Source organism: Neodiprion fabricii, chromosome 2 (assembly GCF_021155785.1).
Source record: "Neodiprion fabricii isolate iyNeoFabr1 chromosome 2, iyNeoFabr1.1, whole genome shotgun sequence".
NCBI lineage: Eukaryota > Metazoa > Arthropoda > Insecta > Hymenoptera > Diprionidae > Neodiprion > Neodiprion fabricii.
In genome coordinates, this window is record NC_060240.1 from 18,263,328 (window position 1) to 18,551,685 (window position 288,358).

General features: G+C 37.7%; 5 protein-coding genes and 1 long non-coding RNA gene across 18 annotated transcripts; 2 read left to right on the forward strand and 4 right to left on the reverse strand.

Annotated features, from left to right (window-relative positions):
• The first annotated feature begins 1,208 nt into the window (after positions 1-1,208).
• Positions 1,209-49,103, forward strand: LOC124176297. 5 transcript variants are annotated; one of them, XM_046557401.1, is made up of 6 exons: positions 1,209-1,947; positions 42,146-42,363; positions 42,679-42,851; positions 43,906-44,159; positions 45,236-45,630; positions 46,076-49,103. In XM_046557401.1, the coding sequence occupies exons 2-6, from the start codon at positions 42,289-42,291 to the stop codon at positions 46,292-46,294; spliced, it is 1,116 nt and encodes a 371-aa protein (XP_046413357.1). In that variant the 5' UTR covers positions 1,209-1,947; positions 42,146-42,288; the 3' UTR covers positions 46,295-49,103. The 5 variants fall into 5 exon arrangements, with proteins under 5 accessions (XP_046413357.1, XP_046413352.1, XP_046413355.1 ...); XM_046557396.1 differs by lacking the exon at positions 1,209-1,947 and adding an exon at positions 16,142-16,502; XM_046557399.1 differs by lacking the exon at positions 1,209-1,947 and adding an exon at positions 16,142-16,502 and having other exon boundaries at positions 46,079-49,103.
• LOC124176298 lies at positions 42,845-94,759 on the reverse strand. 5 transcript variants are annotated; one of them, XM_046557405.1, is made up of 5 exons: positions 94,185-94,757; positions 90,031-90,169; positions 87,428-87,585; positions 84,187-84,299; positions 42,845-42,885 (listed from the first exon to the last, which is right to left on the reverse strand). In XM_046557405.1, exons 1-5 carry the CDS (start codon positions 94,328-94,330, stop codon positions 42,860-42,862), a joined length of 582 nt encoding a protein of 193 aa, XP_046413361.1. In that variant the 5' UTR covers positions 94,331-94,757; the 3' UTR covers positions 42,845-42,859. The 5 variants fall into 5 exon arrangements, with proteins under 5 accessions (XP_046413361.1, XP_046413362.1, XP_046413358.1 ...); XM_046557406.1 differs by lacking the exon at positions 42,845-42,885 and adding an exon at positions 50,761-50,882; XM_046557402.1 differs by lacking the exon at positions 42,845-42,885 and adding an exon at positions 59,264-60,338 and having other exon boundaries at positions 94,185-94,759.
• A 155-nt stretch (positions 94,760-94,914) lies between these two features.
• Positions 94,915-213,685, forward strand: LOC124176296 (lysophosphatidylcholine acyltransferase). Of its 3 annotated transcripts, none has more exons than XM_046557393.1 (11): positions 94,915-95,402; positions 148,990-149,135; positions 158,536-158,753; positions 193,230-193,342; positions 195,947-196,101; positions 201,848-201,985; positions 202,103-202,228; positions 204,343-204,490; positions 204,604-204,702; positions 205,102-205,243; positions 212,366-213,685. In XM_046557393.1, the coding sequence occupies exons 1-11, from the start codon at positions 95,277-95,279 to the stop codon at positions 212,452-212,454; spliced, it is 1,500 nt and encodes a 499-aa protein (XP_046413349.1). In that variant the 5' UTR covers positions 94,915-95,276; the 3' UTR covers positions 212,455-213,685. The 3 variants fall into 3 exon arrangements, with proteins under 3 accessions (XP_046413349.1, XP_046413350.1, XP_046413351.1); XM_046557394.1 differs by lacking the exon at positions 158,536-158,753 and adding an exon at positions 175,035-175,252 and having other exon boundaries at positions 94,916-95,402; XM_046557395.1 differs by lacking the exon at positions 158,536-158,753 and adding an exon at positions 175,038-175,252 and having other exon boundaries at positions 94,916-95,402.
• LOC124176301 lies at positions 146,684-152,651 on the reverse strand. The gene is made up of 4 exons (XR_006869346.1): positions 152,632-152,651; positions 147,342-147,804; positions 147,028-147,245; positions 146,684-146,945 (listed from the first exon to the last, which is right to left on the reverse strand). It is a non-coding gene; the product is annotated as an uncharacterized LOC124176301 (long non-coding RNA).
• A 3,452-nt stretch (positions 213,686-217,137) lies between the features above and the next one.
• LOC124176295 (RAB11-binding protein RELCH homolog) lies at positions 217,138-232,554 on the reverse strand. 3 transcript variants are annotated; one of them, XR_006869344.1, is made up of 18 exons: positions 232,294-232,554; positions 231,792-231,998; positions 231,321-231,479; positions 230,882-231,237; positions 230,521-230,634; positions 230,163-230,407; positions 229,784-230,094; positions 229,284-229,570; positions 228,589-228,916; positions 228,194-228,347; positions 227,994-228,117; positions 223,154-223,424; positions 222,622-222,757; positions 222,328-222,527; positions 220,921-221,182; positions 219,769-219,854; positions 218,343-218,539; positions 217,138-217,732 (listed from the first exon to the last, which is right to left on the reverse strand). XR_006869344.1 is itself a non-coding variant. In XM_046557392.1 (17 exons), exons 1-17 carry the CDS (start codon positions 232,358-232,360, stop codon positions 218,523-218,525), a joined length of 3,324 nt encoding a protein of 1,107 aa, XP_046413348.1. In that variant the 5' UTR covers positions 232,361-232,554; the 3' UTR covers positions 217,138-218,522. The 3 variants fall into 3 exon arrangements, 2 of the variants coding, with proteins under 2 accessions (XP_046413348.1, XP_046413347.1); XM_046557392.1 differs by having other exon boundaries at positions 217,138-218,539; XM_046557391.1 differs by lacking the exons at positions 217,138-217,732; positions 218,343-218,539 and having other exon boundaries at positions 219,509-219,854.
• Positions 232,555-259,457: 26,903 nt separating this feature from the next.
• Positions 259,458-261,792, reverse strand: LOC124174763. The gene is made up of 3 exons (XM_046554221.1): positions 261,746-261,792; positions 260,868-261,365; positions 259,458-260,796 (listed from the first exon to the last, which is right to left on the reverse strand). The coding sequence occupies exons 1-3, from the start codon at positions 261,790-261,792 to the stop codon at positions 259,458-259,460; spliced, it is 1,884 nt and encodes a 627-aa protein (XP_046410177.1).
• Between the last annotated feature and the right edge of the window lie 26,566 nt (positions 261,793-288,358).

Here is a 288,358-nt window from a genome sequence, read left to right on the forward strand (position 1 = left end):
CGTAATATGAAAGTGAAATTCTCATTTCTGATTCAAATACAGTTCTTGCATTGCAGCGGCAAGCATTCCATTATTTATAATAATCGCATAGAAATAAGTTTGTATTAAGCTTAGAACACATGTACGGGGTCGTAATCGACCACAGTCGAATTTGAAACTGCGCTTTTATCAGCTACAAATTAACATTATCGCATTAATACTTAAGCTAATAGTATAAATCATCTTTTATGAAATTAAATTGGCTCTTCACCATTCGTTTCCTCATTAAAAAACAAAAGGATTTATGTACTGATGGATCCAATAAGTGCTTTAGAACGATTTTACGTACAAGAAACGCGTGGGGTAGTTATCCCTTTGACACACACATTTTTCCTTCCATGCGTGATTCGCTTGTAATTTTGCATTCATGGGCTTTCGGGGCTGCTGATTATGAATCTGAACCTGGCGGTCAAACAAAAACAACAAGAAGAAGAATTTCGAAAAAAATTCTGTGAAATATTTTTGTGTGTATTAAATTTGTGTAAAAGTTGGCATTCGGATTTTCATGTCAAATTACCAGAAAATGCTTTCTTTCGTGGAAATTTAGGAATTTCGACCATTTACATATACTACGTTTTCAATAAGTAAACAAATAAGTTTTATATTTATTTATACTTGGAAATATTTCAGGGCTTATGTGGGACAAAAAAAAACTCGGCAGTGGTTGCCAAAAAAATAGTTCAATAATTAAAAAGCTGCAAAAAAAAAAAGGTGAGACGATGATCGGCCCAACGTGAATTAAAGGGTTATCGACCCCACTCGTGAGTTGGAAGGTAGAAAAAAAAGATACATGTGTTCTAGAGTTGAATAAACCATTTCTTCGGGTTCGTCGTACTTGAAATATGAAATGAAATGAATTTGTATACCTAGTCTTTCGAAAAAAAATTGTTCTTTTCAAACCGTTGAAATTCCGTTGAAATATTTGAATGATAATATGTTCCTGCCTCTCTTTTCTTCCTCCTTTTCAACCGACTTCTCGTTCAAGCTTGACGTATTTTTGTGCTTATGTTGGTGAACTGTAATTTGCGTGGCTGTCCGTTCGCGGCCCGACGCTAAGGGCTCGGACGCCAGGCGTCTGCGCCGGCGTCGCGACGTCGGCTATGTATAGCCGATGTTCTGGGCAACGCTTCCTATAGTGCGAATTAAATTCATTGCAGGTTCGGTCATCGACCAATGCAGTAGACACGGTTATGTACACTTCATAGTTTCCGAAATTAATAATTTTTATCGAATTTTCTCTGCTGAAACTACAAGTCGCGCAATTTGAATAAACGCGTCGGAGATAAAAAATTATACATTGAAAAAATAACTCGAATTCTAAACGTACGACTAAAAGAAGCCGCTGCAGCGGTTCAAATTGTTTTTTATTTTACCAACATTCGACTTACATTCGCAGCTCAGCAGATGATAGTATATTAATATAATGTCATAGATTACATACATACCGTGTATTATTATTAGTGATTATTATACATTCAAGTCGGAAGAAAAAACAAGGAGAAAAAATAATAATTTTCGATTCACTTTCGTCGATCGATCAGTGTGCAAGAGAGAGATTAGACCGCAAGAATCGAAAAGATGCGTAAAGACTTGAATCATTGTTATGCGAAGTGCGAATTATAAGGTGTTTGAATAAGTAATACGCGAGACGAATTTAAATTCTGAGGTGTAAAATTTTTTCTGCTGTTCTCGTTGCGCTTTCATTCTCCTTTCCGTTTCTTGCACGGTGAACGATGAGAAATTCAAGCTCTTCTTCAACAAACATATCGGTGATCAAACGCGACCTGAAATTCTAATCTTAACGAGATTAAATATTTTTATAAAAATTATAAAGTTTGATTGTGTTAACCCTGATCGATCACACGCCACGACGGATGAGGTTCGGTGTTCGGAATGATCGACAATAAGGTAATATCGTCAATGGCATATAGATACTATAATATCAATTATAATCGTGTCACGTGGGCAATTAACATTTATACGTACGTATAGAACTTGTGCGTGTATTGGTTAAAAATTAAATCAATTGACAATGGTCGATAGATGATTCCCGAAAAATATAATATCGCGTCGAAGTCGTATGGCTTAAAAACCAATTATGTTCCCCCACCTAGAAGCCGGTGCTAGAAAACATTTATATGTGGATGGACAGAGCGCTGAAATTCAACGCGAACAATACAACATACATACTTGCAAGAATAGCCTGGAAATACGGAGAGTGGAAAAAGGTGTGATAGTTTCATTTTTGGTTTGAAAAAATTTGCACCATTTCAATTGGTTGAGAAAATCCATGTTTTCTAAACATCATTCTTTTGGAAACTGGTTTTTTTATAATTAATTTGTTTAAATCGTTGAAACAACCTCAATTTCATTGCGAATTTTCTAGACACCAACTTTTTCCCAATAACACGTTCGTTCAGAATCATTTTGCTACTTTTACCCAATATCAGTTATTCAAGATCTATATTCAATTTTAGAGATATCGCTGTCATTTTTATGCATAATTGGACTTCCTAGATGTCAATGTTGATATTTTCAAAGGGATTATGACGATTCCGCGAATTTAGTGAACGCTATAAATGAACGTAGTTTTGAAAATGCCTATTTTTACAGAATCAATGTAATTGTGGGAAGGTTACGAGGACTAGGAAAGTGGAACTCGGTCATCCTGGTATTTGCGGTCGTTAAAAATGAATCCAATGTAAAAATTTCAAAATTCAAGATAGTGAATCCAATATGGCGGACTAAAAATATAAAAACTGATCGTATTCGGTCACATTAGATCCGCCATTTGGAACTTTCAAAATTTCGCAGATCTAATCCCATTTTTTAAAAACGGTGACCTTGAGAACCCTTACATACCCAGTTTCAAGGAATTTGACTTGAAGGAAAAATGTATGTTTCAAAGGGCTAGTCTTTATGAGGCTCGAAAATTTGTTCCAATATTGAAAATTTAACAGTTATATCTGTGCCACTGCATCGACCATTCGTTACGTCGATGCGATCGGTCATTCGCGTGATCTGTCTCTAACAATAATTCATCATCTTGCTAAAGTGTTACTTTACAACAATATATCATCTAAAACCAACACCGTCGTTATCTCTTAGCAATTCGTCAATGTTTCGCGTTATTGATAGTATTTTCACGATTCAGCTGTGAAAATTTTCTTATACAATCACGTACCTACGTAAATTACACGTATGTCTTGTTATTACTCGTTTCTCGCTAGCTTATTTTTCCGTTTTTCAACACATCACACCCCCTCCCTCAACTCCCTCTTCACAATGATTCCCGATCCAATTATTCAAATGCATAATATAAGAGCTGAGGGTGTGCTGTAACAGATTTTTCCATGAAATATATTGTAAGCGCAGTGTTTTCCCGTGTGAAATACGATACCTGAAGATCGGAAGACAATGGAATTTATTGAAATGTAGAAACAGTCGTATGCTAAATTCTGAGAAACATACCGTGCCGATCGATCCACACTTTCCCATGAAGAAGCAATGTTATAATTTCGGTAAAAAGAAGGAAGGCGAAAGTCTATGTCATTGTTCCATTTTACAGAATTTCATATATTGGGGAACGTAGTTTTTCAGATACATGTTTTTTGTAATTCAGCTGTGAATACCTCAATTCTTTCGCACTTTATATGTTTGAATGTATTATACATATATAATACGTGAAATGAAAAAACTGATTTGGGCTAAACAAATGTGATGGAATTAGAAAAAAAACAAAAAGACTGGTAAGAAGATAATATACGGAACGGAAAAGTCAGGAAGACAAAATTTCTTTTGACGAACAAGCAACGAAGCTCGAGTAATAAGATTATAGGAAGATATAGAAGTCATCCCAGATAAAATAAAATAGCTACCTAATAGGACGACGACAAGTAACAATGACAGTAAAGTCAATTGGTACAAAGAATTGTAGAGTTTGAAAAGTTTCTAATTCGAGCGATCGTCGTTACCGAATTGGCGTAATTTACGACCGTTTTTCGTCACGACTACGATTTTTTCTATACAACACACTCATGTTGAACCACAAGCCATAAACATTACGATTACTCAACGATATCTCTAGAAATCGACTGAATAAATTAAATTAAAATTATTTCCAATCTAAAATAGGAGAAAAGTATCGTTATCTGATCCAGAGATCTAGTTTTAGAACGTGTAAAATGAGCATTTTTCCAGAGTCTTGAGATCATCGTGTAAGCATGTAACTGTTTTCGGAATAATTTATAACATGGATCAATAAGAGATATTCATAATAAATGAGACAGCATTTCAGAGACTGAACACCAAATGATATAAGAAATTATGGGTCCAAATATTAATAGCGAGGATCAGGCGTTGATCGAATTGGTAGAGAATGTCCCATATATATTAATCTAACCTTGTCTAACGTATCTAATAATTTTCGGAAACTAATAAACAGTTGATAAAACTACATTTTCAGTTATAGGAGGCAATTTTCCACAAAGCAAAAATTACAGAGCGCTGTCGCGCTGTATAACAAATGAAATTGTTGTGTATTTGCTCTTAGGGATATTGACACTTTTTTTCCTTAAACTTGAAGCACCGTTCCGTGGTCGGTGCAGTGTTTGCGCCATTGTATTAACGACGTCGCTTCTTGTACGTCTGTAATGGTTTGTCACTCGGTGAAATTTGTACAACGACATTGTTCTATACAAGCAACATTCCCCAGAGCTCAACCTCCAGCCTCAGACAACGCTGTCGGGTAATAATATAATCAGGCCAATTCTAAACGTATTTTCGCACATACCCTACATTAGGGTGGTCCTTAAAAAGGTTATTTTTGAATTTCAACCGGCTCACGCCCCAAATCGGTTCCAGAGCAATTCAAAAATCATTCCCTCATTTTTTCAGATTTTTATTTCAACTCTAACCCGTGCCCGCAAGAGGTTGGATTTCCCCATTTAACCCCGTCAGGGGTTACACCCCTTCATATTAAATTTGTCCAACGGATTTCAATAAAATTTTGTACACAGGGATTTCTTGGTTAGCTGATTACGCATCTAGACACAAAATTTGTAAATTTAAAATGGCGGATCGAATATGTTGCATCAAAATTCAAGAAGTCACTGGAATTTGGTGAAACCTGGTTCTCAAGGCTTACCGAGGTCGCTGATTACGAATCTGAACTCAAAATTACAAAATACAAAATGGCGGATCCAATATGGTGGCCCGAAATCACAAAAGCACTTGATGTTGCCATATAAGGTCCACTATTTTGAATTTCCAAATTTCGAGTTCAGATTCACCCTCAGCAACCCAAGAAACTCCCCTATACTAAATTTTGTCAAATCCGTTCGGTGAATTTAATGTGCCCCTCAAAGGGCCAAGTGGGGAAAAAAATTGTGAAAAAAATAACGAGTTATTTTTGAATTACTCAGAACTGATTTGAAGGTGAGGTGGGGGAGGGGGGAGGGGGGCTGAGCCAGTCCAAATTGAATAATTACTTTTTCAAGGACCACCCTATACTGTACCTACATACATTGGATCTGTAGTTGGAAATCAAATTACGAGATTGCTGGGCTACACGGTACTAAATCGTGGTCTTATGATTTCTAGACTTTCTTACGAATCTGAGTTGTAAATTGTCGGAATCAACGATTTGAATAACGTTGCGCATAGTTATTCTGACTAATATTCATCTTAAATGAAAACAATAGAAAAGAATAAACTGATCCATACCTGTTTGACAAATGGGTTCAATGAAAAATTTCTTCGTTCATTTCAAATCTGCAGAAGTCTGTACTTGAATAATCGACTCGAATTTAAGAAAAAACTCAGAATACCTCAAAATATCTTGGAGCAAGACGTAAATATGGGATCGTTTAGTTTTTTAAATATCTACTCCAAAAATCTACACGTGGATTGTTATTTGTCCATGCAGGTGTAGTACCTGTTATGAGGTCGATCGATTGCGGGTACAATAAGCCCGAGAGATAGTGGATGAATCTCTAATCTTTTTTTCTAACAGTCTGCGTGAAAATCGATTTCGCAACTTGTGGTCTTGAAATGAAAAATTCAGTTTTTTGCGTTTCTGTACTACGATGTACTGAAAAATTGCCTCAACAATATATCCTTAGGATATTCACGACACATAATAGAAGACATAGTTTCGTCCGTTTCATTTCCACGGAATCAAAAAAACGTGATGATGTTCAAATCGTTGTGCGAAAGAATGTTTGCTCATTTGATAAGTTTCATTCGCTGCTTTATCCGTCCACCTGGTAGTAAACATGCTTCAGGTTCATTTCTTTTTTTTTTTTTTCTTAATTCATTATATATTGTTTCATGATTTAATAGCAAATCAAATGATGTAACAATCACCCAATTTTTTACAAATCAATGTTTGTTTTTATCCTATTCAACTATGTGTTCGTTATTTTATATTTTTTCATAATTTTTATTCATATATATGTCAGTATTTTTCTGATTGGCGAGGCGCAGAGGGGGGGGGGGGGGGGGGAGGAGCTCAGCCTGATACCTGAAAAATCAATTAAAAACTGCAAATAAATCAAGCTATCTTACTAATCGGGTGAATTTATTATACTTACTGGTTATTCGGATAAAATTAGTTTACACATTTTTTCACTTTTTTCTTGTCTAGACTGTTGTGTCTATCAAACTCACCGCGTCTAGAAGTAAATGATATGAAATTCAGTTTTCCGGAGTAGACAGAGCTGATCAATTATCGTTCATCATGTAATGGATACACACATACAGATCGTACATCAATTGTACTTATATGTACTGTACTATACGAGAAATCACGGGTAAATAATCGGTTAGTCACTCAGCATGTGGCAACACGAGCGTTTTCATTTCCATTGCATGCTTAAAACAATCGTTCCGATTAAAAATAGGTGTATGTAAGGCATTACCTTTCATAATATATGTACCTATACAGTCAGAGTCTTCCAATGTTTTTTTTTTCTCTTCACTATAGTTTTAGAAAACTAGAATTTCCATAATCCGCGATAACGAACATAAAGTAAATGCATTCAGTTTCCCCTAGAAGAAATTTGGCCTTCACAAACCATACATATTTAATTACAAACAATAAATATTAAAGTTAAGAATGAACACAAATGGAGGTGCTTTCTATAAAATTTGTGTTAGTTGTGAATTAAAAACCGTGATAATCGGTGAATGCCATATTCAATCTACACACGGTTCAATTGAAATCTATGGCGTTTACATTCCGCCACATCGGATAAGATTGTAAATACTGCTGATAATATACATAACAATGCATATGCAGCGCCGATGGCATCCCCTCAAGAGCAACGGGATGGGATCTTTTGCACCGCACTAATAAAGGAGCGTGGATACCGTAATTAGATAACTGTGTGTATTATTGTTTTCGTTTAGTGAATGAATCACATGGCAGTGGGAGACCGTGAGGATGACGGCATTGGCACGCAGGTCTGAACGTGTTGGGTTACAGGTTTAGATATCACAAGTATTTACGCTTCGCAGGGCAGAGATGCAGCACCGTGCGGAGAAGGTGTGAACCTCAGGATTAAGAATGACCAAAAATAATCGATTTTCGATTAAATCCATTATTTTTTTCAGATCAATCGTGTATAATCGATTATTTTTCAGACTCGATTAATCGACAGGTTCGATTATTTTTCCTCACAATCGGTTTTTGTTTTTTACGTCCATGAACCACGCAACACAATATCAATATATGCGATTGGAGTGTCAATTATTATCATTGTCTCACTTACCAAGTACCTATTTGATACATTAATTGTTAGTAAAAGATAAATGTATATTTTTACCTCAAATTGAAAAATATTTTGAATGAAACTATGAATTATTAAAAAAACTTTTCCGTTATTAAGACTATATACTGAAATTTACGAAATTTTAATCGCAAATGCACCGTTTCACAAAAATACGAAAAAATCGATTATTTTTTACCGTTTCAATCGCATCATGTTCGTTTATTCTTTTGAACTCGATTAATCAACGCTTCGATTATTTATAGCTTATGCCTGGTCTACACGTTATAATTATGTCGACCAATGATGATACGCACATGTAACTGACTTCAACGTGCCATAATATGGAAGTATTGTAGTATTTCTGAAATTTCCTGATTACGACTGCATACAATTGAGTGTATCGATTGATATCGAACTTTGAATGTTGTGCGTCCGCCAAATAACGCTTCATCTGAAACGTAGCGTAGGAACGGAACAGAAGCTAGTACAGGTTAGTTATCCTTCTAGATTCAGGAGTACGCTTTGTACGAGCAGAGATTTTCGAAATCAGGATCTTTTTTCACACCATGATTGCCACCATTGTAAAACTGGGGAGAATATCCGAATATTTTCATCGAGTTCTTCGCGCAACTGACAATTAATAGACGTGAAAAGGTTATGTTTCCGAGCGGTTGCGTCGAGTATCGACTATTTATCGAAGTTCAATCAGATCGTGTAGTCGACCTCTCAGTGTATGATGCCCTGTAGCAATTGTACCTTGAATTATTATCGCACAAATATAATCAGAGCGTGTAAACCAGGAATTAGTGGCCATATTCGCTACTCGGGATAAAATGATCGCTGTATGCCTATGTCGGATGTAAGATATCTGCGTGCAACCGACATTGCTCAAAATACGCGGAGACAATCCAAATGTGAAAACACATGTAGGAAGGGAATGCACCTAAGGGAGAATTCGCGAATTGGTGTCAGATGTCAATATCGGAAACACCTTCCGTTCAGAAACTCCGATTTCTGGATCAGTGGTCTTTTATTGTTGTCACTACCGAGTCGCACGCGGTACGTTGCTCCGAAGCGTCTTCTTGAAGCGATAAGTTAGCGTTCCTAAGGCTGTCTCTCTCTTCAATGTAGGGAAGACTGATCCATCGGAATGTAAGCACTAGCGATGGTTACTAAGCTAAAATTAACCAATGCATCGCGTAATCGAATTTGCGAAATAATCGATTATACTCGATTAACGGGGAAAAAATAGACGATTTAATCGAAAATCGATTATTTTTTATCATTCCTAGTAAGCACACGTGTCAGCGAACAAAAATTTAGAAATATAGAACTAGACAGTCTGCAGTTACGAGTTTTTGAATTTGGCAAATTGTGGTTTTCTTTACCATAAAAAATAGTGTGCTCAGGGGGCAATACGAATTTATAGTTAATAGAACTTATTGCATTATGTTGTTCCGAACTATGAATTTATGGTTACATCTGACAAAAGTTTTATGGTTAACGGTACAATGATAAAGACTCTGACCATATTCAAACATTAGTGCGGTAAACGTGATAAACTTATCGTTACTCGATTTATAATCTGGAAATTTTAGATTGCAATTTGTTAACTTTTACTTTACGAGTTGAGTACCTTCATCGTAAATGTATAGTAAAACTGGAATGAAAAAAAAATAGATGAGAAACTCGTAGATAACTCATCTCAATGATTTTTCGTGAGCGCAGACACCATTTTGACAACTTATCAGATTAAAACCTAGCGCATTATCCTTTCCTTACCGGGGCTCGAACCCCTTTCGCTCGCAATGTTCGGATTATAAGTCGGGCACCCTATCTACTACGCCAAACTACCTTATGAGAATCTATAACGTTATTTGATTGATAATACAATATACGGTCCGTACGGACATGACGGGTAGAGTCACTGAAAACTGATCAATAAGATTATTCCATTTATCAAGTGAATTCAGCAGAATTTTTAGTAAATTCCAAGTACCGTAAATGAAATTTCCAAATCTACCTGATACATTTACTGCGCAATGAAGTAAATTCAAAATACCCTTTTGCGTGTTTCCAACTAAGTTAAGCAAAATGACAAAATTATAATGCAAATTTATTGAGAATGCTTAGTAATTCACTTTATAACACGAAATTTGTAATTCAACTACACTTTTGTGTTGTAAATGTGTCGTAGATTTTCAAATATTTTCAACAGTGTATGTTTAGTCGTTGAAACTATGTTCGTATGATCTTGCCTGAATAATACTGTATTAGCGTTAACCACATTTAAGTGGAGTCAAACTATGTATGGTGCATTCAACTCTGACAAAAGTTGCAGGAATCATCTCGGGTGGTCTAAATACTTATCCGTAAATAGTTGATTAAAAATTAGTTAATTGAACCATACTCTATACTATCGAAGACTAAAGAACAGAGCTCATCGCACTATACGAATATAATCCTGACGAACATCTGTGTATGGTGAACATTAAAGACAAAAATATAGTTAATTGTAGTATTATTATAGTACCTTTGATGCCCTTGCTTCAACTATAAGTGTATGGTAAAATTGATATTGTGTTTATAGTGCGCCAAACGATAATTTGAGTAAATTCTACTATAAAAACTATCTTCCGACTATAATATTTCAACTATACAGATTTTTAACTATATGCGCAAATTTTTCTCTCAGTGAATTAGTCTCAACGCGTCAACTATTTTCTCCTACTTTCCGCCTTGAGTCATGAAAATGACAAAGTTTTAGCGGTTTATCTGAGAATATATAACTCAGAACTGAAATGTTGTTTCGGATTGACCTATATTCTAAGTTTCGTCTTGAGGCAAAAGATTGGGAATTCGGGAGTTATTTCAATTTTTAGTATATACAAATGTTCCACGGGATATTTATGACGCATGCGGAAATAATGAACTCCAGAAAACACTTACATATATACTACTTCACATACTTTTTGCGTTCATTGTTTAATTATCTTTGTCCTCACTTCATGATAATTGCAACTGTACCATTACACACTATAATTATCGATGTCCGATTACATATGCGTTACATTTTAACTTGTGAAATATACTTTCTTATCCGGGCACTCAATACCGCTGCAGATAATGATTGTGAGGTACAAAAAATGACTCCGGCATTCGTACGCCGTAAAGAATCGTAATGACCATTCTTTATCAGTATACATGGTGTATATATGCGATAGGCGAGTTATAATTATGGACTTTACATGGGAAAATGATAGAGTACATGTTATAGGTAACTTTCGTTTAATCGGCATATCCTCTGGTGCAGCGACCCATTACCTGAAGTACCAAACTCGGAATTTCAACTATGCAGCATGAGTAAATATAGCAAGATGACCGTCTGTTATCGAAAGCGGAAAAGTTCCTTGTTCAGATCCATATTCGTGTTAGCCAAGCTTCTCTCGAGAATTGGAGCACTCGTATCTCTTCCTCCAATACAGAGTCCGAGGCGGTTGCAGCCATCAATAAACAGCTTCTTCTGTTTCATTGGAAATATTTATAGCCTCCAGGCTGCATCTTCCACATGCTGTAGGTGGACGCTACGTGTTCAGTATTATTTATATTCTTGACTCTATACTTATGAACACGTGAACGTAGATCATCCTAAGATACAAGATTTTTTTGGATTCCTGTAAATGGGGGCCAAGAAAAGTGAAATAGTATATTGTGTTACCGGTGTGGAAAGTGGGCGACTTCCGATAAGTGTGAAGTTAGCAGCGTCAGCCGCAAAGCAGTGGTTCATCGGGAAATCAGATAATCTAAAACTACAATCGGACATAAACCCAAATATCGAGTCAAATATGATCTCAAATAAACAAACCCAACATCAAGATATAACCGCAAATGAACAAACTCCAAACAGGCGACATAAAAACTCGAATGCATAAAAAAAAATTGTCTGTGAATTTCACATTCGGGTTATCCAATATAACATCAGATACAATTTTTCTTATCATAAAACATAAGCATATAAAAATGGCTTTGCTAGCATACTCATTTTCGTTGGGTTTTCTGTACGGTTTTTGATTGGTTTGTAGGATTCGGTTTTTGAAGTTTGGTGTTGTTATTTTTTGGTGGAAAATGTAGCTAGTTCGGTGGTTTTTGATGAGAAATAGTGCAGACGAGTCTAATGGCTTTTGGTGGAATTTGACAAGCACCCTACCGGGATTACGACAGTCCGAGTTGGCAACATTGCCACAACAGCGAGTACTGCGCTCACACGAATACAAGTGCTAAGTTTTCGCACGAGCACTAGTGTGAACGCAGCATAATCCAAGGCGAGGGCTGAATCGTACGAGTCGGATATCACCCACCCGCACGTCTGACACACGATATTTTTTCCAACATCGTGTAAATTCATTTACGTTCAATGATACAATGTGTAAGATTCGGTTATTCGAAAATGCGCTCGTGCCAACGGAAGCCTTAGTGTGTCAGATCGACCATTTTAGTTGTACGCATGCGTCAACGTACTACACATTTCGAAAATAGACCACCTCACGCATGCTCCACAAGCTTCACAAATCAAACTTTACAAGCAGGTGTTGAAATCCAAAAAATCAATTTAAAATTATGACATCTTGAGTATGGATGAACGTATTTGAATGAAAACTAGTACCGTGAGGTTTTTAGGGTAGCTAATCACGAACCTAAGGTCGGATTTGCAAAATTTAAATTAATTCGGGTTACCTTCATCTTTGGATGGATTTTCAATTTGTGATGCTAGAAAATAACGCCAACAGCTATCTTCTTTTAGCTATAGAGCGTGGTGTGGATAAAATGTCATCATCCCTAGATTTCGAAGAATTTATAAACATTCACAGTTTTACCGAATAGTAACATTGATCGTGCAATGTGATACTACATCGTGTCTCGCTAAACACACGATATTTGCAACCAAACGAACAAAAATAATGACAGAAATATAATTAACTGGACGTGACTTTCACGCGTAAAACATTAGCTACGTATGTACCATGCATCGACAATTTCAAAAGAAAATTGACTTTACTCTATAGGCATGGGGTTTTTTTTCTGGGCATATTCCTGCGACCTGAAAAAAATCCTCGGTATCTGCGCTGTATTCACACATGATGGTGTCTACGGTGATGATGAATGCCATGCACGTATAATGTCCAAATCTGTCGCTCGCCTAATGAACTCATTATTCAAAGTATACCTAGTAATAGTGTAAGATATGCACATACTCATGTGCAGCCTTGTATACATGAACAAATAGATGCTTCATAAAACCTCTGACAAACCGCGGAAAATCCGGCATATCATGTTCAAAGCTCTGAGCGAAGCGGAAAAAACCGAGAACAAATCCGGTGCAAGTGCAGATTGTAGTTTCCTCCGTTGGAATATTTCTGTTAGTAGATAAAATTCCGTGACCATACGATATCTGACCTCAAAACGATCCATACAAGGTTAATTAACAAACCGCATAACTCTGCTTGTATCTTGTAATCAATGTTAGCTACATACACTGGATTTACCGATACAGATTATGCGTCCCTACAACTATACGCATAAGATTGTAAGCGTGTGTGTAAATTTTCTTCGGTTTCCTGCTATGATGTGTCGTTTCCTTCCACTAATTGCAGGGTATAGATACACATGAACTTGTTTCGCTTCTTCTTGTTATACTAGTATTTCATTATGGAACTACGGAAACTTCCGCGGACCAGATGAGAAATCTTGTGTCACTCCGCTGCATTTGCGCAAATAGGAACTTCTTAACTCGCCTTCGGCTCATGCGGCATTTTACACTCGACAAAAATCCCTAGTTTATGCGCACGTGCCACGAAAAGAACTATTTTGTGAATTGAAATTATCGGGAATTGAGATATAACATTTGAAATATTTGATGTTGGTACGTTTGGTTTCGGAGAATTAATTTGTAAGAATTTAGCACAACCTTGCTTGTTCTGTTTCATTGGTGTGAAGATGTCGCCAAGTGAAGCAGGTACATAAACTATTCCACTATTCAAGAAAATGTATGTGTAAAGTGAGCAAGCCGTCTTACTTAACGATTATATCTACGATTTCATTCATTATGGAGTAATGAAATTTGTATTCAGACTATTTTATTTTTTTCATAAGTTAGAAAGTGATATGATAGCAATAAATATTTCCAATTCCATTCACAAAGCAATGAACGAACACGAATTTTGAAGCGTAAGTATGCATCTCCCGTAAAACAAATGTAAGCTCCTGAAAGCATGAAAAATTCAAATTATTATAGACAATACAATTTTTTTTTATCAGCTGAAAACTAGTTTAAATATAATTCGTTGAGATACAATCCTGAAAAATATATATTGCTTACAGATTTTAGTAAAGATTTCTTCTATTTTTAAAAAGATAATTTGAAAAATACCGAAATTTATGGATAAAATGTTGATGCATTTGAATCGTTTATAACAATTTAAATTATCCACTTCTTCAGTCAATTATAGTTTTTTCTCGAAGGTCACTTCCTGACGCTCGAAAGTACGCCTTCGTTCATCGATCAAAGATAAATGGAACCGGAGATATCAAATGTCAAGTTAGAGGATGTGCTCACTTTTCCGCAACATTGCGTATTTTGTAATTTTCTGAAGTAGTTTATTGTGTTACAAGTGCGGGAAGTGGGTGATTTCTGACGGACGTGAAGTTTGCAGCGTTAGTCGCAAAGGTGCGTGCTATAATCACAGGAGTGAGATTTTACTACAAAGAACCTAAAAGCAATATTTAGAAAATTAACAAGTTCTCAAACTTTTCTGGAGTAAAATCTCACTCCCATCGAAGTGGCTCAGTTTTCACTCCAAAATAGTAACATTTTACTTCGCAAAATTTGAATAAAAGAATCCAGAGCCTTTATTTGGAAAATAGTTAACAGAAATCCAACATATACACAAAACTCTGAGACAGTGTTTTTGTTTGCACGCGCTATTTAAACGATTACCGTGTCATTTTTTCAACTCAATCGCTGTATTGGTCGATGAGGAACTCCAAACTTGTATTCCGAAACTAACGTTGAAAAAAGCATGGAATGTCAATAAGGAGAGTAAGAAGAATTGACAATATCACAAAATTGAGATAACTTATCAATGTAACAATCATTAAGTTTCAGTAAGAGTTTTTGATAGAAAGAAATCGATTAGCTTTGTTTCATAGTGGCAATCATTACCGGGAAAATATATAAATCGTTATAAAATATAAAATATAAAATTAAATTAGATGTAAAATATCGACTTTGAGGTAGAACAATGCCACGATTTTGCAATTATTCTTGAAAATCATTAGAATTTTTTTCCAATTGTAGAGTACTAATAATATTGACTGAAATACAATCATCCTATCTCGAGTATCGCCCTTGAATTTATAATGTTAATGATTTTTCAACAGTGAAAAATATTGCACAAAAAAAAACGTGAAAAACAACGTTTATGTCCATTATCGGTTGAATATTGTAAAATTCATTATAATGTTGCTGGCCACGTTAGCCGAGTAGTTTATTAATCCTTTCATTCGTGCATTTTTCCTTAAATGCGATTCACTTGAAATGTCGCATTCATGGACTTTTGGGGTCGCTGATTATGAATCTGAACTCGAAGTTTGAAAATCCAAAATCGCGGATCCAATATGGCGGACAAACAAAAAAAAAAGAACATTTTTTTAGTGCGTATTAAGCTTGTGTAAAAATTGAAATTCGGATTTTCGTGATAGGTTAGCAGAAAATGCTTTTTTTCGTGGAAAAGTACGAATTTTGACCATTTGTTTACATGTGCTATTCGTACAATAAATAAATAAATAAATAAATAAATTTTGTATTTCTTTTTAGACTTAATAACATTTTAGAGACCATGTGGAATCAAAAAACTCAGCAACTGTTGATAAAAAAATAGTTTAATAAATAAAAAGGTGTGACGCTGAGCGTCCCAGCGTGAATGAAAGGGTTAATCATAATTTCTACTGGAAAATCCGTAAGTATAATGCGTTAACCTTGTCTCGATTTTCTGGCCGTCCTGTTATTACGTTTTAATACTTGAAACTGCTTCGGATTACTTCGCGGGCGTGAGTTTTCTATTGTACGATATAACCACACACGCTTGCCTGTACATATTATGTGAGGTATGCGCGTGCGCGTGTGCATTACGCATAGTTTATTCGACCTGCAGCACGTTGGTACCCGTTTGCGGTCACGTGATGTATGTATACACAATTACGTAGCACGTGGTCGAATTGGAACCGTCAGAACTATATCAGTTTGCTTAGCCAGCTCCCGGCGACGCATTCGCAAACGAACCAAAGGGACGAGTGGACGATATTGCGTTAGTTTCAGCAAAGTTCTCTTTCTATCCTTCAATTATTAAGACAACACACGCGCTTGTTTATATTTTAAAAATCAGTCTGCACTTCCTACCGATACCCACCGATTATCCCAGTTGTCAAAAAGTGCCAACTTTTCTTTGCAATATTTTTGTGCTCAAGTGACGTAGTGAGTGTATTCAAAGAAACCGAAAAACGATAGTTCCGCTGATATTATTACCAGACGTGACGTTTCATTGCCGATTGACAATATTGTCGAACTTTTCGTCGTCCCGACGTTCTGCACTTGATAAATGGTTGTTAAATTTTTCCAAAAAATCATCATGATCGGTAAGCAGATAATTGTTGGAAAACTTTATTGGTTATAGATTATGAAAACTTATTTTTCGGATTGATGAGAATTATAAAGCTACTGCGATAAACGTCAAGAACCAAGCGATACATTTTCCCATATTTGTATTCAATACTCTACAACTTGTGTTTAAATTGTTTCGTTTTTATCTTCTATAATTTCAACAAAGCGTTTGCACTCTATAATCTTCTACCGCTACATAGACAAAGTCGAAGACATATTTTTATTCTTTTTCTATTTACGCGATGCTGCAACTGTGTCATAGGCTGAAATTTCATAATACATGTAATAACTCCGTCGTTGTATAATACTAGCATTTTATGCATAATAGCTTCATGGTCTATAACGAAGGAGCGTAGTTATCATCGCAAGAAATAAGATCGCACCTAAGTACGTGCCGCAATTGTATAAGGCTATTCTCGATAAGCAGGAGTGTGAAGTGTTGTTGTACTAAGTGAACACAGCCGCGGCTTATGTTACACCCTGAAACCGCAAATTTCTGCCACACATGCGAACAAACATTTTCCTTGTGCGCGTTACAGCCGATCATTTCTGTGGAACCGGCGACAGGTACATTTATTGTTAGCCTTACTTACGAAGTATGAAGTGTCGCTTATATTATACACGAACCAAGACATAAGAAAAGCAGCAATATATTTAAGCTGCAAGTATAAATTATCCAGCGATCTGTAGCTTCCAAACCATCGTTCTGGGAACCATTTATGAGCTGTAATAACTTTTTTTTACTCGTTTTCAAGTCTCAATATTTTGGCATGAACTTTGTTACTCCGGGGGATTCGACGTCGCTGATCACGAATCTGAAGTGAAAATTTCATAATTTCTAAATCGGAAGTGAAAAATTTATCTTGCCCGCTGTTTTGCAGACTATCACTGTACAAGAATTAAATATCCAATTTTTGATTTTCGACCATTCTTTAAACATTTACAATGTATTTATTGCGATTGCGGTCGTCACAAGCTTATGAAAAGTATATCTTCGCTATAGCATATAGCAGCTTTTTTGATTGGTCATTCCAACAATGCTATTTCGTCTATTATTGTTACATGGTGTGTAATACCAATGGTTAAAGGCGTTCAACCTTAACTGAGCACTTTCCGCGTTCGATGGGTTGAAAATTTATCATCTTCCCACTTCGAGATAAAAAGTATGTCCAAAACGTTACTACCCATGTTGTTTGAGGACAATTTTGGCAGATTTGAAAATTTTTTTCTCACAATAGTTGACAACGAATGTTTTTGGTCTTAACAAAAAAATAATGTCACTCAAATGTCAATGATTACATAAACATTTTCTCTATCCATTGAGCAGGATTTGATTTTTGATACTTTGTAAATCCTCAGAACGAAAAATTATAATGAGAATTTGAAAATCGAAAATATTTCGCCCGTTTCTAACCAAATAATGTTCATGTGAGTTAAAAAAATTCTACTATGTTCGTATATTGTTCTATTCAATTTTAAAAAGCCTGCACGTGGCACACGATGTTAGGCATTCTTATTTCATTTACATGCCAGTTATGTTACTTCAGTAGGCAATAAGTATGTATAAAATATATCCATATTCACTTTTGTGATAAAAAAAATGTTCCTCCAGACTTTTTGTGTTAAACAAACGGAGACGAATAATAAAATAGGATATTGTAACCTCACGTTGATGAAAAAGGGGGGTGTGAAAAATGTGGAATTCATCGCGACATCATTCATGGATGGCCTCCAATAAGACCACAAACAGCGAATATTTGACGAAAAAAGTTGTGTTACTTTTCCAAGTACAGGCACTTAGTTTTTTAAATTTTACAAAGGATATTTTTTCGACACGATTACAGTAACAATGATTACGCGTTACGCCCGGCTTACATTTGCAGTATCGAGCTTCTGTACGTTATCTGACATTTATCGTTTTTGTGAGATAAGAAAAACTGGGATCCCCGATGCTAATTAAAAGCTGCATGTAGTAAACATTCAGTTATTTCTTGTTTTTTCTTCATGAATGTTTAGCATGAAATAGAACACAAAGCCAGAAAGGTAGAAAAAAAGGAGAGACTTGCTAAAAGCGTTAATAAGATACTCTTCAAACCCTGAATGACGCTATAACGAATAACGCCTATATCCGATCGAAATTTGAGAATGGCGGAGAAGAGAGAAAAGGATGCCTGAGCGGTGAAGAGGAAATAAGCATTCCATTCGTTTGGTACCAATTAGCACAACGGTTTATAAATAATTCATACTTACAATTAGAACAATGATCTGGCATGTGCTAAATAGTACTTCAAGGTGCAGAAGGTGTACACATATTATTCTCAAAGATCTTTGCCCATTTGTTTGATAATAACAGATGTAGGTGATTAATTGTTATTAGAGAATGCTGAGGCGGGCAGATAATTGCGTCGAATTGAGTCAACATATAAATATCGAGTACGGTTGAAATAAACAGCTTTTTAACAGCCAAAATAGAATAGATAAAAAGCTGAATTCGTTTAGTAAAAATGAAGAGGAAAAATTCATGTTTGGGAACAAACGTGTCACGTAATTATTAAATGAAAATAACCATGCAATTTTCAAGATTTATAACTTGAAGATGAAGCTGAAAAGTCCAACTTGAACCATTCTCCTCGATATCTTTGAATTATCAATTTGTTTAGCAAATTCGTTTTCATCTCGTTCTCTTATGTTTACTTTTTTTCTTCATACTTGGTGAAATTTTTCAATGAACTTATTCAGGAATAAAATCAATCATACGAACTAACAACGTTGAAGTGAAATTTCGTATGATCTTAAGCGTGCGGACAAAAATTGCAAGAGTTTTAAAGTTAATGCGTATGAATGGAAAATTATTCGGTAAACTACGCAAAGTTAAGATTTATAGTAACGTTTTTTTTTTTTCTTTCACCTACCATTTCGTCATTTCAGTGTATTGTGACTATTTGAATTTTTTTTTTTCAATTACCGACGGTTAATATTTATTTAACTCAAAGTGATAATCCCAAAAGACCAAACCTCTTGAACTCGTCAAATCATTTTTTTCGTTGCACTAAGACGTACAACTGTTCACTAGACGAACACACAAATTGTCACAAAAATAAACTTTCCTTTTTGGAAATTTGAAATTCTTTTTTTTATCACAATGCAAGGTATCCTAGTTTTGACTGCTTACCTCGCGGGGATTTCGAAGATCGAATCTAACTCATGTGATGTAACATCGTTGCAGTAGCAGTATCAGCAATGCACTAGAGTAACCCGCATGTGACGTTCAATTAATCATTTAAAACACATCTCAAGGTGCTTTATTGTGCTTCCCATTTATCCGCTTTTGTCTCACCCCCATTGTTGAGAAACTTGTCCCAATTTATTAGCTGCCATCATACAAATGCACATTGAGTATTTATTGTTGCATAGAATATACATACATATTAAAAGCATATGCATTATTACATGTACTCCAATAATACAATAGCGTTACATGCCTTGGTAAATCGAATAAACTTACGTAAGGTCTGTTGCAGATATCTACGTTTTTACGTGATTCATTATCGGTACTAGTGGTCAAATTCTTAACCACGGGTGAGGAGATATAAAAAAGTCCATAATTAAAATGAAATTGTTAGTTTTCAAGTTTCACGTTAAATACGCAAATCAGTGTGTCCGTACACACTTGAAATGTTTCTAATCGAGTATAGGACTCGTTATTCAGACAATATTTTTCTCTTTCTTGATCGGATATTTTTTTTCTCCCATTAATTGCCAACGCGACAAAAACCCAAAAAATCAATGCGATTTCTATACGAATCTCAGATTAACTTGGCGCGGAATTGGATTATATGCACACACATTACATATCTCTCTGTAGATTGAACACGTATGTAGAAATTGGTAATTTTTTACGTCAAGGCTACACACATATTGCGATAAATAGACACAGTAATGCAGTCCGTTCGTTTTCATCGCCTCGAAATTTCGTCATCGACTCCACGCTCCTTGCGAACATAACACACAGCTTTTGTACGGAGAGAAATATTTCTATGAATTTACTTAACGTTCTTTTTGGATAGGTCGCAGAAATAATTATTTGACGCACAGGTATGAAAATAATTCCGTGCGTAAATCAGAATCGGTTTATTTCGATGAGAATCTACTTCTATTTACTTCTTCTATTAGACATATATCAACAAAAAACGGGCAGAGGAGGATGGGGGTGAAGGGGGAGAAGATATCCCGATGGTCACTATTTAGAAACGCCCATCTCCAGAGTGACAATATAAAAAGTTTCATGATATACATGACAGATAGGCCCTTTCATGCATATATTTTTCATTACATGCAATTCACTTGAAATTTCACATGCATTGACTTTTGGGGTCATTGATCACGAATCTGAACTCGAAATTCGAAAATTCAAAATGACGGATCTAGTATGGCAGAGAACCAAAAACAACAAGAAAAATTTTTTGGTGTGTATTAAGTTTGTGAAAATATTGGCTTTCAGATTTTCGTCGTAGATTAGCAGAAAATGCTTTTTTTTTTGCGGAAAAGTACGAATTTCGATTATTTGTTGACGTGCTCTATTTTTGCAATAAATAAATAAACAAGTTTATATTATTTCTAGACTTGGAAATATTTTAGGGACAATGTGGAACCAAAAAACTCGGCAGCGTTACCAAAAAAGTAGTTTAACAAATAAAATGCTGCAAAAAAAAAGGTAAGGCGCTGAGCGTCCCAGCATGAATTAAAAGGTTGATATTGTCACTCTGGCGATGAGCCTTTCTTAATAGTGGCCATCTTCTATCGGTATTGCTTAGTTATAAAAAAAAATTTTTTTGAAAACTAGAATATTCGATGCAATGGAAATTATAAAAAAAAAATAAAAAATAATAATGACCGAGGGTACAGAATTAATCAGGTGCGAGTTTTTTTAGTGAGAAAAATGGTAGACAGACTTAATACTTTTTTTCCAGTCCTCGACACGTAAAGAACGGAGTGATAGGTAGAATTGAATTGACTTGAAAGTCTGCACATAGTTGTGCGTGAGGCCGTACGCTTTTTGTGAAGTCAGGCTCTAATAGGCTCCAATAGTCTAATTGCCGTTCGGCGGGAAGCATAGGTGTTTCTCACTGAAATCGCATTCGCCTAGAGTGGCCTAGACCATAGCAGAATCCGTCAACGCCTACCTGGACTCCATATTACTCATAATTCATACAGACTTCCTAAAAAAAACCTTGATAAATGTGAATTATGGGTGAAGAAGAAAAAACTTATACGTGTCGTTGCTTTATCGTGAGACATGAATTCCGATTAGTCTTGCACCTTTTATCCGCGGTGCAGACGCCTCGCGGAATAAGTGGATATACTCAGAATCAACGTAGTTCGATTCGTTGTTCCAGAGCATGGAATTATTTAATTAAAGGGTTGCATGGGTTTCGACATTTTTTTAAGATTTGTATCCAATAGTAAAACATGTCAAGAATATTTTCTCAAAGTTTCACGTCAACTGGAGTAAAAGTCTAGGAAAAAAGGCCTTTGAAAATTCCTCTCATGAGGCTTGACAAGCCGGGAACTTCGCGTCGCAGGTATATCGTTCTTTTCTCAACACTGTATGTCTGAAGTCGATGGCCACGATTTCTCAAAAACTGATCCATCGATCTTACTGGCATTTTGCACACTTCTTCTAAGTAGCATTGACTAGTGATCGAAGGAAGGATTGTTTTTCCTCGGTCACAACTTATTTCACAAGGTAATAAATACATGATATAGATTTCACCGAGAATCCAACTTTTTTGCATACAACTCTGCCAAAAATTCAAATTTCAATTTTCTTTTTAATTTTTCGTTCAGTCTCGAACTATACTCATCGACTAACAGAAAATATTTGGTTTTTTAATTTCGGATGAACCTATTACGAATTATCGTAACCACCGCAGGGATACTTTTTTCTGCGAGGCATCCAGGAACCAGATCTCAACGGCTGAATTTTAAACATTTTTCAATGAAAATTTGACAAAATATTGTTCAAATATTGTTCTTTAACGTACTTAATAGTTTGAATAAAATATTTTTTGTATTATATTAAAAAAACTAATGGAGAAAATACGGTGTTTTTCACTTTCGAAATCCATGTAACCCCTTAATTTCTTTTAACCCCTTGGCACTGCGGTAAAAATGAAATTTTCGAACCATTTTTGTGTCACACATTTCTTTTACAGATTTGTCCCATGATGTCAGTATTTCGGTTATTGATGTGATTGAATTTGAATTTAAAATGATGTTTTTAAAATTCAATATGACGAATGCAATGTTGAGAATTGGTGCAACATAGTGGATACAAATTTCAATTTTGGTTTGATTGAGTTGTTTTAAATTCGAGCGCCTAAATATGAGAAAATAACTGACATAATGTAAAAAACAATATAAACACTAAAGATACAAAGGTTTTTCGAAGTTTAACTACTTTTCGTATTTTCTCCCATAATGTTTGATCCGCTATTTCGTATTTTCGTAATCTGATTTTAGGTTTGCATTCAGCGACTTCAAAATCTACGATATACAAATCCATATAGTAAAAACATTTTTTGTTTTCATACGCAAGTAAATAATTATCACAAATGAACCAAAATATTCTTTATTCTAGATTTTTCAGTGAAGAATCCGAATTTGTCTAAAAATTTTTCTCATTGGAGTAAGAATTTCATGAATGAAATATGATAAAAAAAAGAATCAGGTTTCTTAGTATCTGACTTGTTGAACCGTCAAAAAATTCGCCAATGGTGCCCAAATTTCGAGTGAAGTTCGAAACTTATACGCGACGCGACGACATTTTGACTGTTAAGTTCCAACTCTTGACAATATTTCGTTCTCGAGTTACAACTAGTCAAAAATCCCTTAAACGTGTTTCCTTTGTGATTTTGTTTTGAATTGAGTACTAAAAATTTTTTATTCCGCAGTCAAGTTTGGCAAAGTGAATTAAATAAATCATCTCCCACAGTTTATCGTAATTTACAACGCTATTTATTGAACAGAAAAAAACTCTAGACATCTAGTGAGTTTTATGAATAGATTTAAATTCGATATGAAAAATCCTATAAAAAACACTTCGCTTTATTTTTAGTTTCAAAAGAATTATTTATCTCGACTGGTCTATTATTCATCACAGTGGTGTGATCAATCGATTGATTGATATTTCCAAATAAACAAGTATTCATTAAATCGATCAACACATGATTTCAACAAGTTTCTGTTTTGATCGATTGGTTAATCGATTACTGATACAGCTTGAAAATCTAGTTCTTCTAAGTGAAAAATCTGCCCAACTTCTGAAAGCATTCGACGGCAACTTTACGCGTCGAATGCAAATTTTTTCTCAGTGAATAACCTTCGGTAAATCTGTAAATTGAAATAAATTATATCCTGCGCAGATTTATATTATCGCGCAAGCGTGCCGGCTATGTGGGGATGCTCGTTTCACAACTAACAGTAAGGCACTGTTTGAAGATTTGAATATTGTCGGTGAGATCTGAACGTATAATGTAACGTGCGTAATGTGTACATACCTATACCATATGTAACGAGTATACTGTATTAGCGGCCTAGGCATACTGACTTTGACACTCAAGTACTTCTTTGTAGAGGAAAGATAAGCAATCTATTTTCGCAATCGGAAGAGTCAGAAAGAACCGAGCGTGGGCCGTGAGGTCAAGCATTGCCCTGTTCGAACCATTATTTTTCAAAAAATCGCCAACACAATTGGTGATATGAAACTCAATTATTGTAAGCCGCACAATGACACCGTTTCAGCCATTGTGCCTTATCCTCGAAAAGCGAATGAGATGCTAGATATCTTGACGACAAAGTTAAATTCGGGGAAGTCTGAAAGAGTATCTCTTTTGGTCAATCGCACGAGATGGCCCCGCAATAACCTCACGCACGGAGTTCTGGAGCTCATCGCACCATTTAGCGTGACGTCAGAAGTGCTGCGATCAATGGGAGCCACTCTACAACTTGCGCGGGAGATTTGAATAGATAATCGAGGGTCTGATTAAAGTGCGCGTTTCGAAAATAGTAATAAATTGGTGTAGCCTTAGATCGGTCGTCGTATTTTCAATTACTTCCAAGTTACCTCCAGAATTAAAAGATCAAAGATTTTTTTTTTCAAAATTGGCATGAAATTATGAATAGATTCTTTTAATTAGGAATTTCGAAATATCGACAGATTTCACCGAGATCTAACGTTCTCCGTGACGGCTCAGAATATATAAAATACCCAAGGAAGTTTCTGAACAACTGAATTTAAGGGACTATCGAAGTACAGGTAGGATGCTTAATTTTAGAGTGACATGGAATGTTTTGAAAGGACGTAAGAATTACATTTCTGTCTTCCATTTAACACTGAGTGTGTTGAATAATCGACTTGTTTAAACACCGCGTGCCTGCCGAGTATGTAAGAATGGAGTGGTTTACAATTAAGTCTGTTCTCTAGTTGTGAAACACGCCTATACTTGCAGCGCTGAACTCACCAGAAGCAGCAGCAAGTATCATGCGAAGCTACCGCGGGACTTCTGCAAAGAAACCATTCGTCCATTACGTAAATACGATGAGTTTCAAGCCTGCTAACCAAAATCTCTTTACAATATCCGTAATCAGTTGATTGCACCACCATCATAACCGTGTAAGCAATGATGGTTCTGTTTCTTGATCCAATAAAATTTTACGATCAACCGCGAGATAAGGCCGCGCTCCTTTGAGTCGAGCGTTAATCGTTTTGTGTGTCCCCACTGCAAATGTAAACCCAATACCTACTACGGTTTACGCTTTTGCACCTGATCCTCGTTCCCGCTGCTCTTTGTTTGATATTTTAGTCATATCTCTCTGCTTCACTCTAATCTCGAAACGTTTGTTTTGTAATTCGCAAATTTATCTCCTCTCAATTATCTATGTGGATCAAGGGCTAAACTAGGATAAAGGTGCCTTTTGTTCTTCCTTGCAAATATCTTAATTTTCGTCTTACCCATTACACGCTGTCTTTCATGGGCGTTTGGGGTCACTGATTACGAATTTGAACTCGAAAATCGAAAATTCCACATGTCGGATCCAATATGCCGGACGTAAATTAAAAAGTTATTTGATTTTGATCAAAATTTATGTTACATGGTTTTTGGAGTCACTGATTAGAAATCTGAATTCAAATTCAAAAAGTAAAAATAGTGGATCCAATATGGCGGACTATCAAGAACAAAATCAAAAATTTTGAAAAAATTCTGCAAAATTTTTTGGTGTGTATTAAGTTGACGTAAAACTTGGCGTTCGGATTTTCATGGTAGATTAGCAGAAAGTCCTTTTTTTCGTGGAAAAATACGACTTTCAACAATTTGTGTACAAGTGCTATTTTTGCAGTAAATACATAAATAAATTTAATATTTTTTTTACACTGGGAAATATTTCGAGAACCATGTGGAACCAAAAAACTAGGCAGTTGTTACCAAAAATCCAAGCGTAATATTCTTTGAGTCAATCAGAAATAAATATTTTCGATCGATTTAAATTTTTCGGCAAAAAACCTACGAATACGATTATGACATTCAATTTCTCAAACCGTCGATCAACTTCTAGAAAGTACCGGTACTTCTAATTATCGTATTATTTTTGTGGTCTCCTTCTCGAATGGGACATAATTTTCAGTAAGAACATCGAAATCGTCTACAAGAAGAAAAACTCGGATGTTTTGAACAAATTATTGGAAAATCTCTTGCAATCAGAGAATAATTTATTGACAAATAACTCAAAAACCACGTGCCCGCTGAAGTGAAAAATTTAACCAGTTTCAATTTAAGACGAGCCCCGTCAATTGATACCAAAATCATAAAAATCTGTTCGTTCGTTCTTCATATATCGTCGGACAAAACTTAATCACTCATACACGAACACAGAGTCCCATCAAAAAGTGGTTGGAGGTGATTATTTAGACCTTGAAACGTCCAGATCTAGTGAAATATCAACTTTTCATTTTTAGGGTGATTACAATAATGTCCTTCTTTTTATTCTCGAAGAAAAGGAGTGGTCGGTTAAAAACACGATCTCCGTTTTGTCTGAAATTGCGATATGTATAAGTAATATAGTTACAAATTTTTTGCGCACTAAGGGTGCAGCCGTCTGAAACAAATACAACTCTATAGTTCATACGGCAAACTTGTGTATCTACATTATAATTATAATAGAACGAACTTTTACTCACGTCCATCCATCAGTTTCACATTAAAATCAATTTTCACGCCGACCGTTTCTTGCGTCTAGCCCGCCTACAGCAGCAAACCGACACCGGCGTTGCGTAATTATTCGGCACACTTATCCACGATCCGCGTATTAAAGTCGCACGTTCTTTAAACGGCCCGCGATATGTCGCAGCACGTGCTCGCGGGTCATGTAACAATTATTTTACCCACGTTACGCCAAAGTCTAGAGCGTTGAATGGAAATAGATATACCGCACGTATTCTATACCTAAATCATACCGGAATTCCATAAAATAAAGTAGTTCGCTATATATACAGGAACACGATTCGTTGTTATTCACCAGACACGGCGATCAAATAGACAGAGGAATAAATATTTTTCGCATCTAAATAATGTTATTTCATCAGTCAACAAAATAGCCAGTGTTTTTAGTTATTGAGTGTAACCAAATTTATTTCAATTAATAATAATAAGACATTTCTGTTACCGTATTTGTTCACCAAAATTCGTGAATTTCACATTTTTTTCTTGTGTGTGCAGTTCGTAGTTGCGTTCGTCATTTTATATTTAGACCATATTTTTAGCGCGAAAGCTCGACAGCGATAACAATTTTTTCGAGTAAAAAATGCCTTTTCGCCTTAACTAGTTATATCGAGTTGGCAAAACTATTGTTTTTCTTAATGCATTCGATATATACCCATAACGTGTCACTGATCAATGAGCAACGTCTGTGAACCCTAATTGTTGTCGACATGCTCGATTTACCAGAAATGAAAGAAATCCTGGTAAGAAATGTTTATGTTTGGTTGAATGTTCATTTGACGACAAGCCACAATAGATATGTACATACGCATTGTACTTACTTATGTTTACTAACAATCAGTTGACGGGCTCAATAAAAACAGATAGACAAGAAACGAATGCTATTTTCATCAGAGTGTTGGGTAAAAAAATCTCTATGCTTATTTTCATTTTGCATACATTTAGATATAGCAGTATGAATTTAATCACACTCGTAGTTCTGTAATCAACACAATCAATTTTGCAGCACTTTGAACAACTCTAGGAAAATTTTATATTTTTGACAAGTTGGAAAAATTTGGGATCCACAATTCGAAATAAACTGAACAGATCACAGTATCTTAAGACGCCGCTGACATGGCTTGTAAATATCAGTTTTGTGACGTCATAAGTATTTACAGCGCTTCTGGACATCCAACCTAAGGCCGGTAATTTCATTGGCTAGTTCCGTTAGATCCGACCAATGAAATCACTTACAAATCAAAACAGACATCTTGTAGATCACGATCGGGCTCCTATCACCTGGACCTTTCCTTGTCGAATCGTGCCATATTTACGAAAAAATAACTGATGGAATTGGTTTTCCCGGATTACGTGTGTATTTTCAACGGCTCTATCTCCTTGTCGCAATTGAAAGAAATTCTGAAATCGTAGAAGCGGTGAATGTTCGACAAGTCGGTAATCCCAATCTGCCATATTTGATGTGACGTGATTTTATTTATTTCATCATTATTCATAATAAATATTATTGGAGATCTGCATTACCAATGACTGTGATACAGACCGGATCAGCGAGGACTTAAGATCATGTAGTATTCCTACTCTACCGACCGAGCAACCTCACCCTTGTCCTTTCTACATTAAATAAACAAATGAACGGAAAGGGTTCAAATTTCGACGGTGCATCGCTCTTTTGTAACGGAATTGAGAAAAGTTACTCATATCCCGTAAATCGTCAAAAAATGTGTGGTTCTTCTGACACGTGTTACTATTCCCACATTTCCCGTATTTCAGGGGCTAAAAAGCGAAGAGCTGAGGTACTTTGCGCAATTCTCGAAAGAATGAGGAGTAAAATGAGCCGTCATAGGACTGTTTTCATGGAATATTGATGTCGCTAGCTGAAAACTAGGAAATACAATAATTTCGTAAATAAAAAATGGTCTCACGATCAGCTGGGCGCATGGCCGAGCGTTCCTAGGTTTATTTAATGTAGGAAGACAAATAGGTGAGTTTGTTCATCGCCAGTGATCGGTAGAGGTAGGAGTACTACATGACCTTAATATGACTCGGAATGTAATAGGATATGATAAAATATAATGTCACCGACTGAGAAGCCGGGTGACAATTTTACTTGACATTTCGCAACGAAAATATCGTATTAAGTATATGTATATTTTTACCTGACGATTTGACGTACTTTGCGGAGTTCTGTATTCGAGTCGTATTAAATCCCGCAAAAAATGGCCACCTGAGCATCGACCCCTACGCATTTAATGTATTATAAAACTCTCCGTTGTTCTTCTATCGTAGAAAGGTTTGTCTCCGTCAATTCTATGACATGGCACGAATTGAGCAACCTAATTGTCTTTGCATATTTCAAGCGAACAAAAGCATGTACAGCAAACCTGCATTCCATCGACGAAAACAGTTCTTGACTCGTATCATGGTGGCGCATCCTGGTAGATATGTAAATACATACATGTTTCCTTTGCTAAATAGCACGCTTACTTGATCCAGCAGGCGCAGCAGCCCAGGACCAAGATCGCTTGGGATATACGTACGAGACCTTCAGAGATGGATTTGCCTGTGTATGTATGACTGGTGGCGCGTAAACAGTAGACCGCCAATGATAAAAACACCTTCGATTATACGTAGCCATTTTAACATGTTTATGATAAATCCGTCTGTGAGAGTCTCATATGTAATATTCCAAGCGATTCTGACTGTGGGCAGCTGTGCGTGCTGGGTCCAGTAGTCGCATTACCTAGCAAAAGTATGCCCAACATGACGCACCACAATGATACATTTTAATTTTTTTTTTTTTTTGTATGAATTGTTTACTCATGTTTCTTTCTTTGGATAATACATTTGGAGATGCTTTGTGTCGTACGTGTAGTATGGCTTAACGTAGATCCTTACTTGCACGTCTATTGCCTTTGTGTGTTCTTAAGTATTCTCATTGCTTTTTGGCTTGGATATTCATTTTTTGGATTTGGCCCTTTCCTAAGGCTAGTCTTATGTCTATGTAGGTGGGTGTGTACGATGGTGGCCATGGTTATATACAGCTGATGATGTCACTGTGCCGTTCGACCAAAAAGTACATTTCGGTACCTTCCTTGTTGGAGCAATTGTGCTCGGTACTCATTGTTCTGTAGTGATTGACAGAGGAATTGGCCTTGTCAATCCTAGAACTTTCCACATGTCCTGTGTTGTATTTCCTTCTGTTCACTTTGGAGGTCTGGTTTATCGAGAATTTCCCATAGTACGTAGATTACCCATGGCAGGACTTTCAAAAGCCTCCTGCTGCTCTCAGCGTTTACTTGTATGCCACTTCAAGCGTATTGAGTTTCTTTTCTGTGTGCATGGGTATCAAACTTGCTGTTCCGTAGTCAAAGATTTATCGGAGACAGGTTCTGATGATTTTTACCTTGTTTCTTGCATCAATTTTGCTTGTCCTTCCAATAATTGGTCCAAGTGTATTATTGACTGTACAGTATTTCTGTAATGTGCTGTTCACATGTGTGCCCATGCTGAGATTCTTCGTTACGTGTACTCCAAGAGCCAAGAATCGTTTTCGCTACTCGGTGGGAACCGATGGACTGCAGGTTTACTGTATCTAAGCAAAAACATCTGACATGTAAAAAAATCTGCCGAGTTACCTAAACCACATCACAATAAAAATAAAAGAACAACTTCGCTATTGTCAGTTTTCAATGTGAAATTAGGAAAATAACCCAAGCCCTAGGATCTCTCAACAAGTAGGTATACGTCTTGAAGTCGAACCGCGCTATTTCGTGTAGTGCTATCGAAACATCAGTTCAAGAACTATACGTACTTCGCGAGCACACTTATTTTTTATTCTTTACTGAAATTACTATACTCATTCATGTCGTGTGCGACCCCGTGTAACAATGTCGTCTCTCTAAGGTTGATTCTTATCATCAAATAAATGAATTGTATTTTTTTCAAACACAATCATTTTTGCATTAGAATGACTAATTGATAACAGCTTATTCAACATTACTAATGTATCTAATTTGAAATGGTTTTGTTCTGCCACTTACAGCTTGGGTTCATATTTTATATTATAGAATTCAAGATAATCGGATTGAGTCAATTGATCGGTTAGCTTCGAACAGATTAACGTATTGTTAATTTTGAAGTGGATGGATGCATTTCATTAATTTTTTCTGTTGTATTAATTACCGATGATTGCATGATATTTGGAAAATGCATATTATACTAACAAGGAACCCTAGGTAGGTCAACCCCTCCGATTTTGACCTGGTTCGTATATGTCGTAGTGCATCGAAAACTAAGAAACCCGTATATTTTCTCATCTGCTAATAAAAGGCTTAGAGGCGTGAAAACAAACTTTTGTTGGTAACAATGTACTAGGTGTATGTTCTTTTCCTTTTATATTTCTATGCTGGTAACACTGCGAGTACTGTTCTATTAAAAATAGTGTGCGTTACCTATGTAAACCTATTAAAATACTTATCTTTAATAAAAGTCTTCGTGCAATTAACCATTGTTTTTACTTATAATCCAAAAACTTTCTTTTTTATTTAAGTTTTTTAAAAATTTTAATCAGTTATTAGACGACAATTTTATTAATAAATAGAAACATTTGAACGCTGGTTTCACTTAAATCCATCAAGTGCATCAAGAAATCACCCTATTGGGTGCCCATCTTTGGGGATTATTTTCACCCCTCTAATCCTTATGATTAGTAGTACCAATTAACTGTACCTCTGATACAAATGCAGCATAGGCGCGTATTACCACAACCTGATGACAAAATAGTAATAAATTAATAACCTACATAGGTGTCACGAGTGAAAAAAAATTCTCCGCTGTAATAAATTTCAAATTTATTTATAAATACGCAAATATCGTCGGCTCTTGGATATGTCAATTCACTACTAATATAATTGACAGAGTCCAACCCGAAATACCGTTCCATACCCATAAGAAACAAGCTCTTCCAGAAGTTCAGAGTGTGCGAAGTCAAGTTAGGTACCTGATTATAAATTATAGGTACATGATAATAAATTCTTATACAGTGAAACTTCTCTTAACGAACACCTTCCAACAACAGATTCGTCCTTACAACGGACAGTCTAAAAATCTCCCGAAGCACAATTTACATGTTAAATTGTTCTGAATAGCGGACACTCCTCAACAACGAACAGTATTTCTAGTCCCGAAGATGTCAGCTAGTCAAAAGTTTCACTGTATGTATAACCTTGTCATTATTGAAATACATGATTTTCTAATAATTGGCCAATTTCGCACGTTGCCTGCCGGAAAGTGAATCACCGTGAGGTATATTTGTTAGCTGTTGTATACGTATACTGCAACGGTGTGCACCGCATCATGTCTTAATTATTACGATAGATTTCATTGACCCTAATTCACGTTATGTTAACTAATTATACCTTGCATTACAACTTGAGAAAAATTTTCACTTCATACATGAACTTCAACTGAGCATGTATCCTGAACATCTAATGAATATTACGAAGTAAAGCCGTAGCAAATATACATTTAGTGTAGCTATTTATTTATAATTGCTGAAATTAAATCCTACTCCATATTATTATTCTCGTTTTTTTCGCGATCTTTGAAATATTATTACACAAAGCCCATGCATAGAATATGCGGACAATACTTCTCAAATTTGTCTTCGGAATTTTTGTGATACCGTGACGTTTTTTTTTTTTTTTTTGTTTGCAGTACAGGTTTTTTTTTATGATTCTATAAAGTGTGGAGGAGAGAGATGGCGGGGGGCGGGGGGGGGGGGGAGGGCAATTACAATATTAAGAAACCAAAACAAAAATTTTCATTTAATTCCAATTGGAATCAAATGCTTATTGTTCAATCTATTCGGACTCCTTAGAGAAAAAACGACTCGAATGAGAAAACTTGAAACCTTCCGTTCGTTAAGAAGGATCTACAGTTGAAAATCAACACTTGTTCGACAATTTTATTGTAAGACGGTTATATGGCAAGTATTTCTCAAAGTATGTAGTTTGTAAGCCACGGTGCTTCCCTCAATAATGCAAAACGAAACAGACTCAAATTATGAACAAAAGCTTTGATACCGATTATTTATTTCAAAGTATTTTAAAACAGTGAAAAATCTACTCTGCGATAAATCATTTTACTCGGAAGACTGTTTCCTGACAATTTTTTTTTTTTTTTTTTATCACATTAGAATTTTTGAATACATGATTCTTCAAGATTGCACTAATGTTTATTTCTATCAACAGTAAGTAATACTAACTGTGAATTGACTGTTACGAGAAAAAAAATGTGGTATGGTTGATTTGCGAATAACAGTTTCCCAAATGAAATGAGCCATCGTCGAGTAAAACCAAACATATCATATTTTATGAAGGTAATAAGTTTGTCGATTTTTCTACTTTGTGTATAATTTATGATTTTTATAAATACATTCAATTCAGCTTCTGTGGGGGGACTTCCTCAAAGTGCCGAAATATCTAGTATTTGACTGTTTGTTTTTTTTTTTATTGGATCTTCGACACCGAGAACCTACACATATAAAACAATTTATCATTATAGTTCGGTATTTATTATGAATTGATTACGGTTCGAGAGGATATTCTGAAACTTTATCACCTTAGCAGAATCGCACCCCAGCTCCAAAAAAATGGTATCCTGCCTCAACAATGAGTTTCAAAAATCTAAAAAAAATATCTAGACATTGTTTAAGGTTCACAGAAAAAGTTCACTCAGTTTTTCTAACCAGTATTGATTGTTCAAACATTGTAAAACATCAGCACACGTAAAGTAAAAGCGGAAAAAATCTTTATGAAAATTTTAGGGAATTTTTTTATTTTTTTTTACAGAATTCATTACGAGCAAAAAAAAAAAACTATCAAAGTCTAACCCTGAACTCTATAGGGAGTTTGAAAAATGTCTGGGGTGAAATTCACCCCCAGTGACCGATTAGGATTAACGAAGAACCAACTTTGAATATCTGTATCTGTTGTATTTTCTTCCATGTCAGACCAATCAGCATCTTCTGTGCATTTGCTGAACTTCTCGAAGCGGTAGCTTTCAATCGAATGACTAGCTACATCTCTCGCAATGATTTACTTGATTCTTCTCAGTCAGGATTTCGTAAACACTATAGTTTCTACTCACATTGCGCTAATCAATATTGTCGACGATGTACGCTTGGGTATAGAAAACAAGGAGACTACTTTTTTAACCCTTTACTCACGCTGGGTCACTCAGCATCCCACCTCTTTTTTTTCAAATTTTTATTTATTAAACTGATTTTTTGGTAACACCTGGTGCGTTTGTTGGTTCCACATGGTTCCTGAAATATTTAAAATTTTTAAAAATACGAAATTTATTTATTTATTGCGAAAACATCACAAGTAAACAAATGGTCGAAATTCGTACTTGTCTACGAAGAAAAAAACATTTTCTGCTAATCTACCATCAAAATCTGAGTGCCAATTGTTACAGAAACTTAATACACACCAAAGCATTGTACAGAATTTTTTCAAAATTTTTCTTCTTGTTTTTGTTTGTACGCCATATTGGATCCGCCATTTTCAATTTTTTAATTTTGAATTCAAATTCGTAATCAGTGACCCCAAGAGCCATGTAGCATAAAGTTATATCTATATAAAATAAATTTTAGAATTTGCGTCCGTCATATGTCCAGCATTATTTTGAATTTTCGAATTTAGAGTTCAGATTATTAATCAGCTACCCCAAAGCCCGTACAAACAAAATTTCAAATGAATCGCATCGAACAACAAATGTATGCACGAAATTTCGACCGCTATTTTACGACAAAATCTTCAAGCGTACCTTTAACAAGGTTTAAATCAGCACCTCGATTACAAATAACCTCTGCGCTTTGATCATCAATCGCTTGTATGCCACCGTCGCTTTCGTCGCATTATTGTAAATACTCGTTAAACTACGTTTCTTGTTTTGTATGTTTATTTATTACTTACTTATTTATTTCTATTTTATTTTACGTATTTGTCTTATTTAGTGTATTTCATTCTAAATTTTTGACTTTGCGAATATGCGTCTTAATATTATTTTCATGTATTGTTCCAATTAATGACTTGTTATTCTGCGTACCTTATTTTTGTAAATTGCCTGGACTATTTTTCGATGGTTAAAATAGGCTAATCAGTCTGATTTTTTATGGCAAACCAAAGCACTCATGAAGAGCAGAAAATAAACTTTTAGACTTTGATTTTGTATATTTTTTTTTACATTTTTTTAAGGGTTGAAAATGTCTTTGAAAAAAAAAAAATAGTGGTCCACAAGGTGTACACGGTTGAAGCCCTAAATATTATGTGAAACAAAGTTTGTTAAAAGATTATTAATTAGTATGAAAGCCACTGCCTTGATATAGAGGTTTATTTTTTAATTAAAAACGATACATTGGAGCTCGTTTGAAAAAAAGTATCCAATTTAGACTATTTTTTCTACACTTTTTCGTTAGTAAAAATATGAAGATTTCAAAAAATTCTTTCATTGCAAAATAAAGAATGTTGTGTCCAACTTTGAGACGGATATCTTGAAATCTCTTCCTTTGAAAGTGTACAAAAAGTGTAAAATGAATAAAAATGAAAGATAAAATTTTTATTATCATGTCTTCTTCATGAGTGCTGTGATTTGATATTAAAAAAATTATACCGATCTGAAAAAATCGTGAAAATCATTTGTTCTTCGATTCGTTACACTAGGACGATCCCTCGACAAATCTCTCTGTCTGTCGGTCTGTTCATCTGTCCGTCCGTCCGTCGGTCGATCGGTCGAAATGTAACCAACTACTGGGGTTACACGAACCTTCTTACACATCGCACGGATCGATTGCTCATATTTTTACCTATACAGACGTCATTATGCGGCTGGCAAGCAATTATCACCTCCTCCGTTCGCCAAGTTGAACCAAGCCACCATTGATTCCCCTCATTTAACACTATTATTCGTACGGCATTTCTGGTATCGTAAATGTTCACTATTTTTAACTCAATTATAGGCCTATTCACCTTTTGTGGAGGCGGCAAATTAGAAGATGGACCACGAGCTGGGTTCCAGGAAGAGTCGCGGCAGCACAGAGGGGATCCCCCTATTTAATAATCGCTTCATTCGGTGGAACCTTCAATAGTCTTGAGCCGGCTCTGCCGGAGTCTCATTATATCACATTATATTACATTATATTCATCCTAAGTCAAACAAGATTGCAGTGTATTTGGCATGGGGATTTAAACGAGAAGGACATCTCTTTCGCCGCAATATAGTCCACCTTTATTGCAACCATGGGAGTCTTACTGCGCCTCTTCACTTTCAAGGGTACGATGCAAAGAATACCCAATCGCCTTCCTACCTATCCATTAGGGTGGTCCTTGAAAAGATCTTTTTTTGATTTCTCCTGTCTCATCTCTCAAATCGACTACAAATAATTAAAAAATAATTCCCAAATTTCTTCGGATTTTTATCTCAACTCTAACCCGTGCCGCTAGAAAGTTGATTCCCCATTTAACCCTTTTCAAGGAAACAGTTAATCTACGAAATGGATTTAAATGAAATTCGTTATAGGGAAGTTTCTTGGGTCCCCGATTACGTATTTGGACTCGAAATTTTCACAATGGTGATTCCAATATGGCAATAGTAAGTGACTTTTGGGATGTTTGTCCTCCATATTGGATCCACTATTTCGAATTTCAAAATTCCCCCTCCCAGCGAGACAGTCGAAATTCAAAAATGACTTTTTCCTGGACCACCTTACTATCCATTATCCTTTATTCCTATCCACCTATGGCCTAAATGATTTTAGGATCTGTGCCAACGCGAAAATCGTGTTGTGAAACGACGAACAAGTGAACAAATATCGAAGTATTCCATTTTCCGCTCACGTACAGTTTTCAGAAAAGTTTCTTTTTGTTTTTAATACATCGTACAAGTTGCAATTTTTTTTTTCAATCAATTAATGAACAATACTGGCGAATTATATCGCAGAGGTTGTTGCATAGTTTCAAATGGCAAGTCAGTAAGTTGTAACGACTGGTGTTTCAAAACCGAAAACATGGTTAAGCTCAAAACAAGCATCGCATGAAGTTATTCACAACTCTTGTTTTCAACACATTTTCATTATTTAGTGGACTCTTGACATGCTGCGGACAATAGATCTTAGTCATAGTAAGTCGCTTTCTCGTATGCAAAAATTATCGAACAATAATAAAACACGTGCCCGAGACTGATTTGAAGTGAAAGTATAAATTAGAAAACGTCTGCAGAAAACACATCAAAACTTCCAAAAATACGTTTAAAAATATATAAGAATACCTCTATACATAATCAAAATTTCATCTGTGTTAATCCGTCTTATAATTTACAAGATATCTCACCACGCTCGTGAAAAGAAAAAAAACGTGATGCAAAGATTTTGCAATCATCATTGACATCGATGACTTCGCATACCTACATTTCTGTCATACTCATTGTCAGGAGCAAAAAAAAAAACATCCTACACAATTAGACTTTTTGTATAGAATTCATTCATTTGATCAAAATTAAATATTCATTAGAGATTCTCTATTTTTTATGACTTTCGATTCTACACTTTTATATTCACACCATATGCTGTAAACATGTATGCGAATCAACGTTTTGATAATTTTCTACTCTATACCACTAAAACTTGAAGTAGTTGCTCTTTATTTCGCAATCCTTTCCCACAAATTGATTAAAATATGCGTAACAAATCAAATGTTGAAAAAGCTTTCAACTGAGTGTAAGTAAAACGGAACAAGAATCTACAATATCTAACCACATTATGAAACCTCGGAAAAATACAATAAAAGTCAACATTATTTTACACGAGATGAAAGCACAAACAACGACTTCATTTACTTTGCGCGCACTTAAGCCCTGGACATGACAACGTGCTAGATAAAGGCTCATATCTGACCACATCCTTTGACGCTACATGATAATGATATGTATTACATGAAAAACTTGTTACTCAGCGCAAATAACATCATACGTAACAATTCGTGAATCGAAACAAGTTGAATCGCAGCCTTTATTTTTCAATTTTATTATCATTTCAGCTTCTAACTCGAAGTAAATCACTTGCTGATTATAGTTCACTAGCACATTACACGTATGTAATGCCACAAATTATCACGAAGTGTTTATTTGTACTACTGCGCTATGTTTTGTTCTACTGTACGATATGACAGAAAAAAGTGAGAAAATCAACATTTTTTTTCAGTTAATAATGCGGCTGCATTTTCCCACATGTGTAACAGGAAATTGCTAATTGAGCAGCGCTAGTAGGTATACACTGTTAACCCTTTGAGTCACGAATTATTGTACTGAGTCAACATTTTATAACAAGTTAGTATTACATAGTTTTTGGGGTCGCTGATTACAAATCTGAAGTCAAAATTCAAAAATTCAAAATAGCGGATCCAATATGTCGAACAAAATTTTTTAATTCAATTGAATCCGTTAAAAGAATTCTATGCTGGAATTTTCGAGGTCTCTGAGTAGATTCGTCATACTTAATTGTCAAAATCTGATTTCAGAATCGTAATCAGCGACCCTAAAAACCTCTGGACAGAGTTGTTGCTCTGCATTTGAACGAATTCGAAATTTTCATCCGCCATATTGGATCCGCCATCTTGAATTTTTTACATTTGATTTTAGATTCGTAAACAGTGATCTCAAAAATTTATAATTTATGTAAAACATATAGATGTGTAGAGGGGTAACTTTCTCGGAAATTAATTGCCCCTTCAATTTTCAGAATTTTTTTAAATCAATTTGTTTCTACCAATAATAATTTACCTTATATCGCAACAATTTTTCTTGCGTTATGAAAACCTATTAGCATACTATCAGAAATAGCAAAAAACTGGAAACACAAATGTTGAAAAGTTCTTTAAATTTACAAAAAATGGATATAAAATGGGTGATAAGAATACTTACCGCTATGACTCAAAGGGTTAAAAATGATTGCGAATTTACTACACATTTACTGTACGAAAGAGTTGTCAAATTACAAAATCCGGTTGCAAATTTACAAATTCGTGTAGCGACGTAAATTACTATGTATTTGTTTTAAATTTTCGATGAAAATGTTTGATTTTACTAAAATTTATAAGAAAAACACAAAAAAGTAATTTGAATTTATTAAACTGTGTAGTAGTTTTATTGAATTTGTAAATTGAATAAACAATGAACGTATGGTCAATTCACTGTCCTATATTCGAATAAAACTTTCAATACAGTGTAAGAAGTTCCATACAAAAATTTTTAACAGTGTATAGTAGGGTGGTACATTGAAAACTTATTTTTTTTTTTTTGTCCCCCACCTGAAAACTAGGTGGAAATATTTTTAATTTATTTTTATGTGTAGGTACAGCTTACGGACTTACATATATGTTAGTTAATTTTTTTTTTTTTTTTGTAACGTTGTCCAATTAATCGTTCCCTAATCAACAGCAAACTGTGCCTAACAATTCCGCAGTTGGCTGTTTTCGTCTTTTATCCGAAAGATTAATCATCTTAGAAGAATTTGGATAACAGTTTTTGTTATCGAAAGAAGAGTGTTACATCACCTTAAGGTCCCTATTTCGTTTTCAGTACTGAGTTTTATACATAAGTCCGTAAGGTGGACACATAAAAATAATTCACAAATATTTCAACAATTGGTAGCAGCCTCTAAATATTTTTTTTTATGATCTGCGCTTTAGCAAGAATTCTTTTTCTGAATTAGACACCGAGTTTTTAGTTGGGAGATTAAAAAAAATATATAAGTTTAAAATGAACCATCTTAGTGTTAGCCTGCAGCGACCGCAAGCCTCTGCACGGCTGCATCCGGTTGAAATGTTGATAAACACCTAATGAACGGATAAGCGGGAAATTTATCAGAGATTCCGTCCAATGGATTCTCAGTGACATGACGCCTTCGTCCGTCAGTCGATCGATTCGCATTGCGACGTCGCGTCGCAACGTTTTAGTTGGCTAGCGAACTTCACCGAGTCAACATTAACACCAAGTGAAGTCGGGATTTGACTCAAAGGCACGCGGTGTTCCATGAAGTCAGCTTCGTCCGTTGGCTTGGACTCCGAATACATTCGCAATTGCGCGCATTTTTTATCAATGTTAATTGAACTCACAATCAGTTAATACGCGGTGTGAAATTCACGTGCAAGGTCCGCATAAACTATAAAGAGTCCACGTCAACGAGAAAAGTATTGTGATATTTTTTCTAATTTCTTTATCTCTGCGGTAGACGAACAAATTAATTGTATACATCACATAAACTGGTCGCATATATATCGTATATATATAACTGCAGTGCGTACACATATAGTGACACGAAGTTACAAAACCGAAGATACATTCTCATCTTCATTATGACTTTCGCAATGATTGACGATGGTATGTGTATTTCTAAACTGTCTCTTCTTTGATGACGAAACACTAACCTTTTATACATGTTTTTCACTAACTCGGAAGAGTTTGATGAAAAAACTAATAAAAACCTTTAATTAACGCTGGGACGCACAGCGTTCCACCTTTTTTGCAGTTTTTTTTATTTATTACACTACTTTTTTTGTAACGAATGCTGAGTTTTTCGGTAGGACACGGTCCCTGAAATATTTCCAAGTCTGAAAAAAATATAAAATTTAATTATTCGTTGCAAAAATAGCCCATGTAAACAAATGGTAAGAATCCTTTTTCTTCCACAAAAAACAAGAATTTTCAGCAATTCTAACTGTGAAAATCCGAATGCCAATTATGACAACAATTTAATACACGCCAAAACATTTTACAGAACTTTTTTCTTGTCGTTCTTGTTTGTCCGCCATCTTGGATCTGCCGTTTTTAATTTACGGATTTCGAGTTCAGATTTGTTATCAGTAACTTTAAAAACCACGTTACATAAAGTTTTATCAAAATTAAATAACTTTTTGGATTTGCGTCCACCATATTGGGATCAGCATTTTGAATTTTCGAACTTCGAGTACAGATTCATAATCAGAGACCTCAAAAGCTGGTGTGTAAAAATATTGAACGTTACATCGCTCTTACTGCAATGCCAATTATTGCAATGACTCGTTGCTGTATATACATATTAACTTATGAGATCGTATTTTTAAATTGCCATTTCTAAACGAAGCTGAAATTTTTGACTCAGATGCAGCCTATTTTTTTGATGGAACCAAACCACTCGCAGTAAATTGAAAAATAAATCGTATCACACATCATAAAATCACACGAATTTCGAATATCAACCAGAATTTTAAAGTCGGAAATTCTAATTTTTTAGCAATCGTTTACCCAATTTGTTAATAATCGTATAAATCCTGATCTGAGAGCAATTTTGTCCAATTGATTATCAGACAATTTTCATTTTTCTCCGGCGTGATACAGAGCTGGTGAACATTCGATCATTGTCATCGATCGGAAATAAATCGCAAATTTTAAACGAAGCTCGCGTTTACTTGCTCGGCACTAATCCTCCATGATCGATGCAGAGCTCGGGATATCGGCGACAATGCCCCAAATGTATGTGATATGATGTCATCAACTCGGACAAGTTTGCGCACCTTGTAATCGCAAATAAATTTACCTGAAAAACCTGTGGAACATGTAGGATACACAGTGCATATGGAAAAACTATTGATTTATTGATACCGATTTGATGACCGATAACAACAATTTTACAAGGTTACAATCATACCTGTGTGTAACGATACACCTACCGCCAATTGCCAATACAGCCGTAAGGCCTCGATGACAACTCCCATTCAACTGTGTAAATCAGTTGACCGAACTATCAGCCGAGCAAGCTAAGCGATACTTGCCGCGACTCTGAAATCCATTCATATCTTTTATATATAACGTGAGCATTTTCCGAGCATTTTTTCATGTACGTTTTCGGTAAAGTACCCGTTTTTATGAAGGTCGAGTCAGTCTGCGCATGTGCATGCGCAGAGTGCTGGAAATAGCACTCTTTAAGTCCTAGAAGTCAAATGTGGTCTTTTCTGTACTACGCGCATGCGTTGTCGTGATCAAATGACATTACGTGACTCTAACCTCAATTTGCGTTTTGTAAAAAAACGCGTAACATACTCTTGTTATATAAAGAATCGTGTGCAACTAGGAGGCAACAGTCTTTTCACAAAAGACCGAAGTTACAATGTACCATTTTTCATTGTATTTATCGACCAATGGTATGTCGACCGAATGATGAAACTAATTTGTACGATGAAGGAAAGGAAAATATTTTTGTTCCCTAAAGCACCATTACTATTCCGGTTCTTTTTTTTTTACAGGGGACAACGGACAATGTGCTCGAAGTAGGCCGGAACGACCGCGAGAAAAAATTCGGGAGGGTTTGCGACAGCGAAGAACGAGTGGAAAGTCGCATCCCCTCTTGATTCAGCTCCCGAAGAGTCTTGCCAACAAATCTGACAGCATGGCCGAAATTCCGCTGATTTCTGATGTGGGAGTTATGGCTACAAATGATCAAGACAATATGGTGATGCTCGAGGTAAGAAACTGTAAAAAGTCACATGGCAATTTGGTACTACTTATATCTATGGGGCTTTCCCCGTTAATTCGATTAGGGTCTGACCCTCACCCTCTTGGATGGAATGCGATTTTTTATACTTTTGCTTCAACTCTAGGCAGCATTCCAATTTTTTCCAGATATTTCCTACCCTATCCAATGTCTCCAGAGCTCCTTAAATGATAACATTTTGACAATAATTGGGACACTCTGAAATTAAAAATTATACTTATAAAAAGTCTGAAAGGAGATTTATTTAATTCTAATTCGTTGCTCCTGTGTTTATTATCTTTTAAGGTCGGGCCGCACAGAGACACTTGGCGTTACTGTGTAGAACGGCAACGACTCGCTGAACGATCAGAGTGGTTCCGGGCAATGCTGCTCGGTCCTTTAGCACCACCGCCAAGTACTCCACCTCCAACGGTGCGTCTGGAACACGTTGAAAAGCGAGCTTTCGATCACCTTCTCAGGTGAGACTTTATAACCCCATTTTCCCAGATCCATCTATTAGAAAGACAAATAAGAAAATAAATACTTAAATTTACCCAAATTTACTTTTTATTCTATCGTCAAACACAAAATCCTTTTCGACAGAAGTTGCGAACAATACTGAAAAGAAGTCGACGTCGTTGTTGATTTTGAAGAGAAATCGTACGCGTATACCGGAAATCAGATTTTCACAGACACTGCCAGTGGTTAGAGTGTGTACTTTACTAAATTCGCATGATAGTGCGTAGCGATTCTTGAATTTACAAAATGGTTTTCGAAAGCGGGCATCATGTAAAAAATTGAATGATTGCGGAAGATTTTCAATACCAGCAATGGCCGGTCTTTTGGTTGGACTACTAGGCGTGATCGCCTACTTTTATACTATCGTTTCGATCACTGCATTGTCAGTGATGTCATATCATCAATAAATCGTCAACGATAAACATACAAGTTGTTTGCATTTCCATTGCAGTGAAAAGTTTTGATCGACTAAGTAATACCTAACCATAGAATGACGCTGCGGCTGTACGTGACATCTTATCGAATTATTTCTTTATTTCTAACCAAAAAAAGTTTTGCGAAATTAGAAGTTAAACATTACTCAATATACCAAAAGTTTTGCAAATATATGTTAAATTAAAGTTATCAGTTAGGAAACTACAGGATAATAAAGAAGGCACAGTTTTTGTTATACAAAAGATTTAAGATTTCAAAACAATATTGTCATTCAATTTTCAAGGCACCATCTTATGATGTTATCTTACAGTTATGTATAAAAAACATTAAATAAACAGATTAGAACGCAGAGACATTGATATATCGGTCGGAAATTACATATTCCAGATTTATTTGAAGTTAGAGTTTGTCAATTAACCAAAAACTCATTGAAAAGGTAGGATATTATATCACATCTGATGCTATCGTGGGATTAGCATGGAACTGATTACGAAACCACGTTTCACAACCCCAAATAAAACGTGTCGCAGAATGAATTTGGACTAATAATATCTGATTTACTTTTCTTCTGCAAAACAGGCACCTCCACGATGAGCCAGTGAACTTCCAATCGGTGACGACAGCTCGAGCTACTCTTGACATTGCCCACCAGTACCTCTGCCCTCAGTTAGCCCGACTGGCGGTTAAATATCTGGAAGCTAATCTCACTTCTTCCAACGTCCTCGAGGTTCTCCAGGGCTTGAGCCTCTATGCCGGAAGCATGGCTTCATCCATAAGCAAACCGGAAACTCCCTCGGCACCTCCAGCGCCAGGCGACGAGGCTGGAGAAATCGGTGAGTGATAAACTCCGTACTCAAACTGTATCGAAGTGCGAAGTAACGCAAAACGCACGCTGCAAAGTACTGTATTTATTTGTTTTACATAAGCCTGTAACTAGTGAGTCTCTTACTTTGGTTTTGACGGTCCAATTTTCAAGCACCTATTATTATTGGACGCTTATAAAAGATCCAAATTTCCAAACTTTTTAAACCCTTAATAGCAGATATATGGCCGAACGAAATTGCAATATTAAGAGACAGATTAAATAAAAATTCATTTACGGAGTGTTTTCTGGTTTCTAATTTCGGATCGCTCCAACCCGCTAGATCGTATCATAATTACAATTTAGTGTGATTCGAGTGCCGTAAGTAATTGACATGTATTCTGCCATAACCCTGGCGGATTCGGCTCCTTCGTGTAGTTAGAGTTTCTTCAGTGGACTCTGGTATCGCCAAAATGTTACTGATTTCTTTCACTGGCGGTCTCCAAATTATAACTTCAATACTTACGAATTTGACTAACGAGGGAGTTTGATGGGTCTCAGATACTGATAACGGCATTTCGTTCAATAAGCCTTATGTTTCGGAGACTCCTTTTTCATTAGATATGCCTTTGACATTTATGACCTGCCGAGTAAGCGAGCGTGGTGCAGTGAGGAAAGTCGGCGGCTAGCACGCTGATGGCCCGGGTACAAATCACGTCACTTTTTTTTAAATTTATTTTAAATTATCAATACTTAATAATTAAAAATAAACGAATGCTGTTTATTATGTATAGAAGATTTTTATTTCAGTAATTTTTCGATGGGTCTTTGGTATGCTTTTAAGACAATGACAGTCAAAATACAGCGTAAAAAATTCTTAACTACACCGTGAAATCTGAGTGTAATCGAAATGTCATCTCACAATCAGTGTAACTTCAGTGTAATATCAGGGGGGCGAAACCCGCCAGGGAATTATTCCTTCACAAAAACGTGAACGTAAAAATACAAGAAGAAACAAATATCACACGTGTAAACAGAAAAATATACGTTACTGGTGCTTCAAAGGACATAGTTTTCATAACTTCTTTTTCGTGCCTTCTTTCATAGCCATGGCCTGTGTTTCCCTCCTTGGTGCTTGCATGACGCTGATAGACTCGGACCCATTGACGGTTTTTCGTCAGGAACGTTTTGAAGAATTAGCACGAGACGAAGTTGCGGACATAGCAGGACGCGATAGCTTGGAATTGAAACAGGAAGGGGTGCTCTTTACTGCTCTAGACCGATGGGCAGCCTCCGAATGCCGAAGACGCGGCATCGAACCGACACCATGCGGCAAAAGAACCATGCTAACTGACGAGATCTGGTTTAGCGTTAGATACACACTAATGACTGATAAGGAATTCATTGAGGGTCCGATGGCCAGCGGAGTATTAACCAGCAAGGAATCTGCCTTCATTGTGTCGAAGATATTGGGCCACCACCATGATCGATTACAGCAACAGGTGAATAAAATCTTGACTCAGTAGATTTTAACCAGGAAGAAAATTAGATTTATTGAATAATGAAGACAAAAATTATCGAGCAATATGTCATACTGAAAATATTATCCAGTTGTTGGAAAAAAGGACACGTCTTCATTTCAATCTTCAGTAGGAGAAAGAATTCAGCTCCGGTCTATACAGCGTGTCTGATTTTAATCAATCCAGTCAAACATCTCGAAAACCAAAAGTGTGAGTCAAAAATGTTGCAGACAAAAGTCGTAAGTTTCGAAGGAGGAAAAAGTTGAGAGTGTCGGATTTTCCGAAAGCGGACCCGCCAAGCATTTCTTCAGCATTTGCATCCTGTATAACGGATGATTCGTTTATGTTCACGCATAGGTTAACGATCGAGTGATGATAAATTTCCTCAAATTTCATTTTGCATCATTGTTTTCGTTTTTGATTACAGCAGCAAGATGCCACCACAGGCCCATTGTCGAGGCTGTGCAGTGTTCCAAGAGGGTCATCCACCTCTGTACATCGGAAATTAAAAAAGCAGAAATATGGCAAGAGCGAGCGGGAAGAAAACAGGAAGAATCGTAAGAAAGAATGCGCGAGTCAGGGGCAGCGGGCATGCGCTAGTTTGGGCAATTGTCTCGTCAGAGTACTCGCCTGTGTCTTTGACTGAACCAGCTTAACCTCTGTCGGGAGGAGAAAAATAAATGATGGTATTCGAAGCTGACACCTTTCCTATGCACGCAAATTATGCTCAACCTCGTATATCTGTAACTTCTACGAGCACCTGTACAGGGTATACGTATTACGGTATACGTAGGTGAATGATGATTAATTTACCGATTAGCTCGAGACGCTACTGAGGTTCTTGATTGTTTGATGTAGGAGAGACTCGAGCAAACTGCATCAATGCTTGGGGCCCGGCTGTAGTGCAGTATTATATTTACTGTGTGCTATAACGAAGCAGCGTTCGTTTACATTTACGCATTTTCGAACTATAACGATACAAGAGAAAAAAAAAAAATTATTCTGACGACGAGTTGATGTAAGATTGGCTATATTTTTTCTACTTCAGGAATAAACTAAAAGTTTTTCTTTCGTGCTTTTAAGATTCTCGTCTAGAACTTGCCAGTCATTTTATTCGCAAGGGATTAGAGTAATACGATGAAAAATATTCAGCTCTCGAGTAATTTGATGTCATGGACCGAATGTCATGAGATCGAACGACTCCGAAACTGCGTAATACATAAATTGCTATTTATATAACTTTGTTATATATACATACATATAATATATTTGTCAACAATTTTACGCACGTATAGAGATATAATTATGTATATATTTATATTGATGTGTGCGTGTAAATATATTTAGTTTATTCTCTATATTAGAGATGTTGTTTTACGCAAAGTTGTGTTCAAATTTTTACTATTGACAGTAGATTAACTAACATCATTATTCTGTAGTGTGTTGTGAAACAAGTGGTAAACATAGGAAAGCTATGTGAAATGAAAGATAATCATAAAACCAAAATAGTATTGTTGTGTTACAAGTATGGAAAGTGAGCGATTTCTGATGAATGTGTAATTTACAGGCAATTTGACGGCACGAGACGAAGTCGAGTGCTGCGATCGCATGAATCGAATACACTATTCGACAAAGTTTGAATGCTTGGAGAATTTGTTGGAACACGAGCATATGCTAGAGAATTTGCTCGAGCCTTTTACATTCTGAGCATTTACTGAGGATTTATGAGTATTTAAAATGTACTCATTAATTCACGTTCTTAGTCACTTTTCGACAATTCTTTTCGAAGAAATAGGTTTGATTGCTTGGATGCATTCATTGTCTATTTTAATGTTAGTATTAATAATACGATGTTTGTAAATCGTAAAAACTACAGTAATCCTTCATTTGCATCTTATTTTTCAGACTTGGTTGACACTTTCATAGACATTTTTTTTTGAATAAACCGTCATCACTATTTAAAACAATATAAATATCATTCAAATATTTGACGACTCTTGGAAATAACAACGCACTTTTAACTGCTTTGAATCCTCATAGTGCTCTTCAACATGCTCTGTTTGAGGTTGAATTCTCAGCATATTTTCGGTAGAATTTTCTTAGCACAAGTTCTTGAGCATTTAAGGACACTAGTCAGGCATCGCCTTTCCACGCGTTTTTTCTAACACCGGAGAAGGAAAATTTGGTTTGAGAAACAACGAAGGTCCCGCTGACAGCACGTAAAATTAGTGTCAGATAGCTCGATCGATGACACGTTGCGTAAAATTGAGTTATCCAACAGTGAGCATGCGTCAAAAGAACTCGTAGTCTATAAAATGCAGGAATGTCGTTTTACCACACTGCGTGGAAATGAGACACTTAATCATGCACGCTTCACAGAGTTTGAAAATCGAACTTTCCATGTAGGTGTTCGGAAAAAAACATTCAACATAAATCACATTGTATCTCTATCTATACAATTTATAACTGTGCTGTAATAAGTATAACATGCTTCTAAGGGTGATGCTTTTTTGACTGATGAAAAAGATTGTTAAAAATGCAGGCATGTCAGAGTACCATGAACTTATTCGAAAATGTAAAATCTTGAGAAGAGAAGACTCTCAGAAGCATTGTTCTTATTATTCAACACCACAACAAGTTATAAACGTTTGATAATTTTATATTGATTTAAAGAAATGTTGTATGTCTACCAAGTCTGTTACTTATTGTAAGATATATTGTCAGAAGAACCAGCAATAATTATGTTCGACAATCTTGTTAGATTAATTATTTGAGATATCGGTTATTCATTCGTACAGATATAATTTGTGCCTTTTTTTTAACCGTTCATCACTGTACAATTTATTTGGCTGCGCGTTTCGATTTTTGTCTTACATTTACATTTGATTTCCATATGACTCTGGCAGAGTGATGATTTGTGACAAAGTGACAAACTACTTTTATCAAACAGTAGTTTGGTAAAAGTCAACAACTTAATTGAATTATGGGTTCAGTAAAACTGAATATTACACTTATGCCCTGACTGTATTCAAAAATGAGTTTCAATTTGTAAATTACGTATTATTACCATGGCTGGTCCGTGTGATGATAATGTCGAATAGAAAATTGCAAACAAATTTTCGCAACAATGTGAAAATAAAAATAAGAATGTTGAAGAAATATATCGACGTATTGAATAGGAAGAGAGAAAAAAAATGCCAGTGATAATTAGTTATAAATTGAAATATTATTATAATACACGTTAAAATATTAAAATTGTTTATGTCGGCAAAAGATTTACGAGATTATATGATATATGTATAACGTCAGTCAGGCGCTGTGCGACCGCATGCGAGAGTTAACAAAATGTAACGACAGAAGCTTACACTTTTATTATTTTTGAGAAAGGCCTACATAATTAAAGTTATGTTCACTAACCACTTGAAGAAAAAAGATAAAGAATGTAATAAAACATATTTCGCATTGTTATTATTATTACAAACATCATCATTATTCCTATATAACAATTACTAACATTATAATAACGTTTTACAGTGTTAAACCTGAATATAATGTCGTTACCATTACCAATACGATTTAGTGTAGTTGCATGTTACAAAAATTGTAATGATTTTTATATTTATCAAAGAAACAAAAACAAAGAAAATAATGGAAACGAATTAAACCACGAATTGAGAAGCAACCAATAGAATCAACTTTTTTCTACGATTTAGAGTACGTAGATATATTATATGTAATAATACAAAATCTATTCGTGTGTTACTATTGGTGGCATTCTTTCAACTCCCAGCACCGTAATTTATGGAGGGAGGCGGTGAAATTCTTAATTATTCCCAACTGAAAACTGTTATATTACAAAGGGAAATCCAGAAACGAATAACCAATCGAATTGTTTTTAGAGAAACACGGTAATTTTGCGGCCAAACTAAAGCCAAACAATAACTTTCTGAGGCGTAAAGATCCTCACGAGGTAAAGTAAAGAGACTGAGCAGGCTAGTAGATAACAGTAAATTTGTTGAACGAAGTTAGATAAAATCCAAATGCAAAAAGGGTGAATAAACTATGAGAAGTCAGAAATTTAATTTATAACTTAATCTATCGCAGTTGGAATGATGATCCGCTTATCTGACTGTGAGAGAGCTCTTTTACTTAATGTAGGGAATGGACCTTAACCTTAATTTGAATTTTTAGTGGTGTAGTTATATATTATTTTTTTTTTTTATTTTGTTTTTCAATATATTTGATTTTTAGTTTTATTTATTTATTTTTTTTCTGTAACCTGACCTACGTCTCTATACTCTTACCATGTTTTTCTCTCCTTTACAGCACTGTAATTTTTATTTTTTATTACTATTTGTATGAATTGTTTCTGTATTTCTCTTGCTATGAATACTGTTGGTTTGTTTTGATTAATTTAAGGTTTGTTGATTGTATTTGATTTTCAAAAGTGATAATTTTGGCTTCTCCCGTTTGACATTTTTACTTTCGTATTTTTTGAACTTGTTTGAGACAGATAATTCGACGTTGTCCAATATTGTCATGGAAAATATTAAATATCGATTGATTGATTGATTGATTCGCCTAGTGCGTGTAGAAAACAGTCCTCGCGATAGTGCTACAATACAAAAGTGCGCTGTGAAACCGGACTACCCGTTCTTGTGGGTGAGGTCGCAGGCAAGGAAGTGGAAGCTTCCCGGATGGCAAAAGCCCCACGCGTTACAGAGCCCCAACCTCTCGGGAAGGGTTGAGTACAGTCCTCTCTCCGTAAGCGGCTTGCTTCGGACAGCTCTCTGACAATGTGGTATCGCAACCGGCGCACCAAGACTGATAATTCGATCAACGACACAACACTCTAGTGTCTCGTCCGCCCAATAAATTACAGGCACATAGCACAATAACTAGGTAGGTTACGCACAACCATCTGAATGGAGATTTCAATCAAGCAGTGATGAGGTCCCACACCATATTACCTTATTATCTGATCAGGCTCACATGGGGGATGGGGTAAGGGTTTCAGCGTAACAAAAAACACTATTTTTGTGAATTTTTTTAAAAGTATGGATTGATCAAATTTATTGAAACCTTTTGTACGTTATTGAGTATACTTTTAACAATATTCTGTAATTTTTTCATGCGGAAATATTGAGAAACAAGCCGGTGCCAGAGCTTGCACCAGAACGTCTTAGAAAAAAAAAACAATTTGCGGTGTTCACTATATCTCGGTCAGAAATTATCTGAAATCAAAAACCATTAAAATTTAGTCAAAGTATTATCAAATCCTCCCCCCAACGTTCTATGATTATTTTTTTTTTTTATTTAAAAAGTTTTGGGTGCCATCTAAAGTGTAAATTGCTATTTTCCACGAAAAATTCCGCCATTTTGTGGGTGGGAAACCCCCTTAATGTAAAAAAAAAAATTTTAACTAAACGTTGGGGGGAGGTATTTTATATGTAGAAAATGTGTACCAAGTTTGAAATGAATCGGTCAAGTAGTTTGTAAATGGTAGTGAACACGGACTTTGAAAAAGTAGTTTGGGGAAGAAATCACAAGCGCTCGATCGAACGTACAACGACAAACTGACGCTCATCTCTCGTTTTAAAATATTCTACAGTGTCTAGTATACATACAAATATGAAATATGTCTTTATGGCCTAACTTACCTGTCTTTGCTAAATAAAATATTCTCGAAACAGGATAATGGACCAGAACGATAGAAGTGAATAAACTGTATACCTGCAATCAGAGCTATAGTGTTAAAGGGCAGGAGACTAACTAGACAATAACTTCAAGAGTTTTGCTCAGATGGACTCAAAATTTTGGGAATACATTCATGAAATGTTTAAAATCAAGATAAGACAAAAAAATTCTATTTTTCGAAAGTACAAACCCTTACCCACCCGCCCAAGTGAAACCATCAGGCCCTGACTTCCCATGTAACGTAGCGTTTCACAACGGCTTGATACGGCTTTCACGCGCGTTGTTGATCAGGCGTTTATCTTGGAATATGTCAGGTTTAGTCAGGGTCAGATCAGATGTGCCCTAGTAGAGTCTTCCGGACTGGCACCCGCGCAGGACCGGACCAAGACCGGTTATAATATTAGTCTGGCCTTATAAAATTTTTACTCATGTTACTCAGGAACGTCAAGAAAGTTCAAGACCATCCTGACCAGGGGCGCAACAGACAAGCTTTGTCGAGTGTTTTCAAAAGAGCTGGCCATGGGCAATCACCCCGATAGACTCATTGCCAATGCAGCAAATTTGCTCGATGTTCTGAGTGCATGCGAGGAGGAAACCCAGGCCTCCCTTGGAAAGTTTCGACTCCGACGAATTTCTCTAGTATGGCTCGTAGCTAAACGCAGAACAAGCTTGTCCTTCGAACCATACTTATACTCTTTTAAACTATTTTACAACTGACCTCAAACGCTAAAACCGATGGAAAGTTTTGAACTTACATATTGCTTGGAAGTCAAGGTTGGCCAACTCGGAGCATTGTTTGAAACTTGCATACTGCGACCTCTGGACATAAGTTTTTATTGAAGAGTCGGAGTGTCTTTTTTAGATATCAATTATCAATTTATAACCAGTCAGGTTATGTATGTGAAACAAGAAAGAAAAGAAATTTTTAAATGAGAAAAATTAACGGGCGACCGCGAGAATCGAAGCTGGGGACCCGTTTTACACGGCTCGTCGTGTTTAGTCGTAGGCCCATGCGTCCTTTCCCGAATTTGCCTGCTGAAACGTGTGGGCTTCTACTAGCGATGGCCACTAACGATGAGCTAAAAGTAATTGATGCATCGATTAGTGCGCCTCGTGCAGTCAACTTCGTGACCTTCATCAAGAGGCCACTTTCTTGAACTTGTATCACAAAGTGTTATTTCCGCCATAGAAAAGGTGGCATTGCGGGTTGGGGGGGGGGGGGGGGGGGGGGGGGGTGTAAAAAGATTTATAGTACTTATCTAACTTACATTGTTTTCTTGTATCTATGTTTCTGTTCCAGAACGCTACTCATATTTTATAATATACCAATTATTGTATGAAAAATTATCCAAGAATAAATATATCATCTGTGTGTAAAACCGAATATCAACAGGTTATGGGCCCAGCACCCAAACTACACGATTATTAAGTTATAGTTTAAAGAAATATTAATGTAAGCGTTAAAATTCGCATCGCAAGTCAAACCTAACCTAAAACTTCCAAGCGGCGTCGCCAAACCATGCAGAGACTGTACCAATGCGAAATAACAAAAACTAAAACCAATCAAGACGGATCATTCGGTAAATATTAAAAAATTAAATAAAGAAAATTTCGATACTTGGAAATTACAAATGGATGCAATCCTCATAAAGAATTATCATTAGGCGTTTGTCAACAGAACGAAACTACGTCCTGAACCAGTAAAAGGAGATAACAATGTCGTAACGAATGTCGTAGAAATTGAAAACTGAGACATAGCTGACCAAAAGGCCAGGGCAGACATAATTAATCTTGGCTGTTTCACCGTCCGAGCTATGACACATCAAACATTGTGTGACGGCTAACGAAGTGTGGAGAAAACTCGAAGAAATCTATCACTCAAGAGGACCTGCACGTAAAGCAACTTTGCTAAAACAATTGCTGTTCGCAAAAATGAAAGACAGCGAGAACATGATGGACCAGTTAAACCATTTCTTCGGGACGTAGATAAGCTATCTGAAATGGAAATCATCGTAGCTAAAGATCACCTCGCAATAATCCTACTCTACAGCATATCAAACAGTTACGAAAACTTTTACTGTGCCATAGAAGCAAGAGACCAGCTGCCAACACCCGAAACGTTGAAAATAAAAATCCTCGAGGAAACCAATGCAAGAAAAGAAAAAATAGTACAAGCAAACCATCATAATCAAGAAGACTTCTATGTCAGATCGTCAGGAAACTACAACTACTTTAACACAAAAATGATCAACAAAAGACTGGCGATACAGGTGAGAGTTCGAGCAATTCAGGTGGGCAAAACAAACCATACAAATGTAATTTCTGCAGAAGACTAGGAAAAAAGACAGCGGACTGTCGCAAGAAAGCTGCCAAGATGAAAGAAAATCGAAGACGGAAAATCTAAGTGCTGCAATGACCGAAGAGAGCAAAGAAGCATTCTTATCCGTTGTATCGAAAGCCAAAGTCGCGAGAAAGGCTTTACTCACATGTGTCGGAATAGGAATCAGTTCACTGATCCAACACCTGCAACACAACAAAAGGTACGTTTAGCGGTAGATCAAACCACTTAAATCTCAAGCAAAGGCACCATTTGCATAACTGTATATAACGGCAGCAAACCAAAGGCACTCAGGATAGAAAATACTTTCTACGTACCTGAATTAAAAACTAACCTCATGTCTATTTCCAAGACAACAAACAATGGATATGACATCCGCTTCAAAAACACTCATGCTATAATACGGAACCGCAATCGCAATCTGTGGTCACGGCAACGAGAAGAGAAGACTTGTACTTCGTCGAAGAAGACACAGAATCAGCAACAGCTGTGAGCGATACGGCTAAGGATATGGAAACATGGCACGGCGTTACGGCCGTTTCAAAGAAAAATACTTGAAAACGTTTGTTCACAAGGAAATGGTCCAAGGTATTCCGCATAAATCAGTAGGACAACTGCCAACTTGCGAGATCTGCATTCAGGGCAAGCAAAGCACTGCTCAATTTCCAAAGCATCACAAATAAAGAGCAATAAACAGCTTGAACTTGTACACTCAGACCTTAGGCCCATGAAGACCAAATCAATAGGGGGATCTGCATATTTCACAACCTTCATCGATGATAAAACAAGGTAGGTCAACGTTAACTTCCCGAAGGCGAAAAGTGATGTCAAGGATGCATTTCTGAACTACAGAGCGTTGGTTGAGAATCAAACTGACTGTAAAGTAAAGACCCTGTGAACGGACAATGGACTTGAATATTGTGGAGCTGACTTCATTAAAGAGATCGAAGAAGCAGGAATTAGGAGGGAACGTACCGTAGCTCATACCCCGCAGCAAAACGGAATTACAGAAGGAATGAATCGTACGTTGGTGGAAATGGCAAGATGCCTAATACTACAATCCAAATTGCGGCCAGCCTTTTGGTCTGCAGCAATAGTCACTGCGGCTTATATAAGAAATCCATGTCCCACGAGAAGTCTAGACGGAGTGACGCCCTTTGGGGCAAAATTTGAAACAGCACCAGAAGTCGCCAATCTCAAGACCTTTGGCTGCAAGGCATTTGTAGTCGACAAAACCCCGAACAAGGCTAAATTTGAACCAACACACAGGACGTGTGTTTTTATCGGTTATTCCAGTAAGTCGAAGGTGTATCGTCTATGGGATCCAGAGTCAAGAAAAATCATCAAAAGCAAAGACGTGAAGTTCATTGGAAATCTACCGGTCTCGGAGCAGTAAACAAGCCAATAGATTTCATGGAATCCCACGTTTTTCTTGATAATAAAAATTAAGAAACCAATGAAAGAGACATCAGGGATCAAGTAGACGAAAGTATAAATGCCATCGAGAATCCAAAAAACACGATAGAACAAACACAAGAGAAAGGAAAAATTACAAGTCGCAATTAAAATTTTGAATCAGAAATACAACCTACTCCGCTTAAGAGGGAGCCTAGACGCCCTAAGGTACTGAAAACGGGCGCGAGAGGAAGACCACGAAAGCTCTCCAACGTGGAAAAATCACAGGCCAAACCGGACACTAACGTGGAGCATGAAGCGAACCTGACTTATGACGACTCACCAAATCCAACAGTTAATGAAGCAATAACCGGAGCACATGCAAATGAGTGGAAAAATGTGCTGCAAGCAGAATCCGACGCTCTGGAACAGAGCAACGCCTGGACTCTGGTAGATCGACCTGAGAAAAAAAAATATCGGCTGTCGATGGGTTCTAATAACTAAATGCAACGCAGATCAAAGTGTGGAACGAAGAAAGGCTCGCCTAGTAGCGAAAGGCTATTCCCAATGACCGGGATTAGACTTCCAAGAATCGATCGCACCAGTCGCAAGACAAAGTTCTATACGAATCATCGGCGCCATCTCAGCTCAACTAGGACCCACATTATATCAGCTCAACGCCGTGATGGCATATATCAATGGGGACCTGGAAGAAGAAATATTAATGGAACAGCCTGAAGGTTTTATAAAAGCTGAAAACGAAAAGGTTTATTCCTTGAATAAAACACTATACGGATTAAAACAATCCGGACGCTAATGGTTCAAGAAATTGGACCAAAGCTAGAGATTCTGAACTGAAATCAATGAAAACAGGAAAATGTATATATACCACGAAAACCAAAGACATTCATCTTATTGTAGTTATATACATATGCAGATGATCTCGTCGTCGCAGCAAACAGCTACGACGTATACCGAAGCCTGAAAGAAGACTTGAGCAAGAAAGTAAAAATGAAAGATTTCGGAGTTTTACATTACCACCTGGGATTCGAATTTAAACAAGACCAAACGGCAAAGTCAGTAGCTATGTCTCAGAAAAAATATACCGAAAGTGGATTGAAAGAGTATGGAATGGAAGAATCAAAACCAATGTCAACATCTGTCGACAGTAATACCAAACTGAGCAAGAACTTGGGACCAACAACTGAGGAAAGAAGCTGCAGAAGTGCCAAACTTGCCTTATCAATCGTTGATCGAATCATTAATGTACCTGGCTATCTCAATAAGGCCGTACATTGCCTACACGGTTAGCCTGTTGAGCCAATTCAATTTGAATCCCGGAAAGGCACCTGAAGTACAGCGAAACGCGTACTACAAGGAAGCATTAACCATGGCTTAATCTACTCCAAAGATAACAACCTACTGACTGGTCTTGTAGACGCGGATTGGGGAGGAATCGTGGACGACAGAGCATCTTAAACCGGATTTGTCTCTAAACTTGCCGGCGTAGCGACTACCTGGGAGGCAAAGAAACAAAAAACAATTGCCTTGTCTAGCACCGAGGCAGAATACATGGCTTCAACTGAAGCCGCCAAAGAAACCGTGTATCTGCGAAATCTGTTGAAAGAAATTAACTACCTGGACGAAGACTCAGTACCTACAATAGTTCACTGTGACAATCAAGGAGAACAGAAATTGATGAGAAACCCAATATACCACTCACGTACCAAACATTTTGATATAAAGCACCACTACGTAAGAAGGTATTTAATGATGGAAAACTAGACGATTCTCACTGACCAGATGATAGCCGCCGTCCTGAATAAAGATCTCATTGGGCCTAGCCATCGAAGATGTCTTAACGGATTCAGTCTAGCAGACACTGAACAGAAACCCGCGTTGAGAGGGGGTGTTGTTTCCGCCATAGAAAAGGTGGCACCACGGGTTTGGGAGGGTAAAAAGATTTATAGTATTTACCTAACTTACCTTATTTTATTTTATCTATGTTTCTAGAACGCTACTCATCTTTTATAATATGCCAATTATTGTATGGAAAAATGTCCAAGAATAAACAAAGCATCCGTACGTAAACCCGAATATTAACAGGACAAAGTTCTATTAAAACTATTTTTAACGTGAGATGACTAAGAAGTGAGGATGGTAACGTTAACATAACAAAACATTTATAAAAATCATTGCTGCGCAATTTTAGAATAACTTTAAAAGAGTTGGTTTGTTAAAATGAGTATTAGACCTGTCCTTAAAAAGGGCAAAATCGAATTTTAATGGTCTTACCCCCCAAATTGGTTCGTAATAATTCAAAAAAAATTTCAGAATTTAAAAAAAAATTTCCCCCCATATTTATCCACCGCTAGGAACCCTTACTTTTTCCCATAAGAAAAGCATTGATTTTTCGTGATTCTTAATCTTTTTTTTACCGCTGCCCTAATTATTAGCTAAAAACTCGTAAATTCTCAGAAAAAGTTGACAGTTATGTTACCTTTTTGTCGAATTTTTTGGACTTCGATACAAGCATTTTTGGGCTAGATCAATCACATCTTTTGTCCGCGTTTTTCGCAGCATACAGAGAATAAAGATGTCATTGATCTAGCCCAAAAATGCTTATATCGAATTCAAAAAAATTCGACAAAAAGGTAACATAACTGTCAACATTTTCTGAGAATTTACGATTTTTTAGCTGATAATTAGGGCAGCGGTAAAAAAAAGATTAAGAATCACGAAAAATCAATACTTTTCTTATGGGAAAAAGTAAGGCTTCCTAGCAGTGGGTAAATATGGAAGGAAAAATTTTTAAAAATTCTGACATTTTTTTTGAATTATTACGAACCAATTTGGGAGGTAAGACCATTAAAATTCGGATTTGGCCTTCTTAAGGACAGGTCTAATGAGTATGTTTCGCTTGCTATGGTTTACTCAATTTCAGACAATACTAAAGGTGCAAAGTAACTTTTTTTTCTAAACGTAAATCGTTGCACTAACGTTACTAATTTCATCCTCATTCTTTAACCCCAATGTAAGAGGTTTTACATTAGATGTTATGAAAAATTTTAAACTCTTAGCAAGTGAGTAAATGGGGCTGTTAACAGAGAATACAATAAGTCTAACAAGCACACTTTCTTTATGAATCTTCGGTAATCCATAGGCTCTAGGAGTTGCGCCATTGTACGTGGTTATAGATCTATTCGCTTCCTTGCTTATACAGTGGAACCTCTTAATAAGCCCTCTCCAAATAAGTCCGCTTCCCCTAATCTTCGCACGAGATTTGCCTCCACTACTTCACGCATCGTCATGCATCGTCGCACATCGCAGAATCGGGGGCGAACCTCTGAATAAGTACGCCCGTGGAAATTGTGTGTTGGTCTCAATTTATGCTTTGAATAATAGTATAGTAATGAATTAATCTATTGTTAACACCTATTAATATTTATACTTTTTTTAAATTTAGATATATTAATATTACACAATTTTTTGTGGCGAATTCGGACCGCGGGTGGGGGTAACTTATTTCTCGGAATTATATTCCCCTAACCGCCCGAGCCCGGTCTTATTCAGAGGTTACACTGTATATTTCTTATTCAGCCAACCAGATGAAATTTTTGTTGTGAGGTGCTCGTTAAGTCATATTTACAATTTTATAGCTGTTATTGTCTGAAAGTTGATTGAACATTTTTTGGATGTAGGTATAAAGGTCGAAAGATTACCGAAGTGAGCAAATGGAGCGTTAAAATTAAAACCCCAATACAAACAATAAACTTTATACAAAACAATGCGATACATTGCGAAGTTTTTATTTTTGTACCTTGTAGTTTAAAAAGTATTTTCATAAGGGGTCAAAACATGTTGCTGGTGAATGTATTCCAAAGTACGATTGAAGACGAATTCATACACTCAGTTTTTACGATAAAACTTATACATAAAATTAAGAGTACGTAAAATAAAAAAAAAAAATGGAAACAACTAATTCAAGATTCACTTACTTAGATAAATGTTGCAAAAAAATAACTGAAATTACAGACGATTAGTGCTAGAAGTTGGTCGATTTCGCATGGAGTTCCCGATGTACACATTGAACATTTCAACGATGAGAAGCGTTCTCCCAGTGGTATCAATACTGCATGTAAGATTCTTAGGATCCAAGAAGTGGGGTATTTAATAAGACAACACTGATAGAAATAAGTATTCATTCAATTTCTTTGGCCACAAACTGGGTAAATCCTAAAATACCTGAAACAGTGAAAGGGTGTCGATTAGAAATTATCTCTCACGTTAGCGTGCGAGACTACAAAACGGGAGCACTTGACTTCAAATCTTAAGCATGTCGAAGATACGGTCTTACGTACAGTTCTGGAAACTGCAATGCTGGAAGCCACGATTATGTATGTCCTTTAGCAAAGGCAAATTTCGGTACTAGCGCGGCTACCAATTATTTATCATTGCGTACCTCAATACTGATTAAAACCCACATTGGTGGGACAAAGATGGAGAGATAGAAGTATGGCCGACTAGTTCTGTCTTTGTTTAAACCCCCCGCCCGTACCCGCCCGCACCGCCGAAGGTATGATCACAACGAACCTAGCGGTGACTGGTGAACTACCAGCGGTTTTTCAATAAGCGACCTACCTCTTCCACTGGAGTTTCCAGACCTGTATGTAAAATCGTGGTCGATGAGGACCTAAGCGGCAGTATGCGAAAAATGTAAAGACCGATCACGTTATTCAGATGCCAAATCGATTAGTTAAAGCTTAAGTTCGGTTCAGCTAGATATAAAGAAGGTTTTCGGCAGTTTTACTTATAACTTGTGCAAATGCGGATGATTCTATTTGTTACTAATCGATTCTCCCCTTGTCTTGCTTAAGCTTAACTCTTAACTGACACACCTTACCACAATAACATTGATCGCACGACTAGAACGTTTGAGACCCCAACTGCTAAAATGCGTATCACGGGTGAACTACTGGTTATTTTAATTTGCACAAATTACCAGAGAATCTTCAATGTGTTTTTTAAAAGCTTATACAGGTTATTAAAAGAAAATATTAGACATGAAGAAAAATGTCAGACGTGGAAGAAAACTTGAAAGCTGAATGTTACGGGTTTGCGAAGGTTTGATTCGACGAGCGGTTATCGAATCACCTTTATACCCACCCAAGATGTTATTTGGGTAATTCGGGTTCGGTCTCGTCGCTGTTCTTAATCCGGAAATGATGAAAAGAGTGATAATGAGATGGAGAAGGTATACCTTTTGGATGTATAAAGGCTTCATTAAAACTGCGAAATATGTAATTGTGCAGCTAGGTGATTTGGAGTATAAATAGATGAAATGATTATTTAGACTGGAACTGAGGTTGAACTTAGAAGTTAGAGTGTAAGTTGATTATACGAACGTTGGAATAGGAATGAAACCGAGGTAAAGACCATGAGTAGAAGAAAGGTACGCAAATCCAGAATGGTGGGGAATACAATTAGAAGAGTCGGCAAAAAGCAAGTTACGTGAGCCAGAATAAAAATAGGCGGACAGTATTGAGACTATAACGTTACTACAAGGATCGTGGGAGAGTGACGGTATGAGGGAGACGTGTGGCGATACGCTGGACGTAACAGCTCCAAAGAAAGCGACATTTTTTTTCGTGTATTTAAATATATTTTTCACATTTTTCTTCTTTATTCTCATTGGTTTAAAATCAGTATGATGGGTTAATGAATGAGAATGGAGTCGTCTGGGATCCCACAGGAATAACCGCTCGTAGAGACATACCCGATCGGGTACAGCGGGTGTTTGGTAGTGATTGTCAGATTATTTTTATTATGAAAGACAACTGCAAATTTCAAAACATTTCTTCCCCATTTAATGGAATACTCCGATCTCGATTTTAAACAGTACATAAAATTTTCACAGTGCTTTGCCGCGTTGGTACTAAGATGTGACTCTGAAACTGACATACCGGAACATTTCGTGGATGCGCGACAAAAGAGACCGTGAGGATTCAAGTGTGTTAACATCGAAAGTTGTTAGAACAGTTTTCTACGTGGAGTTCATGAGGTTGGATGAAGGGACATTAGTTTCTTATTTTCCTCAAGTATTTCCACGAACCCGACAAGTTCAAAAAGACCCGCCGAGTGGGTACTCATCACTACAAATTTTTCACTTGATCTCTGCATCTTCGTTTTTAACATTCATCTTGATTGTCACGAACATGAGTAACACGTATAATCAATATACCAACATTTGAATGATATGCTTGGCAATGAAGTTCGATTTCAATACTTTTTGTACATCAAGGATGCCAAGGATGTTCACAACTCCACTGTACTTGGGGCGACATTTTTGCACCTGAGGTGCTTCTGAAAGAATTTCCTTTTTTTTTTCTTTGTACATTTCGATAACTTTGATAATGTAAACAGGTTTTCTAATCGAGACTAACGTATATTTTTCAATTCTCACCATAACTAGGAAAATGAAAGTACTAGGGGTCTAAAATATGAGTTTTGATAGTTCCTCGAGTTCACTGTTGAAATACCTGGAGTACGCATTAATGATGAGAGAGCACTTGTGGTACAGAAAGGTTTTGAGATGCATCACTATACAACACTGACGAGAATCATGTACTAAACTAATATCAATATAGACATTAAAGCATTGAGATTTCAGTGCAGATCTTATGTTTTATATGTATGTATAATTATAACGGATGTCGCCGCGAAGAACAAAACTGAATACTAATTATATTACGCGTCTCGTTCTCGATGATTTTACTTGTAGTAACGTCAGTTGCGGCAAATTTCACAGTTTTCAGAGTTTTTTTTTTTTTTGTGTGTGTGTGTGTGGTCACCCCTGACTACCCTCATATCGTTTTGTTGTGCGACACGAACAACGAGTAAGAGTACGAAGAATCCAAATTATAAACAAATTAACAAGAATCCCGAGGACGCAAATATGCCGAAAGAAAAGAAAAAGGTCGAGGTCGAGATCTAATGAAAGGAGGAGGAGTGAGGATACGAGGTTTCGAAATATGCAAGCGCAATTGGATAACCTCACTAGCCTTGTTGTCGAGTTGACGCGGAGCATGGCAACGCGTGAACCCACGCTGCCTAAACAAAAAAATGACCAAGATTCCCTCCCAGGTAAGAATTATACAGGTTCTTCACCCCCACCCCTCCCCCGTTGCTTGCTATGTCTTTTTTCTTTCGAACATCGGCATGGAGAAAATTTTCTCAGTAAGACGGAACAAACCTCGACAAGTTCCACACGAACTTTAGAGGTTTAGGTAGCACATCTCGATTAATTCCACACGAATTTCCGAGAAAATGACGGTAAAAAATTGCGTAATCTTCAACAAGAGGATATATCGCCCTGTCAGCGTCAATGAGACAATGACGAACCAATAGGTTATCTCTACCGCCCCCTCCCTTTTTTTCTCAACAGATAAACAGAAGGACGGGGAGAATGAAAATATGACGGAAAGTGCCACCGAAACTCCCAAAGAGCAAAAGCTCAGTATCATAGGAAGGGGAAATCGATGAGCTCGAGATTCGCGAACGAGCTGCAAGGAAAGAAAATTTTCTGGACTTGCTGGGCGAAGACCCAACAGCCTCAAAAGAAATCAAGATTGCGTTCGACGCAGACTTACAGACAAGGTGGAAAAAATGGATGGAAGATGGGTGTCCAGAGGAAACCAAGAGAAAGACTCTTGAAAAATATCCGAGAAAAGCAGAACTGCACACGGAGGCTCCAATGATAAATCCAGAAATCGTTACCACGATGACGGATATAGGGAAAAAACGTGACCAACATTTCGAGTACACGCAAAACTGTGTAGGCTCGGGTATTTCTGCCATTGGGGGAGCGATCTCCATGATTCTTAACCCACCGGAAGACGGGGTTGACGAGCAATTGCTTCTCGAGTACCTCTGTGATGCAGGAAAGCTATTCACCGACGTGCATCACCAGCAAACGGTGGCGAGAAAGTCCTTTATCACGCCAATGCTAAACAAGTCAATGAAACCGATAATCGACGCAGCAAAATCGGATGTATGGCTGTATGGCGAAAAATTCGCTGAGCGGTTAAAGGAGGCAAAAACCATTGAAAGAGCGTGCGCCGATCTCAAATCGGCGGAAAAATCATCGGACAAGAATAAAACCAGGACCTAGGGAAACTGGAAGCACCCACCTGCGAACTATCGTCAGGTGGGGGAAACTCAAAAACGACCATCAATGAAGTTCAAGCAGAAACCGTACACGGAAAGACCGCAGCCCCGACCGTCGTCACTAACATCGTCACAAACGAGGAGGAAATAAAATCGGTAAGGATCAAAGCGGGCCGTCTAATACTCTTCACCAAAAAATGGGAAGATATCACGACAGATAAATTTACCCTGCAATGCGTTACAGGATACAGAATCCCCTTTACGTTTTCACCCGACTCAAACAGTTCCTCCCAAAGAACCGCCTAGGTCAGCATATGAGAAGAAGCTCTTAAAAAGTAGCATAGATGAATTACTCTATATTGAGGCAATAGAAGAGTGCGGAAGTTGCGAAGAGCAGTTTCTTTCGTCGTATTTCCTCGTGCGCAAGCCGGACGGGTCAAACAGATACATAATTAATCTGAAAAATCTAAAGAAGTTTATAGAAGCGCCCCATTTCAAAATGGAGGACATCCGAACTGCACAAAAGTAGTGTATACATGAGAGTTCTAATCCAAAGATGGCGGCGCTCCCCCCTGGTCATTTCCGGTGGCTATTTTCATAGGATTTTGACACACACACACGCGCACACACACCCACCCACCCACCCACCCACCCACCCACACACACACACACACACACACACACACACACACACACACACACACACACACACACACACACACACATGCACGCACGCACACACACACACACACACGCATGCACGCACGCACGCAAAATGATTCCTGTCGAGACTTGTTTGGCGCCAGAAAGCCGCACATAAATCGGATAGGGTAAACGACCGCTAGATCTATTGAAAAAATTCCAGGAAATTGCTCTTTCAGATGATGCCGACAATGCACTTAAACCAATCTGGGACAGTGGGGGAGTGGTCCCCATAAAAATTCCTCGCACAATATGCGTGTCGAGACTTGTTCAATGGAAAAATTGTAGTGGGGGTGGGTGGTATATAAAGCGTACGTCTATCGTGATCGTCACTCTGTTCTCATCGTATTCTCATTGTGAACTGTTCTCGCTCGTGAAATAACCTCGAAACGCGATGGATCTAGCAAAAGTTAACCACGTCAGCCGCCTGGAGAATCTGCCAACCAAGAAGATGTCGGAACTCGAAATTGGGGGAGTGTATGACGTCATCGGGTTACGACTGGTCAAAACAAAATTCGGGGTACGTGTTCTGGCGACAATCGATGGAGAATACAACGTCTTCTTACCACCGAGAATCGCAAGAGTTCTACAAGAAGATTCCAGTCAGCTGACTGAAATGTGTAGCATGGCCGGAGAAAATCGTCTGCAAATGAAATACCTTGGTGGAGAATTCAACAAGTTCGAATTTTCATGCAGTTATGCGCCTTAAATGAACTATGCGATCCCCCTCTACTTCCACAAAATTCATACACGAGGGGGTAAAAGCGGGTGTGCTGGAGATGGAATAGTCAGTCTTCCACATACAATCCGTCAGTATATAATCGAGCGCAACATTCCCACTCCTCAACATGGCGATGATCCTAGACGTGCAATGTTTTATCGGTCATAACATGAAGTTTGTACCCAAGGAAGTCGCAGTCGTGAATGTAAACGGGTCGGGTCTGGATTACATCATTTTCAAGCCGCCCTATGATTTGGCAAACCTACTACTTGAATGTAGAGCTACCAATGTATGGTTGACGCACAATCACCACGGAATATCATGGAAGGCGGGCAACAAATCTCACGAGGATGTGATGAAGATTGTGAGAAAAATGGTTGAAAATGCGTGTTACGTATACGTCAAAGGGGCGGAGAAGAAAGCATGGCTGACGGAGATCGTCGATGGTACAACGAGGCTTATTAATATGGAAGATTTGCATATCATACCCCCTGCACTGGAAAAATTGAGGTATATGGAAGCGGCATCGTGGCACGACGCGAACCATGGATACTCTCCAGCGAATAACCTCCAGCAAGCAGCAGCGCCAGGCTCAATTTGGTATGATGAATACACCCCGGCATACAATTGCGCCTTTGAAAATGTGCAGCGACTAAGAAGTTGGTATTCGAAGGAGTGTACCAGCTCCCTCGAGAAATCCTTCCGTCTGTACAAAGAATTGGACGGTTTAAGGGCAATGATGTCCGAGGATATAGCTTTTTTACCAAAAGAATTTATCTGCACGTTCGCATCAAACTCCATCAATGATGCGTGGGATAAACTACCAGAGAATATGAAAATGGACCACACCGTCGCAAGGTTCCGCAGATGTAGCATACATTATACACCAGGACCCGATGGCGATATCGTGGATGAACCGAATCCTCTAATTAAAGACTGTTTAGCTTGCAATCGCGTGTATAGATAATATGGACAATATTTACCAAAATAACAATAGAATTTATTACGATATATACAATTATATTCGCGTTCATATGTAGAATATTCGATAGAATTAATCTCAATTATATCATAGCTTATACATAGAATTAAAAAAATTTACTATTCAATAAAATTATAATCTAGAAATAGGATACATTACAAATATATATCTTTATAACTTTTACCCATTCTCGTCATACAAAATGTAAATGTTATGAATTTTTACTTGTGAAAAATATATAATCAATAATTATGAATTTAGCGTGGTTTATTCCTCGAAATGATCCATAAAATCATTATCGCTATCCTGTTCGTTAACATTATCATCATCATCGCTATTTTCGACATCTATAATTATTACGATAGTTTCATTCGCCCATTTTTCTACAATTATTTGCATACATATATCACCGTAATTTATATAATATTGGCTGTTTGGTCTCACTCGAGCAGCTCGCGCATCCTCAACGAGATCCCGAAGCTCCTCCAACGAGAACTCGCGTGTTGCTTCGGAAAAGCCTATAATTATCTCTTCCTCAGCCTCCTCATCCTCGCCCCAATCAACGCTCGACCACTCGTCGTCATCATCACTCGAATGAGATGACATTTTTTTTCTTTCCAAAATTGATTCGCGATGAAAAATCTGTAAAAAGAGCAAGCCGAAATAGAAAAGTTGATGCTGCTGCACTCATCATTTATATGCATGATAAATCTCCAATTCAAAAAAGTTTCCACCTATTCAAAATGAGTGATACGGAGAAGGTGTGGAAAATACTAGAATTTTATTTCAATATAGTGCTACTCACCAATCCTCGTCCGAATAATAACCATCATCGTCAGCTCTATCTATGTCTCCCAAGATTTCACGGATTTCATCAATCTGATCCAGAAGTAAACCAAATTCAATGCGTGCGTCATTTCCGCCATTCCAAACACCCTCCACCTCCGCTTCCTCCTCCTCCTCCTCCTCCTCATCCTCCACATCACTCGAGGATGATTCGAGATGATGCTCGCGAGCCAAATTATGTTCAAACTCGCGATGATCATCACCAACACTATCGTCAATACATCGCTCGGGGTCAATAATTAGCGTATCAACATCACTATCAGTCAATTCATCCTCATCATCCTCCTCAAAATAAGCCGCCCCTCTGCACACCCGCTTATATGTCGGCGATCGTGGTGGTGAATGGGGTGGGGAGTCTGATGGCCCCCTTTTCTGTCCGTTCATATTTTTTCGATATGATTCTAAAATTTTTCCAGAATTTTTATGGATACGATGATAGGGAATACAGAAAAGTTAAAACAAATCGGAAAAAACTTTTGTTAACATACTAATCAAATGCGATAATCATTACGGAATTCAACATTCACAGTATCGTAAGAGGATTGGCGTAGCACCATATACATATATATGTGCATTCTATAAAGTACTCAAAAAAAATATAAACTCGTTGAAGTCTTGAGATTTTTCCAATGAACACCAATTTTTTTTCTTTCTCACAGCTCACTTTATCAAAAACGCCTGTTTTGACACGAAGGATTTTTCAAAATTACCAGAGAAGTTTTCAAACCACTGTTCGAATTAATACTAAAGGACTCGCACCCGCCCTCCACCGAGCAAAACCCAGCCGGCCAATCATTTGTAGAGCATGCACCACGTGACATAGAGACGAAAGAGTGACGCGGGGGAGGCGGTATAAGCTAGGAGAAAATTTTCTCAAGAGCTCGCCAGCTTTCCGTTGCATACCCCACGCTAATATGGTTGGGGATGTGCAGGCTCGGACTTGATCGCTGTGAAGAGTCGTAAAACCCCAAAACTGTGTGTACACATACCATCCGGTGAAGAGCGGGCAAGATGAGATTTTTCTCACACCAAACACTGTTCGCCACCCGCTTTTCGTTGACCGATTTTTCCCACCACATGGCCCACGCTGCTTAACGACTCATAAAACCCAAAAATTTAAGGATGGTGGGAGGGGGACTGTGGACCCCGTCGCCTCTGACGTCATTTTTTACATGAATTTTATCATCTCTGCAGAGCCGGGAGAGCAATAAAACCCAAAAATTTAGGGATGGCGGGTCGGATAAAGGGCGGGCCCAGTCGTCTCTGACGTCATTTTTCCCGCCGAGATGCGCAGAACGCAGTGCGCGCCGCATCTCTGACGTCATTTTACCCTCCGATATGCGCAGAACGCAGTGCGCACAGTTCCCAAATTCTTGCGATCTATCGACCTATATACATATGAGCTCAACGCATCCGATGCAGACTCGCCAGTCTTACACGATACGTGCATGTCAAAAAAGTTATGCAAAGTTCGGCTCATATCAACGTCAAAGTCATGGCAGTCGAAGCGTATATGGGACTTGCGGAGCAGGTGGAGAGGACGTACAATTTGCTGAGAGAGCAACCACCCGGAGAAGAGAATGACGCCGTCATCAATCATTGGACTGATATTGGAATTGCGAATATCCAAGTTCTGCGCGATATTTCCATGCAACGAGGAACAACCGTTGGTGCGAAAATACGGATCCAACATACGATCGCACTCCTGCATTCTTGGGTGACGAAGATCAAGCAGTTGCAGCAGCGCACAGTGGTGACGGGTGGAAATATCGGTACTCCTGCGGGTGTACAATGGGACGACGTGGATAGCGCTTTTGCCAGCCGAATCAGAACGGGGGTTGTCACAAATCTCCGTCATAAAAATTTGAACGCCTTTCTGGACGATGTGCAGCGCGTCGTCACCGAGAAGTTGGAGCTGATACTGCGCGAGGAGGGAAATGTGAAGGTTAACCTCATATTATCGTGCAAATTCGAAAATGCCAAGCACGAAGAGATCTCCACCGAAGTTAAGAGTTTCAACACCTCCAATGTGGCGATTCTCCTCCCATCAAGCGATATAAATGGTTGGTTTATACGTGCACGGGGTGATCTGCTGTCAAAGGTGAAAGATTTCGAGCAACGTGATTCCGGCTGGAGTATGATTGAGATGCTCAACATCGCTGTAAATATCAATCGCTACCAGCCTCTCGCCGCGGGGGCTTCAACATTCGTCGAGCTGCCCCAAGACATTCAACGGAAGAGAGCGGTGGTGAACGTGAGGAACGAGGACGAAAGATGCCTTCTCTGGTCCGTCATAGCAGCCCTCCACCCAGTCAACACCCACACTGAAAGGACTAGCCGTTATCATCGATATATTTCCGAGTTGGACTGTACAGGTATCAAATTCCCTGCTACTCTAGATGATGTGAAAAAGCTTGAGAGATTAAATAATTTGCGCATCAATGTATATGGAATAGAATCTCAAACTTTTTCGCATCATGCAAAATCAAATAAAAGCGTCATCGTGCCAATTTATTTGAGTAAAAATTTGCATAGCGTAAACACTGACACGATCCATCTTCTAATGGTTGAGAGTAATCCGGAAGACGATATGACTGGTGAGTTTGCACCGAGATTCCACTTTGCTTGGATTAAAGATCTTTCCCGATTGGTGAGCAAACAATTGTCTGATCATAATGGCCAGCTGTTTTTATGTGACAATTGTTTGTGCCACTTTAGCGTGAAACATGCCTACAACAATCATCGACAAGATTGTATTACGTTAAATAAAGTACGCATGGAGTTTCCCAAGTGTAAAGATTTAGTATTTTCTAATTTTCAAAACAAAGGCACCGTTCCGTTTGTCGTATACGCCGATCTCGAATGTATATTAATCCCTGAACCTGTGGATGAATTTGAAACTCATAAGACTTGTGAAATTCAAAAGCATATCCCGCACAGTGTAGCGTACTGTGTACATTGCGCGTACGATGAGACTTTATCAGAGTTCCACGGTAAACGCGGTGTCGATTACATAGATTGGTTTATGAAACAGCTTAAAGATTTATCAATTCAAGTAGAGTCACGCATCAAAAACATAATTCCGATGAAGTCTCTTACCCAAGTGCAACGCGATCGTTACATGCGCGCAAAGAATTGTTATATTTGTGAAAAACCGTTTACCCCTGAGGAGAAAAAGTGTTACGATCACGACCACTTCACGGGTAAATATCGTGGTCCTGCTCATAATCGGTGTAATTTGAATTTCAGAGAGTCGCACACAATTCCAATAGTTTTCCACAATTTGTCCGGTTACGATTCTCACTTTTTAATAAAATCCCTCGCGTCAACTTTTCCCGGTAAAATTACGCTGCTACCCATAAATAAGGAAAAATATATATCCTTCACGAAACGCGTCGATGGAACAATGATGCACTTGAGATTCATCGATTCGTTCCGATTTATGGCTAGCAGCATCGATAAACTTTCCAAATATTTGACCGATACCGATAAACGCATAACACGTAAATTTTATAATAATCCGACTCAGTTCAGTTTGATGACCCGCAAAGGCGTTTTTCCCTATGAATACGTCGATTGTTGGGGGAAACTCGATGAACCGCGATTACCTGCAAAGAAGCATTTCTACTCGCACCTCTGCGATGCAAATATTTCAGACACCGATTACGAGCACGCAAAATCTGTTTGGAGGGAATTCCATTTAGAGTCATTGGGGGGCTATTCAGATTTATATTTAAAGACCGATGTTCTTTTGCTTGCCGATATTTTCGAAAATTTCCGTGCTAGCTGCTTCAAAACATACGATTTAGATCCGTTGCACTACTACACTGCACCGGGACTTGCTTTTGACGCGATGCTCAAGCATACTAATGTAAATTTGCAACTTTTAGACAACCCTGAAATGGTGTCATTTATTGAAAGAGCCATTCGAGGCGGCGTAGCGCAATGTTCTAATCGACACGCTCGGGCCAATAATAGATTCATGGGTACAGATTTTGATCCAAACAAAGCGGAATCGTTTCTCATGTATTTTGACGTGAATAACCTGTACGGTGCAGCTATGAGCGTGCATTTACCAATCGGTTCGTTCGAGTGGGAGTATCAGCAGGTCGATATAACGAACCATCCGGACGATTCGCCGATCGGTTACTTTCTGGAGGTAGATTTGGATTACCCTGTAGAACTCCACGAGGATCACAAAGACTTACCTATTTGTCCCGAACATTTTACTCCTCCAGGTAGTAAAAATGCCAAACTCGCGACGACCCTCCACCCCAAAACAAAGTATATATTGCACTATAGAAATTTGAAGCAGTGTTTGAGTTTAGGATTGAAATTAACGAAAGTGCATAGAATTTTGAAGTTTGCGCAATCTCCATGGCTCGAGCCTTACATCACGCTCAATACAGACATGCGTAAGCAATCTAGGAATGAATTCGAGAAAAACTTTTACAAACTCATGAATAACGCTGTGTTCGGCAAGACTATGGAGAATGTGCGAAATCATAAAGATGTTAAATTGGTTACAAAATGGGAGGGAAAAGGTGGTACGAGAACGCTTATTGCCCGAGCAAACTTTCACAGCTGCACCGTATTTGACACTGATGTGGTTATCATTGAAATGAATCGTGTCAAAGTTCACTTCACCAAACCTATTTACGTCGGCGCATCAATTCTAGATCTGTCAAAAATCTGTCTCTACGACTTCCACTATAATTATATTAAAACCAACTTTTCGAATAAACAGGCTAAATTGATGTATACCGACACAGACAGCCTTATTTATCAATTCAATGTGCCTAATATTTACGATATCATCAAACGTGATGTAGATACAATGTTTGACACCTCTGACTATCCGCCCGACAATGTGTATGGTATTCCCCTTAAAAACAAAAAACAACTAGGGCTAATGAAGGATGAAAATAATGGTAAAATTATGACAGAGTTTGTGGGACTGCGAGCAAAGCTGTACACATTTACTACGATGGGTGAGGATGGGGAAAAATATGACAGTGGCGTAAAAGTGAGTAAGCGTGCCAAGGGTGTAAGAAATTCATCGATAAATAGCATCACGTTTGATGATTATAAGCGCTGTAGGACGGCTTACCGAGAGTTGACTCTTCCACAGTGTTTAATACGCAGCAAAAAACACGAAGTAAGCACGATCGTACAAAAAAAATTGGCTCTGAGTTGGCAGGATGACAAGCGGCAATTGATACCTGGACAGACCGACACCGTAACTTGGGGGTTTGTCCCAGCCCCCCAATAGCTATAGGATAAACTGTAGACATAGAATTGATGTAAATATTTGATGTTTGACGCCTCGAACGATCCACCATCGGGCGGAAACGTTTCATGATCAATACGATATTTAATAGATTTGAAGTTTCAAAATGCGAATTCATATACTCAACAATTGTTTATTTATTTATTATTAATATATCAAGCAATTATTCATATTTATTCGTTTACCACGAGAAAAGTTTTCAGAAAATGAAAAAAAATTTTCAGGAAACGAAAAAAACTTTTCAGAAAATGAAAAAAAGTTTCCAGAAAACTTTTTTCCCATTTGATTAACACGTAAAAAAAGTTTTCAGAAAATGAAAAAAAGTTTTCAGAAAATGAAAAAAAGTTTTCAGAAAACGAAAAAAAGTTTTCAGAAAATGAAAAAAAGTTTTCCAAAAAATAAAATGTGTAATAATCGTATGGCAAAATTGCATGTTATCATTATTATTATTATCACTATTATTATTATCTTTATTATTATTGATATTATTTTCGTAGTACAGAGTATGGCACATGTGCGCACAAAGGAGATAAAATGTGGAAATATTTGTATATTCAAAATCTTTTATTGTAATTCGGAAAATACATACAAATTATGTTACATATCTGTTTTATTTATCCAACTATTGTGCGAATTATCAAAACCCAACCACTTCACATAGAACAGATTCCCCCGTTTGCGTAACACTTTCTCCATAAGGTAGCCGTTGGGATATTTCACTTTGGCGAGCTCTTCCTCGTAGAAGCCCCCCTCGATGGGATGATCTTGATAATCGGTGAGTTTGTGGGTGGGTGAATTGGTATTTTTCACCTCACTCACAGTGAATATTTCAGTCGTCAAATTGGGTGTATAGCCTTCTTCAAATACATTCTTGTACTTGCTGATTCGAACTCGATCGCCTACACTGAATTTCAGCGCTCGATCACTTCGTTTGATTTGCCGAGGCTTGTACACGCTACGATACAGCTGTTTTTCATTCTCCGTGCTAACATCCACCGGTTTCATCCGAATCGTGCGATGTTTGGTGTTGTTGTAGGACTTCATTAAATCATCCAAAATATTAATCCACTCGTACGATCCTTGGAGAGTAAACCGCTTCCACATTTTATTCTTCAATGTTCGATTGAAACGTTCGCATATCGACGCCTTTAAGTTGCTAAATGTCGAATACATGTTGATATTGTGATGCTTCACGAGGGCTTCGAATTCGCTGTTGTAAAATTCTTTGCCTCGATCAACGTGCAGATGTGTACGTATACGACTCTGGATCAGTACAGATTTCATGGCAGCGGCAACATCTTTCCCACTCTTGGACTTTATCGGCACCGCCCACGCGTACTTGGAAAATATATCGACGATTGTTAGTGGGTACTTGTATCCCTTGTTGCACGAGCTGTATGCGGTCATATCGACGAGATCAGCTAGCCAGGTCTCATCCAGTCCGCGTACATCTCGAATCGGCGCGGATAGTTGCGTCGAGCCTGTCTGTGAAGTTCGGCAGCTATTGCAGTCTTCATTGTTTCCAACTCTTCACCTATCAATTTTTCGAATTGCTGTCCAACCACTCTGGTTCCTCAATCGATACTAATTCCCTGCTGGTCTGTCCCAACGTTGGTGTTGCCTGCTCCCCAATATGTTTAATGCGATTCAACGTATTTTCAATGATTTTGTTATTTATGCGTAGCTGTTTCAACTCCTCGTTGTGATTATGCGCGAAACTCTCAAAATTTGATTGAAAAGTATCCACAATATCCACAGCCATAGACTGTAAAGCAGTATTGAGAACTTTTAAGGAAACGGCGTCGGTGGAGTGCTGCGGATCAGCTATGTTACACAATCGTTTACCGTCCAAATCATACTGATTGTCGCTGGTGATTTTGAATCCAACACCCGGAGGCCCTCGAATAAATTTTTTACCCCCACCACGCTCCGAGTGTCGCCCGAATATGTCTATGCTCATCACTGGACGGTCACTGAACAAATGATGATTTTATGTTTACACGCCGCTAATAAACGATTCCAGCCTTACGCAACTCCTCAATAATGGAGACTATTTCGTTGGAATGGCTGGTATTGCCTGCAGCCTGTGACGCCATAAGCAGCCGGAGACGATCTACAATTTCATTTGGATCATCCCAGTAGACGTAATCGACATCTTGCCCCTCCTTTCGCGCAATCTTATAGTCGGGTAAGCCTTTACCTGATTTTTTCGGCGAGCCAACGTGTTGTGCAATGAAATTTCTATACTTTGCACTTTTTCAATCATCTCGAAGGCTTCCATCGGCCTGGTAACGTTTTCGATGCGCATTTGTCGTCGTTACAATTTTTATATAATTATTCTTGTCCGCGTCATTTACAACCGATGCATCGGGTGATTTTTTAAACAGTAATTCGAGTAATCCAGGTGTTCTCTCATAACTTTTATTCCCCACATTGACCAGATTATCAGTGAAATTGATCGGTGTATCGCCAATCATCATACCGCTTGTCAACTTTCGAACGCCGTATGTAGTATCCAAATCCCTCTTTTTACTTGAGCTGAACATTTTCAAATATTGTGCTGTGGAATCCGTTGTTTTCTTCACCGGTGTACTTGTAGTAGAAATTTCGCCAAACTTCAGTGTTTTATCATTTGCATCCATGAAATTCCCCACATCCATATCCTCATCCTCCTCATCATCATCATCCCCGGCACTCTCGTCATCTTTTTCCTCTTCTTTTTTCATTGTCACATCCGGTAGTTCCGTTTTAATTTCACGTTTAATATGCTGCTGCTGCAGCTTTGAAGTATCCACCAATTTTTGCAGCGGTGTTACTAAAGGCTTGAATACCTCTCCCATAACCTGTTCGGTCGTGTCCTTGTCCAACTTGAGCATCTTATGCTTCAGCCGTATGACATCGGATGCTTTTGATATTTTACTCAATGTATCGCTATGCTTACGAATCTTGGCACTCTCCATGTTGCAGGCTCGATTGTTGCAACGAAACTGTGCAAGTTTATGTTAGTTTATGCTTATAAAGCAGTCAAACCCCTTCCTATATCGCCCCCCATTGATTTCGCTATCCTTGTCAATTACGGTAAAACTGTAATTGTTATCATTCCAGCATGCCGAGCACAAGTCTTTAAATTGCTGATACGTCATGTCCGTGTTCACATGATCGTTGTAGATATGTTTCAAATTCATATCATCCTGCCGAAATAGCACCAATAAGTTTGCATTGTCACGCACTAGGTGTTTTGGAATGCGCGCGTACGTTTGACTTAGATAAAAGCTATCGATATCGCAATGCCTGCCCATGCTGAAGTATGCTCTGATATTATCCTGCTTTTCACAAGCCACATCGTCGAAAATCATAACAGAGTTGGGGCGAGCATCTTCCGGTTTTACAACCTCGTCGTTCTCGTGAAACGGGAAATAACCCACTCCCTGCACAGGTTCTAGTAATTTTTGCAAAAATTGATACTTTGGTTGGATGAGAGATTTCGAGTAGACATAGACATTTTCGAATCGCAATCCATTGCCGTCGGTGATGAGTGCGAGAAGAGCGTTAGTTTTACCGCAATTGGATGGCCCGCAAAAAATTGCTCTCACGGTATTTGGCAGCAATTTTCCATGTCGTTTTTCTATCTTCCTCTTACCACGTTAAACCATTTTATCGAAATTTGCGATAGGTAGTTTATCGGGCTGATCTTGAAATCTCATGATGCTTCGTTAGCATGACAACGAAAACTGAGATGACGGTATATAAATTCCGACTTTTATAGAAGTCACGTTAGTTGTTGCCCGACTATGAGGATGTGCACACGGAAAAAACGCGGTGGTGGTTTGTTAAATAAAATCATCAATCATCTCCCAGTTGAATTGCATGTGCCAGGTTATCAGTACTGCGGACCTGGAACGAAATTGGCAAAGAGGTTGGCTCGTGGAGATTTGGGGATCAATCCGCTGGATGCCGCGTGTAAAGACCACGACATTGCATACGCAAAGAATCGCGATACCGCAGCGAGAAATCTTGCCGACAAAGTGCTCGCTGAGAAGGCGTGGAATCGCGTCTTGGCCAAGGACGCTAGTGTGGGTGAAAAGGCGGTAGCCTGCGGAGTCACCAACACCATGAAAGCTAAATCTAAACTCGGAATGGGCTTAGCTGCAAAGCGGCCGAAACTTAGAGTGGTTGCGAAGAAGAAATCTGGAACTGACGGGAAGAGTAAACAGCGGAAGAGAACTGTGAATCTTAAATCCATCATCACAGCGGCAAAGGTCGCCATGCGACCGGGTTATAAAGCCGTCGAGTCGGCGTTGGCGGGTGCTCGTGCGGCCGCGCGTGGGACTGGGAAGAATATTCGTATGCCTCGCGTTATACCTGTGCCTGATAAAATTGGCGGCATCCTACCGTTTCTCATTCCAATTCTGGCCGGTCTAAGCGCTACTGGGGCTCTTGCGGGTGGTGCTGCGGGTATAGCTAAAGCTGTCAACGAAGCTAGTGTCAACAAACATCAGTTGAAAGAGGCCAAACGGCACAATGCAACAATGGAGGCGATTGCTTTGGGTAAGGGATTATACCTGCGACCCTACCGCAGCGGAATGGGCCTGTACTTACGTCCGGCAAAAAACTAGTAAAGCTGCCACACCGAGCTCTCACCAACATTGATTTACGCAACTATGCTAAAAATATGAAAATTTCGCATTTTCGAGGTGTTTTCATGCGGAATGATCTGCCGAAATCAGGACCAAAAATGCGAGAATCCGTAATTATTAATCTTGATGATAAAAACGGTCCAGGGACGCATTGGGTTGCGTACAAGAAAAATGGTGACCATGTTGTGTATTTCGATAGTTTCGGTGATTTGAAACCGCCTAAGGACTTGATGAGGTATCTCGGTGTTGGCAGCGTTGAATACAATCATAAGAGGTATCAAGAATATGATACTGTGATTTTCGGCCACTTGTGTCTCAAATTTCTCAGCGAACAACTATAAAAAGACAGGTGTTACATGAGCAAGCATTAGTCATGCCGGAATCGTTGACGTTAACACTGTCAGGCACATCCTCCGTGCTGGAGGCTCAATATTTCCCCCCAATCGAGTTATCACCAGAGAAGAACTATGTTCTCGGACTCGTCGAGTTCCTGACATTCAATTCAATACCCAATATTCACGAGAGGTGTAATAAATTTTACCTGAAACGAGCGGACAACAGCAGAGAGAGCATCGCGATACCCACGGGATGCTTTGAAATTGAGGATATTGAAAATTTTCTACATAAGGAGCTACCCTCCGACATCACCCTCAGTCTGACAGCTAACAACAACGAGCTGAACAGTGAAGTCACATGCAATCATGTGGTAGACTTTAAGCCCAAAGATTCGATCGGCCGATTGTTGGGATTTAAGGCGGTTGAGCTATCACGAAACGTTACTCATAAATCTGAATTACCCGTAGCCATACTGAAGGTTACTACTTTACGCGTTGAGTGTAGCATAACCACAGGGGCGTACATAAACGGGCGTCGAGCTCACACGATTCACGAATTTTTCCCAACCGTTCCATCCGGATATAAGATTGTCGAAGTGCCTACCAACGTCATTTACCTGCCAATCGCCGTACAGTCGATACATCATTTACAGCTGAGAATAGTCGATCAAGACGACGAGCTGATTAATTTTCGCGGCGAAACGATTACTGTACGTTTACATGTGAAATCACTCAAATAATGGGAATCGTATTTGAGACGAGAAAGTTGGGCAAAAGTTATAAAACTCAAACGTCGTGGCCAAAAATCGTCAGTCGCCCGACACCTCTGACAACGTTTACACCGCCTACGAGACTGACACCTCTGAACGTTCGGTTTCTCCAGAGCCTAGGTCTTCGATTACGTGGAAATTTTGAAAAATAAAAATTCGTGTTCGCTGCATCCTATGTGTGTTACCATGGAAGAAATAATAAGAATACAGAAACCTGTGGTATTCGACGAATCGATCGCGCACTCTCAGATTCATGCTCATCAACCGTTTGCATCATCCACCTTCCAGAACAACGATGAAATCCATATTGTTGTTCAACATCAAGACTTGTGTCTACTGCCCAGTAAAAGCTCTCTACACATTCACGGAAAAATCACAAAGGATGATGGTGTGGCTGCGGTGACGGTTAGGAAATTGATCAATATGGCCGTTTGTCATTTGTTTGAGGAAGTTCGCTACGAGTTGAACGGTGTAGAGATTGATCGGAATAAAAATGTCGGCATCACCAGCACTATGAAGGGTTACATATCCTTGACTCTAGGCCAGCAATATAGTCTGGAGAATACCGGGTGGTTGAGTGGGGATAAGGACCTAACCGATGCCGCTGGAAATTTCGATGTTGTCTTGCCGTTAAATTATGTGCTAGGCTTCGCTGAAGATTATCGTCGAGTCATCGTCAACGCTAAACACGAGTTAATTCTCACACGTTCCAACACTGATTTGAATGCCGTGATTCAGAGCTCGGCGACGGAAAACTTTAAAATCACCCTGAATAAAATCGAGTGGTTGTTACCCTACATCAAACTGGCTGATAAACCGAAAATCCAGCTACTCAACTACATCGCCAAGGATCCGGCCATATCCATGAGTTTTCGTTCTTGGGAAACGTACGTGTATCCGATGCTCCCATCAACAACGCGGCATATATGGTCAGTCAAGACATCGACGCAGCTTGAGAAGCCGAGATATGTCGTTCTAGGATTTCAAACTGCAAGGAGAAACGAGCCGCTGAAAAATGCTGGCGTATTTGATCATTGTCGGATCAGAGATGTAAAACTCTTCCTCAACTCACCGTGCTATCCCTACGGAAATATGAATATTGATATATACAATAATCAATACGCCATTCTCTATGATATGTATGTTCGGTTTCAAATGAGCTACTATAACAAAGAAGCTGAGCCTTTGCTATCGAGGCGTGAATTTATAAACCAAGCTCCCCTTATCGTCATCGATTGCTCCAAGCAGAACGAAACATTGAAAACTGGACCTGTGGACATTCGATTGGAATTTGACTCTAGCACTACGTTCCCACCACACACTTCTGCCTACTGCATGATCTTACATGATCGCATAGTTGAATATAATCCGATCAGTGGTACTGTTAAAAAGTTGGTATAAGTCAATTTTGGAATAACAATATGTTTAATTAATATGGATATTGAAAATAATATGTATAATTTTACTCGTTAAAATTTAGAATAAGATAATTGAGAATACAATAAGAAAACTAAATGTAATTGGTGTTAAATAAAAAAATTGTTGAAACCATTCAAAACGCCATTTTAAACCTTCCTTCAGGGGTCATTTCCTGGAGTTTTTTCAATAGATCTAGCGGGTGTTTACCCTATCCGATTTATGTGCGGCTTTCCGGCGCCAAACAAGTCTCGACAGGAATTATTTTGCGTGCGTGCGTGCATGTGTGCGTGCGTGTGCGTGTGTGTGTGTGTGTCAAAATCCTATGGAAATAGCCACCGGAAATGACCGGGGGGGGGCGTGAGAGCGGGTTCGCCGTGAGCCAGGGGGGGGGGGGGCTGGGGGGGGGCTGGGGGTAGGGGGGAGCGCCGCCATCTTTGGATTAGAACTCTCATATATACACTACTCACAAGACTTACTATCGAAGTATGATTTTATGGCAAAAATAGATTTGAAGGACGCGTACTATCAAATAATTCTTTATGAACCGCACAGAAAATTCCTAAGATTTTCGTTCCAAGGAAAATTGTTTCAATTTAAATGTCTCCCATTCGGTCTGAATACGAGCCCATTTACGTTCACAAAGATTATGAGATCGGTTTTCAGTCAACTAAGAAATCAAGGCATCCTTTCTGTCATATATATTGACGATATTCTACTGATTAATCAGTCATATGAAAATTGTATGAAAGACATTGCAAAAACAAAGACTTGTTTAGAGCGGCTCGGTTTTTATTATTAACGAGAAAAAAGGTACACTAGTTCCAACCCAGCGCTGCGGATTTCTTGGTTTGATTATTGACTCAGTGGAATATAGACTGGAATTACCTCAGGAAAAGAAAGAAAAAATTTGCAAAATGCTCAAACCTTTTATGGAAAAGACCACACACAAAATTCGCGAATTAGCAAGTCTCCTCGGTACACTCAACGCCGCAACCCCGGCAGTAGCGTATAGTTTAACGTATTGTAAAAGACTAGAGAGAAAAAAAAAATTCTTAGCCCTGATAGCAAGCGATATTGATTACGAAGGGAAAGTAACAATTAACGAAAGAGTTCGGGAAGATTTAGTGTGGTGGAAAACGAATGTTAGCAAGGGCTTTAGTAAGATCAGAACGAAAAAATTCGCCCTAGAGATTAGCTCAGACGCCTCGCTGACGGGTTGGGGTGCCCACAGTGAGAACAGAAGTACGCACGGTTGTTGGGAAAAAAGTCATGAAAAATATAGTATAAACTACCTTGAGCTTCTGGCAGCGAGCTATGCATTGCAATGTTTTGCTTCAAATTTGTCGGACTGTGAAATACTGCTCCGTATCGATAACACGACCGCTGTATCTTATATCAATAGAGCGGGGGGGATACAATTACCCCACCTGAGCGAGCTAGCTAGGAACATTTGGGAATGGTGTGAGTCGAGACAACTTTGGGTGTTTGCATCATACATACCGTCGGGAGAAAACGTAGAGGCAGACAGAGCCTCAAGAATTAAAAATATAGACACAGAGTGGGAGATTTCGAATAAATTCTTCTCAAAAATAGAATCAAAATTCGGGCCCTTCTCGATCGATTTGTTTGCATCAAACGCGAACAAAAAATGTGAAAGATTCTGCTCTAGATTCCCACAGCCGAACACAGAAACAGTCGACGCATTTACCATTCCCTGGAGTGACAAAGAAGGACTCTATGCCTTCCCTCCTTTCTCTCTCGTCTTAAAAACCCTACGAAACATCATCATAGAAAAAGCCGAATGCACCATAATTGTACCACACTGGCCATCTCAAGCGTGGTATCCGCTATTCGTAGAATTACAAGTCTCGGATTCATTAATCCTTCCCTCTAAAATCGGAATGCTGTTATCTCCTTGCAGGAAGAAGACTCATCCTCTAGCTGCGAGGCTGTCGCTGGAGGCAGCGAACATATCCGGAAAGCTTTTCAGAAAAAAGGACTAGATGCCCGGGCTGTGGAGGTTATGATGAGCTCGATAGCTCCTTCAACAATGAAACAATATCAAAGCTCTCTACGGCGATGGAGAGAATCTAGTAAAAATAACGGAGTCGACATGTACCAGGCGGGCAGTACACAAGTAATACAATTTCTTACGAAAAGATATCACGAAGGAGCGGGTGATGGGACACTGTGTTCCGACAGATCGGCGATTGCATTAATTTCATCACACGAAACCGGCAAAAGCGAACTGATCTCTCGTTTTCTCCGAGGAGTTTATAGGAAGAAACCCGCAAAGCCTCGCTACGACACTACATGGGATGTAGCACCAGTCCTCAACTACATCGAGAAAATGCCGGCAATGCAAAATCTTTCGCTCAAGGAAAACACAGAAAAAATCGCAACCTTGCTGGCTTTTGGTTACGGCGCATAGGCTACAAATATTAGCCTTGATAAAAACAGAAAATATAGAAATAAGCACAGCGGGAATCACGATCAAGATTCCCGATATCATAAAAACATCAAGGCCAGGCAAAAGTCAACCAGAATTTTTCCTCCCCCTTTTCAAAGACAGGCCGAAACTATGTGCAGCCACCGCGATTATAGAGTATTTGGAGCATACAAGGGACTTGAGAGGAGCGCTCAACAAGACCCTGTTAATCGCCACAAAAAAGCCTCACTACGATGCATCGGCACAGACCATCGGACACTGGATCAAAAATTTACTAAAAAGGGCCGGCGTGAATACAGAACAATTCACAGCCTACAGTACACGACACGCGGCCGTTTCAGCGGCTCTACGTAAGGGCGTGGATGTAGGGACAATCAGAAGAACGGCAGGATGGTCGGAACGCTCGCAAGTTTTCGCGAGATTCTACAATAAGCCAATTCAAACTGAAACAAATCACTTTGTATCGACCATCTTACAAAAATAAAAAATAAAGAATAGCTATCACGACAGCGCTAAATATCTACAAGTAAAATCATCGAGAACGAGACGCGTAATATAATTAATCGATCAAACGAGCCCGCCGAAGGCGGGCGAAGTTCGATCGCAATTATATGAAGCGTCTCGTTCGAAGATGATCCTCCCACCTTACCCCGCAAGAGACACCAAAATTCTCATATACCCCGGATCATCGTCATGAGAGCTATACCTTAAAAACTTTTTTATTTCATCTCTAAAACATATGAGGGTAGTCAGGGGTGACCACACACACACACACAAAAAAAAAAAAAAAAACTCTGAAAACTGTGAAAGTTGCCGCAACTGACGTTACTACAAGTAAAATCATCTTCGAACGAGACGCTTCATATAATTGCGATCGAACTTCGCCCGCCTTCGGCGGGCTCGTTTGATCGATTACTTATAAGGCATTTGGTACTAATATTTATTCATGGGGCAATGGACGGCAGCAAAAATAGCAAGTTTTAAGTTCCCTAATTGAGTGGAACTCTTCAAAGGTCCCAGGGCAGCGAAATCTTACATTTACTTGCTCTAAAACGGCATCTAATCATGTTGGGCATGCCGAGGTTCATTCTTCATTTATGGTCGGAGAGTTGGTGACAAATTTTGACTACTGATTTGATACCACTAGCAGTAATGCGTAATAGTACCGTCTATGATATTTGTATAGGGAATAGCCAGTCTGGCTGGCTGTCGCAAGTGGACCAGCTACTGCGCAAGGTGACAGGTACAAAATACGTGTTGAAAAATATTATTGATTCACAATGAAATTACAAACATTATAATTTACAGTCAATTATAGACATAATATATTTACCCCAGACCATTTGAGTGGGATCACGTGGAACCAGACTACCCCAATGAATATTTTCACAATATGAAAAAAAAAATATTTTTGATGAGCGCTGAAATTTTAATAGCGTGTTAAGTAAAATATTTTAATAATAATTCCAAAAAGCCAGACCGCTTAGGTGGTGTTAAAAAACTGCCAGACGCGATATAAAACATTCCATGGGCTAGAGTGAGAAAGACTACGGGAAAGAACGAATGTGAGAGAGAGCGTTTATCTGCAGCTCCTTAGAGCCATGATATGCAGCGCTTTTTTTCACTCCAAAACTTTCAGGCCTGATAGATGAGCGTCAGTACAGTTAGTACATTTGCTCAAACCACGTAAACACTCAGAGCCAATGAAAGCGCTGCATATCATGGCCCTAAGGAGCTGCAGATAAACGCTCTCTCTCACATTCATTCTTTCCCGTAACCCTTTTCACTCTAGCTCATGGAATGTTTTTTATCGCGTCAGGCAGTTTTTTAACACCAAGAGAACGGCTGACTTTTCGGAATTATTATTAAAAAATTTTACTTAACACGCTATTAAAATTTCAGCGTGCATCAAAAATATTTTTTTTCATATGGTGAAAATACTCATTGGTATAGTCTGGTTCCAGGTCACCCCACTCAAATGGTTATGGGGTGAATAAATTGTTTATAATTGATTAGAAATTATAATGTTTGTAATATCATTGTGAATCAATAATATTTTTGAACACATAATTTTTACCCAACTCTCACCTTGCGCGGTACCTGGTCTACCTGCTACAGCCAGGCAGACTGGCCATTCCCTATATAACTATCATAGACGGTACTATTATGCATTACTGCTAGTTGAATCGAATCCGTAGTCGAAATTAGTCACCAGCTCTTGGACTATTACTGAAAACGCTCGCCAAGTGGTAGACTCTAGTATTTTTACTTCGTCCCCCATTCTTCATTACTCGTGTTGATTATTTATTTTTGCAAAGAAATCACGTATTTGGCAATAAGGATTGAATTCAATATTTTTATACTTAAAGGTAATTTTGACATTATTTTTATAGATATTTTTCTAAATAGATATTTGTGAATTATTATTTTGGTGGTTTCTAAGTTATGAATTATGTTTTTGTTGATAGTATCTACTCTAATATAATTGGCGTGAGATGCTTGCACCAGACGCATTTTTTGGGGATTTTAATTTTTTTTCTCGCCAAAATAGTCTTTGTTATCATAAAAATAGTCATAAATCTGAATTCAACGGTGAAAGGAATTGAGTCGATTCACGCGAATAGCTAACCATCATCTCGACGATGAACGATCATGATCCGAAACACACTTCGTGGAAACGTGCAGTTAAGAGTCATTTTACAAACAAAAATCTCCACAAAAATATTTACGCGCCACTTTCTTGAAAGAAAATTCCGAAATTAAGGTATGATTTTAAATATTTTTCACCTACCATCGATTTTGGCCTGTGTATTCTTGTGCTGCTCAAACGCCTTTATCAAATTCACAATCGTTTTCTCCTTCTTGCAGTCCAAACTTCTTAACGAGGCATTTATGAAGCTATACCTAATTTTTCCGTATTAGGAAAAATATTTTCCGAAAAAATTGGACCAAGTTACAATTTTTTAAATACATTTCTATAGCAGGAATTTCACGAGGTATCGAACCAGGCTGGAGTCCGATTGATTGCAACATTTTTCACGTAAAAGCACTTGCCGAAAAACAAACCCATAATTTTCGAACACTGTTTTCAACCAATCCCATTTGAGATACGATTAACCCTTTGCGATACAGCGCCTCATATACATTTTTTTGAATCGGTTATTTAAGATTTATATTCAATTTTTGGAATATGGCTGTCTTTTTTTTGCATGATTGGACTTCCGACATGTAAATATTGAAGTTTTAACAGGGATTATTATGATTCCGCGAATATAGTGAGCGCTATAGATAAACAAAGTGATTATGACTAGAAAAGTAAAACTCGGCAATCGTAGGTTTTTGAGGTCGCTAAAAACGAATCTGAAGTCAAAATTTCACAATTCAAAATAGCGGATCCAATATGGCAGACTGCAAATACAAAAATTAAATTGATTCGCTTCGAATATGTTACCCGTAAGTTTCCGAGTCCGCTGAAAACGAATTCGATGTCAGAATTTAAAAACTTAAGGGGGGGGGTACACCATGCAAGCAAAAAAAAATACTGCAACTTTGCGATTTTTTTTTGAAAAAACGGATTTATTTATGAACATGCGGTCTTGAATACATTAATATATAAGTCTTTGAGAACTTTAAAAAAATTTTTTATTGTCGAAAAATTTCAAAATGGCGTCGTGACAGTTGGATCCCCAAAGCCGCTCGGAAAAATGGGGTGCGAGATTTGGTGGAGTCGTGGATAGTCCTAGAACACACAAATTACAAAAAATTAGTTGTATATTATGTTTTCTTGTCCACTACGTACCACTTTTTTGATATCTAGTCTGAAAAATTTTTTTTGACCGTTTGAAGTCGCAAAAACGTGGTCGAAAAATTGAAAAAAAAAAAATCGTCACTTAAACAATCATAAAAAATTTTTGAGACTAGATATCAAAAAAGTGGTACGTAGTGGACAAGAAAACATAATATACAACTAATTTTTTGTAATTTGTATGTTCTAGGACTATCCACGACTCCACCAAATCTCGCACCCCATTTTTCCGAGCGGCTTTGGGGATCCAACTGTCACGACGCCATTTTGAAATTTTTCGACAATAAAAAAATTTTTTAAAGTTCTCAAAGACTTATATATTAATGTATTCAAGACCGCATGTTCATAAATAAATCCGTTTTTTCAAAAAAAAATCGCAAAGTTGCAGTATTTTTTTTTGCTTGCATGGTGTACCCCCCCCTTAAGATGACGGATCCAGTATAGTGAACTGAAAACATAAAAATTAATTCTATACGCTCATATTAGATCCGCCCTTTTGAATTTTGAAAATTTCTCAGATCTGATCCCATTTTTGAAATCAGCGACCTCGAGAACCTAGGTACCCAGTTTCGAGGACTTTGACTGATAGGAAAAATGTATGCTTCAAAGGGTTAAACTTACTATTTCAAACGTGCCTATTGTCTGAAATTTGGAAAACTTCATAAAAATTTAGTGAGATATGATAAAATTTTGTGCTTTGTCAAAAGCTGGAGATTCTGTAAGAGCGAGTGCCACATTTAAAAATAATATAGAAGTGTATCGGCAAGCTGACCAATTATTGACGCACGATTCGGGGCTGAAGTTTTGACTTTCCTACATTTAGTGAATATACTGATTTCAATATTGGAACTGTCATCGTCTTCTCATTGCGAAAAAATCTGGTACTCGGTACATTTTTATTTTACTCGTTAATTTAAACATCCTCATTAGCGATGTCTACTGAGCTAAAAATAATCGAACACGACTCGATTCAATCGATAAGAATTAGTTGATTCATCGATTATTTCGTATTTTTTTGAAACGATGCATATAAAACTAACATTTTGTATATTTGAGTACGTAGTCCGAATAGAGGAAAAGTTTTCTGATGATTTATAGTTTCATTCAAAATATTTTTCAATTTCAAGGGAAACTATTCGTTTTTCACTTATTATAGATATCAAATAGGTACTTAATAAGTAACACAATGATAATAATTGACACTCTAATCACATAAATTGATATTGTATTGCGTCGTTCATAGGAGTAAAATACAAAAAACGATTGTGAGGAAAAATAATCGAGTCGGTCGATTAATCGAGTTTGAAGAATAATCGATTATACTCGATTAATCGGGAAAAATAATCAATTAATTTTGTTCACTCTTAACGCGCTGGTGGCTCACACTGCAAACTTCACACTGAACCGAAACCGCCCTCTTTCCGCACTAGTAACTCAATGTATTATTTTTGCTACTCTTTCGCATGCGATCGACGTGAAACCGGTTGAGAAGACGCAGGGAACTTTTACCTATTTTTGTTAGCAGTAAAATGAAGTCGTGCATTAAGAATCAATCAAGGATTTATTACAATGAAAAATCCAAATTTTTCTGGGCAAAGAGCTGGAGGTTTAAAAGTTACCGGGGATTTTCGCATCTTAGTACATACCACAACACATCAAAACGTAAGAAAACTCGACATTTTTTCCCCCAATCGTGTGTCAATAATTGATGAACTTATCAATGTACGCAGAAGAGTAATATAATCAATCCATTTCCTAATGGTGTTTCAACTATCTGTGAAAACATTTTTTTTTTTTTGTTTTGCAGCGGAAGTTTTCGAATAATTTCCTAGGCAGTCCAGGTTACACCCTGAGTACTTACCGAGTGTGAGATATAACTGTATATATATATATTATTATGAAATATAACTTTGACTGTTATACAACCTCCATTTCAGCTAGAACTCAGAAAAATTGCCATATCACACCACATTCTACTGAATTTTTTCAAATTTCAGAAAGTGAGCGCCATTGAAATAGGAAAATTAATTAGATCTCAGACAAGAATAACTGAAAAAGATTTCAAGAAGTAGAGTTTTGTTTTCCACAAGTGGCTTCACATGAAAATAATTTTGCAGCAAATCTGCAACATGATCTTTCGATCTTGATTCAGACCTCAGGGAATGCGTTGTAAAAATGGCTATTTTTCAAAAAATTGGGCAGAAACGCCAACCAACTAAAAGGATACAACTCGCTGTAGTAATTGGTGCTATCGATTGCCCATTTCATCAGTAAGTCCAAGCCAGGTCTGTACGGAGAGCCGGAAACAAGTTCTTCCATCTCTTCAGCGTTTATATTCACTTCACTTCTTGCCGCCTCCAAAAGAGTGAACTTATTCCTCAATCCCTGACGGAGGAAATGAGAGAAGCAAATGCGTAATTAACGTAGAAGTGAAGACCGAAAAGCTTTTCAGTCATAAGATGCTAGGTCACGAGGTCTTCCTAACACCGAGTTTATTCATTTTGAGATATCTTGAAGAATCGATTTCGTAGTAAAAACAATTAGTCGTGAAAGTTTATTGATTTCTGATGCAAGATGCAAATCTGTAAAAAAAAGTACACTTTCCTGTTTGAAGAAAAAACAACTTTGACTTCTTAAATGACCTTGAAAACCTCCACCTAATGAAGAGTACGATACCAACTTACATCAAAAGTGCAACTTACAGTGTTCTGCCCCCATTGAGCCATGGACCTATTATCGCAGATATCTTTCTTTGATGTGCGTTGTTCTCAAGATAGGCTTATCAAAAATAAGGATCCTTTTTGAGGTTATGAATTTTTGTTTACATATAGCAGAACTAATATTTTTTAAGTATGCAAAATTTTCTCAATAAGGGTTCGAATTTATTGCGAAGCAAATAAATGCTGGACCGAGAAAAAGATTTTCGTGTATAATCAACTAAATATATTGAATCGGAGGTAATGAACGAAGTCGAATGAACTGTCTGACTTTCGAATGAATTAAAATTGGTTGAAATCAGCTAATTCAGCAAATAAGGTTGAAATTGACTCGGTCAAGAATATCAGTTAAGACAACTCCAATATTGACTCATTCAATCAACATGTTGCCTCAACATTATGTTGTTTGATTACATGAATCAGATATTCGATTTAATCAAAAATTCAATTTTATTCTCTGATGACGGCGTATTATTATTTTGGAAGAATAAAAATATTGACAACAAACTCGCACATCTCGAGAAAACTTGTATATTATTGTAAATACTTGTGAGTGAGTATGTGTATGATAAAAAACGAATGAGACAAATATCTTTAGTTTTACAAGCAATAATTTGACGTAGTGGTTATTACTGTGCGACTGCAGTAGGCAGGGAATGCTAGCGTTCACGGTTCGAATGCCCCTTTAGAGTGCAGCGTTTTTGTAAAAAAAAAAAAAAAATTGAAGGTATTTTCTTTGGCGTACAACTAATTACACAGGTCTGCGAATTTTTCTATTTCAAATTTGTTTTACTGGAGTGTTATTATTCGTGATAGTAGTCCTGAACGTAATATAAAAGGATGTTTATATTATATACACCACTTCACATTCAGCAGATTCAGATAACACAGTTTTCGAATGGAAAATAGTACAAACCACATGTTATATGAAATAAAACTATCTAAATCTGAAGTTTTCGTTATTTAATTGAAATTTAATTTTAAAAAAACACAACCTTCATCTCATACATATACACTTCGGGACAATGAATCTGAGACCGCTAATTTTTTACTATAGACTGTTATGTTGGCAACACAGTGGAACCTACAGAGCCATAGTCGGCCGAGCGCGAAACAAACTCAATTTCAATAAACATAACATAACCCATGACCGTCGAATCGTCGGAAATAACGTGTCAATCCAACAAAACATTATCATGACGGTCATGGGTTATACATATTATACTTATTGAGATTGAGTTTGTTTCGCGTTCAGCCCACTATGGCGCTGGAGGTTTCTCTCTGTTGCCAACATAACTGTGTAGTGTAAAAAATTAGCCGTCTCAAATTCACTGTCCCCAAGTGTACGTCTCCTACTGAAAAGCGCTCGCAGCTGCTTGAAAAGTTCTACAATAATTATATTATCCGTCTTCAGACTATTATGCATATGTGTAATGGGGATAGTGGGGATGTTACAGAATAAACTACACCGACAAAGTAAACATGAGTTTACTATAGATGACTCGTTTGAAATTAATGAAAATATTTCATTATTTGAATAGAGTGATTTTCAACAAAATATCTGCATGTATGTATGAATAAAAACAATCGCATCGTGTTACGTAAAAACTGAGTTTGTATTTTGAACCAGTAGACCAAAGTCTATATGTATCATGTAAAAGTATACAGAAAACTATTCGTCGCAGACCTGTTGTCAATAGTTGGTGTATACGTAGCGTGTTTGAAAAGCTGCAACTACCATATTTAATATGCAAATTTCATTGTGTTTTTAACCATTGATCTTAAATTTCACAATGTTGTGTTTCCCTTGAGTAATTATTTGGTTACTTGACAACTTTTCAAGTATAACGCATAATTGTTGATACGTTCCTGTGTAAGTAAAATTTGATCACCAGATTTAGGATTAGTTAAGTCAATCAAAATTTATCTTCGCGACCCGCGGTCGCCATCTGCGTTTGATTCAACCAATATGTTTTAGATTTGACAAATCGGTTTTCGCGGTGTAAGAACACGGTTACGCCTTTGGAACGTTAAACGCAATTTCTTATCTTGTTTTTCCAAGAGATTGGTTTCAGTTATCACTATTATTTTTTTAATCCTTTGCTTTCAGTACCTGAACAAGGTTGTTCAACTGCGAGTCGATTTCGGATATTAACGCAATTTCATCTTCCATGCAAACATTGATCTTGAAAATGAGTTTCCCACGCAAGGTACTGTCGATACTGAAGAGATCTGCATTGTCCAGGGAACAGCTGTAACAGAGTAATCACATGTTGGGATTCGATAGGCTGCCAACCGACACGACGATAGTCTAATTGACCGATGCAGCTGGGTCATTCCATGTCAATTCAACGACGTTGCGACGGTGACCCTCTTAGATTTTTATGATTTTTAAATATGTTTTTATACATATAGAAAGAAGTCCTCAGCTAAATTTTCAGCTCTTTATCTCTTTCCATTCCAGAGTTGTCGATTTTTGAAGAAATTAACGAAAAAAAATTTATGTTTCTGACAATTGAAATAACCTAATTCAATACAAAAATTTTTAAATATTTTTTAATGCTCTTTCTGAAAAAAATACAAAAATTGAAAACAAAATTTCCTTCATGCTTTTTTGGCCATTTTGAATCGAAAAATTGGATTTTCGTTCAATGGGACACTTGTGATTTTATCCAAAAAAATTTACCAAATTCTACGTTAAAAAAAAATTTTTTCAGCCATAATAGAAGATGGGCTTTCAATAACTTCTAGTGAAAATGATTTAAAAACAAATTTTTTTCGGTAATTTTGATTTATTTTTCTTATCAGAACGTAGCTTTTTAAATTATTTTCACTAGAAGTTATTCAAAGTCCATCTTCTATTATGGCTCAAAAATTTTGTTGTTTAACGTAGAATTTGGTAATTTTTTTTGGATAATATCAAAGTGTCCCATTGACCGAACATCCAATTTTTCGATTAAAAATGGCCAAAACAGCATGAAGGAATTTTTTTTTTCAATTTTTGTATTCTTTTTCAGAAAGAGCATCAAAAATATTTAAAAATTTTTGTATTGAATTAGGTTATTTCAATTGTCAGAAACATAAATTTTTTTTCGTTAATTTCTTCAAAAATCGACAACTCTGGAATGGAAAGAGATAAAGAGCTGAAAATTTAGCTGAGGACTTCTTTCTATATGTATAAAAACATATTAAAAAATCATGAAAATCTAAGAGGGTCACCATTGCAACGTCGTTGAATTGACATGGAATGACCCAGCTACATGCCGAAAGCATATCTTGAAACTTAAAACTCAACTACGCGTGGGTGACGTTTGTCAGCTGTTCATACAGGCTCTCCTCAGAGTTTCAGCTGTTAAACTTTGTTTTTTGCGGCAATATAGTTGATACGAATTTTCGAGTTTAGAATCTCGAATAATTGAGGTAGTGGCGCGGAAAGGCTTGAGGAGCATTTATTATCGAGTCAGGAAGGAGATTTTTCAAGGAACCGTCGAAAAATCCGAAAAACTTTTTGAAAATTTGATTAATTTTATTATAATAAGAAATATATTGAAATGATTAGTGCTTGGAAAAAAATCGAACCGGTGAATGAAAACAGTTTATTTGATCATTTTAATTTATTACATTAGAAGCGACATTATATGCACACAAAATCTAAAAAAAAAAAATAACACGAGAAAATTATTTTTTTCTATCAATAGGAAATACAGTCACAATAATTACATCTCTGATATTCATTGATACCTTGTCCTTCTATTCAATTTCATGACACGTGCAAAGATTGGTATTTTTGCTGGTTGGCGAAAGAAGTTGTAGGTTATCGGGTTTCTTTCAATTTCAAATCTTTACGTGAGACGTATCTTCTAAATAACTTTCTGGCTCTCTCCTAATTACAGAGGGTAATATAAGATTTTATGAATTTTGAAAATGCAAGATTTCGAATTTACCATTTCAGAAATTTGAATACCTTACTATCTGTACCAGAACAGTACAACTCTTTTTTGGCGAATTTAGTTTAATGAAATTTACAAATGCTTTCTAATCAATATATTTATCTTGATCGATGAATTATTATTATTACTACTGGAAATTTCCCAATAATCACCACAGTTTATTCTACTAATTTTTGACAATGTTCGATTAAATAAATGAAGGGGACCCAATACGAACATTAAAAATTCAATAATATATTATTTATTAATATGATTTCTAAATTTCATATTAGTGCTGTTTGAAACAAAGAATATCTCATCCTAAGCGTAGAAAATTAGAAACGCAGATCATATCCTGCGACACAAGTTACAAATCAAGAATTTAAAAATGTTTCCCAGTGTCACAATTACTTTCAAAGACATCCATCCATGTTCCAGAGTGATATTCTAGACATTGATATGAAGATATTAACTTATCAAAGTCAAGACTGTAATCCTTGTTCCTTTAAAACAAATAAAAATCTAATTTTTAACAAAGTTCTTGAAAATATTTTCTCAAATAATGTATTAGCTTCTTTGTGACGCAGGGACTAATATGAATATCTTGATTTACATGTCCCACTGGATAACTTCAGGTTCCATCTCCAATCTCTGGATGAGATTTCTTTGTTTTAGATAGTGCTAACATGAAATATAGAAATAATTGCAATCAACAAAAATTTACAAATTTTCTGTTTCAGCATAGGACCCCTTCAAGAATGTAAAATTAAGTTTGGTTTTGAGCTATCGACAAGTTCCAGCATAACTCGCTGATCCAAATTAGGAGTAAAAAAAGTTAGTAAGTAAATTCTATCGTAGACCAAGTGATTATTTGCAAGGCAAAGTGTACTAGTAAGTAAGTGCATTCTTTAGAGTTTGCTGGGGTTCAATGAAACTTGAATACGCACGATAACTGAAACTAGCTAGTCAGATGACACCCTAAACTAAGATTAACTTCAAAGACATTTTTAATTGAGGTTATGTACTATTTCTAAATATATATGACCTGAGTTGGCAGCGAAATTTATCCCTATGATCTAATTCAAGGCTTAAAACACTATTTATCTGAATTGACGAAGAGAGTGAAACTACGCTTCGAAATAAAATATTAATATTAAATAGTATAAAATTCAAAAAGAATGCTGGTCAATAATACCGCAAGGATAACAATGATGCGCGGAGTGATTCCTTGATAGAATGAATTGGCAGGAACAGTTCAGTGTCAAACTTATCACTATTGGCTCAATCAAAGTAAAATGCTCGAATATTCAGACACCATGAACTGTAAAGTATCACGCTCTTCAATTTTGTCTCAACGGATGTAAAGTTGGTGATGATGGTTTTCTGATGAAATTCACTTGGATACATGTTGTCCGATGCTACGACTAGCCTGGATAATTAGAATAATGCGCTGATCAAAAAACCAGAGTCCTTGCTGTCAAAATGTTTTGACCCAGGTAAGACACGATTTTTGTTCTATTCACCAAAGTTGGATCCTTGAGCATACTAAAAAAACGAATTCCATCATTGAATACATGCGAAAATATCTTAATACTCAAAGATCACAGATTTAGAAATTTAGTATAAGCTTCGATGCCTGACTGCTCTAAACCCACTTCGACGATGAATTGTTCACTACCTGAAAATATTAAAGGATATTATTAGCAGACAGGAGCTTATGATGTTTGTCAATATAACTAATTTCCAACAAATCCCATAATAAATTAATCGTTAAGCCTCACGTTTAAAATAATCTTTTTTTTATTCTTAGTTACTAATTTTATCAATTTATTTCATGTTCATCGGCACTGATTACTGGCTTCCAGAGCACTGCGCTGTAACAAATCTACTCCGGAGCTACCTTCTACTGGATTTCAACAATACATTCATTTTTAATTTTATATAAATAAAGAATCTTTTTACAATGAGCATTATTTTTACTTACCTGCCTCAATTTTTCCAGGCTCCCAGTCATCATGACGTTCCACATTTAATTTCAGATCTTTTCTTTCAATAAATAACTAACCCAAATTGTGTGGCATTTAATTTTTTTTTTCCATCAAATCCTTCATTGCGTCGATTGAATATCTTCTGATATCAATCACGATATTGCTGAACGGTACTATTTTTCTGACACAGTTCACGCTAAATAAAAATAAATAACAATATAACCTCAATTCGCTACTTTACGCGCAAAAGTTTCACAGCTCCTGTCACATTTAGTTTAAGTTTGCAGGCAAAATTTATTATTAAGTTTCAAAAGATGCTCACGGTTTTCTATCGTGATTTGTATACTCACTCTGAAACCATCCTGAGTTGTTCTTCCTGATTTTTCAAATTGTTTAACGGGCGTTCGGCACTTTGAACTAAGACGTTCCATTTTTCATTGATTTTTGACAGGTGTAAAAAATATCCAACTACGGATTTGTGTAATTGTTTTTCCATATTTTCTTTACAGGTTATGTAACCACTAACCCGCAACAAGCATTCAATGCTTTCAAGTGGATACTTTATTTACGAATATTTCGGAAGAACTATAAAAGTAGCAGGGTTCGAATCATTCGCGTGTGGATTCGGCGGCGTATCGCACGGCGAAGCGTACATATTTGAGTGGCAAAGAAATAAACACTCACAATCAAACCCGAGCAAACAAAATTATACTACGTAAGATTTGACGAGGTTGAAGTAAGAACCTTATCGTAACGGAACATTGGGAAAAAATCACTATTTTCTTATTTCTACAATGATTTTGAAGGTACTAGAATTGCACAGAATGAGTATATTTCGTTTCATCGCGGTTTAGTGCATTTAAAACGGTTCCCCAATTGCGAAATTACGGTATTTCTTCGGCGTGAATCTTACGATAACGTTACTAACTTCAACACGATGCGATTTGGCCTTGCAAAAATCAACAATCGTCATACGCTGCACGGTGGCGCCGTCTATATTCAGCGCAGAATAAAACGCTGAGGCTGCACCACTCGGTCAATGCTGCCGCGTCGCTCAGCTGTAACATAGTAGTTACGCTATACTTCAGTAAGTGGAAACAGGCGATACAAATCGGCCGCGAGTGCGCGCCAGGTGCAGAATTTCACCATACATTGAATCCTGTTTCATTTTACCTACCCGGTTTGACAGGTGTAATTTAGGTGCTTAAACTGTAATTCGAACTTAAACGATGTTTAAAAATTGTTATTAAACCGAGGTGCTCGGATCCTTTACTTTCTTTTTATCCTCCCGTTCAAATTTGGAACACATCGATGTAGTGCAAGTTTTTTCTCAATTTTCCTTATTATCATTTCGACATCTATTTCCTGTTCCTTGATACATACTTAGAATCGGACGTAACAGTGCTTGATAAACCTGTGTCGTCGGAAAGAAACGCACCAGGATGGAGACGATGGAGAGGATGAACGGGAAGGTTCATCAAACCTCGGATTCACCATCTGTGTCAGCCGACATTCTAAACCCCTTCGTACATCGCCTTGAACTTGACACAACCTACGACAAGCTCAAGGTTAGACCATTGATAGATGATAGATAAGATCTAGTGAGAAAAGAGAATTTTCCAAAACGGCGAGAGAAAGGTGAAAAATAAGAAAAGGAGAAACGGGAAAAGGGAACAACTGCATGTCGAAGAACCGATTGGGATTGCTGGTAACGGTCGTTATAGATGTGCAGCGTGCGCAAATTGCAGCCCGTGCGGTCGTTGTACCCAAAAACCGGCAAGAATGCGTCTGTCCGTGCTACATACACGTGTGTACACGATATATCATTCAATCGACCCAACCAATCTAATTACTCTGGAGGCTATGGAAGTATTCGATTGACTAGTTATACACGCGAATTTAGTATGATTGATTGTTAATTACGCAGGTCTGCGAAACATAACTTTTAATTCCACCTTTAACTAATAATGCCCATTTTCGCGTTTGAGATACGTGGACTTCGATATTTTGGTATATGTACGACAACGTCGAAATCGGCCAGGGCACCTGCTTAAAATCACCGTAAATAACAACTAGTGAAAGTAGATGAATATGTAAATATCAACACTACCATTAATAAATATATTTAACACAGAAATTGGCAGTGAACTCCAGTGTATTACTGGAAGGAAGCAGAAATAAAATTTCTCAGAAAATTTAAGGGATAGAATTTTTTGAATATTTATTTCACAAATTCGTACCTAATACCTACCGAAATTTCTACTCAGATTTGTGGGGGGAACCATCGCAATTCTGTGTTATTCGAAATAAGCTATTTAGTTATGCATTATCTGTAAGCGTACAGAAATTTTTGCTTCCTAGATTCGAGTTGTGAGAGCGCGGCCAACGACCACAAAGAACGCAGATACGTACACGCGTGCTTTCTACTCTCCCTAATACCTACGTGCAGATCATGCGGATTCTCTTTAAAGAATTGGAAACTACCGCGTCACTAGCACTGTATCACACCGAGCCCCAGTTTAATGATAAATCATGGAAATTTTGAAACGAGCTGAATTGTCATCACTCGTATACTCTTCCTCGTTTATTAACAAGTCACGTGCGATTTCTGGAAAAGCCTTTCACAATCGTTTCCAGTGCTGTCACACATTAGAGTCGCAAGAAGTTTCGAAGAGACGTCTTGGCGGTCGGAATTGAATTTGAGAACACATTTTCAATAATTTCAGTGCAGGAGACACGCACTGCATGATTGCGTATGCAGTTATAGGAATCTCTTTGGGATGTCATTATCACTATTATAGAAGTCTCCGGGCACTATATTTTTCACATCTATCGGTGTAAAAATTAACACCACCCGGCGTTGGTGCCAATGACTGACACCTTACATACCCATACTACACCGCTAGTTGTGGACCTCTGTAATACTCCACAGTGACATAAATTCATCACCGTATACCTCCAACAGTGTAGGTATACGATCCTTCACGAACAGTATTGACTGAAGCGTTAAGAAAGAAAACTGTTGTTTACTTTTTATGATATAAAGCGACGGGGTAGGAACTTTGACAATTTATTGGCGGGCTTTCTTGCAAGTAAATCGAAATCGAAACTCAGTTGTAACATGCTTCAAAAAGTTGAAGTCAAATTTTGTAAAAATACTGGAAGTACTCGTTGCGGCTCTTACAATTTTTGAATTAGACATATAGTTTTCGAAATTCTCACTGTTAATTTTTCTTACAGTAACCACTTTTCCAATTATCAATTAATCGAGTTTTATAAACGATCCTAATGGAATTATTTCTATATTCGAAAAAATATCCTCTTTGAGAGTTTACAACTTATGGTGATGTTATTTAAATTGTTAGTTCAATATTTGCTTCCATTCTACTGACTACTAACCTTATCAATTTGGTGACTGATTTTTGTAATTGATTCTTTGGAATCCACTACAACGATATTTTGTTCAGATTTCAATGTCACCATAAGCCAATTCTATAAAAACCATGTGCATATATGCGAGTGCAAGTTTTCTGTCATCTTCAAAAAATGCCGTGTGCGTCTACAACATTACCGCTAGCTACAAGTGCCAATCTTTGCTGACTGTAATAAAGATAACTTAAATTTCGTTAGATTTTAGTAATGGTAAAAAAAAAAAAACACGTTTTCTGTACGTGAAATTTGAAATACAGATTTGATGCTTGCGGAAAAGAACCTTTCCAAAATTAAAAATAGAATGACGCCATCGACAATTCGCTTTTGCCCAAAATCTTGGGCAGACGTTCAAATGACAACTCATTGTCAGTTTAAAAATAAAAATGTACAGATCTATTATTTGACATGTGTAGCCAACGTATGTACTGCCAATTAAAAGATTCGTAGTCTTTAAACCAGTCTATTTTATACGCCGTTCTCTTGAAGTCATTATCCAATAGACCTAACGAAGGGTTAATCACGAGACAAAAATGTGTACCCCAAATCTCTTTTTTATAAAAATCTCATAAGTCTCATAAGTTCTCGCAGCATTGCACCACATTTCATCACATCTTCTTACATATCCTGATCACTTTCAAACACCTCACCGGATTATTTCGCATTTCACCATATTTTCTTTCATATTTTACATTATTACATATTTTCTTGCCTGGAAGAAGGAGGATTTTTCCATTTAAAATACACGTGTTTCAAACACATTCTCAGTATATATTTTACTGTAAGATTAATAATGTTCAAAGTAATCTGTCACTACGAGATTTTAGCGGATATTGGTTCTACTACGTGAGAAAAAGTTCACATCATCATACCAGCTAATCTAGACAAATTGCACTTCCTCTAAATGGAAAAAAGTCAGATGTCGAGGGAGTGCAATCCGTCGAGATTGCATGGTATGATGATGTGAACCGAACCGAAATAAATTTCCTGTGGAAAACTTGAAATGAAAATACTTACGTCCAATCTACTCTACTAGAAATTTGTACTTGACGAACGCCAAGTCAGGATGTGGTAGAGCAAGACCGTGTCGAATCAACCTCATGGAGAATAAGTCTGTTTTCAATAAGGTTGTGTGCAACATGTTTGTGCGCAAAGTGATCTACGGTGAATGGGGCCTTCTCATTTAAAATTAAAGAACGGAATAAGGAGAAAAAAGGAGCATGATACGTATCATAGCACGTATTTAAATAAATATAAATTATAAATAAAATAAAAATAAATTCCATATTTGGTGCATATAAGGTACATGGCGTTTACGAAACGAACAATTTGCGCAGTGTTAGTAATGATAAAGATACAGCTGCCTGGGGGAGGATCTCGCTCAGCTCAATCACCCAGCAGACCTCAACGCCATCAATTTTTTTCTTTGCAATATAGCAGCCGTATGGTACGCTGGTATGAACGCGTTTTCTGGCCCCAATAGTCTGGTCGAGAAGTGAGTTCACTGAGAAAAATCGTTAGAATGGTCTTAAAAATATGGCGATTGGTGCATTGGATTCAGAATTTAAAATGATGAAACCGGTATTTTTTAATTAATCCGCCATTAAAAATTTCAATAGTTATAAACAAAAAACGAAAAGAAAAAAAGGGAGTCTCCGTTTTATAGCTATAATTTCAAAAATATAAAAGATAAATGAATTTTGAAAAAAGATCCTAAAAGAGGAGGAAATTTCCGATAGGAAAGTCCATACTCCCGGAATTCTATCTTTATTATTTATAATTTTAATTTAACGTTGAAAATAGGGCTCCGCGCGGCCGTTTCGGTGCCTAGGCGTCACCGTCTAGCGAAGCATGCAGCACGAAAAAATTTTTTTATAACATTCAATATTAATTTAAAAATTTGAATAAATTATAGTGTTATCTAGACACTTGAAGGAATGTAGTCTTACCAAAAAAAAATTTTTAACTCGATTTTCGTTTAAGTTATTTCATTGTTAATTAACTCATTTTTCGTAGACTTGACTTTTCATAAAATCACTTGTAAAAGTTTAAAATATGGGTCTATACATTTTTTTTCTTTTGTGAGCTCTTCTTATATAAATAATAAATAAGATTCAGTGGTAAAAGTTTATAAAAGTTTTTTCATTTGTTTATAATGATTTTTCAAAGTTATCAAAAATGGAAAAATCCGGCTAATGTTATGATAAAAATTTTTTTTCATAAATCTTGAATTTTGGTTGTTTTTAAATTAATATGTTGCGTTTATAAGCTTGGCTGAAAATTTTTTAACGTGTATTGTTTAGAAATTTATTATAAATAAATAGACAAGTTGAATATTTTTGAAAAATTTTTTTTGGTCATTTCATTGTCTTAGTGAAATAATGATTTTAAAAAAAAAAATTTTTTCTTAAAAAAATTATTTAATTGTTGATAACTGTTTTTTTCATTTATCCACCATTTAAATTATTTATTAAGAAATAATTTTTTTTCTAAAAATCATCATTTACAATTGTTAATATACTTGTGAAAAAAATTTTTTTTTCTATTTGAATTTTCATTGTTTATTTTATAAACAATTTGTTATAAACAGATTTATATTTTCATTTTATTTTTTTTTCGTTGCTTTAAAAAATTACAAATACAGCCATGTGCATCAGAGTTGTAAAAAAAATTTTTTGGGGTTAAGTATTTTAAAATTCAATAATAAATAGAGAAAAATTTTTTTTGGCGGATTAATTAAAAAATACCGGTTTCATCATTTTAAATTCTGAATCCAATGCACCAATCGCCATATTTTTAAGACCATTCTAACGATTTTTCTCAGTGAACTCACTTCTCGACCAGACTACCAAGGTTGATCTTTACGGACACGTGGCCAACTGAGCACAAGTTCAACTTTATGATTGGAACTTCTGAAAACCGTGACCATTATGGCGTACCTTACGACTTTTCTATCAACAAATAATGTTCGTACCACGGCCGTACAACCTTTTGGCCTCAGAACCAAAACTACTATTTCGGAATTTTATTGTTCTACCTGAGAATACCTCCGTTAATTTTTTGCCAAATTCTTACGTTTCCTGATTCGGAGTTTTCAAACCGAAAGCTTGGCAACTTTTGAAATATAAAAATCTCATCATTGAATTCAAATTGTATCGATTAAAAAAAAAAATCTCGACATTTCTTAATCCAATTCTGGTCACCACAAATTGATTCGATAGTGAAAACTCGTTATCTCGTCTCATCTTGACATTCTTACTTTTTTCACGAAATTCTTTGAAAGAAGCCAACAATTTTAATTAAGTCCTTACTCAATATGGTATCTTCAATGGTTTCGTTACAAATTTTTTAGAGAGTAAAAACATTGTATTCTTCGATGAAAGAGTCAAACGTCAAATACTTCACCATTTGTTGCATTTTTTTATTCGGTATAATTCGCTAAAAATGGGGCTATGCGATGAGGAATTATACACAGGTAAGAATATGTATGTCACTTTAATCATAGGATTGTATGAACTTTCATTTTCCATCTCAACTAGCTCCATTTTTGACGAACGGAATTAAATTCATTCATTGATCAAAAAAATGTACCCGCAAATTAAACAATATGCAATAAACGATAAAACGTTCATCGCCTGAAATTCTTGGTCAGATAATTCCGTGTTTTGCTCTGTAAAAACATTGTCTCCTCGAAACCCTTTAGAATACTATTTTGGGTAAGCAGTTAAAATTTTTTGTTTTTTTCAAAAAATTCGGTGACAAATATTTTTACAAAAAATTTCCAGCATGCCGAAATAATGATTTTGCTCTGTCTAATAAGTTCTTGGCGATCAAAAGATGATTCATAAATTCAACAATTTTTTTTTTAACTGTTTTCAACACGAGTTCAATGATGACTTTGGTTTTATTGATACTCTTCAGGACCGAGGTATCATCGGCAGAAAATTCTTGAAGTTTAAGAATTGCCAAATTGTGATTGCTCTAAACTCCGAAACGAGAACCCGAAAAATTGTACGAAAAATCAGCAGACGTCCTCTCACGTAATACAACAAAATCAAGAAAAAAAACGAAAATCAAAGGTGTTGAGGTCTGGAGGAAGGTTGAGTTGAGAAAAATTCCCCCATCATACATAGTATCACAAATAAAAATGTATTTTTAATATTTGACACATATCAGATACATGAAGTACACAAAATGTAGAATTTATGTAGTGATAGCAATAATACAATAGTGCACATTTTTGTGATACAGGTGATCCTAATACACAAAGTAGAAGTGTGACGAATTAAATATTAGAGAATGAAAAATTCTAACTATTCCATTACGCGAAGATTGCGTATTTTGCGTATTACTTATACATGGAGACCGTTGCTAACTTGGACGACAGGTGAATTAAATACCGAACAGTATGTAACTAAAAATACTAATGAAAGAGAAAAAAATGAAGAAAATAGAAACATCGAAATGAATATTCATGATAATTGCGTGAAATTTAAAAAAAGAAGGATCACACCACAGATCTTCTTGTCTGTGATGCATCGTGCGGGAGTATCAACTACCTCTATGTGTAGACAATAAATGCTACCGATCTAGCGCTTCGTAAAGAAGAAATATTATTCATATTATTAGGGTCGTGATACTATTGTTATTTCCGTTTCCAAGTTACCATGATCATTAATTTTCAAAAACGAGACAATTACAAAAATGATTAAACTCAATTAGGTCTTGAGATTCCTCCCGTGAAAGTCATTGTATCGAGAAAAATTTGTCGTAAAAGCTACACGGAGGGAAAGAAATTCTTGAACCAACATATTAGATTTTGCTGGAGTCCATTCACTTCAATCTAGCATCCCTTATTTGTTCCAAATACGATGACTTCAATTCAACAATTTAGATTCAGTTAGTTTGTAAAATTGTTAAGCGAATTCCTTGATTCAACAGAAGTCTTTCTTGTCGCAATCGAGTGAACCTTTTCATGTGTTTGCGAAATTGAGTCAACCAAATATCATTTCATTTGAAGTTTATGCATTGTTGCTCCATGTCGCATTGTCATTACTAGAAACAATTACGTACTTCAAATCAAATAAGTACGTGATTCTAGCCAGCAAAAAATTTACTTCGATCGAATGTCACACTTTAATGATCTAACAAGGAGAGAAACAAGTAGAGAATATATTCATTGTAAGCAGTATACTAGTACTATAAACGGCCAGTAGGCGGTGAACTTTCTCGCTACGGAAGCAGGTTCGGAGATAGTTCTAAAACTGGGTAGTCTGCTAACGAATCAGATATGGATGACGTAGTCATCAGACGTATTACAATCGATGAAAATATAATACCAAGTTTCGGGTCACCGAAATTGAAATTGACGATGAATCAACAAAATGTTCAATTTATACTTCTACGTGTACAACAATCAATTTTCGGGTTTTACTCATTGAATATCGGGTAAACCCTACAAAATTTCGAGTCAACAGAATTATAAAAGATAACATTCGAAAAATAAGTTTTGTGAGCTTCAACAACTCCAATGTTCAGTCATTGCTAAACATATTTGTAGCAACAAATGCTTGTTTCAACCTTTGAACTCTTGACTTGACAAAACATGAACTGAAACAAGCTCAATTTGTTTTGATAGAATAATTACATATTCTTAAAACAAAGCGATTGAGGTGCATTCAATCCATTTTTAGTAATTTTAATTACACATTTTCTGTCTCATCTTGAATAAATCGATAGTGAGCAAGATCATTCATTTATTCAAAGGCTTGATACAATTCTGTATTAAGTTGACACAAGTATTTAATGCGACAAAACTGTTTTGTTGAATCAAGTAAGTAGTGTGTTCGCCACATTTGTCCATAACATTTAGTACAATCAAACAAATACCACTTGACTCAAATAATCCTTTTCCTGTGTGTATACAACGGAAATATGGTAGCTTTTTGACGATATATGAAAATAACTAGACCTACTTGTATTCATCTACTATATTGAATCAACGACAATATACAAACTAAAATGAAAAATCAGGACGAGTTCACTATAAATCAAAATAAAAATAAAATTTTTAGTTGGAACAATAATGCAAGTATGGCAGGTCAGGCCGTCTTCAATTTTCTCCTCAAACTGGCATATGTCTTGTGTAGCTTCCGCATCAAAGTTTTCGACAAGTGACAACTGGTAGATGTAAGCACATTGTATTTTTAATTGGTAAGTACTCGCTAGCTACGCACTCGTATGTACTCTTGCATGATTAGATATTTGTGAACTTAGCCTCAATGCGTCAGATAAATCCAGAGAAATTTTTATTTGTGGTCTCGCTAAAGTGCTGTAAACTTCCCATCAATTTTTAAAGTCATTAAGTACTTTCATTTTTATACCGTCACCGAAAAATATATTTCTGGGTATGAAATAAAAATGAATTTTGTACAGCTCTGAAATTGAGTATAAATGCGGTACTGTGCTTATTCTTTTTGAATAAGATTATACGTATTGTTATTATAACTATTGCGATAATTTGATATTAGTCAAACATTAAATTGATTTTAGGACCTCGTTTAACTGAAAAACTGTACCAAATTAATCAAACTGATTCAATCTGCATCAACCAGAAATTGTAGTATTGGCAACAATAGTTAGAGTGTTTAGTTTGTAGATGTGTGTACCAACATTGTCTTCTAATTTCAACAGTATTTAAACCGCTATTACAGCTATAGTCATAAGAATTTTCTAGTAACTATAACGAACGAAGTCCTTCTTAATGTAATCTTCTCTTTCCAAATCGATTAACATACGATTTGTACTATTAGGTAAAAATGACTCAATGTGTAACGCAATTATCTTTTAATCGGTTACAGTTGGGAAAATTCTATCTCGTTTTTTTTTTTTTATTAAGCGTGAAATTCTCTATACGAATCTCTATACAGATAGTTTATAAGTTGAGCCGTTGACGAGAAAAAACAAATACAGAAACTTTTTCGAATTTTGTTTATGTGTTATTTAAATGGAAAATGGAAAACATGAAATAAGCACCTCTGAATATCAATATTAAGAGCTCATATTTAACTGAGATATTCTATTTGAGATGCTCGACCGAAATTTTGATGCGCGTGTAAAAATTAAAAATTTTTTCAACAACCTAATGCATGAATGTATGCATCGGGTAGTTCATACAATTTCAACCTGGGTTTGACCCTTGACCTGTCGGATCTGAAAAAAAAATTTTAAATCCGGTGTGACATGTGAAAATGTTTAAGCAACCATCTATGGTAAAATGACTCCCACTTTTAATTTTTTTCACGGTTTTTTCGGAAATAGCTTGAAAACAGTGAGAAGCAAAAATCTCCTCATTCCGGCTCTAAACTTAAAAATTTTGGTACATGGCACACGATTTTTCAAACTTTTTTTCAGATTTTGAAATTGCATCAGTCAGTAATATAGTTTTGAAAAATTGTAGAAAATTAAAACCGCGTCGAAAAAATCTAAAAAAACCCGAGTGCCTTTTAAAGCAAATAAAATCATATAAAAAATCGCGGGCCAAATTCGAGAGGTCAAGGGTCAGACCCAGGTCGAAATGATATGAACAGGATATATATATGTGTGTGTGTGTGTGTATGGGGGAGACCGGGGCATGACGGACCCACCCAAAAAAATTGACAAAAAGAATTTTTTGTCTCAATACCGAGATATTATTAGACGTTTGTTCGATATGTGTTGAATCAAAATGTGCAACATTCTTTCAGAACAAAAAAAATTTTTTCCCAAGATTTAAAAAATAATGATACTTCAGATAAATGCCATTTTCTGCGGAATATAATTATTTTTTTCCAATTACCACAAAATAATGATGAATCTATTCGAGATAGATCAAAACAACTCGTACCCGGTGCTCAAACGCTACAAAAATAATTAACGGCTCAGGGGGTCCGTCGCTCGTGCCCCGATCTCCGCCATACATACCGTGAGTGTCAAATATAAATGTGAAATCAACCCTCTGCCGGCTAACATGGACGATATCGTCCACTCTGATTTTCTCACTTATCGGTGTCTGGGGAGCTTTTCATTGTACAACCATTTCTACTAATCAACTAATTGAAAATTTCGTAATGCAAACTGTTGAAATATCAGGTAGGCACCTGAAACCGATTGACTGAATTTTTTGGAAATTTTTGAAAAGTCGTAAGTGGGGGAAAAAGATCCCGGGACGGATGTTCGCCAGCAATGTCAGTGAAAAAACCCCATGGCTGGCAGAGGGTTAATCGTTCTTTGCAGGGCAATGATCGCCTCAAGTACGTGGCTGTAATAAGGATAGAATGAGATGCCAGTCACTTCCGCTTCACTATCCGGTAATACTAAGTAGACTTTTACGCCTGTGGCAGGTAGTTATACCCATTTCTCTCATTTATCAATTTGTAATTGGTGAATTCTTGGCTAGACTCACGGTGCCTCGCGCCGTGGCGAGAATTATTTACTGTTATAGTAGTGCGACAAAATATTCGTCTGTTAATGGTGCTTGAGAATAACCGGTTGCTGGGCATCCGACCACTCTTTCACTTATCGTCTCAATGCCTGTGGCATTCGATTTTAGTACGCTTAATAAGTAGGTTAGTGAAAGAGAAGTGAAGGTAGATAATTTCAATACACAAACTTTTATTCGTTAAGGCGATGCTATAGTCAGTCTTTATCGACCGAGTCAATTGGAACTCATTTCGACTGTTACCAAAGCCTCTACAGTACTGATGTAAAAATATCACTGCAGTCAGCAAAATTTTACGTGCAATGCTAAACGAAAATACCGTAGAGCTTTTTTATTTTCTGGGATTGATAAAATATAAAGAAATTCATTTATGCAATTAACGATAATTTATTCATAATTGATGTATATTTATATGGTTTATTTTTGCAACTACAAAAATAAATTTCCTCGCATATTTGTTGCGAAAATTTTTCTCGGTTATTTGTATTTGGTATTATACGTAGAATAAGTGCTGACTGCGGCATTTTCACATGAATAATGCGTAGGTTTAGATGATTGTCAAGACGTGTGATTAATTTTGTTGACCTTGATGGAGCCATAAGAACTTTCCATTGGCGTGCGTTTCGAGCCCATAAAACATCGACAAATGAAATTTTGTTTTTGTGTTATTTTTTCTATTGTAGTAGATATAACCAAAAATGCAGTTAGTTGTAGGCTGAGAAAAGTTACGTCAATTGAGACCACCATCATCAAAATCCGTTAAATCCATTCTCGAGATACTTTCAACATCCCATTTCTCCATTTTTAAAGAAAACACGCGGCTTTAGGCTGACCGTGAGCCAGCCTCCGAATTCCCCGTTTTCACACTGCCGGATCCAAGTTCTCAGGAAAAAGAATATGAATATTAAATTCGGATTTCGAACTACAAATTCAGATTCGTAATTGACAGTTTAAAAACCCTTAGGTACTGTACACGAAAATATGACAATCTTTTCAACTTTGAATCACTATAATGGATGCACCGTTACAAATTTTGAAAGTCTGACCTTGGATTCGTTGTCAGTGACCCAAAAAACCTCCGCCTACTATTTTCTATTAAAATCCAAATATTTTCAGATTTTTTTTCACCATATTGAATTGGCCATGTTGGATTTCGCAAATCTGACCTCAGAATCGTAAAAGCCAGCCAACAAACCTTCGAGTACCAATTTTCATCCAAATCCAACTGTTTCTAGTTTTTTTTCAACCTATTTGATACGCCAAATTTAAATTCTGCAAATTTGAAAGATATCATGATTTTTATACTATTTTTTGAAATTTTGTTATTTAAAGGATTCAAAAAGTGCTGAATGTGTTGAACCAAAAATTTCATCGGTTCTAAGTTTGGAAAGGCCGCATCAATTGTGACCAATATCATTGAAATCTGGTAACTCGCTCTCGAGACATCGTCGGACAAAAAAATTCATCACACGCATACATATATACATACATTCAGCCAAAAATGGCCGGAGGAGATTCCCTAGATTTTGAAAAGTCGAAATCTAGTGATAACTCAACTTTTAATTTTCAGGGTAATTACAATAACTTACTTTTTTTTCTCAAAACAGAGAAACAGAAAGTTAAAAAGAAGTTACAGTAATCACCTGAAAATAAAAAGCTGAGTTTTAACTTGAGCTCTACGTTCTCCCGTTTAAAGAATCACATCTAATCATTTTTGAATGGATTTTTATGTGCCTATGTATGTGCATGCAATTTTTTTCTCTAACTATATTTCGAGAATAGGTCACCAGATTACAATAACTTTGTTCTTAATCGACATGAAATTTTCAAACATAGTCTTATGTTATGTTATGTATTATGAGATTTTTACTTTGATTGGTTCAGTACTTTTTGAATTATTTAAATAACAAAATTATAAAGGATAAAATATAAATCATGGTATTTTGTAATGGATGAATGGTTTTGTATGAAAATTGATACCACATGGTTTTTAGGTCGTGATCACGAATCTAAAATCAGATTTGCAAAATTTATATTCGGTGTAATTGTTACGGGGTAGATGAATGTGATAACGACGAGCGGCTGTCAATGACCGCATCCGTACCCAGCCGTGATGGTATTCAGCCTATTTTGGGTTCGTAACCCGTGAATTAAGGTGATGGGAAAATGGAAGAAATTTGTATTGAGGGATTTTAATGTTCGATCATATAATCGATTTAACAAAAATATGGAGAGTACAATGAGAAGATGTGGAAGAGGAATTGTCCGCAGCAGGGAAAAGGGGAGAGTTCAGTTTTTTCTTCGAGACGAGAGGTGAATTTAGATGTTGGCCGAATAAAGGGTAAATTGAAAGTGAGAATATATGGGACAAAGTGGTGTACGAGACCGGCATGTTGCAGTTTAGCAGTGTAGGGAGCAATCTGCTGACTAGATATGTGAACCAAGGCAGCGAGGTGATGATAAGAAGGGCAGGGTCAAAATTTGAATGGATCAATATTTGGAATGATCGATATATCGAAATTTCAGACATGCGAAAATAAAATAACAAAAGATGAATTTTTCGAAATCTTTATTTTCGAAAGTGTCACTGATTGCAATGAATATCATTGATCATCAGTGAATGATGACACCCAACCGATAAGAAGAGGATGCATGATATAAGATAGGTAGCTGTAAGTGTGTGGAAACAGAATTGCAGGAACGTGAGGTATGGAGGATGTAACATAATCAATATGTTTAAAAAAATCACAAACATTTGGATTTCGATGAAAATTGATAGTAAATGGTTTTTGTGATCGCTGGTCATGAATTGAAAATCAGTTCAGAAAAAACTGAACCTTATATCTGGAGGTACGTATGTAGTCCAAAACCCAAAATTCATCTGCTTTTAATATACTACGGTACCTAACCGTTTTTTAGGCACTAATCTCGAATTTGACATTGTGCTTCAAAAGTTCGAATAAGATAATCGAATAACTTTTGTTGTCGTCGTTGTAATCATTATCGTTATTATTATCATTATTCTCATTTTAGCTCGAAACATGTTTGAAAACGGGAAATTCAAAGTTGATCAAGGTTAGTTGGTCGGAACTTCATACATGAGATTGATTTTGAATTTCCATTATTAAGTGACACATTTGTCACCTGCAGGTTCATATCGTCTCTCAAGGATTTAAATCCAATTTTTAAATTGTATCACATAGTTAAATATGGGACATTACCAACTATGTGTGAACAGATTAGCATAAAAATTAGTCCTATCAGCAGGAATGCCAATGGAATCGATGTTTTATTATAACATGAAGACATTATAACTACTTACAATTAGTAATCGTGTTTGTTGACAAATCAATCACCATGTAATATTTTCTACGCGAAAATGAAGAGACCCTGCAGATAGTCGATATTATATTCTCCGACTAGAAAGTAAGTTGAATGTGTAAAAAATCAACAAATCTCTTCAAATGAAGAACTTTCGATTTGACGATGATTGATGCTGTCTTACTTTCTTAGTTGCGTAACAACTTTTAATATTGAGTATGAGGTATTTCTCTTGTGTATAGAAAATAGATATCCGAGCTTAAGATTTAATATGTTCGTTCGATTTCGCTTAACGATGAATCATTTTATTTAGAAGATAATTCTACATAATCCGCCATGACAATTTTTTTTATCAAATAAGTATTGTTAATTATGTCATTTTTGAAGATCGCTCTGATCTTGACTTTAATAAGCAGATAGCAGTACTACATTGACTATTGGGTGGAAAAAAAATCTGTTCCGTTAAATATGTGACAAACAGTTTATCAAACAAAATGAACTCTTGTGGAGTGAAATTGAATCAGTCCACTAAATTTTTCACTGTTTTAAAGCGGTGCGGAATAAAACAAATCGATATCAAAGCTCTGGTTCATAATTTTATTCCTTTTCCCGTATTAGTAGGGGATAAGGTAGCTTAACAATGTACTTATTTGATAACCATTGGACGTTTGATTATCTTGCAATGAATTAAGAGAGACCACAAGGTTTTGAGCGCACACATGCCCTCAGTGATTCCAAGATTGTTAATTTTTCGGCCTAGTAGGATTTGATGTTAGATGTAAACGTTGAATGTAATGTTACCGACTGAGCACCAAAGCATCACCTCCGTTTACCGACAAACGCGTGGAATTATATGAATTAACTCAAACAATTAGATCACTTGGCCTCCCTGAATAACAAATATTGCCCAGGTTTAACTCTCTTCAATAGAATATGGTTCCTCAATGGCACGCTTCACAGGTTACTGAAATACGAATTTTTTAAGCAGTCGTCGGAAAAAGTTACTTTTGTGGAGCACGTGTACACTGCCCTATTTTTGAATAGCGCAGTAGAACAAAATTGGCGCGTGCGCACAACTCAATTGTAATAATTTACACACTAGGACCTTCTGCCCCGGATGCCAATTTTCGAAAAAACTCAACTTTACGCATTGTGTCGTTGAGCGTAAATCACTTTATCCCAATTTTACGTACTGTTAGTGGCACCTCCTTTTCTTCTCTAAACAAACTTTTCACAGATGTTGGAAAAAAGTAGGGTGTGTCACGCATGAGAACGGGTGATATCCGAGACTCGTGTGATTACAGTGCTTACCTGTACGGTTCGCACTGTACTTCACATTCATTAGAAATCTCCCAGTTTGTGTACTCGAAACATAATATAAATATAAGTATACTAATTTAGACAGAGTAAAACTTTTAATTGAAAACAAATGAATAACAGTAACTCGGCCAATTTTCGAACTATCAAAAATTGTACTTCCAGATTCTGATTCATCTTTTCCAGAGGGATGAAAAAAAATTGCTTTTCCACGTCTTTGCTATTAGAATCAAACGTACCACGAGTCTTAGAGTAAATGCAACAGTCCGAAGCCAGGCACGAACGGCCTATGTAGCGCACGCTCTCTCGTCGAAGATACCCGAACTCACGGACGCGAGAGCGCGCGCTACATCTAATGCCATTGGTGCCTGGCTTCGGACTGTTTCACTTCCTTAAGGGGACCCGGTGGTCTAGCGCACGAAAATGACACCTATTTTCACGATTTTTTTTTGCTAATAAAAATAAAAAAAACGATGTTCTAACTTTTCGAGTTTATTACTAGGTTTATTAATCATACAAAAAAATTTTTTTTTCCTTTTAAAAACAATATTTATTATTATAAAAATGCCGCTAAAGATGACCCTTTCGAAAAATCGGATCCGGACTGCGGAGGTGATTTCGAGACTTCTACTCATCAGAAACAAAAAATTCAAAGACATTCTTAATCAGAAAGAGTGCAGTTATGGTCGGAACTAGAACAAATCGAAAAAATTGAAAATTGACAAAATGGCGGGCGTTGAAAAAAAAAGTTCGTAAAATCGGTTTTTTTTTCACTAGTTTTTTAGTGTAAACAATAGGAAATTATTTAAATAAAATTATGATTCTAGTTCCGACGATAGCCATACATGTTGTGAACAACGTATCCAAATTTCAAGTCATTCAGTTGAATAGTTTTTTTATTTTCACCCCCGCCGTGTCGAAAAAAGTCGTTTCGAGATAAATGAGTTTAAAGTTTGAGGTACAGATATTTTCAAAAATTGAGCAAATTTTGAATACTTACAGTTAATCCGCGATTCCGGCACCATAGAGGATCCCTTCGGAACGTTTGTATTCCGAAGGGATTATATTGTATTCGGTTACAAATGTAAAGGTAAAATGCGGAGAAGGGTCCTACCTGGAATGGGCTGTAGAAGCTATAATATTCGGAATTTCCGCATGAACATTTCACAGTATATTCTTAAGATACTATACTTTCGAAATATCGAAAAAAAAAATCGATTTTTTGAAATTTCTAGACCACCGGGTCCCCTTAAATACTCGTAGGCCAGGAAAAGAATCGAAAGGTAGTACGTATCAAATATTTATTCAGAAACTCGATCTAAGGATAATTCGATGACGCTGAATCTAATGGAGATAATTATTTTGCAATCGGCTCCAAAGATCATTATAAAAAAAAGGTTAAACCGTTTAATTCGGAAGCTAATTACTTTATCAAAACATACGTCAAACAAAACTTGTTGGGGCAAAAAAAATGTATCCTGTTTTCATTTTTGTATCTTCAAAAATAAGGGAGTAAAAGGTGAACGACATTTATATTTAAATAGAATTTTTTTTCAGTCGAAGCACCAACGGGAACGTAGGGACGCAAAATATGTCTGTCTCGTACACACTGCCAGCCAAAATTTCGGGTACGCTAGTTGAAATTTCTTGACGCACTTAAAGTTAGATAGCGATCTCAAAAATAAATATAACCAAACGTTCCAAACAGCATTTTAAAGAAGACAAATTTACCTTCATTTCGATTTTTTGTAAAATTCTCTACAACTTTTTTTTGGCCCTGGTACGTATTTTTGAACATGGCCGTTTTTCGGCTATTTTTCAGCCGTTGGAAATTAACTCCGATTCTTGGGGAAAAAAATTCCCTCAGTTTTTTCTATGTTAAAAGTAAGAAGGATATCAAAAGCTACATTTGAATTTTTAAGAAAGTCTTGTGCAATTTTTTTTCGCCCGAATACTTTAATTTTAGCTAAAAAAAGACATGTTTTAGAAAAAAGCTGTAAATTCGATAACTAGAGAGTTCAGAGAAAATGTCAAGAGGGTGAAAAGTTGCACAGGTTCACACTAGATTAACTTGCTTTTTAATACAAAAAAATAAATAAATAAAAAATAGTCAATTACATACGTCACTCCTCATCTCTACGAGTTTTTCGTTGTAAAAAAAAATCGCGCTTGCGCCAACCAACCCATATTTATCGATATATTAATTTTTTCGTAACAATTAGATACAAGTCTTGATTACGTAAAGTAATAATTATGCCTCATTTTTTAATACGGAGTTTGTCATATCCAGTGAATTTTACACGTTAAAACGTTTCGGAACAGGAGACATTAAAAAAAATTGTGTCACGAAGTCGTTGAAAATGTTCGTACGTTCTTTTCGCACTAAGGACTGCCGAAACAAATTAAAAAACCAAAATATCTTCAGATTCATATAGAGCAATTGTTTACCTTCATACACTCAATGCGACGCTTATAACTATATGTAGAGTTTATTTTATTTTTCATCTGGAGTTTTTGTTTACATCGTACGTAAGTCACGCAAAGTATAATGTTTCGGTGAAAGAATGTAAATTCGAAAAATTGGTGATTTCGAAAAATTAACGACTAGAGATGCTAGTGGTCTAGTGGAGTAAGGCTCCGGTCAAGCATCTCTAGACGCCAGGTTCGATTCCTGGCTACGTCGTTAATTTTTCGAAATCACCAATTTCTCGAATTTACATTCTTTCAACAATATTCTTCTCGTAGAAAAATGATTTGCACATCCGCATATCATTCATTAGACGGCATTGCTTGTCTTACGTGATTTCTCATCGGAAGCAAGGATTCGAAAGGGTAAACACAACATCTACACATTATAGTCCTCCTTATGAACAGTGCTTGAAGAGAAGAAACTTCTTATTCACATATAATATTTTGGATTCGTTTCGACAGTTTCTTGTGCGATCGGTACGTGCGAAGAGTACGTGGTACCATTTTTTTTGTATTTTTCCTCTTCGAAGAAATTTTAACATTTTTTAACAAATTTTGCAACATTTTTTTATTATTTGAAACTTTGAGGTTTTGCCCCCCCCCCCTCCTCTTTGAATGGTTTTTATTTTTTTTTCCCCCTATTTTTGAAGATACAAAGATGAACATGGGATACTTTTTGACGTTTTATTTTTTATTTTTTGTCCGGAACAACTTTTGTTTGACATATTTTTTGATAAAGTTATTAGCTTCCGAATTGAATGGTTTAACCTTTTTTTTTTATTATCATCTTGGAGGTTGATTGCAAAATCCCCATGACCATTCCATTCAGCGTCATTGAATTACTCTCAGATCAAGTTCCTGGATTCATATCAAAAGGTACCATTTGTCATGCTTATTTACTGGTCTATTACGGTATAGCCCCTTTTACACTGAGAAAATTTTGTATTTTTTCAAACTATGCGGTTGTCAATTCATGTGATAATTTATCAATGTATCAAAAAAAAAAGAGAAGAAATAAATCTTAATCAAATCAATGTTTTATGAAAGAATTAGATGGATTCTCGTAAGAACTCTTGAATCGGTCACGTGACCCAGGCTCGAAACACGTTAATTCACTGACTTACATACAATAAACAAACTTGATCACTTTAATTTTTTTCCATCTCTAGTTGAACTAACAGTTCTAAGTAACTTGCGTTGGTCATATTATCTAGAATTAGAAAGCAGCATGACGCGCAACTTTCAACTGGAAATTTCTCTTCCAAACTTCATAGGGAAAAAACTAACGTCAAAATGGAGTATTTTCAATTTTTAATACTTTCTAGTGTCCAAACCTGACTCCAACTTTTGTAGGAGATTTCAGATTGTCTTCCCGAACACCTGATTCAGAACAGACCTGAACAGTTACCTGCTTAAAATTTGAAATCTTGTTTTTCCCCGCAGAATTTCAGATCTCAAATAGTAAAGATTTATCAAAAGTGCCCAATACTAGAAACATAACTGTCTGATTTAGATCAGAGGTCACAATAAATGATGGGGCAATCAAGAAACCGCTGTGAAATATCATCCAAAAGTACTTCTAAAAACCTACGAATTGAGTGTGAAATTTTTTTCTGTCGTACGAGACTCGGAGATTTTGAGTTATACTCTTTTAGAGAATGTTAGAAACTCCCGCAATTCGAAATTTAGGAACTTCTGAATAGTTCATCTGACAATGAGTACCCAGTGCGTGTGGATCATAGCATTAGGTAGTACCATGTATGTATACAAATGAGTCTCGTCTCAACTTTCACAGTTGGGGTCGATGAAATCAACTTAGGCATTCTTGTACACGAAGGAAACAAGTGCCCAGCTATCAAACCGTCAGATCATGCATGTCACTGAGAATCAAAAATCATCCGGTGCAATTATATTTAATTCAAGGATGAATATACTATCTTGATCTAAATAATTCAAACTACGTACCGACGACTGATCAACTGTTGAATATATTCGCATACAAGTAAAAAAAGTCACATACGTAAACCATAATTGAAGAACCTCGTTAAAAGTCGTAAATGGAAGTGTTTATTTTATTTGATAACAGCATACCACTGTGTAAGACTTGAAAAAATATGAGGCTGTGTAATTCTTAGAAGCACTTTTTGAGAAAAAAAAATAATGCGTCTATCAGAACTAGATCACAGTGAATTCTTGAAACAAACATGTTTCGAAACCATCTCCATTCGGATTTCCCGCCGAAACGAAAAAATTATATATCCTCGTATTTATCTTGATGCCATATTCGTTACACAATTTTTTGCATTTTTAACGTAATAGGGGAGGGTGCAATGTGAGAACGATTCACTTTGGATGCACTATTAAATAAGAAATATGATTTGTATGAATTATACTATAAATATTGACATATCAGAGACTTGAGGGACTCTCAGGAAATATACTAAATACAATGCTGCCATACTGTAATAAATAATTTTACGTCTTGCTCATTCGTATTTTAAAGACGATTCGAAAAATCAGTTTTTGAAGTATGCTACTACTTTTGCACTTGACCAGAAGTATGGCAAACATATCAACCATGACATTGTATCATAACCTTCCAAATCTAACTGCCAAACTGTAAAAAATCGTTAATCAACTTTCAAAAAAACTGCTCATTTACAGCAGTATGGTGACTATTCAGACCCGTCAAAACGGTATGGCACGGTAACTTTCGTGAATGTCTACTTGGAAAGAATCAGTTAAAGCAAAAATGAGCCTGTAAAACATGGTTTAAAAAAAAAAAAAACTTACCTGCTTCGACAAGTATGGCGGGCTGTAAGCTTCATCTCACGAGTACGGCATTTCGCTCCGTCCAAGTTTTTTTTTCATAATCCACCGGAAAATGAAAGATTCTTTGTGTAAAAAATCGTTCAAAACGCGTAGTTTATCCAACAAGTTCGATACTTCGTCCTGCGATTACCACCGACTAGCGCTATGACTATCATTTTCCTTCCATTAATTATGTAATTCGATCCCTGAAGGGGTGCAATACTTGTAATAAATGAGTTGGGACTTTTTGTCACAATCTCTCGGCCTAGAAGGGATATCCTCTCCTCCAGTGTTCTTACTCCTTCACTCGCTGGGTCAGCGAGCATCATTTACATTAACGAGGCACTTTCGGCCTTCGGATCTCTACAGACTGCCACAAAAACTTAGGCAAAAAGACTGGGTTTCAAGTACGTCCGGCATCAAAATGGCGTTATTTTTATCACGAGAACCGATGGCACTCACACTGTATTCAAACTACGGATGATCGCGATGTCATAGTCATACTGACTCTCTCTGATCTCTCGTCTGTATTCTCGTAGTGGCTGCCCTGTTCCGAACTCTGCTTCTGATGTCCAATATTCTCTTCGCCTGTACCATTTCAACGCTACTTTGATCCGTGGCCACATTAACGATGTCCACTTCCATTCTTCTTCTCTTATAGGTATGCAACGTCATCACTGCCAGTGTAACGTGGTTCGACGTGCAGATTCCAGACGTATCTGTAACCCTTCCGAGCTACGCATTTTTGCGAAATGATTGGTTGGGGAAAGTTAGTGGTGGGCATTGCTTGTTATGTTAGCGATAACTTCAGAGTAAAGGTATTGGCTGCTTTTCCCCATTAGTCCTCCACTAGCCCCGAATTTTGCACCGTGGCCGTTCCGTTTAAAAACTTGTCGTCTCTGAATTAATGCCCACACGTGTACCAGAATTTTCTCTCGAAGGGGTTCCTCGTTGAACTAGAAAGATCGGACTGGCATTCTTTCTTCTCTTCCACCACGGTGGATGAATTGCTCGACTGTCTCCCAAAAAACTTGGTTGCTGCATTAGACCAGCTTGCACCATACGTGTTCTTGTCTCCCAAACGGATGAATCCTGCGTAGATTTCACCGGAATTGCATAAGCTTATTCGTACTAAGGACACACTTTATAGAGAATACCGTCGTCGATCCAGAAGTCTTGCCTCACTTTAACGCTATCGAGACGTTCATGAGTTTGCATATCAAACGAATTTTATGTGGGAAGGCTGTCCGCCATCGGGAATTCCTGTGCGCTCTGAAAGGAGCTGAAGCATCTCGGACTACTGGCTTCAGACTCTAATAATCAGGATCTTTTTTCTCTAAACGAATGAAATTCTTACTTTGCCAGCGTATTCCAACTCTTCGGGAATTAGTCATTCTTCGAAAGCGTGCCTTGCCCTCCGGCCTATAGTGAACTTCCTTGTACTTCAGCGATACCTCACTTGAAGCGCTCTTGAAAGCGATCACTCACTTTACATCGCCATCACGAGGTGTTAATGATCTATCATCGCAAAATATCAAGGTTCCTCTTCCTCTGCTTTTCTTGTCCATTTTGACAACTTTTTAATTAGTTTCTGTCCTCAGCAGTTTGTTCTTTCCAATGAAAGCAGGGGCGCGTTCTGCCGTTCGCTAAACTCAATTCTTCCTCTCTCAAGCATTTCCGGCCAATCTCTATTGTCTTCATTCTTTTTAAGGTGGTTACTATCGTATTGTTTTGGATCAGATCGTGGTTTTTCTCATTAGCCGTTAGTTTCTCTCAGTTAAGTTTTCACCCTTGACTTAATAGACGGTCGGCGCCGCTGAGGCTCACCGAAGACATTCATAGATGCATTGATAGCCGTAAGATTACTCTTGTCATTCTTTTCGATTTTCGGTAAGCTGTTGATTCTGTGCTGCTTAGGAAACTCTATGATATGGAATTTTCTCTGACTGCTTTGAAATGGATAGCCAGTTATCTCAGGCAGTGGATGGCGGCAATGGACAACTGTCCTCTTGGCAAAGCCTGGATTAGGGTGTCCGCAAAGGCTCGGTACTTGGCTCCCTTTGATTTCTTATTTTTATCAATGATTTGTGCAATGTCTTAAGCTTCTCAAACCATCTCATCTCTGTGAACGATCTGCAAATTTATTCGCAGACTCCTTTTTGCTGTCTGGCGGATGCTACCCGCAGTATTAAGGGGGTATTCTAGTGTAGAGGCATGAATTTGAGGTGTTTTTTGAAGTGCTATAAACAAAAAACAAAAAATATTTTTATCATCCATTTTTTTATCAGGCGTTTATTATCATTTCACGATTACAAAAAAAAAAAAAACAAGTCAAAAAATACAAAATTGAAAGTGCTATGAGTTGTTGAAGTGGGGGGTACAAAAAAAATGGCGCGCCAATGTTGTCACGATTGCAAGCATTTTCAAAATCAGAAAAAAAAAGATTATTAATCTACATAAATGCAGCTATCGTACTAACTAAAAAAAAGTCGAAAAAAAATTTTTTTTTGCCAAATTACGGCTGTCCGAAAAAATAATACGTTTTTTTTTTACTTTTTTGGACGTTTCTGAATTTTTTAAAAATAGTAAAAATTATTATTTCGTTATAATAATGGTTCGTGCGATAGAGACATGTATTGAGAAGATTCTCACCAAATTTCAAGTAAATCGGTTCAATAGAACTTGAGAAATCATGTCAACCGTTTTGAAAAATGTAGTTTTGAGAAAAACGCGTTTAAAGTTTCGAGTAAAATTCGTTCCAGCCGAGCCAGTATTGAAGACGTGTCACTAAAATAGCTATATCTCTGAAAATAATTGAAATTTTGACTTGTCCTTTCAAGGACACATTCTTAAAAGGTTAAGCTTTGAAAATATAAAAAAAAAAAATCGATTTTTTCAAATTTCTACACTAGAATACCCCCTTAACAGTGATATCGACGCTGTTTCAGGGTGGAAGCGCTTCTAAAAAAGGGCTAGTTTGCTTCAATTTTCCACCGATCGATGCCAGTTTTCTCATGTTTTTCACTTCCCTAGATTAATTTTGAAAATTTGACACGCCAATAAGAATAGATCGTTATCCAAAAAAAAAAAATTGCTCAATATTCAGATCTCAGTGAACACTTTTGCACAAAAAAAAAAAACCAGAAGTGCGAGAACTTTCAGGTCAGCGTTTAAACCACCCGTAAATTAGCAGCAAAGGTGACGGCATTCCAACAATAAAAGTTGCGTTGTCTACCGTATACATAGGTATGAGTGGTAAATTTTTCAATCTTATAATATTTCTATCGAGGGTTGTACATAAAATCGTATTAAATTATTGATTGAAATTCGTCGCTGACTACAAAAAGTTTTATTCGATTCATCAAATTACAAAAAAAAAAAATAAATAAATACGCGTTGGAGCAAAATCATATTGTTTAATTGTTTTGAAATTGGTCATATTTTTCTGTCAAAAATTATTTGTAATCATCTGTTAGCCGCTGAGTATGCGCGATGAGGTGCGGTCTCACCCGACTGCTGTCTGTACCTCCTTACCTCTGTTTCCACTGTGCTGTTTTCTTGCTTCCTTCTTGCTTTTGATTTATTTCCGAACTACTTAATACTTTAGTTTCAATTTCATTGAAGTAGTTGTTTTTATTTTGATTCGCGTAATTTGAATTTCATCTCTGGACATTTACTTCACTTCTCTCTACTCTCATTTTGTTTCGCTGTACTCGAGGTTATTGTTTCTTTATTTCTCTTACTTTGACTGTTTCTTGGGGTGTTTCAGCTAGTTTAAGGACTTTTTATTGTCTTTTATTATCTGGGGTTGTATTTTTAGCTTTTTTCTTCTTGATATTTTGATTTTGTGATTGTTTCACTTGATGTAAAAAGCCAAATCTTAATTGTCCAACATTGCCATGGACGTTAATAAAGACTAATAATCACCCCTCTGCATTTTTTCGGTCCATTTTTTGGTGCTTTTGAAAAATGTAAGAATAAATTCGGTGAGTTGCTACCACACCCGAATTTTAGATGTGCGGTCGTTTTCAACGCTCAATATCTCGCGCAATTATTAATGTTTTTTTTTACGAGTATCACTGATTTTCATTGACACGAATATAACAAACAACTTGAAAATACGAAAAGTTGCGTATATTTTTTATAATCATTCATAAACGTGAATTGAATATTTATTCCATTTTCAGTCGTCAAAGCCTTCCTAGTCCCCGTGCGCTCAATTTTGCGGATGTTTCAGTTGTCTTTCCACCAAAATGTGCTTAGCACATTGTACTAGCAGAATAGGTCGATATCAAAAAAATTTATTTTTTAAGAATTTAAGCCTTCTTAGTCCCCGTAAACAAGGTAAATTATAGGATGATCAATGAATATAAAAAAAAAATTCGTGAGAATCTCATGTGTCTAATTGTAAGATGCACTAAAAATAATGATCTGTTGCGCATGATTGTTGAATGCGATACGTTTCAAAAAAAGAGAAAAAAAGTTTGAATTTGCCTCTAGTTGATGAAAAATTAGAGATTTACAGTATTTTAGAAGGGTCAGGTAAATAAAAATTAGTAAAATTAGTGGTACTACTTAAACAGATCCTCTGTACGTACCAAAGAAATGTTGCATATAATTGTTAAAGGTTATATATATATATATATAATGTTATATATACATTTGAAGAAAGTATTTTGTAAAAATTGAAAATAATTTGTTTGATTCTTACTTGCTGCCCAGCTCTTATTGTGAATTCTATGTTAAGAAATAACAATAAATTATACTGTTATTTTAAAGAATTACTTCCGTAGCCTATTTTCTAAATATCTCCTGTGCAAATATTTTCATGTCAGAGAATTTGTGCAAAAAAGAATCGGAACGACTCACTGGAATTGCATGAGAACAGAGAAAAAGATTTAGTTTATTAGTGAATAGTGAAGAATTAAAAATTTCACACTTTCACTGGTAGTTGATATAATACTAAGCATTCTAGAAAAACAAAGTAATTTTCTTTCATGAACATGTAAGTGCGGAGGACGCTGATTCCGTTTTCTAACATCAGTGTTAACTTGCGAGGCCTCGGAAATGGCACAATTCACATGTGATTTTTCATTAGCATTATACCTATTTCCTTTTAAAACCTATTAAATGTAGTCCGAAATTTTTTCTTACATCCTTTCAATTTTTTGTAAATTATAATTGACCATCGTGTATAACTTTCGCGACGTCATAGAAATACTATAGTTACGGTAGTAGGCTTATTCTTTATAAAAATATGTAGGTAATTGACAGATGATATAAACTCAGTACTACGATTTGACGGTAGCGTGCAAAAGCAAATATGCAATGTGTATTCCAAGTACACGGAGCATAACAATGTTGATTATGTGAACCAATTTTCTTTTAAAAAATATTTCAAAATCCTGTACACAGCCGAAGAACTAGGTCACTTCCTCACTGACAGCGGCTAAATACTTTCCTTGACCCTGGCCCTGTCCACTAGAATCGCATTTACAGCAAAAGCCAAAGCTCGAGACAAGAAGCCAACGGCTTTTGCGGGAATCCGTATGACTTGTTCGTACTCGTTGCACGTAACTCGTGGCTCATATATTCCCAGGTATTAAAAGCAAATGAAGACAGTCGCTAATTCAACCTATTATAAAAGGCGATATGTTGAGGGTGTACAGTAGACTGGGCCAAAAAAAAACAAAGAATTTTTTTTTTAATGGTACTGTAAAAACATTGTTCATGACGACAAATAAAAATTATCCTGAAAGTTTGAGCCCTTAATATTAATATTAAGGGGTGTATCGTTACAGCTATTAATTTTTTAACAGTTACCGCATTTCTTTACCCAAAATCCGTCAATTATCAATCTGAAAAATTGCATCAATCCATATTTTTCAAGGAAATAAAATTTCCTACAAAAAAGCTCTCTTACTAAATCGACGTAAATCGTGCCGTTTCCTTGTAATCGTGCCTTAAACATTAATTTATTTTTTCTGTTAAAAAATCAATAGCCGTAACGATACACCCCTTAATATTAATATTAAGGGCTCAAACTTTCAGGATAATTTTTATTTGTCGTCATGAACCATGTTTTTACAGTACCATTAAAAAAAAAATTCTTCGTTTTTTCTGGCCCAGTCTGGTATACAGTCCTGTAAAAACTCATGTAAATAATAATGTCCCATGAAACGAGGGTTTTAGGATGCGCAACGTCTGAGGCTAATAATTTCGATTGAAAGAATACAAACGCTTTTCATTTCGGTCAGACTTGACGATCCGCAAAACTGAACAAAAAAAGCCTGCGGCGATTAACAACTTTATAGACGGGCGATGGTGTTTTCTCATACAAAATTCTCACACTTTGCTAAAATGTTGTTTTATGCAAATGCAGCTCAATTGACTTCAGTTGACCGTTTTCCGTGTTCTCACAGGCTGTCCACTTGACGTATCTTCATCTAAACCTAGTAGATTATCCTTCGAATACCACATTGGGTTACGCAAACCCAGTCAATTCCGCAAAGGATCATCGCTTCAACGGTATACATATATAGAGAACCATTAGTATATTTAGTATCAGAAAATTCACAAATTTCTTATCTAACTGCTAGTTTTCATCAATGTCTGGTGTATCGATTAAAAGAAAAAATTCCCAAAATGGTCCATCAGATCCCGAGATACATGCGAACCGAAAGTGTCGGCTTACGCTGCCCAAATGCGGTAAAAGTAAAACTTTTTTATAGTGTGGTATTTGAGAGTTATTTATCTTTCTAAATTACAGTAAAAAAGAAATGCATGCTATTGCCAAGAAACTGTAGCACATTGCTTGTATACTAGTGGATACAATTAAAAGAGTCGGTATCAATACCGAAACACGCGTGCCCAGTAACGAAGATCGAATATAGCCTCTACTTTGCACATGTTTACGTATAGTGTGCTCTTCTATAACGTTACGCGTAGTGTGTAGTGTGTCGAATAAGGAATACAAGTTAACGAAAGTAATCTGGCTTCAAATAGATATACTACAAATATAAGTATAGTTTAACGCAGCTACTAGTCGAAACGAAAGAAATTTCTCTCGCACCTGCTACTGGGGATCAGTAATGGTGGTACTTTACCTCGTAGTATCTGGTTTCTTTTTAGCATATATATATATATATGTATACGTGCTGTACATACCATGCAGGTATGGAGAGATGTGGGTCGCGTGTCGTACCAGGTCACTACACACGTATCCCTCTACCTAAGAGAATATCTTTAGCATACTGAAGAGGAACAGTAGGGGAGACCAGGACAAAATGATTCCGTGATACAAAATGATCATGTTAAGTTTTGGGCGGATTGGCGTTGCTAAGGAAGTCAATATTACGTGATTAATCTGCGCAGTAGTTTTGAAAAACAGTGCACGTCAGCAGGAGAACGCGAACTTAAGTATTACGTGCTGTGCTTAAAAAATTATAAGGTAAGTGCCTTATATTGATCTCTGTAAACATTGGTCGTATCCTATTTATAAACAAAATGTCGACATAATCTGAAGATTGTGGTACACCAATAGCTTCAATTCGGTGGAAACACTTTTTCATTCGCGACTACCTTGCGCCGAAAAATTGCATTCAGTTTAGGATATGCGTTTGGGACAAAATGATCATTTATGGCCTAAGACAAAATAATCACCACTATTGTAGTGATCATTTTGCTTCGTGCGTTGAAAAAATGAAAAATAAAAGATTTAGACATATTGTCCGAAAAGTTTGTAGTAATTAGAGTACCATTGAATACATACGCAAGACGTGTTTCACTCAAAAAGTCGGCAAGAGATCTAAGAAATAAAACCACCTAACAACTTTTATGAAACTAAAAACTAACTGTAAAAAATAAGTACTTTTAAAAGAAATAAAATGAGTCGGTTGAAAAAATAGTTAGGTACTGAATATTGAACTTTTAAACCTACATGCACATAGTTTTCTGTATTGAAATTATGTTGAGGAAAAATAATCAGTGGTCGCTGGTGCACTTTTTCAAAATTTGTAACAATCGCAGTTACTCATTAAATTTGAAAAAATTCAGCAATGTATCCTAAGAATTGTACAGTTCATGGCTTCTATGTTTAGATTCTTAAGGCAAACAAGTCAGATTTTTTAGTCATGTTTCTCTTAGGGGGATCATTTTGCCCTGGTCTCCTCAACGAGCAATTTTTCTAAAATATTGTAGCATATCCCTGATTTGCCGTTCAGGAAACTACAAATTGCTTTCTAGATCTATCAATTGATTAGTCTTCATACCTGTCACACTTTTTTCCTGCTTCTTCTGCACCCATCACAAATTCTTACTTAGGGTAGGAAATACGGGACAGGTGTTCGGTAGCTCGGTCATTTGAATAACCAAATCTTCCTGAGTCCGGATTTTTATTTAGCTATCGAAACCATAAGCAGAGTTTAAACTAGATGAAGATTGCGAAATGTTTTGAATTGTCTTTGGTATGTTTAAAATGTATAAATTCTCATTTGATGATTCTCCGATTTTTATTAGTGTGTACACCTTATTTGTAAAAAAGTTTTGTCAAGTCCTTAGTATTGAAAAACAAAACACATTTGAGGCATTTGACAGAAAACTTGTGTTGGGTGAACTAAAAAGCGTCCTCAAAATTGGAAGAATCAAACGATTAATTCAGTTGGGATAGTTGGGAAATATGTGAAATGGTTTCATTTGAAATGCGTATATCTCATTATTAGTATGAGCTATATTTGTTTGATTAACTTTAGGACATATAACTGTTTGAAATCATCCCAATCATGATCCTTTTTCCTCCACGAAATAATAGTAATATTGATTCGTCTATCAATCAAAGAACGTAACTGTTGAACTCGATCACATCCCTTTCAACGATATTTGATACCCACGTCACTGATAGGATTCAGAATTATTTCTCACACCATCGGGACCTTCTTGTGATAGCGATTGCATCACTTCCTCATTTGTTTGTCACCACGTGGAACGCTTTTTTTTGTCAAACAGCGTTTCAAATGTTGAACCAAAAACATATACCTAGACGTATATCACTGTGAACAACGCATTCGTTCTTATAATTCAACAACTAAAGTACCAACTATACGTGATTCATTTACATCAAAGATGTGTTGTAATCAGGACATAGAATCGAAATAGTTAAGAGACGGAAATGTCAGCTCAAGTGGTGTGTGTTAGCGTTGGAATTAATCTTTTGGGGTTGCTTGACCAGCCTTATCAGTCAACCTCAACTTACACTACATTCCGATTTTCTTCTGAATTTTTCTCCTTCATTCCACTACTATGTAATGGAAGAAAACTGTCAGATTGGTAACTCAAATTGAATTCTTCACATTAATTAAATGTTGTTTGTCACGAAAAATAAAAAAAAATGAATGAATTATTAATATTCAAGGCAATCAAATTATACATTACTAAATTCAGTGTGTAGTTTGTCCATATTAGTCATCTATCGATTATCATTACTCATGTAATAGAATTATACATCCACGAGAAGAAAATTTGGACGTCAGTGTGTTTGATTGTATTTTTTTATTTGCTTTGTTTAATATATTCCCCATACCCAATTTTCTATTTTTTAACTTCAAATGTGTCTCTAAAGACGATTAGCCGACTTTGGTATTTTTTTAAACGCTTACACTTCAACTCATTGAATTGCAGGTAGTTTTTTGTAGAGGAATTTCGCTATTGACGATACTATTCCATAATTCTAAACATTGGAAATGAATTATGGAATGTGATACAGTCGATTGATATGGCTATGGATTGATTAGATCCGTTGATATTATAAGGTGAGACTGATTTTAGATATGTATAACAGCACACGATATGCGTTTGACCTTATTGAGGATTTCTCAGCTACCGATAAAGATGGGAAAATTGCAAGGGATTTAGAATTGAGGAAAGCTTAAAACAAAAAACTGACTCAATTAGGTCAATCAAAATAAGGCAGTGGGAAAAGAGTTGAAAGTATGACGACGGGAACACACATTGGAATGGGAAATTAGGCTATGGGAAGGTACTTGACGTAGTAGGTTCTTGGTGACTTTGGGTAGGTATCACAGATACGAAACTATGAAGGAACGGATAAAATAAATAATTGCAATGACGGAAAAATATTCAAAGTGATAACTATTGACCTGTTGGGTGATGATTCTGACAAATTATTTATTTAGGATCTATTTGATATAATATTCACAGTCATGGATCTTGTATATCGAGGCGCGTACAGCTTCACAACGATGTACTTTACACGAACAACAGTAGATTGCATGTTCGTAAAGGGGCAAATTAGATTTTTTCACGAAAGTTGGGCATGAAAAATTTCCACATCCCATTTTTTTAAGTTATTCTTTCATCGAAAAATATTCGTAAAACTCTCAAGGTTCCGACACAGTTGATTGGGAATTGTTCGTGAGCCCCTTTATGTTCATCCTATCGGAACCTCTATTTTTTGCAACCTTGATGACGCAACCAAGGCCAAGCCAGAGTTCATACTTGTGGTAGTGTGAAAGGTATGCTGTGCCAAGTTGTTGGTGGCTGTAGTTTACCGTCCGCACTATACGCAGGCCAGGCCTTGCACTTGAGTGAACTTGAGACTGCGCTTTACACGGCGTTACAACGGTATACTAATATCGTGGTGATGGAAGATTTCAATACTGACCTACTTAGCAACTCCCCCAGGGCAAGGCAGGTTCTTTGCGCCGCCGACGGAGTAATCCTCAGTGATGTAGACCTTGGAGCTATCCTTCACACGCGTGGGATGGATACCTGGCAGGACATTTAGCGATTACGAGATTGGCAGTTCAAAGCTGGGGGGAAAATGGAGGGCCACATTTGTCTGGACATGACCTAGTGTTCATGACTTGTTCCTACGTTGCTCCTCCTTTACGTCTCAGAATTGTACAATCGCGCGCATTGGATCCTATAGATCAGGAAAGACCGAGTGGTACGTTACTAGAGCTTAACTGGGAACGTTTCTTCCAGTACAGTGACGTCAGTGAAAAATACCGATTCTTGAGCGGAGCCATACGTGGTGCTCTCAATCTTGTAGCACCTTTCACAACCCGGGTTGTCCGCACCGTACCCACCCCTTGGATCACTAAAGACATCCGTCGGTGGATTCGGGGTAGAAATAGAGCTTAGTGGTGCTAGTGATGCGAAGTGAAGGAGATTTAGATGATGAGCGAGGGATGTTCAGGGAAAACGGAATTAACGTCTGTTAGCAGTGATTACTTAGCGAATAATTCACGCATCGATATATTAAGGCAGTATTCTACTTTACAACTTTGAAAAAAACGCTATTTTTGTGAATTGTTTTTGAGAATACTGTTGAAGATATGGATGTAGGGTTTGAAATGCTTAATAAATACACTCTTGAAGTACATAAAAAAATTTTTTTTCATTTATTGTATACATGTTTTATACACGTAAAGTATGGTCAAAGCCAACACCTCAAAAAGTAGGTAACGTTGCCGTGGTCGTAAAATCTTGCCGACGGATGGTCTGAAACAAAAAAATCTGAGTTTTATGTTCAGTATGACTCCAGGAACCGATCTAACTAGAATCAACTTAAAATTTTAATTCTAACTATATTTTTATTGCAAAAAAAGACACAAAAAAAACGCAATTTTTTTTTCTTTCGTATTTTAGTCGCCATTTTCTTGATTTTGCACATACATAAAATATTCTAGTTAGATCGGTTCCTAAAGTCATACTGAACATGAAACTATCTGTTTTTTTTTTGTTTCAGACCATCCATCGGCAAGATTTTACGACCACGGCAACGTTACCTACTTTTTGAGGTGTTGGCTTTGACCATACTTTACATGTAAAAAAAATGTAAAAAAAAATTTTTTTTATGTACTTCAAGAGTGTATTTATTAAGCATTTCAAACCCTATATCCATATGTTCAATAGTATTCTCAGAAACAATTCACAAAAATAGTGTTTTTTTCAAAGTTGTAAAGTAGAATACTGCCTTAACAAATTTGGGTACATACAAAAAGTTTTGTGTAATAATTGGCTTGGTGGGTACAATATCAGGGGGGTGAGGACCGTTTTAGGAGGACGAAACTGATGATAATCGGTAGCAATTAATCAGCGATTAAATATCTCGTTTGGAATTTTTCGAATTCAGCTTCATTTGCACTATCTTCACTATGTGATGATCCAAGCTTAATAGTAAGCTGGGTCTGCCGCGTTTTTTTTTTTTTCAGAAACGGCTGGAGCGAAAAAATTTTCTTTACGTAATTGAAAAGCGTTTAATTAGCGACTCATTCTCCAATTTGTATTCACTTGTTATTCTACATTGACATAGCCAGCTTGACGGAGGTGATAGAAAGACGAAGAAATTTTTTTAAGGAAATTGGGGTCTGGCGTTTGGTGAGATTCACTTGTTAGTGCTAGATACTGCCTCGAGTATAATCCTGCCTTGACATAATTACGGTACAGACAACTTTAAGACTGCCCATTACGCTTCCAGTACAGGTTCGTCAGTTATTATTTTCTACCTCTGCCGTGAATAACAAGCATGGTAATTCATGCAGGTGCTGATTGCAATAGGCACTCATTCGTACGTGTACATGTACATGTCTTCTTTTGCACGAGCAATTAGAACCCACAGTGCTACTCGAGAATTTGTAACGAAGAGAAGAAAAGAAAAATATATGTCGCGCGAAGGGAAGAAAGTACGAGGATCGAGTTAAGCCGTGGGTAAGAGAGCGACAAATAAAAAACGTGCAATCTCGAACTCAACGTATATGTATATTTTGAGATTACGCATTGTAAATGTGTATACAATATGACCTTACGTTTTTTCACATTATTGCAGCAATAACGACATCGCCTAGCTCATAAAAATCAGTTCAACCTTGAACTTTCTACTGTGTGCTCAAAATGTTTACATAAACCGAACATCAATTATCTCATTCAAAATGTATCAAGCGCATGGTCCAGTCAAAGCACTGTAAAGATACAAAAATGATGTAACGGTGGTTAATATAATACTCCCTTGATATATGTATAATTGGAAAGCCATACATTTCACCGACAATAGCACACATATTCACAACTTTGAAGAGATATCAATGTCATATCATTGCTACATCGAAAAAATCGTATCGTTCGAGTAATTTTAATGAATTAGAGCTCATTTTATTCATAAACGATAGTCTACTGTCTATTGAAATTATCAATTAAAATTAAAACTGTAATATGACATTGCCAGCGCAGTGTTCAGATGTGCCATGATAAACATGGTATTGAAAATTGAAGTGATAAAATAATTGAAAAAAAGAAACTGACCAATTGTTTGAAATTGAACTACAGTCTTTATTGATGCTCAATCCTCTAATCAGATCTAATTTCACCCCCTCATAATGGATTTTATCCTCGATAAAACATGAATAATCCGAAATCATTCTCAACTCGATCGTGCTCAATAAATTCTATATGTCACGAAAGGACAAAATAATAATACAGTCAAGTTAAGGAAAGATTCTCTCAGTGTGAAGACCTGCGTAACTTTGAGATAGAATGGTTAATGCAGATGAATAGGGTGACTAGTAAAAAGTCAAAACTGTTGCTGTAGCAGTATAGCCTGAAGAAAGACATAGGGAAGGTCTCGTGAAAGGGCCAGTTCCAAGCCACTCTGTCACTGCTAGCGCCAACACATGCGCGACTATTACGTACTTGTGTTGGCGCTGGCCGTGACCACGTGGCTTGATACCGACCCTTTTACTAAACCTTCTCCGTAGGTGTTTCCCCCCACCAGGGAACCACCGAACCATAGAGAATAGGTGGGTCAAATCTTATAACAATAAACGAGTATACGGAGATCCGTACTGCCGTTTATACCCGACAACTCCTAACCGTCTTTTCTCACAGTCCTTAGGACCAGTGAATTACCATGTGGAGAGATACCTCCATAAATGTCAAACTGACACACGATATTCTGATTAATCTTTCGCCTTTTTTCACACCATTCTTGTTATTAAAAATTTGTATAGCGTGAAGAGTAAACACACTAAATAACTTATCCGAAATTTAATGTTCAAAACGAGAAGGCATCGGATCTACCCAAATCGTGTCTAAAAGTAAAAAATCTCGAAATTCAATCCTACATGCGGTGGTTCTACATCACATGTATTCCACAAGCGGGAGTTATACAAGTTCGTTTTTGCACGCGGCGATTCTACATCAGCAGGGTCGGTCAATTTATACAAGATCTCTACACGAGGCATTTCTACACGTCCGTTCATCCGAAATTTGTTTTAACATGCAGCGATCTGACATCAGCAGGTTGGGTTCGTTTCAACGGTCTTATTTGCACAGAATAACAAGCATGGCCTCTCGCAGAATCACAACGAAGGTTTATGTATACCTCTGTAGAACATATTGTGTAGGTAAATCTCGTTCTATAGAAATGAGTCCGTATTGGAACAAATCTGAATTATTCTTATCAGACCGCCACATATAGAAACCAACCCAACTTGCTCATTTACGACCGCCACATGCAGAAAAAAATCGGTAGAATAACCACATGTAGGATCGAACTTGTAGAACTTATCGATTGTAGAAAAAGTTGGCGAAGAATGAATCCTCCTCCTTTGTGGCCACTGTCTAGTCCTTTTGGGTAACAATACGATAATGTTGGTTAATAAAAGGAAGAGAAGCAGAAACCTTCCAGCCCCCGAGCATATCAATCAGATTGTAATCAGTGATACATTTACGGCAGGTGATCTCTTCAGATATGGGACCTTTAACTCAACATTTTCCATAGTTTAATGTCAGCGGCTTATGGATAACTAGAAGAATTATGGGTTCGTGAAGGCTGGTCCAACGACTGGTTGATAAATATCCTGTGTAACGATTCGAATATACCCGTTAAATAATCAACACAAGGACTGATGAGAATTTGACTCGTGGAGTTAGATACGTGATGTATTTCTTCACCAGTTTTACCGATCTTCATGAGAAGCTGGTCTCTGTGCCAACAAATCTTTGCGAAGTACAACGTGCGAAAGTTCTAGTCTCCCAGTGATCGATCTTCGATAATGCAAAAAAGAGTAATTTAGCATTCGGACAAACATTTCGGTTAAGGTCATCTACGGAAGATCGTCACTAATAGGTAACTAAAAGTTAAGTTACCATCAAGACAAACATTTAAAACACGAAAAGTAAAAACTTCAACAAAAATACCGAAATTAAAGAGAGACTATTTAAAAAGAAAAAAACAAGATAAATAGAGTGAAATCCGAGAAGCAAGTTTACCAATGAAAAGACAATTAGCATTTATAATTTTAACATTATACACCTGTTTAAAGAATCTACATATGGAATGGATGAACGAATGAATCTTAAACTTAAGGACGGCACATGTTTTAACTAATGGAGGCACAAATAAAAGAAATCGTGCTACGTTTATCTTACATCCAGAAATATGTGTATAGTTTATTTTCAAATTAATTAAGTAAATAAAATATTCTTGTACCTACTGTGTCCTTGGCACTCAAGGCCTTAGTATACATATACAATATTTTCTTTTCAATTAAGTGATTTCTATTCTTTTTAATGACTCAGGATTGATATCCGATTAAATCTAAATTTCATTTCAAATTTATGTCATATTCATACCGTTTCCCGTATACAATCCATACTTAGATAATAAGTGAAATAGCATACGAATATATACTAGAAATGATCACACGCATGTCTTGCATTACCAGCGCGTTCTTTCAGAAGCTAGCAGGCTAAGGGCCTTGAATTCCCACAGATAAAATATATTTCGTTTTCGAATAAGGTAGCTGGCTTGTTTCAGACCCATATCAGTACAGAATATTTCTTTCCAACTTATAGTTTACGAATATCAGTAGAACTATACAGACTGATCCCGATTTCTATAAATTGTTGCATGCCAATGGTCACAGCTGTATATTTACAACCTTTTTCAATTTATATTATTCTCATCCTGTTGAGAGTCCAACAAAAACGTACGCAAATCTTTTATGGTATATTCAAACATGTGTCATCAAGTGCAAACTTGCAGCAGTACCTTTCCAGGAAACAACTCTGCCTCATAATCAGACGTTTCTGTTGTAATATACCGTAACGTAAATTATCCCTTCTCTAAAATATATACAAAGAATGACATTTTAATGTCCTCTTGTAATCAGCCGGAGGTCTACTTTCCCACTAGCTTTGACTCAAGGGTAAAATCCAAAGAACAAATGGGTAGATTTTGAAATAATCATTTTAAGGGCAAAGTTTGCCTATTGGCCTTGATACCAGAACATTTTCGAGAGCTAATTGGAGATAGTAAATGGAAGTGTTAGCAAGTCTCATTCTTACAAACGAATAAAGGGTCAGTGTAGAATCGGTTAAGTAGAGTCGGAGTCAGTAATACGGTTAAGTAAAAATCAAAGAGCAGTTGAATAAAAATCAGAGAGTTGAATATATGGTACTGACCGAAGAGTCAAGTAACTTTTAATAATCAGAAAATCAACGTGATTATAAAAAACAGTCAAAATTTTCGAGTGAATAATAGAAACCAAGACGTGAATCTTGGCAAAGTAAAATGGAGGTTCGAAAGAAACAATCTTACCTTGCCTCTCTTTTGCATTTAAATGTTTGTCTTCTGTAATGGAATCATATTTTACCCTCGATTGCTATACTTTATCAATCAATCAAACATTTCAATGAACATTTATTTTTTGTGCTTGATGAATAATTAGTTTTTGTGATAACCTTTATGATTGCGAGTTGGAAATTTTAACTCTTCTATCAAAGATCATCCCTCAATAGACATTATCATAAACAGCTCCGTATCTTCATCCATATAACGTACATACCGCTAAACACATGTGTATGCCCACACAGCCCGAGATTATTAACATGGTTCAAAGAAAAATGAACTTTATTTATAATAATATCATCTTTATTCATTTGATGAAACGGTAATCCATCACGAATATCTCTAAATCTAGACGTGACCCGCCGATGTTTACTTTAGTGTTTTGTAACCTGGCGTAAGTTTCGATATACAACATTCACCTAGGTTATGAGAAACATGTGAGAGCTAATTAGTCTTCATTTTGGTGACAGCATAATAAAAAATATTAAAAGTTTGCTAGTAACCCAGTTCATTACAATACGCGTGCCGTATAGATGTATTCGCATCTGAAATCGTTACATTCCAAGGTAAACAAGAAAGGTTATAAGAAATAAACAAGAGATGAAGTTCACTTCAGTTTGAAAGACGTCTTTACCTGTCTGAAGATTCCAAGGAAGGTCGCGATCGCCTGGCCGTTAGCCGATCAGCTACTGCATACTATAAGTCCATGAGCAGATGATTAACATAAATGTTCGGCCAGCGTGTATCGGGGTTTCCGGAAGGCTCGGCACTTGTATACTGTCACAATCGAGACAGGACGGAGTTCCTTGGCCCACTGCCATTTACTCGACAACCGTAGTATTGCCGACCTAATTTATTGAAAAATTAACTAGAATTAGCTATAAGCTCTCGGAGCTTCAAGTCCTGTCCCTGTTGAATATCACCACCTGTCAGTTGTGATACCAAGAGATCTGACCATTTCGATATTGCTGAAGAATCGATTTCGTTTTTGACGCAGTCCGATAGTTCTGATTCATTTAGGAAATATATTGAATTAAATTTTGGAGGTTAGTACTCTAGAAATTTGTAAAGCAAACACCTGATTTAACTCGAGTGCGAGGGGTGAAGCACTCTCAAATTATAATTTGTTGAAGCCAAAATCAGTTAAAATAAGTCTGGCTTTTATTTGCCAAGTACCGTTTAATGATCTATAATGTATTTCCTTTCTATTTCACGTATCTTTTTAGTACGATAAGAAGAAATCATTCATTTTAGATAAAATTGTTTCAAATTGATCCCTAACAAAAATCATGGCGAATAACTGTGCAACGCAGCACAAATATCAAAGAATCTAAAATAATGTAAAATAAACGGCGACTAACGAAAAATAGGGTAAGATAGCATTCGAATCTATCCGCGTCTATAACAGCTTGTAGGGCGTCAGGAAACATCGGAACGAGTCAGGCCTTCCGCTGTTTTATCGTTGAAAAATTCAACACAAGATTTGTAATCACTAACCCAATAAATGCAGTAGATTTAACCCCATGCAGTAGGAGTTTAAAAATGAAATTGGCAAACCAGTCCTTTTGACTGGTCTGGTAGTTCTAGTGTTAAAATAATTAGCATTTTGACCGCGCAGACGATCTCCAATTTTGGTAAAAATCTTTGTATACAACTGATGCGACTATCAACAAAATTTCCTACATTTTATTTTTTAAATATTTTAACGTACGATTCGTAATCACCGACTCCAAAAACACCTCTACACAAATTTAAAGTCAAATCACGGATGTGATATTCTGAAAAGTTGTCCACCATTGTTGCAAAATGTTTTGTGCCCGCCATTTTTTTTTTTTAGCAAAATCAGATATAAAATTCGTAATCAACGATTGTAAAAATCTGACGACACAAATTTCGTTCAGATTGGATGAAATATCAGAAACTTATTCCGCCAATTTGTGACATAAAATTCAAAATCAGTAATCCTATAATTCACGGTACACAAATTTCTCTGTACATGGGATCAAATTTTCGAAAATTGATCTGCCATTTCGTTTTTAAAACACCCAACGCAAGAGTTGTAATCAGCATCTCCAACAATTTAAAAATACGTAACTTTGTCAAAATCGGACAAAAATGTCATTGAATTAAAAAAATCGAAATTAATCTCCTTCTCCTGCAGGTTCAATTAAATGTTAAAAATATAAAAATGAATGAAACAACTATTGCGTTTTTATTATACGAGTGAATAAAATGATGTGGCATGTATTATAAGTGCTTTACCGCTCGCTTGAGCGTCTCTGCAATCGAAACCAATTTGAATAATTCTGAAATGGTTTGATTTTTAATATACACAGGAAAAATCCACACCTTTGCATATTTCTCTATACTCTTTTTCTGTGTGTTTATTGCATTCCAGGGTTGCCACTGAGTCGCCAAGTCAACCACTAGTAAATTTTTCTTTGACTTTCTTCGAATTATGTCGCTTTTACTACAATTTTTGTCCCTTCGAGTTCAAAAAACTATATTAGTTTTCAAATTGGAAATCACAAAAACCTCTCCTCTTTCAAACTTATTGTCTTACGAGTCCATCTGATTTCAAATTTCTCACCAAAGTGCATTACTTCACAACTTTAAAGCCTAAGGAAGTTAGCATTTATCATTGAAATAAACCCATCTTCACCGATTTTTGGGATAGAGCTTCATTGCCTATCAAAAATAGAATCTGAGAATTTCCCGCGCCTTCACTTTCGTGTCAATCACACGTGGCGAAGAGCCAGGAAAAAAATAGTTTTTGCAATACCTGCTTGGAAAGTTCAGTTTTGGAAGCCTATGAAGCATGCGTGATGTGCCTCATTTCCAAACTGAACAGAAAAGCAACGTCAGTACATTGAAACGTATGCGGCTGTTTTCGAAACCTGGGCATGTGAGAACACCACGTTATCGTAAGTGTCTTTGCCTAGTTGAGTTGTAATTAGAGAAGGATAAATAAAATAAATAGGACTTCCTCTAGTGGGCTAAAAGTTGGACCAGTCTCGCCAACCCGAAGACACTCTGATCTCTCTAGAGACCGTCATAGACTTGGGAACGACCGGAGCTGCCTTGGACGTAGACAAGAATCTTCCACCGTTGCTCCTATAGATAGACAAGGGCAATTCAGCCGATACTTTCCTCTTAGAGACAAGGGTTTCAAATTATTGCTACCTAATCGAAGAGACGGGTAAAAGCCAGTGCTTCCTTTTAACTATGGACTCGCGAAATCCAGAGCCGCCTCCCTCGATAGACTTGGGCATAGAAGCCAAAGCTAATATTTCCTAAAATAACCAAATCGACAGATAAATTACGGACCAGGGCTGTAGCCATGGCCCGGTCAGGCTGCGTTTCACCAATCATAGTTCCCGGAAACAACTTTTCCAGTGTCGCCGAACGATCACAGATGAGTTCACGCTGTCTGTTAACTCTATCCGATATCGATTTGCCTGCAATGATAACGAACTAAAGAAGCAAATACATTGAAGTTTCTTACAATAACGATTCAATTAATCGAAGAATTGTGCTCCAGGCAAAATGATACTAAGAAAATCATGCAAAATCAAGGTAAATTAAATTAAAATAAAATACTACAGAATTCGTCGGTTCTGCTCCTACGATTTATAAGTGTTTAAAATTTTTCTGAACTGTCCATGCTAACCTTTTCTCATCTATCATTTAAAATCCCGTGATATCGCCGTGAACTTGGCTGTTAATTTGACTCTACGATGAATCTAAGCGCTATGATTAAAAATTCATATTGCAAAATTGACTCCTAGTTCGGAAACGATTTATAGACAAACGTAGTCTCGTCGGATGACATAGCTCGGCGCTCTGCCTGAGATCTGCTGACTGGTGCTTCTGGCGCATCACTATTTATACCGCCTGCGGCTCTTCCATTGCATTGCGCCGTCGCGATCAGACTAGCGATTCCGTACCCGTATCTCGGGAGCTGCTGCGTCCTGTCGGTGTCCTACAACTCCGCTTAGTGGCATCGACTAGCCTCGACTGTTTTCGGTGTTTGTCGTTTCTGCGCGGTATTCGTGTTCTATTCCACGAGCTTGCCTGCGTCCTGCAGTGTCCTTCGACCACGGTCTTACATGCAGGTCTGGCAACGAATTACGAAGCCAATTTTCTACAGAGCGGCGTGGTTCTCTTGCTGTCCGTGGTTTTTAGTGTTTGAAATAGCCATGTCGCGGCGCTGCTATCTAGGGATGTACGTGGGGTAGGGATGGTAGGGATGAAAAAGGGCCAATAATAATATTATTATTACGTTGGCGCTGCATTGCGCACGCGTTGATTATCCATCCCTCGAACACAACGCCGACCTGGCGGCCGCAAAGTGAGATATATATGTGATGTATGTATGACCAGAGATGAGTAGGGAAATCTCCAACGCTCGGCTTTTCGTGATACCAGCTAAGTTGGAGCGTCGACGTGACACCTAGGCGGCCACGCACCGAAAGTGGCCCATTTCCGACCCGACACCAGGCGGCCATGCACCGAAGGTGGCCCACAATCGTGTATATATGTATAGATACACTCGGTTTGCTCGAGAAAGTGGTTGCCAATCGCATCCTTGTCCCCGCTCGCACAGATGTTTCCAGGAATGCAAGAATTGGCATTTTTTTGTTTCAGTTATGAATGTCAGCGAATAAAAGTATCTCCAGATTTGATAAATTTTGGATTCAATGAGCGGACGCTGAACCAAAATAATTAACCATTCCCAGCCCAAATACTTTTTTTTTTTTTTTAATACATATTATTTTTTTATTGATACGAAAATATGTGACGCCTGGTGTTCTCGAATATTTGTACACGCAGTCTATGGAAAAATATACGAAGCCAGCTCGATAACATTTATGCAAAATGTGCAATGGGCAAGTGGTTGAGGGAAATTTTTTTTTCTCGAACTGAATCTTCCAGAGAACCATCAGCGAATTCCAAGCAAGCTCCATAAACATACCGAGCAAACGCGCGATCACGGACGTAGCTGTGGTGTGGCTGAGTGGATACCACATGAGGATGAATTTTCAATCACAGGTTTTTGCGCAAAGTTTTCCTGTAGTAGTAGTAGTAGTAATCTTTATTGTTCCCCTTGGGGTTACAAGGACTTCCCTTTTCCTCTTCCTTTACAATATTTTTTTTTACATGTTTTCTTAACCTATTCTTACCCTAATTCTTACTTCCTACCTTATCCTTACTTAATTTACTTAGTTTCTAATTGCCTGTGTCCTGTGCCATTGCCTTGCCATTCCCTTACTTTCCCTCTTATCCTTTTCTTACTTTTTATCCTTATCTTTACTTAACCTTATCCTATTTTACCTTATTCTATTCCCTAATTCGTCCTTATCCTAATCGACTTCCATTTCCCATTCATCTCTCACTCTTTCATTCTCTTGTACATCCCTGATCCTTTCCAATTCTCTCATCCAGACTTCTCCCACCCCCTCCTCACCTAACATCTCCCTCACCACCTCCTGCCAGCTTTCCTCCCTTCTATCCCAGCCTACGCACCTTTCCCATACGTGCTCCCATGTTTCCTCCTCCCCCCCGCACACCCTACACCTTCTCTTTTCCTCTTCTTCCCAGTACCTTGCCTCCTTCATCTCGCTTCCTAATCTAAATCTTGCCACCCTTATCCACCTGCTTTCTCCCCATCCCTTTCCCAGATATCCTGGTATCCCTTCTCCTTTCACTAGCCTGTACCATCTGTTGTACCTCGATTCCCTTATTTTCTCCCACCTCTCTTTTCTCTGTTCTTCCCTCTCTCTCTCCTCTATTTCCCTAAACTCCATCTCGCCCCTCTCCCTTCTCGCGACTACCTCTCTACTCTCTACTCCCCTTTCCGCAAAGAAACTTTCCCTTTCTCTTTCCCACCTCGATCCCTGCCTCCCAGCTTCTGCCTTGTCCCTTATCTCTTCCCAGCATCTCCTAGCTAACTCGCTACCCTCCCCTCGCTCCAGCTTCCTTTCAAAATTCCATGCCCTTCTCCCTGCCCTAATCCTTAGTTTCTCCCTCTGCAGTTCCTCCCTTACTAGATAACCCGGTGTTCTCCCATCCACTCCTAATGTCCATCTCAAAAATCTATCCTGTACCGCCTCGACCGCCCTCCACTCCCTCCACCCCCATATCTCCGATGCATACTCTATTACCGTCCATACTAGCCTGTCAAATAACCAAATCCTTTTTTCCCAATCCCTCCCAAATCTTCTTTTTCCTATTCCCCATACCTGCCTCATTACTACCCCTGCCTTCCGTACTCTCTCTTTCACCTGTGCTTCCTGTCCCCCATTGCACTTCACTCTATACCCTAAATAACTGAACTCTTTCACCTCCTCTATCCTTTTCCCTTTCCATCTCCAATCTATGTTTTTCCTTCTACCGCCTCCTTTCCTAAATCTCATAATCTTTGATTTCCCTACATTTACCGTCAGCCTTTTCCTATCCATATACCTTTCTAACTTCCTAATCATTACCTCCATTTCCTCTTCACTTTCCGCTAGTAACACTATGTCATCTGCATAGGCTAAAGTGCATACCCTGCCGCCGGCTAACTCCACCCCCCCAACCCTTCTCCCTCTCCCCATTTCCTCTTCTAAGTCCGCCAGCAGCAGGTTGAACACAAGCGGACTGAGCGGACATCCCTGCCTTACCCCCCTCGCTGTCCAAAACGCCTCTCCTAGCTTTCCCCCGCTCCTTACTCGGCTCTTTGTTTCCTTGTAAATTTCCTCTATCCTTACCCTTAGCCCTTCCCTCACCCCTCTCCTTTCCATAGTCTCCCACAGCACCTTCCTGTTCACTGAATCAAAAGCAGCTTTCAGGTCCACAAAAAACGCCACCATCTTTCCCTTATCCTTTCCCACCTGCCTATTGATTAAATAATTGAGTACGTATATATTGTCAATAGTGCCCATGCCTTTTCTGAAGCCCGTTTGGTTTTGTGGAATCAAGCCCTTTTCTTCTACCTCTCTTTCTAACCTATCCGCTAATGCCATCGCATACACCTTGTATAGAGTTGGCATCAAAGTCACCCCCCTATACTCTTCTACCCTTTTCCCCTCCCCCTTCTTAACTATCGGCGCTATCAATCCCTCCCTCCAATCCTCTGGCCAGCCCTCCCCCACCCAAACTCTGTTACATGTTTTCCATATCCACTGCTCCATTTCTTCCCCTCCATACCTCCATACCTCGCTAACTATTCCATCCCCCCCCGGTGCCTTTCCATCCCTCAGCTTTCCTATCACCTTTCTAATCTCTTCCCTCTGCAGCTCCCCTTCCCCGTCCCCCTTCCTATTTACCGACTCCCCGCCTTCTGTTACCTTGCTTTCTACCCCGCCTAATAATCCCATGAAATACTCCCTCCACTCCTGATCTCCTATTTCTTCATTCACCCTCTTCCACTTCTTTCTTTCCCTATTAACTATCTCCCATACCTTGCTTTCTGTCTTTGCTTCCGCTGCTTCTTTTATGAATCCCTCATTTTCTTTCTTTTTTCTCTCCTCGCATAGCCTATTATATTCCCTTCTTCCCTTTCTATACGCGTCCCCTTCTCCCTCCCCCTTTCTCCATTTCCTTAGACTCTGCCTAACTTCCGCTTTTTTTCGCCTACATTCCTCATCCCACCATCCCTTTTTCGCTTCCCTCCCCCTCCCTCCTACATCTAAGGCTCGTCTAAACTCCCTTATTCTTTTCTCTATCTCTTTCCCTACATCCACTTCTCCTATCCCCTCCCATTTGACTTCTGTTTTAAACCTCATCCTACCCTCCTCCGTCCAGTCTCCTCTACTAGTTCCCCCTACTCTTTTTCCCTTCCTTGTCCTAGCCACTGCCCCCCTCAACCACACTATTACCGGGTGATGATCCGAGTCAACCCTATCCCCAATCTCTATCCTTTTGACCCTATCCCTCACCTCGATGTCTCCTATAGCGTAGTCTATCACTGTCACCCCTGCCCCTCCTACATACGTAAATTCCCCCTCCTCATCCCCCTCTATGTTCCCGTTCATTATTGCCCATCCTACCTCCTCTAAAAATTGCACCAGCTGCCTACCTTCCGAGTTTATTTTCCTGTCCTTTGATTTCCTACTCCTACTCTCCTCCTCTCCTTCTCCCCAGCATCCTCCCCCCTCCTGCCCTGTCCTGGCATTAAAATCACCCCCCACTAACACTTTTACCCCTCCCTCTATCTCTTCTGCCCGCTCCTTCAATTCCCCTATCTTCTCTTTTAGGTCTCCATTTATGTATATTCCTACTACTACCCATTTTTCCCCCCCTACACTTATTTTCCTTGTTATCACGCCCTCTTTTACCTCTTCCCTCCCTCCCTCCCCACTTACTATCTCCCTTCTTACCCCTGACAGCATTCCGCCTATTGCTCTTCCCTTCCTATTTTTTCGTACCGCATACTGTACTTCCCATTTATACCCTACTGGCAACTTATTTCTAATCCTTTCCCACCCCTTCTTTTCTATCCATGTCTCCATTAGAAATATTACATCCCACTCCCCTAGCCCCCTCCAGAAATCTTCATCCTTTCTCGCGAGCCCCGCCACATTCCAAAAAGCTACTTTCCACCCCTCCCTTACTGTCTCGCCTACTCCCCTCTCTCTCCTCCTTATCTCCCTCCCCACCTGCCTCTGTCCCCCCCCACTACCCATTCCCCCGACTGCCTTTCACTACGTACCCTTCCCTGTGCTTCTGTACTTCCCTCTTGTCTCTCCTCGCTTGCTGACCTTTCCCTATCGCTTTCCCCTACTTTTCCCCTCCCCTCCCTTTGCCCCCCTTCCCTCGCTCTCCCTGTACCATCTCTAAGCACCTCTCCTATCTCATCCCACTTCCACATTTTCCCTTCTATCCAGATCCTTGCATACCCTATTCTCACTCTGTTTCCCCTTCTCTCCTCACTAGCTGCTATCTCCCTCAACTTCCATTTCATTTTTCTCTCTGCCCAGGTGAGATCCTCGTCTATTCTCTCCTCCCTCCCTTTGAGTAGGCTTTTTCTTCCCATTACCTGCTTCTTTTGCTCCCTATTTCCTAGTCTTGCTATCCATATCCCCTTTTCTCCCCCCTTTTTCGCGCCTACCTCCCACATATCCTTTACCTCGACCTCTACCCCTATCAGCTGCAAAATCTTTTTCAACTCTTCCTTTTCTCTTCCCTTCTCAAGTCTCGCTCCTCTCACTACTATATTTCCCCTTCTTTCTTCCCTTTCTTTCCTCTCTATGGCCCACTCCATCTCTTTTAATCTATCTATAGCTACCTGCGCCACTTCCGCATTCCCCTGTACCTGTCTTTCTCCCCCTCCTTCTGCACTCTTCTTTTCTAATTCTAACAGCCTCTCCTTTACCCTTTCCATCTCCCCCCCTCTCCGCTCTTCTACCTCTTCTAGTCTTTTACCTAGATCCCTTATCATTTCCTTCATCTCCCCCCTCTCTACTTCCCACTGCTCTTCCCTTCTAGTCATTTCGCCTTTAATCTTTTCCATTTCTTCCCTGATCCCCCTTCCCTGCCCTTTGACCTCCTCTAGACCTATCTTTAGCTCTTCCCTAATCAACCTTAGCATATCTTGTATACCCCCTCCCTCTGCCTTCCCTTCCTCCCCTGTCTTACCCTCCGGCGACCGGTGCACTTTCCTGCTTTTCCCAAATACTTTTTCTCTTTCCTGCAACCCGTCTACCTCCTCCTCCCCTTTTTCCCCTTCCTCCTCCCGCTTTCTCTTCCATAAGTCTAGTACCGTCGCCGATCCCAGGCTATGCCTCCTATCCCTCCCTAACGCTGCTACTGCCCCCGGCCTACCTTTCTTTTTCTCCTCCTCTTCGCTGTTCGCCCCTTCTTTTTGGCCACCCGCGTTACTCATACTCTTTCTCTCCTTCACCGCTTCCTACCTTATCTATCCGCCGCCTACCTGTCTACTCTATCCCCCTTCTTACTCCCTAGGTGTCACTGCCTCTTCCTATCTTATCCGAATCGTTGCCTTCCGCCAGCTCTTTCTGCCTAACCTCAAATCTCTCCCCCTTCTTTCTTTTTCACCCGCCCTTCCCTTCTATCCCTGCCTCCCTATTCCCTTCACCCGACCTCCCGTCTATGTCTTTCCCGCTCCTTCTCTGCCCTATTTCCTTTTCTCCTCACCTTTGCTATCCTGCTAAATTCTCGCCTTTTCTCTCGCACTCTTTCGCACACCTGTCACTCACCTTCAAACGGAAACGGAAGTCCCAAAGTTTTCCTGTATTTAAGTTAAATACTGCTGATAACTGCTGCTGCTGATAACTGCTCGGTATGTTTATGGAGCTTGCTTGGAATTCACTGATGCTTCTCTGGAAGATTCAGTTCGAGAAAAAAAAAATTTCCCTCAACCACTTGCCCATTGCACATTTTGCATAAATGTTATCGAGCTGGCTTCGTATATTTTTCCATAGACTGCGTGTACAAATATTCGAGAACACCAGGCGTCACATATATTCATATCAATAAAAAAATAATATACATTAAAAAAAAAAAGTATTTGGGCTGGGAATGGTTAATTATTTTGGTTCAGCGTCCGCTCATTGAATCCAAAATTTATCAAATCTGGAGATACTTTTATTCGCTGACATTCATAACTGAAACAAAAAAAATCCCAATTCTTGCATTCCTGGAAACATCTGTGCGAGCGGGGACAAGGATGCGATTGGCAACCACTTGCTCGAGCAACCGAGTATATCTATATATACACGATTGTGGGCCACCTTCGGTGCATGGCCGCCTGGTGTCACGTCGACGCTCCAACTCAGCTGGTATCACGAAAAGCCGAGCGTTGGAGATCTCCCCACTCATCTCTGGTATGACCGTGCCTTCGACTCCGTATTGGTGGCATCGGCTAATCTCGGTGCCCGTCGGCGTTCGTCGCATCTTTACCATGTAGCTGGCAGTTGTCGCTTATGTCTGTCACAAACAGCTGACCGTTACAATATGCGTGCAATTGTAATGCTTGATTTTCCGCACTGACGTTTTCTGCAGCGTATACTAGGGTGGTCCTTGTTTGGGTTATTGACAATTATTGTCTGGAGCACCCTTCAAACAATAGCTTTAAATAATTCAGAACCTACTCGCGAATCTTTCCAGATTTTCATATCAATTTCAACCCGTGCCTATAAGAGGGTGGATTTTCACACTTGAAAAACACATATTTCCGACACATTCTCAGCATATATCTTATTGTAAGAGTGAAAATGTCTGAAAAAATCTGTAGCTGCGAGGTTTTAGTGAGCATTAGTGCTACTATGTAAGAAAAAATTCACATCATCATACCATGCAATCTCGATGAATTGCACACCCTCGAAACCTGACTTTTTCCATTTAGAGAAAGTGCAATTTGTCGAAATTACCTAGTAAGATGACGTACATTTTTTCTCAGATAGTAGCACTAATGCCCACTAAAACTTCGCTGTTGCAGATTTTTTTGAACATTATTACTCTTGCAATAAGATATATGTTGAGAATGTGTCCGAAACACGTGTATTTTAAATGGGGAAATATACCCTCTTATAGATACGGCTTAGAGTTGAGACAATAATGTGAAAAAATTTGAGAATTGTTTTTAAATTATTTGAAGTTGATTTGGGGTGCGTGACAGAAAAACATCATCAACACCTTAAATAAGGACCCCCCTAATGAGTTAGAAGTTCGTGACTGTATTGGTTATTATACATGAATGCATCTTGTCATCACTGACTGTCAAAACCAACGAAAACTTTGATCATACAGACCCCCCTAATGTACACTTTCGAATAACTCAATAATTTGAGTTAACACGCACTGAGTCATTGAGCGTAACTGACTTAAGTCCAATTTTACAGGCTATGAGTGGCACCTTCGGTGTTTCTTAAATTGAACTTTCCTTCACAGGTATTGCAAAAAGTAGCGTGTGTCACATCTGTTAATGGGTGATATCTGACTCATGTAATTACAGGTCTCACGCTAGTGGTACCGTGGTGGGTGATACCACGACGCTCGAGTGGGGATTGCAGTCGCGCACTTCATAACAAATCAGCTTTAAGAGGGTGTCCTGGTCGATTGTGACATTGATGTACATATATCTCTAAATATCGAAGTTCGCGTATCTCAAACGCATAAAAGGGCTTGACAACTCGATTCTGTACACAATTCTCAATAAAAATAGTCAAATGCATTTGCATTTGTCGCAGAAATAAAGAAATGACATGAACTTCACGAGTTTACTATTGCGATTATCCTATTTTTTTCAATTGTAGGAAAAATGTTTAGTACGCATGCTTTTGGTTTGTTATGCCATGGAATATGCTTTATGAATTTTTATGAAAATCCACAAGCCATAGGCAGAATGCAGTAGCCATACAGCTAGATTGGCTTTTCCCAATTGTGCATGCGCTACGGCTTCTGCATTCGGGCTGTGACCACTGTAATTTTATGTATGTCAATAGCCTATAGATTGTGCAGTGTTACGGTACCGCTAAAGGACAGAGATAGTCCTGGAGCCGGGCATCTTTGTTGCATGATCAAAAGAGTGGGGGGCAACTGCTTGATGAGGTAAACAATAAGACAAGCGGGGAGGTATACTTGTATAAGCTACGTGTTTCCCCCTCCAAGGTAGCGACTAGAGTAAGAAGGCTCTTTTTCTCTTATCACAGCTTCAGTTCGGGGCACAGACCGCGCAGTCTATGGTAAATTCCCTACTAGAAAGACTATAACAAGGAGCATGAACTACGATTCGAAACGCGGTCCAAGAACCGTCGCTGTTAATTGGTCTAGTGAGACACGAAAACCGCAGTTGCGGACTTACATGGGTCATGTCAACTTCACGTTCGCAATGCAAATGAGCCCAGGGGCAAGCGAGATTCAGTGCATTGTACCAACGCACGAAAGTGCTCTCGGCGCACCTTCCCAGCTCCATTTCACTCCTTCGCCGACAACCCGAAGCTGTTAACACGTCATTGCGTGTTATGTACTGTGACAAGCACTCAGGAAGACTGCAGACTTTATGGCTCACTAGCGCCAACTAAGGGTGGCAATTCGTGGACCCCACTTGACTATACGCTCGGCATAGCAGTTCGTGCTCCTTGTTATAGTTTGCATGGTCCACGGTCTTATCATAGAATTATAAAGAGAGACTGAGCGCTCTTATGAGCCGCTTAAAGCAAACATTTAAAGGACAGAAATATGCCGGGAGTACTCCTTTCTCTCTTTGTCGATATTTGTGGCGGGGATCGAGGCGGTAGAGGAGAATGAGGCGAAATTATGCGCCTATATCTATAGCTGTTCCACTTCCACTGCTCCGTTGTCTCCCACCATGACACCGATTGAAAAGAGAGAGCAGTCCTCCCGGTATACCTCTGTCCTTTATATGTAATTGTCAGTGTCTCTTATAGAAGCGCTCAGTCTATCTTTATAAGTCTATGGGTCTTATATACAGGTAGAAAAGAAAACGCGAGAAGACATAACTCTGTACCACCGTCTTACATACAGGTCTGGAAACTCTGGTGGTGGGGGTGTGTCCTCTTATTGAAGCACCGGCCGTTTCGCCTAGTGACCATGAGTGTCGCTGCGATAGAGGTATTAAGGCTGTGCGAGAGAGATGGAAACAGGTTGTTGACCGTCCGAGCTGTTTCCGTCTCTCTCACACAGCCTGAATCCCTCTATCGCAGCGACACTCGTGGTCACTAGGTGAAACGATCGGTGCTTCAATAAGAGGACACCCACACCACTGAAATTTTGACCGAGTTTCCAGGACTGTGTGTAAGATCGTGCTTTGTACTCTTTCTCAATGAGGATGAGATAGCGAACTAGCCACCATAAGGCGCCAATGTTAAGCTCCGTACAGAGTTTTGCAGCGCCTCTGTTGAGTCAGGGCGGAACTGAGGACCTCCCACCACTGCGATATGCGCGGATTTTGAATCTCATGTTAATGAAAGCAAACATGACCGCTTAATTTAAAACTCATCATATTATGCGGACATACCTTGACGTTCGAGAATTGTTAAAAGTCGTATATTAGTTACACCATTATAGTCTATATTAGTTAAAGCAATATACGAATTTGAACAATTCTCCAACGTTAAGGTACCTCCGCATACTATGATGAATTTCAAATTAAGCAGTCATGCCTCGAGGTTAAGAAAAGTTAGATGCTGCAATAGAGGTATTAATTTATTGTAGTAGGGTAATATTCATTGGCATGAAATAAAAAGATAACCACTTTTGCCATGTGACAAAAGTATCTATACATTTATTTTTATTTTTTTCCTTTTTTGTAGCATACAACAAAGATTTATTAGTAAAATATCACAATAATCTTATTTTTCGGGTAAATAATACTTAATATTATTAATTAAATGTTTTAAGCCACACAGTCTTTGTCATTTTTCATATTTTTTTTGTCTTTTTGTACTTCGCTTCGTATACTGTATATTATAATGCTAAATACTTGATCTGATTGAATAGATATTTTTAACTAAACGAGAATAGATGTCTGTATGTACAAATTGTAGCCTTCAATGGCTCTAAAAATTCACGATTGTTTTAGAAGTTATTAATACTGCTGTTTTACAATCTTACCGAAACTACTGCCACATACCAAATTCTGAAGAACTACTTCATTTTCCTGTGGCAAATCTGTAAATTTATAAAAGGTTAACACCTGGAATTCATTTAAAGAAATGCGATACGTATAATGGTAAAATTATGGTTAAATTACTGTCAACAGTCGGTCCTGAAGTTTTGTCTTCGATGCTGGACGACTTCGAAGCCGATCCGTTTTTTAGGCCGTACAATGATGGCACAGCATCGCGGGTCAAAAGAGGACGAGGTTTCAGTTTCCAAATTTTGTTTGGCGGAAAATGTTTGCTGCAGATACGAAAATCTTTCCGGTTGATGGTTTTCTCTCGTCCTGAAAATCTTATCTATTCCGCGGCACTGAAAAAATAGATGTCTTCATAGCTAGCACAAAATTCCAGTAATTCGAATACGCTACGTTACTATTCAAATGCGCGAATGAGAGAATATACACACTGCTCTTCGTTCTTCGGCAGCGTGAAGAAATGAAAGTGTTTCTCCAAACGATTTCGGCAATTCACCACGTCACACTTACGCGGCATTATTAATCGCTAATGTTGTATTTTTTATACACGACTATGTTGAACTCCTACTTGCGTTGAACAATACTGGGCACACCGTGGGAACGCCGTCACGAAAGAGGTTAATAGCAAGTTAATAGGTTCTGACGCTGCTTGGCTGAATGCAACGTGATATTGGTTATTTGTCGATTCTCAAATATATAAAGTAGTTCCTCCCTGGCTAAACAGATAGCGCTGCTAAAAATCTGTACGGTTGGCTGGTTCTCTATCCCATCCTCCTTGCTCTTTTCGATAGCAGAGGTTTGTAGTATCAACAGCACCACTCGCAGCGCCAATATCATCTGTTGCACTGAAAATTTGAACGCGCTACACGTGCGTCACACTTTTAATATTACTTCCTGGAAAATGAGTACACATTGTTTTATACCCGGGTGTCGGACAGGATACGTTAACGAGCATTTAGAAAACAAAATTCACGGCAAAAAACAAGTTAGTGTATTTAGACTCTGTACGGTACGTAATGTAACCAAACCAACGTGTCAACTAACCTCAACAATGTTTAGCACGAGAACTCTTAACTGTACAACTAGCTCACAAAATTTTTTGAAATCAGAGAACGCCTTGTTTTACCATTTATCTAATAGGAGGAGCGCTTACTCCAATGGCAAAAGGCTGTACGTCGTTCACGTAAATTATTGAGCAAGTCAGATACAATAAAAAATTTACGCGCGCGTAGCGCATTTAAATTTTCAATGCAAGAAATTAAACCAGCGCTGCACGCGGCGCTATTGGAACGACAAACTCCCAATCAGAATGTAACCCACTTTTGTAACACTGAGATATGTCTCCGCTTTTTTTCCTTCCGGTATACAGGTCTGGAAGCTCCGGTGGTGGATGATGTTCCACTTATTGTCCATAAATTGTATACATATATTACATATCGCGAACCATATGGCCAATATATATATATATATATATATATAATATTAGAAATATATATATATATCAGTGTAATGTACACGAGCTTACGTTTATGTTTGATTTTTCGAAGGTAGCCAACTTGACAATACACGGTAGAAAATTGGTTCCATTAGTCTTAGAACTATAAATAAACACATTACCTTGCAATTTGCTGTACTAAGTACTGTTGACTATGACAAGTCATTTGTTTATTATATATTCAACATTTTTACTATTTGAATATCGCACGTCGCCGCCATTAACTGACGAAGAATGAGAAACCAATCAAACCAAAGCGTTGATTGGCAAGGCTTTGTTTTGTAGGGAGTCTAGTATGGGGTATTTCACTCTACCTGCGCATCGTGAAATCTTTCAGTGTTCGAGGTCGACAAAAAAAAATTTCTGGCAGACATACTCTAAATCTGGGGCTGATTGAGCAATTCCGACACCGGATTCGGATTCAATATGTCCAAAAATGGATAAGTATGGTGTTCTAGTCTGCCCGACAAGCCACTTTTATGTGTACTTGTAATATGAGTATGAAATCGTCATGCAAAGATAAAAATTACCTGGCCATTATTAAACCGTATAAAAAGAGTAAATTTGCTTTTCTTCTGTTACAGACAGCATTCTTGACGGTTGCAGTTTTACCCTTTCGACTAGTGGCCATTACGGCACTCGTCATATTGGCCTGGCTTCTCGCTTGCTTGGGACTCCATGGACTTACCGAGGATGATCTCCGTCGAGCACCACTAACCGGATGGAGGCGGTGAGAATAATTAAGACAACATATTCCCTCATAAATGTATAATAGAAAATCACCCCTTCACACTCAGGCATACAACATATTCCATGAAAATACTTATTAAACCTTGCCAGGCTTCGAAAGAAATCACACGTGCATGACCGTACACTCATTATGGCTATCTATCATCTCCGTGCAGATGTAGTAACACGCGCTGCTTGTTCTTCGAGGCTACCTTCTACGAAGATTGCATTGTGCATGTGCGAATTGCCAATATTTTCAGTACTCGAATGAAGGGAAGACCTTCAATTATACTTCTGGGCAAGTTTTTGAGATTGCAATAGACGTACAGTTCAGAAAAAACAAATTATTAGAATTGAAAAATAAAGCTTTCCAAAGACGAAACCGATATTGACTGATTGTGAGTTGAAATTTGTTGATCCTCAAATTTTTTCCAAAATCATCAGAGTAAACGTATCGTATTTTACACTCTTTTCACCAACCAAGTAATGAAATCGTTTCAAATTTTGAGAAATGATGAAATTTGCAATTTGTGCTTATTCGGTCTTTACAGAACGTTTGGAAAATTTTAGGAAACACTATAAATTTACTCCCAGCCAGTTTTCACTCACATTGAGGCTGTGGCATTTTACTGCATTGCCGAATGTAGTAGATGTCTAAATTTTTTATCATTTTAGGGAGAGGTCCAATATTTCGAATGACCAAATACCCAAAATGTGATCTTCTAAAAAGCGAAACTGAAACTTCAAAACCCTGGAACAGCAAGAAGTGAAATTGGCCGATTCCCTAAAAGTAGAGTGCAATATCCCAGTTCCTCAACATTATCAATGGCAAAAAATTCCAACAGCCGAATACTTCAATTTTCAAAATTTAGAACGTACAGATTTCTAAACGGTCGTAGCTGTGAATAGCAGAACTCTAATGCAGTAAAGTTCCAAAAAGTTTTTGTATTAAATCACTTTCCGGAACTCTGACATTCGGAATACTTTCGCCATTTTGTAATTTCGGATCTTAGTACATCGGAATTATGATGTTTCGGAATTGGGTATATTTTGCTTTGAAATTTTTGGGTATTTGATCGTTTGGAGTTCTAATCTTTCGGAATTTCGGACACCACCCTAATTTTCTGCACTTTTGTCGTAGTCAAAAAAGCACGATTATGAATCCTGTCATTTCCCAAGAAAAGTGAATAAAATATGGTCCTCTCAATTTGTCGAGTATAGTTGAGGGTCGGTTATCCCCTTAGCTGGGACATAAATCGTAAACCGTAAATTTAAATGAAGTAATTGAAGTTCTTAATGACTTTACAAATATCATTTCATAATTCTTCCATTTTTTTATGCCAATATCATATTGCTTACGATTGGCCAATTTTATTGGATTCAGGGTAATTCTATTTAGGAATAGATTTTCAAATTCGCAAATCGTACGTAAAATTTATCATCAATTTTCAATAATGTCAACAAGTCTTTCTTCAAATAAACATAACCTTATCAATGGCAGCTTATCATTATTTTGCACTACGTATGTATGTGTGATTAACCAACGAGTCAAGAAAAAATTCAACTGTGATGTTTTGAAAAATCATTCAGCAACAAAATCAACCGATATTTATTAAAATCAAATAAACAGAACATTTTTGATATTAACACATATGATACAACAATATGATCTCATTAGTTATCAATAATCGGGTCTTTGTACAGTTATAATTATTCCAATCTCGTTTCAATCAGATTGTAAGCCTGATGCATCCCTGAGGAAGCTTAGTTCCGTATTGTTTGCTCCGTATCCGTATATTTTGGGTTTCTTGAAAGTGCCATACAAAATACTTTCTTGTTTGTTCATCAATGAATGATAAAACTACAAGATGAAGTTTGCATGAAGATAGATTGTTTACATAAATAACTTTTGTGGAACATTTTTATCTTGTGGTATGGTACGACTTTACAGAATATTCACATCTGGACATTTCAACATCTTTATCATAGAAAAAATACTTTTGGTCTTGCATGTCTTTTTGGTAAAATCACTGGCCTGATAATTTTTTTTTGTCGTATTTTGATTCGTCATAGAATCTAGAATGTATAAATCGCGTTGAAGGAAAAATTTAAAAACTCGCGTTCAATTTTCGGAACCAGTACTCGGCGGGTAAGTGGGAGCCTGCGAGGGCCAAGGATCCTAAGAAGCCGTGTTACACTACACAATATAATATATTTTGCCAACATAAGCTTCCAAGGGTGGATCTCTAAATAAAATCGTCTGTTGAGAATTTCAGTTGTATATTTTTTTCTCTTTATCAAATCGACAATCTGATCTTTAATTTTACAGACATGAGAACGTAGCCTTCAAAATTTTTTATCTTGAGCTTAAAATTTTCTTTACTGTCGTAATTGATTTTATCGCTGAAATATCCGAGAACATGGCATTTTGAAATCACGGTATGAAATCAGTTTACAATCAATTTTTGTCGTGACTGGTGTCAGGCTTATCTGAAGAAAAAGTCAGGGACTTGACGTTTCCACGGACCAATTTTCAAAATACAAAGGGCAATTGTGTCTTTGATTTACCTAATCGCAAATCCATAAATTTTAAAATAGCGTAGTAACTTTTTACTAATATAATTTTAAATTTCAATGAACCACTTTCTTGTAGTAGGTATTCGAGTATTTTGACCTGATTCAAAAAAATGCCCCGATGATTTTCACTGATGAATGCCTATGATAATATTTATTAGTCGAATGACGTGGATGACATGCATCTTCGAAGAAGTTTGGCAAAGAAAACAAAAGTGGTTCTATATTATCTATGCTTATACAAGTGTTTAACATGTGGCCAGCGCGTGATGTTTTTCCGCCTTCTCATCTCTCCAACGCATCAACAATTGCATTTCTTCATCTATGGACTTGGGAAATTTTCAAACTATACTTTCCACTACGTAAATACCTATTTTTATGTCGCTTGTATTTACAGCCGCTTGCCTATTGAATTTTGCTTTTCTGACTGTATATTTATGTATATTATATGTACAGGTAAACGTATAAGATGAGATTTTGTAGTATCGATAGATCGATGAAAAAAGTAATACCCGTATAACATACTATCGTAGTAAATAAAAAAGAAACATTGCTGTTTCGCTTTTCGTGCAAAAATTTGTTAATATCAATTATGTTTGATAATTGATTTTATATTTCCAATAAGACTAAAGAGTTTATTCAATTCGTATAGTTATAGATGTGATACATAAGCTGTGATTTCTATACCCATTTAGTGAGGGGTACAATATTTTTTTACTCCAAATGGAATCGCAACACCTTTCTGAACTTCACTCTTAATATCTCAGAGAAAATTTTCATAAACTCCATAACTTGGTATAAAATCATTTATAATAGACAATTTAGCTTTAAAAACTGGCCTTTCGTGATTCGAATCACGTTTCTCTGTTATAGCTATTCGGTAATGTCAGTTTTTCATTAATTATGAAATAATTTTGTCGTACCTCATATCAATATCGTTGACGACGTTCATGTCAATGACGACTTTATCGTCGTCAAGATCCTTTCTAAATTGAACGTAACGCACATTTAAGGAACATTTTGTGTTGCAAAAAATTCCACCTATGAAAATGAATCTACAAAGTAATTTGTCCATCGCACCTGAATTAGCAATGTCTGCAAGAATTATGAGCATGCGAATATTATGCATGACGTAAATGATACAGAAGTAGACCGTCGATGCAGCTCGAATAACATAACACTATTTCCGAACATGCTAATGATCAGGATATTGCATAAGACTTCTTAACACAATTAGTAAGTGTCAGTTTGTACCAGCCGCATTCCTGCATTATTCTATACAAAGAAGTACAGAAGCGAATAGAATAACCAAGCGGATACGTGAGAGATACGAGTAGCTACAATTCTATTCGTAACAAGGCCTTTTTACTTACTTTATTTTCTTTCAACATGTATCGCACAGACCTAATCGCTTGAAGTTCCAAATTAGCCACATACGTAACTGCATAGTAACACGTCAAGACCTTTTTTATATATTTATTTTCTTTCAGTATACATCGCGCAGACTTAATCGCTTGACGCCTCAAATTAACTATAGCCATGAATGTTAATAGGTATACTTACACGTCGGTGGACGTTTTCTCAAATGTTCAAGTTTGGACCAATTTTCGTAACACGCTTTTTTTTACTAACCGTAGTATACCCTATAATTCCGCATGGAGTCTGTATCATAAACAATAATAATTTCCAATATTGTAACTGTATGTTTCCAATAATTGCAGGCGTGAGAATTGTCTGAAAAACCAAATCCTTAGTATCTTGTAGTAGATACACTTACGATACACTGAGATAATCAGGTATTCAGGTAATGAAAATCAGTTATGCAGCGAACTTCAAGGTCATGTAGTACTCCTACCCTTACCGACCGAGCAACCTCACCCATTTTCTCCCTATATTAAATGAACAAACGAACGGTACGGGTTAGAATTTCGACGGTGCATCGCTCTTTTGTAGCGGAATTCAAGAAAGCTACTCATATTCCGAAAATTGTGTGTAATTAAAAAAAAAACGTTGTAAAATAAAAGATGCTCTCACGATCAGCTGGGCGCACGGCCAACCAAGGAACTCTTGTTTATTTAATATAGAAAGAAGGCGGTTGAGTCTGCTCAGTCAGTAAGGGTAGGAGTATTGCATGACCTTAGCAGCGGCTACGTGAAAACTGAAATAATGCAAATATGGTTAATTCACGTGGCGGCCGAATCGAATATGTTTTCGTAGACATGTCAGAGCAAAAATTGCGAAACAATCGTAGAGATTTAACTGCTGCGCTATTTGCACTGATATACAAATATTTATAGAGGCTAAACGGGTGGTCTACAAAGTCGGATAGTACTGTACTGAATGAACTAGGACAGCAAAACTTCTGAATTATTAAGCCGTGAATTGACATATTTCATACTCTAACCTTGTACAACTCAAGTATCATACAATCAGGCTTACGCAAGGCTTCTTGACGACGATGTTCTTGGCCACGCACTTTAGTTACTGAACAAAATACTCCTACCAAGGACAATATTTGTTTAGAAGAACCGAATAGCTAGCTTTAGTGGAATTATTCACTAGATAATCGAAGAACCCCCTTCCCCCGCACACTCAGCTCTGGTAGAAAATTCTAGATTCTTTATGACGAATTTTTTGGGGAGATATACCCATTCGCAGCGTCGAAATCGATGGCCCTAATAAAACTCACTTAACTTTAGATAGTCTGATTATAAAAGACCTAGCTCTGGCGTGACGCTTATAATCTAAGTAACTCCACGAACCCCGATGATAAAACAGTTACCTCCTGTGTACAAGCATAGAAGATGATTGTTTTATCATCGGGGTTTGTTGGGTTACTTAGCTTATAATCGTCACACCAAAGTTAAGTTTTTTATGATCAATCTCTCTGAATTTGAGTGAATTTTATTAGGGGCCATTGAAATATCACTGTTGTATCGATGATTAAAATGATGACCCAGGTCCATCCCATAACATTTTCATTTTATGCATATTCTGTTGGAAAAAATATCGTAATATAAACTATATATGTATACACGTAACGGTAGATTTTATTGAATATATTAGGTTCTAAGTAGTGAACATTCAAATTATAATGCAAAGATGTGAATCGAGGAGTAGCTACCTCAGTCAATCGAGTCGCATCCGGTCAAGATGGCAACTTGATAATTCGTAAGAAAAATTAACAAACTTTGAATTTTAATTAAACACACCATGCCCACAATTATGAATAATTACACAGAGGGATTAAATCCGTGTAGTTGTGCAGTCTTAATTACAAAAATATGTCGATGAGTCGATTTATATATCATGGTTGCAGTAAGTTGAACCTCGGTTACCCAAATCAATTCGGATTGGGTCTAATTCGAATGAGCAAAGTTCGAATAAGGAATCAGTTATGTCGGGTAAACCATGCCATTTGATAAGAATTATTACAAATATAGTTTATATACTTTCCTATCATTTTTACACATCGTCTTTATCAGACGGTAGTTATTCTTACTCGTCTGACCTGTAAATGTTCCGCAAAATATCGTTAATTTCATTTTGACTATGCAATAGCTCACTTTTTTTACCATTGATTTCTCTGTAGATCACGCGAAAATATTTTCAATATGAAGTTTGTATTTTTCAATGGAGTGTGAATTTATTATATCCAACTCCGTATCGATTCGACACAATACGCATGTTTGTGTTTTTATTATGTTTATATTTTATATACAGAAGCTCCAGAGAATAGTAATTTTGGAAGAATTGCGCAAAATTTATTAATGGGAAAATGGGTTTTGCCAACTATAATTATATTATCAGTTCACCGTGAATAAACGATATATATTTGCAATTAAAAAACTTGAAACTGCAACAAATACTATTCCGATCCCTCTGCGCAGTTGTTAATTATTCGGCTTTTTAGGAGGATATTGATTCAGTAAAATTTAACTTAATAGAACTAAGTTATACGGCTTTCAAACCTCTGGTTCGTAATTTCTGTGTTCTGATACCTTTTCTTTGTAACTAGAATAGACTTCAACACAGGTGTACAATAATTTCAACCTTAGAAAGATTGAATACCTTAAAAAAATAAATGAATACAAATATATTTTGTTCCTAACGACGATTCATTTTTCAAGCTTCTTTGCTCTTTCAATAATATCGGTTTACGGATGATTAATCTATACGTGATTGAAACAAATCAAATGATGTTTCAGTTTAATTATTATAACACATTAAAGATTGTATAATGTGACAGTGTTAAATCATACACTAAAATAAAAAGTTTTTGTATGATAATATACATTATTCTATTATAACATACATACGCTGTTAAAAATATTTGTTGGAAATCTACTAAAATTGTAATGGAAAAGTAAATTTACTTTATTTTGTTTAAGTATTCTTTGTAAACTGTAGAATTTATTGTAAGATTACCGTAAATTTACTAAGTATTGGTGCCGTAATTTCAATAAATCAGGGTATTATTTTGACAATATTATGGATTGTAAATTTAATAGATGAAGAAAATAATAGATGTAAAACGGCTGTATAATTAATATAAGAATTCTCTGTGAGCACAAACAGTATGTCAACAACTTGTCAGTAGCTACGATCGATTGAAAAGCATTTCAGATGAATTAGAAAACCTAGCGTATTATTTTCTCCTATCCGGGGCTCGGATCCCGTTCGCCCCCAATATTCGGATTACTAGTCAGACATCCTACAGGTACGCCGAACTACTTTGTGGGAAAACCATGACTTTGTTTGATTGATAATACAATGTACAATCCTCACGAGTACGACAGATAACACAGTCACTGAAACTCAGCAATAAGATCATAGTTTCAGAATTCGTACTCACAATGCAATTTTTAATAAATTTACATGAGAGTTTAACATCCAAATTTAGTAAATTGTTAGATAGTCAGTAAATTTACCGTGTAATTATCTGAAATTAAGAATTCTAATATTTATTCCAAAATTAACATGGTAATTCTGTGGGCTTTGCTGAAATCTGATATTGTTAAGTATTTTGTATAAAATTTATACATGTACAACTTGAGTAGAGTCACAAGAAAATTTCAGATTTTTCAAAAACTGTTGAGAAGCTTTTTAAATACAGTACGTATGACATACTCTTTAGTAAGACTAAAATTCTTCGGGGTGATTTTAGAGCTGAGGTTGGGGAAATTCGAAATCTGACTACGGAATCCTATTAACGCTCACGCAGACGTAAACGGACACTCGCAAAAAAAAAGTATCTATTCATGTCAAAAAATGCTGATAATGCTGTACTCGGGGTAAAATTGTCCACTCTTTTCGAATTTGACATTAGTTTTGAGCTACAACCCCCCTGGGGGGGGGGGGGGGGGGTGAAAACAGGGGTTGAAGGGGTGAAAATCGCGAAAATAAAAAGTCAGCGAACAAAAGCATTCAAAAGGGCCAGAATTGCTGTCAAAAATGGGTAGTCATACCCTACAGAGGGTAAATGTTATGTTTTCAGCACTCCTGGCGAGTTCTGAACCCCTCCCCTCCGGTGGTGGAAATGGGGCAGTCTGGGGGTGAAAATTGGACGATCACATAGGAAGGGTTCTAGACGGTGCAAAATAGCATTCGGGGGTTTACGAGGTCGCTGATTCCGTTTCCGGGGTCAGTTTTCACTCATGCACCCCCCTGGGGGTGAAAATGGGGGCAGCTGGTGGAAATTAACCAATTATGAAGGATGGGGTTTTGGTTGTGGAAAATGGTATCCGGGGGTTATTAGGGTCGCTGATTCCATTCTTGAGGTCAGTTTCCACTTGTGCACCCATCTGTGTGAATGAGCATGATTCTCGTCCCTAGCCTCCCGAATTTTCACCGTCAGATGTGTGCACAAGTGGAAACTGTTCTCAAGAATGGAATCAGCGACCCCAAAACCCCCTGGATACCATTTTCCACAACCAAAACCCCATTCTTTATTATTGGTCAATTTCACCCCCAGCTTCCCCCATTTTCCCCCCGAGGGGGTGCATGAGTGAAAATTGAACCCGGGAACGGAATCAGCGACCCCGAAAACCCCCGAGTACTATTTTACACCGTCTGGAACCCTTCCTATGTGATCGTCCAATTTTCATTTATTTTCGCGAATTTCACCCCTTCAACCCCTGTTTTCACCCCCCCCCCAGGGGGATTGTAGCTCAAAACTAATGTCCAATTCGGAAAGAGCGGACAATCTTACCCCGAGTACAGCATTTTCAGCCTATTTTGACGTGAATAGATACTTTTTTTTTGCGAGTGTCCGTTTACGTCCGCGTGAGCGTTAATGGGTTACCGCATGCGATATTTGCGAGCCTAGTTATGAGATATTCAAAATCGCAGAGTGAAATGAATGTAGATGCAGATTAATTCTCTCTGCTACAATATATTTTCAATTTTAACAGACTGTAATCGAATTTTTTTGTACATTTATCACGTGAATTCAGCTGAATGTTTAGTAAATTCCAAATACCGTTATAGGAAATGCATAGTAAATTTACAAATGTAATACATTTACTACATAATTTAGTAAATTAAAAATACGGTTTTGCGCTACTCCGACCAAATTAAGCAAAATTACAAAATTTTATTGCAAATTTAATGAGAATGCTTAGTAATGCACTTGAATGTACGAAATTTTTAACTTAGCTACACTTTTGTGTAATAAATTTCCAAACTTCTTAACAGCGTACGTACACGTATAATAGAATAATTTATACTGCAATACAAAAACATTTTATTTTATATCATTTACATATATATACATATATATATACATATATAAAATGGAGGCTGGAACATACTGGTATAAAAAACAGAGACCTACGCGTGACGGTATGCTGGGTGTTGCGGGCGTCGTTCGTCTGTGGAGGGTTTCACCATCTGAAGGTCAAAGGTCACAGAGCTCCTGCCAAGGACGCACCTGTCCTGGCACTCGCTCCTCACTCAAGCTTCTTCGACGCTCTGACTGTCGTCCATCTAGGAGGTCCCAGTGTCGTCGCCAAAGCAGAAACTAGCCGCCTTCCATTTTTCGGAAGTACGTTTCCTCTTTATTTCTCACCGCACTTTCTTATGTATTATATTTCTATACCTATATCCATATAAGATAGGTATTCATTCTATCTACGTACATGGGACAGTCTCAAAAATACAGTCACTGATCCGAGCAGTGCGTTTTCAATTATATATCTTCGCCTAAACACAAAGACGCGTACACATGTTTTCAGTTTTTCTTTCTGGACTTGATTCTTGTATTTCTTTGAAAATCTTCGAACTTGAAACGGTGGTCTTCTCTTGATTTTTGGCATTAGTTTTTATCTCAATATGTCTATGTCGGATAGCGATAATATTGAGTAATTTTCAAGAACAGATTTTTATTGGATTCGCATTCATTGTCTGTGTGATCATGTTCTTTGTGTCATATTCACAAATCACTGGTTAATAGTATTTCATAACACAATGGACTAGAAAATTCAGTTTTGGAGTGAAAATAACAATTAGGTTGCATATAAATATCAAAATTCAATACCTGTTATAACGTATTTATATAATGCTTGATAGCATACATCAGTGTTCAAATACCACATTATGTAACAAGGGAATAAAGTCGACTTTTATTCCTGTGTCACATAGAGGACTTTGTTTCCGACTCAACTCTGACCGCAAAATTTATTCGAAAATTGGGACTTTTAAATTGGGCTCATATTTTCCGCTGGTTAAGGATGCGTTTTAAAAAAGTTAACCTCATGGTTGAATCGGGAATAAAATGAATTATTGTGGCCTATTAATAACTACTATGTAGGCTCGTCGAATTTCATTAACATCAACATCAGTCAATTGAACAGAACAAAAGTACGTTTTACTTTTTGAAATCGGTGAGAATCATCGTATTAGCTACCTACAAAAATTTCAACGCAAAAAAAAAGAAAAACGTCCAACGGATCTAGCGAGATAACGGAGAACAATCGAGTATACTTTAGAGCCGTGGCAGTGATATACAAATTAAAGTGGGCGAAATCTTGACATTCTGCAGTCAAAATCCTATAATTACAAGAGAACCACCCAGTTTGAAACACTATCAGCTTAACGGCTGTCAGGGGGGTTATAGAGAGGTAACTCTCATATCACTGCATGTGACCGAACTCTACTAAGAATACGGAGAACTCTGACCAGGAGAGAGGGGGATGAGCCACAGATTCTTCAGAATTCCACGTTGCTCGCAATACAACGTGACACTTCAAAGTGAAGTACCACAAAATGAAAAGTTCTACGGTCTTTGGAATTTTTATAGAGGGACGCCTTGGAGCTAGAAGATAGATGCGAAATCAGAAAGGCTAGTTTCTCGACATTTGATTATAGTAGTGTTATGTACTAGTAAGCTAGTATGAACATGTTAGCTATGGTCAGTCAAGCCATTCTTAGAAAAGGTCTAATAGGTGCGCTTTCAAACGAGTCGTTAATACTGGGGTGGTAAAATGAGTTTGCAGGGGCGGAAATTTTATATGCGGGTGACAGTAGGATGGTCCTCAAAAAGGTCATTTTTGAATTTCGACCGACTCATCCCTAGATCGGCTCCACATGATGAGTGAATAGTTCCCCCATTTTTTCTGATTTTGATCTCAACTTTAACCCGTGCCCGCAAGAGGGTGGATTTCTCCAATTCAGCCCCTTCAGAGGAATATTAACTCTGGCAAACGAATTTCGATAAAATTTGGTATATGGGGCTTTCTTGGGTCGCTGATTATGCATCTGAACTCAATATTTGCAAATTCAAAATGGCTGATCCAATATGGTGGTCCAAAATCCCAAGAGTCACTCGATATTGCCATATTGGATCCATCATTTTGAATTTTGTAATTTGAAGTCCAGATTCGAAATCTGTGACCTCAAAAGCCCCGAGCTCCGAGTTTTATCGAAATCGAACGACTTTTGGGATTTTGGTCCACCACATTGGATCCGCCATTTTGAATTTTCAAATTCCGAGTTCAGATTCGTAGTGAACGACCCAAGGAACCCCCCTGCACTAAATTTGATCGAAATCCTTTGGATGGACTTAATGTGCTCCTGAAAGGGTTAAATGGAAAAATTCACCCTCTTACAGGCAGGGGTTAGAATTGAGATGAAAATCTGAAAAAATTGCAGAATTATTTTTGAATTATTTGGCACTAATTTGGGAGGTGAGCCGGTCAACATTCGAAAATGACCTTTTTAAGAACCACCCTAAGATTATTAAATATAATGAAAAATCAAGTTAGGCAGATGTACGTTAGAACGGGAGTGGTCAGTCAGTCCCTAAATATGTATGAAAAATATGAAAAGGAAAACTGATTTGTAAAATCAAAAAATCTTTGTTCGGGTAGTGTATATATAATAAGAAATACAAAAAAATAGACAGTTAATCAGATAGGACAGCGCTTGCAAGTCAGTAAACAGCAAGTGAAAATATCAATAATTAGCAAGTGAAAGTATCACGTGTGTGATTGACGCAGCGGGAAATACTCGTTGTTATCTTCATTTTTATTTAATCTTTTTATGTTTTGACATTCAATATATAATATTTTAATGACCTGTTATTCATCCCCGAGTGGTAAGGAATAGATTATTCGGCTTCGCTTTAACGTTTTAGGAGAACCAGAAGTTAGAATGAAGGTTGGATAACTTCAGGTATGTTTAGAATTTCAATTAATGTGTTTACTGTAATAAAATTGATGGAACAGTAGAAACGAAGTGTGCAGTTCAGAGGGTGGGTGAGAAGTTTCTTGGGATGAGTAGAATGAAGCGTTGCGTTGGCGTGTGCGGAGAGCAGAGTGCAGGATCACGGTTCTGGGAATGGAAAGCGATAGTCAGGTGAAATGGGGAGTATTAGATATTAGACTGAGCACGCAACAATATATTTACTAACTGCGGTTCAAAATAGGACTGAATTATTTATAATAATATATAATATATAAGGGGTCATTCATAAATACGTTCGTTTTTTGAATGGAGGGAGGGGAGGGTGGTATGACGTTCGGTTTTTTTTGTAGAGAATTCGCATTTTGGTAGGAGAATTTCGTAGAGAAAAAAATAAAGGGCTGCCTATCTTTTTTCATTGCCAAGCAACAAAATCCTGTCCTTTATTAGAAGTTTGCATTTTGAATACTTTGAATACGTTTTTATGGACAATAGATCGAATTATGAATCAATACACCAAAATAGGGGGCAAAGGAGGGGATATATATGTGACGTACTATTGGCGGGGGGGGGGGGGGGTGGTTAACCGAATCATTGTTGCACAGGTGAGGTCGGGGTCTACAATCGCCTACACAACAAACGCATGTTTTCAACGACCCTAAAAATAGATATAAGTACTTTAAAGTAAAGATATGTATAGAGTTATGAATGTTTATTATAAAAAATACTAGGAAATTTGAGTATGCAAGAAATTTTATGAATACAAAATATAAAATGTTTGAGATTATAATTATATATATATATATATAAGACTAAGAATAGGAAAGAAAGGAATAAAAATAAATCAATACAATAGTGAGAAACCATCAAAACATTCATTCTCCAAATAAAGATGAACGCCTCTCAGCGGCTACTTACTTTGAATTTTACAAAGATGAAATATGAGTCTAACCGCAGAAACAAACAACTCATGTTCATGGACGCAAGTCAAAGTCGTGAACTGTAACGACAAACATCTAGGTTAACGTTTTCACATCGCTGTAATTCGACCGAAATATAAAATCTATTAGGCCATTTTCTTACGAAAGAGGCAAGTGATGAATTATCTACTTGTCTAGATCTTAGACTCCATGTTTTTCAAGAGATTTCTACAAAATTGTAAAGCAGAACTTCTATTACAAGTAGTAACGGTCTGACCTGCGAGATCATGGCGGGATCAAGGAGGAACATTTATAGCCAGAGTTGTAAAACCAACACTCTACTCAACATGGCGTCAACTATAAAAAATCACGTCCATGGAGATGAGTTATTTTTGCGGTTACACTCATGCTATCCCTTTTTCTGATCTGGTAATCGGTATAGATAAAACACACAAACTATCAAATGTGATAAAATGTATAATAATTAGACCGAAAAATACATTTTACGGTCCCAAAATTAACCACGCGTTTGGTATCGCATGTGTGGCACTAGTCCTAATAATGGCTTGACTGACCATAGCGTATGAGTACACCACTACTGTAATCAAATATCGAGAAACTAGTCTTCGTCATTTGATATGCTTTTCTTGGCTTCAAACTCTTGGACTATTAAGGTGTATTACTTGATTCTTATCGTCACTGGTAAATTAGTTACCAAACAAAATGTATTTATTTAAAAACTGCAAGTTACGATACATTTATCGATACAGGTACTAATAAGACTCGCGGGGTTAAATGGAATCATTGACTATTCAAATTCGAAAGATTCATTATTAGAATCAAGAGAATTCGTTATTGTTACCACAGGCTCGAGTAGACCTATTGGAATTGTAACCAAGGAGTGTGGAGTGAAGTGCACACGATGGCAGTTCCCTGATAAACAATTTTTTAAATCTCCACAAAAATAAAGTCAAACTTTATAGCCGAGACTGAACTTGTTCGTAACGTCAGAGGCAATTCTAGATACCACCGTTCTTTGTAAGTAGGCGTGTAAAAACCCGTGGGCCCAACGTGTCACTAACGTGGGACCTTCCGTCTATTGAGCGGAAAGAAACGTGCATCTGCTGAACATCTGCATGCACTAAGTGCATGAGTTTTCACGGCTTTGGCAAAATACGGAACAAGCCGTGATAATTCGAACTTGCTGCTGTAACCTTCCTCAAGTATGATTGTTTGGAACCGTAGTGTATAATCAATATTATGCAGGGCCAACAGATGTTCTACGTGCGTGCGTGTGTTTCATAGCAGCTCCATGACTATGATTCACAAAGGTACTGGCATCACATGATGCAACCGAAAAGATAATTAAGACAAAAGAAAAGGAACGTATCAGCAGCTTCGTAACAATACAGTACATGACCATGATTCACAAAGATACGGGCATCACATGATGCAAACGAAAAGATAATTAAGACAAAATAGAAGGAACGTATCAGCAGCTTCGTAACAATACAGTGCGAAAGTAAAATCCGTACGCTAGCCGGTGACTCGGATCGCAGATGCAGAACTTATTTTAAAATACACTTAGACATAACACAAAATAAAAAAAGCATACAACGGTAAACGGAAGGGAAGAAAAGAGAAGTTAATGATAGAGCAAACAGTAGAGCAAAGGTTCGATAGCCGATAGCGACAGAAGAAACGGCAGCGATAGAGGAAGGAGAAAAAGGTAGTAGACGAAAAATCTAGGACAACGAGAGGAGACTAGCGACTGCTCCTGGTGGGTTGAGTGTAGAATAGACGGAGTCGGAGTTCGGTTCGCCGAGCTTGGGTACGTTCCGATATTCGCTCAAAACGTTACACGTGCCAAGCGAGAGAGGAGTGGGGATGTGTCAGATGCCTCACCATCCTATAATGATCCTGTAGGACTATGCGCTTGGATACGTTCCGGGTTTGAAGCGCTGTCAGCAATCAGTCGCTCCGTTATTTATAGCATTGAGCGGCGCTTGGAATGTCGGTTCGCTCTTTACGTAGTCAACATTTTCAGTGTTTGGAGCGAATATCAGAACGCATCCCTTGTCGTTGTCGTTTGATGTCGATCCTTCTTCCTGGTAATATGAACCACCTGTTTACCGAGATTACCGATAGATGTTGGGTTATGTTCGTCCTGTGACTTCGTCGTTGGCACCAACTCGTACTGTACAGTCGTAGCACTGTAGAGCGTATAAAAAAAGGGATATTTTAAGGTTGTAAGAAGTGAGCCGATCTTGGCTGCAAATAGTGGTGGCGCTGTTAAGCGTAAGATGCCAATCTAACTATAGTTTAAGATATAATCAGTGTAACTGTATAACTAACAGATTCAATTTCATTACTCAACTTAGTATCAACCAGCGCCACGTTGGTTGTTTTATGGACCCCTATTTGCATCCAAAGTTTGACCACATTTTGACCGCATCGTCCATTAGAGAGTTGTCCTCCTTCTATAGGCTCCATACGCAGCACTTTACTGACCAGTTCATATCATTGTCTATCCTCTGGCGAAGACACACATGATGCCTCCCGGTCAAAGGTTTTTCCGGTAGGAGAGTGACGAGTCGGTTCCACCAGTGTCATTGTGCTGGGCATTGCGCTTCGGCTAATGAAATAACTATTGTCGTTGCCGACAGGAACACGGCATCGAGTCTTCTGAATACTCTCGACGGTGATAATAACCGCTGGAATGGTAGTAGTTGAGAATCGGTCCAGTACCTGGCTAGAAGTTTGCGGGACGGGAACTCGTGGTTGCGCTGTTAGCGCGATTCGGTACACCGTCTCCGCAGTATCCGGGAAAGCGGACGACTGTTTTCTCCAAGAGAAGTTTGTCGCTCGGCTGACAGAAGCATTTCCTTGTGCCTGTTGCACATTTTTGTACGCCAGTAGCCGAAGCGGTACCGGAGGTTCTGGAAGAGGATATACCCTGGTCCAAGTGCTTTGCAAGGCACAGCAGAATGTGCATGTCAAATAACGAATAGATAAAGTCATCGGGACAATAACTGGTGTTGATGTTGGTTCCCCGGAGGTCAGAAATGTCGTCGTCGCCCTGGATAGCTTGTCATAGTTAAATTGTTGTTTGCTTACGCCGAAGCGTGGTTACAAAGTTTACAAAGAAAGAATTAGAAACTCGCAGTTTATCGTCTAATTTGTATCAAGTTCGCTTGGAGTACCCCGTCAGGAATGCGAGTTCCGGGAGTTTCCTTCAGTTGTTTGCTGTTATGAGGCGATGACGGGCTGTTCTAAACATCATGTTACAACAGATATACGTTAAAGTCGGGATGTGCAAGATAATTACACGCTTTGGAATTATATATTCCTATAAGAGGAACTTAGAGATTGAATTGCAATAAAAATGCAATGGATAATACTCGCCCCCGTGCTACCGAGAAAACTTTTCTAGCGATTAAATGCATGCATATTTTGCATTGTACTCAGCCATTGCAACGGGTCATGCAACGTCGAAGATACAGATGGTAGAACACATTTGCAGATCAAATTGTTCACGTCACACTAGAAAGGATGATCAGTTATTGCGTTTGCTATTTCTCACCATCTGTATACTCGTAAAATGAACGCTTCACTTTGCGGTACAGTTAGAATACTTGAATAATAAAACGGGAGGTTTCACGACGAAACAATAACGGTTCCCTTCATTTAGACTACGTTGTAAATATAAGCTGCGTTCAATAAGTTCTAGAATCTCTTGTACAGTTCACTTAACTTTTTTAGGTCAATAACGGCTGCGATGAAAGAAAATCACTGCGAACCTCTCAAGTGCGCTCTGGAAATCTCTGTGAAACTCTAGAAATTTCTCTGAAAACTGCTGGAAATTCTGCTTCATCTATTTTTTGGGGAAATCTGTTCAAAGTAAAAATTTTTCAGTTTGAAATTTCTGCATTTTTCGAAAAATATCGTAAAATGTCGTGTTCTGCAAAGAAAATTCAAAGGTTTTCTTTGAAAATCGGTTCAATATCTCTGGCAAAAATATTTCTCTGTAAAACTGTGCAACTTCTCGGCAATTCTCATACTAATTGAACATACACGTACATCTTACACAATAATATCAATATTTTTTGAAAACTTCTATATACACTAAATTTGAAATATTACACCAACCGCGAGAAAGGATATCATGGTTAAGAATCTGAATAACTCGTTGAAGATCAATTTTTTTGTAACACTGCATTCGGAAGATGGACTTGATTTTTGAAAGATGAAATTATAAAGAATGAATAACTTTTATTTAGTTAAATGTTTTGTATTCGCTCTTAATTGGAGCACGTGAAATTGGAAAATTTTCATGCAAAAAATGTTCTCTGGAAAACTCTGTTGAAAGAGATTCCGTTGCTGCACTTGCAAGCGTACAAATTTTTCTGAAAAATGCTGCAATTCGAGTTGAAAACTTCTTGCATTCAACAAATTTTCAAAGACAAATTTTGTTTTTTCTCTGAAAAGTGTTCTAAACAATAAATAAAGGCAAAGTGTACAGTAAATATTTTCAGATAAATTTTCAGAGTTTCGCAGATTTTTTTTATGACGGAGATCCAGAAAAATTCATTTTATACTGATTTAAAAGTGAAAATTTTCGTTCCTTCTATTTTTTTTCTCTAGAACATCATCAAACAAAAACATATTTCGAAATACCTGAATGTGCATTGGTTTAAATATTACGAACGGTAGGTCAGAACAGAAAAAAACTATTGATTGACTTTCGTATTAGCCACACTTTATTTTTTACCATTAACAATAAGTCACACTGTGACATTGAATACTGTGGAAATTATCACTTCGCTGTAAGGAAAATGAAATACTTTTCTCTGTAACATTTCAGTTACTGTGTAATATTATTGGTGAATGGGAATTACACGCTGTTATAAGCTGTCACTAACAAATCAGCCTTACAGAATTAAATGTTATAAGCAACTATCAGGTGTACAATGCTTCGGGGGAAACATGCCTGTACGTAGGTATATTTGGTAATGAAACTCTCTTCTCATATCAAACACAATGTGAAATTAACATTAATTGGGTGTATGGATTCAATTAACGACAACTTGTCTTTCTTTCATTTCCTATACTGTATGCATTAAACATATTGATATATCGCTCTCGCATACATTTGTCGGTATATCATTGTTCATTTCTTGTCAACGCAACAGGAAACCTTCCTTCACCTCTCTGATTTTGTTCCAATTTCGTTTAGGAGCAGAGAAAGAACTGTTTTGTAAAAAAAATACAGCTTACAACTCATTTACAGATTATTCTAACCTTTTAGCATCCTGATAAAAATTTGTTTATGTTTAATGTCATTTATTTTTAGCAACTCGTTTTCTGGCACATGTTACCTCTCTGATTAAGTCAGCAGCAAAGCCGACGGCTGGTGGAAAGCGAAGCTTCCTGATAGTTTAGTTCTTGCTTCCCTTGTTTAAATTTCATTATATTTCGAGGACATCTGCAGAGTACCTCCTGAAGTTGACCGAAAATCGGTCTTTGACTGGCTAGATTGTGAAATTTTTTTATAGTTTCACAATTGAGTATTTATGACACTAAATTACAAAACTTACTGATTGTGAGTATCAGTGTGTCTCAACTCTGAACTATAATCATACTTTGTGTAACTTTGGTTCATTACGGTGACAAAAATTATACGAAGAAAGAACCACTGTACATAATTTTTTAAATACTTAATTTTTCAGGCTAATGAAAAAATGTTGTATTGTAAATGATGCAGTTTCAGGCTTTCGTCTGATGAACAGGTTAAAAGGAGACAAAAAGAATAATATCCAAACTGAATTCGTATATTTTTCATTAAGCGAAATTTGGGCATAAGAAAAAATTCCTTTCAACTCGTAATATAAATAGTTATCGGTTCTTCTATAACCAATTTTCGTCAGGAAAAGTACTTTTTGAAAAGTTCGACGAGATTAAAATACACTGGTGGAGAATTCTTGAAACACGCGAGCCGTTTTTAAGTTTAATACTTTGAACAGCAGCATTTTCGGATACTTTCACTTCAGTATCTTTCAAAAAATTCATCGAGTCATTTGCACAAGTGCGGAAAGTGGATAAACGATAAGTGTGAAGTTTATAGCGTGTGCCGCTAAGGCGAGTGCTGCAATTGCTCGAGTGCTGATATAAACAAAGTATGGGCCAAGGCTCACGCTATAATCACACCAGTCAGATATATCCCTTCCGTACGTATGACACGCGCTACTGTTTGCAACACCTATGAAGAAGCGCTCAGAGTGCCACTGGCAGCGCGTAAAATTGAGATTAGCCAACTTATGCTGAATGACACAGTGCCAAAAATTGAGTATTCCAAAGTGTGCATGTACTTTTATATTTATTACATAAAATATAGCGTGTCCATTATACGCATACGCCAACATTGTTTTACCGCACTGTTCGGTACTCTGGCACTTGGCACACGCTTCACAGGTTTCAAAAATCAAACTTTTCAAGCAGGTATTACCAAATACAGGATGCTTTAGTGTGCGGTGATCACCGGGCACTCACGAATTCCCTGCAAAAAACTGAGACTAAAATTAACTCTTGACAATTTTTTCTATATAACGCGAGCATGTTTTACGCGTTATTCCATGTATGTTTTCTGTACACAAAGTACCCGTTTCTACGACGGTCGAGTGAGTCTGCGAATGCGCATGCGCGGTGTACTGAAAACACCACCTTTCACTCCTAGGACTTGAAAGTGGTCTTTTCAGTACTGCGTTCATACGCTGTCACGACAAACACAGCGAACTTATCTGACATTACGCGACCCAAACCTCAATTTCGTTCTTAGTGAAAAAACGCATAACATTCTCTTCTTATATGAAGAATCGCGTGCAACAAGGAGACAACGGTCTGTTCGCTTCACGTATTTGCAATATTCATCTTCGGCTCGTATACGTGCTCATCTGCAACTCATATTGGAAACTCACGCTCGGTCCACAAATACCGAGTTTGCCTCCTTGTTACGCAATATACTATTTGAAGCAACGGTTTTCCAGTTAGAGAATCTGAACACACCAATCAGGGCGCAGATGAAAGACCGCCGGCCGGGCACGCGAACCTAAAACGCAAGGCTAGCGTACGCTGCGCCAGAGAGGGTATCGTTTCTACAAGTGCCGATTCTACAAATTCGGTTCTCATGCATTTAACTGTCAATTTTGTAAATTTTGTCCAGTTTAATTTAATTTAAATTATTTGTCCGCCACTGGTAGGAACGAACTTGTAGGCATCGACATTTGTAGAAACGATACCCTCCTCAGCACGGCATACGCTAGCCTCGCGCTAGGCTCGTGCACCCGGCCGGCGGTCTTCCATCATACACCCTGATTAGTGAACTGTAATCGGCTCTACCTCGAAACCGATATTTAAAAAAAAAAATACATTTTCAAGAGTAATTTTAGTTTTATTTTATTTTTTGTTTGGAAGGAATCCGTGAGTGCTCGGTGATCCCCGCATACTGAAACACCCTGTACACTATTTCGCTTTCTATAACTGTTGATTTTGTTTCCCTTTGAATGTGAAGTCTGAAAACTGTGATTCCGCGCTCACGATAAGATCATTTTTTTCACAAAATAATAACAATTTTGAACGGCTGATAATTTTTCAGGAGTAAACTCATAGTTGAAAGTCATCATTTTTTTCCGCACCTCAAAAACTTGGAGCAAAATCGTAGACGTGAAGGCAAAATTTGATGGACACAAATTTATTGAGTCCACGAAATATAATTTTTATTTACACTAATGTACGCTGTATTAATGTATGTATTGTACATTGACTGTAATTCTTGACCACGAATAACAGTAAAATACAACAACTAATCGCAGAAAATCATCAGTAATAAAAGTGACTGTCATAAAATTTCAAACCATGTATCCAAATACATTCAAATTCAGAGGCAAAAAGATACCTACACGGTTCTTCTCTTTTGCACATAGACTCTGAAACTCGAGTAAAATCGTTGTTTATGAATGTCGGGATATATATCGATAATTGAACATTCCTGCGAAAAATTCTACAAGTCGAAAAGTCGACTTATATCTATACCTTCAATTGTTGAATATGAATCATTGGCACAGAGATACGGTTAATACAAAGATAAAGATTCATATCTGTTTGACCTCACAGTTTAGGGCCACTTATGGAAATTATTTTCTAATCCCAACAATCATCTCGAGTTGACTCCGAAGAACGTTACAACTATTTACGTAATCTCGCTACCACGCATGGATTTGAAAATATATACAGAGTATTCATTGTCAGTGAAGATATCTGAAGCAGACAGAAAAAAAACAGCAATATTTTCTTTTTTCTTATTCCGGCAGCATAGTGTGGACTGGGGCGTGACCGGTGTAGCCACGATGATTGCATCGCTCCATCGCTCAACTCATTCTTAGATAATACGATGTAAAACGAAGACATAAACACCCTAAGAGTCAACCACAGTATCCGCTATTCTTTCAGTCGACCGCAGCGTTACTGGTGGTTAACGTAAGAACTTTCGCCGTCAGGAGCGTACATGTGCGCAAAATCATTTATAGCGCGTATAGGGCCCTAAACTTCTCTTAAAAGTTTCATGCAAACGGTCTAGTCAATAAACAAAACCGCGAAACAAATAATTGAATATGAAGCGGTAAAAGCATCCATTTTTCTCAAACTTAAGAAATACAGAAAAATACTGTGGAACACAAGCAAATTTAATAATAATATAATTCATCTCTTAATAATGTCCAAAAATATTGTTGTGATTTATAAGAGCACTATTACAAAATGTATTATTTATTTTATTTGTTTACATACATAATTTTTAAATGTAATCTTTGCTTTTATGGAAACTCCATATTTTACTATGGCTCCAAAATTTGCTTACATTTCACTAGATAGGTGCTTCTAAAATAGCAAATCTAAACTCATTACAGATGAGATTGATTGAAGATATTGTTGCAAAATTAGGGTGTTTTTCGACAAGAGCGCTCACAATATAAAAAGTTTTCAGCGAATTTAAAACATGTTCTTCTGATCTTGATCGAAACCTTGCAGAATGCCACCTATAATCATGCAAAACAATGATAAAATTGGCTTTGCCTCTTGTACCATAGCGCGTCGGCCGCATAACCCTTTCAACATCAAGCGCGTTTGTAAGTGCATTACTCGACCTTGTACGTCGAAAGATCTGTAAAATTACAAAAAATTATTTCGCGAATTTCTTTCCAATATTTCATGTGAAGAATAGAATAGGTAAATGCAATGGAAAGAATCATGTGCAATTTATGTAGTGTATTGAGTTATGACTAGCTACCAATCTAAATGATTAAGGAAATATTTGTACTCACTTCGTATCGTCTTTGGGGCATTTTTATACGTGCGGAGTATCACCATCGAGTTGTAAGCTTCTCACGTTGCACAACCTTCCAACTGTTACTGGACTCACTCGGTATTGCCTCGAGATCGTAGCTGTATTTATTTTGTGCAATTTTTAGTGTCACATTTTGAACTCCATGCTTTCGTCTGGTTGTTGCCGAATTCACTTGGCTGGTTTCCAGCTGCTCAGCTGTGTTGAGATCAAGAAACGGAAAAGCTGAGATCTTGTTTGACTCTGCCCATTTAGTCCACCTCCTTCAGGGAACTCGGTATGACTTAAAGGTAGACTCTCGCCAAAAGGATTCTCTTTACAGACAAGGGATTCTACCGATCGTTAATAAGATACACAAAAACTAGATATGGGCGAAATTTAATGAGACGCTACTCATACTAAAATTTGCATGCGCACACACATTCACATACATCGGGATGGTACAGGCGATAATACAATAAAATTATACAAGGACGAAATTACAAGATATAATCACACATGATAAGAAACAAGGAATGAAACACTTGAGATAAGGTAATGGGCACACGAAAACCTGAGGAAAAAATAACAGGTTGAAGATCCCGCAATGGCGTATTCGACCGATCGTGTCGCAATCAGCCGAAGCTATTTCACGTGGTAAAATCAAAAATAATAACTTGGTGAATCGTGAGTGAACGAAAGCTTACTTACAAGACAAAGGTATTAGTAATACGTGCAGGAAAAGGATCAGAAACAAGGTATGAACACAACGGTGCAAAGGTAAAATGCGACACAGGAGAAGATACGTCTAATCGTAGCGATAGTAGGACGAGAAATAACGCGATCAGGGCCTTCTTCCCCCCTTTTTCGGACGCGACTTCGAAACAAAAACAGGAAACAGTCGGGAGATGGCATTGTTGCGTAGGCGCGAGGAGTTTCTCGCCGATAGTCCTGGCAGAACTAGCAGCGCTCAGCTGTTTCACTGGGTGTCTACCGAGATTCGAGTAACGCCGAACCGCCAGGTTTAGCGTGTCCGGGTTAGAGTAGTTCCGGGTAATGTCGATAGTTAGGGTCGTTATCAACCCTCTAAAAAAGTTTACACTCGTTCTCGGTAGATGGGATTGCAATCCGCCGTTTGATGTTTTGACCGTAAATTTCCCTAAGCGTAGCGAAATCGGTGTGGATCTGACCCGATTTCACGACATATTGACCCATTTTGGTTCGTCCCATCAGCTGGTTGACACAATCGCGGTGATGACGGTATTGGCAGTAGGTGTCAGGGTACTCCGGAAAAGATGAAACAGAGGCCCAGGTACTCCAGTTGAGGCGTTGCTGGATATGACAGGTTTGGTAGTGGCAGCATCCTGCTGACGGTATAGGTCGTGTCCTAGTGACTATCTCGCCCACCTTCTAGTGGGGGCATCACCTCAGATAGCCCGCTCATTGGAGAGATAGGGTGCTCGGGACGCAGGGACACATGTTTACAAATAGCAATGAGGAAATATTCTAGGTAATTCTAATTTCGCCCATATCGCCTTTTAGGACTTTTTGTCGATAGCGTTCCTTATGAAAAATAGTGTAGAGCTGGTGGTCGATAACTCGCGTTATAAGCGCAATGTATTACTTAGACTTATAAAGCATTCATGGTATTTCGCAGATTCGTGACGACAAATCTGGACGCATAGCATGGTAGTCTGTACGAAGAAGATTTAGATTGTAGATTAGACTAACTCAAAAAAAATTAATTTTTTTTCGATCTATCACTTCATGAAATCATAGTTTTTAACTTAAGGTACGCTTCGATCCGTTACATGTTTCAATAATTTTCACTCGGTACGTACTCTTTAAAACTGTCACGTGAGAACAGAAAATTCGTTAGCAAACTCCGTACTGTTGCAAGGACGTAATACTTAATTTTTGTCAGAATTTGTCGAAAATTATTTGAACTGAAACTGTAACTAAAATATTACGAAGACGTATAGAACTTGTCGAGAACTATTAGATGCCACCGGAAAAACTGTTAACTTTCAAATTTGATATGCTGTCGGGAGTGGGTAGGTTAATTTTTGTCAAATTAATTTCTCGATACTCATCACCGGAACAATTGTTACTATCCGTCAAAAACTGTAAACCTATACTGGATGCTACCGGAACTCATGTAATTATTTTGATTTCTTTACGGTGATATACCAAGTTCACAACTTCTGAGCATCTGGAAACCACATAACTCTGTATTACGACTGCCGGAAATTCGACGGTTATAAAAATGAAGAAAACTCAAACAAGTCCCAAATTTATCCAGATGAAAGATGGGTCCGCTTTCTCGCATAACGTGACGTGGTAGTCCTTCGTGATTTAGTTAGGACGATGATTAAGATTGGAAAATAATCTCCAGAGATGTTCCTAAAAATATGTGAAATAAGTTTGATTTCACTGCCAACCGTTTTGCCGTAAAAGTTACCTCACTCCATTAATTTCAAATAGTGAAAATTCACTAATTCACAGTTATAAGCGAGGTTATAAGTATACCAGTGAAATAAACCATTGTACACATATAGACGATTCGGTAAATTTTCTCTAATTTTCCACTGATTTGCAGTGTATATGCAATGAATTTTTTCGGTATTATACTTGTAACTGATAATTTCCACTAGTTAAAATTTAGAGGGCAAATTCATCAGTTGAAGGTATACGTGGGGCATTCCATGTAGATTGAAATGAAAATCTGAACAAAATCATGGATACTAATTCAGATGGGACTGGAATATAAAAAAAATAAAATAAAACACAATGAAAATGATGAAGGCCAATAGCATGTGAAGTTGGCATGAAACGCCCCACATGTTCCTTGAAAATCTCTATTGAACTCTTCTATAAAAATATTCTCTTACTGGTTGCCTTCAATTTGACAGAATTTTTGGCAATGTAGCAAAACTCATGAAAATTTTTTTATGGTGAATTCTTAAGAATCTCTGATACATATTTTATTGTGATAATTAATCGGTTAGTTATATGGTTTAGCAGGTTAAACTTTTTCTTCGCTGAAAGTAATAAAATATTGTACGGTTACCAATAGAAAGAAAACTTGAGTTTGCGACATGTCAACTGTCAGGAAAACTATGTTTTTGTTAGTTCAAACTGATTCACCAAGATCTGGTCAAATAAAAATATTTTGCCATCTGATAGATTTTGCATCGAAAAACCTGCGAGCGAAGCCTAGTTTTATTACTGATGATTGCAAAAAGTTGTTTTCGTTGACTTGACGCGAACCATTGACCTAGAAAGGAATTTACAGTCAATAGTAGATAAAAATGTGAAAGAAACTGACGGAGGTGAATTTCCTTGCAACCAGCAGCAAGATTATCCCTTGGCTCTGCTTCCTCGGTCGGCTGACCTACCAGGCTGGAGGGATGCGGATTATCGTTCGCGGGAAACAAGCCACCAGGGGGGAGGCGCCAATTCTAGTCGTAGCTCCGCACTCCACCTTCATTGACGGAGGGATTGTTTACGTCACTGGTTTCCCGTCCATTATCGTCCGCAGAGAGTCCGGACTGAATCCCTTCATCGGAAGTACGTCCTTTATTCCTTCGTATAACTTACTCGGTTTCTAGCAAGGAAATCCTGCAAAATTTCATAATCTAATTTCGTTGAAATCCGGTGAGACATGTAATTCCCCTATCACAAAGTAACAGATGAAACTCTAGTCGCTAAATTTACCCATCGTTAGGTAAGCATCTTCAAGACCATTAATTGAGATGAATTTTGTCCTGCATCCCCTTAATACAATCTATTTAAAAATACAATGTACAAATTGCTTGGACTGGTACGACAATTTAAAAATAATACAAATACAAAATGAATTAGATTTGTTAGGGAACTATAAACCTACGCCATGAAACAATTGTAAAATCATTACCAGTTAATTTAACTTAGAAACTCTTTATTAAAGTCGACGATCAGAGTTTCGAAATTTTGAAACATAACTTCTTTCGAATTCAACTGTGTACGATTAAACGATATAGTTCGTATAAAATAGTCACGTTCAATTATCTGTCTTTCTTTACCTCTAGATGAATGGTTGCAATGTACTGTGAAAAAATTATCGAAAATCAGCGCCTCTTAAATTTTATTGAAATTTACAGGTGATATAGTTAATAGGGTTTACTTGTGAGGTAGGAAAATTACTTACCACACACCAGCGCGAAAATTTGAGCGGACATACATTTTTTTTAATATTGATCTTAAACTTTCAGGTTTTGTGTTTGCAAATTGGGGTACCCCATGTGTACAAATGTGGCACCCAACCTTCATAATGGCTCGAACAATAAATTTTTGGGCGCGGAATTCTAGTGAATTTGTCATTCCTGCAAAAATTCATAGTCCCACTGTAATAAACGATATTGAAAAAAAGTTGTTGATTGTAATTATTCATTACATTCGTCTTGAAAGGATTTCCTACGATGCACCTGTAATGAATTTTTAATAATATTTATTCATCTTACAATCACACATAAACTGTATCCATTAGAACTTGGATGATTATAATGATATTGCATATGACGCCGTTTTGGGGATCAACGGCAGAAGAGCTGAAAAGAAAATTCATCTCTAGTAACTTTCGTAGAAGCCATCTGTTCACAAAACGAATAATTCATTGATACGAACTGCACAAATAACGTACGATTTCGCGAATAGATAAAATTATGAAATATTGTAATTACTCCAAAATAGTTGATAATCGAGATTTTTCAGTTAAAATTCGTGGATTTCCATTTTTTTTTTTTTTGCCGCAGTTGCTTGGAAGTTCGATTCTCGAAGTCCTTGGGGCGTGCGTTAAGTGCCAAATTTTCGAACAGCGCTTTAAGGATGTACTGTCTATACATGCTCAACCAAATAAGTGAGTCTCATCGACAATATTGATGACTTTACGATAAAATAAAAATCGGAAAAAATCAACCATGATAAAGACGATAAAACAATTGAATTTAAATAATAATAATGCTCAAGAGTTATCAACAAATCGTTTAAACAAAACACTGTACAACAAGTTATCAGGGAACATTTTTTCTGTCATGTGAAATGAATTCGTTGATTTTTCTGAATACACGTGAATTTTTAGAGAATTTTCTCATTGTTTTAAAATATCCGTTTTCAAAAATTTGTAATGATGTATTTACGAAACTATTCGTTCAATGCCCCGGAAACTTATTAATTGTAACGTCCAACGTTTTGATGAAAATGTATGCAAAATTCCTGATTTTTCCTCTACTTTTTAAAATTAATAATTGTTCGAAAACGGAAATTTAAAATAATAAGAAAATTAACGAATTCATTTCACATGACAAAAAAAATACTTCCTATAAATTTGTTATACAATCCTTTGTATAAACAATTTGTTAATAACTTTTGGGCATCATTACTGTTCAAATTTAATTTGCTCATCGTCTTTATTGTGGTTGATTTTCTTCCGATTTTTATCTCATCATTAAGTACTCAATATTCTCGACGACTCACTTTGGTTGAGAATGTATGACCAGTACATCCTTTAACTAACCTTTTAGATAACTTTCCGCATTGCCAGTGGCGGTACTAACAAGTATCGTAACTCTGAAGTCCTCCTCCGATTTCATTGCAACTGATATACGTTGTAGAACATTGAAAACTAAAAGATACATCTATTTATTTATCTGCGGAAAAACGGTTCGAAGAGGTGATTTAACAGATTCATCCATAAGCAGTCGACCGATTGCAATGAATCGACAAAAATATTTCTTAGGTAAATCAGTGTAAATATCACTATACATATTGAAAAAAAAATTGACGGGTACCACCCCTCAACTTTTCTTTTTTTGCATCCTTTATTCAAAAGTTGTGAATGGAATTAAATGAAACCAGTGCCATTATAAAGGGGAAACAAAATGGAAGCTTACGTGTTTTTGCACTTTAACAAAAATGTGAGTCCAAGTGGGTAAATTACCCCTTACATGAATTTCCTTATCGTAGCTCTGTCCCGCTTGTTTAGAATGTATCTGCTGATTCAAAATATATCTGTCAGCTCGTAGTTGACGTTTCATTACGTTACAAAATTATTAGGCATCTCTGAGAGGGTGAACCACGCTCTCTATTTTCCTCTTCACTCTCGGCATCAAACATTTGCCAATCCATTCTGTCATGAGTTGTGCCGTTGTATTGAAAATACGAATGTTGTGTACGTGTACTCTTGCATATGGGCTATTACGCGTCAACCGGATCAGTCATCTCTCAGATATTTTTTTTAATTTGGCATGTGGATTGTGTGGGAGGAGTTAGATTTTTGTGCCAAAGCGCGAATCTCATAATGCAAAATTCGATTTTTTATTAACAATAACAAATTAGACTTCCATTTTTTTCCAAAATTCATAACTTTGGCAAAAAATTAGATACAATATATTTTTTTTTTTCAAATTACGCGGAAAGGTCCATAGAATTTAAAAAAAAAATACGAAATGTTAAAAAAATGTTGTTATCAATTGTTTATTTAACAATTAATTTTTCAAAGATTTTTAAAACAGTGACTGACACGATCAAAAAATTTTTTTTAAATTCTGACATGTTCCTTGAACTGTACTACAACCTGTGAATGAATTCCAGAGGGGTGTTTTTCTTCGTTTTCGAGTTAAAAATCATTAAAGGTGTCGATGCGCATGAAATTGCGTCGCGCCGAGTCTCTACGTAATTGCGGGCGGCCGCTTGCCGTCCACCGCTACCCCGCGGTGGCGTCGCAGCGTTATTTCAGTCATTTTCACGATGTAGGACACGATTGGAGAATCTGAAAAAAATACTGTACCTTCACAAGGCCTGCTCAAAGCGATAAGTAAAGTTTCAAGAATGTGTTTTTATTTCAAAATAAGTAGCAAGTTATGTAATTATTATCATTTATGTGCCCTTTCATAGTGTGTAACCGTTATTTTGAATCTCTGTAATAAAAAAATGGTGAAAAACACATTCCTGAAACTTCACTTATCGCTTTGAGCAGGCCTTGTGAAGGTACAGTATTTTTTTCAGATTCTTCAATCATGTCCTACATCGTGAAAATGACTAAAATAACGCTGCGACGCCACCGCGGGGTAGCGGTGGACGGCAACCGGCCGCCCGCCATTACGTAGAGACTCGGCGCGCCGCAATTTCACGCGCATCGACACCTTTGATGATTTTTTACTCGAAAACAAAGAAAAACACCCCTCTGGAATCAATTCACAGGTTGTAGTACAGTTCAAGGAACATGTCAGAATTTTAAAAAAAATTTTTGATCGTGTCAGTCACTGTTTTAAAAATCTTTGAAAAATTAATTGTTAAATAAACAATTGATAACAACTTTTTTTTACCATTTCGTATTTTTTGTTTAAATTCTATGGAGCTTTCCGCGTAATTTGAAAAAACAAAAATATATTGTATCTAATTTTTTGCCAAAGTTATGAATTTTTGAAAAAAATGGGAGTCTAATTTGTTATTGTTAATAAAAAATCGAATTTTGCATTATAAGATTCGCGCTTTGGCACAAAAATCTAACTCCTCCCACACAATCCACATGCCAAATTAAAAAAATATGTGAGAGATGACTGATCCGGTTGACGCGGAATAGCCCATATTAAAAAAACCTCCATAAAAGGAGTAAACTAGTTCTCAAATGAGGGTGACTATATTCGTATGTTGAAAAAATTTCTATGCCATTTCATGCGTCTGCGTAAGAGTATATATTCAATATTATCGTGATCGCCGAATCTGTTGTGAAACAGTGATGCGCATCGATCACCAATCGATTTTATCAGTCCTATATATATCTTATACTGGGAAGATTGATTCTTTGTACGAGCTTGCTTCTGTTAAAAGTCGAACATTTTTAGCAACGATTATGTATGATTTCTGAACCGATTCATACATTTAAATCACAGGTTTAAATCGAACTAGTATCTTTTTCAAAAGAATGTAACTAGATAAAAATGTTCAAAACAGTCGTTCAACAATTTGTTCAGAAATATATCTGATTATGAAAATCACTCTGGTTTGATCACTATGTAGACTTTTCGCAATAAGTAAGTGATAAAATGATATCTAAAATCAAACAAAGGTTATAGTTTAAATGAGACCAATTATTTGGTTTATGCAAATCCACTGTATCTTCTCAAACAAGTCTGACTTATTTTACTTTCAAAAACATTGCAACGAGCAAGAAATTACTTAGATTATCATATATGCGAAGTGAATATTCGTTTTAATTGAATTTTATTCCTTTCGTTTTGGTATTTTCGCGTACCTATAAATGAAAACAAAAGTTGGACAAACATATGTACCGTACATCTAAAATTGTCTCGTCACATTAATAGTTTCTTTATATTGTTTAACTATGCTAAGTTTTTTCACTTTTTTTTTTGTTTGTTGCTTAGATTTTCGTCGATTCAATGCTGTTGTATTTTAAATAATCAACGTAACTCGTGGCGACGTATAGTACAAAGCCTAATCGTGATCGAATTATTATTAAAGTACGTTTCGTTGCAATTGAATGTTAAGCTTTCACAACTGAAATGGCTTGTATAAATGGTAATGGCCAAGGAATTGACGAAGAAAACGGAAATCATTCTTCGTCTGTTTGCTTTAACTTGGGTCAGTTAAAACGGACGACGTGGTTCAATTTTAGCTTCAAACTTGGCGTCTTACACGAATGCCACAACCATTACAAAATATCACATTTATATTATATTATGCATATTTTTATGGCATAGACTTATGATTCATATTACATCTATTGAGAATCAAGGCTCGAAGGTGGTGTAAAAATGGTAGTCATCGGAAGAATGTCTTAAAGACAAAGATATTTTGCACCATTCACATTTTACAACAGCTACATGATCGCAATCGGATATCACACGATAAATTATTGATCAGCCGAAACCAAAATTAACAGAGTTTTCGGTAATAAAATTACTTTTGAACCATGAATATGTGAAAAGATTTACGTACTGTGGAGATGACAGTTGATTATGTGCAAGAGATTGCAGTATAATAATATTACTCCTTAAATGTAAATTCATCTCCGAATCCAATAGAATTACGCTGTCTGAAAAACGTCGTACAAATTTTTTCCATACCTGGAATCCAAACAGGGGTGATCCCTGTCACGTCCTTCAGACCTTAGATTCTTTTCCCACACCCTTACAGCTACTTTATACGCTATCTCTTCTTCTCATCATCACCTCACTGCTTTAATTTCCACACCGCATCAGCAGAATGCTCGTTCTACTCCTGCACTGCAACTAGCCAGTCCCTTACATCCTTCCCCCGTATACTCACTCTCAAGTTATCTTCCATTCGGCCAGCATTCATCTCTCTATCCTTTTTCCTCCTCCACATCTTCTCATTGTACTCTCCATATCTTTGACCGTAAGTCAATTATATACTTGAACATTTGACTCCTCAATGCAGGTTCCTTTCATTTCCTCTGATCCTTCATACGACTGCGTAGTCGACGGGTTACGAACCCGAAACAGGTCGGAATAACATCACGGCTGGGTGTAAATGTGGTCATCGATAGTCGCTCGTCATGATCACAATTATACAATCAATAACACCCCCACCAAAAATTTGAAAATTTTTTCTTTTTCAAATAACTGAATAGTTTAGTTCTACTTGTATTATTAATAAATCGTTAATGATATATGAATATGTGTGACCAAAAAAATTATATTCCGGAGCAAATGACCTTTATCCAAAATATCATTGTTAAAAAATCTTCAAATGAATTTTTTTTGTTCTGGAAAAATGTTACATACCTGAATTCAACATGTACGAAACAAATCTTTAATAATATCTCGATATTGAGAGAAAATTTTTTTTTTTTTTTTGCCAAAGCTTTTTTGGAGATCCATCGTGCCCCGGTTGACCCAGTCGTGTCTTTTTGTACAATCATTGGAAACACTCATATATGTATGTTTATTATGAGGAGTTATTTCTCGAACAATTTTTAGGTAGTGTCCACTTTAAGAATCTATTAATAAGACGATGTCACTATCGACATTAGGGAAAAATACTTTTTTCAACCAAGTTTTGAAATGCTCTGTTAAACATGAAAAATATTTTACATGATTACAAAACAATGTACAATCAATTATAATATATACCGGAAGTAAGTTCCTCAGATTTTGATGCCGTTATAAAGACATTTTCTGGAATGAATAATTCTTTTTCCACTCTTTGCTCAAATTCTCCTCTTGTTTCTTTCAAAACTATAAAAAGAAGGAAGAGCAATTTTACATCAGCGTTCATTACAGACTGGGTCGTGTAGCTATGGCTTGTAGATTAGACTGACAGGAAAACGCATACAACTTTCTTTGTTCCTTCCATTGCCAAATTTCGCCCCGCGTTGATTTCCAGTTAAAATTCGGTTTCATCTGAAATGTATTTATTTTCTGCTCCGTACTTTTCAATAAATGCTTCAGGTCTCGTAGGATAGATGCACTGGTTCTGGCCACTGCTACATTTGTAACTATATGCGCTATTTTAGGGAATTTTTAAGCTTTAGGTTGTCCAGTCACTGGAGACATAAAAGGGGGCTTTCACTACAAAAGGTCAAGGAAAGTTGTAATTTGGTAGATTTGTACAGTTTGGTGTCCTAATTGATATTCCGAGTTTGCGACCTTGGGCGACCGCCGCTCGCGCCGCCATATTGGCAGAATGGTACCAAAAACCAGTTTTTCGAAAATATCTTCTCTCCAGTGCCACCTAGATCAAAAACAGTTATTAGAAAAATCATAGAGCATGCAATTTCCTGCAACTTTTGTGTGAAATATTTTTTAAACAGATGAATAGTTCACGAGTTACAGCGGAGTCAAACTCAGAAAATTTCTACAATTCTCAAAATCGCTACAGTTTTTCTCGAAATTTCAGTGAATACCGATTACTTAATACGTACTACCGTGTTTTATTCATTTCAAACAAATTGACGGTATTTACAAAACTTTTAGATCACATTGCTACGATTTTCTTTCAGGACTAAACGAATATTAGCGTAGAGGACTTCAGAACACAGCAGGTCAGAAATTCTTTCGGTTGGGGCCAATACAAAAGACCCTTGGAGGGTCTGCTATTCCCTCTCTCTGACCCCAATCTTTACGAGCTAAACTACGTACAGTACGTGCAAAGGCATTACGGTTCTAACACAGTCGTTGTTTTTGACGGTTATCCAATTAACGCAGCTACCAAAAGTACAAAGAGTGCCGAAAGACTTCGCCGTTCAAATAAACAAACTTCCGCTGACGTACATCTTGATGAGTCGATGGTTTCAATCGTTTCGCAAGAAAGATTATTCTCAAACGAAAACGATTAAAACCTAGCGCATTATTTTTTATACAATGTACGGTCCATACGGACATGATGGGTACAGTCACTGAAAACTGATCAATAAGATTATTCCATTTATCAAGTGAATTCAGCAAAATTTTTAGTAAATTCCAAGTACCGTAAATGAAATTTTCAAATATACCTGATACATTTACTGCGCAATGAAGTAAATTCAAAATACCCTTTTGCGTGTTTCCAACTAATTTAAGCAAAATGACAAAATTATAATGCAAATTTATTGAGAATGCTTAGTAATTCACTTTATAACACGAAATTTGTAATTCAACTACACTTTTGTGTTGTAAATGTGTCGTAGATTTTCAAATATTTTCAACAGTGTATGATTAGTCGTTGAAACTATGTTCGTATGATCTTTTCTGAATAATTACTGTATTAGCGTTAACCACATTTAAGTCGAGTCAAACTATGTATGGTGCGTTCAACTCTGACAAAAGTTGCAGGAATCATCTCGGGTGGTCTAAATACTTATCCGTAAATAGTTGATTATAAATTAGTTAATTGAACCATACTCTATACTATCGAAGACTACAGAACAGAGCTCACCGCACTATACGAATATAATCCTGATGAACATCTGTGTATGGTGAACATTATAACAAAAAATATAGTTAATTGTACGATTATTATAGTACCTTTGACGTCCTTGCTTCAACTATAAGTGTATGGTAAGATTGATATTGTGTTTATAGTGCGCCAAACGATAATTTGAGTGAATTCTACTATAAAAATTATCTTTCCGACTATAATATTTTAGCTATACAGATTTTTAACTATATGCGCAAATTTTTGTCTCAGTGCACATTAAAAAAAACACGCCTCTCACTCTACCTCATGGTGGTGCGGAAATGAGTAAAAAACGATAGTACGTATTAAATAATCGGTATTTACTGAAAGTTCGAGAAAAAATGTAGCGATTTTGCGAATTGCAGAAATGTGATGAGTTTGACTCCGTTGTGACTCGTGAACTATTTATCTGATTAAAAAATATTTCACACAAAAGCTGCAGGAAATTGCATGCTCCATAATTTTTCTGATAACTGTTTTTGTCCTAGGTGGCACTGGAGAGAAGATATTTTCGAAAAACTGGTTTTTGGTACCATTTTTCCAATATGGCGGCGCGAGCGGCGGTCGCTCAAGATCGCAAACTCGGAATATTAATTAGGACACCGAACTTTATAAATCTGCCAAATTAGAACTTTCGTTGACCTTTTGTAAGTCAGAACCTACCCATTGCCTGGACTTAGTAAAGCTTGTCCATTGAAAAACAAAATAATGTACTGCATTGTGTTTCGATGAATATATCTTACTTAAGACTTGAACTTCCATGTCAAACCGTTGAAATATGAACTTAATCTCAATTCAACCAATAATAACGGGTGGCCATATTTGGTACTTTTATAACGAATTCCCGTTTTCGGCCATGGACTGACCATAGCTGGTCATCTAATTGTAAGTGTAGCTACTATTTTTGACTACAAGTAAAAAAAATGCTGACGAAAATTTCTGATAGCCATTCTGTCGTATCTTCTTGTGTGGATTAAGATGTGCAGAGTGAAGTTACAACTATTAGTAATAAATAAAAGGATGGAAATTCTAAAAAATATTCAGCAAAAAAAATAGGTACAGAAAAAGTGGCCGCCATCAGTTATAGCATCGGAAAAATGGTTAGAAATGATGAAAGTGAAGATGAAAACTGTGCAAAATTAGAAAAACGGATTGAAAGAAAGTTGAAAATAAATAAGAGGAGTGAAAAGCTGAAAAAAATTAAAATAAAAGTAGAAGAATCACGTTCAGAAAACGAAAGGCCTCAGACGGAAGAGTAGAAACAAAGCCAGAAACTAGGAATGATAAACTTCAGAAGAAATACTAATTTCCTTTACTTCTAAGTTTTCTTTTCCATATTGTTTCCCTTCTAAAATGGCACTGATTTCATTCAATTCGATTCACAACTTTTGAATCAAGGGCGCGAAAAAAAACGTTAAGGAGTATTTCACCCCTGAGTTTTTTTCTAATACGTATGACGGTTTTTACATTAATTTACATGAGTAACCTTTTCGTTTTTAATTCATCGAAATCGTTCGATTGCTTATAGATAAAACTACGAAATCTCTCCTGACATGCCTCAATTTGGGGGCTTGTTTCACCCCTTCAAATAATTTTTCCGCCGATCGAAAAAGATATGTATCTTTTAGTGTTCAATGTTCTACAACATATGTGAGTTGCAACGAAATCGGAGGGGGACACCAAAGTGGATATTCCTTGTAAGCGGGACTCATTCGTCTGCTTCTCAAAAGCATACTTTTCCTTACAGGCATCACAAAAAATGGTGCGTGTCACACGTGTCAGTTGGCGATGTCTGACTTGAGTGATTAAAGCGTTTGCCTTGGCCCGTGCTGAATTTATATGAGTATTCGTGTGAATGCAGCACTAGCCTTCAGCTCACACTGCAGACTTCACAATTGTCGGACATCACCGACCTTCTGCACTTGCGACACAATGACATACATATAACACGTGTGAATAGGCGATATCCAACTCGTGTGATTACAGCATTGCCTAACGGCTCGTATCGCAAGCCACACTCGTCCAGACATCGTCTACGTTTCGCACTTGTAATATTTCCGCAATTAAGGGATCGTCTCAGTGTGACACTCCGAAAAATCACTGATTTTCGCGAATTTTTTTTTTAATGTTCACATAAACTAATCGGTCCGGTTTTTTTTTCATAAATAAATACGTTTATGAAGAATGCAAAATGATTTTTTCAAATTTTATTTATTGAGTGCATCATTGTTGTATAAATTGTTGTAATTTCACGTGAAAAAAAAGGTGCTGCACGGTTTCCACGATGACGGCCGCAATTTTGATCTGAAAAAAAAATTTCAAAAGGATTATTGATCTGTAGGAGAGTCGCTATCGCGCTATGGAGGGTTGTTTTTTTTTCAAATTTGACAAAATGGCAGCGGTTTGAACAAAAAGTGTCGAATGTGGCCCTTTTTTTCGACAGTTTTTCGTAAAAAAATAGGAAGTTTTCAAAAAAAAAAAAAGCTTCCATAGCGCGATAAAGAATGACGTTTAAAATGTTCTCCCGAAATTGGAACTAGATATCTTTAAAACTCTTCCTTTGAGAGTGGAAACCGTTTTGAAAAACACCATTCTGAGAAAAACGCGTTTAAAGATTGAAGTTGGAAAAGTTTATATAAATCGTTTACTTACGATCAATCGGCGATGCCAGGTCTTGATTTTTTTCTTGGGGGTTTCTCTCGTACGTCTATCCGTGGTGGATGTCAAAACGAACTGAAATGCTTGGACAGTTTATTCTGCAAGGTTATAGAACCTAAGCACCTTAGTACTCGCGCAGGTAGAAACCCCGTTCCCTTTCTACAAGAAACGCTGTAGCGACCGTAATAATTTGAATTTCGATTTAAAAATTTGAGAGAATGTTTAGAACAGTGTATACTATACGATAATGCAAAAAAAAAAAAAATTTTGAAAATTTCACACTGAGACGATCCCTTAATGTAACAGTATATGGCGTTAAAAATTTAGTTATTCGAAAGTGCGTATATATCAAAGAAAGCCCTAGTGTAAAAAATAGAGGATTCCAGTTGTGTTTATGAGTCAACGTTGTTTTCCTGTACTGTATGGGAATGGAGCACTTCCCAAAAAATAGACACGCGCTCTACCGGCCTTATAAAATCGAACTTACCAAGCAGATCTTGCAAAATATACTATTACTGGGTTAAAGGCATATTGTTTCAATTGAATTGAATTTAAATAACTTCAGTTACAATTTGCTTAGATTTTTTGGGAGTTATACTTAATTCCCTAGAATTCTTGGCTTGACCCATCCGCCGCACGTGGAACAATCCAACGTTTCCTCCTATCAAAGTCTCAGACTGTTGGCACAAGATATGAATAAAAAGCTAAAGAAAATGTATATGAAAAAATTACTTTAAAGCCGCGTATCTAATTGTGAAACGAGTCATAAGTTCAATACAAATATATTATTGATAATAGTTAAACCATAATGCACATTCCGTATTGAAACATGATTTTCACCCACGAATGTACAGTGCAACCTCTGAATAAGCCCTCTCCAAATAAGTCCGCTTCCCCTAATCTTCGCTCGAGAGTTGCCCCCACTTATTCACGCATCGTCGCACATCGCAGAATCGGGGATGAACCTCTGAATAAGTCCGCCCGTGGAAATTGTGTTTTGATCTCAATTTATGCTTTGAATAATAGTATAGTACGAATTAATCTATTGTTAACACCTATTAATATTTGTACTTTTTTCAAAATTTAGATATATTATTAAAAAAATGTAATTATCTTAAAAAAGGTAACACAAAGTAAAATATTCAGCAATTTTTGTCAAAAAATAATATCATTCTTTAATATCAAATAATATCTTTCTGCGTATGTACTTGAGCATTTGAAATTTTAAAGTAGAGGACAATTCTTTTTGTTATAGAGAACAGTTATTTTATTGTTAATGAGAAATACAATTTATAATACATAATGCAGTCCATAGCGCATACATTGTGCATAATGCAGAATTACAGTTGAAACGGAATTTGACAGGCTGACAGGCGTATATGTATACAGGTTTCACACACACAAATAGCATGCATGTATGTCACGCAAGGGGTCTATAGACTTTGCACGTGAAATTCGTCGAGTGAGCGAGCGGACTTATTTGGAGGTTGAGCCGAGAATTTTTTGTGGCGAATTCGGACCGCGGGTGGGGGTAACTCATTTCTCGGCATTATATTCCCCTAACCGCCCGAGCCCGGTCTTATTCGGAGGTTGCACTGTACTTGCAAGAAAAAATGGCTGTAGAAGCTTGCCAATTTTTCTCTTACAACTGTAAAATCAATCAAATAACGTAGGCCATAGATCGAAAAAAATATTGTAGCAGTTATTCAATTTGAAAGAATGAAATATTTTAAAAACCAATTGGAACAAATTAAATATGTCAGAAAATCGTGATAAACTATACTATTTTCAGCTTATGATTCAATACAACCAGTACCAATATGGTTTAAATAAAAAACACACTTCCATTTATGCACAGGTGCATCAAAATCTTTCCACGCTGTAAGTCTGGTTCCGTACAGTCTTCAACGTTTGTCACACCCGCTTTTTGTCAATTTTCTAAGGCGCCATGCGTGCTGAAATTTGAACAAATTTGGTTCCCCGTATCTGGCGACACGTCGTTGGTCTAGCGATTGCCTTACTGCTTGTGATTTTCTTAATCGTCAGACTACCAGCGTACAAAAATTGGTAGATACAAAATCCCAATGAGCACGGTGTATAGTTATCAAAAAACGGACGAAAGTAAAGTTTGAAACAATACAAGGACCAGACTTACGGCGTAAGAAAATTAAATGCACCTGTGCACACGTGGTTATGTAATTTTGATTCACCCAGATTGGTGATGGAAAAAACAAATGTGTGTTTTTTTTTACGATTTTCGGGATATAGGTAACTTTCCTGAATTCCGTTACAAAAAAGCAATCCACCGGCAAAATTCGAAACCTTTCCGTTCGTTTGTTTATTAAATATATGTAGAAAGAAAAACGGTGAATTTGCTCGGTCGGTAAAGGTAGGAGACCTACATGACTTTAACGCTGTGCGCGTGAATGGCGACTTTTTATTGTTGTTCATTGGCTATGGTATAAAATCACATGGAAATTGTCATCTGCGGTTGCATTTATTTTCACTTACGTACAATTTTATTCAGCTCTTATTGAATTGCCATTATAATCTGTGAAGATCGCGTGCATTCGGGCATAAGCGAGAAACGACGAGTTTCTTACATTTTTTACTCCAGCCTTTTATTTAAGTTTCGAACAGCCACATGGTATTTTTAAGAGAGTTATACAAAATCATGGTTTATAAATGCTGATCATTATGCAAAAGAATTAAATCATGGCCATTAGCTCAATTTCGATTTGATTATCCGCGCAGTGACTATAATATACTTCTATGACGTATTCTGTTATTTTTTGTTAAAATCAATGAAGGATCAACGAAAAAAAAAATTGTAGATAGTCCTTCTGATGATTCTGCGTCTAATTTACCGTATTCGTAAACATTTGTTCAGTCAAATCAATAATGAATCCTGCTAATAGCATCATATTTTCACTTTTCTTTCAAAATAAGAAGTATTGCTTCACGAATACTTTAAGATATATTTGTCGTACGGAATTGTTATTAGAAGAATAAGTGACGAAAAAGAATGGGAATCTCTTATACGTTATATGCGGAATTGCACCAACTATCGACACGACTTTTGTGCTCTGACGACAAAGCTTGCTGCATTTTTGACGCATCTCCGTATTGACGTATATCGAATTACGTAATCATCTTGAAGTTATAAATATCTTTAACCCACAGCGCAGGAAAACCTGATTACTATTTCCGAAATCTAATATCCCGGAGCGCATTTTTCGCAAAGTTGTAGGCGAGTAAAAAAGGTGAATGAAATTCATGGTTATGATAAGACCGCCACTGTTTTGATAAAAATTTGATTTATTCCACGATTGAATGTTTTCCGAGAAAAATTTGATCCAAGAAATTCGACCGAGGAGAGAAAAAAGTTTCATAGATGGATATCTGCCAAGTAAACCAAATATCTGTACAGCTATATGAAGGGCATTCATAACTAAGCATGCCCCCCGAACTACCAAAAATATAAAGAAATCAATTTTGTGGTGCTTACGGAAATTTTACTGATAATTATTCCACGGAATTCGTTCATATTTTTAGATAAAGCTTTTTTATTACTAAATTACATCTGTATTAGACTCCAAATGACATCATTAAACATTGTAATAATTTAATAATAACCATATGAAGGTACAAGTGACAAATTAATTGCGTCACTTATTACCACTAAGAATGCAACTATCATATATTATACACATACGGGGAATTACCGAACAACCGGAGTAATGGTAATTTCGTTATTTTTAATTTTTGTCTTCAGTAGCCGTAATACATTATACCTTCCAAGTGATTAAGGTCATGTTGTACTCTTACCTTTACCGACCGAGCAAATTCACTGTTTTTCTTCTTATATTAAATAAACAAACCACAGAAAGGGTTCGAATTTCAATAATCCATCGCTCTTTCGTAGCGAAATTCAAGAAAGTTACTCATATCCCGAAAATCATCAAAAGTAAACCATTCTCATTTTTCCCAGAATTGCGCAAAGTGTCTCAGTTATGCACTTCTGTCTTCTGAAATGCAGGAAATCGTCGAAATTTGAAACCTTTACGTACGTTTGTTTATTTAATATAGGTAGAAAAAGGGTGAGTTTGCTCGGTCGGTACAGGAAGAAGTACTACATTACCTTAATTCTGTGACTACACAATTGAAACAGCTTATCAGAAAAAGATGAAAGTTACAGCTGTTAACTGATAATGGGAATGTGACACGGCTTTCTCTCACATATTCTTCGATGCAATCCCTACCCGTACACGTTGTGCAAAATTTCATAAATTTTAGTCTATAATTTTCAAAATTTTACACGATTATTTGCCCACAGATGTTTCAGCTTACCGTAATCATGGGGGTTAAGTATAAAATATTCAATACGACGGTCAACCAATAAGACTCATTTTTAGTGAAAAAAAAAAAATACGCAAAGTTGTGAGAAATTGTTACCGGTGTTGGTTCAATAATTCCATCACGTCTGTTTATAATCCTTCATAAATGATGAGCTATGACATAAGTATACTACTATTTGATATACCATGAACGAAGAGTTTGCATTATACTCATTTCGCAAAAATTTTCTAATTTTTCGTTATTTTTTGTCATACCAGTAAAACAACACACGTTGTTACACGTGGCAGACATAAGTACCCGAAATTATAACATATAAATTGTAGGTAAGCCCAGAATAATTATTAGTATTCTAATCAAATAAGAAGAATTAAATTCGATATATAGGATAACCCTTTCATGCACATATTTTTCCTTAAATCCGATTCACTTGAAATTTTGCACTGACGAGATTTTGGGGTCGCTGATTACCAATCTGAATCCAAGATTCTAAAATTCAAAACAGCGGATCCAATATGGTGGACGTAAATTCAAAAATTTATTTAATTTCGATGAAACTTCATCTATCTAAACTCGAATTTCGAAAATTCGAAATGTCGGATTCAATATGGCGGACAAACAAAAACAACAAAAAAAAATATTTTGAGAGGATTCTCTAAAATTTGTTGGAGTGTATTGAGTTAGTGTGTTACGTCCGGCGTATCGCCACATGTCACCCCCATCTCGTCACTCTCCTACGATCCTATTACAGTAACCTGATCATCGTATTCCTATTCCTATTTCCATTCCTACTTCCATTCTGGCTCACACCACTTGCTTTTTGCCAACTCTGCTAATTCTATTCCCCACCATTTGCGCACCTTTCGTCTACTCCTGCTCTTTACCTCAGTATCATTCCTGTTCCAACGTTCGACACGCTTAAGGGATCGTCTCAGTGTGACACTCCGAAAAATCACTGATTTTCGCGAATTTTTTTTTTAATGTTCACATAAACTAATCGGTCCTGTTTTTTTTCATAAATAAATACGTTTATGAAGAATACAAAATGATTTTTTTAAAGTTTATTTATTGAGTGCATCATTGTTGTATAAATTGTTGTAATTTCACGTGAAAAAAAAAGGTGCTGCACGGTTTCCACGATGACGGCCGCAATTTTGATCTGAAAAAAAAATTTCAAAAAGATTATTGATCTGTAGGAAAATCGCTATCGCGCTATGGAGGGTTTTTTTTTTTTTTTCAAATTTGACAAAATGGCGGTGGTTTAAACAAAAAGTGTCGAATGTGGCCCTTTTTTTCGACAGTTTTTCGTAAAAAAAATAGGAAGTTTTCAAAAAAAAAAAAAAAGCTTCCATAGCGCGATAAAGAATGACGTTTAAAATGTTCTCCCGAAATTGGAACTAGATATCTTTAAAACTCTTCCTTTGAGAGTGGAAACCGTTTTGGAAAACACCATTCTGAGAAAAACGCGTTTAAAGATTGAAGTTGGAAAAGTTTATATAAATGGTTTACTTACGATCAATCGGCCATGCCAGGTCTTGATTTTTTTCTTGGGGGTTTCTCTCGTACGTCTATCCGTGATGGATGTCAAAAACGAACTGAAATGCTTGGACAGTTTATTCTGCAAGGTTATAGAACCTAAGCACCTTAGTACTCGCGCAGGTAGAAACCCCGTTCCCTTTCTACAAGAAACGCTGTAGCAACCGTAATAATTTGAATTTCGATTTAAAAATTTAAGAGAATGTTTAGAACAGTGTATACTATACGATAATGCAAAAAAAAAAAAAAACAATTTTATGAAAATTTCACACTGAGACGATCCCTTAAGTCTATTTCAACACTCAATAACCTTACGGATAACTTTTCTTACCGATATTCCACAAATTCTTCAAACAAATATACAGTTGATAGCTCAAGCATCCGAACGGTTATTCAATCCTATCCCAAGTTCTGGTTGTCCCCGAACGTGAAGGCGAACGCGAACCCGTTTGTTACTTACCGCTTGGGAATAAACGACGTCCACGGACGTAACATGAAGCTTGGCATTCGGAGTTTCGTGGTAGATTAGCGAAATATGGTTTTTCGTGGAAAAGTAGGAATTTCAAGCATTTGTTTACTCGTGTTATTTTTTCAATAAATAAATAAATAATTATTATATTTTTCTTTAACTTGAAAATATTTCAGGGATCATGTGGAACCAAAAACCTTGGCAGTTGTTACCAATAAAGTAGTTAAATAAATAAAAGGTTGCAAAACAGGGTAGGATGCTGAGCGTTCCGGCGTGAATTGAAAGGTTTATGAGCTTGCTACTACGCAGAAAGAAAATTTTCCGAAAAAAATGTGTCACAGTATGTGCATCTAGGCGTGTGTTGTTTCTGTGGTTTGTCTACAGACGGCGGTGTCGGTTCAAATTGTCAAGTATCGTTGTATTTAACGGATACGATAAATACATCACACAATAAATTTACTGCATCACCACGGAACAAAAATAGATAAAAAATAGTTCACTGTACGATTTTTCGGACTAAAGTCCAATTGTACAGAGAATTATAACTAATACTTCAATACTTAATACTAGAGCTCATCAATTACACCCAGCCGGTCTACGTCTGGAGAGAAGATCCAAATTCACGGCAGAATACCATTAAGGAGATCATCGAACGCGCGACGTCCAAGGAAGATTGGCCTCAGGTAGTTAAAAATATGAATTATTAGAAGCTAAATTAAAAAATAGTATTCTTTATAGCACCGACGCAGTGAACATTAGATGAAATGTATTGTAACGCAAGAAGAGCGAAATTGTCAATGAGTAAATGTCCATTTTTGGTTATCACACGATTTCATTTGAAATGAAAAAAATCCATTCTTTTGCTATTTACATCTTCGACGTTTGGGTAATTACATCTCTCTTAATTTAGTATGAGATTTTCTAAATTCTACACGTTTCAACCATTTCGCCTTTACAAATGTAATAAAAACTTTTGGTATAGTACGCGAAATTCCTCGTAGCCTTTTAAAAAGACGCAGTTTTATCCTGAAAAATTTTTTCAAAGCTTATGAATTCTTATTAAGTTAGTTCAAACACTCTCATAGAATTCGTGAGCAAACATTTTCAAAGCCTGGGAATTATTTCGAACTTCTGTGAAATATCACAGAATGTTTTGAAACTTCGTTTTTATGAATTTTCTAATCTCGTAAGCTCTCTGACATTTAAGCATTCAAAATTTATTGAAACCTATAAATCAATGCGAATCTGTCTTGAACTCAGTTTACACATTGAAAAAAAAAACTTTTCGATGTACATGTGCGACGATAATTATATGGTTAGCACTTTTTTTTAGATAGAATGACAGGAATTATAGCGAGAATCAGTTATTAGTATACTGAACTTACACTGACAAATGTTCTTTGAACTTGTTGAATATCGCGATGAAAATTATTATTACTCTAAAAAAAGTACTATCCATATAATTACCGTTGCGCATATAAACCAAACAAGTTTTTTTTCCGTACATGTACACAAATTGTGTCTCAGTGATTCTGTGATTAGTTTTTTTGAACAAGTTGGTTACGTCGGCCATGCAGATCCAGCCCGTAGCGGCCGGTCGACAGTGGCATTGCAGGCCACGATCTCACATACAGGTTTGGAAACTCGGGCACTTTTTTGGAGAGGAGGGTGTAGTCTTTGGTGAAGCAAGTTTATTCAGTTGCTGTTATGACCACCAGAGTCGTTGCGATCTAGAAGATTTAGAACCTTATATCTGTATACAGGGTGTCCCTAAATTGCCTCCCACGGACTAGCCAGCATGATACCTTGTTAAAATCCAACCGAGAATTTCTTTTCCGGAAGCTCGTCCGACGCATAGTTTTTGAATTATAAGCGATGGCGCTAGGCCAATCAGAGTGCACCATTTCATCTAGATTTGCCGCCACGGAAATTGCTGTTTTGTTCGTCTGGGTGAATTATTATTATTCGGTTACAAAGTAAATATCGGCACCTCCCCTCACTCGCTGTTGTACCCCTTCTCGAGCGCTGACCTCGGTATTGTTGCCGCGGCACACGCTGCCGGCCGCACATCCATGGGCGCACACTTGTGTGTGTAAACAGAAGCGCATCCTCAAGAATAAGGGATACAGCAGCGAGAGAGGGGAGGTGCCGATATTTAATTCGTATGCGAATAATAATAATTCACCCAGACGAAAAAAACAGCAATTTCCGTGGCGGCAAATCTAGATGAAATGGTGCACTCTGATTGGCCTAGCGCCATCGCTTATAATTCAAAAACTATGCGTCGGACGAGCTTCCGGAAAAGAAATTCTCGGTTGGATTTTAACGAGGTATTATGCTGGCTAGTCCGTGGGAGGCAATTTAGGGACACCCTGTATAGTAGGGTGCGCTAAAAAATTTCTTTTTACCGTTTTCATACAAAAAATGAGTGCTTTTATGCATTATAAGAAGCGTTGTCGAAAGGGGGCTCTGACGAAAAATATTTAAAAGTGTCTCGGTCGACCAGAAATCATACTCTGAGACACCTGATAGACTTAATTGACCGAAACCCCCTTTCGCGAGGTAAAATTTCATAGCAAATTGAATAAAATCACAAGGTAGTATAGGGAATAGACGATTGAAAAATAATGTTTCGAGAGTAAAATTAAAAAAAAAAATTATTGTTTCCCTCACTTTCCACCGCGGGAATTTGTGTACCAGATGCTAAAACAGCTGAATATCATGTCATATTTCAACCACCGAAAGGGGGATGGTGATAATAAAATTTAAAAAGTGTCTCATCGGTGTTAATGCCTATGGTCGAGTGAGACACCACTTCGCATTTTTTCTCCGGGCCCTCTTTCGTCAAGGCTTCTTATTTCATAAAACCAGTTTGATTTTTAATGTGAGAGATTCAACAAAAAAAAAAATAATTTTGTCTGGAATACCCTAATATACATATATACGAGGAAACTACACGGGAAACAAACCGACTTCTTAGATAACAACGATCCTACTGGCCAGGTCAATAACTATGAAAATGTTTCACCAGTGAGTCGAATATGTATATTGCCAACGTAACAGACTTGTCCAAAAAATTAACCGACTCAGAATCACTGCCCCCATGTGTACATCAAGCCATTGAAGAAGATACCGTGCATCTATCCTAATTTCTATGGCGATTCCTACTTAAAATATGATCTAAAAGCAGTAATGAAATCAATTCCTAAGATTTTGCCCGATTTTTAATTATCAGAAATTGTATGTTGCATGTTTTAATTTAAATAATTTTTTGGGACACATAACAGGTGATGATATTTCCGGAAGGAACATGTACAAATCGATCTTGCCTCATCACCTTCAAATCAGGAGCCTTTTACCCGGGCGTACCGATTCAACCGGTCTGCATCCGGTATCCAAATAAATTAGACACTGTTACTTGGACTTGGGAAGGACCTGGAGCGTAAGTTATACTTGTCACATCGTTCTGTCGGTCTTCAATATTCATCAGAGAATTCTAACGAATTAACAGTCTGAGGAGCACGACCGATCTGTTTCACTACTCGGACAAGACTGCTTTCTCATATCAGCTTGCCTCAATCGTTACCTATCTTGTTTATCAACTCTCGACATCTAGTTCCGTGACTTTGACTACGTTTGGTGTTCATTGCATGATACCCAATTCCGCGTATAACTCAGCTCACAATAAATAAACTCTAATAACTCAAAATAATAAGAAAAGATTCATAGTATCATCCAAAAAAAAAACATTGAAATTTTTTGTAAGTTCAACTTTGACCTCGAATAACTTTTGAAGGAGTGTGACTATCGAAAACTTTGTAAGGACTTTTTTTGTAGAGCGTCAAATTTCCTACAAAAATATGCTTTTGTCCGCTAATTCAATAAGCCGTTGCTAAAATACGAAATTGCAAAATTTAAAAAAATTTATGCCTGTGTTATTTAAACGGGAAATAGAAATTCCCGATGCGCGACCTCTTAATAATAATATTAAGGGCTCTGCTCTTTACAGCGTCTTTTCACACCTTCTCGGAAGTTTTTGTGTGAGGATTTTGAAAAAAAAAACGGCTAATTTTTTATATATATATATATATATATATATTTCAAATTACAGTTGCACATAATGTTAAGTAAAGCCGGGGATGTTCGCCACAATTAGATAGGTCAGGAATGTTGATGGCGATCCGTAAACTTTCACGCCAATAGTTTACCCCCAGAGCGAAAAATAATATTTTCCATGTACTTCGAATACACTCTTTAGTGTTAATTGACCGGATGGTGATGCTACAATTAGATAGGCTGGGGAAGTTCGCTACAATTAGATAGATCGGGGGTTATTGTAGCTATATATATATTTCGAATTACAGTTGCACTTAATTTTAAGTAAAGCTGGGTAAGTTCGCTACAATTAGATAGATCGGGGGATGTTGATGACGATTCGTAAACTTTCGCGCTAATAGTTTCCCTCCCAGGGCGAAAAATAATATTTTCGACACGCCATTTTGATTTTTCACCGTTACCCGTAAACTTCCGCCATCTCTATAGAAAGGGCTGGCACGTGAAACTTGCACATCAGTGAGTCTATAATTCTTGTGAGACGAACGCACTAAAATCATCATGATACGTAATAACCAGTTTACCGGCGAAGAAATAATTATAGGACTCAGCGACGCGACTTCGGAGTTTTCGCTCCAAGATCTTCGGCAACTCGTTGAATGTGTCCGGAGAGCTCGCGCGCAACCGCATAGACGGCACCTGGTATATGTTCAGGACATAACATTAATCCTGCATTTTCAAAAATGGGGAAATGAGGTGATCGCGATCCTTTCGGACATCGAACCAGATGACGATGGACGCGAAGCCGATTGGATCGAGTGTCGTCAGATCAACAAGGAATAAGATACGTCCCGATGTATGATTGCGCGCCGGAAAACGTTCAACGACTGCAGCAGTGTTTGCCCTCAGGGCGAAAATAATATTTTCACCATACTTCAAATACATTCCTTTGTGCTAATCGACCGGGTGGCGACACCGCAATCAGATAGACTGGGAATGTTGATGGCGATCCGTAAACTTTTACGCTAATAGTTTACCCCCAGGCTTATTTCCCACTCGATGGGGTGAGTGGTATATAAACGTAGGCCTATTCCGATGATGGCGCTGTTCTCATCGTCTCTTCGCGTCGTGAACTGCTCTTACTAGTAAAAAACAAGAAGCCGATTGAAACGCGATGGATCTAACAAAAGTTAACCACGTCGGCCGTCTGGAGAATCCGCCAACCAAGAAGATGTCGGAACTTGAAATTGGAGCGGCATACAACATCACGGGCTTACGGCTGGTCAAAACGAAATTTGGGGTACGTGTTCTGGCGACGATCGATGAGGATTACAACGTCTTCTTACCACCGAGAATCGCAAGGGCCCTGCAAGAAGATTCAAATCAGCTGGCTGAAATGTGCAACATGGCTGGGCAAAATCGCCTGCAAATGAAATATCTTGGTGGGGAATTCAACAAGCTCGAATTTTCATGCAGTTATGTGCCATAAATAAACTATGCGATCCCCAACCACCACCTCTACAAAAAATCATCCGCGAGGGGATGAAAGCAGGCGTGCTGGAGATCGAACTTTCGCCAACCGGATCCGAACGGGAGTTGTAACGAATCTCGGAAATATCAACCGATACCAGCCTCTCGCTGCGGGGCTTTCGACATTCATTGAGCTGCCCAAGGACGTTCAGCGGAAGAGGGTGGTGGTGAACGTGAAAAACAAAGATGATTATTGTGAATATTTACGTTTGACGTCTCTGGTGATCCGCCATCATGCGGAAACGATTTAGACTAGATTTGAAAATGTGAATTCATATACTTAACATTTATTTATTTATTTACTCATTTATTTATTTATTTATTATCAATAGATTGAGAAATTATTCATTTTTATTCGTTTACCGCGAGAAAAGTTTTCAGAAAACGAAAAAAAGTTTTCAGAAAATGGAAAGTTTTCGGAAAATGAAAAAAAGTTTTCCGAAATTTTTTTTCCATTTTCCGAAAACTTTCCATTTTCTGAAAACTTTTTTTCGTTTTCTGAAAACTTTTCTCGCGGTAAACGAATAAAAATGAATAATTTTAAAAAAAGTTTTCCGAGAATTTTTTTCCATTTTCCAAAAACTTTCCATTTTCTGAAAACTTTTTTTCGTTTTTTGAAAACTTTTCTCGGAGAACTTTTTTTCATTTTCCGAAAACTTTCCATTTTCTGAAAACTTTTTTTCGTTTTCTGAAAACTTTTCTCGCGGTAAACGAATAAAAATGAATAATTTCTCAATCTATTGATAATAAATAAATAAATAAATGAGTAAATAAATAAATAAATGTTAAGTATATGAATTCACATTTTCAAATCTAGTCTAAATCGTTTCCGCATGATGGCGGATCACCAGAGACGTCAAACGTAAATATTCACAATAATCATCTTTGTTTTTCACGTTCACCACCACCCTCTTCCGCTGAACGTCCTTGGGCAGCTCAATGAATGTCGAAAGCCCCGCAGCGAGAGGCTGGTATCGGTTGATATTTCCGAGATTCGTTACAACTCCCGTTCGGATCCGGTTGGCGAAAGTTCGATCTCCAGCACGCCTGCTTTCATCCCCTCGCGGATGATTTTTTGTAGAGGTGGTGGTTGGGGATCGCATAGTTTATTTATGGCACATAACTGCATGAAAATTCGAGCTTGTTGAATTCCCCACCAAGATATTTCATTTGCAGGCGATTTTGCCCAGCCATGTTGCACATTTCAGCCAGCTGATTTGAATCTTCTTGCAGGGCCCTTGCGATTCTCGGTGGTAAGAAGACGTTGTAATCCTCATCGATCGTCGCCAGAACACGTACCCCAAATTTCGTTTTGACCAGCCGTAAGCCCGTGATGTTGTATGCCGCTCCAATTTCAAGTTCCGACATCTTCTTGGTTGGCGGATTCTCCAGACGGCCGACGTGGTTAACTTTTGTTAGATCCATCGCGTTTCAATCGGCTTCTTGTTTTTTACTAGTAAGAGCAGTTCACGACGCGAAGAGACGATGAGAACAGCGCCATCATCGGAATAGGCCTACGTTTATATACCACTCACCCCATCGAGTGGGAAATAAGCCTGGGGGTAAACTATTAGCGTAAAAGTTTACGGATCGCCATCAACATTCCCAGTCTATCTGATTGCGGTGTCGCCACCCGGTCGATTAGCACAAAGGAATGTATTTGAAGTATGGTGAAAATATTATTTTCGCCCTGAGGGCAAACACTGCTGCAGTCGTTGAACGTTTTCCGGCGCGCAATCATACATCGGGACGTATCTTATTCCTTGTTGATCTGACGACACTCGATCCAATCGGCTTCGCGTCCATCGTCATCTGGTTCGATGTCCGAAAAGATCGCGATCACCTCATTTCCCCATTTTTGAAAATGCAGGATTAATGTTATGTCCTGAACATATACCAGGTGCCGTCTATGCGGTTGCGCGCGAGCTCTCCGGACACATTCAACGAGTTGCCGAAGATCTTGGAGCGAAAACTCCGAAGTCGCGTCGCTGAGTCCTATAATTATTTCTTCGCCGGTAAACTGGTTATTACGTATCATGATGATTTTAGTGCGTTCGTCTCACAAGAATTATAGACTCACTGATGTGCAAGTTTCATGTGCCAGCCCTTTCTATAGAGATGGCGGAAGTTTACGGGTAACGGTGAAAAATCAAAATGGCGTGTCGAAAATATTATTTTTCGCCCTGGGAGGGAAACTATTAGCGCGAAAGTTTACGAATCGTCATCAACATCCCCCGATCTATCTAATTGTAGCGAACTTCCCCAGCTTTACTTAAAATTAAGTGCAACTGTAATTCGAAATATATATATAGCTACAATAACCCCCGATCTATCTAATTGTAGCGAACTTCCCCAGCCTATCTAATTGTAGCATCACCATCCGGTCAATTAACACAAAAGAGTGTATTCGAAGTACATGGAAAATATTATTTTTCTCTCTGGGGGTAAACTATTAGCGTGAAAGTTTACGGATCGTCATCAGCATTCCCTGTCTATTTAATTGCGATGTCACCATCCGGTCGATCAACGTCAAAGAATGTATTCGAAGTACGTGGAAAATATTATTTTTCGCCTGGGGTAAACTATTAGCGCGAAAGTTTACGGGTAACGGCGAAAAATCAAAATGGCTATTCATCCGACCAAGAAATAAATCACATTATCAAACTGTCCGACGATAAAAAATCAAAATGGCTGCTCATCCGGCTGAGCAAAAATCAAAATGACCGCTGTCTGAATGGCTGCTCGTCAGACGGCAAAATCGGTCGATTATACTGGTGATGTCATAAAAAATTAAAATGACCGCCATCAAAATGGCAGCTCGTCACACGGCAAAACTAGGAACAAATCAAAATGGCCGCTGTCAGAATGGCTGCTCGTCAGACGGCAAAATCGAGCGATTATACTGGTGACGTCATAGCGAAAATCATATTATCAAACTGTCGGACGATGAAAAATCAAAATGGCCGTTCATGCGGCTAAATCAAAATGGCTTCTCATCCGGCTAAGCAAAAATCAAAATGGCTGCTCATCCGGCTAAATCAAAATGGCGATTATACTGGTGACGTCATTGGGAAAGGCTTGCTATAGTGGTGGTAACATACCGGCTGCCCGGGAGGGTGGCGGGAGGGAGCCGGCACGCTGCCATTTTTTGATTTTCAACTCTCATGTCTATACTACTCATTCACTTAAAAATTTATTTGTTTGACCCACTGTTTAAATTCGGTCAAAAAGTTGTTGTTCTCTTGCAAATCTTACTCTCAACATGCATACATTTCAATGACAATTAAAATTTTCCGAGTTCTCAAATTATTCAAAAAATCTCTTGTGAAAAAAAGAATAGAGTTACAAAATATGGTGGAAATTCAGATTTTGGTCCGTACAAAAATTCAGAGAAATTGAAATGTTTGCACCAAATTGCTTAACATAAAACTGTAGGTTCTGAATTGATGTGATTATATACTGTACTTCTATGGTAATTGTTAACTTCGATCAGTTGATAACAATTTTATCAACACGTTCCGGGAATTGTTACTACATTTCTTTCAGCACAAATAAATGGTGAGTTCGGTCGGAAAGTAACTAACTATATTTTTGGGTTGTTTCAGATTGAAACTACTGTGGCTGACACTAACGCAACTAAACAGTAGCTGTGAAATCGAATTTCTTCCAGTTTACAAGCCAAGTGAAGCTGAGAAATCTGATCCAAAGCTATACGCGAACAACGTCAGACGTCTAATGGCCAGGTAATTAACTATTTTGTTGCAGCAGCGAAGCACGTTCCCAAAGTCGCTAATAAAACGTAGAAACAAAAAAAGAGTGAGAAAAAATAATGTATATCGACGTTATTTTTCGTCCCCCAGGGCGTTACAAATCCCAGTTTCAGACTACACATACGACGATTGTCGAATTATCAGTAAGGCGCATCAATTAAACTTAAAACACGTGTCCACCATTATCGAGGCACACAAGCTTCGTTATAAACTTGGGTGAGTTGAAATGAACTATATATAATATGTTATATAGGAAATTTAAAAACCTCAGAGTCTAAATGCTTATTTCTATTTCTGCTTCGAGTCAGTTAGAATTAACAGATGAATTTTTATTTTGATCTTTTGATCAGCTCGGTGATTTTGTTTTTCAAGCATAGAAATTCACACGAGTCGAAGGATTGTAACAAATTTTTATTGAAAGTTTCTTCTTGATACTGCAATAATTCTAATCTCATTGAATCTAGTCTACAGGGTCATTTATTCGTTGCTGAACACCAGCAATATACCAATGTCGAAATGGATAGAGATTCGTGATAGTTTGGATTGTAGGTTCGTTCCAGGATATCCTGGCACAGCTGTCACGTAGTTCGAGCCAGAGCCATACGTCGACCGGTAACTTTCCGAGCCGGGTAGTCATTACCGCAACATTGTCGTATCATTGTCGCACCAACAATGACCGCACGGCTAGGGAATTCCGCGGTTGACCTGTGGCTCTGACTTGAACCACGTGAGAGTCGCACCGACCAATCCTGAAACGCTCTAACCATCTAAACTACCGTGAATCTTTATCCACCTTACAGTGGCATATCGCTGGTGTTCAGCAGCGGTTGAAGATGAAGATGTGACACTACGTGTGCAACAAATACGTTGTTATGACAATACTGACTGTACATTAAGATTATGTAGTACTCCCACCCTTACCGACCGAGCAAACTCACTCTGTTTCCTCCTGTATTAAATAATTAATCAAACGAACGGAAAGGTTTCAAATGTCGACGGTACATCGCTCTTTCCTAGCTGAATTCAGGAGAGTTACTCATATCCCAAAAATCGTCAAATCGTCGAATCGAAAAATGTGTGGTTTTTCGACACGTGTTACTATTCCCACATTTTCCGCATTTCAGAGGCCAAAACGTACGTAGTTGAGATACTTTGTGTAATTTCGGAAAGAATGAGGAGTAAAATGAGCCATCCTTAGACTGTTATTATTCAATATTGAGATCGCTAGTCTAGAACAACGAAGATCGAGTCACATAGAAGCGTACGGCTTATGGGCCGCTTGAAGCAAAACTTTCTGCGACTCGTAAATCCGTAAGATGGCTCTACCGTCGGTCGACAGTAGAGAGTTAGCACGATCACGCCAATTCGCCGGTCGGAGCCAACACACCGACACTGTACGCATTAGTATAGAGCGCTGTACGTGACCCACTCAAGCAAAGGCGCCACTAGCGACACCTAGCTGTTGGGGGGATAGCTTGTCCGAGCACCCCAACTTTTCTTGCTTCAATTAGCCTGCAGGCCGTACGCTTCTACGGGACTCAATCTTCGTTGTCTAGAACTAATTACAATAATTTCGTAGGTGAAAGATGCTGTCACGATCAGGTAGGAAATGGCCGAGTGTTACTTGGTTGGTAGATCCCCTCAGCACGACGTGAGAGCATTTTTTATTTACGAAATTATTCCAATTCATAGTTTTCATTTAGCGACATCAATATTGCATGAAAACATTCTCACGATGGCTCTTTTTTCTCCTCATTCTTTCCGAAATGGACGAAAATATCTCAACTATGCACCTTTTAACCCCTTAAATGTGGGAAATAGTAGGTAACACGTGTCAAAAAACCACAAATTTTTTTGACGATTTTCAGGATATAAGTAACTTTCCTGAATTCCTGTACGAAAGAGTGAAGCTCCGTCGAAATTTGAAACCTCTCCGTTCGACTTCTTATTTAGTATGGGTAGAAAAAGGGTGATCTTGCTCGGCCGGTAAGGGTAGGACTGCTGCATAACCTTAAGGTAAAACGAAAATGCGAAAATTTTCAAAATCGACATGCCCTAGTGTTCAAAATGTGTGCACACGTATGAAAATAATAAATCTCCTTGGAATCCGCATTCAGTCGACATCCTTAGCTCTGACAAGAGCCTTGAAGTTTCACCTTTGAAGTGAAAAAACACGAAACCCTACGTACCTGTATGCAACTATCACTATCATATAACTATTACTATCGCATATCGTTCAACGAATCACGAATACATTCACATATACAGCATATTCATATGTGCAGTAGTTTAGATGGGATGAAAATTAATTTCTATTTATAATTCGTCAGATTATTGCAAGGAAATATAGAAGAGACGTTGGTTAAAAGTAAAACTGAACGCCTGGACGAGATCGTCGATCTTTACAAATTTGCCAAGATCCTAAGAGTGGATGAGAAAGACCCGGCGACTCGACAACTGTTTCACATACACGATTGGGTTAGTATATAAAATTAATACACAAGGCAACAACCAATCTATCCATAAAGCTGCAACTTGTTAGCCATGTAAAAATATGATCATACCTATTGATTCGATTCTATTAATTTCAGGATCACTGCGACAAGATCAACCTAGAGGAATACGTGTTCACAGTTTTAGTTATAGCGAAGGCGGATACTATTGAGGAAATGATAAAACTAGCTTTCGAAGTAAGAGAGATGGTGAACACGCTTGCCCGGTATCTTGTATCATCAAGCCGCTGAAAATTATTATCCATGACATGAATATTCGGATCCAGCCAAATTCCGTCGTTGATAGTCACTACATATGGCCTTAAATTTTCAAATTTCTAATTACAACCGTTTCGAAAATAATCGAGTCCGTTTGGTGGGCGATACGACAAATCGACAGATTAACAGACCACTATTTCTCTACAACCCCATGTTTTCGTTTCTAGAAACCACGAAACATAAAAATATCTCTAAACTAGCCGAAATCATTTTATTTCTCAAAGCCGATACTTTTCGTTACACTCAAGTGGTTACAAATAAAATATGTGTTCCTAGAAATAATCGAAATTAATTACACGTTAATGAATCCTTCTTCAGATTTGTAACCCAAGTGAGACCCCTTCCGTTGACGCTAATACGTTAAGAAGAATTCTGAGCCTCTGTTTGCACCTATCGCCCGAAGAGTCTGATAAAATATTCCGAGATGCTCTGACGATAGATAGAACGAGAGTGAAGTTGGGTAAGTCTCCATTGCTCTATTATTAATCTACTTTTCAGTTTAGCAATCCATTTAATACTATCAAACTTTATTTCACATATTTTGGTAGATTACGATTTCATTCGAACGTAAACTTTTTCATATCCTATGTGCGTGTATTCAATATGAAAAGGTTTGTGTTAATGTACTAAAGAGTCGTATCAATTTGAAGGCTGATAATGTAACGAATCGTCAGGCTATGTATATACATTAGGCTTGTAGCTAACTTGTTTTCGGACCAAAACAAAATGCGGTCCATCTCCATTCTATACGAAGTATGTGACAGTGATCGGTGATGTAGCCGATTTGAAAGATTGAGAATGATTGTCACGTAATTCGTATAGAATCGAACTCGCATTTTGTTTCGGACCCAAAATAAATTAGCCGGAAGCCCAAGGCATTGACGAACATTACTATACGATTTGTCTATTCGGTTTAGCCCACTGGTTTAGCCGTAGGTGAAATGAAGTATCATAGGTAATTTCACATTATCAATATCATGCCGAAAATATTAGTCTCGCTTCTCTTCTTACGACACTGCGATTTCGGACGCTAAATTCTTCTTGTGGTCAAAATTTTACCAAATCGTAAGGAAAGTAAACAAACTTATTGTTGATAAGGTAATGTTTGAGGAATTAAATAAATGTATGCATTAGTTGAGAATTTTGTTACTCTCTTCTATCTTTCTAAAGATTAAATATCAGTGCGCGTGGTTGATTCTAGTACAGCTCGTCTACCTGATTCAGTCGTAGACCTACGTCGAATGTATTTTTGAACCGATGTTACAATAAAAATTGATGTCATACTTTTCTGTGACGTTTGGGTCTGGTATTCTTGTAAAACGGTATTGTTCAGTCGTGATTCTAATTTTCTGAAGAAATATCAAATATGGGAAGAAATTAGCGACCAAAATTTCGGTCCAATAACAACGAAATCAACATTAATGTTTTCCACATTATACATATTGATCATTTGAGGTTGCCCGTGATGCTTCATTGCACCTATGACTAATTCGGGTAGACAAGCTGTAATCAAAAAGTACAGCCTCACGTAATATAAAGAAAAAAAAGATTATCATAATATAAGTATGTGAAGATTAAAATAAAGTTTCCGTTAAATGTCACGTGCAGCGAAAACAAGACAGCAATGAACTCGCTTTTTGGAAAATATGAGAGGTGGTTCAATTTTAGCACATAGCATTTCAGCATACATCAAGTAATATAAATTTAAATACTATTTAGCCGAAAAAAACCATTTCGCAACATAATTGGACGTTCAATCTCAGATGAATCTCTATTGCAAGTATATTCTGTAACAAGACATCAAACGCTGTACGAAAAGACCGAGTTTTCTTCCTTGTTACATAATAAACTATTTTGCGATACTTTTCGTCACCATGAAAAAGGAAGTATCTGTCGGTTTGTCCGAAAATTTTCCGTAATGATCTCGAAAACGGGCTAGCAAAATCGTGATCTCGGAAACGACTTGATAAAAAAATTAAAACTTTCAGGATTGTATAGTCAATCGATATGGGCATGAAGAATTACCATGTCCCGTTTAATTCTAACTTGTGATTCTACCGTAAATAAATAGATTCTTAATATTTAACCGAGAAACGTATACTTTTTCTTCCTCGTTACTTTTTATAAATGAACAATCATGTTTTTTTAAATTAATTAATTTATTGAAACATTTTTTTATCGCCTGTCGGTCTATCGGTTTGTCCGACAATCTTCCGCGATGATCTCGGAAACGGCTGTGAAAAGAAAAAAAAATGAAAAGATCTAAAACTCACAGGAATAAGCAGAAAAAAAAAATGGTGGGCATAAAAAATTGCCACGTTCCGTTTAATTTGAACTTCCAGTTCTACCAAAAACAAATCGATTTTCAATGTCTTACTGACAAACGTATACTTTTTCCTCCTATTACGTTTTCTAAATAAATGAGTATATTTTTCCCAGTCTGTATTATTTATTGTGGAAAAAATTCGTAAATTTCTTGTGTTTTAAAGAAAAAATTTCAACTTTTATCACAAAACTTTTTCATTTTGCTGCCAGGTTCCTATCATTTAGGATTTCACTAGCTTGTTTTCGAAATCATTGCGGAAGTTTGTTGTACAATCCGACAGACTCTTCCCATTTCATGGTGACGCAAATTATAGCGAAAAAACTTTCCTGCTGGCTTCTAATAAAACACCGTTTGAAAACTGCGTGACATATTAATTTGGATTCGTTCTACTGGTGGCAAACGAGTTTCGGCCCCAAAATGATAAAATAAGATATCTTCTAATAAATGTCCATTTGCAGTTTGAAACTGTTCTTTATTATTGACGCTTCCTAATGGATAGACTAAGTCATTTTATATCTCCCTGAAATGAGCTTCACGTTTAATAGCCTGTTGTCTGCTGCATCTAACTCTTCTTCATGTTGCTGATCCTTTCTTTGAAGCTCTAGAAATCTTATTTGTTCGCATCTCTGAAAAGGAATTTATTGGGGAGAATATGTGTATTTCTGAAGTTTATCGATGCTAAATTGGCTAGCCGGTGGGCTTATTCGAAATACAGAAACATATAATGAAAGGAAAATTCACGAGAACCAAAGAAGGCGCCGACGGATTTCTGTAAAGGGATTTAGTTCGACAAATCAACAATCCAAGTGGGGCATTCCATGCCAAATCACCGAGGTTTCGGCCCGACCCCCTTCGATTTCGCTGAAAATTTTTTATCATTTTCTACCCTACCAAAGACATTTTTCTAAATTTTTTCAGATTTTTTTACCCAACCCAAAAAAAATCACGAATGTTTGGAAAAAACCGCTCTTTTTTTTTTAAAAATGCTAGAACTTTTTCAAGAATTGACCGTTTGGGACCTTTTTTTTTAAAAAAATTTTGCAGATGAGATCTATGAAATATTTCAATATTTAAAAAAAAAACGTTTTTTTTTCGAAGTCCGAAACCTTTGATTCTCAATTTTTTTGTCTCAAAACAAACTTCAACTAAGACAGTATTTAACCCCCCTATTTAGATTTTGTGCCGACTTTTCTTTCTATTTTTTTTTTTTTCCATTAAAAAAAAAAAATTCTCAAATTAAGTTATTTTACATAACTTTGCGTTAAAATTTTTTTGGATTGTTTTTAAAATCTTATGAATTGAAAAAAATTGTACAAAAACAATCGTTAAGTGTGTCTGCGCAAGTATTAAATTATTTTTAACAGCTGAAAATATTTTATTAACGTATAGTGTTATTAATTTTTCTCTATCTATTCAGTTTTGTTTTCCCCGCGTGATGATGAGTAAAATTTCAAATTTTCAAATAAGAAATTTTTTACCAACTGCTCATATCGCCAATAAACAATTCACCACCGATAATGAAGGTAACTTCTAATTTTTTCTTAATCATTTTAAGGCTATGTTTTCTGAACGATGTCAGTGTTTTTCTTGCAACTCGTTGACAAGTTCGTTCTCTAATGTGTATCAAGTATTAATAAGCTAATTGTCATTCAATAAAAATTATTTTAAGTAAATTTCTTGATTATCAATAATTAAAATGCCGAAATTTTTTAATAGTTGCTGTAATCCAATGAATCGTGATAAACATAATAAGACAAAATCTCTACGAAGTCTGCCTGAGTATTTGGCTATTCATTTCCATCTATCAACTGATGACCGTGTATGCAGTTCATGTCATAAGGAATCACTAAAGCAAATTTACAAAATTTCAATCGAAAAAAAAATAGAAAGAAAAGTCGGCACAAAATCTAAATAGGGGGGTTAAATACTGTCTTAGTTGAAGTTTGTTTTGAGACAAAAAAATTGAGAATCAAAGGTTTCGGACTTCGAAAAAAAAACGTTTTTTTTTTAAATATTGAAATATTTCATAGATCCTGACATCTGCAAAATTTTTTGTATTTTTTTCTGAAAACTGCATTTAAAAGTAAAATTTTTTTAAAAAAAAGGTCCCAAACGGTCAATTTTTGAAAAAGTTCTAGCATTTTAAACAAAAAAGAGCGGTTTTTTTCAAAAATTCGTATTTTTTTGGGGGTTGGGTAAAAAGATCTGAAAAAATTCAGAAAAATGTCTTTGGTAGGGTAGAAAATGATAAAAAATTTTCAGCGAAATTGAAGGGGGTCGGGCCGAAACCTCGGTGATTTGGCATGGAATGCCCCAAGTACATCCAAGATTCACCAATGCCAAAGAGCGCACCATTGGACCAATGAATGATACAAGAATTAAGCGAAAATGATAAATTAGGGAAAAGAATTTACCAACTCCAAATAAGGTTTCAGTGAATATACTAGATTATTTTAAAAAAATTCGCCTATGCAAAAGAGGGCCCTGGTGAATCTGCTGGCAAGGGTTTGCTGATGGTTTCTTAGATTACGGGATTGGAATCTCATTTTAAAAGTTATCTACGTTGACAGGCTATTGGATCGAGTAATTTGATTTAAGTTCAATTTAAACACAACATAAAATTTATTTATTCAAAAGGAAAGTGATTTATGATAATTGAATGAAAATATGAATTGTGATAAAAATTCTAAATGATTTTAATCCAACAAAAGATCTCATATATTTGGATTTGGACCGCTAATTTGAATTTGCATTTACGGAAAATATAAGGTCATATTTCTCGTAAATTCAGGAGAAACGTGCTATTTTTCCCCACAGATGAGGGAAAATGTAAAGAGGGAATAATGTGCCACGTTCGTTCCGCTTTCTAAATCAAAAAAGTGAACATTATCGGGAATAAATGTTATATTGTATTACAAGTACAAAAAAAGGGTGGCTTGCGAAGCGTATGAAATTTGAACCGTGAGCCCATGGAGACTAGAGGTAAGGAGGCCGAACGCATATGGCGGAATCGTCGAAAAGTGGATCGTGAAAGTGATGAAAGATCTTGTAGTTCGGGACGTATCCGCAAGCGATACCAGCGCCTGGTTACGAATAGGATACATACGTGAGGATCGGTTTTGGTAGCGCCGCCAGGCGGATAAAATCCGCGGATCGTTCATCACTTTCACAGTCCGGTTTGCCAGCATTGCGTTCGGCCTCCTTACCTCTAGGCTCCATGCGTGAACTGTAAGGGCGAGCGTGTAAACGCGTGAGTCAGATATCACCCATCCGCACGTGAGTTGGCGGAAGCAGTCAAACGCACACGTCTGATACATGCGATTTTTTCAAAAACTTGTCTAGGAAAGTTATGATTCGTAAAAGAAACGAATATAATATAATTTGGAAGAAGTAGATCAAAGACAATGAATAAGTCCAGAGGCACAGGCCTGGGTTCATGATACCTACAGGTTATAACCTAAATCCAATAACTTCAGGTTTAACTCAAGCCCAATGATGTCACTGGTGACGCCCAAAGCTCAGAGCACACGAAATGCAGTAAGCCGTGTGCCGTCACAGACACAATACAAGCCGGAAACGTGCCAGCCAATCAAAGCATTTAAGTTATCTGTGATCTACCTTTCCAAGCATATACGTATACATTCTGAGATTTACCGCCAATTCGATGGATAAAAATTTTTCAAGTGTTTCAGTAAAAATGGGAAATTCCTATGAAATACTCTAAATTTTGCCATGTTTGTAAAACTCTCTGCAGTCCAAGACTTCTCACAAAATTGATGAGTTCATACTCTCAGGAATTTTCATAAGAATGCAGAGATTCTCTTACATACTTTTACAAAATTGATGTTCTGAAATTTTTAGAACTCAGCATAAAAAATAAGATATTCCTTTGACGAACTTTAGATCTCATTCTGCTCCTGAAATTTTCTATATTCTAAAAATGCCTGCAGATTTGACAAGCAAAAATTTTCAGAATTTTTCAGTAAAAAATTTAAATTCTCATAAAGACATCTGTGTTTTGGCCTATTTCTAAAATTCTCCGTATTCCGAGATTTCTCAGAAAATCGATGCGCTGATATTCTCAGAAATTTTCATAAACCATTAGAACTTTTTCTACAGAACTCTATATTTCTTTTTATTTCTAAAATTCTTAAAACTTCCCAAGATTTCTTAGAAAATTGATGAGCCGAGGTTCTCGGATATTTTCATGAAAAATAGTAAATCTAAAAAAACTCTACATTATTTCCCGTTGATAGTTTTCTCTGTGTGTATTTCAAAAAAATTTCTATCAAATTAATGATCTGAAATTTTCAGAATTTGTCATCTAAAAAATAGCAATTACTCTGAACAACTCTGCATCTCTCCCTTTTCGTAAAATACAATACATTCTGAAAATTTCTGCAAATTGGAGAGGCTGAAATTTCCAGGATATTTTAGTCCATACTCAACATTTCTATGAAAACTCTGCATTTTTCTGTGGTTGTAGAATTCTTCACATTTCACGAGTTCATACAATACTGTAAAGCAAAAAATTGAAAATGTTTGCAAGATTTTTCATAGAAATTCAGAAATTAGTGTACAAAACTTTGCATTTCTCCGTGTTAACATTCTACATTCAAAAAATGACTACAAAATCAGTAATTACGAATTTTCAGAATACGTGGAAGAAAAAACAAAAATTCTTCTGGAAAACTGAATTTGATCCCTCTCGCATATTTCTCTACTTCCTCAGAATTTCTGCAAAATTATCTAACAGAAATTGTCAGAAATTCCGAGAATTTTCCAGATAAATGTAGAATTTAGAACTCTGCAGAATCTGAATTTTAGTACATTTCGGTTTGAAAAATTTTTCAGCAGAATTGTCGGAAATTTTTCTTGCACCAGGGATGTGTTGTAAAAAATATATAGAAAACGTTTCTGTACCCGGTAATAGGAAACCACACCTTCTAAGGTTTCTTATACGTAAAATTATACAAAAAATAGTTAGTTTACATGGCTGAGCAAATCACTAAATTCTGATCGATCGATTTTTACACTTGGTGCAAACTGGCAAACACGTATATTTAATTGTAAGATAATTTATTGATTTCACGTATACGGAGACGCAAAAGGCTCTGTTCACGGTTTTCCAGACAATGTATCAGAGTTGTAGGCAAGACTTCCACCAATATTTTGTTATTACTGTTATTACTGTCAACCTCATTGACACCGTCAATGGCATTGTTGTTATTGTTGTTGTGAATTTTTGTATTCCAGAGGATCTAATTGAACTGCTGAGTAAGAAAACTGAGTTCATGCATCTGTTCGCCACGCATTCGGAAGAGAAGCAGAAAAAGGTCATTTGAGAATGCCTTACTTTGACTTTGCAAAGTCGTAATAACCAGCCAGCTGAATCTGAACTCACTCAACCTCGTTTCGTTTAGATTGATCGAACGCCTACGTGGTAGTACAGTACATTTGAATTTTTACTTTATCGTAGTCTTGCAATGTGTATCAATAATCTGATAAGGCAGGAGGGATTCTGAATTTGAAAGGACTCCAGATAAACGTTCTTATGCCAGACGTCAATACGTTTATTAATGACGATGAAAATAGTTGGTTATATGTATATACATACAATAACACATATGAATCAAAGAACGAAGCACTGGCCTATAATCATCATTTCACTTCATGTTGTTTTGTCGTATTTATTTCCTACGACTGTAAATAGCGTGGAAATTGTAGAAATGGTCAATAATTAAAATTTCATTTATACTTTTTTTTCTTGTCCTTTCAAATTACAGGTTCTAATTATTTTTTTTTTCGAGTTCCGTTAATTTCCTTTATTACATGATTAGGATAAATATAACTTTCATCTGAATCAATTGCACTTTGTAAAAAACATTGTTCACCCAAATGATAGAAACTTATTTATCGATAACTATATTATCTTCTAGGCATTGCAGTATTAACACGTAGAAATATTTGATAAAAATTTGAATATGAACAACAGAAGCAATCGCTGATTAGCAGTGTCTGATTGCATTTGCATAGCAGAAGTAACCTTTAAACAATACTTGTTAATACTTATATTTATTTAGATGTATATCCATTTCGACGTAAATTTAAGCACTAGACTATACTAAATTATGAAAATACCGGGCGATGCCACAAGTGAGCTTCGTAATATTGGATTGTTTATACATATTCAAGTCTGTGGAGATATATTTTATTTAGTTTTGATTCGATTTCTCTAGTTTCGTTTCGTCTTCGCGCCCATAATCGTATTAGTCATGTATATATTATGTAATTCTAAGATTCTCTAATACTACATCATCACGTACGATTAGTCACGTAGATAAAAAGAAAATGATTCTAATTTTTTTAAATTTAATGAATATGTAAAAATAATATCAAATACAATACTTTCATATTTTCATAGCCAGAAATCCATGTGCAAACACTGATATTTTCGTAATGATGTTAATAATATTGATAATGAAGTAACAATAATAATATAAGCATAATGTTGGTTATTTATTGTAGTTTTCGAAACAATATATCTTGCTAATAAAATTTACATTATAAATTGGATTTGTGTAAAAAAACTTCTTTGCAATAAATTTGGCCTGAAACCCACAGCATCATAAGTATCCTTTCGATAAATTTGACGTTTTTTAATACAAATATATACACTTACACATACATTTAGGTCACCTTCAAAAATACTTTCATCTGTTGCTCTTCTCAAAATTATTTTCAGATCTAACTGGAATTTTCCAGATCTACGTATTCCATTTACTTGAAATTTTATAAGTTTATCAGTGACTTAATGCTCAGACTGTAATTAGAAAATATGACACCGGCTCGCTCAGACAAAATGAGCATTCGGTCGACTTTACTTCCGTAAAAAAACCTTTCACGTTGTGCTTTGACTTAATGAAAGCGACCTCTATTCTCTTTATGAAGGAAATTTAACTTTATTGCCTACTTTGATGATCATCCCATCACATCTCTCAATACGTTACATTTCTATACAGGAAATCGTGGTTGATAATAATATATATACATAATCAATAATAATCACAACTAGCCGCGTAAATTTTTACAATATATATTTGATATTCCGAACTCCGATAACGCAAATATTACATTGTACGTCAGATTCAACAGACCATAGTTAAAAGACTGATGCATAAGGTTCTCTCTGTCGTACTTTCTCACTTTTCTATTGAATATACATATAAGTTTCAAAAACTAGAAATTCAAGAAGGCACACTGTATACGTATGTACATAATTCCTAACAGCATGGACGTTGTACATTAGTCGCAGACGCGATGCTGCGACGTAAAATGGTGTCCAGTTACATTGTATAAATCGTTCAGTCATTATATGCATTTGAAAGGGAAAATGATCCAAGAAGTCTAATTTTTATATATCGGGTAGGAGGGGCTTGGAAAGGCTTACCTGAAATGTTCTACCTAGATTTCTCTCGTGAGCCATGCACTGTACGACAAAAATAGTAACGATCTTTCTTGTAGGTAATAAAATTCTTTACGATTTTCGTATGGAAATTTTTCCTGTACAATGCATAGTTTTTTAGATATAGCACGGTAAAACTTTTTCAAATATGGTTATTATTAAATATATATTTTACGGGTGAAAGAACAGTAAAACTGGTCTAAAAGCACATTTATAGAATATAATATTTTCAATAAACTTGATTACGAACTTTTTGCTCTGAAATTGATACTTTAAAAGCTATAGCGCTGTAAACATTGTGTCGCGTGAATGATCAGTGAAAATGTTGCTCGTATGTATCTGCTTAAAATGTCGGATAGATGAATCAGATCTTAACGAAATACTATGGATTTTGTGTCCGGTCTCTACAAGCACCTATAAGAACTCTATAGTACGATAAAGTCATTATAGAGGCCGGACACAAAAACCGTATAATGTTTCGATAAGATCTGATTCATCCATCCAATATTTTAAACAGAGACATGGGGACAATTTTATAAAACGGTAAAAAGTGTTCAGAAAAATGACAATACTGTGTAGTAGATCTATAAAAATTATAAATAGTGTAAATAATTAGTAATGATTTCTTACTAGTAATAATCTTTCTTATCTGCATGGGTAGAACGTCTTATACCTCATCAAAAATTGTCAATACAGCACGATACAATTGTTTGTATATCATGGTGTATCATAAAAATAACTATAATAATATTAATAACAACAACAATAATAATAGATTTATTTACCTGCAGGAGTTACGACTTCCCATAGCAAAGAGGGTATAGACCCATCGCCTCTTTAAGTACGATCACATAAGCAGATAGGGAAGCAGGGCGGATTACTTTGGCACTCAAATATTTGGGGAGCTGATTCATAATTTTACAATAAGATTTATGAAAATATCCCACGAACAACCATAAAATTCGCCCAGAAGAATGATATGCTAGAAACTTATTCTTGTTGAAATTTAATTACAGCACTACCTCGTTATAAGAGAACTCAGCAGAAATACCCGGCGTAGCGAATCCCGGGTGATAGTTTTTTCTTTAATCGTTAAAATTGGATCTCGTGGAAGATTCTCATGAAGAAAAATTATTGCTTTCACAGAAGAGGGAACGTCCATAAACTACGTGATCAAATTTTGAATATTTTTGACTCCCTGGAGGAGGGACGGTTTTGTCATCAACTGTCAGAGTGAAAGACCCCCCCTCCAAATGACATAACACAGATTGCCGCCACCCCGCGAATAAATCTAGACTCCCCTTGTTACCAGGAAGAAAACGTCACGCGCAGTATTCATTGTTACCGACCGAAAATTTTTATTTGTGAATTTGGCCTTTTGCATGGACGTTATAATTTCTATACCCGCCCCCTTCACCAATTCATTTTTCATCGTAATCTGACACCCCCCTTCTCCCCAAAAAACTGGTGACCTAATTTATGGACGCTTCCAGAGATCTGCACAGGACGCCCGTCGCGCGAGCTTTCCCGCAAGATCGGCAACATTACAGATCTAGCTCTGCGTCTCCTACTTCTAATCATACTCCCCCGGCCAATAATCTTAACCCCCACTACGGGCGATCGGAGTGATGGAGCAACGGTGGGTCTCAGCAATAGCTCAAGTAGTACAGAACGCATAAAACTTTGATTATGAACTCAAAATTTTATTTAAAAAGTTAAATATAACATAGCTTATAGCACATCTGGAATTATGAAGAACATTTTAAAAAAAGTTTCATCAAAACCCGTCAAATAGATCTTAAGTTAAACCCGTACAAACATACATACAAAGAATTTTATATATTACATGTAGTATAGATTTCCCATGCGTTCCGCTTGAGCGGGTTTTAGAACTTTCCCCACTGTATCCTTCTACCTGAGGTCTCCTAACTTTAGCGAGGACTCCTCATTATAAGCGAACGAGCGATTGCGTCGAATCATGCACGAAGGCACTGCATTCGTATACGTAACTGTGATTATCTCATAACGAGGAGTGGTGACGATCATCGACGTGTGTGCGATTCTCGAGTCCAGGCGCCGAATTTCTTAGAATCCTATTCCCCTAACCGCCCTGACACTCTTATAACGAGGTAGTACTGTGATCGAAATTTGCAGCTCAAAAACTAGAACAATTTAATTTTTGATCCAGTTGGCAGGAATATAAATATAGATAGAATCGATACAAAACTGACTTCAACCGAAATTTTAATCAGTTATCTTTAATCTCTCGTTTTTGTTTGTCCAGAAAATGATTTTAAACAAAATTATACCTAATTTAATGTCATGCCCCCCACTCCCAATACTACATAATATAAAAGAAATAAATATTATCGTACAGCAGAATCATAATCAAGATTTAGGGGAGAGGTGGGCAAAATGGGTCACTTAAGAAAGGAATAACGTTAGACCAATTTTGACGCCATTTTTTTTTTTCTTTAGCCTTAAAATATATTTCAAGCTTATCGACACTTGATCTCATTTGATTATACAGGGAGCCCATTTTGCTCACTAGGGTCTATTTTCCTCCCCTCACCCCTATATAGATTACACTTGTAAAATAGTGATAACGTTGAAGTAGTCTAAGCCGGCATTCGCTATTCATTCGCTATATAAGATCGCAGGGCTGGCTAGCACTCCTACCATACAGCAGAACAGTGCTTTGGGTGCTGCCGTGTTCTTGCATTCAATTACACCTATGAGACTCAATTGGTGCATGCGAAATATGTGTATGTACTGGTCTCTAAGGCAGTTGTAGATCGGGCACTCCAGAATGAATTTTTCTAGTGTTTTTGGGAACTGCATGTTACAAATAGTGCAAATCTCTTGGGGTGATTTTGTATGAGATTCCGTTCTTTTCAGATCATCGAAATACATGAGACACGTCATTTTTTGTAAAACAATAAACTTTTCAGTCTGTTTTTTACTTCAATTAATTAATTTGCATCCATTGAAGTCTGTTATTCTCTTCCCCGTCTTTGACCTCTCATGATTATTGATATTATTGTCACTCTCGTTGTTGTTATTGCTATCGTCATCATCATTTTTATAAAATAACATGATGTACAAACAATTGCATCACACTGCATTTAAAATTTTTCATGATGTATAAGACGTTCTACCTATGCAGGTAAGAAAGATTTATAAATTATTAGTAGTTTTTGACACTATTTACAATTTTCACAGATTCACTACACAGTATTGTCATTGTTCTGAAAATTTTTTGCCATTTTATGAAATTCTACTCGTGTGTTACGTTTAACATTTCCACTGATCACTCACGCGACGCAATGTTTACGCTGTAGGTATATCTCTTAAGATATCAATTTTACAGGAAGAAAAGTTCGGAATAAAATCTATATTGTACAAATGTGATTTTGGCCAATTTTACAGTTTCATCAATCGTTAACTATGTGTATATTCAGCAATAACCATGGTTGGAAAGGTTTGCTGTGCTATAAATCAAAAACTGCATTATAAAAATAAATGTTCTGTACAAAAGTTGTCGAGAACTTTATTAGAGCAATTCTATAGAGGATTGCTGTAAAAATGGAAAAACCGGGTTTCAATCTCTTAATTATTCTCTGTTTCGTTCGATGTTTCAACAACTATGAATAATAAGTGAAAAAATTATGAAACTCAAATTGCAGAGCGTAAAAAAAGCTAAAACAAAGTACATGATCGAAATTTTTGTATCACGTCGAAGAGCCGAGTTATCGAAAAAAAAATTACCCTTTTCAAGATGGCGGAGAAGGCTTATAGAGAATCTTGGTCGACAATTTGAGGTTGAGTTTTCGAAGCCCCCACGCCCACACAATGTTTAAAAATTAAACTTTTCGATTTATTTTTCTTTCTTTGCCTCTTTTCGGACACAATGACTGGACTGATACGTTTCTTCAATGCTTTGTGCGGTCAGAAAACTGTCATACCTGTATATGTATACTGAATGATAACGAAATAACATACAAATATGTATAATGTATAATAGGATGATTCGAGAATTTTTTTTTTCCAACATATTTTTTTTAAACAACCTCTCAAGCTCAAGTCTAAGAAGTCGCTCTTGTGACTTTGATTTCACATTTATTTAACATAGGAAGATTTCACTTTTCGTTCAAAGTTAAAATACTCGTAAACTATTCTGTATTTTTCAAATCCATGCATAGATCCTTGAAGCTGATTCTTCAAGCTTCCCAACTCTATATAACAATCCATAATTATCATCATCAGAACACTACCGATTTTTTCGTTTCGGTATAAATGAGTAGTTTTCAGATGACTGTAATGTCTTTTCTAATTGTAACTATGCTTTCTTATAGAGATTTGAAAAACGTGAAGAACCAGCTCGAAAGATCTATGCATGAATTTGAAAAATTTGAATAGTTCCGAGTATTTTAAGTCTTAATATAAAATGACACGTTTCCATGTTAAATGAATGGAAATAAAAATCGGATCAGCAACCGTTTTTTCTATCAAACACCTACATTTCAGGGGGTGAAAGCGAAAACAACATTTTTTTCCTGAACCACCCTAATGTATATGTGATATAATGCTATGTGTGAATAAACTTTTATCCACAATTCCCGTTCTTCATTTACATAAAAAAGAAAATACGAAATGAGCTCTGCAACATATAAAATAATAATCAATTCAAAATTTATTCTATCCTCTCAGACTCGATTTTTTTTTTTTTTCAAACTATCCTTGTTATTGAATTCAATTCCTATTATTATTAATTATATACAATAAAATATAAGTGACGCAGGAAGGAATGACGTTACGGATGTACATCAGTCCGACAGGGTTTTAGGAGAAAGCATAATATGATACCCCAAAAACATGAGCCCGATATGAGCCCGATCGAACTCTCCTTGCACAGGTGCAGATGGATATACTCACATACACCCAATCAATTTTCACCTTGCTAAAATCATAGCACACTTTGTTGATACGATACGAATATCTTTTCGCAAAAACAATTCGATCTGGCTTCTATTTTGGATATAAAACTCAATCTTCTGAAACAATGTCGAACTGATGTGCCTCAAGTGACCTAACATTCTTTTAAAAATAATTACAGTTCACTGATTAACCGTTTACTTTTTACGAAATATATTTGCCATACTAGGCGTGTTTGACTTCTGTTGAAATATCTTACTCATCCTCTGACACATGTCCTCCACTCCCTGACCAACGTTCACGTTCGCTATCGCAAGAGACAGCCCGGAACTTGATGATGCCGATCTGTGAAAATGACAACAACTAAATATCTGTAATAGAAATCTGTATACTTGATTCATCGATGAATTTGGATTGCATTTTTAGTGATTTCACTGAAAAATCACGCACATTACCTACTTCTGTTAATGATTATTCTTGAAGCATACAAATGTGTTTATTCAAAGTAAACATTTTTCTTAAATGCACCCGTGCTCTGTTCAAGAGGATGGTATACTCTAATCTTTACCGATTGATTGCTGATTTCGTGACCTTGGTGAGTTAATAATTTGAACTTCGTCGATGTAGGTCACACTAAAAGAAAATAATGTAGTGACAACCATTCGGCTGGACATGAATTTGACGTCGTCAAAAATTATTTTCTTTCATACTGACCTATATCGACGAAGTTCAAACCGTGAAGTTTTACCGACCGCATTGAATGTCACTTATTTTGACTATTATCAAAGTCTGCACATGAATGATGTTGAAATACAGCAGTCAGCGCAATTTGATATGCAATGCTACCTACAAATATGGAAAAATAAGTTTGGTCTTACATAACAATAATGCCAAGAAATGAATTCCACTGATTGAATTACCACTTATCGCACAGATACATTTCCGCACGTTATTTGCGCACATAACAAGAAAGATTTTGGATAGTTTTATTTGAAATTGCATTTAAATCCGCACTGACTGCAGCATTTTGACATCAGTAATGTGTAGGCTTCGAGTCTAGGCAAAATTAGAGACACTTCACTTGGACGGTAAACACTGATATAGCATCCTCTTAATAAAAAGATTTGACTTTCAAGAAAAGTCTATGAATCGTGAGCTGCGATACACATAAACAGGGGGAAAAAAGTACATGAATTCAATTGGTAATCCCGCGAGAATGTTAAAAAAAAAAATTCAATGTTATTTGAGATACATTTACAAAGAATGTGACTAATTAGAAATTCTCAAGTCGTTTTCTATTTTAAATTGAGAATAATGAAGGTTTTTTTTCAAATGAGAAAGTAAAAGTAAGATACAAAAAGGAGGCGTGAGCTTTGAATTCAGTAATTCAGTTTCATTGTAAGCAATTTACCGTTCCAATGGCTTCTCGGAATCCAGCCTGGACGTGGCCTCCTTGAGTAACGAATTCACTAATTCTATGTGCTGAGGTTGGGTTTGGTTGACGAGCACTTCAAGGTACCTAAGCCCAGGCAAAAGAACACCGGTAATGCATTGATTACTGAGTGGACAGTAGACAAGGACCGAGTAGGCTTCGACGAGGGAATTTGTGAGCTCGATTTTTCGCCCCTGCTGAAGAGCGGAGGCCGTTATGCCCGCTAACTGGGTAGCTATCACTGAAAGTTAAAGAGACGGTCGTACAAATTGTATAGAATACCAAATCAGCAATTAGTATATTTTGTAAGATGTGGGGAACCGAAAATAGGCGATATCTGAATGACTATTGCGTGTGGCACGAATAGAAGGGGAATGTTGTAATCACACAAGTCAGATATCACCTATCCGCACATGTCACACACACCATAGTTTTTGTAACACCTCTGTGCGGAAAGTTTTATTTGAGTTGCTACTGGCAGCGCATAAATTTCATGTTAATTAACTTATGACGAATTCGACTTGCAGAAAAAGTGGGCCCTGTTTCTGTAAATTGGATTCGCCATTGCGCTCAATGACACAGTGCGAGATGTTAAGTTATTTGAAATTCCATATGTGCCAAAGAAAGCCTTAGTGTGGAAAATGAAGAATTTCAATTATAGGCATGTGTCAACGTTATTTTTTTGCAGTGTTCAAAAGTGGGGCGTTTCATGTACGATTGATGGGGTATGAAAATCCATTGAATAATCATATTCCACTAAGGCTTAATGGGAGTTGGTATGTGTAATGTACCCACGCAGTTAGCCTGTGTGAATGGATATGAAAGTAGGTATGTGTGCGTGCACGAGACGGGCGCGACGCTCGATGAACAGGGTAACTGCTAAACAGCCGAATCATGAGCATTCATTCGTAAGGTGACACGTGTACGAATCAGTAACATCATAATATACTTAGTTTAGTGTGAAACGGTCTACTTTTATTTAATTTTGCCTGATCGATCCTTCCTCACCCTGCAACACTACAGTATGTCAGCAAAATTAAATGGTTAGTTGGCAAGAGTTCAAATAGCCAGTAAGTATGGGTATTGTAATATGTACTGTCATGCATGGTCAATTGACATACAGACATTATATCATTTTTACCCGTGATTTTAAAGGAAAATAAAAAACCCAATGTTACTGACAAAACACCTAATTTCTTGTTATTTTACTATAAAATACTCATAAATTGCGAACATTACCGACTAGCACTTCACCCTGAATCTAATGGAAACATTGCCCAGGGCTGGCTCTCTTTGGTAGGATATAGTTATTCACCGGATCATCGAACTTTCCAAAGATGTGTTGCAAAAAACGTTAGTCAAATTTTCGTTTGATAAATGACTTACCATCTTCTGTGTAATTTTGGGGACAGTTTGGCGCGATACTTGAGAGAGCAGTGACCAAAGAAACTGCCAATGATGACGGGATGCCCTGTGGTTCTCGAGCTATCATTTCCAGTGTTAACCGCGCTTTATCCCTTGCCTCTTTGGCTCCACACTCAGTGACAAGATGAGCTAGTGCTGGGATAGCGGCAGCTTTGACTGTTCTGCAATGAGGTATTTTTGAATTAGTTGACAAATGTAATGTTATTGGAGATTTGGATCTGTTAAATAATTCTTTGATATAGAAATCATCCTTACAAATCAGTGTCATTGGCCAGTGTCACTATGGCTGGTGCTACTCTTGTGTTGGCTAAATGGTCCGTAATATGAGATATTACAGAACTGAATAAAACTGCAGTCGCACATCGGACTGTCGATCTTTGATGAACCACTCCTATATTTAACATGTAGATATTATGTTCAAATTTACACTTCTTAAAATGGTGTAGTGAACAATCTCAGACTAAATTTATTTGCTATTTTTGTTTTGAAGGTGGATTTATCTCAATCAGGTTGTTCAGTTAAATATTTCTGTTTGAAGTAACTGGATTAATAACTTTTCCTAGTAAGTAGCAAGATACTGACTTTAAATTAATCTTGTTACAGAAAACGAGAGAATTATATCTTTAATTATGTTATAGCGGTTCAAGGGAGCGTAAAGTTGTCTGTAAACAAAAGCATTAACACAATTCAGAATCACATAATATCGATTACGAAAAGGATTCATTGTGACTATCGAAATTGTTTCTGAATCGTTATAGTAGTTTAAATTCTAGGCACTCATATATACCATCCCAGAGAGCGTTAAGAACGTGTTCCTGCAGTCGAGTTTCATTACAGAGTCTGATAACAGCCATTTGTAGACTTGCACTGCTGACGCCGCTTATAGCCACGGCAACAATAAATTGATTCAATGCTTTCGTTACTTCAGTCACATCAAGGGTCGATAGAATCGTCAAGTACGCCGGAATCAACATTAAGCTCAGAGCTCCTCTGTCGGATGTCAACATTATGAGTTGTTGCTCAAGTTCCGACAATTTGGCAGCAAAAATGGGCTGAATCTGTAAAAATGATTACATTATTGAAATGGAACTAATTGATTTTTACGTTGTTGTTTTTATTCTGTTAGCCTATTTTCTGATAGGTCTTTTTAGGATTCATTTTAAAGGTTGAGCTTTTAAATTCATTGAATTTACATCATAGCGATGTTTCATGGAAAAAAAATTGCTTCTTTTTATATGTACATTAAGTAGAATATTTGAAAATAATTGGGTCGTATTTTCTGTTTCCATTAAAAATAGTAATAGCAAAAGTCATATGCAATTGAATTTTTCTATTTTCAATATACAGGGTGATTTAAGGCTATCGTCCCATAAAATACCATTGTATTCAGCGCAAAAGTGCGAGACCGAACAGTTTTTTGTTTCTAATGGAAAATTTGCCACTTGCGAAATACAGCCATTCAAAATTGGCTAATCCGGTAGTATCTCGTGGCTCCAAATAAGCCTGGAGAATCCTATTTTGATTGTCATGGGCTCATCAGCTATCCTGAGTCATCAGTTGCGATCTGATTCACCAATTTTGATCAGCTATAATTCACAAACCACAAATTTCCTATAAATAATGAAAAAACACATTACAGTCGCAGATTATTACAAGGAACACTGGTTGCGTATGGATCGATAGTCCTAGGTCACGAAGTACAAAGATATACTTTAGCATCGGTGACACAGTACCTTTTCTCAACCGGTTATATCAGCTTCAACTTTGTTTCAGATGAAAAAAAGAAATTTGTACAAACTATTTTTCTCCAAACTATTGAATGTAACTTCCCCTTTTCATATATTCCAAAAACTTTGCCTTTTTGATAAAATTGCTTGGGATAGTTAGAAACCATTAGGCAAAATGCTGCTTTAGAATATGAATATTAAAAAATTGAATGAAGTCGTGAGCGTTTTTAGAATGGTATGTGCAATAAGAACATCAAGAAGATTGGTTTTTCTTCCAAATTCTTTTAAGTTAACGTGTCAAGTGTTTGTCTGGAAATTTTATACCAACTTCTTTCATGTTTCCATCTGGAATATTTTTGTGATAATTCATATTGCTATAGATCTAGTTAAACCCATAACAAAAGATGCTGAAACTACGTAAGTCTGTAAATACATTGAATTACACTGTAGTCATAGTTACTTCCTTCTAACAGGTGTAACCGTAACAATACTGACCAATGTATAGTATCCATTAACAACTTAATGGTCGAGAAATATATTCAATTGGTCAACCAAGCTGTTGTTTCGATTGTAATTTTGGCATCAATAAAATGGATTGAGCCTGACTGAAAATTTCTGTTGTTTTCAACTATATTTCTCACTCTACTGGAATGATCAATATTGATGATAATATTGTAGCATGTTTATCTGACTCGGAGGCTATGTTGTATGTCCAAGTTCAGGCATAATGTTGGATAAAATGGTCATCACTACTCATCGTCAAATGAGAGGGACATGAATTACTTGTGGGATTACTCTATGGCTCTGGAATAATAGCCAACAATAAGTAATGGTGAATTAAAAAATTGTCCATTTTGTTACACATCATTATTTTTTGAACTCGTTTTCTTCAAAACGTGGTTATCAAAGTCAGTCACTACAATATTTTGAAAACGGCCCAACCGATTTAATTGACATTCCGAGACAATTTCGAATATACATCATTACATAAAAAAAAAAAGAAAAAAAAAAGCGCTTTATTGTATTTGAGGAATCCGGTCATATTGTATTTTTTAAATCAAATAGACAATGAGAAATCATCGAGCCATGTCGATGCGGGACATGATTGATGTTCACTTGAGCAAGAACACGTTGTGCAAATAAAATTGGTAAAAACGAACCTTAATTGGTGGCTGAAAAGTTGTTTAGATAAAAATTTTCAAAATTCACCAGTAATATGTAATACAGATTATTATTCAAAGTATGACTTATTTCAGAGGCTGAGAAAATAAGGTTCACTTACGTGATTGTTCTTGATATCCAAGGTCAATAATAAAAAAAAAAACATTCATAGAGGTTTGACTTTCAACCCTTTAGTGGGGGTCCTCCTCAGAACTATAACATTTATTAAACATTACTTACGTTATGCATAATTCAATTAACAATGAACAAAAAAACAAGGAAAAAAGGGGTCGAAAATTGGCCATCGAAGAACAATGGTTATCAAAGCAACCGACAAGTGTCAAGAAAATGCTAAAAGACAAGATGGTATATTAACTTAATTTAACAAAGAAAGACCGCTTAAAGTCAATCGCTGAACCAAATCAGGAATTTTAAACAAAAACTACATCTGTTAACAATCATCTCCGTGTGTAAGCCTAGGTCATTATTTGTAAGAAGGTTAGACCCATCAATCTCCCAATCATCAATATCCATCCTCTAAACCATCATGAAAAAGATTTATCGTAAGCAAGCATGAGACAATACACTTATCCTTCTCTTTTGGAGACATTATTTTCTTAATAAATCAATGGAAAACTCTTATGACGGTGTAAGCTGAATTGTACCAGGTACCCTGGTAAGCGCCCCAAGAGAGAACTCACAATCAACGTCAATAACAAGAGAGACCGATGACCCCAATCAAATACAAAAGATCACACGGCATCAAGTATCGTGGGGCCAACAGATCCAACTATATAAATTTCCAAGTTGGATCATCGGTTGAGAATGGGCTAACGTATTTGAAATCAGGTTGTAATACCACTTATTTAAGTTGTCAGTGTCAGATCTCAAATTCACGACATTATTATCACCTACTATGTCACACATATCTGAAATCAAGGTTTTCCCATAGTCCTTTTCCCCACAGAGGATACTGACATCAAAGAGGTTAAAATTATGGTCGCAATCTATCCTATGTTTTGTCAAGACTAATTCTTTTTCCAAATCAGCAAAAATATTGCGTTTATGTTCGTTAATTCTTGTCTTAAGCAACCTACTAGTCTGGCCGATGTAAAGTTTGTTGCAATCATTACAAAGTATTTTGTAAACCAGATTCAAACATTTTTCTTTCGGAACACATCTGACTTGGAATCTACTAAGGACCCTGTCGAGTGCTTATGACAAACCGTTCACATACAGGTACTTCATTATTGATCCGAAACACCTATTCTTAAGAATTACTAATCTGGTTTCAATACACCGATCTACTAAATTTGTAGCGTTATTCTTGCAAAGCGAAACTTCTTTAATAAATTAATTTTTTAAAAATGAAACGCGACTCTTTGTCTCTTGATATTAACAGTGATTGTGTGCTCTCTCTTGACGTGTTTACCGGGGCATCTGGTATAATTTGATTTACACCTTCATAACTATTTTCCGTTGATTGATTAGGAAAATAATGTTTCCAAAAGAGCTGGATAAGTGAATTATGTCCTGTTTGCTTGTAGTAAGGTTTTTTGATGATGGTTTGGAGAAAGTATCTTGATGACGGTAAGATTGATGATGGTTCAAACCTTTTTACAGATGACGGACCCAAGCTTATACACGGAGATGATTGTTAAGAGATGTTTTTGTTTAAAATTCCTGATTTGGTTCAGCGATTGACTTTAAGCAGTCTTTCTATGTTAAATTAAGTAAGTATACTATCTAGTTTTTTAATCTTTTTCTTAACACTTGTGAGTTGCTTTGATAACTTCTTCGATGGCCAATTTTCTTCCCCTTTTTCCCTTGTGTCTTTGTTCTTCGTCAATTGGATTACGTACAACGTAAGTTAGGTATGTGTAATAAATGTTACAGTTCTGAGAAGAACCCCATACAAAGGTCTGAATCGTAAACATCTATGGATGTTTTTTATTATTGATCTTGGATACCAAGAAACATCGTGTATGTAAATAATAAGATCGATTAATTCGTCTGCATAATGTTTCACTTCATGCTTTTGAGTTTTTAACAAAATATCGAAACTAGTCGCAGATCAAAGAACAAATTAAATTAGCCGAACCATGCTGATAAAGGCAAATGAATTTTTTGTCCAATACAAGTTTGGAAAGTAAGATTTTCGAAGCTTATGAAGCGTGCCTAAGGTACCCCATTTCTAAACAGTACAGTAAAAAGGCACTGGCGCATGCGCTTAGCTGAAATTTTGAATTTTACACATTAAGGCTTTCTTTCGTCTCATGCACACTTTCCGATAACTTAATTTTACGCACAGACTTTTCACACCACTAGCGTAACATCATTGTGCTGAATTTAACCAGAAATTTGCACCTTTCGGTTAGGTTTCATCAGGTCAGGCCAGTGCCTCTGGACCTCTTGATTTCCTTTGATCGACTTGTTTTAAATTTTTATTACACTCGTTTGCTTCGCAAATCAAACTTTCCTTCACAGGTATTGCAAAAAATAGTGTGTGTTACACATATGGCTGGGCAATCTCTGACTTGTGTTTACAGTGCCCACCTTGGCTCATGCTGAAAACTTCACACGCAATGGAAATTCCTCACTTCGCGCGTTAGTAACACAACATTCTATTTCGCGCGATATGGAATGTCATTACAAAATGATTTATTTTCAATATTCCATAAACTGGTTTGATTCGCAATTTTTATTAGGCATTGGATAGGATGGTTGTTTCATACCGACCTTTGATACAGTTATGTGTCTGCCAAAGGCACAGCAGAGAGAATGTATATATGTGATGAAAGCATTCAAAACAGCTTCTTGGGTAACGTTGATCGATTTCACTACGTCAATTACATCTGGTAATCTGTAAAAACCAAGTACAATCAAACAGAGAAATTAAAGTTATTATTAAAATAAAGTAAGTAATAGGAGGAACAAACAATTTATTAGATAGCCACTCTAATTCTGGCCAAGTGTCATTTTCCCATGTGTTTGCGAAGAATGCGTGAAGCACAGCTGTAATGTCCATATCGCCTTCATAAAATACTCTCGGATTTAACAGGGACAGCTGGCAAAGGGCGGAAAACTCGTCTGCTGCTTAAAAAAATTATTTTATTATTAATGTAAGATCAGATAATGAGTCAACTTATTATTGTTTGGGGCTTCCTACGTCGAAAATTATTCTACAATTTTAATTACGACATCTCACATTGTTCGATAACTCGAGACACTGTTTAAAACGATTTTTCCTTTGTATTGACCAAGATACTAGTTTATTAATTTGAATGGGGAAGAAAAGATGACTCGATCACAATGGAAAGCCATATGTACTTACGTAAGTCCGAAGGTTTTGATTCTTGAACAAATGCTTTGACATTCTCAGTGTTAGCAACGCATACAACGGTATGCGGTAGGAGGTACTGCAGCACATTGATAGATGCAACAGCTCTATCTCCGTCAGAATGAATTTTGTTCTGGATATTTTGGTGGTGTGAGGGCTTTAGCTGGCTCCTTAATTTGCTAAGTATTCGTGGCAGCAGATGGGACTGAAATCTTCCAAGTGTAAGCGCCCATTGCGCTATCACTGGTACAAGAATTTTAGCTGCAGCTTCAACCACTGTAGATGAGGAATCATCCAGAGCAGTAAGAGTCAGTTCTTCACACTGAAATATTAATGATTGTTACAAAAACGAGTAGTAAGACAAAATGCATGGTCGTTAGCTGCCAGTTTCTCTCAATAAATTGAAAAAAAAAGAGTATTTTATTGGAAAATTGAGTAGCAAGTGACTCATACAATCTAAGATGGACCGCATATTCCATGCGATGAAAACGAGTTACAACCGCTTTATGTAGTGTTACTATTTGTGAACTCTAATATTGATTCAATTATGTGTTGTCACAAAATGCTATTGTAAGTGAATATTAAATTGAAAGAAATAATTCTATATATCTTACATCGTGGTGCTGTTGCATTAATTCTTTCATACGAGTCTATAAAATGAAAAGCTGATGATCATATAGTTTTATCACCTGGAAATATTTGTCCGGATCATCCATTAATGCTACTAATAGCGCCAGAGTCTTGACAACAGTAGCTCTGACCACGGGCTCCGTATCTTCTAGAAGCATTTGCTGCAGCATAGAAAGCATTAAAGAATTTCTTGTTGTGCCTGAAATATGTGGAGCCAAGGCTGAGCAGCATTCTGCAGCCAGCAGTCTTCGTTCCAGATGCTTGTGCTGACTCTGTTCCCAACACTGGCCCAAAACTTCACCAGTTTCTATGGAAGTCTTCGAACATTTCGCCATTGCCACTAAGCCTGGTGATAGTGACAAAATATGAGATAAAGATAAGTTGATAATTGTTTTACAGCACAATTTTATACACCAAGATAACTTTGTGAAATGGACCCTTCCAAGCTACCCAAGTGACTACATGCCTGACATTACTTGTTGTTAGCTGGCCCGGCTTGAGCGTGACGGGTTTACTTTACAAGATCCCTCACACATGCATTTGATTTTAGAGGGCTTACCAGCTAATATCTTCAACCTCTCCTCCTCCTGCGGCCTCTTTTTCAGGTTAAAAAGTAACTGCAGTAACTTTTCCCTCTCGCGACTGTTCGTGTGCAGTTGTACTGCGCTAAGAATTAGAGGTATTGTCTCTTCTCTTTTATTAAGTATAACGTTTGGTATTATTCTGGGCAAAGAGTACGTCAATATGTGAATAATACTTTTCTGAGTCACGCTATTCCTCAGTGGATCTTCTATGAATGCTGTTGCAGGGTTGGACGTGTTCACCACGCAATGAGTTACTACTTCTCTCTCAAAATTGGCTGGTAAGATTCTGAAAAATTAGGGATAATTTTGTCAACTATTGCTTTGACCCAGCTTATCTTCCTCAAAATATCACACCTGAAAGAAGAGTCACAAGAATCCAGTCGTGGCTGTTTCGTTACATCAGGTCTAGGCAATTGTAGCGTTGTCCATTCTCGATCTCCCGGATCGGTTTCATTCAGGCTAGTCACAACTGAGGTTGTATCATCTCCACAAGATTCTTGAGTCATGTTAGAAATATCCTGGAGCATCGAATCAAGAATCTCAAACTTTTCAGGGGTTGATGAGTTGGAGTTTATCGTTTGTATCGTCCCTGTGCTATCCTAGATATATAAAATTATTCGACTTTTTTGCTTACTTTGTTGAATCTTCAGTTTCAGTATTTTCGATTAAGCAGGTTTCAAGATATTTTTAGTGAGCATTTATTTGCTCTCACCTTTGTCTCGCCAAGTATTAAATCAGTTTCACTCGAAACTAAAAGTCCTTCTAGCTCTGATTTTTCTCGCTCTAAAACAGCTCTTTGTTCTTTCAATTGCTGTATTTCAAAAGTCTGCACAAGAAAACATAAGAGAACCAGTTACACCGCTAATCCATATTAACAAAGCTTCGTTTTTCTAGTGCTGGAAGGCAATAACTACATAATTTTATAGAAAAATTCTTCAAACTAAAACTACATGATTATTTTAGTGTAGCGGACAGGTTTCACAAAATTGGGTTTCACAAAAATCAATGACTACAAGATATTAAGGATATTTATTCATACCTCGTTTTTTTCACTCTAATAGTGAAGTACTAACCATTTCTTTCAACTCTTCATCTTTGTCAACTGTTTCCGAATTCAAATCTTGAACAAATTCTGTTTGTACACTGACATTTGCTGAGTGTGGTTTGTCGTGGCCGCTAGCCCTCATGAATTCCCTGTATATCTGCAAGAGCTGTGCAGGTTTTGGAATATTCAACCCAACATCATCCCAGTCCTCGAAATCTTGGTTTTCATTCTCATCACTGAATGTAATAGACGTCAGCTTATAGGAGTGAGCTAAGAGGTACTCGTTGACAAGATAATTAAGCGCTCGCTGTTCGTGAGGTTTGATTGGGAAATCAATCACTATTTGTTTGTCAAGCCCTGTATCTGGCGTCATTGCTTCAGACTCTTTAAAACAAGAGAAATAAATTTAACATGAGATATCATATTATCAGGAGGGCAAATACATGATATCCAATGAGCAGCGTCACCTGTGGCGACGGTAAGGTTGGCCCTAAGTGCCGAAATATTTTCCCTTGCTTTTCTGAGCTCAAATTCCAGTATAGCGACACGTTCATCTATTCCGCCACCGTCCTCCGAATATCTTGTCATATCGAGTGAGTCTAGGGTAGCTTGACTGAGTGACCTAGCTAGTGAAGTAAGATTGATTTATGAATAATGTCTAAGGATTAAATAAATAAATACGAGGTGCTCACTGAAACAGTTGGTCAAGGAAATTAAGAAAAAGGATTCAACTCATGATGAAAATTGCTGAGGAAGTATGGCTCATATTCGAAAAAAGATGGCCAAACAGCTGACAATGGCCATGAAGCATTATGAGATAGTCAAGGTTTTGAAAAGCAGTACAGTGGATATGACATTGAAATTATACAAGTTGATTGACAAACTTGTGACACGTAAAATATTTACAAGCAAGAATTATTTAAAGAAAGTCTACTCACGCAAAGCAATGTAAGGCTCCGGCTTGATGTTTTGAGTCTCAAAGTTCCCTGGATTTGAAAAATAATCCCTAAGGATAGGCAGTTCACTTCCTGCTTCGCATAATTCAGCGTGCATCTCCAATGCGGTGAGTAATAGTCTTTCGTTAAGTAACTTGGTTGCGATATCGTCGTACGATACTGTAGGATTTGCTGGCTGCGATGCATCTTCTGTAGCATTGACATGTTGCATAGAAAATTCAATCAGACTGTCTGATGAATTTCACTCAGTTTCTGATTTCTCGTTTTCAATTTTTTTTTTTGAATATGATTAACAGCAAAATTTTAAGGACAGAAGTAACATTCATGCTCATGTTGCAGAATTCAACCGCAAAAAAGGGTGGGACAGAAAATACAGACAAATAAACAATAAGTAGAATAGGTACAACATTTCTTCTTGACCATTTATTCTATTTCATATAATGGGGAGTTTTCCAAGAAATAGTTATAGTCATAACACTGTTACCTTTGACTGGTTCGTTAGTATGACTTGTGCTGAATAAATCCTCAACCTCTTCAATGGACTTGGCCATTCTTCGTCTGCGTAGTTTACAACAGTATGGGTGGGTGAAATTGTTGCATGAATGTGATATGTCGTGTGAGCATTTGCTTGTTAGAAACAAAAGAATAAATCGACTACGGACGTTCTAATAATTACTACGTATCATATAACCCCAATGTCCAGCTGGCACCCGTGGCTGTTTCGTTTTGACGGCTGTGAACAGCTGCGGACTAATGCAGGGTTGCCAAACTCTCGATATCTCAAGACGCCGAAAGCTGTCGAGCAAGTAGCCAATCCAAAGATTTCTCAAAGGCGCCAAAAGTCGCCGTGGAAGATTCGTATGTAGCCAGAAACAGTATACTTCCGCGTGAGTTGACTGGTCTTTTAAAATCGAAATCTTTGAAATGACTAACTAGCCTCGAATACCTTGTAATCCATATAAATTTATTAGGAAGCTAGAAAGTATGGATAATAAAGTAGCTGTTTGTCATAGAATTACTTTGGATTGTTCTACACTTGCTCGTTTAGTATCACATTGTGAGTATATTTGGTCTACAACGTACGCGACTCATCCCATTTTCTTCCTATTCCAAGAATTCAAATTATTTCCGAAAAATTTCGAACATTTCGCTGAGGTCAGTCTCGTTATGTTTGTTTTTCGAATTCATCGAAGTTTCAGCTTCGGATGCATACACATGTAGGACGAGTTGAATTTGTTGATCATTGCAGTTGTTGGCTTGAATGATTTGCAGCACTTTCCGAACACTGAAATGCAGCGGTATTCGTAGAAGAGCTTCGAGCATGGCAATTTCCATTTTATTGCAAATTTGAGTATTAATAAACGTCAGTGCTAAGCAAGTTCTCTTTACCACTGCATTGCTAGTCGAAATGACCAACATCATTAATGTTACGTGCCAGCCGGTATCCACGGCGGCGCCCTCCCTGCGCCCTACCTGACCAGCGTGCAGTTACCATAAGAGAGCCTTACGTGCTCTTACCGATAGTCGTGGATTAATACTAACACACATAGTCGCCATCATAACGTCCAAATTCTTATATCGATAGTCCTCACACGCTAGATTAACCGTTATTTTATCAGTCATATTCATAACATACATGGTATGTATATTTTTTCTCATTTAACCGTTATACCTTTCAACATTAGCTTTCACATAAAACCTTTGATTTACGACCTCACCGTAACAACCCAAGTAATAAACACCTGCAGTAACTGAGATAATCGAGTAGACTAAACACCGGAAACATGGGAAGAGAAATCACGGATAATTCACAGATAAAGAAACCCCTATTCCCAGAATCCAGGATAGCGCCCTTATTTTAACGATAACAAGACCAATCAGCGATTCGCCGCTTGCTTCTCTAAACCAACTACCTCGCGCTAATCCACCACCGAGATCTCATGCACGAATCAGAAATCTTACCCTCAATTATTTCATCATCCTTAACCAATCATCCGAGACCCGCGAGAAACCGCGACTCCTTTTGAACTCCTCCTACTTTTCCTCTAATTCAACCTCTCCAGAAAATAGAATAGATCAGAAGAACTTCAGACATCATAGAGAACAGATCAGATCTCTACCAAAATCCTAGAATAAAATCATTATAAGTCATTCAGAACCTTCGAGACTTGTAACAGTTTGTCACTGCGATAGTGATTAACACCAATCTGTACCACGATTGTAAACCTACCATCGAGAACTGGAAGGAGACCGTTAATAAATGTGTTACTATGTGTTTTATTAATGTGTAATAAAACACCCAAGTGTTGTCATAAATAATTATTTCAATCACGCATAGTGATGGTTGGCACGAGCCCTACCTAACGAACTTTCAGAATTGTAGGCGAGTTGAACGAGAAGATCTGAGGAGCTGATCAGCGGATTCCCGAGATTTAGATACACCAACTACGTAAGTCAGGAGAACGATTTAAATCACGCGGCGAATCAGAATCGACTCGAAACGTTCCTCTCGGAACGTAACATTAACACAAGAAAGAAAAGAACAAAAACGAGTAAGGTAGCCAAAAATCGCCACCTCGCCAAATAAAAAAAAATTGACGCCGAAACAGCAGCCGTGATAACCAATTTTGCGATGAGTAGCCAAATTTGCAAACCCTTTACTAGAGTCTCTATCATGGTCTTATTGTAACATCCGAACGGAACATATGTTTTATCGATTATTATTATTATTATACGTCACTTTTATCAACTAACCGAACTCAGCCACCTGAACTCACCACTGCTCGTATACTAAAAAACTATACGCGTTTTGTCCCCGTTTTTTAGTTCCTCTACGTGGCGCTAGTAGACTTCTGACACGCTCGCTGCCCTCGCTGACCTCGCGCGAGCTTGTCAGACAACTACTAGCGCCACTAGTGGTGGAGATTAGCGGCAGAATCGCGGGACATTTTGCGAACCACTTTTAGCAGCGTGTGTCAGAGGGCTGACCGAACTCGAAGGACGAGAATCTTGTAACCAGAAGGTATCAAAACAACTGTCTAATTATTTGAAATATTCCTAGATGAAAATAACTATGAAATTCACTAACCAGAGCCTAGAGCCATGTTACGAGATCTTCGGACTACAAGAAGTTATAATATTATTATACACTATTTTATATTATTATTATATTAACACCATAATCAACCGACACCATTATATCCAATTATTATATAACACTCAACAATGTCATTCGCGCATTCGGAGCTAAGAGCTCCATATAGCCTGGAGAATAGAGGACTGTAAAACCTATAGACTTATAAAGATAGACTGAGCGCTCCTATAAGAGGCACTGACAATTACATATGAAGGACAGAGATATACCGGGAATACTGCTTTCTCTTTTCAATCGGCGTCATGGTGGCATACAACGGAGCAGTGGAAGTGGAACATCAACAGATATAGGCGCATAATTTCGCCTCATTCTCCTCTACCGCCTCGATGCCCGCCACAAATATCGTCAGAGAGAGAAAGGAGTACTCCCGACATATTTCTGTCCTTTAAATGTTTGCTTCAAGCGGCTCATAAGAGCGCTCAGTTTATCTTTATAAGTCTATGGTAAAACCATAGATACATATAATATAGAACCGACATAATGTAAAGCTATATGCACTGCTGCAATGATCCATAAAACCAGTGACTGCGAAACCTTCAAAATCGTAAAAATCAATTATCTAGCATGAATTATAAACTTTTCTCCGTAACACCGTATTGTAGGCAACACATACAAGCGTTCGGAGGTAATGTAGATCTTCAATATGGAACCATACAGAACTCTACCTGGAGAATATATTAGGAAGCTTAATGACAAAACGATTGTAGGTAAATCAACTTACCGGATGATTCTGTAAGGCGAAACAGCCAAACAGAATTACAATTATTGTATAAATACAATAACAATAGATCCTTCAAGATGAACAAAGCTTATAATAGTTCTTAGCTGGAACGTACGAAAACATATCCCTAGCTCCTTACAAGTATTGCCCGATACCAAGGAATAAACTCAAAGATGTACACGTGGCAACGCCCAGTAACAGGCAACCAACAAACATAAGAACAACGCTCCAATACCTTTCAAGCCGTTCCATATCAATATCACAATTAACAATTACCGAAGGGAATCATACGAAAAATATATACGTAAACTTATTCCAAAACTACGAACTATCACATCCTTAAATACCCTAATTCTATTAAGATTGTTACAACACGAACTCCTAAGAGTATTCGCAGCAGCGCAATCATAGTATTAGCTTTAATACCAAATGAATAGCAAGTATGTCCCATAAACAACTACTATTGTACTCCAGGTGAATAATGATAATAATTAATTATAACATATACGCAATTCCATATATTTACACGCTGTCAAACTAGCCAAATAATAAGTATCCAATATGGTAATCTTAATATATAGACTTTGTAACGAAGAGGATAGTAAGAACATTTAGGAAGTAAACTACAACTAGAACTCTGCGCATCATAACCTCGCCACAACATATGACACCATCACGAAACATGGGTCACCTCTATCACACGTGCATTGTGATCACCATATTAGGAAATAGCAGTTACAATTGGTCCAGGTCTTGACGTCTGCGGAAAGGGGGGAGGAAGCACTGTAGCCAGGGGGGGCCTGCTGCCCCCGGCACCAAATCTCACACGGATAGGAAGCTAATGGTGCAACAACTCTACACCTACACTACCACACCAAAACGGTGTTATACCGTGTATAAAAAGCTCGCAATACAGTAATAGCTAAGAGCAAAGATCACGGGCGAACATGCGACGAGGATATCGTGCCCTAGTTTTAATACCTAGAATAAGGGGGAAGGTGCGCAGTAGTTTTACAAAAAATGTGTATGTGTCAGCTCCGACACACGACTGGAGTTTACTCGTTACGAACGATAATTATGATATATATCGAATAGAAAAAGAGGGTAAATGAACGCATCTTCCAAAATGATAAGAGAAACAAACATATATCTCTAATTATTCGGATTATTTATATTACTTCAATAAAATCTTAGTACATAAAAATACACGTATCAATGCATAGAAGTACAAGAAAACTTTAAAATCAAAACATTAAAAGTTGATGGTTAGGTTGCTGTTTGTGTACGTTGTATCGATACAATAAATGCTACTATAATACGCAGGCACACAACACACACGTACAAACATACGCACACATTTAACTCTCAGACCAGAGGTAGTGAACTATACAGTCAGACTACGAAGCATCGCACAAAGAGGGAGGCTCCGAGTATAGGATACGCTGTGTAATGTATTCCATCTTCTTTTGTACGTTCAATCCTACAGATATATGTATATGTTTGTCTCTTTCTACTTAACACCTCAAGTTTTCGTGTTACACTTGATTTGACTCCTCATATAATTTCCGTACCGGGCCCTATAACTCAAATCGTTTCTTGAGGAGTAAACTCCAAAAATTAAAGCGGGGTATCGTTTTGCGCAGCAATCGATCCCCATAAGAACGGCGACCGATCATCGGATCGTCCTCTTGGTTTCCACCACTAGATTCGGTATCTCGTCCTCGGTACAATCTCGCGGTAAAATCCTTTTGCCTTTTGCCGCCAAACTTTTTCTACGAAGTTACTCTGACTAAACTCCAGCGAGCTTCCCGCTCCATTTTGTTAAACTAATTTAAAATCTAACACTAGGAACCTCGTTGTTTGGGACTAGAAATCTGAAACTACAAAATAAATCCAAGTTAATCAAAGTATCCAAATATATCCAAATCAGTCATTCCATCAAACTCTCTCACCAATCTGCGCTGCAATTCATCATATCCAGATTACTTTCCAAAGGTAAGTCAATTTAAATCTTTTATCTAACGATTACTCTTTCCTCAGTTTGTTTGATTAGAGCGATAGAATAACCGTTGCCCGGGGTATTCAATACTTTATCGGTAATTGGCGACCCAAACTACTGATGTGAATCTAGCTGTAACCGTGCGATGATTCCAATGTCTAACACTTGGAAATTTTTACGAGGTACCGTACCGACGTCACATTAGGCTGAAATTGCACGTGCAGCAAACGCTGGATGCAGCATGCTCTGATTGATTAATTCACCAAAGTCACCACTTGGTGACGTCTCACGTGTGACGTCGGCACAACACTCCACGAAAATACCCGAATGCTAGACACTAGAATCAATTGGGCAAGTACAATTAGACTCACATCAGTAGTTTGGGTCATAAATTACCGATAAAGTATTTAAATACACTGGACAACGATCGTTCTATCGCACTATTCAGATAAACCCGGGAAAAAGAGAATGTTTATTATAACTTATTGAAATAGAGTTTTGTCACCTCCTATTGGATGACTGGATCTCGGCAACGTTGGATTGATGCAATGGAAGGGAATTCTTTCAAAGAAACACTGATTGTGAGTTGAAATTAGAATTTGTTTTAAGCTGAATACATTCTGATTAAGAATACAAAGTAGGAATGAACAATTTTAATACAATGATATTAATGCACTAATAAACCGGGCAGTATTACGTCGTTGAAATGCAAGTGCCAGAGGATTTTATCGCAAGAGTCTACTGAGAACAAGTAGCAAACTGGAGATTAAAACCAAGAGAGCGAATTAACGCTGGGTGCTTGTCTTTATGACAGTAGAGGTGAGAATATTCCACCTCAAGCATTGCCCCGCAACGACATATTTTGTCCCCTTACTCTGAGCGTTACAACTAGGTCAGCATGCTATGCTATGGAATTTGTTGGTGCCGGGTGCAGAGTTGGACTTTGGATCTTTTCTTCAACTCTTGCTCCATTCCATCTTGCTTCTTCGCCGTATTCCAAGATTTAAAACTAGGTCCATGTTCATCTTTTGGGATTGAATTATTATGCGTTATGGGCATGAGCTTCATGTATACGCGTATTGGTGAGGTGCGCTATTATTGTGGGTGTGTGTGTTCTGTGCGCACAATCCCTTGGTAACAGTACTACGGGAGTTCAGAATCTTACGTGACTTTAGAAGGGGTGGCCTTCGCCTGTATAACCACAGGACAAGTATATGCTCGAGATCGCTGTTCTTTACAATTACTGTTATACATCGGAGCTATACCCATACCATTATGTGGGTTCTGATTTCGTAAGAGCGTCCGCGTTCTTGAGGCTACAGAGCGATATATTATAAGCGTAGTTTGGGTTCTGGAATATTTTACTGCACTATGGATTAGATTGTTTATCTTAATAGTTAACTGGGATACAATAGCGGTTACCCTTGGTTGTTATTTTGATAGAGTAATATGTTGTATGTTTTATTAAAGTAGGATAGTGCTAGGTTCTGATATCCCGTCAGGCACGTGGAAAGGTGTGTACGGATCACGGTCTTACATACAGGTCTAGTAACTCCGGCACTTTTGAGTGGTAGGGGGTGTCACCGTTAGTGAGGCACACGGTCTTGTTTCTTATCTATCCGCTAGGGGCGCCGTTAGCCCGGGGTATGATAGATATAGATATATACCGATAAGATAACCTGCTCATCGAAGTTTTTGACAGGTCATAACTCAGTGTAAAGTGTGTAAACGGTGGATCATCTACACAAGATCTCAAACTGTCTCAAAAGTTGTGAGCCCTCGCTTGATGCTTATGGATTTTATTGACTTAAACATTTGAGGATTCCGTTAAAATAAAACAATTACCACGCCTGCCATGGAATGTTAGTAAACATCTCAATCATTTTTTATTCGCATCTTTCTTCATTTTTGAGTGTTATTCAGGATTGTTGATTCCGAAAAATCAGCTGTCCGGATCTGATTATGATTGGCTCACCCCGAGGGGGCAGCGCTGCAGACGGCGAAGACGAGAACCACGGTTTTGCCTCATTATCTGAGTCATTCCCCACCCTGCTAGTTTCCGGACCCGTATGTAAGACCGTGGTACGGATTGATGAGAGAGTGGATATTCTTAATACATTCTTTATTAGGTTATGCAGTACATAGGTATGCCCACGGTCTTACATACAGGCCTGGAAACTTCATTGGAGGGGGAAGGCTGCTTATTGAAGCCATGTTGGTAGTTCACTAGTCGCCACTAGGTTTGTTGCGATCTTCTCGACAGCAATGGCGGGGCCGGGGGGTCCAGACAAGCCATGGTATTCGCTCACTCACGCTCACTTATCGTATTTATTGAGGTTATTGTTATCCTGGTAACTAGACAACAGCGACAACTGGCGGTGCCGCTAGAATCGAAATTTGCCCTTGTTAAGGGCGTTGCCTAGCTAGAAAGCGCGGGCTGCTCCGCTTCCCGCGTTAACCGTGGCGAGAGAGAGGGTAAAGAAACAAGTGAGACGGAGCAGCCGAGCTGTCGCTGGAGTGGGGCGGGTGACGCGGCTATCCTCTTCCACCCCTCGCGGGCATTCGGTTTCAAATACTTTTAAACAGCCCAGTGTATCGCGCTCGGCACGACGCAGCGCCTGATGAATAATAGAAAAAAAAAGTAGACTCCTTTCAGATTCCACTTGAAAAATTTACTAGTAATACAGAATTTAATAAGGAACCCGAAACTGTTTTTTTTATAATTCGAAAACTTGTCATTAATGAGGTAAAAATCGTCAAATATTTGAATTGTTTATAAAAATTGGGATTTTCAATAATGTTCAACATTGCATTTTTTTTATGAAAGCTTATTCGTTCACCTTCCGAATGCACTGTGTCTTTACGTCGAATGTCTTTACGTCGAATAGAACCGGATATATCCGAGCTCCTTTTGGATCAAAATTGAATGATTGTCTTGTAACTTTCGAAAACAAACATAATTCGGACGAACACCAAAATGCGTGTCGATTCTTTTTACCTTTATTTCATGTGAAAAAAAGTATGAACAGATTGAAAAAATACGAGGTCATTTTTTGATTGACGTGACGTAGAATTCCTTATACGTATGTTGATATAGATATACATTCTTCATATTTCAACGAAAATTATATTCACCGGCGTCCGTATTTCTACGCAATGCGATCATGTGACTGGTAGTAGTCTAATAGCCGGTATTCATAGTCAGGTTCGATTTGCAGGACTGTCTTGAGGCAGCTCAAAGGATAGCTTGATCGGCTGAGAGCTGTTCCTAATACAGTCTCGAAAATAATACGTAACTATTTACGAATACCGGCCAGACGTCGTCACAGGTCATTTTAAATTGAAAATGCAACGAATAGCTGTGAGCAAATTCATGATATAGAAACGAAAATATCATCAATCTCCCAGGTCTCACCACGTGGAGGTCGCTATCAAACAGAGACCCGCCTAACCCGTCCCTACCTCCCAACCATGATCGGGTTTGCACCAAACAAATACAAAATGATAAAAAATAATATAAAATGGTAAAAGTAAAATTGAACTCGTTTAAACTTGATAAACATAATCACGAAATCTGTATGAGAAGGATCTCATAGAAATTAAATTGAAACAGTATAAGTGAAACATGACAGTAATCTTGATAAAGAAAATTGATATAACAAAGCATCGAGCATTGTATACATTATATGGCTAAATAAATTCTATAGAAAGCGCAAACTATGGAAAGTAGTACGGAAAGTAGAAAGTATTCCTGGAATGAATAATCAGATATATAATTATAACGATATGACTAGCAAATTTTTAGCACAGTAATACATATAACTAACTAAACATAAATCACAGAAATATTGCACGTAAGCTAGTAGTATACCAAGGCGGGTTCTGAGTACAAACACCTTCTTTACCGACCGAGCCGCTCCGCGCAGCCCAGACTCAAACCCTTTTCCGCGATGACGTCACAGTCTGACGTACCGAAGGTCAATTACCGACAGTTCGAGGGTCAAAATCGTGCTGTTTTACCTACAATCTTACCGACAGTTGATCGATCGAGGGTCAAAATCGTGCTGTTTTACCGACAATTTTACCGACCGAAGGTCTGTAGTGCTCGCCTGTCCCACGATAGGACTGCTGATGTGTAACATGAACCACTCCGAATTCCTTTCCCACGGTAGGACTGCTGACGTGTAACGTCAACCACCTCACATTCCTTTCCCACCTTATCAACCACGTGACATTCCAAAATTAATGGTTCCGAGAATTGTTTGTCCCAACGTCGCACCGAAATCCTTTGACCGCATACCGCTCGCCGTCGAAACGAACGCATTGTTTTGTCTAACCATCTTATCAACCACGTGACATTCCAAAATTAATGGTTCCGAGAAACGTGTTTCACTTATTCGGTTTGATATCCAAGGTCGGCCGATAGTCGCGGTACAGAGCCTGCGGTGTCGGGTTACTATCGCTCTTGGAATGCCAAAAGGTGCGCGCGCATCCGTACAGCTGCCCTATAAAAAGGACGCTCATCACTGCAAACGATCATTACGTCACAACCTATCAAGCATACGTGAGGAAAGAGCTCAAGATGGAATCCGCGAAGTGTTTGAGATTGATCGATATTATGGAATCGGCGTTCAAGATTTTATCGGAAAAATCGTCGCTGACAGAGATTGCAAAATGGATTCGACTCGGAACCCAAAATATCAGGCTTTTGAATAAAATCTTACGCAACAACGCCTCAACGATCGGGGAGAAGACAAGAATTTTGACTACAATTGGAATTCTGAAATCGTTGACAGTCAAATTTCAACAATTGCAGAAAGTGGGTGACGGATTGCGAAGCCAACGAAGAAGCGATCGAGTACGGTGGGAAGATTTGAAGACAGCTTTCGAGAGTAGAATCCGAACTGGATCCATCGTCAATTTGAAGCATAAAGATGTGGAGAGATTTCTAGAAGACGCAAAGGTACTAGCTGTGACGGGACTGAAAAACGCTCTGAAGAAAGACGGGAGCTTGAAAGCCAACGTTATCCTGGCTTGTAAATTTGAACTCAGAAAAGTTGATCGCACGGTGGAAGAGATCAAATTTTTTAATACGAGAAATGAAATCATCCTCCAGACAACGGATATCAGCGAATGGTTCATCGAAAACGCGACGGAGCGTTTGTTGAAACAGGTGGAAGATTTCCAGGAAAAGGATTCGGGCTGGTCGCTGACCGAAATAATCAATTTGACTGTGAATATCAACAAGTACGTGCCACTACGAGGCGGCGTCTTCACATACACACCACTACCCAAAGATATTCAAGATAAGAAGGCTGTCGTCAACATCCGTAACAGCGACTCGTATTGCTTCCTCTGGTCGGTCACCGCAGCTCTGTTCCCAGCCGACAACAACAATCCCAGCAAAATTACTTCGTATCCACATTTCAGCTCAGTGCTACGGTATGATGGTATAACGTTTCCTATGTCTCTAGTCAAAAACACCATTTCAAAATTTGAGAAGCTTAACGGTCTTTCAATTAACGTTTATGGTATAGACCAAGGTGATCGGAGAAAAAGTGAAATAGTACCGATTCAACTAAGTCAGAATAAGTCTGATAAACCTGTAATTCATCTTTTGGCGATAGAAACTGAAACCGACGATGACGATGACGATGATATGGTAAATTATGAAAAAAATAGAATCTTTCATTTCACTTGTATTCGAAATCTGTCTCGATTAACAAGTTCCCAAATTTCCAAGCATAAACGTCAAACTTGGTTGTGCGATAGGTGTCTGTCTCATTTCAATTTCGAAAGATGTTTGTTGAAGCACCGAGCTGATTGCATGAATTTAAACAAAACCAAAGTTATTCTACCTACAGATGAGGAAAAAATACTGAAATTCAAAAATTTCAAGCACAAAGAAACCGTTCCATTCTGCATTTACGCGGATCTCGAATGTTTACTGCAACCCACACATGAAAGTTTTGGGGAAAATAGAACAATTTATCAGAAGCATCTTCCGTATAGTATAGCTTACTATCTGCATTGCGCGTTTGACGATTCGCTTTCAAAATTCAAAATTAATCGTGGAGAAACTTGCATCCAATGGTTTGTGAACGAGTTAAAGGAATTGGCACTTTCGTTAGAGGGATACTACAAGACTGTTGTACCGATGGAACCACTAAATTTCAATCAGATCAACGAATTTGATTTGTCGGCGGTCTGTCATATTTGTGAAAAACCGTTTACCCTCACAGACGTGAAACATCGAGATCACTGTCATTTCACAGGAAAGTACCGTGGTGCTGCTCACCGCAGCTGTAATCTAAATTACCAAAATTCGCACACCATCCCAGTGATATTCCACAATCTGTCGGGTTACGATTCACATTTCCTGATCAAAGCACTGGCTACATCGTTCGAGGGCACAACTGAGCTTCTACCCGTAAACAAAGAAAAGTACATTTCCTTCACTAAATTCGTTAAGGGGACAGATATAAAGTTTAGATTCATAGATTCGTACCGTTTCATGCCCAGTAGTCTCGATAAATGATCATCGTATCTGGACGATTGCCGAAAAACAATAACACGTAAATACTGCAGTAGCTTGAACAAATTTCGGTTGTTGACTAGGAAAGGTGTCTTCCCGTACGAATACATAGACAGTTGGGAGAAGCTCGAGGAGAAACATTTACCAGCCAAAGAACAGTTTTATTCAAAATTGAACGACCGGAATATATCAGACGACGATTACGCGCATGCGTGCGACGTATGGCAAACTTTTAACGTCCAAACTTTGGGAGAGTATTCGGACTTGTATTTACAGACGGACGTGTTTTTACTGGCTGACGTTTTTCAAAATTTTCGACAGAGCTGTTGGACGACGTACAAACTGGACCCGTTACATTACTACACAGCGCCCGGTCTGTCGTTTGATGCAATGTTAAAATGTACAGACATCGAACTCGAGCTTCTCACCGACATAGACATGGTTATGTTTATCGAAAAGGGTATTCGTGGTGGTGTATCACAGTGTTCGAACAGATACGCAAAGGCCAACAACAGGTACATGGGAGAGGAATTCGATCCTGAGGTCGAAGAATCTTATCTCATGTACTTTGACGTTAATAATTTGTACGGTGCTGCTATGAGCTTTGCTCTGCCATACAGTTCCTTCGAATGGTTATCAGACTTCGAACAATGCGACGTTCTTACCATCTCGGACGATGCGGAGTTTGGTTACGTGCTGGAGGTAGATTTGGAATATCCTGAGGAACTGCATGAAACTCATAAGGATTTACCACTGTGTCCGGAGCACTATGTACCTCCGATTTCGACCAATAAACAGCCAAAATTGACACCCACGCTATTTTCCAAGAAAAACTACGTTGTTCACTACCGCGTTTTGAAACAATGTCTACAATTAGGTTTAAAATTACTCAAAATTCATAGAAATCTGAAATTCAAGCAAACTCCGTGGCTGAAAAAATATATAGATTTAAATACCGATTTGCGAAAAAAATCTGACAACGAATTTGAGAAAAATTTTTACAAGCTAATGAACAACGCAGTTTTTGGCAAAACTATGGAAAATGTTAGGAAGTATAGAGATGTCAGACTGATCACGAAATGGGATGGACGGTACGGTGCGAGAGCTACCATAGCCAAGCCTAATTTTCACAGCTGCACCGTGTTCGACAAAGAAATGGTTATCGTCGAAATGAATAAGATGAAAGTTAAGTTGAATAAACCATTGTATGCAGGTTTCTCCATCATGGATCTGGCCAAAACATACATCTACGATTTTCATTACAATTATATCAAACAGAAATTCGGTAACCGAGCAAAATTAATGTATACGGATACCGATAGCTTGATTTACAATTTTACCGTCCCCGATATATACGAACATATAAAGGAGGACTTGCATAAATTTGACACGTCTGATTATCCGCTTGACAACGCTTACGGAATGCCTCGAGCAAACAAAAAAGTTCTCGGTTTGATGAAAGACGAGAACAACGGTAAAATCATGCTCGAATTTGTAGGGTTACGAGCTAAACTGTACGCATTCCGAGTCATGGGAGATGAGACAGACACTAAACGTGAGAAAGGTGTCAGAGGATCAGCATTAAGAAAAATAACCTTGAACGATTATTTGGACTGTGCGTTGAAACGTGAAAATCTATCCTCAAATCAGCATTTAATCATGAGTCGAAAGCACGAGGTGTACACCGTAGAACAGCAGAAAGTAGCACTGAGCTGGAATGACGACAAGCGGATCGTGTTTCAAAATACAACCGACACGCTTCCGTGGGGCTACAAGCCTAAGCTTTGTAATTTATAACTGTACCATGTTGATTGTCTAAAAAAGACGCAAACTTGTTGTGTATCGGATATAAAATAAAGAGGGACATACGTTTTTACAAAAAAAAATTCATTTATTAAAATGTTACATGTCCGATTCGTTTATCCAACTGTTGTGTGTATTGTCAAAACCTAACCATTTAACGTATATTTTTCTTCCACGCTTCTTGAGCACCTTCTCCACCAGATAGATATCCGGATGCTTAACCTTGAGGAGCTCTTGTTCGTAGAAACCACCAGCGATGGGTTGATCTCGGTAGTCTTTGAGCTTGTACGTCACAGGATGAGTATTTTCCACTCGACTTATCGTGAATATTTCAGTCGTCCAATTGGGAGTGTAACCTTTCTCGAAGACATTTTTGAATTTGCTGATTCGAACTTTGTCGCCGGATTTGAACTTTGCCGATACGGTAGGTATCGCTCGAAGCCCTCCGTACGCCTGACGTAACAACAGCCTCTCGTTTGCAACGGTGACATCCGACGGTTTCATTCTTATGGTTCGGTGTTTGACGTTGTTGTAAGCCGAAACCAAATCGGATAAGATATCGAGCCACTTGTAGCTTCCTTGCATGCTGAACCGTGTCCACATTTTACCTTTCAGCGTGCGATTGAAACGTTCTCAGATCGAAGCCTTCAAATTACTGTACGTGGAGTAAAGTTTGATTCCGTAGCGTGTCATAAGCGATTCGAATTTCGAGTTGTAAAATTCCGTTCCTCTGTCGACGTGTAAATTTTTCGGTACCCGTCCTTGGACAAGCACAGATTCCATTGCCTTCGTAACATCGTCTCCAGACTTGCTCTTTATCGGTACAGCCCACGCATACTTTGAAAAGATATCAATGACTGTGAGGATGTACTTGTAGCCTTTGTTTTGTCCAGCGTACGACGTCATATCAACAAGATCCGCCTGCCAGGTCTCGTCGATGCCGCGCACGCCTACACGTCGACGCGGGTAATTCCGGCGTGCAGGCTTATGCAGTTCCGTCACCAGTGCTTGCTTTTCCTCGTTCATATTCCAACGCTATTAGTCTGGTGTCCAATTTGGAAATGATTTCCGCGTTTCGAATCGACAAGTCTCTGCCTGTTTTAAAGTCTGTGTAGAAGGTATCCAAGGCTTTCTCCGTGGTGATCTCCAAAGCTTTGATCATTTGATCGAGGTTGTCGATCCGTTTTTGCAGCACGCCGAATTTTCGTCTCAAGGTTTTTAAAGTTACAGCATTGTTCGGCTCTGCGGGATCCGCGACGTTGCACAGTCTCTTGTTCCGTATATCGTAATGCCCGTCCGCTGTTATTTGAAACCCGACACCCGGAGGACCGCGAGTGCTCGCGGTCGTGTTTTTATTCAGCTGACGTCCAAACACGTCGACGCTCATCTCGGTAATGAATGCAAAAATGACGGGAGCTGCTTAATAAATGATTCCTGCTTCGCGTAGCTCTTCGATAATGGAGATTATTTCGTTATTGTGACTCGGATTTCCCGCTGCCTGAGATGCCAGGAGTAAACGAAGACGCTCCACCAACTCGTTTGGATCATCCCAGAAGACGTATTCCGTTTCAACACCTTGTCGAGTGATCATAGCTTGCGGAAGTAGACCTTAACCCTTTCGACGAGGTGACGGAGAATAATCCATCAATTCGGCAATGACATTTCTAAATTTGTAACTGTTATCGTTTCGAACAGCCCCGTCGGATGAGTAATACTTCTTATGCGCGTTCGTTGCGAGGATTATGTTTTTAAAATTTTCCCGATCTCCGGCGCTCACAGAAGAACCGTCGGGCTTCTTTTTGAACAAAAGTTCCAGCAAACCCTTCGTTTTCGGGTAACGCGTGTCGCCAATACGAACGTAGTCACTCTCAAAAGATATCAACGAATCACCGATCATTAGTCCGTTTGAGAGGTTGCGTACACCGTACACGTTGTCCAATTCGCCTTTTGTCTTCGCATCTCTCATCAGTGCAAAATACTCGTCCTCGACTGGTGTTTCTACGACTGTTTCATCCCCCGCCGAAGCAAAGGAATCGTCCATTTCCGAGACAGTTTCATTTTTCGTTTCATTTTTCATCTCCTTTATTTCTTCTTTAATTTCTTCCACCTCTTGTTTGAAAGGTTTGGTGTCTTTTGTAACATTCACCAGTTCTTGCAACGGAGTCACTACTGGTTTGAAAACGTCACTCAATTTCTGAGTCGTAGATTCCCTGCCCGACTTGAGCAATCTGTGTTTTCGACGGATCGCAGCACTTGCTTGAGCGATCTGATGTAGGACATCTTTTTGCTTGGAAATTTCAGAGCTCTGCATGTTGACGCAACTGAGTCTGCAACGCTACTGCGTCTCTCGCTCGAAAACGGTAAATTTTATTCCTTTTCCAGGCTAACAAAAGAATCGAATCCCCTCCTGTATCGTCCTTCGTTGAGCTCACTGTCTTTGTCGATCACCAGAAACCCGTACTTCTCACCGTTCCAGAATGCAGAGCACACACTTTTAAACTCTGTGTAAGACATATCGGTGTTCACATGATCGTTGTATACGTGTCTCAGGTTCATATCGTCTTGTTTGAATAACACGAGTAAGTTTACGTTGTCGCGCACGAGATGTTTGGGAATACGCGCGTACGTCTGACAGAGATAGAAACAGTCAACGTCGTGATGTCTACCCATGCAAAAGTAGGCTCTAATATTGTCCTGCTTCTCGCACGCTACATCGTCAAATATGATTATTGAGTTGGGCCGTGCTTCTTCCGGCGGAATCACTTGCTCACGCTCGGTAAACGCAAAATACTCCGTACTCTCAACATGGTCCAGCAATTGCTTCAACAATCGGTATTTAGGTTGGTTGAGAGATTTCGAGTAGATATAGATATTTTCAAATCTGAGTCCGTTGGGATGGGTTATAAGTGTGAGCAACGCGTTAGTTTTACCACAATTCGACGGTCCACAGAATATCGCACGTACACTGTTCGGGAGTAATTCACCGTGGCGTTTGTGCTTTTCGACATTTTGCTCCGAAAGTTTGTAAAAATTCATCACGGGAAGCTTGGTAGGTTGTTTCTCAAATCGCATCTCGGACATGACTGATCGGATTTGCTATAAATACCCCGTTTTAAAGCACTTTTCTTCAGTCAACGCACGAACATGATCGCGTACAGAGGTAAACGAAGCAGCAGCAGGCGGCAACGTTGTGGCAAGGGTCTGGTGAATAGAATCATCAACAAACTTCCGATCGAGTTGCATGTTCCCGGTTACCAATACTGCGGTCCCGGTACGAAGTTGACGAAAAGACTCGCGAGAGGCGATTCCTGTATCAACCCTCTCGATGCAGCGTGTAAGGAACACGATATAGCGTATTCGAAAAATCGTGAGAACCTTGAGGTTAGAAACGAGGCTGATAGGGTGTTGGCTGAGAAAGCTTGGAAACGGGTTCTCGCAAAGGACGCAAATTTGGGTGAGAAGGCAGCCGCTTGGGCAGTGGCTAATACAATGAAAGTAAAATCAAAACTCGGAATGGGAATGCGAAAGTCAAAAAATGTGACCTTGAGAAAAATTGTAAATGCTGCAAAACGTTCTATGGTTCCAAGCAACGATGCAAAAGTAGCTATCGAATCTGCGCTGAAGGGGGCTGAGAACGCCGTTAAAAAAGCGGGTGGTAAAGTGCGAACACCTCGCGTCCTACCGGTACCTTCGAAAGTCGGTGGTTTTCTACCGTTTCTGATTCCTATTTTTGCCGGTCTCAGCGCTACGGGTGCGTTAGCCGGTGGTGCGGCCGGTATAGCAAAAGCTGTGAACGATGCGAGCGCGGCTAAACGAGAATTGGAGGAAAGCAAACGACACAACAAAACTATGGAAGCTATCGCGTTGGGCAAAGGGCTTCACATGAAACCGTACAAAACAGGTCTTGGTCTCCATCTTTCAAAAAACTAGATGCGATGCTACCACGTCGAGCGTTGACTGACTGGGACTTGTTGAAATATGCAAAAATCTTGAGGGTTCCGCATTTCCGCGGTGTTTTCATGCGAAACGAAATGCTCGAAAACGGTCCACGAAAAAACGAGTCAGCTATAATCAACCTTGACGACAAAGACAGTCCGGGAACACACTGGGTTGCGTACAAGAAACGCGATAATAATATCGATTACTTTGACAGTTTCGGCAACCTTCAACCACCCTCGGATCTCATAAAATACCTCGGCGTTGGTAGCGTCAAATACAATCATGAGAGGTACCAGGATTACGATACATTTGAATGTGGACACTTGTGTCTGAAATTTCTAAGCGGAGAGCTATATAAACATGGTGCGTGATTCGTCAAAGTCAGTCTACCACTCGCAGTCATGGACGATTCGTTAACGTTAACGATTTCGGGAACCTCTTCGATACTCGAGGCACAATATTTCCCACCGATCGAACTTGCTCGTGATAAAAGTTATGCTCTTGGCTTGGTAGAGCTGTTAACCTTTAATTCGATTCCCAACGTTGATGTCGGTCACAATAAAATTTACGTAGCTGACAAAGTGATCACCATTCCTACCGGCAGCGACGAGATCGAGGACATAGAGAAGTATCTTCAAAACGTGCTAAGAAATACAGACATCAGGCTCGCCATCAAACCCAACAATAATACATTACGCAGCGAAATCACATGCAACCACACGGTTAACTTTGAGCCGAATGATTCCATTGCTCAACTTTAGGGATTTACACCACGTGTACTGGAGATTGACAAAACTCACGAATCGGACGTGCCTGTAACTATACTCAAGGTCAACGCGTTGCGAGTCGAGTGTAGCATTACAACGGGCGCCTACGTCAATGGACACAAAGTACACACTATTCACGAGTTTTTCCCGACCGTCCCACCAGGATATAAGATCGTGGAAGTACCGTCGCACGTCATTTACCTTCCGATCACCGTCAAGACCATAGATCACGTTCAGCTCCGGTTAGTGGATCAAGACGGAGACCTGGTTAATTTTCGTGGAGAAGTTATCACTGTGAGACTACACATCAAATCGCAATAAACGATGGGAATCGTATATAACAGACTGTCAAAGAGTAGGTATATCAGTAAGTCGACATGCCCCGATCAAGTCAGTCGTCGTTCGATTCCCGAACCGCTAACACCTCGAAACGTGGAGTTCCTGATAGCTCTGGGTCTGAAACTGACACCTTTTGGAAGAGGAATTTCCGACAAATAAAAATCCGATTTTGCTTTTTTATCATCTGCTACGTGCCATGGAGGAGGAAATCTTGAGCATTCAAACACCAGTCGTCTTTGACGAATCCGTTGCGCATTACGAGATTCACGCTCACAAACCTTACGCCTCGTCAACTTTCAACAACAGCGATGAAATTCGAATCACCGTTCAGCATCAGGATTTATGCATATTACCCAGCAAAAGTTCGGTACATATCCACGGACGACTCCTCAAACCTGATGGTACAGCTACTGTGAACACACAGCTCGTAAACAACGCCATCCGTCATCTGTTTGAAGAGATTCGCTACGAAATTAACGCAGTTGAGGTTGATAGAAGCAAGAACGTTGGCTTGACAAGTCTCATGAAGGGTTACGCTTCCCTGCACCCTGGTCAGACTTGGCTGATGGAGAACGCTGGATGGCTCGATGTAGAAGAGAAGAAAAAATTAACCGATGCCGATGGTAACTTTGACGTACTGATACCGCTCAGCATGATATTGGGTTTCGCCGAAGACTACCGCAAGATCGTTGTCAACGCTAAACATGAGTTAATTTTGACGAGATCAAAAACTGACGTCAACGCAATCGTGCAGACTCAGGAGGAGGAATTCAAAATCACGATCAATGCAGTGGAATGGCTAATACCGTATTTGAAACTCGCGGATCAGAAAAAAGTTGACCTACTAAATTTCGTTCAGAGAGATCCGCCTGTTTCGATGAGCTTCCGCAGTTGGGAATTGTACGAATATCCCTTACTTCCCACGACATCGAAACACGTTTGGACTGTGAAAACTTCCACTCAGCTTGAAAAACCTCGGTACGTCATTTTGAGTTTCCAAACAAGTAGAAAGAACAAGACCGGCAAGAACGCAAGTCATTTCGATCATTGCGATATCACGGACGTCAAGCTATTCTTAAACTCTCAATCTTATCCGTACGGTAACCTGAACCTCAACATGAGTCGTAATCTCTACGCGCTCCTGTACGAGATGTACGCAAACTTCCAAGCTACCTACTACGACAAGAACCCCGAGCCGTTGCTGACAAAGAGTGAATTCCTTCGAGACGTCCCCTTATTCGTTATCGACTGTTCGAAACAAAACGAATCTTTGAAGTACGGACCCGTCGACATCCGTCTTGAATTTGAAGCTAAAGCCAACTTTCCCGCTAGAACATCGGCGTACTGCTTGATCGTTCACGATCGTATTGTCGAATACAACCCGCTCAGTGGTGGGGTGAAAAAGTTGGTATAAAAGCTGACCCGTTTCCACCATCTCGCACAGTTCAAAGATGGAGCTCATCGTTGACATACAAGGCTTTCGTAGACCTCTCAACAACACCTTCACGTTAAAAGAATTGGCTGTAATTTCAATCTACTCGGCAGCATCTCCTTCAGTGTTTTTCTTCAAACCACCTTACAAATGGAATTTACTGGACGTCAAATATAAAAGCCAAAATTCTTGGTTAGAACGCGATTTTCACGGCTTACGTTGGAGCTGTGGAACCGTACCTTTTGAGGAAGTTGAGCGGACCATTCAAGACAGGCTGTGCAAAGCTCAAACCGTGTACGTAAAAGGAGAAGAAAAACGAGATTGGTTGCTCAAAATCGTTCCGAAAGTTGAAATCATCGATATGTTGGACTTTGACTGCCCGTCGCTTGAAACCCTGCAAAAAACTTCAGCTCTGAGATGCGACCTTCACACAATACCCAACGCAATCTGTGCAGCACGAAACGTTTGCATACTCCAGAATTGGCTACAAAATCATCGTACTGTCCGGATGGCGAGGCTGTACGATTTGTGTTACTGCGCAGAAGCGTCTACAAGAACGGTCCCGCATTCCTGGCGAATATATCACCCTGGTCATGACACTGTTGAATAGAATTATTGTACTATTTTTTTTTTGTGAAGTAATTGTCAACCGTACTCTAAAAATTGTACTCAATAAAACTTTTAAAGAATATTCATGAAATAATTTTATACCTTCACCTTAGCTCTTGAGAGAGAGAATTTTTTTCAGAAGCTTATGTAAGATTCGACCTTGCTCTCCATCCTTGACCGAGCTGTACTCAAACCGAGTTTTGCATTCCTAGAGCGATAGTAACCCAACACCGCAGGCTCTGTACCGCGGCTATCGGCCGACCTTGCACTCCGGTCTGAACCCGTCCAAATACTCATCGTAGAGTTGCAGCTCGAAACCCTCCGTCGTTGCTTAGTGGTGTTCGGACATTTTCTTAGATTTTGAGACTTAATTCTAGATACAAAACGTACGTAGGATTAAAGGTATAAAATGAAAAAATATTCATAATTTCAATCTTTTTTTGTTTATTAAACGTAAGACTTACACAGAACATTGTTTGAATATTATACGTATACAAATTCGAGTTGACTGTAGGGTCCGCCAAGATAGCGTATATGCAACCGTATCTCCTTAGTGGCTGCTGTCACCTTCTGGTACAAATCTTCGTTTTCGTGGAGGGCTTTGTTCAGTCGGTTGGGCAGAAAAATGGTAAAAGCGTCATCTAAGTCCAGAACGATTTTGTCTCCAAATTTCGTTTTGACTCGACGAACACCGCTGACTCTGTATTCGAAGTAGGTTTCAAGATCCGAAACTTTTTTCAACGGCAGAAACGTCTCCAGCCGCGCGATTTCGTTCAGTTTTGAGAAGTCCATTGTCGTTACGGTCCAGTTGTAGGTGCTCGAAATCTCCTGTAAGTCGATTGAGGTCGGATCTGATTTTCAGGAGATGTTTTACTTTTCTGATATTCTTGAGGAGCAGTTCTAATCGTTTCTTCAACTCACGTTGTTCCAGAGCACTTCTCATTTGCAAGAAGAACAGCTTCAGACTGACGAAGAACTTTTCACTTTTCGCTTTTATAACGTTCCCCCACCACATAATTTGATGGAGGGTAAGGAATGTCACGGGACTGATATCAAATACGTATGCGCGCGCACCTGACAAGTTTCGACTTGACGGTGAGCGGCACGCGGTCAAAGGATTCCGGTGCGACGTTGGGACAAACAATTCTCAGAACTATTAATTTTGGAATGTCACGGGGCTGATAAGGTGGGAAAGGAATGTGAGGTGGTTGATAAGGTGGGAAAGGAATGTGAGGTGGTTGATAAGGTGGGAAAGGAATGTGAGGTGGTTGATGTTACACATCAGCAGTCCTACCGTGGGAAAGGAATGTGGGGTGGTTCATGTTACACATCAGCAAATTCTCGGAACCATTAATTTTGGAATGTCACGTGGTTGATAAGATGGTTAGACAAAACAATGCGTTCGTTTCGACGGCGAGCGGTATGCGGTCAAAGGATTTCGGTGCGACGTTGGGACAAACAATTCTCGGAACCATTAATTTTGGAATGTCACGTGGTTGATAAGGTGGGAAAGGAATGTGAGGTGGTTGACGTTACACGTCAGCAGTCCTACCGTGGGAAAGGAATTCGGAGTGGTTCATGTTACACATCAGCAGTCCTATCGTGGGACAGGCGAGCACTACAGACCTTCGGTCGGTAAAATTGTCGGTAAAACAGCACGATTTTGACCCTCGATCGATCAACTGTCGGTAAGATTGTAGGTAAAACAGCACGATTTTGACCCTCGAACTGTCGGTAATTGACCTTCGGTACGTCAGACTGTGACGTCATCGCGGAAAAGGGTTTGAGTCTGGGCTGCGCGGAGCGGCTCGGTCGGTAAAGAAGGTGTTTGTACTCAGAACCCGCCTTGGTATACTACTAGCTTACGTGCAATATTTCTGTGATTTATGTTTAGTTAGTTATATGTATTACTGTGCTAAAAATTTGCTAGTCATATCGTTATAATTATATATCTGATTATTCATTCCAGGAATACTTTCTACTTTCCGTACTACTTTCCATAGTTTGCGCTTTCTATAGAATTTATTTAGCCATATAATGTATACAATGCTCGATGCTTTGTTATATCAATTTTCTTTATCAAGATTACTGTCATGTTTCACTTATACTGTTTCAATTTAATTTCTATGAGATCCTTCTCATACAGATTTCGTGATTATGTTTATCAAGTTTAAACGAGTTCAATTTTACTTTTACCATTTTATATTATTTTTTATCATTTTGTATTTGTTTGGTGCAAACCCGATCATGGTTGGGAGGTAGGGACGGGTTAGGCGGGTCTCTGTTTGATAGCGACCTCCACGTGGTGAGACCTGGGAGATTGATGATATTTTCGTTTCTATATCATGAATTTGCTCACAGCTATTCGTTGCATTTTCAATTTAAAATGACCTGTGACGACGTCTGGCCGGTATTCGTAAATAGTTACGTATTATTTTCGAGACTGTATTAGGAACAGCTCTCAGCCGATCAAGCTATCCTTTGAGCTGCCTCAAGACAGTCCTGCAAATCGAACCTGACTATGAATACCGGCTATTAGACTACTACCAGTCACATGATCGCATTGCGTAGAAATACGGACGCCGGTGAATATAATTTTCGTTGAAATATGAAGAATGTATATCTATATCAACATACGTATAAGGAATTCTACGTCACGTCAATCAAAAAATGACCTCGTATTTTTTCAATCTGTTCATACTTTTTTTCACATGAAATAAAGGTAAAAAGAATCGACACGCATTTTGGTGTTCGTCCGAATTATGTTTGTTTTCGAAAGTTACAAGACAATCATTCAATTTTGATCCAAAAGGAGCTCGGATATATCCGGTTCTATTCGACGTAAAGACATTCGACGTAAAGACACAGTGCATTCGGAAGGTGAACGAATAAGCTTTCATAAAAAAAATGCAATGTTGAACATTATTGAAAATCCCAATTTTTATAAACAATTCAAATATTTGACGATTTTTACCTCATTAATGACAAGTTTTCGAATTATAAAAAAAACAGTTTCGGGTTCCTTATTAAATTCTGTATTACTAGTAAATTTTTCAAGTGGAATCTGAAAGGAGTCTACTTTTTTTTTCTATTATTCATCAGGCGCTGCGTCGTGCCGAGCGCGATACACTGGGCTGTTTAAAAGTATTTGAAACCGAATGCCCGCGAGGGGTGGAAGAGGATAGCCGCGTCACCCGCCCCACTCCAGCGACAGCTCGGCTGCTCCGTCTCACTTGTTTCTTTACCCTCTCTCTCGCCACGGTTAACGCGGGAAGCGGAGTAGCCCGCGCTTTCTAGCTAGGCAACGCCCTTAAGTAGCGTCGAATTAGCTCTCATCACTAAAGATGGCATAACGAAAGATAGGGTTAGATCGAATATTAGCAAACTCATTGGGAACAGACTCGATAAAAATCCACTTGAATCTTATTGTCAAATAACTTCCAAAGTGAAACAAACAAAAAAATTTTCGCAACAACATAATCACTTAGTAGTCACTGATGCTGACAAAGGAAATATTACAGTTGTCATGGACAGGATGGATTTCGAACAAAAATGCCAACATATTCTTAATGATTCCAACACATACACTCTTATCTCTCGTGATCCCACCAACAAGATACAAAAACAAGTCAACGATATGATAAACCTATGGCAACAAAAAAAATTTATATATTCCAATACTGCAAAAAATCTCAAAACCTACAACTCTTTGCCTCTAAAGATATATTTTCTACCAAAAATACGCAAAATCAATGTACCCCTCAGACCAATTGTATGCAATATCAATTCACCCACTTACAAAATTTCCAGATTCTGCTCTAGGGTACTCTCTAACATCACAGGTAAATCAAACTATCACATTAAGGACACTTGGTCCTTTGTAAACAAAATTGAAAATACACCAATCCCTAGAGAACAGCTATTGATATTCTTAGATGTCAAATCACTGTTTACCAATATTCCAGCAAATTTAGCAATTCCTATAATCAGTAAAAATTGGCCCAAATTAAAATCACACACTAACACAAACAAAAAAGAATTTATTGCAGCTACAAAACTTTGTCTTAACTTTTGCTATTTCGCCTACTAAGAAAAATTTTACCAACAAATTTTTAGTGTAGCCATGGGCTCACCAATTAGCCCGGTGGTAGCAAATTTAGTACTTGAACATTTTAAACAAAAAATTATCTCACAGCTTCCCTTTAGTCTCCCTTTCTATTACCGTCATGTAGACGATATTATAACTTGTGTAAAAAAAGATTACTTACAATTCCTTCTGAAGAAATTTGAAAATTTTCACCCTCGCATACAGTTTACAATTGAGTTGGAAAAAGATGATAAAATCAGTTTTCTTGACACTTTGGTGATTAATCAAAATGATACTATAATTCTAGATTGGCATCACAAACAAACTTGGTCTGGGAGATACATTCATTTTCGTTTAGATCATCCTATGAAACATAAAAAATCTGTTGCCATAGCTTTGTTCGATCGTTGTCTCAAAATTTCAAACCCTCAATTTCTCAAAAAAAATTCAAAACTCGTTGAAACAACTCTGATTTCAAATGGCTACCCTGTAAAATTCATCAATGATATAAAAAAGTATAGAGTTGAAAAAGTGTACAATTCTATTGATTGGAATATAGACTCTAACAATCAACCTAATGATAATAACAAATTTAAGAACACCATCGCTATACCCTATATTGAAAATCTATCTAGCCAAATTAAAAAAGTTTTGAAAATTGAGGGCATTGAAATTACCTCTAGAATCAACAATACTACTAAATATCCTCTCTTTTCTCACTTAAAATCTGTAACTCCTAATTTAGATAAAATCAATTGTGTTTATAAAATACCATGTAGAGACTGTATCAAAAGTTATATTGGACAAACGTCACAACATTTAAAAAACAAAATTTCTGGCCATCGCTCAAATATCAAATTCCATGAAACTGATAGATGCGCTCTAGCCGAACACACCTTGAGTCTTGGACATCATTTTGATTTTAATAACTCCATAACTTTAACTACAGAACCTAATTGGTATAAACGTAATATTAAGGAAATGATCCATATTTTTGAGAACAAAAGTAACTCTGTTAACAAGCGCACAGATATTCAACATCTCAGTCATCTATACTCTAACATTCTCTAGTTCAAATTTGGCGCCCTTGTTTACGTTGTATCAGTGTCAAATCCATTTGGTTCTAACATAGAGCAATATCGCACCTCATTACTATAGATTTTTTATCAATATCCGCCAATTTTCACTTCCGTTCAAAATGCCGAACTAACAACAGCTAAGCAGGCACAGGTCGTCAAATTTTGAGAGTAATCCGTCTATATCTGGGTTGATCTCTTCTTATTTCAATTCTTTCGCATTTATTTACCTTCTTAATCGTCAAATTTCAATTATGTAACCTATATTTATACTACCTTTGCTAACCGTAAATTTCACACTTAACCTAAATATTGTCAATCCAACATGTGACAATATATAGTTTATAGTTATGTTATAAAAGCAGTAACTATTCTTACTAACATAGTCTCTGTTCTAATTAGAATGTCTCTTTAAACATTTTGTAATTATTATAGCCTGATGATGATCGGCGGGGCCCGACCGAAACGTCGCAAACGCAAACATGTTTCGTTTGCCTAATAATTAAACACAGTCATATACCTGACCGGATTTCGAATAAACCTTCTTCGTTCTTCCATCAGAATACATGTTATAATATAGATAAGTACACGGCTATAAGTACGATCTGCTCTCGTTTTACGTGCCAACCCAACTCGCTTGACACGCGTCGCCCCACTCACGCTCTGGCCGCCTCCCCGCGGCCGAGTCTACAACACATTGGAATAACTTAAGGTGGTTCCCCCACAAGACAGTTGAATTAGGAAATTGTTCAAATTTGGCATACGTATTGTTTAATATATGAACAACTACTCTACAAAATTTTAACAAGTTTCACCATCCCGAACCCGAGATATTTGTAATTGAAGTTCACTCAATTAACACGTAACATGCGGACCATGATAGGCAAACGGCACATTATTAATTCTACCATTCGTACTAAAATTAAGGAGTTTGTGAAAAACAAGGAGGAGCTGGAGCAGGATATCACAGATATTGTGAAAAAAAGCTTTGGTTGGTTTCTAGAAATACGAGAATCTTTTCCAAGATTTTTTTGTCTTTCGTGACACGAGGTTTTTTGTCTGTGTGGTTGGTTGACAATAATCGTACTATACCGTCTCTTCCACTTTTTGCATATACTTTTTGTATTTCACTATTGTCAATTCCAGCACTTGCTATTTTTTTAATCATTCCTGGAGAAATAACACCCTTAAAAACATTCAGAGTTCGTTCGAGTACCGCTGCTTTTTTTCAAACGAGCTTCGTGAACAAAACATTGCGTGAAAGATTTGCTATTCGCAATTAATTTTTCTTTCGGAATAGTGGAAGCAATTTTTTCGAGAATATCGACGTCGTATGATGCTTCGTGAAATTTTTCGTTTGGTTCAACGTGAAGTAGATCTTCAGCGAGCCTGGAAAGTTTGAACATCCCGGGACCTTTTCTTTCAGGATGAAGCTTCTTTAGAATGACGAGAGTGTCGGCGAATGCAACGATGACTTTTTTTAGATCGACTATCATAGAATTTTTTTTGAAAGCTTGCAGTAACCGCGGAGTGTCAAATTTGGCATTGTGCGCCACAAGAATGCATGGTTGAAAAAAGACTAACCATTCTTGGAATTTCCGTAGCACTTCGTGAATGGGAATCGACGGTAGTCTTTTATCATAGAGAAATAATTCTCCAGCGACATTTCTCAAGCCCGTGATTGCCGTTGCGCTGGGTGTAATTGGTTGAGAAGGATTGGCATATTCCGAAAAAGTAGACTCACCGCACTTAGCAGCAATTTGGAGAATATCTGCTGATTTGTGAAGGCCCGAAGTTTCCAAGTCGAAGAATATGAAGTTTGAATCCACTGGCAATGCGTTCTCCATATTGTTGTTGTCCATGTCTTCAGCAATATTATTCCCCAGATCGTCGGTTTCCATGTCAAAGCCACAGTTTGATTGATACTGAATTCCTTCCACCTGCTCTGCCTTCTTTCGCAAAGCCTGTCTTTGATCAGCCAGTACATTTCTGCGGCTTTTTGTGCTGGGCAACTTTGCTTTTGACGCTCTTTCCGAACGTTTCACTTGGTTTTTCTCTACAAATGTTGCAGTATTTTTCCCGGGTGAAACTCGAACTTTTTCCGAAACAGCAAGTAAATAACTATCACCCTCATTTTTATTACAGACAGCACTTGAAAATCGAAAATCAGCCGATTCGCTAAGGCTATAGCACCGATTTTTCGGAGCTTTATGGGACATTATATTGTTCAGGCTTTCGTTGGCTTGGCTTGACGCTGCGACCGAGAATTTCGCAGCGTTATTGGCGTATTTGGTGAAAATTCCGTTCAGTTTCTCGTACAGCCCTGGATCTTGAAACACAACTTTTTGAACGCCTGAACTATCACAGCGACGAAGGCACCAATGTCCACAGTTGTCGTGTCGATTGAAAAAATGGTCAGGTATGCTACGAAGGCAGTTGGCTAGTTCCACAGATTTTCCTTTGTTTTGCGCTACTGCGTATCCGAAGCACTTTTTGAGATGAGGGATAGCTTCTTTTTTTTCATCTCTTTGTAAGTTTTTTGTAGTTCATACAATTCACTGACGAAGTGTTTTCGGAGGTGATTCGTGTCGGCTAACTTAAAAATTTGTTGCGAATTTCCTCGACGTACTGCCGCGATGGTAGAACTATCTTCATCTCCGATTAAAACTCGAACATTGAGTCCTGCATCTTTCAGAATAGTGCTTCGATTCACCAACTCAGCCCCAACATCAGGTTCCATGGCTTTAGCGCTTCCTTGGAAGTTCAACCGACAATCGTGATCTTCTTTGGATCGACCCGCATCACAGAATTTACATTTCCTATTCCGAGTTGCAAAATCGAGAACCTTGCCACTGAAAAATCCTATTATCGCACCGTAACCATTGAGGCTGTCGTAACTCCTTCCGTTGCCTCGCTTACTCCATCCCATATCGTAAGAAACGATAATATTCACGATGTTACCCAATGCTTCATCAAATTTTTCCGTCGCTTTCAGCATTGAAGGGTTTTCGTTGAGAATTTCATGGTTATCGGAGTTCGTTGCAGGTTCAAGGTCATGCAGATGAGGATAGATCGCGTCGACTATTTCAGATGGCCTGATACAAACAAACAGTCGTAGAAAATGAAATAATCAAACTCACAGAATATTTTACCGTTTTATTAATATTTTATTTAAGAAAAAAATGATCGATTCTCTCAATATAATACAGATTGGGTTTGTACGAAATGAGTAAACGTTAGGGTGGTCCTTATTTGGGGTGTTGATGAATTTCGACAAGTGCGCCCCCTAGACACGTTCGAAATAAATGAACAAAAAATGTGTGCGAAAACGGAGCGCTGTAGTCCAATTAGAAGACGTGCCTCTAAGCTCGTTTTGTTTTTCAGTTGAATAACATGGGATTTTTAGACTACTTCAATCATTATGTTTTAAAAAATTCTTTTTCCACATAAATCTGTTGTTCATGGGTACAACTACGCGTATATTTTTCCACAAGTCGTTATCACAACCTTTATGCCCCCCATCCCCCTGATATTATACACGACGGCAAATCGATCAACGTGAGAATACCTCTTTTTAGCCGCTTGGTGCTTGACAGTATTTCACCAATTAAAAGGCAGTCTTATTTACGTCATAAGTTTGTAAAAAAAAATATTTGTACATGTGGGAAAAAATATGTATTTCAATTAGTGTATTTAAAAACACATCGTTTATACTTTATACTTTTTTAAAAAGTAATAATTAAAATTAAAATGTTTTGATCGGCGTCTGTTTTTCTGGATCGGGAAAGATTTTACGATATTCCGAGATCCATGAACAACAGATTTATGTGAAAAAAGAATTTTTTGCGTTCATGGGGACAACTGAAAAACATAATGACTGAAGTAGTCTGAAAATCCCATGTTATTCAAATGAAAAACAAAACGAGCTTATAGGCACGTCTTCTAATTGGACTACAGCGCTCCGTTTTCGCACACATTTTTTTTAATTTATTTCAAACGTGTCTAGGGGGCGCACTTATCGGAATTCGTCAACACCCCAAATAAGGACCACCCTAGTAAACGTAAAAAAAAATCTTCATCGTATTCCACAGTTTAGTATTTCTTCATTTTTCTACCGGCGCTTAGTCTTCACTATAAACAATTTTTTTATTGATCCTTCACATGATCGTTGTGAACAATCCATGATGTACAAATTATGACGGACTGTAATAACTATCCCTAGAAATATATTCCCATACAAAATTACAGAAAAGTTTGCATCCACACACATAATATATATATATAAAGTCTGAAAAATGATTCTTGAAAAAACTGCATTTTATCAATTTACCCGATTTAACCCGACTGGTGTGAGATTTGGGTTATATTTTTGAATTATTCCCAATTTGTTTTGTTCAATTTGATTTTTTTAACAGCAACGAAGTGACATAATTACATCTGTTGAGGAATGACTCTGAAGTTTGCAACGTTGAGATTCAACGAAAAACATTGTTTCCATTAATTATTTATTGAATTTTGAAAATCGTGGCCATTTTGTGTCTTGATTGAGTTTTTGGGACTCGAGAGACGATCGTTTTATTATCCGGGCCAAATATTGATTAATAATTATGAGCTTTGCTGAAGAAAAAACAGAATTTTGTTGCATTCCAACGATGCAAACTTTCAACATCATGTCGAACAATCATTTTGCAACTGAAGTGATTGAAGTAACAATTTTTCTTAGTCTACGTAGCCTCACATTTCATCACACAACTTCTGGACATTCTCAATTACTAGTTTGCGCTCCTCCTCGTCAGCTCTCTGACAACTTTCCTTTGCATATTCTTCAATCGCTGGTCCAAGTTCTCGTTCGTACCGCTTGAACAAATTGTCAGTTATGGGAGGTACGTTCAAACAAGCTTAGAGCTTGGTCAAAGCGGTGGAACCAATGCCAGCGTGAACAGCTCCAGTTTATGACAATAAGAAAGTTTTTGAAACAATTTTTGAACAAATTTGAACTCACTGGTTATGAGAGAAATTAATGACAACGGAGTCAGGGCGGCTAGGTGGTCTAGTGGAGTAAGTCTCCTGTAAAGCATCGCTAGATTCCAGGTTCGATTCCTGGCTCCGTCGTTAATTTTTCAAATTCACCAGTTGTTCAAATTTACATATTCTCAATAAGAAAGTTTTATTAAAAATAAAAAATCTAAAAAAAATATAAAGGAATTCAATTATGAAATTAATACACTTACGGAGGACAATTTTCGTGTTCACGTCTGACAATTTGCTATTATTTTTCGAAGTGTGCATTTTCCCCGTTAAAACGGATGTATTCACACAACAAATTTCGCAAGACACCGTCAAACAAGAGTTGAGCCCGAGACGTGTTTCCTTCACTATATTTTCCAATGAAAGAACTTTGGAACATTTGCAGCACCGAAGATTCTTGCCGAGTTCTATCAGCTCGACAATACGTCTCCCATGACACGGGATAACCTCCAAATTTTCCCGATCGGTTCTTGGTTGTGGTGTTCGCGCTTGTAACGAAGCCGCTAGGGCTTACATTTTTTTTGCCAGCACTTTTTTTTTAATGAACCTCCCCCTTTGTCGCGTCCGATCTGACATTTTTCTTATAATCTGCTCGTTTATCTCTCGAAAGATTCAACTTCGGCACGTGAATATCCGTAGGTGTATATGAATATGACAGCTGACGCGCAGCGTTGCCACGATCGTCGTTCTAACACGCACACATAAGAATGCGTCGTCCGTATAGGCGACCTTTTCTGTGTGTTGGGGCATAGCTCGGATAGTTCCGTCAAAAAGTTTACTCGCAATGTCAGATCGAAAATACTTTTAGAATAAATTTTACGAAAGCAAATGATATCTGTACTATGTATACTGGCACCGAGTACGTATATATGAGCTTTGCAAAGTTGTTGATTACGATCCGAACGAATTATCAACCTTTTTAATATGCAAACGGTCGGTAACTTTTGGTTGGCGCTGTCGCAGGGGATCGACCTTAAGGCAAAGACCTGGCCAAAGTTGAATTTTCCCGAAACAATTCTTTGAAGACAAATCCGAAAGTAAAACAAATCCGTAATTATCGCGCAGTTTGCTGTGAAGGCTAGGTGATGAATAATGCATCGCCATCGTGAGTTGCCTTTCGTCGTCGGAAAACTTAGAAAAATCTTTATGAAAAAGCTGCATCATTATGAATGTACGCAAGAAAGCATGGACTCTTTGCACGATAGCCTTACGGACGGACTCGTCAGGTAAAATATCGGTTTGCATTCTCTGTTTGCAACAAGCAAACGATAGCTTGGTTGCAGGTAAGACCTGTTTTAGATTGGAATTTTTATTTTCGAGACTACGGATAGCTGGAGTACATTTGAGTAGAGAATTTTGCTTTCTCAGACGAGAAGTTTCCGTTTGCAAATTAGCGACCGCTTTCTTCAGTTCTGAATTTTCTTTTTCTATATTTATAATCAGACGGCATTCATTTTTAATTTCGCTTAGCAAATGTACGATTTGTTCTGATTGAGAGGTTTGTCTTCTGTCATCGATCGATTTTACCGGGTTGTCTCGGGTTAGAGGATCGTATGGAATAGGAAGTGTATCGAGTTGCCATCGACCGCGGTTGCGGACTATAATCGCAGGAAAATGCTGACTACAAATTCTCAACCGATCTAATTCTTTTTCCGAAGATTCGGTAAAATGCTCAAGGCCACTATTAACTGACCATTGTAGCATACGAGCATGATCATTCGCTGGAAGTCGATAGAAATGTATGTATGTATGTAATCTTTATTGTTCCCCTTGGGGTTACAAGGACTTCCCTTTTCCTCTTCCTTTACAATATTTTTTTTTTACATGTTTTCTTAACCTATTCTTACCCTAATTCTTACTTCCTACCCTATCCTTACTTAATTTCTAATTGCCTGTGTCCTGTGCCATTGCCTTGCCATTCCCTTACTTTCCCTCTTATCCTTTTCTTACTTTTTATCCTTATCTTTACTTAACCTTATCCTATTTCACCTTATTCTATTCCCTAATTCGTCCTTATCCTAATCGACTTCCATTTCCCATTCATCTCTCACTCTTTCATTCTCTTGTACATCCCTGATCCTTTCCAATTCTCTCATCCAGACTTCTCCCCCCCCCCCCCCCCCCCCCCTCCTCACCTAACATCTCCCTCACCACCTCCTGCCAGCTTTCCTCCCTTCTATCCCAGCCTACGCACCTTTCCCATACGTGCTCCCATGTTTCCTCCTCCCCCCCGCACACCCTACACCTTCTCTTTTCCTCTTCTTCCCAGTACCTTGCCTCCTTCATCTCGCTTCCTAACCTAAATCTTGCCACCCTTATCCACCTGCTTTCTCCCCATCCCTTTCCCAGATATCCTGGTATCCCTTCTTCTTTCACTAGCCTGTACCATCTGTTGTACCTCGATTCCCTTATTTTCTCCCACCTCTCTTTTCTCTGTTCTTCCCTCTCTCTCTCCTCTATTTCCTTAAACTCCATCTCGCCCCTCTCCCTTCTCGCGACTACCTCTCTACTCTCTGCTCCCCTTTCCGCAAAGAAACTTTCCCTTTCTCTTTCCCACCTCGATCCCTGCCTCCCAGCTTCTGCCTTGTCCCTTATCTCTTCCCAGCATCTCCTAGCTAACTCGCTACCCCCCCCCTCTCTCCAGCTTCCTTTCAAAATTCCATGCCCTTCTCCCTGCCCTAATCCTTAGTTTCTCCCTCTGTAGTTCCTCCCTTACTAGATATCCCGGTGTTCTCCCATCCACTCCTAATGTCCATCTCAAAAATCTATCCTGTACCGCCTCGACCGCCCTCCACTCTCTCCACCCCCATATCTCCGATGCATACTCTATTACCGTCCATACTAGCCTGTCAAATAACCAAATCCTTTTTTCCCAATCCCTCCCAAACCTTCTTTTTCCTATTCCCCATACCTGCCTCATTACTACCCCTGCCTTCCGTACTCTCTCTTTCACCTGTGCTTCCTGTCCCCCATTGCACTTTACTCTATACCCTAAATAGCTGAACTTTTTCACCTCCTCTATCCTTTTCCCTTTCCATCTCCAATCTATGTTTTTCCTTCTACCGCCTCCTTTCCTAAATCTCATAATCTTTGATTTCCCTACATTTACCGTCAGCCTTTTCCTATCCATATACCTTTCTCACTTCCTAATCATTACCTCCATTGCCTCTTCACTTTCCGCTAGTAACACTGTATCATCCGCATAAGCTAACGTGCATACCCTGCCGCCGGCTAGCTCCACCCCAAGTCGATAGAAATGTATATTCGATAAATTGTCTCTACTGTGCGCACCACATAGCTGATACCCACACGACCTACTGTGGCAAGGCATCGCAAACACTGTCGCAATATAATCTGTTAATTTACTCAACGTTACCGAAATATACGGATACGATATTCTAAATCTTTAATTTTTTGAATGAAATTCGTTGATGAATTATGACCTGATTACTGGAAGATTACTCACCGTTACCGAAGTATACGGATACGATATTCTGATCCTTTAATTTTGAATGAAATTCGTTGGATAATTAAGATCTGATCACTGCAAGACAATCGACACTTTGCCAGACATGTATGCACGTTGCAAGCCACGTGAAGACTGCTGAGTTTCGCTAGGACGCGACTGCAATTAGCGAGGACGCGTTGATTCTCCGCGGGGCGCGAACGAGCGGCGAAGGAGTGGATTTGCAATGACAGACCACGTGACGCGTCCTTGACTCTACTCCCCGTCGTATTGGGTGCGCTCCACGTGGGTCTGTGGTACTTGATGGTGCTTCATGATTCCATCGTGCCCTAACTATGGACCCTCGGATATTTTGCTGGAACTATCTTGCGTAAAATATTCTCCATAGGTATAAAATCAGCTACAGTTTATCTATTCGGTTTGTCGAACCCTATATCTCAACTTACAGAAAGTAACATTATACAGAATAGTAATTCGAATTCAAAATTGTCAGATATGCTACTAATTATTGCCATACATCGAGAGTCAAACCTAATGCTTTCAGCATGATTTTGAGAATTTTTAAAGGCAGAATTAATGATGCCGTCGAGCGAGACGAGACGAGAATTTCGAATTTCTCGTCTCGAAAAAATTTCGAGAAATGTTTCTCGTCTCGAATTTCGAGAAATATTTCTCGTCTCGAATTTCGAGAAAAATTTCTCGTCTCGAAAAAATTTCTCGTCTCGAATTTCGAGACTTTCGAAATTCTTGATAATCTCGGCGTCCCTGGGCTTGGGTATGGACTGGGCTGGAATAATTTAAATACAAATAAAACGCTTTCAAATGCACTTTTATTATTCGGACGGGTTAAGATTTTTTTGAATCGCTGATTTGAGGCTGCACGTCAGCCATCCGTTTAAACACAGCAGACTTCTCGCTGATTCATTGGACATCCTATTTCGGTGTTTCCTTCGGATCAAACCGGCCTTCGAAAACAAACGTTCAGCCGGGACGCTTATCGCCGGGATGCTTAAGAAATCTCGCGCCATTTTTGCCAAATTCGGAAATGAATTCGAATTGTTTCGCCACCACTCCAAAATATTTTCGTTCCGGCTCGCCCGTTTGAGTTTGCAATAGCGCTCGAATTCTCGCTGTGGTTCACTACAGTCTTCGTGAAAAATCTGCGTGGAGGCCTCATAAAGTTCATATAAATCGAAGGATCCCTGGCTTCCTTGATCCGATAAACTTTTACCCTGAGATGCTATCATCTCGACGGTGGAATTTGCGCAATATTGTTCGCGAAAAATTTTTTGAAACTTAGCCATTGATGCCTTCTCTATGTCACGACCCCAAGATGTGAGTTGAAACGTTCCAACTTTGTGCCGAGGATCGAGGATGAGAACAACTCCATATATCCAATTCGTTTTCTTGTAGTGTTTGAGCATCTTATCTCTTCCAGCTTGGAAAGCTTCGATAAATTCCTCGTCGACGCAACTTTGCGATGGCTTCGCATCAAGTTGGTGAGTTACCGTCTCGATTTTGTCAAGAAGCATATTGAACCCCACAATTACCAACGGCAACGTAATGTACGTTTGACCACCGAGAACCGTCGACAGATGATCGAATGGTTTTAAATACGCGCACACAGCCTCGATGATTTCCCATTCTTCAGGGTTGATTATCATCTCGCGAAGTTCTCCATAGCTGTGCATCAGTGCGTTAAGAGCCGACTTGACACTCAGTGCTGTTCGCAACATTACGTAAGTCGAATTCCCTCGAGTTGACACGTCCATCGTTATCGCTATTTTTTTTTCGTTGGCGGCGTCACAATATGCGTGCAATTTACTCATCCACTGCTCGAACCTTTTCAGTTTTGCAAGAAGTTTTCTCAATTTATTAATGACATTCGTTTCTTTCGATTGTTCCCATACAGATAATACGGTCTCTTCGTCAGAGCTGCCAATATCGGTAGACAACTCGAAATCTAGGTGTTCCGGATTCAGAGCGTTCAATGTATCTTGCACTCCCAAATTCAAAATGTGAGCGAAACAACGGAAGTGTGAATCACTCGCGTCGAATTCGATGCCTTCCCGACATAAGAGATCGGAGAGTTCGGCTATGAACGATGTATTTGCAGCCGCATTGTCGAGAGTGATGCCTTGAATTTTTGATTTAATCTTGAACTCCTCTAACACATCGAGCACGAGATTAGCCATATCCCTGCCTGTGTGAGCTCCATTCGATGGAATAAAATCCAGCGGTAGAGATTGCAATTTCCAGTCATTATCGATGTAATGCATCGTTATGCCGTAATACGATCGATTAGCAATCGATGTCTATCCATCGACTGTCAAAGCAAATTTTGAATCAACTTTCTTCACTGTTTTAAAAACAGCTCCTCTCATGATCACGAAGTGATTGATGACTTTTTCTTCCAAACTCGTCCGTTTCGGATATGCAAAGTTTCCATTAAGGAAAGTGAAAAAGTCTTGAATGGCATCGTCATCGAAAACCGAAAACGGTAAATACTTAATTGCCATCCATTCGACAATTCTTTGCTCGAATGTCCTTGTATCTTTTTGCCGAGTAGCAAATGGTGTGCTGGGATCGAAAAAGTTTTTCACTGATGAATCGCCATAATGTGCATTTCGCAAATGTCTTTGAAGCCCGAAGTATTCGAATCCTTCATTTTAATTCGACGATCAATTCCAGACTTGAGACACAGTAAGCACTTTCCATATTTTTCTTTATCGACCGAGCACACTTCAAAAAATGCAGAGTATTTTTGCTGTGTTTTGGACGTTGTCGGTACAATACAATCATCTTTATTCGATGAAGTAGACGGTAAATTTTGAGTCACTATGATTTCCAGCTGCCCGACGTCGCCAGAATTTTTTTCAAGTTCACCGGTCGTCGAATCATCTTCTTCACTTTCATTGGATCTGATTGAATCGTGTTGGCGTTTGTTTTTCTTTTTGCTGTGGCGACAAATCTCCACTATGTTGGAACGCTTCATTTTCCACGAGAGTCCACCACTTTATAGTCAGATCTATAATGATAATCGTTAATTTTAAAAACCTGTTATCAATAATTTAAAACACACACACACACACACGCACACACACCCGGACATATTTTTAGATATGATTTTTCGACGTTTTAGGACATTTTAAACATATTGACATTGGAAACTGGAAAAAACTATTTTCACCGTCACATAGCTTCCCCTATGAGGAAGCAAAAAGTGTTAAAATAAAATCTGAGTATCCAAAAAAATACTATACAGTAACAAAAGTGGGTATTCATAATGATTTACGAAAAAAAAAATCATTTTCAAAAATCGAAAAAATAGTAATTATAGAAATCCCACGATCAGACGGTCCAGCAACCGTTTCAAAAAATAAACAATTTAAGAGCGATAATTTAATTCGTGATGACAAAGAGGGAACACTGGGTGAGCGAGCCTCGCGGCCGAGCGAACCACGCGGACGTTCGAATCGGGTTTCCCCGGCGAGACCCGATTGATCGAACGAAACAAAGTTCTCGCTCGCCAGCATCGCAAAACACACAAAAACCGGGGCAATTTCGATATGGAAAGAGACACAGGGCTGTTAATCGACGACAGGGCTCAACAAAAACACTAAGAAAGGGGTTGAAACTATGATCTAATGGCTCGATAACTAATCGGCTCCAAAACAAGGGGGCAATTTTCAAAAAAAGGAGCTCAATGAGTTCGAAGGAATTTTTGGGGAAACGACTCGCGGCTCAACACTCGTCACGTCGAATTGACCGACGAAAAACTGTTTCTCGAATGATTAATTCGAGAAGAGACAGAAAACGGGGATTTCTTGATCATTGGGACGAAAAGGGAATAATTGGCTTGGTAATGACGTCGCACGCCCGGTGAAAAACGAAGGACTCACTTGATCGCTTTTTCAGTGTTCAACAACACGAAAAGAAGGTGCCGACGAGGTCCAGAAACATCCAAGAGTCGTTCTTCACGGAGCCAGTTCGACGTAAAAACTTTGATTGCGAAAATCGTCAGAAATATCCTCGAAAACGATGAAAATTTAGGGGACGCTGTGCGTGCCTCGCGAGTCCGCCGGGGAAGCGAAGCGCTACGGGGTCCTCACGAGCTCCCTGTCGCTACCTCGCGGCTTCGCGGAGCCTCGCGAGTTCTCGCGAAGCCTCGCGAAGCACTGCAACCTGATTAATTGAGAACGCTCGCGGGCCTCACGAGGCAAGGCCTCGCCTAGTTACTATTCATTTTTCTCATTCGGTGCCCCAAAAATCAAACGTAGACTGAGAGATTCCAGGAATCTCGAAATTGACAAGAAATCTCGAGAAATCTCGAGAAATCTCGAGAAATCCGAGAAATCTCGAAAAATCCGAGAAATCTCGAGAAATTCGAGAAATCTCGAGATGTCGAGAATCTCGATCGAGAATCTCGTCAGTCGAGAAAAATTTCTCGTCTCGTCTCGAGACTTCGAGACGAGAGTTTTTCGAGACGAGACAAGAAATTTCTCAATCTCGTCTCGTCTCGCCGAGAAATGTCTCGTCTCGACGGCATCACTAGGCAGAATCATTGCGAAGGATTCCCCTAAACCAAATAGACGAACTGTACCAATCGTCGCTAGTTACTATATTTGTTTAATCGTTTGACATACGCTGGTTCTCAATAATCTAATTCCGATATCAAGATTTTTCATCTGTAGTGTGAGGTTCGTTGCGATAAATTTGCGACGAAGGAATTCGTTCAATCCATGATAATTATAATCAACAATGATGAAGGCAGCCAGCAAATTTTCTGTCACATATATATATTTTTACAGATGTACACTCTCTTATAATATCATGGAGTGAGACTTCACTCCAATGGAGTGAAAAATCACTAGGTCCGAGTGAAAACTGCACAACTCCAAATCGTGTGAATACTTCACTCCAATACAGTGAATATTGACTCCAATCAAGTGAAATTTAAAATAATTTTATTCACTCCAAGCGTTTGGAGTGGAAAAGTTAAGTCTTGAGGGTTGCACCACTGTAACGACCGAAAAAGGTCCAATATTGACGATTTATTTAGGGAGTATGGAGAAAAGAATAGTATTTATTTCAGAGAGTTGATAAAATACATATTGAAGTGTGACAAGAAAAATTTATATCATTTTCATGCAAAATGGCGGGGACAGAGCCAACCTTTGAAATCGCCTTTTTTTGAAACTTCTTCACGGGAGGACGGATTTCTCGTACAGTATAAGAACTGGCACAAAAAACCAAAAATTTTTATAATCAACATATTATCGCCTATGGATACGTAGTACAGTAAGTTCGAGGAATTTTTTTTTTAAATATAATTTGGTATATATAGTGCGCTATTGAAAAATTGAGTTGATTTTTGGTCCAAAAATAAGTAGTGAATTGGTTATAAAAAAAAGGCTCCGTACTTTCATAGAGAATGTAATTGTGAAGCTACTGTCAATATTTCAAATCGATCCATGCAACGGTGTTCAAGTAATCTGTCCTCCCAGTTTAAAAAAAAAGTGGTCTCGAGAAACAGGGGCTTGAAGTTTTACGAGTACGCAGCGTTACTCCGAGACACTGTAGGAAAATTGAGAATTGAATCTCTTAAAATAAATTTTTCACTATAGGACCAGATGGATATTGTTTTCATGACCCGAAAATATTGTTTAAGCCGAAAAAAATCGAAATTTCTAAAATCTTCGAGTGGTGTAACCCCTTAAAGAGTGAATATTCACGCCATCAGGCGAGATGCTTAGTTTTCACTCTAACGAAGTTTATAAGCTAGAAAAAAGTAATAATTGAAAAAAAAATTATTTAATAATAAGTCTTATTTTCATGAAGGAGAAAAATTACTACAATTACGCACACGTTACATTGAATGTCTTCAGTTTTGAAATCAATTAGTTGATATCAGCCGGCTTCATTTTCGATCAACCATCTTCAATTCGCTGTAACCCGTATGTACAATACCAAGTTGTATAACTGGCGACAATTGGCGGCCGCGAATTTTGATATTATACAGACCAATTCAGTCTTTCCTTCCATTGCAATAAGCATTTTGTTTAGCAAAAATATAGGATGTACAAAATTTGAAAATTAAAGGCAAAAGTGTTCCTCAATATGTATTATTATAACGTGCGTGCACCATAAAATTTTTTTCTACGTTCCGAACGAATGGTTGTACTCAGCACAAAGAGATTCCCCACTCGAAAAATTCTGTATGTCAAGAATTTGGATAGATTTTGCTAACTTCTTAGTTTTTTAATGATTTTCAAATGTGTGAAAAGTTTCTGAAAGTTGAAAGAAAAACCTGTTGAATATGTGAGAGTACTTACCAAACTTTATTATTTTCATAAATCTTTTTCAAATACCGTATTTCAAAAGTTGTATTGGGATCCAACATGTGGGCGGGGCCTATCCAAACTGGCGCAGAAAAGTTCCGCTGTCACATGACAGACGGTATGTGTGGCATGAGTTTTGTTGTCTGAATGTTGCTTAATTTAGAAAATATTTGCGATTGGGCAGGTACAAATCCTGCTCAACGTAATTTTGTAGAAGGAGAACGGGTATTAGCTGCGAATCACATATTAAAATGTGGTTTGAGCTACGAAGGTGCATCGAGTGACGAGATATGTTTCACAGCTTTGTGTTTACAAACATGTTGTATCCGTGGTCCACCGCATGAAATAAATGGCAAAGTACAAAAAAACGGCAAAATAATATCGGTGAAGTGTTCGTGCAAAGCAGGGCAAAGTGAAAAGTGCAAGAACATCATTGCAACTCTCCTCTATTGCTACCGGTAAGATATAAGCTAACCTAAAAATGTGACAGCCTTAAAAAATTTTACGCCAACAGCATGAGATTTGTCTTCAACTCAAATATACGTTTAATATGCATAAAAAATAGTGAATTTGAAGAAGAAATTCCATTCAAATTTTACTAATTTGATTTCAGAAATGACCTAGATAAAATTGGCACTATCTCTTGCACCGACAAACCGTGCAAATGGAGAAACTTGCAAGATGCTGCACTGAAATCGTACGAACCAGTTCCTTTAAACAAACATCAGTGCCTTCAGCCTCCAGAAAAGAAATACCAGAATAATGAGAGCTTGGATGACGCCCGCAAAAAAATAATTATGGAAAATCTCCCCAACTCGGCGTATGTGCAACATAAGTAAGACCAAAAGTACTTTATGAATTTTGACTAATTTCTACTGAGTGTACGGTCCAATAATTGTAACCAAAGAAATATTGTTTTCAGGAAAGGCCGTCATGAGCCCATTTTTCCGGTGTCAAACGATGCCAAAGTTTTAACAGAAACTGAGCTCAAAAGCATCGAGTCAATCTTTGACAATCAGTCAAGTGAATTCATGGAAATAATTAAAAAAACAACTGTACAGCTGTTAAAGGATTGCTGTAAACAAACATTGCAGTTGTTAGAAACAGATTGTCGTCAAGTCTGTAGAGAGACGAAATTGACGTACGGCAAATGGCTAGACGAGCGAAAATATCGCATCACCGGCAATACTTGCTACAGTTTGTTTACTTACTCCAGCAACAAACAACCTAATTGGGATAAAAAGTGCTCTACATTCTTTGAACCGAAAGATTTCAAAACCGAATACACCGAGTATGGTGAAGTCACTGAAGCCAAATCACGTTGTCAATTTGAAAAAGTGACGAATCAAAAAGTTGTGGAAACTGGGCTCGTTGTTTCACAACAAAATTTTTGGCTAGCATGCTCCCCTGATGGTGTAATTTTCGAAAGGGGAAAGCCAAATACATTGGTAGAAATTAAATGCCCGTTTGCAGGCAAATCGATGCCAATCGACGAGGCGATGAAATCGCAATTTGGCAAGTGTTTGTCACGAAATGACAAAGGAGAAATGAGCTTGAAGAAAAAGCATTGTTATTATGGCCAAGTACAATTGGGAATGGCTGTGCTGAATATTGAAAAATGTCTGTTTATTATTTATGCAGATTACGATAAGAGTTTTATCAGTTTGACCGTCAATTTTGATAAAATATTTACGTTGAAAATGTTGACAACGCTGAAAAAAGTCTATTATAATATTATGTTGCACAAAATTTGTGCGAAGTCAGCTGATATCGATATCAATAATGAGAATATTGATACGAACAACAACTTCAGCGGTAGGTAACTTCTATTAGGCGATTAGTCTAATTATAATGCAATGACTGAAAGTTAGCTTCCTGTGATACAAGAATTTAATTGTATGTGATACGACTACCAAATTATTTGTAAGCCAAAGAAAGAAAATAAATTTTTCTACGTTTTGAAATACTTTTATTGTTCACACATGATTTTTTCCCTGTTTACAAAATATTTATTTTATTTAAAATTTCATTTTGTACGTTTACAATATCAATATGTTGACAAGTAATTGAATGAGTGTTTTCATTGATCTTTCATGAATTTATCATTTGCCAAGATAGGAGAACTGCGATTGATTGTGGCACATATGGTTGTAAATATTTCTCTAGCGAATGGGAGGAGACTGACAGGCATTGTATCTCCTAAAATACTAAAAGTTTTTATTCTCTGATTCGATCTTTCAACATGAACTCTAGCTTTCGCAATATTGCATGTCAGTAAAGATTCAGATTTAGAAAATTGTTTTTTTTTTCTTTAAAAACGGTGGTCTAATCAGCTTCCAACCACGTTCGGCACACATTTTATCAACTAAAAAACCACGATCAACCATAACGCCATCCCCCGGCTCCAACAAGTCTTTTAAATCGCATTGCTCAAAAATATCGGTGTCAGAGACTCTGCCGCCATAAGGGTTTGAGATGTACGAAATATTTCCTGCGGGTGTAACTGCAGTCATAACTTTAAATGTCTCAGACTGTTTGTAATGAGAATAACAAATCACTTGACAGCAGAGCTTTGACGGTCTTTGAATAAAAATTTCAGTACAGTCGATAACTGCTCGAGTATTTTCAAATCCCTCAAAACATTGTGGCAAATTTCGCGATATTTCGTCTTTTGAAGGCCACTCTATTGCTACTTTTAAGCTCTCACTCAACAATTGGATCATTTCTAGGAAGACTCTTTGACAGTGCTGTGCTGTGTAATATTGAAACAAGCCGGCCAAAAAGCTGTATGTTATATTTTGTTTCAACTTTACATACGTCATGACCACTTTGTTTCTTAAACTCATTCTTGAATTATATTGATCTCGATGTTTTTGCAACGTTATGCCGACAAGATTAACAATACAGTCTAATATCGCATATGATTCTATTCCTGTGGCAGTGCTCAAAGCACTGTCATTGGGGAACAAATCCAAAAAATTAGGCATGATATCGCTCGTTTTTACTTGAACTCCGATATTTTGAGTCAACTCAGGAGTAATTGACTTGTTACAATGCGTTAAGACATCATTAATTGAAATATCATTGTGAATTGAGTATCCAAGCGACCGATGTAGCGAATCATCAAAGGATAGCGCCGGTAACCGCTGCGCTGAGATATCACTCTTTGTCACCTTCAATTCTTCTCCCATCTCTTCGTGAAAACTGGATTCGCACTTCTCGAGTCGAATGGTCTCTTCTTGAGGTGCAATTGCATCGAGCCTCTCGACGTTATTTCGTCTTAAACGTCTCTCAAATCGTTGACGATCAATTTTTTTTTTTTTCGCAGATTGCATGAGACCGCTGCTAGATGGCAAATTAATAGAAGGGATAGCGTTTTTCTTTAAGGGAGCTTTCCAGTGTGAAATTTTCAAAAAATCGATTTTTTTTTTTTTTGCTTTATCGAATAGTATACACTCTTCCGAATATTCCCTGAAATTTTCATGCCGAAATTCAGATTATTTCGGTTACTGTACAGCATTTTTTGGAAGAAGGCAACGGAGCGCTACAGCTGCCGCGTCGGCCGTCTGCCCGTGCGACTGTTATTTCTATTGTCTCGTTCCTACCTGCACGTACATGAACTTGGCTCGCCAATTGTCGAAAATGTGAATTCGCACTATTGCATAATTTGCCGTTAATTAGCCGTAAATTAGTCACGCAACTTATTTTTTTGTCGCACTCAATTTTCAAAAAAAAAGCGGATAGCGTGCTAAATTCTTGAAAATCAATCAATCACTGTGTGTGGCAACTAGCCCCAAAGCACGTATTCTGCGGCAAGCAGATAGTAGAAATCGCTACGCAGTCTGCTGTGTGCACCTTCAATGAAGGTTACGACCCAATTTTAAAAATTTTGAAGACGATGGGATGCACGATAGGGCCGAGCGCCGCAGATTTCGCCGCTAAGTACAAGAATGCGCGCATCATCCAAGCAAACCGCCAGGCGTCCCTGGATAGCAAAGAGGCGAGAACAGCTCGTCGGACCGAACAATCCATTGAGCACGATCTTTTCGAAGAAGCAGAAGGGATATTGTACGGACCTGGCATCGCTGATTGACCGTAAGTAAACAATTTACCTAAAATTTCCTCACTTGAAACTTTGAACGCGTTTTTCTCGAAACAGCATTTTTCAAAACGGTGTCCAACTTGGAGGGCAGAGTTTTAAAGCTATCGAGTTGAATTTTTTACACAATATTCTTAACGTCATTGTTTATCGTGCTATGGGAGCTTTTTTTTTTTTTTTGACATCTTCCTATTTTTTTGTAAAAAAAACTGCCAAAAAAAATGCTAAAATCGATACTTTTTTTTCAAACCGGCGCCATTTTCGCAAAAAAAAAAAAAAAAAGAAAAAAGCCTCCATAGCACGAAAGCCAATTATATACCGATGAATAATCTTTTTGTGTTTTTTGTTTCAGATCAAAATTGTGACCCCCAACGTGGACACCACATCCAAGTGCATTTTCTGCAACAATTGTTTCATCATTTTTATAGATATTAATTAATAAATAAATCGATCTTTAAAAAATTGTTTAGTATTTTTAGCGATTTTTCGGGCTGTCACACTGGAAAGCTCCCTTAAAAAACGCTTTTTTGCTGCAACATCTGTAAGAATTAATTGCGTCATGAAAAAGTCAGTCACTGAAGTTTCATAATTTCTAGGTTATGTTATGCTAAGATTTCTTACTTACCAGGCAATAAATAATCCTCCTTTGTAAAGTGTAATGCACACACTCTCATTTGACCCGTCACTGTCTCAATTTTTAAAGCCTTTGTCCATGCTTTAAAACGGTCAATCGTTTCAACAGTGACGAAATGATTTTTGACATAGAGAGAGCGCTCACCAATTTTTGGAAAGGCGTGAAAACTTAAGTCTATGTTTTTTTTTTGATGAACTTTCACACCCTTGTACAACACAGTGAAAATTTTTTTTCCCTGGTGGTGCACGTGACGAATATTTTGCGGGGTGCATTATTGCAATTGCAATGTTTTGCAATCGATAAAAATCTACATAAAAACACGTGAACTGACTAACTACTATTCCTCCTTTTTCTGTTTTCGCTTCCGACCACCAGATGTCATGTCTCCCTATGTTGGATCCCAATACAGGGTAATATCTTCCATTTTTTTTCTTTTGATACAATCAAAATGAAAGTTCGTAAAACTGTTCTTCAAGTCTGAGTTTCTCGATTAGAGGTCCAAGATGTTAATGGTCTTGAACGCCTTGAAAAATATTGAATAACTACAAAACTATGTGAAGTGACGCGAATATGGATTTTTTCGTGTGTTTAATAAATAGATAACGAAAAACAAAGTTTTGGCACCACATGGACTGGAGGGGAAAATTTTTTGAAGCTCTTTAATTGATGCGTTATTATTCATTGGTAATTTTTAACTTGCGTTGATAGGTTGTTTGTATCATTTTTTGACTGTATACAGATAGTAGCGATACAAGGAGAGTTCTACTTACAGATTCTCGTTACCGACACTTACCGACATCCTCCCCAGACTCAACCCCTTCTCCGCGATGACGTCACAGTCTGCGGTCCCGACTTGAGGTCAGAACGCGCACCTTACCGACAATTTTATCGGTCGCCGGTCAAAATCACACTGCTTTAGCGATAATTCTTATCGGTCGAAGGTCAAAATCGTGCTGCTTTACCGACAATCTGACCGACCGAGGGCCAAAGTCTCTATGTTGTGCTCGCCTGCCAACGGAAGAGCGTGCAGGGGGGGGGGGGGGGGGGCGTGAACTCATTCACAGACCTGGATGTCGGTGACCGTCGTGCATTCTTTTCCCACAGTAGCATTGCTGATGTGTAAACTCGACCACCTCACATTCTTTCCCACGTTATCAATCACGCGACATTCAAAAATTAATGGTTCTGAGAATTGTTTTTTACCAGCTCAGATGTCGGTACTTCATCATCAATGTGACATTGTTTTTGGCTTGTACCTTGTGACGATGTATATATTTTTATAGACGAAAGTAAGAACCGAAGTTCGGACGGATTAGCGGATCAGCGGATCAGCAGATCGGCAAATTAGTAGGCCTACGACTTTAGAAGGAGAGAGTTGTGTATGGAGGTGTCAGGAAATCATAAAGTGTGTGAAATTAACTCAAATTCTGATCAGGTAACAAATTCAATAAATAACGACGAACTGAAACAATAAAGAAAGTCACACCATTCTAAAATCATAAATACGACACATCAAACACTCTCCCTTCAAATTCTTCGAATAATTGTTCCGCTCGATTTTATCTATTGTAACGTGGCATTTCGGTTAGGCCTGCCCGTTACAAGAGACTCCCTGAACCCTGGGCGGGATCCAGGAATCAGGGTTTCGAAAATCGAGTCGCGGAATAATCCTAGAGAGCGCCAGAACTGGAGTCACGCACCCGAGTTTCGACAGGGACGAAATAGCGCATTACGAACAAGATGGTACAGGCTTCTGTTTTTTTTATTTTTTTTTTGAGTGCACCGGCTACCCTCCAGCGACCAACTCCGACGCCGAAGATCTTTCGAGGCAAGGCGAAACCACGGAGATCTCGCGGAAAGGATACCGTGGCTGCGGTGGGGGAGGCAACGCAGATCCCTGCAGCGCGGGAATCCAAGGCGGACGCGATTCCCGCTGGCGGCCGGCGCGCCGCAGCCTCCCCGCTCACCCCGCCTACGACCAACCAAGGCAACCGCGAGAGACCAGCTAGCGACGAGGGAGCACCACCCCGCCCAACCCCAGGACTCCGTAGAGCTGCGCGGGAGACGACATCGCGATCTAGCCTTAAGTTCTGCGCCGCGTAGCGACGACAGGTGCGCGGCAAGTTGCGCAATCCCCAAAATCGATGACAGATCGATTGTTGCGCATTCTTAGGGTGATGACGTCACGAAGAATTAGCGTGACGAGATCGGCGTTGCGGCCATCCGAGATCACTCGAGTTCTGGCGAACGACTAGGTATCACGTGTGTCGCGAGAAAGTCCGTGAAGTTTTGTTTTTTTTCTGTCGCGCTGTAGAAGCTAGAGATTGCGAGGAAGGATGGACGGACATGTTCACGAGGGAGTTGGTGAATTCGTGGCATGGATGTGGAGCGGTAAGCGCTGCTAACCTTCTTGCGAGAGAATCTCGAGGGATAATTAATAAAGGTTTGCCGAGGAACGGATAGCCAGTGAAGATTGGCGTTAACGACAGTACTCGAGATTCTTTAGCCGATACCTCTGCTTGGTGACCGTAATCTGAGTTGCGCGTAAGGAAGTAGCGTTAATTTCGGGTGATCGAGGAGGTCGAGTCGAGTCACGAGTTGAGCCGAGACATTATTGTCTCGAGTTTGAGTGTAACCGAATTCCGTTACACAGGGTCACTTTAACTTAGTTCGATACAGCCTCATTTCTCGTATAGGTCGCGAGCAGTCTAACGGGGAGCATTCGAATTCGCGACCGCGTCCCGCCGTCGCGGAGAAAGTTGAGCTCGGGTGTGTGCTAACAAGAATATTTTTCTGTAGAGGATAGTCGCAGGTGACGCGACGAGCCTCGTTTCCGTTTGGCTTTTGGTATAATCCGTTAGTAATAAGTTGGCGATCAGCACCCGTGGGCATAAGCAATTTTATTTCTTTTTCTTTTGTTTGATTTATTGCCGATCGCGGACAGCGTCGGCCGAGAATTCGGTTCCGTTTCCGTCAAGGGGTTTAGTGTTAAGTTGGCGATTAGCGCCATTCTGTAGAGGACGATCGCGGGCGGCGCGTCGGGTCCTATTTTGTTTTCGGTTTTCTCTTGTGTAAATTAGCGGTTATGATTAGTACAGCGACTAGCGCACTTAGGCCGTAGAGGTCTTCTGGATCCATTCATTTTTTTTTATTTATTATTTTGTTTGCTCTTTCGTTTTTTTGTTCTCTAAAGCTAAGCGTTTGCGTTTGGAATCGCGAGGACAAATTTTCGCAGTATTGTTATTATTTTTATTTTTTTTTCTGTATTATCGCTATTTGGAAATATATTGTCAAATTTCATTATTGCTTTGTGAAATAACTTGGCGTACGTGCGACGTATCTCTCTCTACCCAAAAATTACCCCTCCGCGCTACTGAGCTACCGAGTATATGGTCGCGGTGTATCGTATTACCGATTTCGAGGCGTGTTGATCACGCCAGGCGCCCAACAAATTTCGCGGTAGTGTTCCAGGTTCAGGGTACATCGTGGACGCCGATTCATTGTGCACGCGGTAAGTTCTCGGTCATCTTCTCCGAGTGACCGAGGAGCGGGAAAAACCCACGTCACACTATATACACTTTTACCGTCCGTTTTTATGTTATTGTTACTATTTTGTTTTATTCTTACTCGACTATTGTCTCTTGTATCTTCTAACTTATGCACCTGTGCCGTCCACTTATATTTTTTAAATTATCAAACCAAGTTTGTTGGGTTGCGACGTGCAGGGACTATAAATTGGGTATTCTGTACTATTAAATTATAGTTGACTTTTTAAACCAAAATGACCCGAATGAATGCATAATTTTCTCTTTGATCGTCAATAACTATTTCTCGTAATTGTCTATTTATTTCCCTTTCTTTTATATTTGACTTATAATCAATAAACTAAAATTCATCACATTTGGCGCCCGAACAGCGACTTGATGTTTGTTAGAAATTTCAATTATCAAGTTTAATATTCAAATCATTTTCATTTATTATTTTTATTCATTTATTTGGGTACATATTAATTTATATTGTATTGTCTTGTGAAGTCATGTATACATTATAAATGGGAAAGACACCACGTACTCCTATAAATACAAGGTCCCGTACTGCAAATAGTCCATACCAACTTACGCCTGAAGAAAAAAGGAACAGAGCAGTTAATAAGGCGGGTGTTATTTCAAGACGTAAAGAGATTAGTCACTCAAGTAAACAAAACATTGAACAAAGGTTAGTCATGGAAGAAGAAATTGAAAGATTGCGAAGGGAAAATGAGAGACTGTTATCTCAAAATAATGAAATTATACAAAACAATCAAGCTAATGCCGATGTAGTTAATAGAATTACAAAGAATGAGACTAGAGTTGGAACAGCAAAAGGCAGAAATGAATAGATTTAGAACTAATAATGTACCTATAGTAGCTAATGACAATAGAGCAGGAGGGGCAGATATAGCAGTTGATCGATTTGTACAAGATTTTTGGTTGGTCAACATTGAATCGAATTTGCCAACCCACACAGCACAATATGTTTCAGAAATATTTCAGAAATTTCTTATCAGAAACATGTTATATTCCATTGCAACATTTCACAAATATGTCCATGTCCGCATATATAACTAACGTTTTATAGCTGACATACGTCAGAAATATGTCAGAAACATTTCGGTCATATGTAAGAAATATTTCCGCGATACATTTCAGAAATTTTTCAGCGATATATCTGAAAATGGTGACTGATATATTGCTGAAACATTTCCGAAAGATATAGTGAAAATATTTCTGATATATTCCACAATACATTTAAAAAATCTTTCAGGTAATAAAGAAAGTCCTGAATCTGAGTAAAATGATTAATTATATAGGTATCTTACAAAGTTATTTATTTTCAAATACATTATAAAATCGTACAGACTCATGTCCATATTAAGTCGTGAATCGAAGGCTTCTTTTGAAATATACATGAAAGTAAGTATAGTCTTTTTCTCAATATAAACTTCTCGTTATATTATTATAATTATATTATTTTGGGAACAATAATGCATATGGAAATATAGGTTTCAATAATTAAGCTGATATAGGGCAGTTTTTTGCTTTACACAATATTTACAAAGAAATGTTACGTAACACACGTAGTAAATGTTACTACACATCCTATACTAGTGCGTAGTACGAAATGTAAAGTCGTGAACCAAAGGCTTCTTTCGAAATATACGTGAAAGTAAGTATAGTCTTTTTCTCAATATAAACTTATTATTATATTATTATATTTATATTATTTTGGAAACAATAATGCATATGAAAATATAGGCTATAATAATTAAGCTGATATAGGGCAGTCTTTTGCTCTACACAATATTTACGAAGAAATGTTACGTAATACACGTAGTAAATGTTACTACGTATAGTTACGACTATACTAGTAAATATGGTGTATAGCAAAAGACTGCCCTGTATCAGCTTAATTATTTTAGAAGAATATACGTTAAGCACGTATAGTACGAAATGTAAAGTCGTGAACCGAATGCTTTTTTTAAAATATACATGAAAATAAGTATAGTTTTTTCTCGATTTAAACTTATTATTATAATATTATAATAATTAAATTATTTTTAAATCAATAATGCATATGAAAATATAGGTTATAATAATTAAGCTGATACAGGGCAGTATTTTGCTATACACCATATTTACGAAGAAATGTTACGTTTTGTCATATACTCTCAATCCGCACGTTGTTCTTGTTCTGGTTCAATCACTCCCAGTTTGGCGCTGTGCAAACAAAAAAATCCCAGGTTTGAATTATACCCTTCAACATATGCTTAGGTAGTCGTTCACAGTAAAGAAGATTTTTTATTTGTCGTACGTTTCTCTGTCGAATCTCAATTTGGCTCCAGCGAGCCAGGAGCTTATAATTCTTATGGCGAGATCTTCATCAGATTCAGCCCTATGCATTGTAAGATTTTACTTTCTTTCTTTCTTATTTATTGACAATAAATCCCAATTTGTAAAATTTTACTTTCTTTCTTTCTTATTCATTGACAATAAATCTCACACATACACACGCACATTCCATCCATTAGTATCATCTAAAAACTTATTGTAAATAATTGGCGGTCGATTTTTCTCGACTTTGACGAGACGTCACATAGACGTTAACAATTCAACTATTTTTGGAGCAGATTTCACTTATCGTATTAATTTTCGGTCCCTCGGTGGCTCTCTCCCCGGGACCGGAGGTTTCTAGTGATGACGGGATTCCGCAGAGTCGACGATCGTCTCGTTTTGGGCTGGCCAGTTTTTCCCTTGGAGGACGTTGTCGCGGAGATGTGCCTTGAACCGGTTGTGTTGACGTCCCGGGGTTAAGAGAGCGAGATCGGGTTGAATTCTCCACCACTGGATCTCGATTTTGATTTTGGAGTGGGGCGCCGGCTTCCCCACTCCATTTTCAAAATGGGTGTCAATCGTGATCCCTCCCAAAATGAGGGGATCACTGATACTTGTATTTACAACGGTTCGAAATAGGAGATCTTACAATTTCCCCCCTTTTCACGAGAGTGAGAGAGATCAACGATCGGGAAAACTCGATGCATTAAAACTCCAAACATCACAATTCTTTTTAAATCGGCCATTGCCTCTCGTGGTTCTTTGATACATCCATACACACACTATCATACAATTCAGTCAAATTCATTCGCAAGGACATTTTCCAACATATTGAAGAACAATATATTAAGCACAACATGGCGAATCAAATGTAGATTCATATAAAACGTTCTCGACATATAAAAACATATTTGTACACAGAATCAGCAAATTTCAAAGGGTGATTCTTCGTTCTATTTCTTCAGAACACGCATCAGACAATCATCAGTTTTGCTTAGATGCATATACAATATTTTCAACAATGGACACCAAGGCCCTTCTCGATAAACAATTTACCAAGGCAGAATAAGACATGTAACAAAAGAAAATACATAAAGATTATTACATTTCATAACAAGCACATATATTCACGAGTTTGATTTCCGTCACCGGAAACTATGAGGAACGTTCATGGTACTTTCGTAAATTCCATGGATTATAAGTCCCTACTTCGTCATAATTCCTGTTTGGATCGGCCAAAATGAAGGCGTTGTCGCCAATCTTACGGACTATTTTGTAGGGACCCTCGTAGAGGTGGAAAAATTTTTTCGTTACTCTATCCAATGCGTTAGACAGATGTCGAACTCGGAGCAAAACAAGATCTCCGATGTCAAGTTTTATGACCGAAACTTGGCCCTGTTGTTTAAGTCTATTCTTAAACGACCGTGTCATATTCTCACGGGCGAGCGTAATTAGGTAATCGTGAAAGCGCCCTTGAGGTTCCGGAAAATTCAGGACTTTCAAAATCTTATCCTGAATCGATTTACCAAAATGCAATTCGTGAGGAGAAACTCCCGTACTTTGATGAACCGTTATATTAAGAATTTCCTCCATTTTCGGGATAACTTGAACCCACTTTGTGTGCCGGTCCGAGCACCAAGTGCGAAATAGCCTGCCTAACTCCCTCATCACTCTCTCAGTGGGGTTAGACTGGGGATGACGTATCGAACTGTATAAAGTCTGAATTCCTGCTTGTTCAAGTTCTCTCCGCCAAATTTCCGACGTAAATTGTGTCCCATGATCTGCTAAAATGCGTTTTGGAGTACCGAGACTTGGGACGAAGTCCTTGAGAATCTTGTTAACACAGGCTCTCGCAGTTGCCTTTCGGATGGGGTAAAGTCGGACATATTTGGAGAAAACGTCAAGAGCCACAAAAATATATTGTAAACCCCCTCGTCCAGTTGGAAGGGGGCCATAAAGATCCACGCTAATCAACTCGAGCACACCCTTCGAGGTTACGGGTTTATGCGCTCCTTCCATGGAAAAAGTTAGGTATTTTACACGCTGACAAATATCGCATTCAAGAACAAATTTCTTTACCTGAACGCCCATCTTTTTCCAGTAGTAAAATTGCTTTAGATATGATACCGTCTTAAAAACCCCAGGATGTCCTAATCCAACATGAATGTCTTCGATAAGGGGACGTTGCACCTCTTTGGGAATCACGACTTTCCATGACAACGAAGCCTTTTCACGATGAAAAAGAACCTGATTATGCATGAAAAAATCATTAGGAGGATTGGTTGAAGAACAATTCTCAATAATCTTTGCAAGGGCTTGGGCCTGGACCTGCCATTCGCCCATCTTCTTAAAGATACGAAGGAGGCTCGCATCGTAATCAAGCATGGCGACTGTAATTAACGATGGGAGCTCTTTGCTCTTCTCTGGCAATAGATTTTGAGACAGCGTTGCAACCATTAACCGCCGTTCATCATCCTCGTGAAAACGATTATCCGGGTTTCGGCTAAAAAAATCGGCAACTAAATTATCTGCGCCGCGACAATGAGAAACAGAAAAGGAGAACTGTTGAAGAAAGAGACACCACCGAGCTATGCGAGAATTACCGAAAGAAATTGAATTCAAGAAAGTTAAACATTTATGATCGGTGATTATTTCAAAATGCGTTCCTACGAGATAAACACGGAATTTTTTCACCGAATAGACGATGGCCAGGAATTCCTTCTCTGTTGTAGTGTAGTTCACCTCGCATTTGGTTAAGCAACGTGAAACCACACCCACAACGTTATGGTCTCCCGTCTCCGTCATTTGATAAAGAATACCGCTTATTCCTCGATCGCTTACATCGGTCTGCACTCGATAAGGCGCATTAGGAATGATGTGTTTCAAAGAAATACATTTTACGAAATCTTGTTTCAAATTCGCGAACGCTCTCGCGTGTACGGGAGTCCATTCCCAAACTGCATCCTTTCTCAACAGTTTCCTCAACGGGGCCAAGGATTCGCTATAGCGAGGATTAAATTGTCGATAATAGTTGCATACGCCTAAGAATTGTTGCAATTGACGTTTATCGTTCGGCTCCGAGAACTGAATAATAACTGACAAGCGCGATGGGTCAGGCACAACTCCACGCTCAGATAGCATAAACCCTAAGAAGGGAATCGACTCTTGGAAGAACAAACATTTTGATATTTTTAAGGTAAAATTGAATTGCAAGAGACGTCGAAAAATTTCTTCCAATACATAAATATGTTCCTTTGTATTTTTTGTTCCGATTAATATGTCATCTATATAGCACGAGATAAATTTGTCCAAATCCTTCCCTATGGCAAAACTTAATGACCTAAAAAACCGCTACCAGCAGTTTTCAAGCCGAAAGGAATACGACGAAATTGGTACAAATTTGAATCAAATAAAAATGCAGTGTACGGGCGAGATTCTTTGCGCAAGGGTACTTGCCAATGCCCATGTGTTAAATCAATTTTCGAGAAGTATTTGGCTCCATGAAACTTTTGGAGTAAATCTGACACAAGAGGTGGAGACTCTTGATCATCGTCAATGACTTGGTTCAAATGTCTCGCGTCTAGACACAATCTTACGGAGCCATTTTCTTTTCTTACTATTCTAAGCGGATTACAAAATTTACTAACGGTCCGTTCAATCACATTATTTTTCAACATTTGTTCGATTTCTTGAGCTACCGCAGGACGTAATTGATGAGGAATTGGATACGTGAAGCGAATTTTCGGGTTCTCGCAGTTTAATCGAATTTCATGCTTATACCCACGAGCACAACCCGGTTTGTCCGAAAATAATAAGTTATATCTCTGTAAAAGATTCGCGAGATTCCGCCTATCACTATCCCCTAGCGATAAAAGTTTACACGCGAATGAGAGGGGGGTGACAGAAGCATCGGGGATGTTCACGGGAAAGACGCTGCGTTCGTACATTTTTTCTGGATTATTTGCTTGGGCACTTTTAATCGTTAAAGAATTTTCATTATAACTCGATTCTTCGACGCTAATTATATAAATATGCGTTCTTTCCTTTTCTCGCGAACACACTAAGGCCTCTGGCGCCCCCCTGTCAAATATCGCAGTTGATTCCGACAGGCAAATTCCTTGAACCTCGATTTCTATCGTTCTGTAATTGATAACGGTTTCGTTCCGCGACATCCAATCATGACCGAGTATAACGTCTGAGGTTAAAAAGGGGATTACCAAAAGCAGCGTTCCAATTACTATATTCTCTATTTTTATTGGAACGAAAATTTGTCGCTTTATGACTGTCGCCTTTTTCCGAATCGCCGTGGACACTACAATATTTGAAACAGGCAATTCTTCAACTTTATGTTTTTTTATTAATCGATTGTACAACCGTTCGGAAATCGCGGAAATTTGGCTCCCTGTATCAAACATAACAATCACATCCATTTCTAATATTTTCGTACGGGCATGTGGGCTTTTGGCGATACGAGTTCTTTTTCTACACGCATGTTCTATTCCTTTCTGGATTCCATCATCTAATTCTTCTATAAAATCATAATGTTGTTGGCACGATGTCGGACCGGAATACAACGCGCCCATGTTCAGTTTAAATGATTTGAATTATTTGAATTAGCAGTTTCCCAAGGTTGATTATTTACATCTTGTG

Excerpts from the sequence above, each read along its gene's own strand:
- LOC124176297 (XM_046557396.1), top strand. The coding sequence starts at position 16,466 with ATGGTTGTTAAATTTTTCCAAAAAATCATCATGATCG. Across the intron at positions 42,364-42,678 it reads ACAATATGGTGATGCTCGAG|GTCGGGCCGCACAGAGACAC; the intron begins GTAAGAAACTGT and ends TTATCTTTTAAG. Across the intron at positions 44,160-45,235 it reads CGACGAGGCTGGAGAAATCG|CCATGGCCTGTGTTTCCCTC; the intron begins GTGAGTGATAAA and ends CTTCTTTCATAG.
- LOC124176298 (XM_046557402.1), bottom strand. The coding sequence starts at position 94,330 with ATGGAAAAACAATTACACAAATCCGTAGTTGGATATTTTTTACACCTG. Across the intron at positions 90,170-94,184 it reads CAACTCAGGATGGTTTCAGA|CTGTTCCCTGGACAATGCAG; the intron begins GTGAGTATACAA and ends ACTCTGTTACAG. Across the intron at positions 60,339-84,186 it reads TACACAGGCCAAAATCGATG|GTATACCTTCTCCATCTCAT; the intron begins GTAGGTGAAAAA and ends TACATCCAAAAG.
- LOC124176295 (XM_046557391.1), bottom strand. The coding sequence starts at position 232,360 with ATGGCCAAGTCCATTGAAGAGGTTGAGGATTTATTCAGCACAAGTCAT. Across the intron at positions 223,425-227,993 it reads GACACATAACTGTATCAAAG|ATTCAGCCCATTTTTGCTGC; the intron begins GTCGGTATGAAA and ends TCATTTTTACAG. Across the intron at positions 222,758-223,153 it reads TCTTAACGCTCTCTGGGATG|GAGTGGTTCATCAAAGATCG; the intron begins GTATATATGAGT and ends TGTTAAATATAG.
- LOC124174763 (XM_046554221.1), bottom strand. The coding sequence starts at position 261,792 with ATGGGGGGCATAAAGGTTGTGATAACGACTTGTGGAAAAATATACGC. Across the intron at positions 261,366-261,745 it reads ACTTGTGGAAAAATATACGC|GCCATCTGAAATAGTCGACG; the intron begins GTAGTTGTACCC and ends TGTTTGTATCAG. Across the intron at positions 260,797-260,867 it reads AATTCGCAACAAATTTTTAA|AGATGAAAAAAAAGAAGCTA; the intron begins GTTAGCCGACAC and ends AAACTTACAAAG.
- LOC124176296 (XM_046557393.1), top strand. The coding sequence starts at position 95,277 with ATGGAGACGATGGAGAGGATGAACGGGAAGGTTCATCAAACCTCGGAT. Across the intron at positions 95,403-148,989 it reads CAACCTACGACAAGCTCAAG|ACAGCATTCTTGACGGTTGC; the intron begins GTTAGACCATTG and ends CTTCTGTTACAG. Across the intron at positions 204,703-205,101 it reads TGATAAAACTAGCTTTCGAA|ATTTGTAACCCAAGTGAGAC; the intron begins GTAAGAGAGATG and ends ATCCTTCTTCAG.